General features: G+C 41.3%; 14 protein-coding genes and 4 long non-coding RNA genes across 26 annotated transcripts; 14 read left to right on the plus strand and 4 right to left on the minus strand.

Moving 5' to 3' along the window:
- The first annotated feature begins 9,937 nt into the window (after positions 1 to 9,937).
- LOC131498505 (keratin-associated protein 3-3) lies at positions 9,938 to 10,674 on the plus strand. Its single transcript, XM_058705816.1, has one exon. The coding sequence runs from the start codon at positions 10,009 to 10,011 to the stop codon at positions 10,303 to 10,305; it is 297 nt and encodes a 98-aa protein (XP_058561799.1). The 5' UTR covers positions 9,938 to 10,008; the 3' UTR covers positions 10,306 to 10,674.
- A 2,345-nt stretch (positions 10,675 to 13,019) lies between these two features.
- LOC131498456 (uncharacterized) lies at positions 13,020 to 17,389 on the plus strand. The gene is given in 1 exon segment (XM_058705763.1): positions 13,020 to 17,389. A coding segment is annotated over 1 exon segment (3,498 nt). The 5' UTR covers positions 13,020 to 13,441; the 3' UTR covers positions 16,940 to 17,389.
- A 4,260-nt stretch (positions 17,390 to 21,649) lies between these two features.
- LOC131498504 (keratin-associated protein 3-3) lies at positions 21,650 to 22,395 on the plus strand. Its single transcript, XM_058705815.1, has one exon. The coding sequence runs from the start codon at positions 21,722 to 21,724 to the stop codon at positions 22,016 to 22,018; it is 297 nt and encodes a 98-aa protein (XP_058561798.1). The 5' UTR covers positions 21,650 to 21,721; the 3' UTR covers positions 22,019 to 22,395.
- A 10,691-nt stretch (positions 22,396 to 33,086) lies between these two features.
- LOC131498509 (uncharacterized) lies at positions 33,087 to 35,099 on the minus strand. The gene is made up of 2 exons (XR_009255446.1): positions 34,985 to 35,099; positions 33,087 to 33,924 (listed from the first exon to the last, which is right to left on the minus strand). It is a non-coding gene; the product is annotated as an uncharacterized LOC131498509 (long non-coding RNA).
- Positions 33,598 to 39,139, plus strand: KRT40 (keratin 40). The gene is made up of 7 exons (XM_058705775.1): positions 33,598 to 34,044; positions 34,748 to 34,830; positions 35,093 to 35,249; positions 36,098 to 36,259; positions 36,339 to 36,464; positions 37,815 to 38,035; positions 38,548 to 39,139. The coding sequence occupies exons 1-7, from the start codon at positions 33,598 to 33,600 to the stop codon at positions 38,645 to 38,647; spliced, it is 1,296 nt and encodes a 431-aa protein (XP_058561758.1). The 3' UTR covers positions 38,648 to 39,139.
- On the minus strand, positions 36,214 to 184,034 carry LOC131498508 (uncharacterized). 5 transcript variants are annotated; one of them, XR_009255441.1, is made up of 6 exons: positions 183,956 to 184,034; positions 165,537 to 165,575; positions 120,944 to 121,144; positions 116,209 to 116,340; positions 114,819 to 114,919; positions 36,214 to 36,327 (listed from the first exon to the last, which is right to left on the minus strand). It is a non-coding gene; the product is annotated as an uncharacterized LOC131498508 (long non-coding RNA). The 5 variants fall into 5 exon arrangements; XR_009255443.1 differs by lacking the exon at positions 116,209 to 116,340; XR_009255444.1 differs by lacking the exon at positions 114,819 to 114,919 and having other exon boundaries at positions 36,215 to 36,327.
- KRT39 (keratin 39) lies at positions 47,843 to 58,511 on the plus strand. Its single transcript, XM_058705768.1, has 8 exons — positions 47,843 to 48,548; positions 49,827 to 49,909; positions 50,596 to 50,752; positions 51,415 to 51,576; positions 51,688 to 51,813; positions 53,350 to 53,570; positions 54,921 to 55,182; positions 55,966 to 58,511. The coding sequence occupies exons 1-7, from the start codon at positions 48,126 to 48,128 to the stop codon at positions 55,171 to 55,173; spliced, it is 1,425 nt and encodes a 474-aa protein (XP_058561751.1). The 5' UTR covers positions 47,843 to 48,125; the 3' UTR covers positions 55,174 to 55,182; positions 55,966 to 58,511.
- On the plus strand, positions 73,906 to 90,585 carry KRT23 (keratin 23). Its single transcript, XM_058705776.1, has 8 exons — positions 73,906 to 74,374; positions 81,095 to 81,177; positions 82,546 to 82,702; positions 83,759 to 83,920; positions 84,008 to 84,130; positions 87,090 to 87,310; positions 88,746 to 88,777; positions 90,184 to 90,585. Exons 1-8 carry the CDS (start codon positions 73,979 to 73,981, stop codon positions 90,276 to 90,278), a joined length of 1,269 nt encoding a protein of 422 aa, XP_058561759.1. The 5' UTR covers positions 73,906 to 73,978; the 3' UTR covers positions 90,279 to 90,585.
- On the plus strand, positions 125,678 to 133,782 carry KRT20 (keratin 20). Its single transcript, XM_058705774.1, has 8 exons — positions 125,678 to 126,108; positions 127,713 to 127,795; positions 129,082 to 129,238; positions 129,516 to 129,677; positions 129,811 to 129,936; positions 130,858 to 131,078; positions 131,889 to 131,938; positions 132,464 to 133,782. Exons 1-8 carry the CDS (start codon positions 125,704 to 125,706, stop codon positions 132,559 to 132,561), a joined length of 1,302 nt encoding a protein of 433 aa, XP_058561757.1. The 5' UTR covers positions 125,678 to 125,703; the 3' UTR covers positions 132,562 to 133,782.
- Positions 133,985 to 141,637, minus strand: LOC131498510 (uncharacterized). Its single transcript, XR_009255447.1, has 3 exons — positions 140,513 to 141,637; positions 134,813 to 137,492; positions 133,985 to 134,572 (listed from the first exon to the last, which is right to left on the minus strand). It is a non-coding gene; the product is annotated as an uncharacterized LOC131498510 (long non-coding RNA).
- Positions 139,541 to 145,105, plus strand: KRT12 (keratin 12). Its single transcript, XM_058705767.1, has 8 exons — positions 139,541 to 140,185; positions 140,570 to 140,652; positions 141,631 to 141,787; positions 142,661 to 142,822; positions 142,921 to 143,046; positions 143,188 to 143,408; positions 144,059 to 144,129; positions 144,671 to 145,105. The coding sequence occupies exons 1-8, from the start codon at positions 139,574 to 139,576 to the stop codon at positions 144,760 to 144,762; spliced, it is 1,524 nt and encodes a 507-aa protein (XP_058561750.1). The 5' UTR covers positions 139,541 to 139,573; the 3' UTR covers positions 144,763 to 145,105.
- On the plus strand, positions 180,511 to 185,043 carry KRT10 (keratin 10). 3 transcript variants are annotated; one of them, XM_058705764.1, is made up of 8 exons: positions 180,511 to 181,160; positions 181,994 to 182,076; positions 182,451 to 182,607; positions 182,709 to 182,870; positions 182,962 to 183,087; positions 183,435 to 183,652; positions 184,004 to 184,341; positions 184,669 to 185,043. In XM_058705764.1, the coding sequence occupies exons 1-8, from the start codon at positions 180,561 to 180,563 to the stop codon at positions 184,773 to 184,775; spliced, it is 1,791 nt and encodes a 596-aa protein (XP_058561747.1). In that variant the 5' UTR covers positions 180,511 to 180,560; the 3' UTR covers positions 184,776 to 185,043. The 3 variants fall into 3 exon arrangements, with proteins under 3 accessions (XP_058561747.1, XP_058561749.1, XP_058561748.1); XM_058705766.1 differs by having other exon boundaries at positions 184,004 to 184,321; XM_058705765.1 differs by having other exon boundaries at positions 184,073 to 184,341.
- Positions 185,044 to 193,727: 8,684 nt separating this feature from the next.
- On the plus strand, positions 193,728 to 202,630 carry KRT28 (keratin 28). 2 transcript variants are annotated; one of them, XM_058705769.1, is made up of 8 exons: positions 193,728 to 194,245; positions 195,148 to 195,230; positions 196,318 to 196,474; positions 197,240 to 197,401; positions 197,495 to 197,620; positions 200,577 to 200,794; positions 201,718 to 201,773; positions 202,285 to 202,630. In XM_058705769.1, the coding sequence occupies exons 1-8, from the start codon at positions 193,796 to 193,798 to the stop codon at positions 202,440 to 202,442; spliced, it is 1,410 nt and encodes a 469-aa protein (XP_058561752.1). In that variant the 5' UTR covers positions 193,728 to 193,795; the 3' UTR covers positions 202,443 to 202,630. The 2 variants fall into 2 exon arrangements, with proteins under 2 accessions (XP_058561752.1, XP_058561753.1); XM_058705770.1 differs by having other exon boundaries at positions 202,300 to 202,630.
- Positions 202,631 to 216,600: 13,970 nt separating this feature from the next.
- Positions 216,601 to 221,549, plus strand: KRT27 (keratin 27). Its single transcript, XM_058705773.1, has 8 exons — positions 216,601 to 217,087; positions 217,805 to 217,887; positions 218,253 to 218,409; positions 218,688 to 218,849; positions 218,935 to 219,060; positions 220,421 to 220,638; positions 221,064 to 221,113; positions 221,229 to 221,549. The coding sequence occupies exons 1-8, from the start codon at positions 216,674 to 216,676 to the stop codon at positions 221,369 to 221,371; spliced, it is 1,353 nt and encodes a 450-aa protein (XP_058561756.1). The 5' UTR covers positions 216,601 to 216,673; the 3' UTR covers positions 221,372 to 221,549.
- A 7,012-nt stretch (positions 221,550 to 228,561) lies between these two features.
- KRT26 (keratin 26) lies at positions 228,562 to 234,474 on the plus strand. The gene is made up of 8 exons (XM_058705771.1): positions 228,562 to 229,059; positions 229,529 to 229,611; positions 230,237 to 230,393; positions 230,516 to 230,677; positions 230,763 to 230,888; positions 231,489 to 231,706; positions 232,968 to 233,035; positions 234,087 to 234,474. The coding sequence occupies exons 1-8, from the start codon at positions 228,631 to 228,633 to the stop codon at positions 234,239 to 234,241; spliced, it is 1,398 nt and encodes a 465-aa protein (XP_058561754.1). The 5' UTR covers positions 228,562 to 228,630; the 3' UTR covers positions 234,242 to 234,474.
- A 4,655-nt stretch (positions 234,475 to 239,129) lies between these two features.
- LOC131498511 (uncharacterized) lies at positions 239,130 to 244,411 on the minus strand. Its single transcript, XR_009255448.1, has 2 exons — positions 240,658 to 244,411; positions 239,130 to 240,419 (listed from the first exon to the last, which is right to left on the minus strand). It is a non-coding gene; the product is annotated as an uncharacterized LOC131498511 (long non-coding RNA).
- An 82-nt stretch (positions 244,412 to 244,493) lies between these two features.
- Positions 244,494 to 250,911, plus strand: KRT25 (keratin 25). The gene is made up of 8 exons (XM_058705772.1): positions 244,494 to 244,994; positions 245,284 to 245,366; positions 245,784 to 245,940; positions 247,859 to 248,020; positions 248,106 to 248,231; positions 248,832 to 249,049; positions 249,415 to 249,482; positions 250,547 to 250,911. Exons 1-8 carry the CDS (start codon positions 244,566 to 244,568, stop codon positions 250,654 to 250,656), a joined length of 1,353 nt encoding a protein of 450 aa, XP_058561755.1. The 5' UTR covers positions 244,494 to 244,565; the 3' UTR covers positions 250,657 to 250,911.
- Positions 250,912 to 276,016: 25,105 nt separating this feature from the next.
- On the plus strand, positions 276,017 to 281,546 carry KRT24 (keratin 24). Of its 2 annotated transcripts, none has more exons than XM_058705817.1 (8): positions 276,017 to 276,876; positions 277,922 to 278,004; positions 278,632 to 278,788; positions 279,511 to 279,672; positions 279,768 to 279,893; positions 280,236 to 280,453; positions 280,663 to 280,793; positions 281,195 to 281,546. In XM_058705817.1, the coding sequence occupies exons 1-8, from the start codon at positions 276,052 to 276,054 to the stop codon at positions 281,296 to 281,298; spliced, it is 1,806 nt and encodes a 601-aa protein (XP_058561800.1). In that variant the 5' UTR covers positions 276,017 to 276,051; the 3' UTR covers positions 281,299 to 281,546. The 2 variants fall into 2 exon arrangements, with proteins under 2 accessions (XP_058561800.1, XP_058561801.1); XM_058705818.1 differs by having other exon boundaries at positions 280,666 to 280,793.
- The last annotated feature ends 5,285 nt before the right edge of the window (positions 281,547 to 286,831 follow it).

The raw sequence follows: 286,831 nt of genomic DNA on the forward strand, positions 1-286,831 counted from the left end.
TCATCACTGGTGAAATTCTAAGCTCAACATGCAATGCAATCTGGGGAGGAATATATATTCATTTTGATATATGCTGTCTTCTAGAAAAATCAATTCTGAAAAAATACTAGCATTTATTGGTTATTCCTTGCTCCCTCAAGTGAGAATTGGTTTACATTAGTCAGAATTATCTTTAGAAGTTTACTAGCCTAAGTGACATATTATATCATGGCATTGAAATAAACTGAAAATATCAGGCTGAAGTGCAGTATTCTCCATCCACCAGAAATAGGCACACAATTCTGTTCCTCTTAGAACAAAACTTATATGATGACCATATCATGTATTAATTCATCTCCCTGTTGTCCTGGAAAAATCCAAGCACGTAAGGTTTTTACAGAAAGTACCCAAAGTGCAATCTCGTATATATTCTTGGACTTGCCTTGGGCCTTTGAGCCATTTACTTCCCTCTCTGCCTCAGTTTCCTTGTTGTCACAGCAGAAATAATACTCTTGTCCCTGTTTATGTCTCAGGATTGTTGTGAGAGTCAAATGACCTAACATGTCAACAGCTGCACTCTGGATGGTGAGAGATGCTCACCATTACCGCCACATGATGGTTTCCAGCTTTCTCACCAAAAGACATCCTTTTATTTCTTGAAAAACATTACTTTTCCCATGTAACTTTTTAACATAATAATTCATGTTTGTTCATAAATACATTTATAAGCATCAGAGAGAATTTTAGGTTTAAAATAACCAAGTTACCTCTTTTTAGTCAAAATCAAAGCTTAAGGTTTTTATACACGATTGTAAGGGATAAATACTTAGACTTAATTTTTAATACTGGAAATAACTGTGAGTGTCCTAGTACTACCACTGCGGATCTTCAGGCATTCAAAGACCCTTGGCACTAGTCAAAAAGCCCCAGATATAACCCAGGAGATGTGTGGCTCTGCACTTGAGCTGCCTCTGTGGCCCAGAGCCAGTCACTTGAGCTCTGTGGGTCTCAGGTCTTAAATCAGTAAAATTGGGCTGGCTGACCAGACACACTCTAAAGACACTTCCGGCTTGTCTATGGTTCTAGGTTATCCAGAAGCGAGTAACAAGTACTCCATGCCACTAACCAACCCCATCCCACCTTACCACTTTTGCTGTTTTTACTCCTAAGAACTAACATTTGGTGAATATCTACTGGCCATTCTAATATGTGCTTCACGCACACTATTTCATTCATTTCTAAGAAAAAACACTGACAGGTAGCTACCTTCATTGTCTCCACTTTACAGGAGAGAAAACAAACCGCGGAAGGGACTTACAAAAGTTGCACAAATGGTAAGTGACAGAGGGAGGGATTAAACCTGAAACTGCCCGAATCTAAAAGTCGCTTCTCTTCCCGCTACACCAAAGCACACACCTCCTTTGCAGACAGCAGTATGTCCAAGAGAAATATGATTGCATGTGGCTCTCTTTATCAGAAGAAAGTATATGCCTCTTAACAGTACACTGTCTACTATCTCTCTAAACTGTGTATTTGGTTGTGTGTAGTAACTCAGCTTTCTCTGGGGTGATTATAGTTGAAGACAAAATGAGTGTCTACAGTAAGTCTAGAAAAAAATGTTTATGTTTCTAAAGTGAAAACAAATCATCTTTTTTTTAAGTCAGACTGTAAATACTGATTAGCAACCTCAGCAGGTGGTGGGGAGGAGTATTGACTGGGTCATTAACCTTGCATTGAAATGCAGAACGTTTGGCAACATAACACATTTTCAGGTTTCAGTAACCTAGTTCATGGTGAAAACCTACCTGTAAAGTTAATAATTGTTCATCCTTGATAATAGAACCGAAAACCAAGTCATTTCATTTTTCTTTCAAATTGTTGCTGGCCTACAGGCCTTCCTTTCCATCCTCACTGACGGTAGCCTAATTTAGACACTGATCACCAGACCCCTGATCACAGCCTCCTAGTTAATCTTGGCTCAATAATCCTGTGCCTCTCCCTTCATCCAAACTATCCCTGTCAGACCAGGCTTCTATCTCTCTATAAATATTGGTTAAATTGAATTGCTCAAAACTCTGGGAAACTCAAGTTGTTTTTTGGTTGTTGTTGTTTTTTACTGAATCAAGGCTAAACTCTTCAGTGTGGCTGTCGAGACCCTCAATAACCTGATATAGTCTTTTCTACCAAATCTTACCTGCTACTAATCTTGGGACAATGTGAGGCTTCCACTCTCATCAAAGCAATGTCCCCTCTATGACAGTCAAGACAGGAGTCTCTGCAACCAGACTGTCTTGCTTTAAATCGTACCTCTATCACTTACTTACTAGTTAGGTGTCCTTGGTCATGTCATCTAACTTCTCCCTGCCTCAGGCTCCTCAACCATCAAATAAGATTAAAACTAGCTCTGGGCCCCTGGGTGGCTCAGTTTGTTGAGCATCTGACTTCAGCTCAGGTCATGATCTGACAGTTTGCTGACAGCTCAGAGCCTGGAGCTTGCTTCGGATTCTGTGTCTCCCTCTTTCTCTGCCTCTCCCCACTTGTGCTCTCTCTCTCTCAAAAATACATAAGATATTGGGGTGCCTGGGTGGCTCAGTCGGTTAAGCGTCCGACTTCAGCTCAGGTCACGATCTCGCGGTCGGTGAGTTGGAGCCCTGCCTCGGGCTCTGGGCTGATGGCTTAGAGCCTGGACCCTGCTTCTGATTCTGTGTCTCCCTCTCTCTCTGCCCCTCCGCCGTTCATGCTCTGTCTCTCTCTGTCTCAAAAATAAATAAACATTGAAAAAAAAATTTTTTTTAATAATTTAAAAAAAATAAAAAATAAAAAAATACATAAGATGTAAAAAAAAAATTTCTTTTACTTAAAAAAAATAAAAAGATTAAAATTACCTCTTACCCTACCTAAGCAGTACAGTTCAGGTTGTGAAAAACTACAAAAGGCTGAGAGAAAACTGTCACCGGCCAGAGGGAACTAAGGGGGTGTGAGGACTAAATGTAATGTGGGATCTCAGACTGGATCCTGGAACAGAAAAAGGACGTTAGTGGAAAAAACACTAGTGATATCTGAATAACGTCTGAAATTTAATTAACAGCAAGTTACCAATGTTGGCTTCCTAGTTATGACAAATGCACAATGATGTTGTAAAGATATTACCATTCAGGGAAATTGAGTGAGGGGTAGATAGGAACACTGTACAGTCTTTGCAAACTTTCTGTGGATCTAAAATTATTCAAAAATAAAAAGCTAATTTCTAAAAAGTATGTACCAGAAACAGATCCACAAATACAGAGAAGTGGTGATTTCCAGAGCAGAGGGGGTGGGGGGTAGACAAAAGGGGTGAAGGGGGGGTGGGAGGTACAGGCTTCCGGTTCACATGGGGATGGGAGGTACAGCACAGGGAATATAGTCAATGGTGTTGTAATAGCGTTGTACGGTGACAAGTGGGGACTACACCGTGGTGAGCACAGCCTTAAGTACAGATTTGTCAAATCACTATGTTGTATGCCTGAAAACTAATGTAACACTATGTGTTACCTGTATTTTAATTTAAAAACAAGTTTTAAAAAAGTATATATCTCCTAAAACTGTAGGGAAGATTAAATTAATTAAAACACGTGCAGCCCTTAGAACAGTGTGTGCCTACTGTCAACCTCTAGGAACATCTTTTTATACTCTGTGATACTGGGGTGAGGACTCTTACATCCCTCACCTGATTTTCTAGTAGATTCCACCAATAGAGGGCGCTGGAAGGAGCCTACAAGGCCTGAGGAAGAGAGGGTCTTGTGGCCCCAGCAACAGTCCTTTGTTGGCAGCTACAGTGGATTCTAGTCTCCAGCTTCTTTCCAGGCTCCAAAAACAGCATCATGGCACCTCCTCAGGAACACCAGCACCAGCGGGTGACTCCGGCCCCCCACCCACGAAGGCCCCCCGGGACCCCTCCTCTGAGCACCGGCTGGGCAACCCCTGGGGTCTGCACCCAGCTCTGCAGACCCACTCTCCCACACACCTGAGTCGTCACCCCCAACCTCTTCTCTCTGTTCCCAGGCCTAAAGGCTGGTAGCCTGTTTCTTGTGTTTGTTACCTCAGTTTTCCTTTTTGGCTTTTTCAGTCCTCCGATACCTATTTAACCAAGCCCCTGCCCTCAAATGCTCTCTGTTGAAACACTTTTTGTGAGGTTTTCTTGTTTGCTTGTTTTCCTGACAAAACTTGACACAGAAGCATTTTTATAAATGCTAGCTGTCATTGTTTTCCAACCTTTCTTCCTCAAACATTCATTCTATGTGTTCCAGTCCCGAGACTCTCTTCCATGACCCAGGCCCCAGGGTTAGGCACTGCAGAAACCAAGAAAAATAAGACATTGCCTCTGCTTTGAAGGAGAGTACATTCTAGTTAAGAACGAACATGTGTACAAAAACTGCAGGCAAGTTTTATGGGTAGTGAAGGGGTGCAATCGAAGCACAAGAGGCGTGGCCAACCCTACCAGGGGCAGGGACATAGCATAGGGCCAGAACAGTGTCACAGAAGTCACTGTTTTCCTTGCGCAAAGGCACTTACCTCTTTTCTAAGCTTTGTCCGGTCAAAACAATTTACTCCAAACCCTCCAGGCAGGTGTCTCTGATCACTAAGCCTCTCCGCTGTATTTCCTCTTGTGGGCATTCTAACAGCACCCAAGGGAGAAACTTCACTGATGAGAGAACTCTACCACGCCACACACAAGGCTGAATGATTTGCATAAGCAATTCTCATTTAATTTTTATTCAGTGTTTGCAATAAGACTACAGTAGGTGAATATTTCTGTGGTTGAAAACCGAAATTTGTGGTCGAAAACCAAAGCTCAAATCACTTGATCTAGGTCTCACAACATGTACCTTATAAGGGATTCAAATCTAACTCCAGAACTCCTCCCATTACTAGTCTTGTAATTTAATTGTACATCATTTAAATCACACGCAAAGGGATTTCTAACCTTTTCCATTAGACCAAGCACTCCTGAAGGACAGGCACCATGCCTTCTCTTTTTCTATCTCTACCACACTCTTTTTTTTTAATGTTTATTTATTTATTGAGAGAGAGAGAGCGAGGGAGGGGCAGAGAGACAGAGAGGGAGACACAGAATCCGAAGGAGGCTCTGGGCTCTGAGCTGTCAGCCCAGAGCCCGACGCGGGGCTTGAACCCACAGACTGTGAGATCATGACCTGAGCTGAAGTCACTCAACCGACTAAGCCACCCAGGCTCGACACTCTTCAGACTCTACCACACTCTTCAGACTATATTAGAGACTGAATAAATATTTGGCTTATAATGAATGGATTTGCTGACCAGTATCCTTTACTGTAGTTATGTACTAGCTTTGGCCATGACATGTTAACACTATCACTGAATTAAAGTGGAAGCAATTTTAAAAATGGTAAAAGGTGACTACTGAAAAATGAAATAGGCAGGTCAGCAGTTTGGTCATTCTGAAAAGAAAGAACTTTTCATGCTGTTTTGCAAAGAGATGCAAGCTCATTTTTCAGACCATACATAGTCTTATGAACCTATGTTTTAACATGTTCAGGCTTCTGGTTAAAAAAGCCAATGTCCTCTGTAAAACTGAGAGCTTATTTAAATGTTTATACATAATTGCATACATAGACAATGCAGCAGATCGGTACAGAAAACATCTAGCAGCCTCTGAACTTCCCAGTCAAGATCATGTTTTCTATCTTCGGTATTCATTTACATCTTCACATCCTCGAAAAGATAGCAAGGTGACTCTGGTAGGGAAAAAGTCCCACCACAGGTTTTGACTTCACAAATACATCCAGATCACACATTTTGAGAAGGATCATTTCTTACTTCTCAGAGAAATCACTCTTGATTCTTTACACTCAGCAGTGATCATTTGTAAGGACAAATTCTGGTCGGTAAAAAAGAGGAAATGCAGAAGAGACCCTGAAGTATTTACCGGTGATGGAGTTAAGTGGAGAGTCTATGCTGGTACCACTTTGAAACTGCAACAGAAAGCACGTTTGAATGTCGCAACACAACCAAATAAAACTGAAGGAGAGCTCCTCTCGCATCTGGTAAATAAGTCAGTGAGTTATTTGTATGGGATTATACAAACAACAACAGGGAAACATTCTGGTGGACAGAAGCCGTGTTCCCTGAGGCTTCTGGTGGATATAAAAGACTCAGAGAAGACAGCTTTGTACAAGATCTTCCTTTGCACCAAAATGTCTGGCTGTGAGTCTTGTCTCCAAGGCTGCCGCAGCAGCGTCCCCACCGGCCCCGCCACCACCACCTGCTCCTCTGACAAATGCTGCGGAGTCGGCCTGCCCAGCACCTGCCCACACGCCATCAGCCTCCTTCAGCCCACCTGCTGTGACACCTGCCCCCCACCCTGCTGTGTGCCTGACTCCTACGTGCCATCATGTTGGCTGCTCAGCAGGGGCCACCCTGCTCCAAACCTGAGTGGGATCTCTGTCACAACCTGTGTCCAGCCCTGTGAGTGTGGAGCACCGCGCTGCTAGCCAAAGAGATTTCCAAGAGCCTGGCCACGTCACCCTGATGGACCATCACAGTCCTTAAGAGACGCTCAGCAAATGGTCTTTAATTAGAAGCTCTGGAAGAGGGTGGCTCTTGGTTGAGCTTCCAACTTCAGCTCAGGTCATGATCTCACGGTTCGTGAGTTCAAGCCCCATATCAGGCTCTGTGTTGACAGCTCGGAGCCTGGAGCCTGCTTCAGATTCTGTATCTCCCTCTCTTGCTGCTCCTCCCCCATTCACGCTGTCTCTCTCTGTCTCTCAAAAATAAACATTAAAAAAAAAAAAAAAAGAAGCAGCTCTGGAAGAAAATGTTCTGAGCCTGTGCCTTCAGCTTTGCAGAATCGTTCAATGTTCTGAATGATGGTTTCCAGTGAGAAGTTGAGTAAATGCTGTCATGGACCTCCTCACTTTAAAAATAAACAAACACCACTGTGCCCCAAACCATGTGCTGTCTCAGTGATATAACTGCCAAACAACTCTTGACACGTGTGCGCATGATAAACCTATAAATATGTCCAGCAGAATTACACTAACTGATGACATCAACATAAATCACATAGGCAAAAGAAGGCCTCACAAGGATATGTAAACACCTGACAAAAATTGCCTAAATAGTAAAATATATTAAGCTCTAAGCTTAAAGTCATTTTCAATTCCAAGGTCAGCACCTACTTTTAATTTTAATGTTTTCCCTGCCTCTTTAAGTAACTACCTCACACACCTTCTTTTGAAGATTCTGAGAGGCACACCCAGGTGGCTCAGTCGGTTAAGCATCTGACTTTTGATTTCAACTCAGGTCATGATCCCAGGGTTGTGGGATTGAGCCCTTCATCGGGCCCCATGCTCAGCATGGAACTTGCTTAAGATTCTCTCTCTCTTGGGGCACCTGAGTGGCTCAGTTGGTTAAGCGTCAACTTCAGCTCAGGTCATGTTCTCATGGTTCGTGAGTTCCAGCCCTGCATCGGACTCTGTGCAGAGCCTGGAGCCTGCTTCAGGTTCTGTGTCTCCCTCTCTCTCTGCCCTCCCCCATTCACTTTCTGTCTCCCTCTCAAAATAAATAAACATTAAAAATTTAAAAAAAAAAACCTCTCTCTCTGTCCCTCTGACCCTACCCCCAACGTGCACGTGCGTGAGCATTTTCTCTCTCTCTCTAAAAATAAAAATAAAAATTTTTTAAAAATAAAGATTCTGAGAAACATCAACATACTCACTGAAGAGACCCCAAAGACTGAGCTGAGCCACATTTTTTTCATTACTCGTTTAGGTGAAGCTCTGAATGTAAAACTGTTTCGACATCTGTAAAGCACTTCACAGATGAAATCGCTCTGCTTATGTCAATTGTTATTATAAGAGGTAATTCTAAAAATAAATACATAGGTTTTTTTTTTTCCTTCTAATCTGTAATTTAACCCAATTCCATACACATTTATCAAGCACCTACTGTGTTCCAGGCACTCACCTAGGTGCTTGACAGAGACTAAGAAGATGAAGACACAATCCCCACTTTTTCAGAGTTTGCACACTGGAGTGAGGAAGACAAATAAATGATGCACCATAATACATAACAGACTGAAATGAGGTCTAAATGAAGAGACAGGAGACACACTTTGTGAAAGCAAAGGATGAAAACATCTAGAAGAACCACCTAAAGGTTCACGCGAAGGAGATACTGGAGTTGATGCTTGAGGAATGAGCAGGATTTGAGAAGTACAGAATCGGGGAAGGACACTGCAAGGAACAGTGTGGCCACACCCAGAGAGATGTAAAGTGCCTTGGAGGCGCTAACCTTCATTTTCACTTGATATGCTTTGTGATACATATCCATATTTAAGCAAAAACCAAGCCAACTTCACTAACAGGTTCTTCTTCTCATAAAATGCATGAGGCTTATTTACCAATGACATTGAGTATTTCCCACTGATTTGCTTCAGCCAGGTTTCTTCTCTACTAAACAGGCCAAGTTGGTTTTCAGTCATGTCCCCTCAGAAACACCCCAGGAAAGAATCTGTCCTTCGTGTTTACTCAACAACAATTTGCCATCCAACGAGTTACATAATTTAGATTCTACTGGCTGAATAGTTTTGTGCTGATCAAGGGGAAGGAAGTATGTGAAGATGCTGGAATCAGGATATTACACACTAGAGATAATTATTCAGTACAACTTCCTCACCTGCCATCCTACAGTACAGCAGATCAAGGCCAACCGAGGTGAAGAATGTTGTATAAGGCATCCCTCAAAGGAATTTACAACCTATTTGAAGACCCAAGATATGAAAACAAATAATCATGCAGAGTAGGGAATAAGTCAGTGAAAATAAGGACTCCTATAGTTCTAAACCACATCAGATCAGATACCCTCCCAGAACCCACTGTTGTTTTAGAAATCTTATGACTTCTCCTTTTTGTTCTTGGTTCAACTTATTTTAAATGAAGCATTAGTTTGAAAATGAATGAAGATGAGGTGATTTCTTTTAATGGTACATTTAACAAAACTCAGCAGCTGGGGGGCGCCTGGGTGGCTCAGCTGGTTAAAAGGCTGACTTTGGCTCAGGTCATGATCTCAGGGTTCCTGAGTTTGAGCCCTGCATCAGACTCTGCTGACAGCTCAGAGCCTGGAGCCTGCTTCAGATGGGGTGTCTCCCTCTCTCTCTTCCCCTCCCCCACTCACATTCTGTCTGTCTCTCTCTAAAAAATAAATAAACATTAAAAACTTTTTTAAAAAAAGCCAGCAGCTGGGTGGATCTTTCTTCCCAGTGAATTTACATTTTAACTCACTACAAGATTGGCATAGCTTTGAGAATAAAGACTGTTTAAAAAAAAAAAAAACATAGAATAATACAACCTTTTAAGACTCATTATAGATTAAAAATAATGAAAAGGGGTTTCATCGTATTCCATTTTGGCTATCACCCTGCTTGCTCAACAGAACCTGAATTCTATCCTCAATAAACAAGGTAACTATGTCTGAGATTCATATCGTCATATGCAACATTCATCTATAAGTGTCATGTCCTTGTTGACTTCACTGAGAAAATGGTCCAATTAACCATTTGAGTTGTATGTTCTGGTATTAGTAATTAAAAATTGTATGTTATGCATATTATTTTAAATTAAGGGGGAGAAAAACAAGGAAAAGAATACAGCCCCTGAAACTATAGCTGAATTCAGTCACTCAGACTGATTATCCATATTTCATGTAAGGTTTGGCATTCCAAGACCCTGTGAAGATAAAATGCAATCATCTTATGACAAAAGTGACAAGTCAATGAGTCAAAAACATGATGTATCTTAGTAAGGGCACGACTCTTAATGGACAAGTAAATACCAAACTGATTAGAGAATCTTAGTGAAGAGGGGTGGGATAAACAAAAATGACAGGAAGCCTTCTGGTTGGACCAACACCCACTGAGGACCATATATAAGAGCCCCAAAGCAAGAGGAGACATTTGTATCTCAGAAACCTCATCTTTCCAAGAAACCAAAAGCAAACCAGATTCCCAGCGCCATGGCTTGCTGTGTCCCCTGCTGCTGCAGCGTCCCCACCGGCCCCGCCACCACCATCTGCTCCTCTGACAGATGCTGCCGGTGCGGAGTCTGCTTGCCCAGCACCTGCCCACACACGACTTGGTTACTGGAGCCAACCTGCTGTGACAACTGCCCCCCACCCTGCCACATTCCCCAGCCCTGTGTGCCCACCTGCTTCCTGCTCAACTCCTGCCAGCCCACCCCGTGCCTGGAGACCATCAACCTCACAACCTATACCCAGCCCAGCTGTGAGCCCTGCATCTCAAGCTGCTGCTGAGTGATGGCTGCTTTGCTCTGTGCCTGACAATGAAGAACCCAGAAGCTGTCTACTCAGTATTCATTTGCCTCAGTAGTTGATCATGATGTTGAGGCAGACCAGATGGCCCAGACATGGAAAACCTACCTTTGATTTTAATGGAAAGAAAATCAAGAATTTCTTTATGGCTATTTGCCTGAATAACCATTTGGTTCATTTGGGCAGGTGAACATCATCTATTATTGAAATTCTATTGAAATCTGTAAGAACCCAGACTATATTTTCTTGGTCATGTTGCTTCTTGGATCCCATTTCTTATAGTGGATATTTTCAGAGTAAAAAAAAAAAAATTCTTGATGGGTTTTCCAATAAACTTTATTTCTCTGGCAAGATATGTTGCTTGTTTATGTTAGAGTTTTTGGTATATTTCCTTAATTTAAAAAAAAAAAGGTAAAGATAAGATGATTATTTTATTTAACAAAAAAAAAACCAGAACAATCTTCTAAAAGAATGACTGGAACTAGCTAGCTTCTAGGCTGCTAACTTCAAACTGGTTAGCTTTTCCATTCTCCTCTTTTCCTCAGACAAATGCAATTTGAAGTGAGCCAACATTTACTTAACCTACATTTTGCTGAGGAAATCACATTATTAACTCACACAATCCTTAAAACATCGCTAATAGATGAGAAAAATGAAGCTGTAAGAGTTACTCAACATTCTCAAAGTTACTTAGTAAGAAAGCCAGAATTCAGCTCCTCGTATGTCTGATTTTAAAGCCCTATTCTTTCTGCCATATCACAGAGCCTCCAACTCTAAGGACCAGAAGCTGAACTGACAGTTATGGCCTCAACTTACAACATGCAAGAGAAATATAAAATGTAAGAATCTTTAGCAAAATCATCACATCCAATTTTAACAGAAAAGGATCTAGTGGCTCACAGGTTAAAAGTGGCAGGTATTCAGTTCTAAGACCGAGTCACTTAGTAGGCCTATCAATTTCAACTTCATTTCCCTTAGAGAAAACTTAAGTGGTCAACTCCAGTAGCAGGGCACTAGGAATATATTTCTACTGGCCACCATCAACAGAATGCCAAAACTCTTTAGGAAATGGGCTGAGAACTGGAGCTAAAAACTTGATTAAACATGATTTAATCTATGACTTAACTATACTTCTTTTTACCAGCCTACTTCATTTTATCTTAAGCAGATTATCCTTTGCCCTGCCTTAGAAAGATAACACACATAGAATACATATACAACACATATTACGATGTATGTATGTATGATGAATGTATAATGTATATAAGTATCATTAATATATAAAGGCACAAGTCAAAATCTGAAAAGTACTGATCTAAAACTAAAAGAATATTTGTGAAAAAGAAAAAGGTAGGGAAGGGAAGCAGCAAGTGCCTATAAATATACAAGTTTCTAGGGGCACTGGGTGGCTCAGTCAGTTGAGCATCCAACTTCAGCTCAGGTCATGATCTCACAGTTTGTGGGTTTGAGCCCTGCATCCGGGTCCAGGCTGACAGTGTGGAGCCTGCTTGGGATTCTCTCTCTCCCTCTTCCTCTGCTCCTCCCCTGCTCATGCTCTCTCTCTCAAAAAATTGAAACAAACATTTAAAAAAACATTTTTAAATAAATAAACATGTTTCTAAATACCCTTAGTGTGCGTGTCAGTCCCTCAAGAATGAGATTGCTCACAGGATCTTATAGGCTCATCAGTGGTTTAAATGAACAGAATTTAGCAGCCATGGGGTACATGGGGCACAACCTAGAATACTGCCAACAAGTGATTTCGTTCATTCACTCATTCATTTGGCCAATATTTCATGAGTGCTTCCCTTGTGCCAGGCATCATATCCGTGCTAAGGATGTAAAGATAAAAGAAATGTTATTACCTTGAGTGCTCTCAAGTTTCTCTCAGATCTGGTGAGGGAAACAGACAAGTTACTGTAATCACAATACATGTGGCCTACATATGGCGGATGGGTATATTTATGATGCCATGTGGTTCCTGCTGTGACTGAGATGTGAGCAGCACAGCACGCAAGCACACAGAAAGAGTAACTAAAACCCAGATTTGGTGATTCAGCGTCAGGGTGAGGGATAGTTATGGAAAGCCACCAAGCTATCCAGGCTAAGTGTTAAAAGATGACCAGGCAGGAGAGGTGGGGAGCGGCTGCTCCAGACAGAACAGCACCTTACTAACTCATCATGAATTGAAAGCACTGAAGATGGGGAGAAGAGGAGGAGAGGATGAGGAGAGAAGAAATACAAAGACTTCTGAGGTTGGGGCTCCTTAAGCAAAGGGTTTCAAGCCTGAAACCTCCAAGCAAAAAGTTCTGAAGTAAGAAACTAACAATCATATTTTGTTTCTTTTTATTATCAACCTTTAGTTTATGTCTTCACTATCACAGACAGCCCTGTAGGGGTCAAGGGCAAGCCACCCCAAAATGTGCCACTGAAAGGGCGGGCCTACGCCGGCCGACTCCATCTTGTTCTGTGTCCTTCACCTTGACCACACCTCCTCCCCTTGAGTAACCCTCCCCTCACCTGCCTAACAGGACTCGGACCCTTCCCCAGGACCCTTCCCCAGCCAATCGGCTGAGGCCATAGCCATTACCTCACCAACTGCCCCTAGGCCCCAATAAAACCTTTGTCCTTTTGAAATTTGCTCTCCTTCCCTGGTATGTCACCGCTGCGTCGGTGCAGGTAGGGGATTGAGCTCGAGCTAGCTCGAATAAAGGCTCTTTGCCTTTGCATCGGACTCAGCTCCCTAGTGGTCTTTGGGGATCATGAATTCTGGGCATAACATTTGGGGGCTCGTCCGGGATCCCCAAGACCCCCGAGGGACCCCCGACCCGGAGAGCCTGACTGGCCACGGTTAGTGTCTGTCTGTTTGTTCTGTCTTTTCTGTGTGAGCTCATTTCTGGAATTCTGGTAGTGCCCGATGCGGTCTAAGTGGACGCACTGGAGGACCACGGGCCGGGAGTTTCAGAAGACGTTCCGATTCTCCCTTCTGGAGGGACGTGGAATCCCCTCAAAGGTCTGAGACGAGGCGGGTCGCTCCCGCTGGTCGGCATGAGGCCGTCGTCTTTGGAGGGACGTGGAATCCCCTCATCGGTTTTGGAGGGACGTGGAATCCCCTCAAATGTCTAAGCTAGCTCTCAGTTTTGCTTCCATGGAGTTGGAAGACTTTCTAGGGGCCCTCTGTTTGTCTGTTTTTGTGTTTCTCTGTTTTGCTCCGTGGACTTACTGGACGGACGTTATGGGACAGACTCAGACTACTCCTCTAAGTATTATGATTGATCACTTTAAGGATGTGAGGGGAAGAGCTAACAACCTCAGTGTGGAAGTCCGAAAGGGTCGGTTGCAGTTTTTTTGTTCTAGCGAGTGGCCAACTTTCAATGTCGGATGGCCACCAGAGGGGACCTTCGACCTCCCTACCATCTACCGAGTCAGGAGTATCATCTCTCAGCCTAAGACGGGCCATCTTGATCAGCTCCCTTACATTTTCACTTGGCAGGACCTTGTAGAAGACCCACCCTCTTGGCTTAAGCCCTTCCTAACCCTGCTCCCTCCGGAGCCAAAACCCATTCTTGCTTTGCAGGAGACAGAGAAGAGGAAAAGTCTTACCCAGCCTTCAGCACCCCTCTACCCTGTCCTACAGGGGGGTACTGAAGAAGAATTAATTTTTCCTCCCCCGTATAACCCCTCTAGGATGCCGGAAGAACACCATCCTCCCCCTCCGGGGAAGGCAGACACTGTTCCGAGAGCGGAAGGCGGAAACGCTCCAGTGGGAAGCCCGCCCTTTACCAGACAAAGGGCTCAGAGGGAGCAATCCACCTCCGCCTCCGCCGCAGACTCCACTATTCTGCCCCTGCGAGCCACCGGACCCCCAGACGCGGAGGGGAATCAGCCCCATCACTATTGGCCTTTTGCCACTAGTGACCTCTACAATTGGAAAGTTCAGAATCCTAAGTTTTCCGAGAAACCGGCAGGGCTTATTGATTTATTAGACTCTGTTCTTTTTACCCATCAGTCCACGTGGGATGATTGCCAGCAGCTTTTGCAGGTCCTGTTCACTACTGAAGAAAGAGAAAGAATCCTCAGTGGGGCCCGAAAACTAGTTCCGGGCGCAGACGGGAATCCCACCACCAACCAGGCTCAGATAGAGGCCTCCTTCCCCTTAACTCGGCCCCAGTGGGATTTCAACACGGCAGAAGGTAAGGAGAGGCTCCGGGTCTACCGCTAGACTCTAATGGGGGGTCTCCGAATGGCTGCTAGAAAGCCAACCAATTTGGCCAAGGTAGGAAATGTACAACAGGGAAAAGATGAATCTCCGGCTGCCTTTTTAGAACGGATCATGGAGGCATTCCGTACCTATACCCCCATGGATCCAGAGGCTCCGGAAAGCAAGGCAGCTGTTATCATGGCCTTTGTAAACCAATTGGCCATAGACATTAGGAGAAAATTACAAAAAATAGATAGACTAGGAGAAAAAAGTCTGCAGGACTTACTGGTGGTAGCCGAAAAGGTATATAATAACCGGGAGCCTCCTGAGGACAAGCAGGCTCGCGCTATGGTGGCTGCCAGCAGTAAGCAGATTCGAGACCTTGCCAGAATACTACTAGCTACCACTGCTGACTTCCCCGAGGAACGAGACCGCCGTCTCCGGCAGCTGGCAGACGACGCAAGAAAAGGTAAAGGAACCACCAAGGGGGGGAAGCAGAGGCTGCAGAAGGATCAGTGTGCATACTGCAAGGAGATAGGGCATTGGGCCCGAGATTGTCCAAAAAGGGCCGGTGGAAAGGGAAGCAAGACTGATCGAGTAAAAGTCCTAGAGCTAGATGAACTAAGTGATTAGGGGAGTCGGGGTTCGGACCCTCTCCCCGAACCCAGGGTAACTCTTAAAGTGGAGGGGACCCCTGTTGACTTCCTTGTCAACACCAGAGCACAACATTCGGTCCTCTGTACCCCACAAGGAAAACTAGCCAACAAGAAGTCCTGGGTACAAGGGGCAACTGGTATGAGCCAGTATTCATGGACTACCCGAAGAACAGTAGATTTGGGAATGGGCCGGGTATCCCACTCCTTTATGGTAATACCAGAATGCCCCTACCCGCTGTTAGGACAGGACTTACTGACCAAGATTGGAGCTCAGATAACTTTCAGACAAGGGGGGCCTCAGGTCACCGATGGCAAGGGCCACCCCATCCAGGTCCTGACCATGAAACTGGAGGATGAATACCTCCTCCACCAGGAGGCACTCCCGAGAGAGGATAATATAGACAGATGGCTACAAGAATTCCCCTCGGTTTGGGCAGAGACAGGAGGGATGGGACTAGCCGCTCATAGGACCCCAGTCCTGGTAGAGCTCAAGCCAGGAGAGAGTCCGGTAAGGATCAAACAATACCCCATGTCTCAGGAGGCCCGGAAGGGGATCCAGCCACACATCCGGAGACTACGAAGCCTAGGGGTACTAGTTCCTTGCCAGTCTGCCTGGAACACCCCCTTACTGCCGGTCAAAAAGCCTCACACAAATGACTACCGACCGGTACAAGACCTCCGGGAAGTAAATAAGAGGGTCGCGGACATACATCCAACTGTTCCCAACCCATATACTCTCTTGAGCTCCCTGGCGCCCTCCAGGGTCTGGTATACTGTACTAGATTTAAAGGACGCCTTCTTCAGTCTGCCGCTGGCACCCCAGAGCCAACCCTTGTTCGCCTTTGAGTGGCATGATCCGGAGGAGGGCTACAGTGGGCAACTCACCTGGACACGGCTACAGGGATTCAAAAATTCACCCACCATCTTCGACGAGGCACTACACGAGGACCTGGTATTTACAGACACCTTCTCTGGCTGGGTGGAGGCATACCCAACCAAGCATGAAACGGCTCAGACGGTGGCTAAGAAGCTACTAGAAGACATCTTACCCAGGTATGGTTTTCCTGCCATGGTAGGATCAGACAATGGACCAGCTTTTATCTCGCAGGTAACACAGGCAGTAGCCAAGGCGGTGGGGGCAAACTGGAAATTACATTGTGCTTATAGGCCCCAGAGCTCAGGACAGGTAGAAAGAATGAATAAAACCCTAAAAGAGACCCTTACCAAATTAACCATGGAGACTGGCGGGGACTGGGTGACTCTCCTACCGTACGCCCTTTACCGGGTTAGAAACACTCCTTACACTCTGGGTTTTACTCCCTACGAGATCATGTTTGGCAGGCCACCCCCTGTTATTCCCAGCCTTCGAGCTGAACTTATTGCTGAGTTTAAAGATCAAGAACTTTTTCTTTCCTTGAGCAGGCTCCAGAGGGCGCATGAGGACATTTGGCTGTGCCTCCGTGCCATCTACAAGGATGACCTGATCCCGACACCTCATCAGTACAGGCCAGGAGACTGGGTCTACGTCAAGAGGCACCACCGAGAGACTCTCGAGCCGCGCTGGAAGGGACCCTACATCGTGGTGTTGACAACCCCCACCGCTCCCAAGGTAGACGGCATTGCGACCTGGGTCCATCACACCCACGCTCAGCCAGCAGACCCCTCCTCGATCCGGAAGGACGTTGTCACACGATGGGCCATCAGTCGGGACCAACACAACCCGCTCAAGCTCAAGCTACAGCGCATTCGACCTACCTAATATTGGTAACTCTGTTAACTCTGCTTGTCATTGCTCATGCTGCCGGGAGTCCCCACGCCCCCCAAAACGTCACCTGGCAGATCATAGACACCAGCTCGGGGACAATACTTAATCAGACGTCCCAGAGCCACCCCAGGGACACTTGGTTCCCAGAACTTTGCGTAAACCTCCAAACTCTGTTCCCCTTGTCACCATAAATGCAGCCAGTCCCATGATTGGGTCCCTAAGCTACATGACAAGGGGGGAATGAAAGGGCGGGCCTATGCCGGCTGACTCCATCTTGTTCTGTGTCCTTCACCTTGACCACACCTCCTCCCCTTGAGTAACCCCCCCCCCCCCACCTGCCTAACAGGACTCGGACCCTTCCCCAGGACCCTTTCCCAGCCAATCGGCTGAGGCCATAGCCATTACCTCACCAACTGCCCCTAGGCCCCAATAAAACCTTTGTCCTTTTGAAATTCGCTCTCTTTCCCTAGTATCTCACCGCTGCGTCAGTGCAGGTAGGGGATTGAGCTCGAGCTAGCTCGAATAAAGGCTTTTGCATCGATGTTTGCACCGATGCTTTTGCATCGGACTCGGCTCCCTAGTGGTCTTTGGGGATCACGAATTCTGGGCATAACACCACCTTGGCATACTGATTATTGTAACTAAAAATTACTTAAGAAACAGCCTATGCAAGCACATTCAGACCCTCCTCTGTCCATGAGAAAGCAGGGAATAAATTTCTCATGGGAAAGGTACCCTCCCTGCACAATGAGGTAAAGAGACATCCTTATTATCACCAGAGAGGAAATTTAGAGCTGAGAAGGCTGTATAAAGAAACCTTGCTACCTTTTACTAATTTACTACCACAGCCCTAAGTCTGTTTACAATTCCTTACTATTTGAAGCTCCCAAAGTTAAGTTTTCTTTGACCTATCAATTCCTCATATATTGTCTCTTTGTCTAAAAAGTATAAAAACTGCTTGCCTTGTCATTTCTTTAGGTCTTAATTCCATTATTGGGCTTCTGTGTGCACATAATAAACTTTGGTGTTTTTTCCTGTTAATCTGTCTCATGTAACTCTAATTCTTCGGTCAGTTGAAGGACCGTCAAGGGTAGAAAAATTTTTCCTTCCCCACACCCCCTATGATTATAGACGGTATAATTAAAACTGGGCGCGCGTGTGTGTGTGTGTGTGTGTGTGTGTGTGTGTAGACTTTCAGCAATTTGAAAATCTATCTAATCAAGAATAACCATGTTTTTCCTGCATTCGCTCAAAGGAAAAGGGTACCCTTTATTTCTAAAAATAGAATGTTTAGTATCTCTGACACATACTAAACTTAAACCACAAAAAAGGTAGCTCAATCTCAATTAAGTCCTATATTTAGTCTTTTAACAAGTCAGTCACCAGACCGTCTAAGGCAAATTAGCTCACCTCTCTAGGATTCACAGTCATAATTTACAAATAAAGGATAGTTATTCCCAGGTCACTTAGACCATTGGCAAAGAAAAGAAATTTTATTAAAGTACTATACGTCTTTTCAATAAAAGAGATGAGTTTATCATAAACTTTTTATTTTATAAGTTTCTAATCTATAACTTTAAATCTTATTTATAATTATGGAAACGTAACATTCTACACAGAACAGTACCAATTTCTTTATCCTCATAAGCTTGACTTAAAGTAGTATTGCATTCTAAGTAAGACAACACTCTCTTTTTGCCATGAACTTCTGTGAGAAACTGCAAACCTCTCTGCAATGTTTTTCTTAAAACGTCAAAATAATTTCCTTTTGCTTATAATTTTTATGATTTTAGAGCCCTTCCTATCATAACATACAATAACAGTAGCTTATAATAATATATTCACAATAAGCCTTCCATCAGACTCCAAGTTCCATGAGACCAAGAATGATGTCTATTTTGTTCACTCTCTTATATCCAACATTTACCACAGTGTTTGGCACATGGGAACTGCTGGATATATGTTTATTAAATTATTTTTAAAATACTGAAAATATAAGGGTGCCGGGGTGGCTCAGTTGGTTAAGGACCCAATTCTTGGTTTCGCTCAGGTCATGACCTCATGGCTTGTGAGATCAAGCCCCACATCGGGCTCTGCACTGACAGTGTGGAGCCTGCTTGGGATTCTCTCTCTCCCTCTGTCTCTGCCCCTCCCTAGCACACATGCTCTAAATAAATAAATAAATAAATAAACTTAAAAAAAAAGTTTTAAAACAAAATTTTAAAAATACTGAAAATATAAATCAGTCCTCAATAAAAGAGTGAGAAACCTGGCAGGTATTCACTCAAAGATAAATCTGGGTGAAGTCCAGGGATACCAACAGAGATTACAAATCCTTTCTTCCAAGCAGAGCCATAGAGAACTTTGTTAAAATTTGAAGTTTATTAATTTCTATCCCAGCTGTTTTCTCTAACTGTAGGGGTGAACCTTCAGATAAATGTTTGCTACTTCCTGTAAGGTTGCTCTTTTACTTTTCTGCAGCTATTTTTTTTCTTCTTTAGACTGCTTCTTTCCCCTATTCCTTACCTTGAGTTTGTCTGATCTGCAACTTACTTGGATAATGATGATAATAATTTATCTCTGTATAGCACTTTATGATTGTCTATGGACAAAAATCTTCTGAATGGAAGAATATAGATATTATGATCCTTACTTTGAAGAGGAGAAAGACAAGGTTTTAAAAAAATGAATGATCTGGCATAACAAGGAAGGCAATGAGAAGGACTGGATCCAGTAAAGAGCTATTCTGACTCCTAATGTGATCCACAGTTGTTAACTATTGCCACAATTATCATCTTGAAAATAACCCAAATGATTAATAATGTAAAAATTTTAAGTAACTTTGAAGTATAATTATATAATGAATGCTAGGAAATATTAAAAATAACATTATCGGGCACCTAGCTGGCTCAGTCGGTTAAGCATCCAACTTCAGCTCAGGTCACGATCTCACAGTTTATGAGTTCAAGCCCCGCATTGGGCTCTGTGCTGACAGTTCAGAGCCCGGAGCCTGCTTCAGATTCTGTGTCCCTCTCTCGCTCTGCCCCTCCCTCGCTCATGCTCTGTCTCTCTCTCTCTCTCTTTAAGAATAAATAAACATCAGGGGCGCCTGGGTGGCGCAGTCGGTTAAGCGTCCGACTTCAGCCAGGTCACGATCTCGCGGTCCATGAGTTCGAGCCCCGCGTCAGGCTCTGGGCTGATGGCTCGGAGCCTGGAGCCTGTTTCCGATTCTGTGTCTCCCTCTCTCTCTGCCCCTCCCCCGTTCATGCTCTGTCTCTCTCTGTCCCAAAAATAAATAAAAACCGTTGAAAAAAAATTAAAAAAAAAAAAAAAAAAAAAGAATAAATAAACATTAAAAAAATTTTAAATAACATTATCAAATATATTTAAGAATACAAGATAATGAAAATATGTATGTTTAAGAAAAAAGGCAAGTTATAGAACCATAGGTAAAATGATTCCAGTACTAAAGTGATAAACAAATGTATTAAAAAAAATGACTAGGAGCGCCTGGGTGGCTCAGTCAGTTAAGCGTCCGACTTCAGCTCAGGTCATGATCTCACAGTCTGTGAGTTTGAGCCCCACGTCCAGCTCTGTGCTGACAGCTCAGAGCCTGGAGCCTGCTTCAGATTCTGTGTCTCCCTCTCTCTCTGCCCCTCCCCTGCTCATGCTCTGTCTCTCTTTGTCTCAAAAATAAATAAAAACATTAAAAAAAAATGACTAGAGGGATATACACAAGTATGAATACAGAATTTCTCTTGATGATAAGATTATGAGTGAGTTTTCTTTACACTTTACTATTCTGTCCAAATTTTTAAATAAATATAAAATATGTATAGTCAAAAATGAAATAATAGGTGTTTTTTAAAAGTCTGCCCATATTTCTCAATAGCATATTTCTTCATATTAATGTAAGTTTGATCTTCAAAAGTCCCAAAACTTAACTAACACAATGTTATGTGCTAGTTACATCTCAACAAAAAATTATGTAATTTTTTTAAAAGTCCCAAAGCGGGGCGCCTGGGTGGCGCAGTCGGTTAAGCGTCCGACTTCAGCCAGGTCACGATCTCGCGGTCTGTGAGTTCGAGCCCCGCGTCAGGCTCTGGGCCGATGGCTCGGAGCCTGGAGCCTGTTTCCGATTCTGTGTCTCCCTCTCTCTCTGCCCCTCCCCCGTTCATGCTCTGTCTCTCTCTGTCCCAAAAATAAATAAAAAATGTTGAAAAAAAAAAAAAAATTAAAAAAATAAAAATAAAAAAAAATAAAAGTCCCAAAGCAAAAAAAAAAAAAAAAAAAAGTTACTAAACTTAAGTTCAACTTTTTAAAACATCATCAGAACAACTGATACAGATAAAGGTAAAGAGAATGAACACTAGACTAGCACCAGAGATAAGACCTACATACTACAGGTGTAGTATCACGCAATATTTCCCAGCAAGGCCGGTGTCAGAATTATAATAGCAGAAGTTTTTGGTGACACATCATAAAGCTTGTGTTCCAGTCACAAATAGCAAGAGTAATCAGTGCTGATTTAGCAAGGAACTCAAATAAATGTTAATTAGGAGAATACAGACTCTTTACAAGCATCTAAATGTCAAACCAATCAAAGGATAATGGGTACACTAATATAAACAAGAACCAGGAAAGAAGCCTTCTGGTTGGACCAACACCCACTGGGAAGGGTATATAAGGGCCTCAAAGAAAGGAGAGACAGTCACAACTCAGAAGTTTCATCTATAGTTACAACCAAATCAATTAAAAACACAGATTCCCAGCGCCATGGCTTGCTGTGTCCCCTGCTGCTGCAGCGTCCCCACCGGCCCCGCCACCACCATCTGCTCCTCTGACAGATGCTGCCGGTGCGGAGTCTGCCTGCCCAGCACCTGCCCACACACGACTTGGTTACTGGAGCCAACCTGCTGTGACAACTGCCCCCCACCCTGCCACATTCCCCAGCCCTGTGTGCCCACCTGCTTCCTGCTCAACTCCTGCCAGCCCACCCCGTGCCTGGAGACCATCAACCTCACAACCTATACCCAGCCCAGCTGTGAGCCCTGCATCTCAAGCTGCTGCTGAGCGATGGCTGCTTTGCTCCATGCCTGATGCTGAAAGAGTCAACCCAGAAGCTTTCGTGTTCACCTGTCTCGTTACCTGCAACTAACTGACTCTGCTTTCCAAGTTGGAACAAGGATGATGTTATCACTGACAACTCTCCCTCAAAAAGAAATCAAGAGACTTTTGATGGCCATATGGTAGATATCAGTGACCCAGGGCAATGTGAACAGGTGGATGCTACAGGCTTCCCAAAGTTTTTCATCTCCTCCATACTAAAGTTTCTCTTTCTTTGGGTGCTTCGGGAATTCTGTTTCCAGTGCTGGGTGGTATCTTTCTGGAAACGGAGGAGCTTCTTCATGATCACACTAATAAATTTTACATCTCTGGCATAGCACAAATGTCTACAATTACTTTTGTTTATTCTTATTAATTCATTACTGTACTTCTTAACTCCAAAAGTCAGCATTTTAAGAAAAACTAAGAACAATCTGCAAAATTAAGCATGGTGACAGTACAAATATTTCTTGCTTTCATTGTTCTTGTTGTTTTAAAAAAACTAAATGGCCTCACATACGCAATGGTCCCCCATATCAGCACACTTGCAAATAGACTTTCCCTGACTTGTCCTCCCCAAAAATGGTTTAAGGTATATTGGGAAATACTGAACATGATATGAAGATATATCAACTCCAGGGGACCTGATCTGTTTATGTTAAAAAAAATTAGTAACCTCATAATGTCATTATTCATTCAGTAAACATTTTTAAATACCTAATGATGTGCCTTGGATTTTATTGTCCCTGCTCAAAATGAGTAGACTGCCTAGTAGGTCAAGCACATGCAAACACAATACCCATTCATTCCTTCATGCAATTAACAATTATTAATTGAAGCAAGGCACTGTATTGTAATAAAAATATTAAGTGCTCTATTAGTAGTGTTAGTAAAGTGATGTGATACCATAAAATTGAGAACAATTAAGAAATTAAGATTGCTGCCATGGTCACAAACAGGAAAAAGACATAGTCAAAGACAAACTGACTGAAGCGGGTGGTCAAAGGGATATGGAAGAGAAGAGGCTGTCAGAGAGATTAGGCAGTGGCATTATGTCACGATCTGAGCATGGGAACAGAGAAGGAAGAGAGAATTTGAAAAGGAAATACTATATTCTGCTCTAGATATGTCAAGTTCGAGTCACAGGTGGCATATCTAACTAGAGTTTAGATGGCTGGAATTTGTACAACAGTGTTCTAGAGAGGAAGAATATATATAAGGGAAGGTGCAGAAGTCTATGTAAAAGTTCTTATCAAGTACTTGCAGAGAGCTTGGTTGAATGCATACAGGATGAAATTTCATGAGGCTAACAGAGTGGCTGCTGGGGGATAAAAAGCTGAATGGAGATACCAAAATTCAGTCAATTCTAACAGACACTGAAATTCCAGTACACCTAGAGATGACAAAGCTCTCTGAGTACCTCTGGCACTCAACTGATGTTCCAGAAGGACACACCAAAAGAGTAAAAAGTACAACCTTGAGTAAAGAACACACCAAATCATACTTTCTCTCAAAAAGTCTAAAACCAAGGCTTAGAGGATTAAGAGGATCTTCCAGTGATTTAACTTCCTGTCAGAACAAAACTCAACACTCAGCACTCTACAATATATCAAGACTTCCTAAAATACATCATCCAGAATGAACAACATACAATTAAAAATTGTCAGACACGTGAAGAAACAGGAAAACATCATCCATAATAAAGAGAAAAAGCAGCCAATAAAAACAGGTCCATAGATAACACAGATGTTAGAATCCGCAAACAAACATTTTATAACAGTTATTATAAGTATTTTCATGGACATAGGGAAAGATGAACACAATGTGAAAGGAAAAAAGTGAAGAAGATGGGGCGCCTGGGTGGCTCAGTTGGTTAGTCATGTGACTTCAGTTCAGGTCATGATCTCAAAATTTGTGAGTTCGAGCCCCACATCAGGCTCTGTGCTGACAGCTCAGAGCCTGCAGCCTGTTTCAGATTCTGTGTCTTCCTCTCTCTCTGCTCATCCTGCACTTGCTCTCTCTCTCTCAAAAATAAACAAACATTAAAAAAACTTTTAAGTGAACACGATGAAGAAACTCAACAGAAAAGCAAATTTTTAATTTTTATTTAATAATAACAAACTAAATTTTAATTTTAATTATTTAAATTACAGAGATGCAAATGAAAATTCTAGAACTACAGAGTACCGTCTGAAATAAAGAATTCAATGGATGGGCTTAATATCAGATTGGAAACTGCCAACTAGAAGTGAGGTCAGTGCATTAAGATAACTTAAAATAATGTTAAAATAGATCAAAATTATCAACACTAAAACAGAGAAAAAAAGGGATTGAAAAAAAAAATGAACAGAACCTGAGCAGCCTCCTGTTGGACAGTACCAAGTGACCCAACAATTATGAAATAGAAGTTCCACAGTGATAGGAAACTGAGGTAGAAAACTGGGATAGACAAAGGCTGAAAACTGTCTGAATTTAGTGATATATTTTATTAACCTACAAATCCCAAGCAGGTAACACAACCTACATACATACACACACACACACACACACACCACCTACATATATCATAATCAAACTGATGTAATAAAAAAGATTAATAGGGCAGCACCTGGGTGGCTCAGTCAGATAAGCCTCCAACTCTTGATCTCAGCTCAGGTCATGATCTCCTGGTTTGTGGGATGGAGCCCTGCCGTCAGGCTCTGTGCTCACAGCCCAGGCTCACAGGCTGTGAGCACAGAGCCTGCTTGGGATTCTTTCTCTCTCTCTCTCTCGCTCTCTCTCTCGACAAATAAATTAACTTAAAAAAAAATCAAATAGAATACCTTAAAAGAAATGAGAGTAAATACACATTCAACAGAGGACAGCAAAGAGAAAAAGACTGTCAGACTTCTATTCAGATAAAATGGATGTCAGAGGACAATCAAATCTTATTTTCAACATCCTGGAAATTATAAAAAAAAAAAAAAAAAGTAACCCAGAGTTCTATAGTTTGCAAAAACCACCTTCAAAATTGAAGGAAAATGAAAACACTTTTGGATAAACAACGTTGATTAAAAAGTGTCATACGAGGGGCGCCTGGGTGGCGCAGTCGGTTAAGCGTCCGACTTCAGCCAGGTCACGATCTCGCGGTCCGTGAGTTCGAGCCCCGCGTCAGGCTCTGGGCTGATGGCTCGGAGCCTGGAGCCTGTTTCCGATTCTGCGTCTCCCTCTCTCTCTGCCCCTCCCCCGGTCATGCTCTGTCTCTCTCTGTCCCAAAAATAAATAAAAAACGTTGAAAAAAAAAAATTAAAAAAAAAAAAAAAGTGTCATACGAAAGTTCACTTTCAAGCTTTGGTTCAGGACGGTGGCTGAGGGGCGCCTGGGTGGCTCAGTCAGTTAAGCGACAGAGTCTGGATTTCCGCTCAGGTCGTGACCTCACAGTCCTGATATGGAGCCCCACGTCAGGCTCTGTGCTGGGCATGGAGCCTGCCCGGGGTTCTCCCTCTCTCTCCCCCCTGCCCCTCCCTTGCTCCTGCATGGTCTTGCTCGCTCTCTCTCAATAAAAACAAACAAACAAAACAAAACACAACAAAGAAACAAACAAACAAACAAAACCCAGATGGTGACTGGGCAGCTCCCGAACTCCCCTCCACCCACAGAAAACCGGCCTACAGCGACATTCGGAATAACTTCTTACAAAAACCTGAAGGTGAGACACAAGGCCACTGAGGCAGGTAGGAGAGGCGGGGACACAACCTTGCCATCAACGCCAGCCTGGGAGCCACCGGCAACCAGGCCAGGCGGGCACTCAAAACCCGGAGCCTCTGCCTCAGTAGTGGCGCGCTCCACCCCCACCTCACGTATCCCAGTGTTCCGACACGCGCTTGAACGACGAAGCCTGCAAAACACCGAATCTCGAAAACCAATGGCGCTGGCACAGTGCTCAAACTTCAAGCGAAGGGGGGCTCACCTGCTTACAGTGAAGCGTGGGCGGCGGAGGGGCAGGCACGAAGACCTGCCACACACACCCAACACCCTTGCGGGGCAGCACCGAGCGGAAGCTGCTGGCGCCATCTTGGCGCTCTCCTCCGCGCATGCTCCAGAGCAGGAGCATCTCCCCAAAGGAAGCCTTTACACTGACCTGGTGCCTGGGTTTTTGCAGCCGCTGCCCTCTAGAGAACGCCTTTTGATCGCTTGGTTCTGGAGGCCAGGGGAATTTGTGTTCCTGGTCCCGTGGGAGTGTAATAATCCGTGTCACCCAGGAAGGAGCTCAGACCTCTGTCTGGCACCCCGATTTTTGTGACTGCTACCAGAGGACACCTGGTGTAGCCAGTGCGGCTAACGCTCATGTGTCCCACGGGCTGTAAACAAAGCAGAAAGAGTTCATACCCAGGAGCTTGGTCTTTCTGTGAAGAGGCCTAATAGCTGATCATCATGGCTGTGCCTGAGGCTTCTAATGAAACGCACACCTGTGATCCTGTCTAGACGCCTCAGAGGGTGGGCACTGTCTTCACCCTCACCCTCTGCTGCACTTCAGAGCACCAATGTCTCCTGAAAGGGAACACGTCTGGCGCCCTGGTTTTTGCCTGGTGCCTTCCTGTTTCTGTAGCTGCTGTCCAAGGGACATCCTTTGATTGCCCGGCTGTGGGGGAGGTGTTGGGTTCCTGCATCCCACATGACTGTGGCGGCTGGGGAGATGTTGCTCAGCAGGTTGCCACCCCAAGGGCACTATGTAGACAATGCACACCCCCAAGTCTTTCTGTGAAGAGGAGGCTGCTTGCTTATCCTGGAGCGTCAGCCTGAGGGCAAGGCTCCAGGCTGGTCACACATTTAGTGCTGAGCAGCTCTCAAGGAATATAGCCTATGAACACCATATTGGTGTTTCCCTCTGTCTTGCTTCGGCTTAGTGGTATGACCCAGAAAAGGGTTTATACACTCATCTGTAGCCCCTATTTTTGTGACCGCTACCCAGAGGAAACCTCCAGATCACCTGGCTTTGGTGGGCAGAGGGGCTTATGCTTACAGTCCCACAGGACTGTATTTATTTGCATACTTTAAAGAGCTAATGCCTAAGAGTCTGGTTCCAGTCAGCCTGAATCTAGATGCTAAGGCCCTCCCCTTTGGGGCACTGACAGGTCTTGGCACATCCTCAACTGCTGGGAGCTATTAAAAATATAATAGGCTACTTGGACAAGCACAGAGGTTGGAGACACAATCGAGAGCCCGGGCAGGGCTGAACAACAGGGCCCAGCTCCTACATGAGGCCACTCCTTCAAGACTGGGAGAGGTGGTTCTTTCGTCTACTGTATAGAAACCAACACAGAGAGTTGAGCAAGATGAAGAAACAGAGGAATATCTTCCAAATGAAAGAATAAGATAAAACAAAGTGGATTAAAGACTGGAACATAAGATATGAAACCACAAAACTCCTAGAAGAAAACATAGGCAGTAAGCTCCTGGATATAGGTCTTGACTATGATTTCTTTTAAATCTGATCCCCACAGCAAAAGGAACAAAAGCAAACAAGTGGGACCACATCAAACCAAAAAGCTTCTGCACAGCAAAGGAAATCAGCAACAAAATGAAAGGGCAATCTACTGAATGGGAGACAATATTTACAAATCATATATCTGATAAGGGCAAATGTCCAAAATGTATAAAGAATTCATACAGCTCAATGGCAAAGACACAATCCAATTTAAAAAAACAGGCAGAATATCTGAATAGATATTTTTCCAAAGAAGACATACAAAAGGACAATAGGTACATGAAAAGATGTTTACATCATTAATCATCTGGGAGATGCAAATCAATACCACAATGAGATACCATCTCACATCAATCAAAATGGCGGGTATCAAAAAGATAAGAAATAACAAGTGGTGGTAAGATGTGGAGAAAAGGGAACCCTCATGCACTTTTGATGAGAATGTAAAATGGTGTAAATTGGAAAACACTATGGAAGTTCCCCCCAAAAAATTAAAAATAGAACTATCAGCAATTCCACTTCTGTGTATTTGTCTGAAGAAAATGAAAACATCAACTCAAAAAGATATATGCACTCCCATGTTAATTGCAGCATTATTTACAATAGCCAAGAAATAGAAACAACCTATATATATGGCATATTATTCAGCCATAAGAAAAGAATGAAATCTTCCCATTGTAGTAACATGGATGAACTTCGAAGGCATTATGCTAAGTAAAAAAAAAAAAATCAGATGGAGAAAGACAAATACCATATGATCTGTCATATGTGGAATCAAAAACAAATAAATAAAACCAAGTTCATAGTTATGGAGAACAGATTCGTTCCCAAAGGTAGGGAGGTGGGAAGTAGAAAAAAATGGGTGAACTGTTTTGTTTTGGTTCTTTAGTTTAAATAAATTGAACTTTAAAAATAAATAAATCGGGGTGCCTGGTGTCTCAGTCAGTTAAGCGTCTGACTCTTGATTTCGGCTAAGGTTGTGATCTCACAGTTGTGAGATCAAGCCCTGTGTTGGATTCCACACTGAGCATGGAGCCTGCTTGGGATTCTCTCTCTCTCTCTCTCTCTCTCTCTCTCTCTCTCTCTCTCTCTCTCTTTCTCTCTCTCTCTCTCCCCCCTCCCCTTCCCCTGCTTGTGTTCTCTCTCTAAAATAAAACAATTAAATTAAATTAAATAATAAACCACTTTATAATATAAACAAAAATACTAAGTAAATACATTTTGAAGCTCTACTTCTATTCCATGACACAATGGTTCTCCTAAATATTTACCCAAAAGAAATGAAATATATATCCACAAAAATATATATACAAGAATATCTATGGGAGTTTTATTCATGACAGCCCCAAGTAAGAAATACTCCAAATGTTTGTCCAAAGGAGAAAGGACACATTGCAGCATATTCATACAATGAAATACTCCTCAGCAACTTTAAAAAAATAAAATACTGTACTTCTGGTACACGTGACAACAGGGATGAAATAAAAACTATGATGTTGAGCCAAAGAAACCAGATACAAAAAGGATGCACCCTGTGATTTTACTTATGAAACCCACAAATAGTGAATACCAATCTCTGGTAAAAGGAATCAGAGCATTGTTTCCCTTTGAGAGGTGGGCACTGAGTGAAAAATGACACACGGAAACATTCTGGTATCCTGGCAATGTCAGATATCTTGACTGGGGTGAGGGTTACATAGGTACATGTGTTTGCCAAAACTGCATTTCAATAAATATAAATTTCATCTCAACTGAAAAAATTTGGAGGAACAAAAAGAATAGGTACTTAACAATTATGGAGTTATTGGGGACCAAGATGGATCAGCTGGAGACCTTACACTGCCATTAAATTTTACTACTTTTATAAAGTGAAAGATATGCAGGTTGTTTATGCCTTGACAATTCCATGTAGAAGTGACATGTTACAGGAGTGCCTGGGTGGCTCAGTCCGTTGGGTGTCCGACTTCAGCTCAGGTCATGATCTCACAGTCGGTGAGTTCGAGCCCCGCGTTAGGCTCTGTGCTGACAGCTCAGAGCCTGGAGCCTGCTTCGGATTCTGTGTCTCCCTCTCTTTCTGCCCCTCCCCTGCTCATGCTCTCTCTTTGTCTCAAAAATAGATAAAAACATTAAAAAAAAAAAAAAAAAGAAGTGACGGGTTACTATTTTTCCCTACAGCAAGGACTAAGACTCAAAGGAGTTACAGGTCTAGATGAAGACAATACAGCTAGTTTAGTAACAACACTGGAACTGGAATAAAATGTAACCATTATGACCACCAGGACATTGCTCTTTGTCCTCTGCTAACCTTCCTTGCCCTTTAGCTTTCAATTGTTTTGTAAGCAATTATGTGTCAAAACAGAAACCTCTACTGAGCCAAAGGCTTATATTTTTAGCAAACATTTACTGAAGGCCTATTATATTATGTCCCAAGTGCTGAGGATAAGAAGAAGACAAATAAGATATACCTATCTTAAAAGAGACATTTTCTGGGGTGCCTGGATGGCTCAGTCAGTTGAGCATCTGACTTCGGCTCAGGTCATGATCTCACGGTGTTCTGTGAGTTCGAGCCCCAGGTTGGGCTTTGTGCTGACAGCTTCGGATTCTCTGTCTCCCTCTCTCTCTGTTCCTCCCCCACTAGTGCTCGCTCGCGCGCTCTCTCTCTCTCTCTCTCTCTCTCTCTCTCTCTCTCTCTCCCTCTCTCTGTCTCTCCAAAATAAAATAAACATTAAAAAATATATATTCAAAAAAGAGACATTTTCCAAAAAGGGATAAAAGACCAAGAAACATAAAAATACTGAAACCTTTAAAAGGGATGTAACACATGTGACAGTGGAGGTATGTGCAAATGCTGTGGGAAAAGCCCCATCTCAACATGAGGCAGTTGAGTGGCACTTTATCTGTCTTAACATGTGGGTTCGTGGGGGGCGGGGTACAGAAGAACAGTAGACCAAGGAAACACCACCTACAAAGCTTGAAGGAAGGTTGCAGTTTGGGGTTTGTGAGACAAATTATCAGGAAATTAGCCTAGAAGGGTAAATTGGCACCAGAGTGAAAGGGGTCGTATTTGTCAAGGCAGGAAGTTTGGATTTCAGAGGTGGAGACTGACAAAAAAATAGATCTGTATTTTACATCAGCAAGTGTGGCAGCAGTAAGTGGATGTTCTGAGGTAAGGTCATATTACAAGAAGAAACAATGATGCCATTGTATCATGACCTTTAATGGCATCTGTTTATTTTTCTCTATTCCCAATGTTCCCTTCTTTTGAGGATGATATGCCATAAAAATGAATTCTGGGCAATTTCAATATTCTAAGATGGGAACTAAGGCTATTGATTGTCATACAACAGAATCTAATTAATCAAGCCCCAAATAAATAGTCCTGCATGTTTGTGCTCTCTCTCTCTCTCTCTGTCTCTCTCTCTCTCTCTGTCTCTCTCTTTCTCTGTCTCTCTCTCTCTCTCTCTCTCTCTCTATATATATATATCCCATAACCAGAAATCAACATTTTACAAATAGAAACTAGGTCAATATAAACTTATTTTTACTTGCAGTTACTTTATTTTTTCAAGTTTATTTGAGAGAGAGAGAGAGAGAGAGAGAGAGAGAGAGAGAGAGAGAGAGAGCATGAGCAGGGGAGGGGCAGAGAAAGACGCAGAGAGTGAGAATCCCAAGCAGGTTCTGTGTGGTCAGCACAGAGCCCGATGTGGGGCTCAAACTCATGAACCATGAAATCATGACCTGAGCTGAAATCAAGAGTTGGACACTTAACCAGCTGAGCCACCCAGGGCACCCCCCTGCAGTTACTTTAAAAGAAAGGCACATTGCTGCATTTTAATTAACTGAAACCAATGACAGACAACCAAGACATGGGTTCTCTTCAAAGACATTTTTCCTTTGACTCATTAGGTTACTGTGGAAATCAGAATTTTCCTTCAGAGATCTGTATTTTTCAAATATGTTTTTGAATCCCTGCTCATGTCCTCTGCAGAACAGCATCATCATGCCATCAGCACTCTAAGAACGTTTAGCATTAACTGTTGAAATGTAAAGAGAATCCCTAAAATCAAACCCAACTCTGCTCAATGAATAATAAACCCTAAGAGTCCATGACCATATCACCTTGAAGGTGTCCCATCTTATCTGATCTCAGAAGCTAAGCAATGTCGTGCCTGGTTAGTACTTGGATGGGAGAATAATATATCCTAAGACACTATTTAAATCCATCTATTTAAGATCTCTTGGTTTGTTTTTGTTTTTGGTCTTTCCATTATCAGCTACCTAGTGTTCACAGTTAGAAAAAAAAATTAAGTTTATTTTGGATCATGAAAATTTTCACTTTGTCAGGATAGTGGGGTTTTTTCCTATAAAAATCTTAACGATTCTGGAGGCAATTTGCTCTGTCTGCACACCTTTGAAAATGAAATAAATGCCACAATTACGCCAAGCAAAGTGAAAGAGATTATGCTCTGTAACGGAGATGAAATTCAAGACAGAATCCAAAAAATCTCAAACCCCTATCCATTCGGTATTGCAGCAGGGGTTTCACCCAATGGAACCACTGATCTGGAACTCACATTATAAAATTTTATTCCTCTGTTCCAGTATTTTAAATTTTTATGAAATTGTGACCTTAAAAAATAAGTAAATAAGGGGTGCCTGGGTGGCTCAGTTGGCTAAGTGACTGACTTTGGCTCATGTCATGATCTCGAGACTCATGAGTTGGAGCCCTGTGTTGGGTTCTGTGCTGACAGCTCAGAGCCTGGAGCCTGCTTCAGATTCTGTGTCTCCCTCGCTCTCTCTGCCCCTCCCCCACTCATACTCTGTCTCTGTCTCTCAGAAATAAATAAAAGTTAAAAACAAAAAAAAAAAAAAAGAAAGGAAATAAGAGAAAACAGATTCCATCTCAGAAGTAAACCTTCTGTAGCTCCCTTGCCCCTATTCTGAAGTGTAACCAATGAGGGTTTAGTTTCCTAAGAGATTAAAAGATTGTAACTTAGAGATTTTATTTCACTCTTATTATAGATACAGGTAAAAAAAAGTATATCTCTCATCTAAAAATGAGTCATAGGAGGGACACCTGGGTGGCTCAGTCAGTTGGGCGTCCGACTTCGGCTCAGGTTATGATCTCGAGATTCGTGAGTTTGAGCCCCACATCGGGCTCTGCTGACAGCTCAGAGCCTAGAGTCTGCTTCCAATTCTGTGTCTCCTTCCCTCTCCCCCTCCCCCACTCACATTCTGTCTCTCTCTCTCAAAAATAAATATTTAAAATTTTTTTTAAATAAATAAAAATTAGGCATAGGAAATGTGGAGAAAGCAAGGAAATTTCCAGAAATCATAGATCACAACTCCAGATCTTGATAACCAATTTGTCTTTTGGCCTGGAGGGCACAGATCGTACCCATCTGTTACATAAAGTGACTTTTCAATGTGTACACAGGTAGACATGGTTCACACACACACACACACACACACACACACACACACACACACTTTAAACCCAGTACACACCTCACCCCTCCACCATCTGAGCACAGCAAGGCCATAAAAAGCGTTGAAAAGACTGCTAACTACAGGGAACATTTTTATGATGGTGGCACAAACAAATAAATGGCATTTAATGAGATGTAATATGAATTTTAAGAGGATACATAAACAATTTCCAGTACCCAGGATCAAAATGTGTGGGAATATTGTTTTCGTTATTTGTAATGAGTTGTACCTATAATTACCGAGGGGCCACATTTTCTCCATCTTTCCAAAGTCTGCCAAACGGACAGCGCTTCCTAAGAAGATTTTATTCTGGACCAAGCATTTTATCCTATTGGCATATGGAAACAGTGTCCTTTTTTAGTAACCTGAAGTTATGCCTCTTTTATGAAGCATAAAACTCTTCCTCAGCAAACAAACAACCCTGATGAGTGTTCATATGACAACTGCCACCAACAGTGATAAAGAAAACATCCGGTCTGTTCCATAAATACCCATTTGGGGGACTGTATAAAAGTCTCAGGAGGGAAGGAGACCTCGGCAGCCAGTCAGCCGGAGTTTTGCAACTAGTCTTGGTTCTTCGTTCGACAGGATGACTTCGGACTGCTCCCCTACGTGCTGCTCCTCTGAATCCTGTGCCACAGCTTCCGACTGTGTGTTCGCTTCACCCTGTTCCATGGAAACCACTCACCTCCCCAGCGCCCAAGCCACCTCCAGAGGTCAGACCCCTAGCTTCCTATCTGGGTCTCGCTTGGCAACCGGCTGTGTCACACCGTGCTACTTGGCTGGGAATGGTCACATTCCGTGCTTGGTGGGGAGCGGTGCTTGGTGTGAGGATGGGATGTTCAACAGCAACGAGAAGGAGACGATGCAGTTCCTGAACGACAGACTCGCCAACTACCTGGAGAAGGTGCGAGGCCTGGAGGAGATGAACGCGGAGCTGGAGTGCAGGATCCGAGAACAGTGTGAAGGGGAGGTCCCCCTGGTGTGCCCCAATTACCAGTCTTACTTCGACACCATTGAAGATCTCCAGCAAAAGGTCTGGTGTCTCATTGCCCTAATGTTCCACCCTTCCAATCTGGGATTTGCTCCATCTTTATACTAAAAGAGGCTGTTCTATGGAAGTGCCCCCAGGGAAAGGGGACTTTTCAGGAGGTAATGTGACCCAGAGGAAAGGGTGGTGGGCCGAAATCAGGAAACGTCAGCATTAGCCCTGGGGATGCCAGTAATCCCTGACGGCCATAATAAGCTCTCTCATGTCCAGACTTTTACCTTCATCGTCCAGAGAGTAAGGAAGAACTGTGTTACACCCAAAGTTAATTCTGTATGCAACACTGGATGTTTATATTTATATTTTAACATAGATATTGAAATGTCATCATTTTAATCACATAATTTCACCCTAGGAATCATTTTCTTACAGATGAATTTTTATTTTCATGGAGTGGGGATAGAGTCATAATACAAACCACTTATGGAGAAAAATCAGAGTTCAACTGTCAAGGAATATTGCAAAATGTCTTAGGCCATTGAAAAACTAACCTTTTTTATCTATTTCTTTTATAAATTGGTCCTGCTTGTCTCTTCATGAAGTGACATGGCTAATAAGAGAAGTAGGCTGAAAACTATTTTATACTTTCTTATAAAGACTTTTAAAAGATAAATAATGGCATAGTTGTTAAATGAATATTTAGGTTTCTTTCAAAGGGCCATCTATTACATATAACGACCTTCCTTCCCAGATCTTGTGCACAAAGGCAGAGAATTCTAGACTTGCTGTTCAGCTTGACAACTGCAAACTGGCTGCCGATGACTTTAGGTCAAAGTAAGTTGAATGAACTTGAGAGTAACTTATGACTGCCTCTCTCTCACTCTCTCTCTCGCTCTCTCTGTCTCTCACACACACATGTGCATGTGCACACACCACAAATATTCTCTCTATAAGCTTTTTTAAAGCTAAGAATGCTCACAAAACTCACATTTATTATTTGGGATGTGGCTTCCTTGAGTCCTCTTGTCACCCCCCAGCATCCCCAGCACTGTCTCCAGCCAAGTAAGCATTGGCTGTATCTCTTTTGCCGTGAAAGGTACGAGTCTGAACTGTCTCTTCGCCAGCTGCTGGAGACGGACATTGGCGGCCTGCGTGGGATCCTGGGTGAGTTGACTCTGTGCAAAGCCGATCTGGAGGCCCACGTGGAGTCTCTGAAGGACGATCTCCATTGCCTTAAGAAAAACCATGAAGAGGTGAGGAAAGTGGCAAAAATGCTGAACAAATGTAGAAGGGACAAAGTCAGACTGATACAGTCCGTGCTGTGTACCTAAATCGAACTTGGGCAGATACCGCTCATGCTGGAACAAAAGTACTCAGGGCACTAATGCTGTTGGGCCTGATCATGGCAGCATGTCATGTCTCTGGATGTACATGTGAAATGGCCCTGGCCAGTGCCACATGGATGAACCAAACTGGCCACCTGTCATTGCTGTCTGGAGGGGGTAACTCCCACAAACAGCCTTCCTTGGAGGCTTTATGGCTCACCTAACTCTAACCTATAAGGTTTGAAAATCTGGATTATCGATAAACACAGGGTGTGAAGGCCATTTCAAAAAGGGGATAACATCTTATGCAATATTTGGGCCAATTTTTTAAAATATTCTGTACCTATAAACTTTTTAAAATCATAAAATATGAAGTATCTGATTATCTCACATCAATGAGGCTAAAAGGTGAAAAGCTGAAAGATGTAATATAGTATATTTCCCCTTTGAGCATTGGTTGATGATAATAATAGCATTTATTGAGACCTTCCTATGTGCCAAGGGCTTTCATAAGTGCTTTCTATAAACATTAACTCGTATCTCTCACAATAAGTCTCTGGGGAAGGTAAAATTATTATACCATTTGCAGATGCAGACACTGAGCTACGAAAAGAGATTGCAACCCAAGCAACTGAATCTAAATCCCTCTAGATTTTTTACACTTTTACTCACTTATCCCCCAAAACAGAAATACGACACCCTTGGGATGTCAAAGTGAATCCCCCTCCCCCACCCCACCCATCCTGTCACACTCTTGACTCCATTCCCCCATTCAGGAGGTCAACTTGCTTCGCGGACAGCTGGGTGACCGACTCAGCGTGGAGCTGGACACTGCCCCCACCGTCGACCTCAACAGGGTCCTGGATGAGATGCGCTGTCAGTATGAAACGGTGCTCGCCAACAACCGCAGAGACGTGGAAGAATGGTTCGCTGTTCAGGTCAGCTCCTGGAGCAGGAAGGTGACAGGCTTCCAGATGTCTGTCTTACTTGGGTCCTCTGATCACACCTGTGTTTCAGACAGAGGAGCTGAATCAGCAGCAGCTGTGCAGCACGGAGCAGCTGCAGGACTGCCAGACAGAGATCCTGGAACTGAAACGCACAGCCAACGCTCTGGAAATTGAGCTCCAAGCACAGCAAAGCCTGGTATGCCACTCACATACTGAGGAGTCAGGCCCCGAGATGCCATCCCCTCTTCCAAACCCCGAGGAGAGAGCCCCACAGTTCATGTGGCAGAAAGTCTCCATTTCCAACGTGCAAGGAGTATATTTCCTTGCCTTTCCTAAATACTGCTGTTTACCGAGCTAGAGGCAGAAGCGATAGGTCAACAGCTTGTACTGTCCCAACGGGATGCCCTGACCGTCCCTTCTGGGCTTGAGTGTGATCCTGCAGCACCTTCCAGAGACAGGGAGAGAGGGGAAGAGCAGGAGCAGAATGAGAACAGAACCTCTGAGCCAAAGGCACTCGAGCATTCCAGTGGGTTTTGAAGCTCTTTTTTTTTTTTTTAATCTTTTTTTAATGTTTATTTATTTCTGAGACAGAGAGAGACAGAGAATGAGTGGGGGAGGGGCAGAGAGAGAGGGAGACACAGAATCCGAAGCAGGCTCCAGGCTCTGAGCTGTCAGCACAGAGCCCGATGCGGGGCTCGAACTCACAAACCGTGAGATTGTGACCTGAGCCGAAGTCGATCACTCAACCGACTGAGCCACCCAGGCGCCCCTGAAGCTCTTTTGATTCGGGCCAGGTTTCCAAGCTCACCATCATAAAAAACAATGGTATTCAAACTCTGCATTCTACCACTATCCTAAACTTTCCCAGGATCCACATCTCAACTGGACCCTTCACTGAACCCCCCCCCCCGACCCCCACCAAGCAATGAGGATACCGTGCACTGAAGATAACACTAGCCAGTTCCAGTCAAACACCCCTGTCCATGCCACATTAGGCCCTATGGAGACTAGGTGAATGACAGCTGTGCATTCATCTTGCGAGAGCCTTACTTTATGGGATAAATCCCTTTACTAAGCCCGTTATACAGATGAGGAAGACTGAGATTCAGATTAAGTTGCAGGGATCATGCAGTTTTTAAGAGGCAAAAGTGGAAGCTGGATCCAGCTGGTTCAATCCCAGAGCCTCTTAACTCTCACTATATGGCTCCTCCTGCCTCAAGTCGATACCCAACTTCAGTATACTGAAGGTTGCAGCGGGCTTGGTGGTGTTAGTAATAACTCTTACCTAGCTTTTAAAGTTTGTTTTTTTTTTTCAGGAACTCTTCAAAATCCTTTACACATATCACTCATTTAATCCTCACAACCCTCCTAGGAGATAGGTACTTTGCATTGCCCACTTGTTATAGAATAAAACTAAGGCTCAGAGAAGCTAAGTAATTTTCAGAATGTCACTAGGCTACACTAGGGTAGAGCAAGGCTTTGGAAACAGGCACTCTGATCCCAGGGATTATGTTATACAGCCCTCCTGAGTACACTTCTTCTGCAGACAGAATCTCTGGAATGCACTGTGGCGGAGACTGAGGACCAGTACAGCGAGCAGCTGGCCCAGATGCAGTGCCTGATCGATAACGTGGAGAACCAGCTGGCAGAGATCCGCTGTGACCTGGAGCGGCAGAACCAGGAGTACGAGGTGTTGCTGGACACAAAGGCCCGGCTGGAGTGTGAGATCAACACATACCGGGGTCTCCTTGAGAGTGAGGACAGCAGGCAAGTTCCACACGTTTATTCTCAAAATCCCCCAAGTCACAAAGAGGCTCTTGTAGGAGAATCCTGTTTCCCCAAGATCTGCCCAAGGTCAAACCTCTCTAATGTGTTAAAGGATCTCCTTACAAGAGTAAAAAAAAGAAAAACAAACAAAAAAACAACCATGACTGAGGCTAATCACACGATATTAGAAGTGTTCACAAAGTATTCTAAGTTCTAAAGCAGAATAAGTATCACACATAAAATTCCATGCTGGAGATCTCCCTTGGCTCCTGCCTCCCACCAAATGCATAAGAGGACATTTGCAAAGTGAAGTAAATACATATGGTTGTATTGAGCTGGCACAGCTGCAATGGGCATGAAGCGACAATGCTGGGTCCAGGCATAAAATAGGCTCAAGTCAAATGTTATTCTGCAAAGAGCGTTCAAAGAATGGCAGATTTGGGCACGATCTTTTCTGAGTTGAAATGTTATCCAGCTTTCCCCTGTTGAACTTAGTTCAAATTTCTCCACAGGCTTCCCTGTCACCCATGTTCTACCACAAGCACGTCAGACAACACTTGTGAGCCATACTCCACGTATGTGATTTGCACGCTCGAAAACTGCTGTGTGTGAATGCTAAACCCCCAGCGCGGCGGATGGAGGCTTCAAAGCCAGCAGTGTCCCGGAAAGGAGATGGGGGCTTCAGTCAGAGACATCCAAACTTGAAAGTCAAGAAGGGTTTTCCATCCTGGGGAGCCTGGGTGGCTCAGTCGGTTGAGTGTCCCACTCTTGGTTTTGGCTCAGGTCATGATCTCAGGGTCGTGGGATTGAGCCCAAGTCAATCTCTGCACTGAGCGTGGAGCCTGCTTGAGATTCTCTCTCTCTCCCTCTGCCCCTCTTCCCCTCTTGCTAATGCTCTCTCTCTCTCTCTCTCTCTCTCTCTCAAATAAAATTTTAAAAAAGGGTTTCTATCCTGAACTTGTCCTCTAAACATCCTCAGTACATTTCTGCTTTATCATTTCCTCTCCTGCCAGCTTATTTGTGATATTCTAGGAGTCTATAAAGCTTTCTTGCTAATCTCCAAATAAAATGTGTTTCATTTTTTTTTAGCATGGTAAATATAAACTTTGTGGCTTATTACTGCAGATGTAATAACCATGTGATGCCAAGGTAATTGCCTAAACCCATGCCGACAGTTTGATTTTGCACAAACCAAAGCTGAAAATAGTTTTTTTTAACTCCTCAAATACAAACAGGTTAACTAATCAATGCAAAATGTCATATATCTTGGAAGACAGTTGGAACTTTAGGAATAAATTTTATTTTATTTGTAATTACAAAAGTTGAAGATTCCATTTTTTTTTTCAATTTGGCACACAAAAGGGGAAAAAAATCAGTTATAATTCCACACCCGAAATATCCATTCTCAGTATTTTGGGAACTTACAGTTTTCTTTCTTACAATAGGTTTTTCCATATAGTGGTAATCATATTTACATATGCACATAGTTGAGTAACATATTTTTTTACTATGTCATGTAAGCATTTTCAATCCTAATAAACATATAAGATTGTCTTGTGACCATTATGTTAGCAGCTGCATAAAATACCATAAGGTACATAGGTCTGTTATTGAACACTGGGGTATAAGAATAATTATTCACAGGGGCGCCTGGGTGGCTCAGTCGGTGGAGCGTCCGACTTCGGCTCAGGTCGTGATCTCACTGTTCATGAGTTCGAGCCCCGCGTCAGGCTCTGTGCTGACAGCTCAGATCCTGGAGTCTGCTTTGGATTCTGTGTCTCCCTTTCTTTCTGCTCCTCCCCTTCTTGCACTCTGTCTCTCTCTCTCTCACAAAAATAAATAAACATTAAAATTTAAAAAAAAAAGAAGAATTATTCACATACATTTAAAAAGCAAAACAGAGGGGCGCCTGGATGGCTCAGTACAGCTCAGAGCCTAGAGCCTGCTTCAGATTCTGTGTCTCCTTCTCTTCCTGCCCCTACCCCACTTGCGCGTGCTCTCTCTCTCTCTCTCTCAAAGATAAATAAACATTAAAAAAATTTTTTTAGTAAATAAATAAAAAAGCAAAACAGAGAACTCCACTTCCAGAAGATGAAATAGATGTACATTTCCTTGTTCCTCTTCCTAAGTTTGGCTAAAAACCCTAGAAATTACACATAAAACAAATACAGCATGAAGGAGATCTTTATGGTGCATATCTTGAGTTGTGTATCATGAATGCTGAGGTAGTTACATGAATCTACATATGTGAAAGAAATATACACATCATACACATACACATACATTGTGTATATATATATATATACATATATATATATACACACACACACACACACATTGTGTATATATAGATATATACATATACATATATATATGTGTATATCTATATATACACAATGTATGTGTGTGTGTGTGTATATATATATATACACACATTGTATCCATGTCATATATATATATATGTATATATATATATATATATATATATATATATATACATATATATATATACACACATTGTATCCATGTCAACTTCTTGACTTTACAATTGCTGAGCAAGATATAACCATTATAACCACAGGAGAAAGCTAGATACATGGGACCTCTCTGCACCATCTTTGCAACTTCCTATGGGTCTGTAATTGTTTCAAAATGCAAATGTTCTTTTAAAAAACACATAGTAGTTTTTAACCCAGAAGTTTCCACCGTATCAATCTCTGCCATCCACCCACCCTCAGACTTTCCCACGGTTTCTTCTCTGCCTTGGTCAAGATTATGGCAAAGCAAATATTCAGCATCTGTAATAATTCCCAATGAGCTATATCCAATTTTCTCTCAGAAAAATGCATGTGACTACCTTCTCTCGATCTATAACATTTTGTATGGATTCACTAATCTATTTTTATTTTCTGAGTTAAAAATATTTCCAGTTTGGCTTAATGCAAAATCAAAGTGGAACTGAAGTAGGAAAATATCCTTAAGATAGAATAACCGCTTTGGGGACTCTCATGTTACTTTTAGCCTTTCATAACTGTTTTTAGTTTTGGCATAGTATTGCACTAAATTATTATGTTAAAGACATAGGCTAATTCTAGATCTGACCTCTTCTTGGGTTAGCCTGCCTGTTCTAAATGGTGTTAGGGTGGGAGGACTCCAGCTTCTTTTTTTTTTTTTTTTTTTTTTTTACCATAGTACACTTTCACTGGCCAAATGGTCTTTCCTTTCTACTTCCCAACAATGATAAAAACTTCTAAAATCCTAGGGGCATTAAATTATGTCTACTTTGCAGTAGTGTAATAGATTTATATTTGCATGGCAAAAAATATGTGTTTAAATCTGGTTATTGGAAAAGTATAGACCAAAATTATCATTGATACAAATCTGGATCACTGTGTGCTCTATAGTTAACCAAACACCCCACAACAAAGTAATTGCTAATGATGATGATAAATAGACACATTAAGAGTGAATTATGCACAAAGAGCAAAGATTTCCATCACTGAAAACTGTGACATCCCAAAACAGCCCTCAGAAGCCTTCCTCTAGGGGCACCTCAGTGGCTCAGTCTGTTAAGCATCTGACTCCTGGTGTCAGTTCAGGTCATAACATAATCTCATGGTTTCATGAGTTTGAGCCCGGAGGCAGGCTCTGCGCTGTCAGCGCAGAGCCTGCTTGGGATTCTCGGTCTCCCTCCCTCCCTGCCCCTCCCCCACTCATGCTGTCTCTGTGTCTCTCAGGATAAATGAACTTAAAAAAAAAAGCCTTCCTCCAAACTGTAGGAATTCCATCTTTTTCCATGTGGGCATATGCAGTAGGCATTCCCCTGGGTTGTCAAACACTGAAAAATGGCCACTGTACTTTTGGATAAAACAGTAAGGCCTTTCTCGGTAAAATCTAGTAGAATCCTAATTTTAGTTAATAATGCAACATCTTCATAGCTTTAATAATGCACTAAATAAGATGCCTGTATTTTTAGCACCTAGTGTTGCATAAAAAGTAAAATCTAAAATATAACGTATCATGGGGTGCCTGGGTGGCTCAGTCGGTTAAGCGTCTGACTTCAGCTCAGGTCATGATCTCGTAGTTTGTGAGCTCGAGCCCCGAATCGTGCTCTGTGCTGACAGCTCAGAGCCTGAAGTCTGTTTCAAATTCTGTGTCTCCCTCTCTCTCTGCCCCTCCCCCATTCATGTACTGTCTTTCTCTCTCTCTCAAAAATAAACATTAAAAAATATTTTTTAAATAATAAAAATATAAAATAAAATATAATGCATCACTCATCTGTAAGAAGCAGCACAAAACTTTGCATTCTAGGTTCTGAGTACAGCCCACCATGAGGACACTCAGGCAAAACAATGGCCTTAAAATTTGCCTGCTCTAAATGCAAGAAGCATTCATGACTTGAGGACACAGGCTCCTCATTGTATCTATTTAGTATTTACAATTCATGGGTTCCTTGCTGGCCCCACAGAGGCCATATTCCCTCCCTATATCTCAGCTACTTATCTCAGTCTGGACCTAAAGCCCATCCTTCCTCTTCCCTGCACTGCCCCTTTCCCAGAAGGCTCCAGCCAGGACAATGCTGTGAAGGGAACTCCCCTCTATCACTCTCAGACTTGCTCTTCCAGCATCTGGAACATGCTGCCTCCCCGGTCTCTTGAACTAAAGATTAAAGCCCTGGTTACACCTTTCCTAACTGCAAGGGGACAGGAAAGAGTAAGCCTCCCATGTGCCCCCAAGGAGAGGAGAATCAAATATGGGTGAGCCCTGGATTCTCTCCCAGAGCAGCCTTGAAACACCTAGATGGAGAAAAATGGAGGGAACCTCAACAATAAATACGCCCTGGAGAAACAAAGCAAGGAGAGCTTGGAGCATGGCAAGGAATACAGTTTGGTTAGAGTGTATGCAGGGGGTACAGGAGTCATGGGATGTGAAGTACAGTCAGCTGGATCAAGACTATGGTAAGTCTTGATTGCCTGGCAATCAAGAATTTGTACTTTGCTCTTAGGAAGCGCTGGGTATTTCTGCACCGGAAAATGGTGTTATGTTAAGGCAGACAAAGAGGGTCTTCAAGATAGGCTATGTCATATCATGCTTATAGGTTAGCCAGATTTCGCAAAGTCAACAAATGAGCTGGTGGTAGCAAAATGATGGTAACAGATAGATACCCACTGCTGTCTCAAAAAAATGGGTAATGAAGGAAAGACACTGCCTTCAAAGCCAAAGTAGCTACATAGCTAGGAGTTAGACAATATTAAGATCTGTAACAAACATGCTTACAGGGAAAGGTAAATTGGTCAAGTAGTAAAGAAGATGTGCAAGATGCAAGAAAAGGGCACATAATTGATGAAATGTGGTTCTGAAGGAAACAAAGAGAAATCAGCTCCAGAGCACAAATAAAGCAGTCAGCCATGCAACGAAGGAAAATCACTGCTTGAGATACACAAGAAGAGAAGTGATAAGATGGAGAAAAGACTACAAAAACAAAGATATAACAAAAATAGTTGTCTAACTCTTTTTTTAAAAAAAATTAATGTTTATTTATCTATCTTGAGAGAGAGAGAGAGAGAGAGAGAGAGAGCATGTGCGAACAGGGGAGGGGCAAAGAGAGAGGGAGGGAGAGAAAGAATCCCAAACAAGCTCTGGGCTGCCCGTGAAGAGCCCAACTGGGGGCTCAAACTCACAAACGGTGAGATTATGACCTGAGCCGAAATCAAGAGTCAACGCTTAGGCGACTGAGCCACCCAGGTGCCCCATGTCAAACTCTTCTTCTGATTCTGAAAGTGATACAGCCAATTTGTGGGATGTGTACAAAAACATAAAGAAGAAAATAACTCTCATCAATAATTATAAAATGCAAAGAAGTCCACTCTTAACATTTAGATATCTTTCCTTCCAGTCCTTTTTACATGTTTTTTAAAATTATTACTATTTCAAATGCTGTTATTTTGTGAAGCAAAATTTGTCCATTTTTTTGTGGTTTCTTGATTTTGAGTCACCGTTATAAAGGCTCTCCTCCACTCTTCATTTGTAAAAGAATTCTCTTATGCTTTCTCTTAGCACATTTATGACTTCCATTTTTCACAAGTGAAATTACAAATGACCCATTTGTAATTCAAGTACATGAATAAAGTAGTAAGCATTCATAGAGCTACACAGCTCTATCAAATCTTAACTTTCTATGTTAACCACACTTCACTGGGATTTCATTTTCATACAAGAAAACGTATCAATGGTGGAAAGCATGTAGTTCCATGAAACTTGAAAACCATACACAGTCATGTAATCATCCAGATCGAGACATAGACTAGAACATCAAGATGTGAAATATCGATCTTGAGAGTTCCTTCATGCTCCTTCCCAGTCAGCTCACCTCCCTCATGAGGAGACAACCACTATTCTGATACCTGACACTGTAGAAGAGTTTGGCCTGTTCTTAAAGTTAATATAAATGTAATCATACTGTTTGTACCCTTTTGTGCCTAAATTCTTCAGGTTGATATATATTTTTTTAATGTTTATTATTTTTGAGAGAGAGAGAGAGCACAGAAGAGAGAGAGAGAGAGAGAGAGAGAGAGAGAGAGAGAGAGAGAGAGAGAGCACGAGTGGGGGAGGGGCAGAGAGAGAGGGAGACACAGAATCCGAAGCACGCTCCGTGCTGACAGCTCAGAGCCTGACACGGGGCTCAAACCCATGAACCACGAGATCATGACCTGAGCTGAAGTCAGACGCTTAACCAACTGAGCCACCCAGACGACCCAGGTTGACATGTTTTTGAAGTTCATCCATGTCATTGTGAATACCAATAGTTCATTCTTTTTGTTGTCAAGTTACTAACCTATTCTATGAATATACCACAGTCTGTTGATCCATTGTGTTGTTTGTGAGCATTTGGCTTGTTTCCATTTTGGTGCCATTAAGAATAAAACTGCTAGAAGCATTTTTATGCAAGTCTTTTTGTGTACATATACACTCATTTCTCTCGGGCATAGAACTAGTCATGATACTGCTATGTCAAAAGGAAGGTCCTTTATATCCCAAGTGGATATTTTCACCCAGCCAGTGGCTTGCCCTTTCTCTTTCTTAGTGGTATATTTTGGTCAGTAAAAGACTTAACTATGATGAAGTCAAATTCATTGTTTTATGTTTAGTGCTCTCCACGTGCTAGAAGTCTTTGTCTGAACAAGCTTATGAAGATCTTCTTCCATGTTGCCTTCTAAAAGTTCCATACCTGTAACCTTCACATTTAATTATTTAATCCATCTTGAATTAATTTTTATATAGAGTGTGAGGTAAAGCTCAAGATGTATCGATCTCTGCTATACGCAATTAGCTAATTGATCGGCAACATTTATTGAAAAGGCTATCCTTTTCTCATGGACTTACTTCAGAAACGTTGTCAAAAATCAAGTGACCATATGTATGTGAGACTATTTCTAGAATCTTTATTCTATTTCACTGATCCACTTGCCAACCCTTATGCCAATATCACACTGTCTGATTACAGTAGCAGTATAGTAACTTGTATGAATTTATACTCCCACCAGCAATAAATGAGAGGCTGTATACAGTACATTTGTTACCAAACTGTGATTTTTTTTTTTCAGTATGATAGGGAGAAAGATAAAATAAAATCTCAGTGTAGTTTAAATTTACATTTCTTCTTTATGAGTGACATTGAGCATTTTTTCTAAGGTTCTTTGTAAATTAAGTGCCTGTTGTATTTTCTTTCTGGTCACTGTCTATGGCGTTATTGCAAATATACCTTCCCAGTTTGTCATCTGTCTTCCAATTTTATAGGTTGTGTTTTGTACCAATGTAAAAGTTATCTGATGTTGTCAGATTTATAAGTTTTTATGGTTTCTTTATTTCGGTCATTATTAGAAAGGCCTTCTGTCTTCAACTTTATAAAAAGAATTCTCATATTTTTAGCACAATTATGATTTCATTTTTCACATTTGAATCTTTGATCAATTTGCAATATGTCTTACTAGGAAGGATGAGTCATTATCCCAACATTTCCTGCCCTGCCTTCTACCTCAAGTGATACAGAATTGTCCCCAAACTACATATGATAGTCTATCTTTCCCCCACTAGTTTTAAATGTCACATTTATCATACACTAAATTCCAGTCTGTTTGGAAGTCTATTTTAGACCTCTTATTCTATTCTATTGATCTGTCTGACTATTCATGCATCAATACTATAGTATTTTGATTAGTGAGTCTTTAAAATAGGAAGAACTAGTCTCTCTGGGGCTTCCTCTTATAGAAGTTTCCTGGCTATTCAAATTTGATTAACTTTTCTCATAAAACTTCAGAATTATCTTGCCTGGTTAAAAAAAAAATCACATTTTTGAGATTGGGAGGATCTCAATAAGTTTAGCGGGATCTAAGTTAAATTAATGTGGAGATAATTGACATTTTTATAGTGATGGATATAGTATTTCAGTCCAAGAACATGTTTTTTCTTTCCATTTATTCTAGTCTTCTGTCCTTCAATGTATTTTAATATTTTATTCATGTAGTCTACCTTTCTAACTAAATTTATTCCTGTGCGTTTTATATTTGGTGGCACTATTGTAAATTAATGTTTTTTCCTTACCTTATGTGATATGCAGAATAATGCAGCCCCAAAGATGTTCATATCCTAACCCTCAACTCTTGAATATGTTAGGGGAAGTAACAATGACAAAGGGGAAGTAAGGCCACTAATCAGCTGACCTTAAAATAGGAAGATTATCCTAGATGATATGAGTGGGCCCAATATAATCACAAGGGCCTTAAGGGTGGAAGAGGGAAGCAGAAGAGTCAGTGTCAGAGTGACGCCGCATGAGAAAGACTCCCCACTGCTGGCTTTGAAGACAGAAAGAGACCAGGAGCTAAGGAGCCTGTGCAGCCTCTAGAAGCTAGAAAAGGCAAGATAATTGTTCTCTCCTAGAGCCTCCATAAAGGAACAGGAACAAATAAGTTTCTTTCTTTTTTTAAATTTTTATTTGAGAGAGAGAGAGAGAGCACGAGCAGGAGAGAGGGGAAAGAGGAAGACAGAGAGAGAGAGAGACAGAGAGAGAGGGAGAGAGAGAGGGAGAGAGAAAGAAAATCCTAACCCTGATGCAGGGCTCAATCCCACGACTCTGGGATCATCACCTGAGCCTAAATCAAGAGAGTTGGACGCTCAACCAAATGAGCCACCTAGGCACCCCAAAAATAACTTTCTTAAGAAAACACTGAGAAAGTATTCCTGAGAATGAAAAACACACACCTTTCAACAGATCATGTTTAAACGGCAAATATAAACCAACCCCAAGACAAATTGCTAGCTAATGTAATTCCACAAGCAAACACTGAGCACAAAAAAATGTCATAAAACGTGGGTTTTGGAAAACCAAAAGGTAACCAGCTTCTTTTTCAGGAAATTTATTGTTAGCAATCAAACACTACCTGGCAAGCTGAAACAGGAATCTAGCAATCATCTTTAAAAAGGGTCTTATTTAAAACTCACATTTTAACCCATACTCACAACGTCCGAACAATGAAAATGGAAAATCAGTTGGGCAGAACAAAATAAAATACTGATTTCTGAGTTCACCAATAATTATTAGATATTAATAGTTTCCCTTTTCTAGAGAAGAAAGGAAAAGAAGGATGAACTCATTCCTGATCAAGCTTTAGGCCAGGTGGAGAGGTCAACAAGGATTTAATGAACTTCATATACTCACACCTGCTTAATAATGGATGCTGGTAGAACTGTGATGGCATTTCCTTTTGAAGATTTCATGTGAAGCTCTGTATCCAATGACAGGTAGTGGTTGTGATGGGTAATAACTTAGTAACAGCCTAAATGCACATTTTTATGAGACAAGTAACTCTTCTCAGGCAAGTAAAAAGCAGACTAATGAGATGTTCCTATGGGATTTGATATAAACAGTAGAAAGGAAAACATCCTTCCAGCCATGACCCCACCTACAGCAAAGGCTATATAAGCACTTCAAAGAGGAAATAGTCAAGGAGCTTGGAATTCAGACTTAGTCGAGGTTGCTTGAGCTTTCGATCTGGACCACAGATTTTGAAATAACCAAAACTGGGTACACATCATGGATACCAAAGGCTGTACAACAACTATTTCTTCTTCCACGCCACACCAAAGATGCTCTAGGACTACAAATTTTAGAACCATCTTTCCCAACACCAGCTGCCAATATGGTGGTCTCGAAGCCAACAGCTGCCACCCTACTCCTTGCTTTTATCTCACACCCATCTGCTTGATTAACAACTTCAGTGCCTGTCCCCCTCTGGATGACTGCGACTGGTGTGGTGAAGGTATCAACAGTAAAGAGAAAGAGACCATGCAAATTTTGAACGAGCGCCTTGCTAACTACCTGGAGAAGGTGCGGATCTTGGAGCAAGAGAACACTGAACTGGAGTGCAAAATCCAGAAGGAGTGTAACAAAGAGCTTTGTGTCGTATGTCCTGACTACAGGTCCTACTACGCTACCATTGAGGAGCTCCAGCAGAAGGTAAGATTCTTAGGAATGTGTATAATCAAGTTGTGTAATGACACTCTCCAAGCAACAGCCATGTGCTAAACCTAAATATTTGTAGTTCATTTTATGTTGGAAAAAAAATATTTTGTAGAATAAGAAAATCTCTTGAATGAAATTGTCATCTTGAGGCAATATTCAGAGTTGTATACTTACTCATCTTCCAGAGATAGGTTCTGCTGTTATAACCAGATAGCTTCGGTCCCAAATGTGTTAACAACCTATTGCTGCCATTTCTTTCTTTCTTTCTTTCTTTCTTTCTTTCTTTCTTTCTTTCTTTCTTTCTTTCTTTCTTTCTTTCTTTCTCTCTCTCTCTCTCTCTCTCTTTCTTTTCTTTCTTTCTTTCTTTCTTTCTTTCTTTCTTTCTTTCTTTCTTTCTTTCTTCCTTTCTTCCTTTCTTTCTCTTTTTCTTTGTCTTTTTTAACTTTTTAATGTTTATTTATTTCTGAGAGAGAGATAGACAGAGTGTAAGCAGGGGAGGGGCAGAGAGAGAGAGGGAGACACAGAATCCGAAGCAGGCTCCAGGCTCTGAGCTGTCAGCACAGAACCCAACGCGGGGCTCAAACCCACGAACCGCGAGATCATCACCTGAGCCGAAGTCGGATGCTTAACCGACCGAGCCACCCAGGCGCCCCAATTGCTGCCATTTCTTTAACAAAAATTAGAAACAAAAACAGGGACCTGAGAAAAAGCATTTGGTTTTAAGAAGTGCCTAAACAGTTTACTTTTTATCCAGTGTGCTACCATTACCACTCTTTTCCCCTCTTATGCTCATTTCATCATCTCCAAATTGTTTCCACGGTTTCTTGCAACATCAAACCTGTTTCCTGATCAGAGTGATGTACTGCAGCTACACATGCCAGATTTACTCCACTTTATTTGTTCAACAAGTGTTTACTGAGCACCCCCAACAAACACCAGACATTGCTCTGGGCTCTGGGAAAATAACAGTGAGCTAAAAAGTCCTTGCCTGCATGGTGGCTACATTCCAGAGGATGCAAATTGAGGATGGATTTTATATTTTGGCAGGAAAACATATGCAAGGTTTTTATTGGAGTAGTTTCTGCTGATTTTTTAGGAAAATAACAAAAAAATCTGACCTTCCAAAGCCCCCCCCCAAGCTTCCTAAGCATAGCAATGGAAAGCCTAACGGCCCCCACCCCCACCCCCTTAATCGCCACACACACAAGCCCTTGGTTTTTAAAGAAGATCCTGGTGTTTGTCTCATTTGTGTGTACAATTTCTTAATTCTAGATCTTGTGTACCAAGGCTGAGAATTCCAGACTGGTCTCACAAATTGACAACACCAAACTGGCTGCTGATGACTTGAGAGCCAAGTAAGCCCATCCAGCACTGTCATTCACGACAGAATTTACCCTGCATCTGATGCGACACACTCCCAAGAAGCGTATCCCCAAATCTGCTAACCTTCCTGCCCCATACCATGTCAGCACCAGCCCAGAAAAGACCTTCATATCCAGTAAATGACAAAGATTAATAACCACTCACATGTATACACTACCTGTAGTTTATGAACCCATCTGACTACCTGCACAGTAATTCAGGAAAACAGGTAGGGCTGCTAATATGCAATCACCTTGTTTAAAGGTGATTGATTGATTTCCATAGGAAATCAATTCCCAGAAAACTGTGGTTGCACGGGACTCTGTTATACCCAAAGACATACACCTAGGGCAAGACACAGGTAAAATGTGGACGCAAGTTTTCTAATTCCTAATCCATTGCACTCTCCAATTCTCCTGCATTGCCTCCAGGGGCAGGAGGAGGAAAAATTCCCTCATCTCAAAGAACAGCAATGTGGCCTCACGCTGGCAAAGCGATTAAGGGAACAGTGGTTAAGCCGTGATGTTTATCAAATGGTCTCACCTCTAAAGAGAATCAAGCCCACAACAGAAATATAATAAATGAGAGGCCCAAAGGAAAATGTGGAAGGGACTTCTGCTTGGCTCGATTTACACCATCTGCATTTTAATGTCTTTCTTTTTGTGTCTCATTTTTGCAGGTACGAAGCTGAGGTGTCCCTACGCCAGGGAGTGGAGGCAGATGCCAATGGCCTACAGCGGATCCTGAATGCCCTGAGCCTCGCCAAGGCTGACCTGGAGGCACGAGTCCAGTCTCTGAAGGAAGAGCTCCTCAGCCTTAAAAACAACCATGAAGAGGTAAGAGAAAAACCAAGAGAGTCATTACAAGCTAAGCCTCTAAAAATAGCATCCATTCCTTTGAGTTGAACTTGACAAAAGCTGTCCCCAAAGAGTAGACTATTCTGTTTTTCAGCCCAAGAATATCTACTGCCACTACCATTGGTCCAATGGGTTTCCAATCCACTGCCTAGAACACAATCTGAAGCCTCCACTCCCCCCTCCAGATCTTCCAGACAAGGGAGCAACCCAATTTAGGGGGGGAAACCCCCCGCAGGTTTCCCATCTTTTTGTAGGCATCCCTGCACTGATTTCTGCCTCTATTGCTGTAAGTCCCTATTGGCAAAAGCCCATATTGGCATCATAGAGACTCTGGTCTCTTATTATAAACTCCACCTCCATGCTGCTTCACCATTACCCATCCCGGGAAATGATCTAAATTCCTTAAGACTCTGATCTTGCTAATTAATTCCTTCTAATGTTCCACATACTTGAACACAGAGTCACATTTGAAATAGTCTTAGGTTATTTTATAGCCTCTCAATAGTACCTATAAATCATCTATTCCTTTATTGTGAGCTACATTCAGATACCATTAAGCTAAATTATTGCTGTTAGACAAACAAGAACACAAGGGTGTCATGTGGTCACCAAGTGACTTCACATTCTTTTTCTTTCCATAGGAAATCAATTCCTTACAAAGCCAGCTTGGGGACAGACTCAACATTGAAGTGACCGCTGTCCCTTCTGTCGATCTAAACCGGGTTCTACAAGAAATGAGATGTCAGTATGAGTCCATCATGGAGACAAACCGCAGAGAAGTGGAACAGTGGTTCAACACACAGGTGAGGAGGGTAGAAAAGTCAAAACCGAATAGCTGATCCTGCATTTCCAGGCACCCTTCCATCAAAGTCATGTTTCCTTCATAATATGCATGGTCTTTGACTGTGTTTCAGATGGAGGGGCTGAACCAGCAGGTGGTGACCAGCTCTCAACAGCAGCAGTTCTGCCTGAAGGACATCACTGAGCTCAGACGCACCATGAATGCTCTAGAGATTGAACTGCAGGCCCAGCACCGAATGGTACCCAGGAAACTGACCAAGCCTAACACAGCAGTGATGGCAATCGCCCCTGACACCTGCATGTTGCAATGTTTCCCAAATTGTGTCCCTCAGAACAAAGGTTCCTCTGTTTGTTAAAGAGTCTATGGCCAAGAAAGGGCTTGTGGTCATATAAGCCTGGGAAATGCTGGAGTAAACAAAGGTTAAACAGGGTAACTTCCTGCAGACCTTTAATAAGCTAATATACACTATGGATCTCCAAGGAGATACATGGCATTCAGCATTCCAAAACTTAATTGACTGTGGACCCCCTTTTTTAAGAGCATCTCATGGCAATAAGGATCCATGGAGTACACTTTGGGAAACACTACAAGAGCACTGTATTACATGCAAAACATTTTTCTAAACTATCAAATTTATAAAATAGTCTTATAAGGGAGGTGGCATAATTATTAAGCCAATTTTATAGATAAGGCTCAGGGAGATAAACTGATTTTCCCATGCCAAATCCAAGGTGAGTGCCACCTTGCCTATTTTAGGAATGGAGACACTGAGATCCTGAGGCATTAAGTAACTTGTTAAAAGTCACAAAAGAGATGAGCCTGAGCCAGAATTCAGTTCCAGAGCTGGAACCACTTCTGCTTCCATTGTACTGCCTCTGTGAAGTAGGGAATTATTTAAATGCTCTGATGTGAAGGGTATTTGGAAGACCTTGCCCCAAAGCTAGATTTGTCACCAGCTAGTCATGTGACCATGGGCAATTCACTTAACCTCTTGAACCTGTTTTCTCATCTCTGAAAACCGGGAAAACCATGTAAATAACAGGTTATTCTAACCTAAAATTGCATTATCCATAGACTTACAGGATGATGGATCAGGAAAGAATTGTAATCACCAAAGTTTCAACTCTCATGTTTTACATATAAAGGAAGGGATCCAGTGAGGGAATTGTTTTGTGGGGTTTTTTTTAATGTTAATTTTGAGAGAGAGCACAAGCAAGGGAGCGGCAAAGAGAGAGGGAGAAAGTGAATCCCATGCAGGCTCCACGCTCAGCGTGGGACATGATGCCGGGCTCCATCCCAGGGCCATGAGATCATGACCTGAGCTGAAATCAAGAAGCAGGCACTTAATCAATTGAGCCACCCAGGTGCCCTGCAAGTGAAGGAATTGTTCATGGCTTAATGCTGCTAACTTCTTTAAGGTAAAAATATTCTCAGAATGAAGTGCCATGGTAACAGGTTTTTAAAGCTGGACGTTTTTGTTTGTTGGTTTGTCTCATAGGTAGGAGAGTGTCGTATGATAGGTGATTAAGAAAGAGAAAGAGAAATGAGTACTTTAAGGAAAGCAAAAAAAAAATAAAGAGGATAAAAGGAAGCAAGCTTTAGCAGAGTAGATCATTTTGATTTGGGATTTCTTTGGTTAAGAAGTAATAAGAGGGCTTGGAGATTCATTAGTACCTGTCACAAAAAAAAAAAAAAATTTTAAATGATACAGTTCACAAGAGACCAGGCTCCAATGAATCATCATTACAAATCTTAATTTCTTCCTCCATGGTAGAGAGATTCCCAGGAATGCATCCTGGTGGAGACAGAGGCCCGCTACACGGCCTTACTGGCCCAGACCCAGTGTCTGATTGATAATGTGGAGGCTCAGCTGGCAGAGATCAGGTGTGCCCTGGAAAGACAGAACCAAGAATATGAGATTCTGCTGGATGTCAAGTCCCAGCTGGAGTGTGAGATTGCCACATACCGCAGCCTTCTGGAGAGTTCGGATGTCGAGTAAGTAAAATAAAAACAACTATGAGAAAATATGCTGACACACATGTGTGTACTGCCTCTAGGCAATAGGGGGCATGTGCTTTGATCTTCTTGCCAGTGGTGGGAACTTTAGGTACATGATCTCAAGCTGTGCTGTTTGGAGACCTACAATTGTAACCTAGTCCAAATTTGCGGTCTTAGCTGAGCGGAGTCATTTTGAAGAGCCAGCGCACCAGGTTAATTCCTTGTATGTTGGGTTTTAAAAAGTACAAGGGAAAACAATGGTTTCCCCAAACATTCAAACATTCCTGGTGACTTACAGATTTTCCCCCACTAGATGAACTTTCATGAAATTGAGTAGGGCGACCCTGCTCCTTTTGGAGGAACAGTCTGTTCAGGCTGAAATGCCCATCTCCAGCCTCTTGTCCTTGATGCCAAGAGCAGCATGTAGATGTGTGTATTTCAGCATCTTTTTTTTTTTTTTAATGGAAATTGTAATGTTTTTCAATGATAAGCTAACCAACCCATAAGGGATGGACCTAGAGCACAAGCTCTTTGAAGCAACTCAGTCCACACTAATGCCCCAGATGCAGACTTAGTTAGAACCGTTACGGAGACTTCCTTCCCCCAAATAATCAGTGGACTCTGCTCACAGAGTTCTTATAACTGGCATGTCCACATGATACTAGCACAACGTTAACAAAAGCTAGTCCCTCTGAGGAGCTCTGACGTACCAAAGTGCCTGGAATCATCCAAAAAAGATGATGCTTCTTAAAAAGAGTTCTGTTAACTGGTCCCGATTCCAATTGTGTAAAATTTCATTTAAATACACCCAGAAGGCACCTAGAAGCTGCCCGATAAAGCATGAAAGACTCTTCCATAGATGGGTTTCAGGCCATCTGATAAGAAAAACACCTGATTAACTTTCTTTCTTCAGATAATAAGCCTCTCAACCTGTCCCTTATCACTGTTATCCTGTCAATCCTGTAAGCGCAGCTCCCATTATACCCATTCTGGATGAAAAACTAAAGCTCAGGAGGGTTCCTTGACTTATCTTAGGTCACCAGCTGGTAAATGACAAGCTAGATTGCACCCGGGTCTTGAACCCCTGGAGTGGTGTTCTTCCACAGTGCTGTGGTATTGTCCACAATGGCAGCTTACAGAATCTAATGCTTCTAAGCCTAAGATGCTGCTTTACCATGCATCTGGTCTGATTCTTTTTCTTCCACCAATGATAGAACAAAACGAACAAATAAGCATTTGGAAATACTTGTTTTGAGTGACACCATGTTGAAACATTACCCACCGCTGTTGTTCTCCACAACCATCCTTACCTTCCCTCAATCACAGGCAAAATTCTGTTTTTTCTAGGCTTCCCTGTAACCCGTGTGTCACCACATGTGAGCCTTCCAGTAAGGCCAGCGCCATGGAATGCACAGCCCCGGCTTACAATACATCATCCTCAGCCTCCCACGGATCACATGAGCTCTGCTGTACCTGCAGAGTACTGCCCCAAATACTGGTTAAAATCTGCACCATCACGCAGGAGATTAGGGATGGCAAAGTCATTTCTTCTCACGAGCACGTGCAGCCTTGCTTCATCCCCAGAATTGCCAAAGCCTAACAACCCAAGGTGATGAAAATGACCCTCATTCATGAAAGAGAGGCCAATACTTGCTCCTACCAAAAAGGCTTAAAAAGTCCCCAGTCCCTTAAGGTACTTAGTTTCTTAATAACAAACACAGTGGGTCCACCTTGCTAGACAGAGTATCTTTTATTCTGACCCTTTCCTAAGCCTCTGCAATGTCAATGCCTGTCTCTCAGAGAAATGGGTAATGTGCATCCAAAGCAATGTCAACATGATAATCTGTGTCATTTCTTTGGAAGCACATTACCCATTTCTCTGAGAGACAGGCATTGGTTTATAAGTGCCCAGGAAGGTGCCCTACATTACTTGACTCCACAGGTGATGGGCAGATTTCTCTTTTGTTTACTCAGGTCTTGTTTACTTACATTCCTCATTAGAGCCAGTCAGACAAGTTCTAGGATTGTTTCGGCCATGAAGGTGAAAAGCTGTGAACTTCCCTTCTAAAATCCTTCCTTGGCCAAAGAAAGAACCCTTATATGGGAACAGCTTGAATGGGGGAAAGATCTTTAATGTTCAGTTTCCTTGAATAGATAGATAGTCGTGAGTCCAAATCCTGTTGAACTCTGCTGTTATCCCTGCTCGCATACTTCAGTTCCACAAGGTGTTTTTGAAGATGTCTGTGTTCTCCAAAACTTTGTAACCATTAGGCTTCTCCAAATATTTTCATCAAGATTCAGGAAGGGTTGTGGAGAGTGAATCTAGAGCATTTTGAAGGAATAACGTGGATCCTTTCATTAAATGTTTGCTATTTCTCTTTCCATTCTTTAGGGAATGGGAGTTGGTTCCGACTGTTTAACAAGGGACAGGGAGCTGGAACTCTCACATCATAACCTGTTCTTGCCTCTCCCTGTGACTGGTGCTCATGAAAAAATAGCTTAGATTCCTCCTGCAATCCATCCATCAAAGAGAAGTGGACTTAATACCACCAACTTTGCACAATATCTTTGATTATTGAATGATTGCTGCTTGCAAGGACAACACAGTGAGAAGATACCATTTATGTACCCGCCATTACCAAAACTTCTCACAGGAGGTCCCAGAGGGTTTCAGTCCATCCCTACAAAAATTATTCGATGTTTCCAGAAGATTTAGTAAATAACGACAAACCAAATACAGAATGTGGAGTCAAAAGACCTGACATCCTAAACTTGCCACTTAAGACCCAGGGCAAAGCATCTAGCCTCTTTCAAATTTAATTTCCTTATTTGTTAAAGGAGGACCATGGCTACTTCACAGGTTTGTAGCGTAGATCAAAGGAAATTGTTTATGGCATGCTACTTGGTACACTGAAGAGCACTATGCAAATGTTATTTTTATATAAGCTTTGCTTTGAACTACAGCCCTAGACTTAATTGTGTCATTATCGCACGTCAAAATTCTTTCCCTGTCAATTTAGTGATCCAGTCATGATTTTGTAATTTTAATAGTGCTCAGCTTTCAGGGATTAAAAAAAAAAAAAAAAAAAAAAAAAAAAAAAAAGAACAGAACAAAGTCTTCCTGTGATCAAGCCTGCAATTCTACGGCATAAATCATTTTTGAAGTCTTAGGGTTTGTATCAGATATCACTTGATGGCTGGCGCCCACGACAAAGACAAAAGTATTGTTTAACTCTGGGCTCAGCAGTCACTTCCTCCAGACAAGTAGCAACTTACACTAAGCGAGTGGAATGCAGAACTCCCAGTGATCTCTTTCCCATCAATAACTTCCCTCTCATCTGAACGCCCAGATTACCCCTGGTAGCACTTCACTGCATTCCATCTCAGACTGCAGGAGGGAAATGTGGGACGAGCATGGGGCTTGGACTCCGAAGACCTAGGAGAGAGTCTCACCCCAGTCTATGTGTATGACCTTGAGTAAAAGGGCCAGAACAACTTGGGCCCTGCAGTGCTAGAAGGACTAAGTGGAATAATAATGGTGAAGGGGTCCTATAAGCTGTACAAGGCCATGCAGAAGGGAGGTTTTGTCCCCCAATTGAAAACCAGGCATTTGTCATTTCCTTCCAAAATACCTTCTTCCTTTGTGTCTGGTTCAGTGATGGTCCCCAGTGGACCCCATAGGTACATGCGACACTAACTGGGAAGTCAGTTGGTGAGAAGTCAGAGTTGCTCAATCTGCTCTGAGTTTTGATTCCAACAGGATGCAGGGTTTAGGAACCTTGCTGGACTCAGGCTAACCTTGAGCTGATATAGCAATGCCCTTCTCAATTTATCCTAAAAATAGGATCTCTTCCTCCTACTCAGAGCAAAGTATCCCATGTACCACACTCCCAATGTTAGAAACTAGGCTGAATTAGAGATATGTGAAACTCAGAACTCTGTGGATCCCAGTCCTGTAAGGCAATTATAATGCCAGTTTCCTTTTTCTAGAAGTCTTATAAAGTCCTGGTAAGACACAGTCTTACAAAGGATAGACTCCAAAGAGCAAAATGGCTTTTTGTTTGCTAGAGCCTGTGTTGGAAAGGGAAAGAGTATCAAAACCCATTTGGTGATCCATAATCTTATTTCTAAACATGGGAGGTGTAGGGAGATTGGAGCCTGCTTCGGATTCCGTGTCTCCCTCTCTCTCTCTGCCCCTCCCCTGCTCGTGCTCTGTCTCTCTGTCTCTCTCAAAAATAAAGCATTAAAAAAAATTTTTTTTAACGAACGTTCTGATAATACAAAGCATTTTAAAAGCAAATGCCACCTCCAAACAGGAGGGAGGAAGAGATTAAAGTTCAGGAGAAATGGGAAGAGAAGAGAGGGGAAGAGCACCCATCCGTACTAGGAAGAATTTCTACGCTGAGGTGACCGGCGTCCGTGACATAATGCCATGGTTAGAATCAGTGCGAGCAAGCCTGGAATGCACTGTTTCAACACTGTAATCCAATGCCTTTATAGGAAATGAATCCAATGGCTGGTTGGCTAGCTTGAAGGATCTGGTGTGTTCATGAATGATTCACAAGCTTCGTGGGAACAACCCACGCACCCAGTTCAAATGGGAACAACCAACCCTATTTGGCAACATTGAAAGTGTTTATGTAGTCAAATGATCATTTCAGGCTGAGCATTATATTTGGAGGGTTTTCTTAGATGATGCTTTTAAGCCCCAGGCCACCCCTTATACACACATAAGAAAATATGTAATATGCCGATGTTTCTAAATATTCCAGTTAAGGTGTCACCAGCAGCAAAGTTTCTGAACATGCTTTCCTGCTGCTCCCACCCCTCCCCATGGCTCACCTCCACTGTCTCCCCTCCCCTCTTCCCTCCCTCCCTCTCTCTCCTCCCTCTCTATCTGGAACAACATAAGAATCAAGATGGACATACTGGTATACCTGAAGAAAATACCTGAGATTAAAGTTTATCTTACTATTTCTAAATATTTTTTTAATATTTATTTACTTTTGGCAGACAGAGAGAGAGAGAGAGAGAGAGAGAGCGAGCACGAGTGGGGGAGGGGCAGAGAGACAGGGAGACACAGAATCTGAAGCAGGCTCCAGGCTCCGAGCTGTCAGCACAAAGCCCGGCGCGGGGCTTGAACTCACAGACAGCGAGATCATGACTGGAACCAAAGCTGGACACTCAACCAACTGAGCCACCCAGGTGCCCCTTATCTTACTATTTCTTAGAAAGAAGGCAGGTTTGTGGCTCCCTTCTTTGTGTCCTTCTATAAAGAGAAAAAAAATCAAAAAGGCCTTTGTTTCTAAGCCAGGGGCAAAACCCTCTGCTTTATAGCTCATTGTGGTGGCCCAGTGGGTCCAGCAGGTACTTAAGATTTATTCTGGAGAGAACTGGACCTACCTACTTGATATCTGTGGCCCTGAGACGAGCAACATAACTCTACTAAACCAGAAGACCTACAGAGACCACATTTTGGGCTGAATTTCTCCAAATCCACATTGTTGGTTATAAAGAGCTGCCTATCTCCAACTTGTATGTAAGGATAGAAAGGTCTCTCTGCACATGTTTGTCAGCTCATGTACCGCTGACCCATCAGAAGAAAATAACTGTGCCCTCCTCCATCGCTGCCACCATCCAAAAGACCACCTTCCCTGATCCCTGGCATAGTTTTTGTGGGTGCAGAGAGAAGTCTCACAGTGGAAGGCACATAAAAATTATAGCCCATTTAAGAGAACTCTGTAACTTGAGGGAGAAAAGGAGACCGGGGTAAAAATTCAGAACAAGTGGTCCCTACTAAGCCATTAGAAAAAGCTGAAAGAGAACACTGCCATTTCAGGTCCAGAAGCAGAATCACATGTTGATTTAGAACAGATGCCTGACCCCAGACCAGTTGGGTCTGATTCTCAGCCCTGCCACCTACTGTGAGACCTTGGGCAAGTTACTTAACCTATGTATCTCCACTTCCTCATCTTTAAACTGGGGCTATTAATAGCGTCTACCTCCTAGGGTTGAGATGACCGCATTAATGAATGCATGCAAAGCTCTTAAGCATGCCTGGCACCCAATAACGTGGGGAGTATGATTTCACCATCCTGCTTTAAGACACCTACATTCAACTGGCAAAACCACCACACTCGGGCTAATGAAATATTTCACTGGAGCTGACAGTGACATTGTCAAGCAAAGCCATCCTGACAACTTAAAGAAAGCACCAGATTAAGGATGGAACCTTTCTTTTTTTATTTTACTATTTACTTAAAAAAATTTTTTTTAACGTTTATTTAATTTTGAAAGAGAGAGAGAGAGAGGGAGACACAGAACCTGAAGCAGGCTTCAGGCTCTGAGCTGTCAGCACAGAGCCCAACGCGGGGCTCGAACCCACGAAATGCAAGATCATGACCTGAGTCTATCTATTTTTTAAGTAAAAATTGGAGGGGTGCCTGCATGGCTCAGTCGGTTAAGCATCCGACTTTGGCTCAGGTAATGATCTCACAGTCAGTGGGTTCAAGCCCCAAGTCGGGCTTTGTGCTGACAGCTCAGAGCCTAGAACCTGCTTTGGATTCTCTGTCTCCCTCTCTCTCCCTCCCTCCACTCATGCTCTCTCTCTCTCAAAAATAAAGAAACATTAAAAAAAATTTTAAGTAAAAATTGTATCTACTGAAAACATTTTGATATACATCTACATAGTGAAATGATTACCACATGCGGGTCCAACTCTTCTATTTTCTGGAATGTTCTGGTACTCAGTTGGAAAGGATCTCCCCATACTATATCAACCTTCTCACTCTGTGGCAGCCAACAGGAAGAAGGTGGCCCAGGAGGCGGAGGGAGAACAGCCTTATAAGCAGAATCACTTTTGTGGAGATCAGAAATGACAGGGGAGACCACACAGGACTGGGGTCCTTCTCTGAGAACAGATCCTGTTGCCCTTATCTCTGTTGGTCCCGATGTTCCCTGGGTTCGGTAATGGACTCAACAGAGAAAGCAGCAGGGGGGCTCCAACAAAACCTGTCACAGTTAACCGAGAACAACCAACACATAAAGTGCTGAGATACGTGCAGAATTCATAACATGTCCTACAGTCAACAAGGAGAAAGAGTAAGGCTTCTTTCAGCCAACTAAACATTGGTTGAATATTATGCCCGACGTTGTGCTAAGTGCTTCACCTGAGTTACCTCACTCAGTCCTCACAACAACCTCACGATGCTATTATTATCCACACTTCACAAAATCGGGGCTTACAGAAGTTAACCAACTTGCTCAGCACTATGCTGATGTTATGCTCAGCATAACGGTCAAGTTAAAATCGGAACAAATTCATGTCTTCCACACTCCAAATACCCTGGTTTTAAATCATTCAAATTTGACAATATATCCGTAGCCCAATCAAAGACACAAATAGTTAAAGATATATTTGTCATGGAGTTCTGAAGAAGGCAAGTCCTAAAAGCAACTTGACAGAGTTTGCATCCAGCCCAATCCAGGAAGGAGTAAGGCTGCACTCGACCACATTAGTGCAATGGACAGTCAGGGCACGTTCCTCAGGCCTTAAGATCCCACATTTCTCTTCTGGCCCCATTTTTTACCAACCAAATTCCACATCACAGCCTGGTTTCTCTAATACCCAGACACAACACAGAAGGTGCTCCAGTTTGCAGATGGGAATTTCATGCTTGCAGAACGGACCATCTCTTGATGTTAAATTAAAAAGTTTGCATTCTGGCTCATTCATCTGGCACCTAGGAATTAGGTTACTGTGAGTCGGCTCCTGAGAATCTCTTTGGTTCTGGTGCACTAACAAAATGATGCTTCTGAACTTACCAGCCTAAGAAGAGTCTAAGACAAAGGGAGTGTCACCCCATGAAGCTCTGCCTCAGAGACCAGGCAGCCTGACCGGATGGCATTCCCGTCTCATCTCATTCTACACACAGTGGTTAGGTGGTTGAGTTCATGGGAAGTTTCCTGTTTGAGGTCTGGCATGGAATGGCTCAGCTCTACCGGACATAAAACCAAGAGGTCTTGATTTAGAGAATCATCAGGAAACTGTAGATCTCATTTCTAACCCTGTTCCTAGTCAGGGTGAGCTCAAGGTTGAAATGATGGCTGTCAGCTATTCATATTTCCCACAGATGAGCCGTAGCTTCAACATCAATCATGGGTTGCAGAAGCCACAGGGGACTTTCTGTTTGTGACCCTAAGATTAACAGGATATAGGGTGACAGGATAGGATATCAAAAGTCCCCCCCGAGTCCCTTTTAACACAGGCTACAAATTGTTGGGGGGGGGGGGGTAGTAATCAGAAGTGAAATCAAATGTACTAGGTTTAGATGAGGTTTAGATCTAGGTTTAGTAAAAGGAGAAGATGCTACGTTTGGCAAATTCGGGGGAGGCACCGGGAGACACAGACAAAATAAGTAGGGAAGAAAGAGGTAAATAGGCATGCTTGTGTGGCCGCAGAGGGAGATGAGCCAAGAAGAGGTCATTCGCAGCGCCCCCAAACAGAACAGAATGTTCAGTGGGAGTGGGTCACAGGCATCGTGTCCAGCGCCCCAGCTACAGCACCACCCCCTCGTATTAATGACACGAAGCCAACACAGTAAACAGCGATTAGTGATAGACAAACCTGTGGTTCAGGTACTCTATCCGAGAGAAGGTCCACACAGGAGTTCAGGGGCTATGGCCGGAGGAGGGGATCGGAGGGGAGACAGCCTTGGGTTGCAAATGAAGAACAGATATTCATATCCATCCTAATTCTGGTACCCATGTATGCCCTGGCTCTTCAAGAGAAGCCCTGATTTTTTGTAGTTTTATGCTTTTCAATAAAAATCATTTGTGAAGTGTTTCAGCAGAGATGTGGTTTCAATTCTTTTAATTTTGTGAGATGTATAATAGAAATCAACTTGCAAAGTAAAAATCCGCCTGTAAGTTGGATAATGCAGAGTTCGTGAAATAGAGTCACCACAACCATCTTGGCTATTGTGCCAATAAGTACAAATCCATATGATACACGGGAAAATATATGTTTTATAAATGACATGTTAAATGTTCTACTCACCTTCAATTTAATCTTTGGCAAAAATCCGTCACTAGAGTTCCTATTTGTATTTCTCTCTCTCTTTCTCTTTCTCTTTCTCTCTTTCTCTCTCTCTCTCTTTCTCTCTCTCTCTCTCTCTCTCTCTCTCACACACACACACACACACACACACACACACACACACACTTGCTATATTAATCTGCTATTCCCACTGTAACAAATGAGCACAAATTGGCTCAAAACAACACAAATTTATTACCTTATTTCAGAAGTCTGACACGGCCCCACTGAGCTAAAACAAGCTGTTGGCAGAACCCTGTTCTTCACTGAAGGTCCTAGAGGACAACCTGTTTCCTTGTCTCTTCCAGCCTCCCACATTCCTTGGCTTGTGTCTCCCTTCTGCCTTCGAAGCCAGCAACTTCATCGCTCAGGCTCTGCCTTTACCACATTCCTTCCCCAATGCTGACTCTCTTCTACCTCCCTCTTCCACCTGTAAAGACACAGCCCCACCTGAATATTTCAAGATAATCTCCCCACTTTAAGGCCAGCTTATTAGCAACCTTAACTCTGTCTACAACGTTAACTCCCCTTTGCCATGTAGCATAACAGAGTCATAGGGTTCTAGGTATTAGGAGATGAACATACTGGGGGTGGGGGGAGGGTGTTATTCTGCCTGCCACACTCTCCTACATCTAAACCAAAGGGAAAGCAGAGAGAGAGAGGTCTCATATATTACCTCCATAAAACACCAACACCCAGAGTAGAACTTGATGCATACGGTAACAAAGTCCTGAGTGTTTAAATCCACGAACGAATCAAGTTTCCGTGTTGTGCTTCAAGCCTCAGGCAACACAAGTGATGTTAAGATAGTACATATTCAGGCTTCTAGCTTAACTAATGGTTTGAAGATGTAAACATGCTCCATAACCTTCCGGGGGTCACCTTTTTATAGCAACAATAACAACAATTAACATTTGCTGAGTACTTCTCAATGTGCCAAAGTGTTCATGTTCTCTGTGTGCATTTCCTGCACACCCACTCATTTTTGAGGAACCTCAGGCAAGAGACATTCATAACTTACCAGAGTCGCATGGATAGTTAGCGTCAGAGCCAGGATTCAAACCCAGAACTGTGTGACTTCAGACCCTGCACTTTTAACCATCATGCAACACTGCCTCTTCCTTTTTTATCCAACATATATTTTGCAAGAATTTATTTCCTAATTGACTGTTATGATTTCAGTATGAAAGAAAAAGGACAACTAGCTGGAATGATACTGTCCCTCCTGGCCAATCTGGCCACTCTCCCCGACCTCTCCTCTCACTCTGGGAGACAGTGGAGTGAACAAAGGGGGAAAGAGAAAGGGTCATGGTCCAGGTGGGGAATGAGGAAGGCAGAGATGGAAGGAAAGAATGGGAGTGAGATCTAGCAAAAGGTGTTTGGGGATGTTTTTCACTTGCTCAAAGGAAATAGGACAAATTCAAGCCTTCTTAGGGAAGAACTAGAAGATGGGTTCACTGTGCTTCATGCTACTTTAAACCCCAGTTATTATAACACAATATAATATACAGAATCCTCTGGTAACTTCTTCAGAGTGGAAATAGCGTATATCCTAAAATATAAATATCTGTAAACAGATAACATAGTAGGAGTAAGAATAAAATATACCAAACAAAGAAATTGGGATACAATATATTGAAAAGTGAGAACTTATTTTTTTAATATTTTTTTAATGTTAACTCATTTTTGAGAGAGAGAGAGAGAGAGAGAGAGAGAGAGAGAGACAGAGTGCAAGCAGGGCAGGAGCACAGAGAGAGGCAGACACAGAATCTGAAGCAGGCTCCAGGCTCCGAGCTGTCAGCACAGAGCCTGATGCAGGGCTTGAACCCACTAACCATGAGATCATGACCTGAGCCGAAGTCAGACATCTAACCAACTGAGCCACCCAGGTGCCCTGAAAAGGAAGAATTTAAGACACCAAGGATACTAAAATAAATTTACAAGCTTAAAGCAATCTATTAAAAATATATATATAACTTCCCAGCAAACTATAGCCAAAGCCAGAGCATAGAATGATATCAGCTTATTTTACTTGACCAAAATAGACTATTCTAATACATACACACACACACACACACACACACACACACACACACATTTTAGTAATAGCACCACTGAGCACATTTTATGTGCAATGCATGAATTATCTAATTTAATTCCCACAATAACCCCTTATCCATCAAGGTGAGTATTAATCTCAGTTCACATTTGAGGAAATTGAGGCCTGAGGGGTTGGGCAGCAGATGGCAGAATCAAAATCTGAACTTAAAGCTAGTAACTAGAACATTCATCAGCATAAATGTAGACTGACCTTTACATGGACTGTGCCTATAAAACGTCAACTCTTGCAATTAACGTTTATTTCTGAGTTCATCAGGGGACAGAGGTATGCCTATTAGGCTAGGCTTTTTTATGTAGCCCTTGTGACCTCCTGACAACTTCATTGGTCTCCTCTGTCTCAAGACCTGTGGGATCGTGGCTGAAGGGCAGACAAGTAGTGTTTACAATCATCACTTCTCTCTACCCTCAACTACGCACTGAAGTTTACAGATTACAAAGGTCATATACATATATTACATGACAATTACATAGCTCATCTATGGAGGCTGCACACAGATAGCATAGTATGTGTGTGTACATAGCATGCAGATTACATCGTTTCTGTATGTGCATTGCATATAAATTACATAGTTCATGTATGTATGTATGTTACATAGAGATTATACAGCTCATGTATGTACATTAATTCATTCACTTCCAGCAACAGCCCTATTAATTACAGGAGGATTGTTAGTCCCATTTTAATGATAAGAAAATTGAGACCAAGAGGTTAAGATTGCCCAGTATGTTTAACGCCCAAGCCAAAGCCCCTTCCACTAATCCAAACTGTAACAAAGACATAAGGAAGATACAGCATTGGGGCGCCTGGGTGGCTCAGTTGGTTAAGCAACCAACTTCGCTTCAGGTCATGATCTCACGGTTCATGGGTTCAAGTCTCGTGTCAGGCTCTGTGCTGATAGCTCAGAGCCTGAAGCCTGCTTCAGATTCTGTGTCTCCCTCTCTCTCTGCTCCTCCCTGGCTCACATTCTATCTCTCTCTCAAAAAATAAGCAAACATTAAAAACTTTAAAAAGATAAAGAAAGAAAGAAGGAAAGAAAGAAAAAGAAAAAGGGAAAGAAAGATACAGCATCCTCAGGATAATTTTTAAAGGGGGCAGGGAATTCTCTGAAACAAGAAGCATAGAAAAAGCAATCATTCCTAACCAAAAGAAAGGAGAGAGTGGGGGAAGAATAAATCCAGTTTTCCCAAACCAAAGACAAGCAGGAAAATAGGTAAGGAGAACGTCACCCACAAACATAAAAAGGAGCAACCTAGAAATAAATCTGCAAAGATACTGTAAACACAGAGGAAGTCACAGTAAATACAAGCATGAAATTTGAAGCCAGTGGTTAAGAAGGGGATGGGCTCCAGGGGCCTGGTGCCACCAACACTGGACAACCTCGGGCAAGTCTATCTCCTTTTACTGTGTAAATTCTTTCAGCTGTAAGGGAGAGTCCACCCAAGTAGTTACTTGTCCATAAAACAGGTTAAGAGCCTTGAAAAAAGAATCCTTTTAGCCAACTATACAATTAGTCTAATTCCTGTCTAAAAGCAGACCGATTAGAATGTGTATCAAACATGTACTAAGACAGCATACTCAACACTGTGTTTATGATATAAGCCTGTAGAAAAGATCAATGTAGCACATATATACTATGGATGCCATGACAATAAATAATAAATTGAATTTTATTACATCTTCTTTTTCTTTGTTTTAATGTTTTTGTTTGTTTGTTTGTTTGTTTGTTTTGAGAGAGAGTGCAAGTGCAGAAGGGGCAGAGAGAGGGAGACAAGATCTGAAGCAGGCTCCATGCTGACAGCAGAGAGCCCGATGTGAGGCTCAAACTCACTAAACTGTGAGATCCTGACCTGAGCCAAAATCAGATGCTTAACCAACTGAACCACCCAGGCGCCCCGACGTCTTTGTCATGGCAGAAAATCTAATTAACGCTATACTACTCTTCAAATATCCTTGCATATTTCACCAAATCATTCTCCTACAAAAAATAATAAGTGAACCACCATCATCACTCTTCTGGGTAGGTGCAGGAGCCTCCCAGCTGCCCCCCACACGCTTACTTGTGCTCTCATGCATTTTCTGCAAGGCAGCCAGGGTTATCTTTTCAAAGCACAAATGTAATCATGGCACGGCACTCCCCTGTTTAAAATCTTTCTATAGAAAATTCTGACATTTGGGGCACCTGGGTGGCTCAGTCAGTTGAGCATCCGACTTCAGCTCAGGTCATGATCTTGTGGTCCATGAGTTAGAGCCCTGTGTCGGGCTCTGTGCTGACAGCTTGGAGCCTGGAGCCTGCTTCAGATTCTGTGTCTCCCTCTCTCTCTGCCCCTCCCCACTCATGCTCTATCTCTCTCTGTCTCAAAAATAAATAAACATTAAAAAAAATTTTTTAATTATCTCGATAAAATTAAAAAAAAAAGAAAACTCTGATGTTTAAAATCAAAATACTCAGGAAGTCTGGGACTTCCTGTGTGTATCCCCAGCTTTATCCCATCATCCTCTGTTGCTCTCTCTGTCCCATCACTTAGAATAGGTATTCAATAAATATTTGTTGAAGGAATGGATGAATGAATGGATAAATGAATAAAAAAATGAATACATTAGGAATTTTTTTAATGTTTATTTTTAAGGGGGGGTGCAGAGAGAGAGGGAGACACAGAATCTGAAGCAGGTTCCCAGCTCTGAGCTGTCAGCACAGAGCCCGACTCAGGGCTTGAACTCATGAACCGAGAGATAGTGACCTGAGCCAAAGTCGGCCACTTAACCGACTGAGCCACCCAGGTGCCCCCAGTATTTTTTTAATAGGAAGCAACATTTTGGCGAGCCAAACAAATAAGTGGTTGGATTTCAGGCACCAACAACTATCAAGTGGAAAAGAATTCTGGAGGGCAAGGACCTTCCCACAGCCCTCCATACGCTGACCCGGCCACAACACGAACCACCCTGGACTCAAGGTAAAAGCTACCAGGACAGACTTTGGCAAACTGCGTGAGATGATGTCTCAGCAAACCAACACTGCACTTACTCGAAATGTCTCCTTAAATGGCAGAAGAAAGGAACGTCCCAAGAGCACTGAAGCTAATGTTCAGGTTAATTCAAGGATTATCAGTGACAACAACCTTTGTATAAGGGATTTGTTGACCTATCAAGTTGGGCAGATTAAGATGATAAAAAGGAGAAAAAAGAAGAGATGAAACCATTTCAGTCTTGCACTAGTGCTCCCCACCCACTACGGGATCTGTTTGTCTTCTGGAGCCTCAAATGAACAAAAATCACCTCAACAGAGCTGGTGGCGTGCCAGAGGTAGTGTAAAAGGACTTGGGGATCTTTCTAAAGCCAGGCTTAAAACGGATTGCCCTGGCACTCCTCTCAAAGAAGCTATCTGGCTGGAACATCTCTTCCCTTCTCAGAAAGATTTGGTGGCAGCTGTTAAAGGAAACTGGGAACAGGGAGGGGATGGGCCTCCTTTTTTGAAGGTGACGGTGATGATATATGAGACTCACCTCCCAGTATCATAGGATAGGCCGACCCATTCTCCCCAAGCTCCACAATGAGGTACTCAGTGACAAATGTGTCACTCAAATGAGGATGACTTCATTGCTATCAGGTGAAAAGATCCTGACAACCAGGTACATGTGGCTTTCTCTGGTGGTGATAATGCTAACCTACCACGGCTCCCTGAGATCTGGCAACTTTGAGTTCAACGTATAAATGGGTAAATAAAGATCAGTAACTGCTCCTAAGTACCCCAAAACAGATCCTCACATAACAGGCTGTGTCACTGGCAGAGTACTGGCTTTGCAAAAAACAAAACAAAACCAAACCCCAAACCCCCGATCCATGAAGGATGTTTGAAGGCAGGAACTGTGTCTTATCAGTCTAGTCCAGAGCACTTCTAAAGTAAACTCTCAGTAAAATAAATAATTAAGTGAATTAAATTAGAGGAATTTAACCCTAATTATTTGTGGCTATGGAGTTTAACCAGCAGTGGAATCAGAGGCAAAATGCATAGTTTTAAGGGTAGAAGAAAAAAGGAACAGAAACATTTTAACCATACCTTGCTGTTTGTAAATGAACACGTGCATCTATCAACATCCCACAACTGCAAAAAATTCAGTGAATCTGAAGCATCATCTTTATGGTTTTAAAAAATAATAATAAAGTAGGACACCTGGGTGGCTCAGTCGGTTGAGCATCCTACTTCAGGTCATGATCTCATGGTTCATAGGTTTGAGCCCTGCATCAGGCACAGAGCCCACTTTGGACCCTCTGTCCATGTCTCTCTCTGTCCCTCCCCTGCTCTCATGTGCTCACTCTCTCTCTCAAAAATAAACATTAAAAAATAAAAAATAATAATAAAGTAGAGAGAATCAGGAGCTCTGCAACAATATCATGGAATCCTTCTGTTAGTCCTAGCCCTGCCATTAACTGGCCATGGGCCCTTGCCCAAAGTACCTACCTTCTTTAGTTTCCTGTCTATAAAGTGATGGGTATGACAGAGGCGATACACGTGGTTCATTTCGAAGTCCACTGTTGCATTGCTATTACACGTGAAAATCCTACACATCTTACTGGTAACTAAAGGCCAAGGAAAGAATGACCCTTTAGAGCTTTACACCACTGGATTCTGACTTTTTCTATTCATATGCTCCTTTGACAAGCTAATGAAAGCTTAACTTCCTCTCAGAATAGTGAACATATGAATATGCAAAGACAATTCTGCACCGTTTCAGAGATTTTACTAACTTCCTGAAGCCTGTCCACTGAGTTCCACGTGAAAAACTCTCAGTCTGAAAGGAGGCACGGTCTCATTTTTTCTCTTGGGGAAATACTCACCTGGAATACAGAAGCTGCACGAGCTTAAGCATCGATGGTCAAGCAAGGCCAATAGAAGATATTTTGTTACAGCATGAACAAGAGGAGAACACAACACTCCCTAGGAAGTATTCTTGCCAAAAATGTCAGACAGGAATCTCATGAAGCCTTCAGATCCAACTACTATCTTACAAGGAATATAGGGGTCAGGGAAACATGTTAAAAAATACCATGGGGAGGCAATCAGTAAAATCTGATTTTACTGGGAAAACTCTATAGGATTTGTCTTTCCTTGGCGGCCATTCTTTCTGACGCCATGACCTGGGACCTCTTGTTCCCTCTCAACCATGAGAGTCCCTTAAGGATCGATTCCATGGGAGAGCTCATGTTTTCTAACCACATCTGGCCACCATCACCTTCCTTTTTCTTCTCATTTGTATCTCACGTAGTCTATTCCACCCAATCCACTATTGCTCTATCTTCTTCCCAAGACCAAGGTTAACAAACTCTTATGGAGGGCCTGCCACAGCCTTCTGGAAACTGGAAACAGTATTCACGACTTAAAGGTGAGTTAGCCAGAGCCTGGGCCTTTAAGCGTCCTTACAATTATGTGCTGGGGTAACTGGGCAGTTGCTTAATGTGCAGTATATGCATTCCCCACTCTTGCTCTCTCTCTCAAAAAAAATATTTTTTTAAAAAAAGAAGGCGGGGCGCCTGGGTGGCGCAGTCGGTTAAGCGTCCGACTTCAGCCAGGTCACGATCTCGCGGTCCGTGAGTTCGAGCCCCGCGTCAGGCTCTGGGCTGATAGCTCGGAGCCTGGAGCCTGTTTCCGATTCTGTGTCTCCCTCTCTCTGACCCTCCCCCGTTCATGCTCTGTCTCTCTCTGTCCCAAAAATAAATAAAAAAAAAAAATAATAAAAAAATAAAAAAATAAAAAAAGAAGGCAATTAGCCTTTATCCCTTGAGTTCTTAAAAAAAAAAATAGCTTAAAAATAAGTGCAGCAATTTGCAGTTGACATACCTAAAATCAGAAAGCTGCAAAAAAAAAAAAAAAAAAAAAAAAAAAAAAAGATCTATTCTTGCCCTTCTTTCCAGCTCTGTGATTCCACAAATTTACAGGTCATTTTACTCTCCTTAAAAATTGTAAAATTAAAAGAATATGATGAAAGTCTAAAAATCTGATAGAAAACATGTAACTAAAGTGAATCCATTTCAGCTTCTTATTTGTTAACTAAATTTTTTAAAGTAAACTCTTCTAAAATAGAATAAATTGTATGGGTTCATTTTCCTAAAGTTATTCTTGCCATCCATAGGTCTACCAATATACACAGATAGAGAGTATCTGAAATAATATTCACCAATTTACCAATGGCTGACTGTGTGGTAGAATTAGGCAGTTTCTAAAAATATTTTTTCTTATACTTTCTTGGATTACTTCAAAATTTTTTATACTAAGCATGTATCATTTTCACCAAACAGGCAACCAACCAATAATTTTAAAAAATCCACCATTTCTTTTAAAATCCAATGGAGTGCCACAGATTGGAAGTTATAAGGAAACTCTTCACACGATGGTTCTAGAAGAGATGACTTCTCTCCAGTCTTCTCAAATGGCACCACCAATTTTTCCCTACCCTGATCCTGCTACAACACCAGAAGTATTTTGCTCGAGGTTAACTCCCATAAATCCCAACTCCCACACACTGGTGTAAAATGACGCATGGGCGAAATCCACGGGGCTAAGAGGTCACTGCCACTTCAGACATGCCTGCAAAGTACGGAAAAAGGATCATTCCCATCACCAACCACTGAGAGGGAGTTTCAGGAGGCGGTGTGCAGCCTGGCTCTTGCACAACCTACAGATGGATGTTCTCCTCTGTGAGGCTGGGTCCATGTGAACACAATCCAGAGCTGACCTGAACCTTGAGTCAAAACAGATGATCAGGCATCACCCAGGTCCATCAGAACACTGCTCACCACCACACATTCAAACAAGTTCCTCATTTGCTCTATTTTTATCTCATCTCCCTTTTGTCTCTTTCTTGTGTTCAGAGGTTAGTGACCATAGAACACTTTAAAAGAGCACTCTCTATAAGCACCCCCAAAGCTTTCTTTTAGTCTTTTTTTTTTTTTACTGTTTATTTATTGTGAGAGACAGGGAGAGACAGAGACAGAGTGTGAGCAGGGGAGGGGCAGAGAGAGAGAAGGAGATACAGAATCAGAAGCAGGCTCCAGGCTCTAAGCTGTCAGCACAGAGCCTGACTCAGGGCTCAGATCCATGAACCGTGAGATCATGACCTGAACCGAAGTCAGATGCTTAACCCCTGAGCCACCCAGGTGCCACTTTCCTTTAGTCTTGGAAATTCCAGAGGAATTTTGCAAGGTTTTGTTGCCAGAGTGGACAAGCAGAGCTAGTGTACTTTAGGTAATTTTATTAGTATTTAGGAATGAGGTTGCCTTTACGACTCTCACCCCTGGGAGAGGCTTCTTCCTACTATCTGGTTTTACAACTCACACTCCCAAAAGGGGCAGGAGGTGATGACATCAGAAGACCAGAATTAAAATCCTAACTCTAAAAAGTTCATCACTGAGCTAACACACATTTATGAAATGCCTAGAAGCCAGACTCCGGTGCTTGAAAGATGGAAGACATAATCCCAGCTTTCGAGAAGCCTGCAGTCCCAGAGGAGTGCAGAGTTACCTGATGAGTGAAGAACGGGGTGGAGTCAGGGAGGTGGCTGGGCCCGAGCAGGGGCTCCCAGCTTCCACAGTGGGGCGGGGATCCTAAACTCTCTGCCCCTCTGGAAGATCTTAAGACCAGAAGAGGTGGTTTCTTCATGGGTGGGGCACCCAACCTGTGCAGGAAAATTCAGAAAACAATTGTGGAAAAAGATAACCCTCGAACTACGTCTGGAAGTCAGGGGAGCTGTTACAGGCAGTAAGGCAGTGAGTATCCAAGCACAGACCAAGGCAGTGACACCCACAAATTCATGTGCACGTGCAATACATTGCACATGCAAATCAGCTCTCAATCACTGACCTCCATGAGCCCCTGATTCTTTATCTGTAAAATGGGGACAATAACCCTTGTGTGGCTACATCAAGAGCTGTTGCTCGCGTTAAATAAACACCACCAAACCGCTGTGTAAACTGGGAAGTCCCATTATCACCATGATGATGGGACTCTGTCAAGATTCAACTCAAGGATGACACTGCTATGTGGTGGAAAGAATCCCACCCTGGCTTTGCCACTAACCCACGATCTATCCTCTGCCACACCCCGGCCTCAGTTTTCTTCATCTGCAAGTCAGTGGTTTGGATGGAGCTACACTAAAGTCCCTTCCAATGTTGCCATTTTATTTCAAAGTCCCTTTTAAATTGCTAGCAATTAGCACATGGCTCCCCGCCCCCAGACTATCTCTTTATTCATTCTTAACCTTTACCTTGGCAGACGAAGCATAAGATTCATCAAGCACATTAGACAACCCCTGGCATATTTCCTGTTTTCCTCCATCCCCCCTGCAGGTCACGGACACACGGAACCCAGGCTTTTCAGGGCTCAGCTGGGACACGGCTGCTGGCCAGTTAACAAAGGCTGCATTTCTCCCAGGGGCCAAGGAAGTCCGGTGTAGGCCCGGTTGTTTGGATTTGAGGTGTGCTGGGGATGAAAGGCACCCTGGGAGCGGAAGGCTCGGTCATTCATTCATTAATTATAATTGACGGTTTGTTCTTAAGAATGATCCTTTGAAATTACTTTCCATCAAACAGTGACTGCCACAAAGGCATCAGATATTCAGAACATTCTCCATTTCCTCAGCACGAGTATTTTCATTCTAGGACCTGAGATTCTGATCTGGCTCTTCCCTTGGGAGTCTCTCCCACCCTCGCTTTAGAGGTGGGGTTTGTTTACTTGGGGCTGGCGGAGAGGGCATGTGTGTCAGTGTGATTAATGTCTCCTTTTTAAAAGGAAATCTATACTACACCAAATAACCTTTTTGTAGACTTCAGTCTGACCGTTTTCAGATAAGTGGACAATAGAAAAATTCCACGGAAAGGTTAGAAAAACACCTGAGACTAGTACCCACCTAATGTTGTGGGCCACACCTCTGGGTTACAACTGGAAGGGAGAAGCAAACTGGTATATTGATGTGGCTCTAAACAACAACAATGTGTGTGAAGGCCCAGGGGCATTTCGGGATTGACCAAGAGGAAACACATGTTGCACAATGATACGATCTTGTTGGTACAGTTGTCAGAGAAGGGAACTCCCACAGCAAAGGGCATAAAACCATCTGGAGCAGTCTGGGGCGGCTCAGTGCTGCAGCGCCAGGGAGCGGAGCAGAGCCCAGCCCTGCACCAAACACAGATGGGACCATGATCTCCAGCCACAACTTTAGCCAGACCCTCTCAGGCTCCTTCCATGGCACAGGAGGCAGCTGGGGCCAGCTGGGGAGCTTCCCTCGGGCTCCCAGTGTCCACGGGGGTGCCGGGGGCGTCCGCGTCTCCCTTTCCTTCAGCTCGCCAAGCTGCCTGCCTCCTGGAGGGTCTTGGGGATCCAGAAGAGGCAATTCCCTCCCAGGCAGGAATGGGAAGGAGATGATGCAGAACCTCAATGACCGCCTGGCCTCCTACCTGGAGAAGGTATGTGCCCTGGAGGAGGCCAACGAGCAGCTCGAGAGTCGCATCCTGAAGTGGCATGAGCAGAGAGATCCTGGCAGTAAGCAAAATTACTCCCAGTATGAGGAAAACATCAGCCACCTGCAGGAGCAGGTAAGATCCTGGGTGACCCTGGAACTCGAGAGGGGCTGCGTTTCCAGAGAGCTGTGGGAGGAGAAATAGGTACAAAAGACAATTTCCAGGAATATGGCAAAACAGCTTAAAGTCATTGTGAACAAAGGTATTTGAGGATATTTTCTTACTATCCCTTTTGGACCCGGGAAACTCTGTTCTGTATATTTCATCTTCTATACACAAATTATGCAGAGAATCCAAAAAAAATGCCAAAAGGCAACCAGCTACTGTCCAGTATCAGTTATGATCCAGCAATGTTATAGTAATGATAAGGGCTGGTATTCATCCTTCACGCTCAGTGCACAAGGCACAGGACAGCGTTTACTTTCTCACTACAACAGTTCTGTTCCACCACAAAAGTCCTGGTGACAGAGTGATGACCCACAGAAAGAAAAGCTGAGTTACGTTATTTTGGAGATCACACCTAAAAGCCGTCACTCCACTAGCCGGTACATTATTCTGACATCCCTGGATATTTCCTCTTGCGAGCTGCTAAAAGCTCTGAGTCCTTATTGCTTACAGTTCTGAAAAGGGCATATTGCTTGAAAAATAAGAATAATTAATTTACCCAATTAATTTATTTTTATTATATTCATAATAAAAATATGTCTATTGGAAAGGAAAAAAAAAAGAATAAAATGAGCATAATTTTTGGAATCTTACAGTAGGATGGGTAATGGAGACTTCTTTAAAAAAAAATTCAATCAGACATTTAAAAAGCTAGGCTTGGGGCACCTGGGTGGCTCAGTCGGTTGGGCATCTGACTTCGGCTCAGGTCATGATCTCGCGGTCCGTGAGTTCGAGCCCCGCGTCGGGCTCTGTGCTGACAGCTCAGAGCCTGGAGCCTGTTTCAGATTCTGTGTCTCCCTCTCTCTGACCCTCCCCCGTTCATGCTCTGTCTCTCTCTCTCTCAAAAATAAATAAATGTTAAAAAAAATTTTTTTTTTTTAAATAAAAAGCTAGGCTTATACCTTCTGGGATGTCTCATAACATTGGTTAGAAGTAGAGGGAATCCAGTTACCTCATAAGATTTTAAGTGTTTTTTGTTTTTTGGTTTTTTTTTTTTGAGAGAGAGACAGAGAGAGCACAAGTGTGGGAGGGGCAGAGAGAGGGGGAGAGAGGGAGAATCCCAAGCAGGCTCCGCACTGCCAGCGCAGAGCCCGACATAGGGCTCAAAGCCACAAAACCGTGAGATCATGACCTGAACTGAAACCAACAGTCAGACATTTAACCGATTGAGCCACCCAGGTATCCCATAAGATAATTTTTTAAAGCTATATAACTTCCCTCTTATGTAAAGCAGTCCCAGAAAATTCCCCAAAAGATCATAATTTAGCACATCCTAGAAAGGGCATCAAGGTTTCCAATATTATTCAGTGTTATTTTTCAACCTTTGGTCATCCTTACTTGAATGTAAGAAAGACCAATCAAGATAATATAAATCTGTCCTCATAATGAACCCTAATTATTGAATAATCAACCTAATAACTGACTGTGTAATTACCTTAACTATATAGTACATGGTTGTCTTTAGAAAAAAAACAAGGTGACTCAACAAACCTCATCATATATTTTTTTTAACTAATAAAAGCTGCTTTGGTTTTAGAATGGAGAATATAGAAGATTTTTGCAAATGGACAGTTGAGAACATAACTCCCAAAAGAAATGTGAGGTCAGACCTAGTCAAATAATTCACTGATTGTAGAGAGGAGGAGGGAACAGGAAAGAGGGAGGAAAACACGTATTGAGTGCTTATTATTTGCCAGCCGCCGTGTTGGATATTTTAATACACGTATCAGCACTATCTGAGAGCTCTCTGCCCTGATGGAAACATTCGATAGTACCTGATTCAATTCTTACAATGACGCTGTAAAAAGACTGAGGCTCAGAGTAGTGAAGCAGACACAAAAAGCCACCAGCGAGAGGCAGAGGTCGAATTCTAACCCAGATCTGTTTCTAATGGCCTCACAGTTTCCATACAGCATGGTGCTCACCTTGCCTATGTAATACAAAAATGGTACTGCTTGTTAATAAAGATAATGCATTACAATGGCATTGTTAATCATACAACACATTTCATAAACATTATCTCATTTTGTGAAGCAGGCATTTTCACCCCCAATTTATAGATGAGGAGACTGAGACTGCGTGGTTGCCCAAATTCTTTGGAACAGGATTGAGAAAAGGAGCAGGTGGCTTGCCCACTCTCCGGGTGGCCCAGGATCCTGGGTTCTGGGTTACAAATTAAATTCAGGTTTGAATTCCACTCTTTTCTGGATTTCTTACTTCAGTTGTTTTTTTTTCATGTTTGAAGAAAACAACTCTTTGACGTTGAGGTTGTCCTATCTGTCCCAATCTCCCCTGATTGCAGGCGAGAAAAGAGAGACCCAAAGATACAACAACCCACAACAACCAGGGGCTGACCCCTTCCCAGGCCTTGATGAAATAGATATGGTACTCTTCCCGTCCCCACCTCAGGGGTCTTAAATGTTACTCAAAAAGTCTTTCAGAGGTGCCTGGGTGGCTCAGTCGGTTAAGCATCTGACTTCAGCTCAGGTCATGATCTTACCACTCGTGAGTTCAATCCCTGTGTCGGGCTCTGTGCTGACAGCTCAGAGCCTGGAGCCTGCTTCAGGTTCTGTGCCTCTCTCCCTCTCTGCCCCTCCCCCACTTGTCCTCTGTCTCTCTCTCTCTCAAAAATAAACACTAAAAACAATTTTTTAAAAAAGTCTTTTAAAAATGAACTCAAAAATTAATCCAACCCTCTTGAAACACCAAGTCAGATATAGCCATAAGGATATGTGTATTTTAGAAAGGCTCTCAATAGTACTCTATTTGGTACTGTGGTTTACAATCAAAAATTCCATTTTCCTCTTCCTGGGACGAGATTACACACCCTGGAGCAGCAATGCTGTATTAATACACCGACTAGATCCTCTTAAAAGAATGAACTCAGAGCCTTGGGGGAGGATCCAGGTGATTAACTACAACACACAATGCAAAACCTACGCTTCACATATTATTTCTCAATCTGTCCTCATCATCCATTCATCACCATGAAGGATGTCTCAGAAAGAGTGGCTGTATCATAAAATTGCATCAAGTAAGCCTGAACTGGGGAAGTGGTTTTGATATTTAAATGTGCTCTATGGAAGGAAAAATAAGATAAAAACGGAGAGGGAGGCAAACCATAAGAGACTCTTAAATACAGAGAACAAACTGAGGGTTGCTGGAGGGCTGTTGGGTGAGGGGTGGAGGGTGGGCTCAATGGGGGATGGGCATTGAGGAGAGCACTTGCTGAGATGAGCACTGGGTTTCATATGTAAGCGATGAATCACTGGGTTCAACTCCTGAAACCAATACTACACTGTATGTTAACTAACTTGAATTTAAATAAATACATTTAAACAAACAAACAAATAAATAAACAAGCAAGCTCTAGATCAAGTGCACTTCAGAAGTCACCATTCATGTACTCTGAGAAGGATGCTGGCTGGGGGAATCAGACTCTTGATGTGGGGGTTGCAACAGATAAAGCATCAGTTTAACCCAGAAAAGCCAAATAAGCCCCCAGACAGCATTTTGGATTTTCTGATTCCATGGGGGGGAACAGTGTTTGGTTTCTCTGGATGTCTCTGATGATCCTGTCACCTCAGTAACCAGGGTCCCCAGGCCCTTGTGGATGGAGCCTCTTCTCATTTCCTATGAGCTTAGATAGCATAGCACAAGGAGTAAAGAGCCTGGAAGGAAAAGCATTGATTGGTATGAGAGTCCCTAAGCAGCACTTACAGAGGGGAGACCAGGAAATATCTACAGAATCCTTTTTTGGAGCAAAGGAAGTAGTCAGAGTACCACTTGGAATCCACTGGAAGAAAGAAGTTGGGCAGGAGCCTGGCTATCTCCCGCCACAAACAACAGAACTTTGGGGATGCATCTCAAAACATACAGAACCTGGCCTTTATCCAGCACAGACATTGGCTCTAGTTACGAAAGTGCCAACTTTTTTCTTTCTTTCTTTCCTCTTTAACTATATTCCTTATGCTGTACTCTTCATCCCCATGACTTATTTATTTTACAACTGGAAGTTTGTATCTCTTAATCCCATTTGCCTACTTCACCCACTCCCCTCCGCCCCTCCTCTGGAAACCACGAGTTTGTTCCCTGCATTTACGAGTCCATTTCTGTTTGTTTTCTTTATTCTTTATTTCTTATCGCTTCTCGGCCTTTTGGCTAAGATCAAGTGCATTCTTTATTTATTTATTGTCTTTTAGATTCCCTATGTAAGTGAAATCATACGGTATTTGACTTCTTCCTTATTTCTATGGTATTTTTCTGTCTGACTTATTTCACCTAGCATATATCCTCTAGGTCCACCCATGTCATCACAGAGGATATCATTCTTTTTATTGTTTAGTAGCATTCCATTGTATATATCTAGCACATTTTCTGTATCCATTCATCTATTGATGGACACTTACGTTGGTTCTCGGCTATTATAAATAATGCTGCAATGAACACAGAGGTGCATACATCTTTTCAAATTAGTGGGTTTTTTTGTTTTATTTTTTTCAGGTAAATATCCAGAAGTGGAATTACTGGGTCATACGGCATTTCTATTTCTAATTTTTGAGGAACCTCCATACTGTTTTCCACTGTGTCTGTACTAATTTACATTCCCACTCACAGTGCACGAAGGTTCCCTTTTCTCCACATCCGCTCCAACACTTATTATATCTTGTCTTTCTGATGCTAGCCAATTCCGACTGGTGTGAGGTATTATCTTATTGTGGTTTTGATTCGCGTTTCCCTGATGATGAGTGATGTAGAGCATTTTTTCGTGTGTCTATTGGCCATCTGGATGTCTTCTCAAAAGCTCTTTCATAAAAAAAAATTAAACACTTTAAATTTTTCTAAATTAATTTAGTTTCAACTAATTTTTCAGTGTCTACAGTATGCCCAGAATATGCTAAGTACGTCATGACATTTTATTTAATCGCTTCCAATCTAATCCTCATAACTCTTTGATAAAGTGGCTACTATGATTATTATTGCCATTTTATGGATGAAGAAACCGATACTTGGCAAGCTCACTCAGCTAGCAGGTGATAGGGTGGGACCCCAGACCCTGCTTTTTGAGTTCCAGACTCAGGAGTGTTATCACCACCTCTGAATCTTGCTATTGTGCATTCATGATGCCAAATTCCGAGCAACCAGCGGAGCTTTGAATAGGATCAGATTTTTAAAAGGTGTCTTTGTATTGAGGTATGACTTTATCCTAAGGAAATCTTTTCTAAATAAAGGAATTATCTGTTTAAATACGATGGGAATGTCACAGAATTTTCTGTCTCCAACTACATCACAGAAGTTTAGAGCTAGGACCTCTAAGGTCAACTGGTTCTAGTACAAACTCCTTATTTAACAGACAATGAAACTGAAACCCAAGGGACAGTGTGACTGGCCTGAGTTCATGCCAATGGTGAGTAATAGGAAGTTAAAAGAAAACCGCCAGTTCCTAGTTCAGCACAATACTTGGTACAAAAGTAGTATTATACTTTTGACATTGAGACATCGTCTCCTCAATTTTCCTAAAGATGGTGACATACATCAAATGTGCAATACTCCCCTAGTCACCACTACCTAGAAGAATTTACAAATCATACACGTACACACAACTGCTCGGGTAGGAACTTTCAACAGCAGTTTTTATTTAATGTTAAAAAGTATATGAACATCTAGTGAAAGTCTTAAATAGAGGCCTTAACACAGCTGAAGTTTATTAAGCTGCTAAAAAGTTATTTCAGTCAATATTTTAATAGATACAATTGGGCATTCTCATCATAGAAGAACTTACAAACACATACGCATACCTAAAAGTTATGGGCATGGCTATCACCACTTTGGACAAAAAATAATTGTGGCATGTGATGACTATTACAAAATTCATTTAAAATTAGTTTGACAAACATATACCAGTGATAATTTTGGTACTTCGCTCAGTGATCTGAAACATGAATGCTACCACGAGGAAGAATTATGTTCATCTAGAATAACTAATGCACTTTAAGGGAGCCAACCTAATATTCACAATAAGGCAGGATTGGAACTTAAACCTCTTTTAACATCTTCAGATGTGGATGAGCTGAAACAAAACACTAAAGGTATGTTTGCAGCACTAGCAAGTTAGAAGGCACTTTGAAGTGACTCTTCTTCCCTTTCCAATGTCATTTTTCCAACAGCAGCCTCAATTTTAGCCTCTCAAACTCAGTGTAAAAAAAGACAGCGAAGGGGCTGCGGGCCGTATTCTTACTTTAAAATCATTCTGATGTTTTGTACCTCATAAGTGTTCAGTATTTATTGATTTAGTTATTTGTTGTTCCAATGCCAGAAAAAGAAATCATCTATGCTAACAAATCATATACCCAGAAAGTACAGGGTGGAAACGCACCTCTCCCATGGGAGGTGTCTGATTTAAAAGCCTCTTTTTTTTTTTTTATTTATTTTGAGAGAGAGAGAGAGAGACAGAGTGAGCAGGGGAGGGGCAGAGAGAGAGGGAGAGAGAATCCCAAGCAGGCTCTGTGTGGGACTCGAACTCATGAACTGTGAAATCATGACCGGAGCCGAAATCAAGAGCCAGATGCTTAACCAACCGAGCCACCCAGGAGCCCCTGACTTAAAAGACTCTTGATGCATGTTTTCCAGATCATGGATGGCAAGCAGACCAACGCTCAGATCACTCTTCTCATTGACAATGCCAGGATGGCAGTGGATGACTTCGGCCTCAAGTAAGTTCCTTCTTCACTGTATTGTGGGGAATTGTCATTTGCTGTTTTTGTTTTGTTTTGTTTTGTTTTGGGGGTTCATCTTGTTTTTGTTTTCTAAAGGAATTAACTTATCTCACCATTAGCCACGTGTAATATCTTTAAAAGAGAATTAAAAAGGCATAATAACAAATACTTGAATGGACCCTATTTTAAACAAACTAGATATAAAATACACTTTTGGGCATGGGGAAATTTGAATATGAACCAAGAATTAGATGATGTTAAAGAGCTATTATTAGCTCTGCAGGTGTGATAATGTTATGCTTATTTAGAAAACTTTTGTTTTCATTTTTTTTTCTTATTTTAATTCCAGTATAGTTAACATACAGCTTTACATTAGTTTTGGGTGTACAATGTAGTGATTCAATACTTCCATACATCACCCAGTGCTCATCACAACAGGTGTGTTCCTTAATCCCCATCACCTATTTCCCCCATTCCCCACCCCAATCCCCTCTGGTGACCATCAACGTGTTCTCCATAGTTAAGAGTCTGCTCATCACTTAGATAACATTTAGCTTCATTCTTAATGAAAATTCTTGTTTTAAAAAGATGTATTCCGGGGCGCCTGGGTGGCGCAGTCGGTTAAGCGTCCGACTTCAGCCAGGTCACGATCTCGCGGTCCGTGAGTTCGAGCCCCGCGTCGGGCTCTGGGCTGATGGCTCGGAGCCTGGAGCCTGTTTCCGATTCTGTGTCTCCCTCTCTCTGACCCTCCCCCGTTCATGCTCTGTCTCTCTCTGTCCCAAAAATAAAATAAAAAACGTTGAAAAAAAAAAATTAAAAAAAAAAAAAAAAAAAAGATGTATTCCTGGGACACCTGTGGGCTCCGTCAGTTAAGCATCTGACTTTGACTTAGGTCATGATCTCATGGTTCATGTGTTCGAGCCCCATGTTGGGCTCTGTGCTGACAGCTCAGAGCCTGGAGCCTGCTTCGGGTTCTGTGTCTACCTCTCTCTCTGTTCCTCCCCCACTCGTGCTCTCTCTCTCTCTCAGAAATAAACATTAGAAAAAATTTTTAAATGTATTCCTAAGTATTTAGAGGTGAAATGTCATAATGCCTATAGTTTAGGTTAAAATACAAAATAGAGTATAGACGAAGCAAATTGTTAAGAGTTACTAAATCTAATTGATGGGTATATGGCTGTTTATTATTTCATCTTCTCTAATTCAAAAACAAATAAACAAACAAACATTGAGTCACCATCACAGAAAAACCTGCATGAAACAGACATATGAGGGATAAGAGATTCACCTCTAAATGAAGGTGAATCCTTACAAGGCCGCGGCCTTCCAACGACAGGTGTATTCTTCTCTTCCTTCCAACCAAAGGTACGAAAATGAACACTCCTTCAAGAAAGATTTGGAAATTGAAGTTGAAGGTCTCCGAAAGACCTTGGATGATCTGACTATTGTCACAACAGATCTGGAACAGGAGGTTGAGGGGATGAGGAAAGAGCTCATTCTCATGAAGAAGCGCCATGAGCAGGTAGGACTCCCTAGAAGCTCCTGGTAACCAGCACAGCTCTTAATCTGCACGTTCAGATGACTTAATAGCCACAGAAAAACCTACCATCTGAATGCTAGTCCTAGAATAGAAACATCTAATTTTTCCAGCTTCAAGGTTGTCTATGCAGTGTCAGATCCAATAGCCAAAATAAAATCACAATTGATGATAAATCAGCCAATAATTTTGCTAATATACAACGATTACCCAGACTTGTTTGTTAGTTTGATACCGTAAGAATAAATGCATGAGGTTGAACTTCCTTCATTGACCCAACGTACAGCAAATTGGGGGACAGTAGAATGAAGAGAATCTGCCACTGACCAAGGTAAATAAAACTAGTGACAAAAACGAAGAATCTTAATTTCCAGAACCATGTAACTAACTTTGAAGAGGTTACATTCCATCTAAAGCCCCTGAGACTCTGATGCAATATGAGGAAAGCAATCCCCGTTTTAGGCAAACAAAATTGCTTATGAACATCAAAGGGCCTCAATTATGAAGAGCTGGTGAGACAATGACTTAATTAAACGTTTCCTACGGTTTCTTGGTTTTCATGATATCCTATGGGTGTCAACCCTATGGAATCATAATACATGGCCAAGACGTTAAAAGTCTTTATACCTTTTGGCTTTGGGTTGCTAAACTGCTTCCCCAAAACAGTAGTCTACAAACTGAAATGTTCAACTGTTGAATTGTGCCATCATTTCACCCACAAATGTGTGCTGAAGAGTATTTTATGTGCTACAGAAGCAGAATTCTTTGCGAAACATTTTCAACCAGGGATTAAGTCAGTAATCACAGAGGCCATTTGATTACCTATCTAGTGTTATTTTTTATTTTATGGAGTTATAATAGAAAAAAGAATATATGTTTTGTCATCAACAAATAATACCTGAGAAGCCAAACCAAACCAATAAAAGAATAACAACCACATAAGCTGAATTTTTAAAAGATCTGTTAACTGCTGCCAATCAACACACTTCTGGCCTTCTGATTCTCACAGCTGATTCATTTTTTTTTTCTGTTATTAAACAGGAAATGATAGAACGTCATGTGCCAAATGACTTCAAGGTCAATGTGAAGGTGGATGCAACTCCAGGAGAGGATCTAATTAAGATCCTGGAGGATATGAGACAGGAATATGAGTTTATAATAAAGAAGAAGCATCAAGAGTTGGACACTTGGTATAAAGAGCAGGTAAAGAAAAGGGGCTCAGACTTCCCAAAGGTTCCATTTCCATGTGGTCCCAATGCCAATGCCTCTGCCCTTTGCTTGGTCTCGCAGTCAGCAGCCATGGCGCAAGAAGTGGCCAGTCCAGCAGCTGTGCCAAGTAGCCAAAGTGACATCCATGAGCTGAAGCGTACTTTCCAGGCCCTGGAGATTGACCTGCAGGCGCAGTGCCACAGGGTGAGTCTGAGGAAAATCCTGGGTCAGGTCCTGCCTCTTCGACAGAACCTCTCGTGACCTCTCTCCTGGGCTCATCTCCCCAACTCCCTTGGGACATCTCTCACTTCCCATTTTCCATCCAAATTGCTCATGATGAGCATGATAATGAGAGCTATCATTTACCGCAGTGTCCACAATGTGCCATATGGTACGTCAGGGGGTTCATTATGTTAACTGTCATCAAACCTCACATTTAACCTTTCCAGGCAGGTCTTTGTGTTCTCATTTTAGAGATGAGAAAACAAAAGCTCCAAACAGTTAAGTAAATCGGCCAAGGTCACATAGATAGTAAGTGGCCAGTGGTGAAGCCACCTGGTATTTGGGGGCAGGTGCGGGGGTCTAGGAGGCCCTCATAATCTCTACCAGCGCTCTCCCCGCTCGGCAACCAGGCTGCCCCCTGAAACCCCAGTAAAAAGAAATCCTGGTGCCAAAATGAATTGGTGGCAAATCCAGGCCTGGCTCACTCCGAAGCACCACTCTGTTCATTATGTATATGTCTTATCACCCAGTGAACTATAAATTCTTATATATAAATCATTTCTAGAATTTTCACGGTTTTTAGTAAAATGCTTTGTATGAAGCGTCACAAGCACTCAAGATTCATTAAATAAAATCTATCATTTGATTACCTTTGTAGCCTATCCAAATCTTCTGATCATTCACCAATATCATTTCCAAGGGCTACTCTGCCCTTGGTCTTGAGGAGAAATCACTGGTTTATTCTGTTGCAGATGCACATGGTAAATTACTGTTATGTTTTAGGAATAAGTGACGGTAAACAGACATTTAAAATGTACACTGTCAAGGTGATAATAATGAGCAAAGAAATAATTACAGTGTTTTATAGTTTTCAAAACATTTAGACATGCAGTATTTCGCAACAACCCTGTGAGGTCAGCAAAACATTTATATCCATTTTCATTCATTCTACCATCTCCTACTGTTCTGAGTGCTGAGGATTCTACAATAAGGGGGTTGACACTCTAGTGGGGATGACAGTCAATAAAGGCACAGATCATCAAAATATGTAGTATGTGAGATGGCAAAAAGTGCTGCCAATAAATAAAGCATGGCAGGGCGAGGTCAGGCATTCTGGAGTGCAGGACTGCCATTTTAAACAAGGTGCTCAGGAAAGGTTTCACTGTTAAGGCGACAGGTGAAGCGGTAAGAAGGCGCATCATGTGGCAATAGAGAGGGGGCTCCAGGGGGAGAGAACGGTAACTGCGAAAGCCATGATGTACAGGTGCGTGGGTTGGGTTGGAGGATCAGTAGGGAAGCCAATGTGGCTGTAGTAAATGAACAAAGGGAAGAAAAAAGGAGAAAAGAGGAGGGAAGGGAAGGGGAGGCCACTGGGGTAACAGTGGAGTCAGACTGCGCAGCCTTCACCCTCAGAGGGAGGTCAAGAGGAATTTAGAACAGCAGATATGGACAATTCTTCAAGGAGCTTTGCTATAGGTGAAGGGGAGCAGAGAAATCGGATGACAGCTGAAGGCAGATAAGGAGTCAAGAGAACAATTTTAAGATGGGAGAAATTACTCTATTTGACAGATGGGAAGAAGCCGGTAGAGAGGAAAATACAGGTGATGCAAGACAGCGGGCAACGGCTGAAATGACTGGAGAACAGACAGCTCATGCCAGGTACCAGGAGGGGAGTGAGAACCTGGTACCAGGGGGGCACTGAGAACCTGGAAGCAGATACACGTGGGTGGAAATAATGGTGGGAGCCTGTGGGAATCCTCTCCTGACGGCTTTCATTTCCGTAACAACATAGGAAGTGAGGCCCTGGGCTGAGAGACAGGAGAGGGAAGGCAGCAGCCCTTTGGGAGAACAGGAGAGGGAGAGGAGCAAAGCAGGCGGCATGAAGGGGCCCCCTGAAAGTTAGCAGCTGTGATAAAGTGAGAGCATCCAGCAGAGTCAGGGATTTCTCCTGAAGATTAAAGTTCTGCGCTCCAGAAAAGCGGGTGGTAAATCCAAACAGAGCAGGGATTTAAGTCAGTTCTCTGTATCCTAGAGCAGCAACTTCAATGTGCAGCTTTTAAAATTTCCTCAAAAATGACAACCTGTTACCATTGTCATCATCAATAAGCATGGCTTGGGACTATGGTTGCCAGACTGACCAAAATTAAAATACAGGACATCCCATTAAATTTGAATTTAGGGGGCACCTGGGTGGCTCAGTCGGTTGGTTGAGTGTCCAGCTTTAGCTCAGGTCATGATCTCGCGGTTCATGAGTTCAAGCTCCACATGCGGCTCACTGCTGTCAGCCTGTCAGCACAGAGCCCTCTTCGGATCCTCTGTCCCCCTCTCTCTGCCCCTCCCTGACTTGCACTCTCCCAAAAATAAAAAACGAAAAATTTGAATTTTGGATACGCAGCACAGTTTTGTTTGTTTGTTTGTTTTTTAGTGTAAGTATATCCCATGCAATATTGAGGCAATTTTTAGGATATACATGTACTAAAAAATTACTCGTCGCTCGTCTGAAATTCAAATATAACGAGGTGCCCCCTATTTTATCTGGCACCCCTACTTGAAACCCTTCTCTGAAGACACAAAGAGACAGGGGTCCCAGTTGCTATTTCCCCAGGAGGTTTAGATTAGGCCAGAGATAAAATGGGCATATGCTCAATCGCGAAAGAGCAGCACATACAGTAAACGCTACAGGAATGCGGCAAAGTTGCCAAGAGCTCCCTGACACAAAGAAATGCCCATAAAATGGGCTTCAGAAGTCCTGACTCTAGTCCACTCCTCACTGCCCAAGCCCCAACCCTGGAGTCAGCCAGCTGCCCACCTTTGCACCCCCGGCAGCCACCAAGACACCTAGCAGAGTGGTCGGTGTGTTGTAACTACTCAACCAGCACACATTGTTCAATCTATCAAGCCATCGGTCAGTTAGTACAAGGAACCTCGTTTCCTCTTTCAGAAATCTGCTTTAGAGAACATGCTGTCAGAGACCCAGTCCCAGTACTCCTGCCAGCTCCGGGACATGCAATACGTCATCTCCCACTATGAGGATGAACTGACACAGCTACGCCATGACCTGGAGCGGCAGAACAATGAATACAAGGTCCTCCTGGGCATCAAGACCCACCTGGAGAAGGAAATCGCCACCTACCACCAGCTCCTGGAGGGAGAGAGCGAGGGGTAAGGCAAAGGCCGGCTGGGGAGGAGGACGAAAAGGGCACTGAGTTTCTGTGTATGCATTCATATACCTCATACCTGTTATGCCTGTTAGTGAGCATCACTCCAGAGAAAGAAAGGTTTGTGATGAATTTCTTCTGGATATTTAACATCAGGTTGTATTTAAGTAGCATATGTCAATCAATCAGCTATTACTCCCAAGACACTAAGATTTAAGGTCCATCGTTAAAATTAATATATTAAGATCTCTAGAAAGAAACTAAGGGGGCAAACTGGGTGGCTCAGTAAGCTAAGCATCTGACTCATGATTTTGGCTCAGATCATGATCTCATGGTTCATGAGATCGAGCCCCTCATGGGGCTCTGTGCTGACTGCAGAGTCCGCTTGGGATTCTCTCTTCCTCTCTCTCTGTCCCTCCCTCTCTCTGTCTCTCTCGCTCTTACTCTCTCTCAAAATAAATAAACTTAGAAAGAAAAAAAAGAAACAACTAGGAAGGCTTGACTATAGTGTTTCCCACTGGAAATGTATACAATTTTGGTTCTGGAAAAAAAAAAAAAAAAAAAGGAAGGTTGGTGGAATATTTTAACCTGACAGCAGGAAAAGATTCATAAGAGATTGAGAAGTCTAGATTCTTCAATCCAGTATTTCCAACCAATTTAGGAAATGACAATAATTGTTCAGAAAAAAAAGGGCACATATATTCTATGACCCAAGAGAAAGGATGAGAAATTTTTTTAATGTTTATTTATTAATTTTGAAAGAGAGAGAGAGAGAGGGCACGAATAGGGGAGGGACAGAGAGAGAGAGGGAGAGAGAGAATCCCAAGCAGATTCTACAATGTCAGCACAGAGTCCAACACAGGGCTTGAACTCATGAACTGTGAGATCATGACCTGAGCCGAAATCAAGAGTTGGACACTTAACTAACTGAGCCACCCAGGAGTCCCAGAAAAATTTTTAAATACATAAATAGGGGGGCCCAGCTGGCTCTGTCGGTAAAGCATGTGGCTCTTGATCTCGGGGTCATAAGTTCGAGCCCCACTCTGGGTACAGAGATTGCTTAAGTAAACTCCAAAAAATAAAATAAATAAAAATACATAGACCAAATCTTGAACAGTCTGAAAAACAGTTCTAAGCTTCAAACCCAGACCCTGGAAAGGATCTCAGTTGAGGCAAATCCTGCAGCCAACTGAAACGATGGAGGTGGTTTGATAGACTTGTCTTGACCCTAGGGTCCATGTGAGGCCATACTCACTTTCTTCTGGATCCAGGAAGGTTTGCCCATGAACTCATGACCTTGAGACTACAGAGCTTGGACAATTATCCTCATTAAAGAGCTATGAATTTATAGGCAGGCAAAGGAAGTTAGTTCACCTTGAGGAGTTTTTTATGATTGTTGCTAACGCTAAAATGAGCCGTAACTCTTATCATTTTTATAGGATGATGGAAGAATCAAAGTCAAGTGTGAAAGGTAAAAAAAAAGTCTTTTCATCATTTGAATTTTCTTTTTAAAAATTAATCAGCACGTTTATTAATTCCCTAGTAATCATAATCTTTACTGTACTCCCAAATATCTTGTGTTCAATTTTTATTTTACTCCCAAATGTCCAGGAATTTTTGAATGAACTTGAAGTAGATAACAGGAAAACAGGGATCTGTCAGTATTGTCTTCAATAATATATACGCAAGGTCTCTGCCAGCAATAAAGTAGATAGCAATGATCATTCACATTATTACATCTCTGTTAAGTTATGGAGTCTGTTTACTAAACTCCTAGGAAATTAAGAGAAAATGATTTCACATAATTTCCCAAACTACATTCTGTTGAACACTAGTGTTCCGTGAAACTTGTTGCATATTATGAAAGATGTGTTCCATGGACAGAAATGGTTGGGAATACCGTATACCACTATCCTCTTAATGAACAGCCATGCATTTCAGTAAGTTAAACATGGAACAGATACTGCTGTGGGGAAGAAAACAGGAAAGAGAAAGAAACAACAAAAGTTTTACTTGGCTTAACTCGGTGTTGCCAAATATCTTTGACCTGGGAACCCTATTTTCTCAGATTGCCTGTAACATCTCACAGAAAAGTTCTAAGAAGCCCCCATCTGGGACGAGCAGCACTTTTCTGACCAGTTTGTGGTAAAAGTGTTCTAAGGTATTAGAGATTCAGAGAGTCAGGGTTCTGGGCACCATCATGGGCAGCTTGTGTAACTGCTACCTCTTTGCAAGACATTGACAGATGGTCCTTCAGCCTCTCCTTACCATGTCCAGGGACAGGGAACTCATTACTTGATGGAGTGGCACAATCTACTGTTGGAGAGGTTTGATTTTTAACAAAGGTCTCCCCACGTCTCTATTAATTTCAAGTCTTCCCTTTGGTCTAGAATCAGTTTCCTGCCGTGTCAACAAAGCACATATTCAAATAAATCATAACTTTGAAAACAGTGGGCATGATAAACAGCCCTGGCTTCTCATCCATCCCTCATGCTTTCTAGATCTTTAAATGAGGTGCTCAGAATGGCATTTAATGCGCTTTTAGCTCATAGAATCTGTGGTACAAGTGGAACAAAAGCAGAAAGACCTCCTCCAGGATGTGTAGTCAGGGACTAGATTCTGTATCAGTCATGCCTAGGATGAAGGTCTTGGCCCCTAGAAGATGACACTATTCACACACCCTTGTTTCCTGGAGGGTGAGATGAAAAACCTTCCTTGGTGAGATCTCTTCCCCCTAGCAGAACCTGCCATATTGCTCAGGGATTATGTTGGAAGGGATGGAGAAGTTTCAGGTACTAAGAGCAGGGAAATAAAAATAAGTATTTCAGATGGTGGCAGGAGCATGATAGTGACCTCTTCATTGCCTTTTCCCTTCAGCATCTGCAGCTCCAAAGATCAAGGCCATCACACAGGAGAGCATCAACGGAAGAATAATTCTTTCTCAAGTGAATGAGATCCAAAAGTATGCATAAAGCCAAAAAAACGTTTCTGCCTATTGTAAGGGCTACTTTTCCCCAATAGAAATCTTTGCCCAGACATGATGGGTGAGTCCTAAGAGGTATCCTTGGAGTTTTCAATCTCAGAAACTTTTTCCCCCCTCTGGAACAATGTCACCAGACATTCCATAACAATATACTGCTGCACTTAATATACTGCTGCACTTTCTGAATCACAGTATGAGTTCATGAGCATAAAGCTCTACTTTACTACTACAGTCTTCAGATTGCCATCACTGTGCATCTGTTTTGTAGCCAATAAAACTTTACACCTGGTGCATCATGTCTTTGTTTATGTCACATCATATTTATGTCATTGTTATATCAATGTCTCATCCTAACAAGGGATTCTCTGGGCATTGTCCATGAAAGAAAGGGAGCTTAATGCTTTGAACATGTCTGCAGCAGCCAAACACTGGGCAGAATTGTTTCCTTGCAGATATGCAACCAAGGGAAAGATGTGGCTCATGAGGCTCTCCACACCTCTGCCAGCAGAAGGGGGAAAACAGAGAAAGGGAGGCCTAAGAAAGCCTCGCTGAGAATGTAAGATGACCAAACAGTATTCTGTCTCACATACAGGCATACCTACATAACCTTAAGGGCCTAAAAGAAAGTTAAAGCTAGAAAAGGGAAGTCAGGGGCACCTGGGTGGCTCAGTCCATTAAGCATCTGCCTTCCGCCCAGGTCACGATCTCATCGGTTCATGCGTTCAACCCCTGGTAGAGCTCTCTGCTGTCCACACAGAGCCCGCTTCAGATCCTCTGTCCCCTTCTCTCTCTGCTCCTCCCCCACTGTTTCTCTCTCTCTCAAAAATAAATAAATAAAAACTTTAAAAAATATATTTAATTTTTTTTTAATGTTTATTTATTTTTGAGACAGAGAGAGGCACCGCATGAACAGGGAGGGTCAGAGAGAGAGGGAGACACAGAATCCGAAACAGGCTCCAGGCTCTGAGCTGTCAGCACAGAGCCCGACACGGGGCTCAAACTCACGGACCACGAGATCATGACCTGAGCTGAAGTCGGACGCTTAACCAACTGAGCCACCCAGGCGCCCCTAAAAAATATATTTAAAAAAAAGAAAAGGGAATTCAGAAAAAAAAAATCCTCATTACAAACAGCCACTAAGACCCTAAAAGGGGCAATGACTTGTCTAAGATCTGAAATACAAATGTTAGGGTCCAGACTATTATGTTGAGGTGGAGTATGGGCTGATGCACAAAGACTATGCCCCTCTGTCCTCTCAAAAAGATGCTTTTTTTTCTCAAATTGTAGCAGTGTGAGCCATTGTTCCAAGACTGGTACAGAGGAGCAGTGCTGGAGAAAAGGAAGGCAGAAATCCATATATCTGCTAAGGTGTTACCGGAATGCTGTCCATGGAATTAACAATTCCAGGATATTCACAATTTAAGGGATCACAAGCACAGGCTAGTCAAACTCTCCCCTTTAACAGACAAATAAACTGAGACCCAGAACAATAAAGGCATTTTACTCAAACACTCACTGGATTGTTGCTGGTCTAAATCTAGCTCTCTCGACTGTTAACCAAAGTTAACACTTGTTAAACTAAAAGTGGTATGAAGTAGTTCCACTGTCATCTACCACATTGGCAATGCCCCATATGTTTTTTTCTCTGTTTTAATACTTTCTTGGAAAGGATTGCTTTTGATGTTTCCTGAACGAGGCATCTGTTAAAACTGAACTGGTCTTCCCTTTAAGCAATAATTGGTGTTTCTTATTCTTAATGTCCAAATAATGGAAAACCGACCCCTAGCAATCTGAAATTAGACAAGAGGAACCTGGGATGATCACATTATTACAAAAATGTTTATCGTTAATTCTCTGAAGTAAAAATATAAATTTATCTGTACTATGTGATTACATCAAACAATCTCAAAAATAACCGGCACACTAAGACTGTCAATGAGTTTTCTTTGCATAGTATTTGTCTGTGGAGACATTCGATGTTTGGGGGACAAGAATGGACTCATATTAGACTTTATTACTTCTCTTTTTCGATTTCATTTTACTATGAAATAGGGTACTATTCATATGTTAATAGGGTACTAGACTGTCAAGACAGACCTAAAAATGATTTTTTTTCCATTTTAGCCCCAAAACACTCTGCAATTTTAGACATTATTATCTCTTTCTCAAAGTATGCATTATATATATATATATATATATATATATATATATATATATATATACACTAAGTATATATTTTTTCTCAAGGTGAAGTTTGAGTACTGTTAGCAAAATCTCTTGAAGAATATTAAAAAAAATATGACAAGCTGAAGGGAAAGTTACAACACAAGGCTCAGAAAATAATCACTAATCTTCCATTTACTCTCCTAATTTATATACGATTTGGTAACAGGAAATCAAGACATATGAATAATTTTTCATTCAAGAGGTTAAAATATCCTTAAAGTCTTATTAATTTTTACTGTATCAATTAAGGTGACAAATTTATCCCAGTTTGCCCAGGAAACCCCTCAATTGGGGGTGGCTGGGTACCCTACTAATAAAGAAATCATTGCTCTTGCCTTAGTCCATTAGTCCATTCAAGTAGCTATAAGTATACACAGACTGGATGGCTTACAAACAACAGAAATTTATTTCTCACAGTTCTGATGACTTGGGAGTTCAAAATCAAGGTACCAGCAGGGTTGTGTCCTGGTGAAGACCCTCTTCCTGGTTCATAGCTTGTGTCCTCAAATGGTAGAAGAGGCCAGGGAGTTCTGTAGGGTATCTTTTGTAAGAAGCTTAAAGCCATTCATGAGAGTTCCACCCTCATGACCTAGGCAACTCCCAAATGCCTCACCTCCTAAAACCCTCATCTGTGGGGGTTAGGACTTCAACATTTGAATTTTTTTTAGGCCATACCATCTCTATTTCACTAACTAGAGACAAACAGAGAAATTAAACCATTTGCCTGAATAAAGAGACAATTGCATGCTAGACAACATAGAATAACCTCTTCCCCACATCTAAATCAGCCCCAAAATATTTCAAAGTACCATTACAAATTGATTAGTGCCTGCATGTTTAGGTGAGTAACTAACCACAGAAGTTTTCATTTGGATTTGGTTTTGGCCAACACACACCCAATGCACATAAAGGAGTTGATAATAAGTTATATTGTTTTTGTTACAGGAACACTTTGAGTAAATAGCAACTATTCCATTACCCAAGACCCAATTAAACAAACAGTTGACTAACCCAGAGAGATACAAAATATTACTTTGGAATTTAATATTTATGGCAACATATTTCCCAAGAGTGCCATAACATGGTTGAGTGGATAGATCCATTTAATATGTGTCCATCCAATCAAATACATGCCTTTACTGTGTGTTTTTCAATTAATGCTTTCATACACCCACCTGTTAATAATGTGTGAAACTGAGAACTAAACTTCATAAAAATTCATTATTGAGGAATGTAGCAATTGTATGTTGGGGGAGAGGTAGGTCATAAGCCTGAGCAGGGGGCAAGGACTTGAATTACCGTAGGAAAACACGGTAAGAGAAAGAGATCCAAGAAAGTTTCTTGAGGGCAAAGGTTCTGAAACTTGGCTGCATTTCAGGATCTCCTGAGGAGATTTAAAAATGCTAATGCCAAGGCCACATCATGGATCAATTAAAACATGGTTTTTAAAGGTTGGGACCCAGGCACCCATATATTTGAAAGATCCCCATGTAATTACAACATTCAGCCAAGTTTGAGAACCTGCTGCTTTGGGAGCTTCAGGTGAGTACTTCCGTATTCGTTTGTATGTTCCCCATATGCTAATTGTTTCATACTCTCCTAAGAATTAATGACAACTACTAGAAAACTAAGAGCCTCTTCCATGTCATTCCCAAATGCTTGTGAATAGAGTTTCATTTTACCAGATTGGAGGATTTCCTTCCAGGAAACACACACACACACACACACACACACACACACACACACACACAAACTCTGGAAACTTACTTCCACCTAATCTTAGTAAAATCCCTTTCAGTTGCTTAATCAAATATTTTACCAAAGTGTTAGGCTCCTGTAATGAGCTTCTATGATGAAAATTGGCTGTGTTATTTTAGCCTCTTTCTTCCCTTTACCTTTTACCTTTTTTCATAGCAAAGCAAAATAGTAACACATTCAGATAAGAGATTTGTGGGGAAAATATCTCTAAGTCAAGTGACGAAAAAACTTAATTTCAGGATCACCTAAGTAAATCTTTCCTTAAGGAAACATCAGATTGTTTTAGTATTTCCCAAAAGCACATTTTACATTACTCTAATAGTGAATCAGGCATCACACAGAGTTTAAATAAAAAAATAGCAGCATTAGAAGAAAGCAGCAATCAATTGATTGAACCTTCTTGTTAAAGAGCTGAGGAAGGGGCGCCTGGGTGGCGCAGTCGGTTAAGCGTCCGACTTCAGCCAGGTCACGATCTCGCGGTCCGTGAGTTCGAGCCCCGCGTCAGGCTCTGGGCCGATGGCTCGGAGCCTGGAGCCTGTTTCCGATTCTGTGTCTCCCTCTCTCTCTGCCCCTCCCCCGTTCATGCTCTGTCTCTCTCTGTCCCAAAAATAAATAAAAAATGTTAAAAAAAAAAAAAAAAAAAAAAAAAGAGCTGAGGAAGCCAAAGTCTAGAAAAATTAACCTAGCCCTCCTGGGACTCAGATCTCATTGCTACCTATATGTAGCATCCCTGACATATGGAAATTTCAGAATTGAAAAAAAGCATCACACAATTTTTTAAACACATAGCAAATTAAAAATAAGAATTCTAGAGGAGACTGGGTGGCTCTGTCAGTTAAGCGTCCAACTTCAGCTCTAGTCATGATCTCACGATTTGTGGGTTTGAGCCCCACGCTGGTCTCTGTGCTGACAGCTCAGAGCTGGAGGCTGCTTCAGAGTCTGTGTCTCCCTCTCTCTCTATTCCTCCCCCACTCACACTCTGTCTCTGTCTCTGTCTCTCTCTCTCTCAAAAAATAAGTAAAAATTTTTTAATTAAAATAATAATAATAATAATATTAATTCTAAATGTGTAAACTATTAAAAAGCCAAAATAATTAAGGTATGAGCTTTTAAGATGGGACCAATTTGTAAAAATGCCAATAATCACAAGAAAAAAGTAAGCCTGAGATAGGAACTAAAGGTTGGATATTTTCATTTTCTTTACAAATGGTCTTAACTAAATTATTTAATGCAGAATTTATGTAGCATGAAGATTTTTTTTAATGTTTACCTTGTATCAAACAATTTGGCATACCATTTCTTTGGGATAAAAATAACATAATTCCAAAAATACATCTTATGGACATTTAGCAATAGTGATTTAGTCATTCACAGTAGAAAATGGATACTAAATAATAGTATTATTTTCTGAGTAGCTAGTAGATACCGATGGCCCAATGAACCCACATCACCAGGACTCAGGCCTTTCCATAGTCTTTCCCACATCTACTTTGAACTTGACAATGTGACTTGATCTGGCCAATGAAACATCAGCAAGCATGACACAAGCAGGCATTTAATGAATGCTTACACATTAGAGCTTATGTCTTCTTAGAATGTTCCCTATAGGAAGCCGGCTACCATATAAGAAGCTCATTTACCCTGAGACTACCACGCTGTGGGGAAGTCTAAGCTAGCCTCACAGAGAGACCACATGAAGAAAAACTGAGGAACCCAGACAAGAGCCATAACTAAAGTTCTAGATGTGTGACTCTGCTCCAGCCATTCCAGCTAGTTCCCGGCCATTCCAGATAGTTCCTGCCCGTTCAAGCCAACTAGCCTGAGGCCCCAGACATTATGGAGCAGAGATAAGCCATCCCCAATATTCTGAATCTGAAATTCTGACCTATACAATTATGAACAAATAAAATGGTTGTTGTTTTAAACCAGTAAGTTCCAGTAAGTTCTGGAGTACTTTTTCATGTGACAATGGACAATGAAACAGAGTATTTAAAATAAGAGTCTATTATCTGCAGGGCACTTGGGTGGCTCAGTTGGTTAAGTATCTTACTCTCCTTGATTTCAGCTCAGGTCATGACCTCACAGTTCGTGAGACTGAGTCACGCATTGGGCTCTGTGCTGACAGTGTGGAGCCTGCTTGGGATTCTCTCTCTCCCCCTCTCTCTCTCTGTCCCTCCCCCCCCTCCACACACACACATGCACATGTTCTTTCTCTCAAAAAAAAAATTTTTTTTTGAAAAAGAGTCTGTTATTTGCTCAGTGACAATAGCTGATATAAGTTTAGTCCATTAGCCTCCCACCAAACCTTTCAACCAGGATTTTAGCCATTTTAACACTGAAATGGATCTCTATGGCAGTCCTGGTCCAGTAACCATAGATGAAGCACCAAAGCATCCAAGAGAAAAGCCAAGGTCCTCGCTCTTCTAAGGCAGCAGAAAATAAAGCCATTGCCCATGTATGTAGGTTCATAGCTCTCTGCCTCTTCACAAATGGGGACCAAGCAGTGTAACTCCAACTCAAAAAGGAGGGACGTCCCCTGCTCTTCATGAGAGCATGCTGGGATACCCAGGTAAATTCTCCTCCTTCTTATCTTTAAGTTTTGATTCCTTTTGACTCTGTCTTTAAGTTCCTCATTCCAGGGACATTAACAACTTCTCTATAAATATGCTCACAGTAAGTATCACACAGATCAAGAGTTTCACTGAAAAGTGATCTGTGTTCCATGTAGGTGAGCAATATTCTCCTTCATCTAGAAATTATAAGGCCTTTTACAGACTAAGATGGGCATGATTATTAGGTAGCTCTTAGTTCTAATGTTTAAGTTTTTAAGTCATTAAGACCCTTAAATAACTGTCCATTCATTCTAGGCATGTTTCTTCACAATGCTATGCTCATTTCAATATATAATTCTATATTATTTGGGGTGTTTATATATACCCTCTAAAGTGTTTTGTTGGCTTTTTGTGTATCATAACAATGTTGGTTTCTCTAACTCACTATATGACTGAGCTCATTCCCATGTGGGTGACTCATTCCCCATCTCATTTATTCTATTACAACATCTATACGTCACCTGCTTTCTGAAGAGGATTAGAGAGTTTCTAAAATATATTTGCAGTGAGGTCATGCAAAAAGGAAAGATGACAGTGTCTCTGACATACTCCATGATCTGACCTGAACAGACTTAGGAGTTTTACTGAAGAACTGTGTGTGTGTGTGTGTTTGTGTGTGTGCATTTACAGGGACTGCCCTATGCACCGAAACTTCTCTTTGAAATTTAAAATAGGAGCCATCTAATAAAATTATGAGTCACCGAATAAAAACAATATGTCAGTTTATACCAATTTTTAAGTCTGCATACACAACGTAAACTCACGCATGTGACATATATACACACATATACTAGAGGAAATTTTAACAGTAACAACTATTCTTGACTGACCTTTGCATTCACAATTTCATTTGTCACAACCCTGCAGGGCATTATTATCCTCATTTTGGACTGATGGAATTGGGGCTCAAATGGATTAACTGAACTGTGGTCATAGAGCTAAAAATGGTGGAACCAGAATTTGTACCCAGTGTACTTACTTTTTATTGTACCACACAAAGTCAAAACATGGTCACCAAAGAGTTATAAAAAAACCTAAACACAGGCAACGCATTTTGATGAACTCTTGCTGATGGTTTTTATCTGAGATGAGAGTCCAGAGATGAGAAATCTGAAAATGTACATTGTACTAGAATAATACAAAGGAGTCAGAAATACACACTCAGGTCTAGGGAGGGACAGACTTTTATGACTAAAAGCTACCCTCCCACTACCCAGACCTCAAAGAGTTCAACCCTCTGTGCACAGAGGTCAACACCAGGGGAGAGCTTAGCAAGTTCCAAAACTAGAGAACCTCAGCCCTTAGTCTGTCCAGTTAGATCTTACATTCACTCCTAGTTTCTATCAAAGTTATCTCTCCCACACACTAAGAGAACAAGAAAGAGGACAAAGATAGTAATGATGGATGAACCATATGTTCCAGAATCATCAACTGGAAAAACTTTATCTACAGTGTTATCACAAAAACATCTTTGTTTGTTTGTTTGTTTGTTTGTTTCCCACATTCTAGGAAGCAGTAGTTTGGGGTCAACCTCTAATCCTAAGACTTACATGTATGTCGGTGCTTTTCAAATCTTAATGTCTATATATATACTTATATGTATGTATTACATGTTATATAAAAAATATAATAAATGTAAAATACATAAACCTGGCAATCTTGTTAAAATTGCAGATTCTGGGTTTCTAGTACATCTAGGTTGGGGATCCAAGATTCTGCATTTCTAACAAGCTCCCAGATGATGCTGAGGCTGCTGATCCATGGGCCACACTTTGAGTAGAAAGATGAGTTCAACCCATCAGCCATTTTGATAAATCCCCTAGACTGAATGTCTTATCCACAAGCCAGTCTCAATAGATTTAATATAGACTGAACTGGATGAAAAATACAGTAGGAAAGGTGGTATCATTAGAATCTGATTAGCATTGTCTTGCTCAAAGCAAGTGAAGCCGGCAAGAGTACTCACTGATTAAGTAAAGCCTTGAAAGAAAGTGTTTTTTGGTTCTGGTTAAGAGTGGAAAACGGAATGAAGTCAGGAAACCAAGGAGATCAATCACTTTGTCCCCAATTATTCCTGGCCTCATTGCATTAGCGCATGACATGAAAAGTTCACCACTAACCAGACTCACTGGAGAGGATGAAAATGCCTGTCGGAGGTTGTCTATCATGCTACTAACACAGCACTAAAAAGTATGCTACTATTTACGAATGAGTATTCACTTACAAAATTCTTCCTCAATTTTCCCCAAGGACCATTTCTTTACTGAGTGGACCAAATAACGGCTGAAGTTCTCAGAAAAACAGTAATAACTCTGTGAAATTATGTCTCATTCCACACCAGCTTGAACTGGTTACTTTCATCTTGGGTATTGATTTTATCACTCTTTGTTTTCAAGAAATTCACATGAGTTGGAATTAAGAACCAATCGGGAAGTATTTATGAAGCTTCCAACACATGTCTACACTGAAGCCAGCCACTGTTAGGAAGACAAAACAAGGAAGTTCATGAAGTCAGAGCTTCTGAGAAGGAAATGAAAATACACAAAACTGTCCCTTTGCCCAACTGTACTTCCTGTCACCCATAATCATAGTAGGCAGCCATAATAATTACACCTTTGCTGGTGTTATGATAAGGAAATTGATTTGAGCTGAGAGACAAAAAGAAAGCACATCTCTCCAGTAAAGCTCTTTCCACCTTCTTGAATTTTCTCCCACACTCAACAAAAACTTCATAAAGTCATCCATGACCCTTCTGCTTGTCTCCACCAAGTCAACTCCTATGACTGGTCTCACACCCTTCTCAAGTATCGAGGCATTGCCACACGGCCTTCTCCTAGTGAGGCCCAGCTTGTTTTTCCAGAGGGCAGCAGTCATTACCTGAACGGCAGGTTTGCAATGCAAACTGCCTTAATGTAGGGCTTTGTAGCCATCACGTCTGGGTTGTCATTAGTGTCCTCTGAAAACAACAATCAGCTGGCAGACCAAAAAAGGGCATTCAAGAAAACTCATTAATTCAAGTGTTTGGGGAAGCTACAGGAAATCTAAATTTATTTATCTTTTAGTTATTCAAAGAAAGTTCTAACATACACACAAGGATAATAGTCACCTAAAAGTTTAGGAACTATACTTGCTACAATGCTGAATTGGGACAGGCTACACATCTGTGGGCTGGCAGCTCTGGGAAGGAGGTAGCACCTTTGATCATTCCTGCATGGGATGATATAATCATTCATCAGGGGGCTGAGCCGTGTTGTAGGGACATGGGTAATTCCATTTCTCACTGTCCCTTCCTCTTCCCTCTACAATGTTAGGTGGTTGGAAAGTTCTACAAGAAGTCTGTTTACAGGAGTCTTCCTCCTCTGCCCCCACCTTTAGCATGGATGCACCTAAGGCTAAAAAGACAAGAGAGGAGATGACAGGACTCCTCTCTTCTGCCCCAGCCACACTGTTCCTGGGCCAGCCAGAGGTCAGAGTGACCAGGACTGAGTTTTGTGTCAGACCACACGAGGGCTGCCTTCAAATAGCAGATGTCCAGAGTCTGCTCCCTGTTCCCTCACAGGAAGCAGAACGTAGCAATAAGCCCCTAGTGACAAGCACAGGCCTGCTAACCATTTTTACAGCAGGCAAAGGGTTAAAACCACAGCCTCCAGAAAGGTGCCTGCAGGAAAGTGGCAGAAGGAAGCTGAGAGCCTGCACCTCTAGGCAAACTGGACACCCATCTGGGGTCCAGACATGGGGCAGGCTGGGTGGGAGGGACCCACAGACACCTGAGGTGGGGGAATCACGGAGGGTGGGGTCAGAGGCTGAGTTCAAGGCTTTGATACCCAAATACATTCTGCCAGTTTCTTCCTGGTAGTGCTTAGAATTAGATCCTCCCCACCTCACCCACCAGGCTTGGGGGCATCTCAGAGATTCACTTCCTGCCTCCCAGCTTTGTTTTTGGGGCCTCCAAGCAACTTCAACATCTTGATGTAAAAGCTTCTCCTGCACTTGGAGCATTCTAGCTTGCTCTGCAGGGGCCCCAACTGAAGGTTTCTTTGCTGAAAGGGAGAGGGGTATGTAGCCACACCCCCATCAGAAGCAAGGAGGGGAAGGGGGACTTTAAGAGGAGGTGAAGAGGGACTGAAACTGTGGACAGCGATCCTGTTACCTCAGTTTCCCCCAAACCCACTCAAACTTGAAAGAGACAGAACCCATGCACCAAGTACAAAGATGGGTTTGCGATCAGGCACACAAAAGTCCTAGTTCCTTCCCCTACAATGATCCCTTCTCTGAATGCTGGCTCCCTCCACGAGACAACTTGACAGAGTTTACTTCCACCTTGGCATCTGTGTCCTCAAGGCATCCAAGTATCTTGTGTATCTTTCAACAGATCAAAAGGCAGAAAGAAAAATGTTCTTGGATCAGCTCCTAGAAAAATCTGAAACCAGATTTTCCTGGGATACGTCAGGCCAGTCAGCACCTGTTATTTTATACTGTGGCACCTTTCCTTTAAAATATGGATTAAACGATGTGGCGAATGAAAAGATGAAAAATTCACAAATCCAGCAGCTCTAGTTTCCAAATTGCTGCGTTATCTCCTTTTAAACTTCTGTGGACTTTCATCACCCTCTCTGCTCTTTGGGGCGCTGCCTTTCTTACAGGGAAAACAGAAAAACCTGAGCTTTGCAAGCGGGGCACAGGGACACCGGTCAGGAATGCTGTAAGGAGGACCAGGTATCAATCTCCATAGGAGTGGAACCAGAAGGTGGGCATTCAGATTTGATGATTCTCGTGTTAATGAGAAAAGATTTTACACTTCTAAAGAACATAAAGTAACAGATCTATGGAAGATATTAACTGGTGTTTTAGAGGTCTACAGGTTGGCCGAATTATAAATAAAGTTTCATTAGGACACAGAGACACCCACTTGTTTACACATTGTCTGTGGCAGCTTTGGGCTATGGCAGTGGAGCCGAATAGTTACAACTGAGTTTCTCTGGCCCATAAAGCTTAAGATATGGACCATCTGGCCTTTGCAGAAAAAAATCTCCCAACCTTGTCTACAGACATTAGGAGGAAATGAGTTGAAATTACAGCAGAAACAGGCCCAACTATAACATCATCTCTGCCAGGTGAAGGGGGAACCTTTCTGACAGTTGAGATGGCTCTTGACCCCTTGCCAAGTACTAAACATGAACACGGCTAATTTAAAGAACACCTGGACAATTTAGGGCCGGTGTAATAACTTGAAAGATTGAAAAGTATCTGCTCTTCCCCCAGGTAATTCATACTCAGGGCAAAAAAATTTTAATAAAAAAAAAAAGGATATTTTAACTCTTAAAGTTGTAGAGTTTCCCAAATGTTTTCCAGGATGACTGGTCAACTGTGCTCACCAATAAATTATGCTGTTCTTTGCAAAATGCCTTATTTGCACAGAGTGGGAAGGGAGATAATGGTGACTCATAAGTTTGGGTTTCCCCCTGGAGTCTTGGAAAGGGTAACCTTTATTAGATATGAAGGGCAGGAGTGCCCCCTGCTGACCAGGGAGGCAACTTAGGCCTGAACTCGATATTCTTTTTTCTGATCAGGGCTCTCAGGTTGGACAAAATCAATTTCCACATAGCCCCATGAGGGAATAAAGGAATACCAAACATTCGCAACTCATGCCCAAGGCATGGTAGCAACTTTAAATCTCAGTAGTTTGCATAACATGTGTGGTAGCAAAAACAACCATCAGAATGGAATCACCAGATTTTCACTTCTCTTCCTTAAGTCTCCTTCTCCACTAAATATAAAAATAAAAATACAGCCTTCGACAACAGCCCATTGAATACAAACTCCTTTAACAACAAAGAAGTTAACCCCTTACTTGAAATCAAGTACCGGCTGAGGGTTTTGTTCCAAACAGGTCAAACTAAATGAAATTGCCAATATTCCACTTGTTTGACTCACAAAAACAGCAACTTCACATGGTTCAGGTTGAATGTAACGACTCCATCAACAATTGACAAAGATTCATAGGAGAGTCTGAATGTGTAAGCTAGGGAGCAGGCTTCCCTTACTCACCTACGGATACAGTGGTTGGAGGCTGGGGATACAGGACGTAGACCTTCTGGCCTCACAATTCTCCCCCAGGGAAGCCTCTGAATTCATCTAACCAATGAAAACAGAGGCTAGGATTTTAAAGTATCTTTCTTGTCACTTAGGCAACTCTGCTCCACATGATGGATAAGTATTTTTAAAATTAGTTCTCTCTTTTTAACACAAGTGTCCTAATAAAAGAGCTTCAGGGAAGAGGAGGATTTTTTTTTTAGTGTTTATTTATTTTTGAGAGAAAGAGAGAGACAGAGTGCAAGCGAGGGAGGGGCAGAGTGAGAGGGAGACACAGAATCCAAAACAGGCTCCAGGGTCCAAGGTGTCAGCACAGAGCCTGACATGGGGTTGGAACTTGCGAACCGCGAGATCATGACCTGAGCCTAAGTCGGATGCTTAACTGACTGAGCCACCCAGCTGCCCTGGAAGAAGAGGATTTTAAAATCCTGATCTCACCATTGCCTCACTCTGAGGTTCTACAAGAACAGGGGACGTAAAAGCCCCACTGACCATGACCGTGGGACTGCAGTAGTGATTCTGCCATGCAGACCAGGCGCACTGGAGGACTGGGGCCAGGACAGATGCAGACAATGCCAAAGACCAAGGGTTACGAGGGCAGGGACTTCTGATTTGAAAAGGAGAATCTGGGAGGGAACATTTACAAGGTCTGAATACCAAGCAAATTAGAACATGGACTCATTCATGCATCTGAATTTTGCAGTAAAATCCATATGGATCTGGATTTCTAAACCACAGTGACCTAGATAATAATCACTCCTCTAGGCCCATTTTTCAGGGCCCACTGTTAGCTGCAAGAGCCACAAAAAGCTGCAAAAGCCACAACCATAAGAGTTGTGGGAAGAGTCTGAAGTAAAATAAAAGAAAGGAGTACGACAGCAACTCAGTCACACAATACTCTTAAAAGAACTTGGTAGAACTTTGTGTGTGTGTATACATATATATATTTTAATGTTTTCTTTACTTATTTTTAGTTCAAAAATTGTTAATGTTTATTTATTTTTGAAGGAGAGAGAGACAGAACGTGAGCAGGGAAGGGGCAGAGAGAGAGAGGGAGACACAGAATCCAAAGCAGGCTCTGGGCTCTGAGCTGTCAGCACAGAGGCTCGAACCCATGAGCCGTGAGATCATGACCTGAGCTGAAGTCAGCCACTTAACTGACTGAGCCAACCAGGGGCCCCTTATTTATTTATTTTTGAGAGAGAGAATAGGGGAGGCGCAGAGAGAGAGAGGGAAACAGCTCTGCGCTGACAGAAGCAAGCCCATTGTGAGGCTCGAACTCATGAACAGTGAGATCATGACCTGAGCTGAAGTTGGATGCTTAACTGACTAAGCCACCAAACTTGGTAGGACTTTGAAGGCAAGTTCCAAGTAGACTTATTTGAAGGATCAAGTCGGGAGAAACAGGAGTTGCCCATACCCTGACCTAGCCCAATACTTTGATACATTCCTTAAAATGTCCATGATTTAAGGCAGTGGTCCCTAGGTTAAAAACACAATTCTTGAATTCGAAAACACAGTGGCCAAATGCCATCCTCCAGGACAGAAACACTGAACACAGTAAAAGCCTGAATGATATCCTTAGACTATAATATCAAGCCCCCAGGAGATTTCCAATGTGACGCTCACTGACAGGAACCACTAAGTTGAAGGACCTCTCGAGTTGAATTATAATTCCATATAAGCTTGGGAATTTTTAAGTACAAAAGAAAAAAGAAAATCCCACAGCTACACAAGTCATTATAAGAGCAAAGCACAAAGCCTATCATCCAGCAGAGGGAGCAAGAGGTAAACAAATACTTTTAAAGTCAGACCATGGAATTTAATTAAGACCTTGGATTGTGATGCCTCCCACTTTGGTCTTTTTCAAAATTACTTTGGCTATTCGGGGTCTTTTGTGGTTCCATACAAATTTTAGGATTGCTTGTTCTAGCTTCGAGAAGAATGCTGGTGCAATTTTGATTGGGATTCCATTGAATGTGTACATAGCTTTGGGTAGCATTGACATTTTAACAATATTTATTCCTCCAATCCATGAGCACAGAACATTTTTCCATTTCTTTATATCTTCTTCAATTTCCTTCATAAGCTTTCTATAGTTTTCAGCATACAGATCTTTTACATCTTTGGTTAGGTTTATTCCTAGGTTTTTTATGATTCTTGGTGCAACTGTGAATGGGATCAGTTTCTTTATTTGTCTTTCTGCTGCTTCATTATTAGTGTATAAGAATGCAACTGATTTCTGTACATTGATTTTGTATCTTGCGACATTGCTGAATTCATGTATCAGTTCTAGTAGATTTTTGGTGGAGTCTATCGGGTTTTCCATGTCTAATATCATGTCATCTGCAAAAAGTGAAGGCTTGACTTCATCTTTGCCAATTTCGATGCCTTTGATTTCCTGTTGTTGTCTGATTGCTGATTCTAGAACTTCCAACACTGTTAAACAACAGCAGTGAGAGTAGACATCCCTGTCGTGTTCCTGATCTCAGGGGGAAAGCTCTCAGCTTTTCCCCATTGAGGATGATATTAGTTATGGGCTTTTCATAAATGGCTTTTATGATGTTTAAGTATGTTCTTTCTATCCTGACTTTCTTGAGGGTTTTTATTAAGAAAAGATGCTGAATTTTGTCAAATGCTTTTTCTTCATCGATTGACAGGATCATATGGTTATTTTCTTTTCTTTTATTAATGTGATGTATCACATTGATTGATTTGCAAATGTTGAACCAGCCCTGCAGCCCAGGAATGAATCCCACCTGATCATTGTGAATAATTCTTTTTATATGCTGTTGAATTCGATTTGCTAGTATCTTATTGAGAATTTTTGCATCCATATTCATTAGGGATATTGGCCTGTAGTTCTCTCTTTTTTTGTTTTTTTTTAATATTGAAGAAGAAGACCAAAGTGGGAAGCATCATAATCTCAGACTTTAGCCTCTACTACAAAGCTGTAATCATCAAGACAGCACGGTATTGGCACAAAAACAGACACATAGACCAATGGAATAGAATAGAGACTCCAGAACTGGACCCACAAAAGTATGGCCAACTAATCTTTGACAAAGCAGGAAAGAATATCCAACGGAAAAAAGACAGTCTCTTTAACAAATGGTGTTGGGAGAACTGGACAGCAACATGGAGAAGAATGAAACTAAACCACTTTCTTACACCACTCACAAAAATAAATTCAAAATGGATAAAGGACCAGAATGTGAGACAGGAAACCATCAAAACCCTAGAGGAGAAAGCAGGAGAACACCTCTCTGACCTCAGCCGCAGAAATTTCTTACTTGACACATCTCCAAAGGCAAGGGAATTAAAAGCAAAAACGAACTATGGGGACCTCATGGAGATAAAAACCTGCACTGCAAAGGAAACAATCAACAAAACTAAAAGGCAACCAATGGAATGGGAAAAGATATTTGCGAATGACATATCGGATAAAGGGCTAGTATCCAAAATCTATAAAGAGCTCACCAAACTCCACACCCGAAAAGCAAATAATCCAGTGAAGAAATGGGCAGAAAACATGAATAGACACTTCTCTAAAGAAGACATCTTGATGGCCAATAGGCACATGAAAAGATGCTCAACGTCGCTCCTCATCAGGGAAATACAAATCAAAACCACACTCAGATATCACCTCACGCCAGTCAGAGTGGCCAAAATGAACAAATCAGGAGACTATAGATGCTGGAGAGGATGTGGAGAAACGGGAACCCTCTTGAACTGTTGGTGGGAATGTAAACTGGTGCAGCCTCTCTGGAAAACAGTGTGGAGGTTCCTCAAAAAATTAAAAATAGATCTACCCTATGACCCAGGAATAGCACTGCTAGGAATTTACCCAAGGGATACAGGAGTGCTGATGCATAGGGGCACTTGTACCCCAATGTTTACAGCAGCACTTTCAACAATAGCCAAATTATGGAAAGAGCCTAAATGTCCAACAACTGATGAAAGGATAAAGAAATTGTGGTTTATATATACAATGGAATACTACGTGGCAATGAGAAAGAATGAAATCTGGCCTTTTGTAGCAATGTGGATAGAACTGGAGAATGTTATGCTAAGTGAAATAAGTCATACAGAGAAAGACAGATACCATATGTGTTCACTCTTATGTGGATCCTGAGAAACTTACCAGAAGACCATGGGGGAGGGGAAGGAAAAAAAAAAAAAAAAAAGGTTAGAGAGGGAGGGAGCCAAACCATAAAAGACTCTTAAAAACTGAGAACAGGGGCGCCTGGGTGGCTCAGTCGGTTGAGCGTCCGACTTCAGTTCAGGTCATGATCTCACGGTCTGTGAGTTCGAGCCCCGCGTCGGGCTCTGTGCTGACAGCTCAGAGCCTGGAGCCTGTTTCGGATTCTGTGTCTCCCCCTCTCTCTGCCCCTCTCCCACTCGTGCTCTGTCTCTCTCTGTCTTACAAATAAATAAAAACATTAAAAATTTTTTTAAAAACTGAGAACAATCTGAGGGTTGATGGGGGATGGGAGGGAAGGGAAGGTGGGTGATGGGTATTGAGGAGGGCACCTGTTGGGATGAGAACTGGGTGTTGTATGGAAACCAATTTGACTATAAATTTCATATTAAAAAAAAAAAAAGACCTTGGAGCCTACGGGCGCATGAGTGGCTCAGTCGGTTGGGGTGGCTGAGTTTGGCTCAGGTCGTGATCTCACGGTTTGTGGGTTTGAGCTCCCCATCAGGCTCTGTGCTGACAGCTCAGAGCCCAGAGCCTGCTTCAGATTCTTCGTCTCCCTCTCTCTCTGCCCCTCCCCCACTCACATTCTGTGTCTCTATCTCAAGAATAAATAAACATTAAAAATATTTAAAAAAACAAAAGACTTTGGAGCCTAAATGATTCATTTTATCTTCAATGATAGTATTTCCTGAAAAGTAAAGAAACTTGGTCACAGCAACAGAGAATGAAATCCTGTGTGTCTCTTCATTTCAGGTGATATGTTCTCTCCCATGACAAAGCTAACATGAAATGATTCTCTTTTATGTTCATTTACCTACAGAAACATGCAATCAAAATTCCTTATTTGAATAAGGAACATAGTAAAATACTTAATTGGTTGTAGACACCAGAAACACAAGAAGGATTTTTTTTTAATGTTTGTTTATTTTTGAGAGAGAGTCAGAGCAAGAGTGGGGGAGGGGCAGAGAGAGAGGGAGTCACAGAATCCGAAGCAGGCTCCAGGCTCTGACCTGTCAGCACAGAGCCGGACATGGGGCTCGAACCCACAAACTGTGAGATCATGACCTGAGCCGAAGTCAGACGCCTAACAGACTAAGCCACCCAGGTGCCCCTGAACACAAGAAGGATTTTAAAGAAAAGTACAACACAAAGAAATGTCTTCCTCTTTAAAACAGATAAATTGGACTCCTCATACCAATTCACTCATTCGCTCACTTATTAATTATCAACTCTGTATTTATTCTGTTAGACACTGTATCCAGACCTCACCTAACATCTCTGCATAGCCCTGTGTTGATGTTTGGGATATTTTGGTCCCTTCTTCAGAGAGCCCATTTCATGGGATACAGTGCTGGGTATTATTGTGCTGTGTCCTTCTGTGGCTGTCAGCGTCACATCTGCAGACATAGGCATACACTTGGACATTTGTACTCACGGTGGGGAAGACGGATAGAACACTTCTGGAGGAATGTTCCAAAGTCCCTGCACTTTATACACTTAGCCATTCAACACACGTTTGTTGGCAAAGGTCCAGTCCTCATAATTCAAGGTTCAGAAATTTGATTTTATCAGTTCACTCAAGGTTGATAAGGGGCTAAGGGAATGGAGTCATATAAACCCCATTAACAAGAGAACGCCTATTCTTTTCCAATAAAAGTGGTGCTGGTGTTTTACCACTATCCAGTGCGCCTTGTCTCATGATCAAGGTGCCCACAAACTAAATTAGGTAACTGAAAAGTGTTTGGTGATCATGGAATCAAGGCAAAGGCTGTGAACAGGCTAGAAAGGCATTTTTCTAAGGAACATGAGAGCTCCTTCAGCACCAAATAACAATCTGCTGTGATGAGAAGACCATCCCTGCCAGATGGTGTCTGCTGTGCAATATTGTGCCCAAGAGCCACTTTCGCCAAGTGCTCCCACGTTCACCTGCAAGCCCTAATCTAGCCTCTTTGCCTGGACTGTGAATCCTCGAGGGGAGAACACGCTTACTCACATTTGCACCTGGATGACACTAGGCTCCCAGAATCTCTAATGATCAGATGGGGGAAGGAAGGATGGATGGATGGGGTCGGTGCATGAATGAAAGGCAACTCCAGTTACCCAGTCCCTGCCTGCGTTACCAGAGTCCTAAGCTGCTAGCCCCTTAGGGAGGCGATAGGGGGCTCCCTCTGAATCATCACTAGTTTGTTCTTCAGCTTTCATTTCTTTGCATTCAAATGTGTGGGGCGTGTGTGTGTGTGTGTGTGTGTGTGTGTGTGTGTGTGTTATAACTGATACTACTTTCCTTCTCAAATGATTGTAAAGAAAAAGATTGCCTATTCTGTTAATTTAAAATCAGTATTTACAAAGTGTGGTCTCTAGGTCTCTTTTTATTTATTTATTTTTTTTTTTAATTTTTTTTTTCAACGTTTTTTTATTTATTTTTGGGACAGAGAGAGACAGAGCATGAACGGGGGAGGGGCAGAGAGAGAGGGAGACACAGAATCGGAAACAGGCTCCAGGCTCCAAGCCATCAGCCCAGAGCCTGACGCGGGGCTCAAACTCACGGACCGCGAGATCGTGACCTGGCTGAAGTCGGACGCTTAACCGACTGCGCCACCCAGGCGCCCCATCTAGGTCTCTTTTTAAAGACACAGGGGAGTACTCCACGAACAAAGTTCAGTGGCTGCCCTTATTACAGAGAGGTAAAGCCAGAGTCTTTGCAGGACAACACGGTCCGCACACCATAGCCATTTTCCTCTGGCCTTGGCCTCCCTCCTTTCCCGCCAGTCTCCCTTCCAGACCTCAGCACCAGCTTAGGTTGTGAAGGGGCCACTGCCCCACCCACACTGGGAGGTCTCTGCCCCAGACTTCTACACAGCTCTTCCCTCTCGCCAAACTTCCCATTTTCTTTTAAGTTTTTTTTTTTTTAATGTTTATTTTTGAGAGAGAGAGACAGAGTGCGAGCGGGGAAGGAGGAGCAGAGAGAGAAAGAGACACAGAATCTGTAGCAGGCTCCAGGCTCTCAGCTGTCAGCACAGAGCCCTATGAGGGGCTTAAACTCATGGACTGTGAGATCATGACCTGAGCCGAAGTCAGACACTTAACTGACTGAGCCACCCAGGCGTCCCCAAACTTCCCATTTTCATTCAAGTACCACTCATGGTGAGGCCAGTCCTAACTACTCCATACACAAGTGCACCCTCTCCAGAACAACCCCAGGCCCCCAAAGCACAGGTCATCCTCTTGCAGACTTCTCCTGGTAGTCCCTGCCTCCGATTCCAAATTCCACAAGATGCCCCCAAACAGGGCCTGAAACACACTTCTAATATGGCTATAAACATTTGTGAATGGATGAATCAATGCCTGGAACATCACATATTCTACAAGACTCGGGCTAAATAATAGCAGGTCCTCGTCCTCCTCAATCTTCCTCTTTAAGATCTTGTAACGATTTCTTCGGGTATTAACCTGCATATTGCTAAAGAACATGCTTCTACGGCTATTTCTTAATTATTCAACTTAAGACGTTAAAAACCTAAATTGCTGGTGTGGAAGATGACAAGACAGGATTCTGATACCACTCCACACCCCAGTTCCCATTTCTCCACCTTTCTGGTAGAATTACATAACATTAGCTTTTATCATTTTTGTCCGAAGTCCTCTAGATACAATATACAACTGAATGCATCAACACAACTGATTGATATAATACAATCTCTCTAGATACAATTCTATCTAGAATGAAGCTCCGGCAACAAAAATTTTTGTCTGTTTTGCTCACTGAAGCATCCCTGTGGCCTAGAGCAATGTCGCACATAGCAGGTGGGCACTGAAGAAGCATTTGTAGAACACTCAGATTTATGGTATGTGACATAAGTCATTCATTATCGCAGGTGCAGGGTGCATGGGCCATCCCCCACGTCCCTCCACCTGGTGGCCTGGCTGGTTGAATGCTGCACTGGCATGAGACCACCTGCAGGGAAGTTTCAATGACTCTCTCTCATCCAGTTTCACTTGGGAATCCCTACCCGACATCCCCCAAACTCTTCTTGAAACTTACAGTGATTTATAATTACTGATCTACTAATCAGCTTCCCCAATGAGACTGCAGCCTCCTTGGCATCATGGAGGTCCTTGGTCATCTCTGGACCCCACGGTCTGTCACAGCATCAGATCCACGATAATAGATTCTCCAGAAGTTCTGAATGAAGAACACAAGGCCCTGCCTGCCACTCTGAGGCAAGAGAGAAAGAACTTCTTGTTCTGGGTGAGCCCTTATGACGAGACCCTCTCACTATTTACAGAAATAAAATGGAGATCGACTGTTTTTCCTTTCGCTCTTCGCACCCCTGGGCTCATTAATCCCAGGTCATTTCGTTCACTTTATTTTTTTTCAATGATTTAGTTTCTTTCTAGCCACTTTCCTTGTTCAAATCTCCCTCGAAAATAAAAATAAATTTCAACTAACAGTTAAATCAGTCTCGGAGCCTGATGGTTTCTTCCCAAGTTAGAATTGCTCTGTTGCCTTGCGAAACTGTCCGATTTTACACTGGACTCCACTTGACAAAACAAAGCATTCAAAACTAAAATGTACAATCAGTTGAAAGGTCTCCCTACGTCAGTACTACCGTTACTTTCTAGCAGTGGTTCTCAAACTTTGCGCGTCAGAATCACCTGGAGGATTTAAGACCCAGCTCGCTGGGCTCCCACCTCCAGGGTCTTTGATTCAGAGGATCAGGAAGGGCCTGAGGATATGTATTTGCAACAAGTGCCCAGGTGATGCTGATGCCGGCCACCTGGGGACCACTCTTTGAGAGCCCTTGCTTCCCCATAATTCTCTGGGAGATCTCGGAAATGGGTTAAATTTCTTGCTACCCCACCCCTCAACCAAGATAACCAGATGGTGGGTACATGATTACAGCACTCCCTAACCTTACCAATGCACATAAGTCCCCTGAGGATCTTTTGAAAATGCAGATTATTCAGCCAGCCTGAGGTGGGGCCCAAGATCTGCATGTCTAACCAGCCCCAGGTGAGGCCAACATTGTGGATCCAGGGACCAAACTTTGAGTTTAAGGCATTACAAACTGTACCAAGCAGTTTAGTATTAAAACTCAAGGGCTTTTGCAGGTCTCCAATCATTTGATTTCAGGTCTGAGCCCTAAAACTACCAATATGCTTTTACACTTTATTTATTATTACACTTCATTAGTAAAATCCTGACAAAATAGAAGCAAGTGAACATTTAACTTTCTCCCATATAAAACTTCAACATGGATGGGCCCAGCTGACTCACTGGCATTGCCCAGATGTATCTGAACATGGTTCCAACAGTGTGGGTAGATTATAGTAAACCTGGGGGAGACGGTGGGGAGGGTGGGACTGCTTACACACGTTGATTTAGGAACTGCCCCTTTGTCGTGTGGTGAATGGTGTTTTGTTATACAATTCTAGCATTTAGCCTTCAAAGAAAACTGGTTTTAAAACACCATTGTCTAATGCGTCATTGAGCCCAATTCCCCCCAAGGCCAGGATTATCTCTTTTTAATTTCTCAGGCTTTAAAGAGATCGTAGCAATGGGGAAGTGAAAGACAGCATTAGCTCCTCCCAAACCCTACCTAATCCATTTACTCTCTTACAGGTGCAGGTGAATGTTAAGAACGCACTTAGAGGAGCACAGAACGAGGTACAAAATCTGCAGGGCCCAGTGCAAAATGAAAATTTGGGACCTCTTGTTCAAAATTATTAAGAATTTCCACACTGCAGAGCATCAAAGCAAAGGCCAGGACCTTCTAAGGTCATGTGCCAGTGAAGTCAACCCCAGGGGGAAGGACTCTGACATAATGAAAAACCCATGAGTTAGGAAACTAACCAGACCCTCTCACTCTCTCTCCTCCTCTTTTTCCCTCTCAAAACATATGTCCAAAAAGAATAGCTATGATGACAATGGTAGTGTCATTGTTGAATGAAAAGTTGTCCCTGTCTCATCTTTGGCTCTACCCTTCCTTCATTTTTCACTAAAATAACTCAACCATCTGATTTACAAAAACCTAATGAGATGCCACTAATTCCAACAAGGGCTAAAATGAACCCTACCTTTGGTCTGGTTATGATAAGATGGTTTAGCTAAACTATGATAAGGAAATGTACAGCACAGTTATGATTAGAGGTGAGGGTGTGTGTGATCTCAAATAACCAGCTTTTCAAATCACCAGGCAGTGCATCTCAAGCTTTGGTGATTCACCAAGGATCTTGTGAAAATGAAGGGAGGTGAGTACGGGACCCAGGTGAGCAAGGGACCCCAAGAGTAGGGGACACCTATACTATGAGACTGAGGACCACACTTTGAGTAGCTAAGTCTAGAACTGTCAGTAAGGCAGCCATTAACCTCATGGACCTACTGAGTGCTTGTCCAAATGGAGATGTGCTGTGAGTTTAAGTGAATACCACATTTCAAAGACAGTTAAAAAAAAAAAAAGGCAAAGTATCTCATTAATAATTTTATAGATTATATGTTTTGGATATATTGGCTTGAACAAAATATCTTATTAAAATTAATCCCATCTTTTTTTTTTACCTTTTTATTTTTAAAATTTTTTTTTTTAACGTTTATTTATTTTTGAGACAGAGAAAGACAGAGCATGAACGGGGGAGGGTCAGAGAGAGAGGGAGACACAGAATCTGAAACAGGCTCCAGGCTCTGAGCAGTCAGCACAGAGCCCGACGCGGGGCTCGAACTCACGGACCGCGAGATCATGACCTGAGCCGAAGTCGGACGCTTAACCGACTGAGCCACCCAGGCGCCCCTTTTTTGCCTTTTTAAATGCAGCTCCTAGAAAACTTTAACTTAGATGTACCATTGCTGTTGAACAGCACTGTTCGAGAAATGCCACTGGAGCTTTCCCTTATCCATCCTCTCCATCTGATTATAAACTCCCTGGGGTGGGAACGTGAGACCAGCCCTGGACACCATCCAAGGAGGGAACAACTTGATAGCTGAGTTCATCCCTCAACTTCTCACCACACTAAGTTTGCTGCTCTGGCTCCCTCCACTCCAACATACGCATTTGTGCACATGCACACGCATGCACGTGCACACACACACACACACACACACACACCAGAGTGGAGCAGACTTGAGGACAGGACCTTGTCTTCTGCATCTTTCTATCCTCAGTGCCCAGCACATGAATATCTGATGTGTTGATGCTCTATGTAAATCATTCGTTGCTCCTCCCCCTTATAATACTTACGGGTCACTCACTGTATATACATATATATCTCAGACTTATTACATGCTTTCTCAATTACATTTTCATCCAGAAGGTTGTCCTTCAGCTTATCTGGTACTAGCCACACGGGCTCAATCAGTATCAGTGACAATGCCACTAGCCCTACTGCACACTGAGTGGTAAATGCTGGTGGCTCTTTCCTTATCTCCATCACCAAGTTCACAATGGCTACAGCTCTACTAGGCTCACTGTTGCTACTAGTAGCTACAGCTCACTGAGTGCTTTTGCTACGTGGCAGGTGTTGTGACAGGCACTCCAAAACGTCATCTCATTTAATCCCCACAACAGCTCCATGCTAGGCGCCATTAAAGATCCTCTACTTTCCACATGAGGAAAGTGAGGCTCAGAGAGGTTAAGAACCTTACCCATGTTCACACAGCAAGTAAGCGGCAGAGACGGGATTCTAATCCAGATCTCCAAACACTGTGCTTTCAACCCTTGGTATCTATAATACCAGCAGCAGGTTCTGGATCACAGAGCAGTAAAAAGGCAAAAGTGATGTTGGATGGTTTTGAATAGTTGCTTTTTAATAGCCACACCGAGACAAAGATGTTCTTTAATTCTTTTTCTGAGTCTGTTTTTCAAACGTATAACTTTCTCAGGGCGCCTGGGTGGCTCAGTCAGTTAAGTGTCTGACTCTTGGTTTTGGCTCAGGTCATGATCTCATGGCTCATGAGTTCGAGCCCCATGTTGGGTTCTGCTGATGGTGTAGAGCCTGCTTGGCATTCTCTCCCTCTCCTGCTCTCCCTGCACCTCTCCCCGCAACTTGTGCTCTCTCAAATAAATAAATAAACTTCTAATAAATAAATAAATAAATAAATGTGTATGTTTCTCAATACTTAAGAAAATACAAAGTTGTCATCAACCTTTTATTCTTCCAGTTCAGGGAATATGTAAATCTGACATTTCCTTTATAGCGGAACGTTGCGAACACATGTGTGTTCACATTTACGAACTGTATACAGTATGTGTGTCCACACATACACTGCATTTCAAGTTTCAATATGGAGCATATCAGAGTAACACTGGGCAAATAGGCTTACAAGGAAAAAAATGGAAGACCAACTCAAAACCAATTACCAATGAATTGTTTTATGATGAAGGCACAAGTTTTAGGATGATCTTTGAAAGATGGATTTAGAATTTCTCAGTTTCAGGTTTGCAACCATTTTTTTTCCCCTAATGACTTTATTCTTTCCTCATCAAAACAGCTGGTTCATCCTAAAAAGTAGAGTTTATGATGGCAATTTTACCTTTGGGATTAACACCCGTATGTATTAATCATAGCACAACTGTAAAATACCAAAGCTTTGAAATAATATACAAAGTGCTTGCTGAATCCACTTTGACAGAACTGTAAAAAGGACAAAGTCCTTAAAAGATTTCTTACAGTTCTCCCAAAAGATTTCATTCAAGTTCCCACATTAAGAATGTGGGAGGGGTGCCTGGGTGGCTTAGTTGGTCAAGCATCTGATTTAGGCTCACGTCATAATCTCACGGTTCATGAGTTTGAGCCCAGGATCGGGCTCTGTGCTGACAGCTCAGAGCCTGGAGCCTGCTTCCGATTCTGTGTCTCCCCCTCTCTCTGTTCCATCCCCTCTCACCCTCTGTCTCTCTCTCGTCAAAAATAAATAAAAATTAAAAATAAAAATAAAAGAATGTGGGAGATAATTCCTGGAATACTAAAATGCAAAACGAAGGAGACAAAATGATTGTAATCATTGTGACAAAGCAGATCAAGAACAGTGGCTTTACCATAAGAGCGTGACAGGCCAGAATAATTGGTTTCCATTTTCATCTGTGACTAATTGATCATCGCTTCTAGGGCCAATTTTGCTATCTGGTGTCTCCATTTTGCCAATGATACGGCCCTATGTTGGTATGAATCTGGCAGGGTAGGAGGGGGGATGAATTCGAGGTTAAAAACCTGACCTCTGGCCAAATGTCATACTTATTATGTTCAATAAACATAACTGGTGACTGAACACACACAGCACAGTAAATACTGTGCTTTTAAAAAGCCACCAGGTAAATCTTTAATAAAGCCTCAAATGACTTAGGAACAAAATGAGTCCTGCAGCGGGGAACAAAATGAATTATTGGTATAGATCAAATTGCCCAGAAACCTCATGTGTCAACATTAATGTCAGTTCTTCAGAACCAATATATTGCGCCTTAATTACGCCAGGCTTCCAAGCCCTGTGGTCCTCCTGACAGCTCATTTCACAGAGATGCATTTATTTTGAAAAAGTGTGTGTAGCTACCAGCCTGTCCACTCTATCAACATGCGACTTGGCCATAAAATCCTGCTATATTTTGCCCAGGGCAGCAATTATTAAGTATCCCTCAACATATGTGTCAAACACATGAGAAATTGCTCCAGGCTTTTCCTGGTTTTCCATTGCTTAAAAAAAGTAGAAAACACCAAAACAGGAGGCCTTTGCGGAACATGAGGCATCAAAAATGTTAGTAGCGTGGTGAGAGCTGAAGAGTAGCAACTCGTTCTTGGAGAAAATATGAATAAACCAAGTCTCTGCTGACACCTAGGACGTCCCCAGAAAGGTGTAAAGCCTCTGGTTACGTGGCTAGAAACACAGCGCAGGGACACAGCGCAAAACTGCACAAAGGCTCCGCTCTCTGCGCTGGTTATTGGCACTAGTGAATCTTGTTGTAACGATAGGGGTTCTCTGCTTTCACTTTTCTAAGTTGGGTTAAATGGGGCTTCTCACAGTGGGGTTCTTTCCTCCTAACCCTCTGATGCCCAAGCAGGATTACCTAAGGATTTATTACCTTATCATATGCTAGCATCCCAACTCAACAAATAATACATAACCTGGACCCCAGAGCCCGAAGGCTGACTGAACTCACCCGTTCTTTATCTGCGGGGCCCGTCTGGGTCTCAGTGTTCTATTCTCATATCCCACCCTTGCTCATCTTTCTTATCCACCCACATTAAAAATTAAAATAAAGGTTAAAATTAAAATCCATATCAGTATGTCCTCTGCTAGAGGCACTCCTTGAGAGCAGTGTCTAACTAATTGATTGTTGCTTCTAGAGCCAATTTCGCTGTCTGGTATTTCCACTTTAACAGTGTTAAGGCCCTGTCTGTGTCTGTGTGGTGGGGGGTGGGGCAGGGCAGGAGGAAGGATCTGAATTAGAAATTAAAAACCTGACTTCTAGTCAAATGTTGTATTTACTACACTCAATGAACATAACTGGAGACTGGACACACCATTCATTTATTCAACAAAGAATAAATGATGTGATTTATTTTACCTGGTTATTTTTCTTTTTTTCTTTTTTTTCTTTTTTTAATGTTTATTTTTGAGAGAGAAAGAGAGAGAGAGAGAGAGTCGGGGAGGGGCAGAGAGACAGGGAGACACAGAATCAGAAGCAGGCTGCAGGTTCTGAGCTGTCAGCACAGAGCCCGATGTGGGGTTTGAACCCACAAACCATGAGATCATGTCCTGAGCTGAAGTTGGACACTTAACAGACTAACCCACCCAGGTGCCCCTATTTTTCATTTTTTAAAAGCTAGCTGTCAAAATTTTGATTCAGGCTTTGCCAACTGCCTCGTTCACAAAATGTTGATCTTTATAGGCATTTTCCTAAAATCTGTTTACAACTCCTCCTTCTGAAATTAGATGTTGAAAAGCTTACTGTCTCTCAGTTTCCCTCTCTTGCTCTCATGCACTCTCTTTCTCTCTCTCTCTCCCTCCTTTGTTTCTCAAGTTCTGTCCTATTCCCTACAAGAGATTTTCAATATCAGCATCGAGAACTTCTCTTTTAATCACTCATCTGCTTTGTACAGGTTTTCTAACTTAAATGTGCACACATTAAAAAGTAATGACACACCCAACGGAGCTGAAATGTGAACACATATGCTGTTTGTGTTCCGAAAGGCTAATTAATAATACATCTCTTCATCTGCTTATATCTGTATATACCATGCCTTGTTTGAGGAACATCCTGGGGCCAGTGATCACTGCCACATCTCACAGCATCTACTTCAACGTTGTGCTAGTAGGAGCAAATGAAGGAAGATATAGGAAGAGTAGGTCTTTAGCTCCAGGGTGGAAACTCGTTATGTGTGGGGCATATAACTTATATTAGACTTTTAAACAGTAATCTAATCAGTGAGAGTTTCATTTCTTTATCAGGGTGCTGTTTGCAAGACAGCTTTCCTGGGTCAGGCAAACTTGCTGAAAACCAAGATAGAGAGCAAACATTATGTGGATTAAGTTGACCAACTTTCTATATTTGCACTGTTGCCATAAGCAAGTCAATAAATCTATTAACACCCCAGCTGTCCTGTTCATCAAGTGAGAAGAAACATGGCCTAGATGATTTTCAAGGTCTCCTCCAGATACAAGAGCCTATGGTTTTTTGTATTGAAAATTAAGCACCACAAAAAATAACACACAGTGAGTAACTGCCACTTGCTTACTTGTTTTCAAAAATACTAAGTCTGGATTGTTCAAATAACATGAAAGGACACCATTAAACTGAACCACGGATCACTTCTTTCCTTAAAATATAGTCTACTCGGCAATCAAAAAGAATGAAATCTTGCCATTTGCACCAATGTGGATGGAACTAGAATGTATTATGCTAAGCAAAATAAGTCAGAGAAAGACAAATATCACATGATTTAACTCGTATGTGGAATTTAAGAAACACAACACATGAACATAGGAGAAAGGAAGGAAAAATAAGATAAAAACAGAGAGGGAGGCAACCCATAAGAGACTCTTAAATACAGAGAACAAACTGGGGGTTGCTGGAGGGGAGGTGGGTGGGGATGAGTTAAATGGGTGATGGGTATTAAGGAGGGCACGTTTCAGGATGAGCACTGGGTGTCATATGTAAGAGTTGAATCACTGGGTTCCACTACTGAAACCAATACTACACTGTATGTTAACTAACTTGAATGAATGAATAAATAAATGAATAAAAAAATAAAGTAATGATATATGTATATATATATATGTTGGTTATACACACACACACACACACACACACACACACACACACATACATAACCAATGCTAATTGGTTATTACCATTTAGCTGCTAAGTCTAGGCCAGACTTTTTGGATCCTTCACAAATTGTACTTAAGCACCATAACTACTACATTTTTAGTTTATTGCAATGAATGAAATGTTCAGTTGTGTGGCAATGCAGAGTAGTCTAGAGAAGGAAAAAACCTTAATGCGGTGACAAGGCCCATGCAAGGCGAGGCTCCTCCCTGTCACCTGTGGTCTCTCTGTGCAGAGGTTTGACTCTGGGGTTCTGAAAAGACCAAGTGGACTAGAATTATGGTGGTAATTTTTATATGAGGGATAATGTGCCAACCAACAAGGTGGAGCAAACCTCGCCTGTTACTTCATTATACACCTCCAGCTCAGTTCCTGCCAGATCAGAATATTCTACAGCCACCTTCATAGAGGCCTTCTCCATGTGCATCTAATAGCACAGACACTAAAACTCGGCATGTCTACAAATGAACACATCACATATTCCTTTGCAACAACCCCTCCCCAGATCCTCTCCCAGCCCTGTCCCAGGGCCTCCCTTAGTAAACTACCATTACCCAGTCACCCAAGTCAGAACCCTGGGATTTATCCTTATCTCCTTCTACTCCTCACGTCCAAACCCATTCATTCAACAAAGGAATCAGGACCAGAGTGTGCACAGGTGTACCCCAGAGAGACATGCACGGAAGAAATGAACAGGATGGCCAACTGTCCCAGTTTGCCTGGAACTTTCCTGATTTTAACATTCAAAGTCTGACATCCCAGAAAACCTCCCAGTCTTAGGCAAACCAAGATAGCTGGGCATCTTGGAAAGGAAAGAGTTTGGGAGTACAAAGATTCTTCCTGGAAGAAATGACATCCATACAGAGGTGTGGCATGGAGGAGTACCAGTGGCTTGTGTTCCTGAAGAGTAGAGCTGGTGGCACAGGGCTGGTAGGAAGGGGACTCTGGAAAGGCAGGCAGGGGTTAGATCTTAAAGAGCTATGTATTGAGCTTGACCACAAAAGTGCCAGGAATTTTTCAAAGAAGTGAAATTTTGCATTTGCATTGGTAGGCAGGTGTTTTGAGATGGACCTCGACATTTATGAACCATTGATGGCTAGAAGCAGGAACTGTTACTTTTAAATTGTCAGTAAGTTAACTGTCATTTTTAAAAAAGTTTTTAGAGAGAGCATGAATGGGGAGGAGAGGGGCAAAGGAAGAGAGAGAAAATCTTAAGCAGGCTCCACACTCAGTGCAGAGCCCGACGTGGGGCTCAGTCACACAACCCTGGGATCATGACTTGAGCTGGAATCAAGAATCAGACAATCAACTGACTGAGCCACACAGGCACCCCTCCTACCTGTCATTCTAAGAATAGAAACTATATTTGCCTTGGGGATAAATTATTCTGTTTTGGGAGGAATTTGGTTGGGCTCTCTCTTAGTCAAGCTAATATAAAAGAAGTACCTACCAGCCGTCCTTGGTATAACATCAAACTTTGGTGAAATAATCCAGACACAGGGCCAATTGCAGGAAGAGGGCCATTCGGCCTATGGCTTCCCATTCAGAGACTTTGGAGGTTAAATTCAAATGGTTTCAGTGATCACTTCCAGGATTGAAAGAAGACATTCACCTTGTCAGTCAAAAGTGTCCCAGCACCAGATCACAGAGCCTACAAAGCATGAAATAAGTAAGCGTTTTTTATAAATCTTGTATTGATACAAACATATTATAATATCTTTGTGTTGAAAATGGTACTGTGTAGGCAATAAAAATACTTTAACCATGGTAATTTTGACTACCTCATTCTGGATTGTTTTCATTTGTTCAATATATCAGGAGCCTCAAAAAAAATAAAGATGGTCCAGATGCCCCTTAAACTCTAAGAGGATTTGCAAAGGGGTGTGTATACAGCTTCAGGAGGATTCTGTGACTGTTGTGTGCAATCTGCCAACTATCTATATGTATATCCTTTAATCATATAATACTTAGTTTTGCCTATTTTTGTAATTTATATAAATTGAATTTACTGGGATATATTATTTTGTATCATTTCTCTCACTACACATGCTTTTGGATTCATCCATGTCAAGAATGTAGTTTATCCATTTCATTTCTTTAGAGAGGGAGAGAGTCGTGAGCAAGGGAGACAGAGAGAGAGAGAGAGGGAGAGAGAGAGAGAGAGAGAATCTTAAGTGGACTCCACACAGAGTTCAATGTGGGGCTCAATTCCACAACCCTGGAATCATGACCTGAACCAAAATCAAGAGTTGGACGCTCAACTCACTGAGCCACCCAGGCACCCCTAGTTTATCCATTTTGAACTGTTGCATCATATTCCATTGTATGAATATCTGTCAACGTATTTATTCATTCTGTTGAACATTTGTGTTGTTTTGAGTGTGTGTGTTAGTATTATGAACAATACTTCTGTGAATATTCTTGTACTTGACTTCAGATAAATATGTGTAAGGGTTTCTCTAGAATACGTACCTAGGAATGGAGTTACTGGATGATAGGTATGTGCATGCTCATGGTTCTGAGATAATATATAACTGTTTTCCAAAGTAATTGTACTTATTTACACACCTACTATTAGTGGGTAAGAATTCCCCTTGTCCATCCTTCTAATTTATTTCAGTTGGCAGGTGTGAAATGGGCCGATCGGCTTTCCTCTTCTGTGCATCCATTCATGTTTTTGCCGACTTTCTCACTCGGTTGTTTTTGCTTTCTTATTTATTTGTAGGTATTCTTAACATATTCTGGAAACTAATTCCCTGTCACTTACATATATTATAAATATCCCCTCCCTGTTTGGGGCTTTTTGCATTATAATTATGGTATCCTTTAATGAACAAAAATTGTTAATATCACAGTTGGCACTTTTTGTGTTTTGTTTAAGAAATATTCCTTTACCCTAATTCCTAGAGATCGTATTCTATATTTTCATCTGAACATTTTATAGCTTTTACCTTTCACTTTACATCTTTAACGAACCTGGAATTTACTTTTGTATATTACATGCATAGCTTACCTGAAACAATTATAATTTCTTTTTTTAATATGGAGATATTCTATTCCTTTCCGTATCATTTCACTTGTAACTATTTCATTAAGTACACCAGTTTTTATTTTTTATTTATTTTTTTTAACGTTTATTTATTTTTGAGACAGAGAGAGACAGAGCATGAACAGGGGAGGGGCAGAGAGAGAGGGAGACACAGAATCGGAAGCAGGCTCCAGGCTCTGAGCCATCAGCCCAGAGCCGGACACGGGGCTCGAACTCACGGACCGTGAGATCGTGACCTGAGCTGAAGTCGGACGCTTAACCGACTGAGCCACCCAGGTGCCCCAAGTACACCAGTTTTTAAACACAGAGGCCATCATTTTTTTCTGAATTAACTTTGTATGGTGTCTAGAACCACAATGCCTACAAACATCCACAGTTCCTATATGCCATCCTCCACAACCAATGACAGCAATATATCCTAAGATATCTGGGCAAGAGAATGCCCACACCGCCCAACCCCCACCCCAGATTCTATATGTCTCTCATTGGGGCTGCAATACCTTGTCCATGTTGGGGGGGAAAAGTTGAAAATCCTCTGAAAACTGCAGTGCTTGTAATAACTCTCAAAATTACTGGGCATACTTAGTATTAATCATTAACATCCTCATCAGAGTCTGTCTCAGAGGTCAAAATGCACCACTGATTAGCTATAAGTTGGGATCTAATAAATATTTATTTATAGATGCTGTCATCCAACAGCTTGGAATAGCGGTGGCTCTAAATTCTAAATGACTTGTTAATGAATAAGAGTCTATAAGGTCCATATCTAGTCCTCAGATATAATTCAGAAAAATTAATTGCTATGAAACACCAGCCTGGTTTCATGTGATCACATTAGAAGTTATAATAATCTACCAAAGCATAAAACTCAATGTGATAGAGGAGCTGAGAAATTCTCCTGCCCTGACACAAACATGTGGGAGTCTTCACAATAGGAATTTTTCTAGATTGGATGGCTGAACCCATAACTATAGACTTGTTGAATCATAATGTACACCTGAAACTAATATAACACCGTATGTTAATTATACTTCAATTAAAATAATAACAGCCCTACAGTACCATATTTTAGTTTAAATTTGAAATCTCAAAAAACCTACAAATACTAGCCAAAACTGGTGGAATAACATAGTCATTTCTCAAAAAATTAAAAAATGATGTTAATGATTTTAATGAGATTTTAACTCTTTCACTTAAACATAATTGGGTGCAGCCGCAAGAAATAATTGTGCCAAAGGAAAAACAAAAATTATCATGTTTAAATAACTGCACTGATATCCCAACTCTTACAAAGCTAACTCTTGATTTAAATAACGCTTCTACATGCCTTGACCATATGTGTTATTGTATTAAACTCTTTGCTGAAACTAACACACTGCAAAACTTGTGTAATTTAAACAGTAAAATTTTCCAGTGACTTTGCTCAATCTCCTTCTCTCCCGTTAAGCAACAACAAAAGACACATTACACATTACTTTTGTGAATATATACACATAAAAGAACACAGTTCATGTGTTCATAAAAAGTTCTTGGGGCACCTGGGTGGCTCAGTGGGTTAAGCACCAACTTCAGCTCAGGTCATGATCTCATGATCTGTGAGTTCAAGCCCCGCATGAGGCTCTGTGCTGACAGCTCAGAGCCTGGAGCTTGCTTTGGATTCTGTGTCTCCCTCTCTCTCTGCCCCTACCCCACTCATGCTCACTCGCTCGCTCTCTCTCTCAAAAATAAGTAAACATTAAAAAAAATTTTTTTTAAGTTTTTCACTAAAGATTTTATTTTTTTTTTTAATTTTTTTTTTCAACATTTTTTATTTATTTTTGGGACAGAGAGAGACAGAGCATGAACGGGGGAGGGGCAGAGAGAGAGGGAGACACAGAATCGGAAACAGGCTCCAGGCTCCGAGCCATCAGCCCAGAGCCTGACGCGGGGCTCGAACTCACGGACCGCGAGATCGTGACCTGGCTGAAGTCGGACGCTTAACCGACTGCGCCACCCAGGCGCCCCATAGAATTGTCATCGTCAAAAACGCTGGTGAGGACGTGGAGAAAAGGGAACCCTGTGCACCGTTGGTGGTAATGTAAAGTGGTGCAGCCACTATGGAAATTAATATGGAGGTTCTTCAAAAATTAAATATAGAATTACCATATGATCCAACAATCCCAGTTCTGGGTATATATCCAAAGGAAATAAAAATCACTATCTCAAAGGCATCTGATCTCCTATGTTCATTGCAGCATTATTCACAATAGCCAAGATATAGAAACAGCTTAAAAAGATTCACAAAAAGATGAATGGCTAAAGAAGATCACACACACACACACACACACACACACACACACACACTGAAATATTATTCAGTCACGAAAAAGAAGGGAACCCTGCAACAACATAGATGGACCCTGGGGGCATTATGTTAAGTGAAATAAGCCAGACAGAGAGGACAAATATTATATGTGGAATCTTAAGGACAGAAAAAAAAGGCGAGCTCATAGAAACAGGGGCTGCCAGGTCCTGGGGGGTTGGGAAAATAGGGAGAGGTAAAAGAATACAAACTTTCAGCTTTTAGATGAATAAGGTCTGAGGATCTAATGCAAAATATGGTGACCGTAGTTGATAACACTGTACTGTATACTTGGAATTTATGAAAAAGAAGAACTTAAATGCTCTCACCAAAAAGAAAATGATAAATTAAAAAAGATTTTAAAACATTGTTCTTTTAAACCAGTGTAGCTTACTATTATGTACCTATGTCTGTTTCTTTAGGTATCTAAATTATTCACAGGGTTTGCAAATATTCTTTATGTGTGTATTATGATTAAAAAAAAAATCTGCCAAGGCAGGTGCAAGGGCTAAAAGAATACATCTTCTGGTTTCCTTTTGTTGTCTCTGTTTAAAAAAAAGGAATCGCCCCTGAGAAAAGCCTCTAAGGAATGCCTCTAGGCGTAGTTTCTGGAATGAAATGGAACAGACTGCCGTACAAAGAGAAAAAGAAAACACACAGCAAGGCAAGGTGGACAGCGGTGTGAGTCCTGCGGTGAGGTGTCAGCAGAGGAGGTGTTCCTTTCCTACGAACTGTATAAAAGGTCAGCTCATCCACCACCCAGAGGCAGAATCTGCTCCAGCCATCCTGAAGCTTCAGGTGCTCCCTCCTACCATCTCCAATGGAATTCACCGGCAGAAGCTTCCACAGAAGCCTGAGTTCCTCCTTGCAAGGTCCTGCACTCAGCATGAGAGGTTCCATGTATGGGAAGGGAGGCATGCAGCACTTTGGGGCGGCACCCAGCGTCTATGGGGGGGCTGGAGGCCAGGGCATCCGCATCTCGACCTCCAGACCCATGGTGGGCTATGGGAGTGATCTCACCAGAGGAGACGTGTTTGCTGGCAATGATAAGATGACCATGCAGAACCTAAACGACCGCCTAGCAAGCTACCTGGAGAAAGTACACTCCCTGGAGCAGTCCAACTCCAAACTCGAACTGCTGATCAAGCAGTGGTATGAAACAAACACACCCGGCATCAGGGACGACAGTGCATATTACCAACAAATAAAAGAGCTGCAAAACCAGGTAAGGGATGATGCCTTTGTTTTCCACTCCACTGCTGAGCTGCACGGTATACCAAGGGGGCATCTATGTTAGGTGGGTGCAAATAGATGTCAGAAAGCAAATTAGGCTGAAATGCTATATCTATAAAAATGGTGAATTCCATAATCTACCCTTAGTGGTTGAATAGCTGACTACATAACTGGATGACTGTAAATCATACTTTGTTAACTTTTTACAATATAGTTACATGGAAAATATGAAAATGTTACCCTCCAGTCTTGTAATCTGTATTTTTGTCACAGTTTACCAGGACACAGCTAAGTGGATAGTAAAAAGTTTTTCTAAGGAGAGCTAAAATTTTTATGTGATGATAAATCTTTTTTTTCACCCAGTTCCCATTAACTTGTGAATTCCCAGTCTATGCAGAGATGCTCCTCCTTTAATTTATGTAAATTTGTAATATTAGTATTAAGACACCATATGAAAAATTTCAATGATGAAGTGACCCAGGGTGGAAATAAGGGGAAGGGATGTAGGTATTCGTGAGGTCCAGATTTTTCAATGCCCTGTTTAATAATCCCATCATCAGTTCAGAAGCCGCTTCTACAGCAATAAGATGTTCTATTGCCCCCAACTCAAATTTGTTGCAATTATATCACAGCCTACTCCCACATTATCGGAGAAAGGTGGAGTTCTATTTATCAACTGTGTAATAAAGGGAGTGAACTTTGCTCCAAAGTGAAGGGCACTTATGACACGAGCACTTGCTCTGCTTTAAAATTCGTATCTAATCGAGGAAAGAATCCCTTTCACTTTCATTCCTATTTTAACATTCATATTCCTTTATAGCAAAGGTCACCTCCTTGGTGGCCTCAGTATACAAAGAAAGGCAGCTGGATCTGCTGAAAGACACAGACCATTGTAACATCTTCTACAAGCAGCCTGGATCCATATATATCTTAGGGAACGCACCCATTCGGGAACCCCTTTTTTAAGATCAAGGGCTTATCCATCCTGACAGCTTCAGTGCCCAACACAACTCTCACACAGCAAAGTGTCCATTCATTCAGCCAATAGTTGGTAGATACTAAGTGCTGGACACTATGCTGAGCATTGGGGAATATGGACACATAATGTGATTTGGAGGAACAGACACAAAGACTTAATCCACACAGAGGGATAGATGCTAGCAAGGAGGGCCCTATAGGGCAGTGAGAACACAGGCAATTCATCCAGTCCTGCCTTGAAGAAATCACTGAGACCTCCTTGAGGCAACGATGTAGAAGGTGAGACATGGAGGAGAAGTTGTTCACCAAGTGAGAAAGGCTAACAGGAATATTCTCAGCAGGAACAACATCAAGGGGAAGGCACTAGATAAAGTTTGATGGTTCGAGTTGAATGAAATTCTTCCTTTTGTAAAACCATAAGAAAGCTCACCTAACCCTGGGACCAGAGTTGTATTTTATGACTCGATTATGTTAAATGCCCATATCATTGCCCTTCCTATTTTCATGGTTGAAAGGAACATCATCTTTGATAGAATAGTGGTTGTATCTGAAGATAAACTCAATCATTTGAAACTTTTTTCCAGTTGAAAATGTCATTCTTTCTCATGTATTTTCCAGATTAAAAGTGTACAACTGCAAAATTTTCACTGTGTCCTGAAAATTGATAATGCCAAACTAGCTGCTGAGGACCTCAGGCTGAAGTAGGTTCTAGCACCATGGTAAAACTTCCTGGAAAAGGATTCCTTTTAGCTGTGCCTCATGACATTCAGCTTTCCACATTCTTGTTGGTAAAGGAGCTACCTTAAGTAATTTCAGGATCTGGGAGTTTGAAGGGTGGTAGAAGTTATCTGGTCCAGCCCAGCACTCAGGGCTAGACTTCCCTCTCCCACATTCTTAATATTTTTCACTGGTTAGCTCTAGTCGCTAGAACATTCTTTTTTAGTAACCCTTCATCTACCTTTTCACCCACTGAGCCTAACTGTGCCCTTTGGAGTGACACCAAAGCAATTTAAAACTCCCCTTCTGCATAGGTGCCCTTCTCTTATCTGAAGCAAGACATTTGTCTATGCTCAGTGATTCCCCAAGTGAGTCATCCATGCTTCCCGGAGTGCCTGCAAATGTACAGCCCAAGTTCCAGGGATGACCTTTGATGCTTCTGAGTCTGCTGGTGTTTTACAATAGGGTCTGACCAACCAAATAAGTAGGACTATGATTAAAGCAGCTCAGATCGTGTTCACTCTCTTGCAGCCATATCACACTACATGTGATCAGAACTATTCCTCATAAATGGCTCCTATACTAGGGCTTTCTCATCCTGAATGTGTACCATGCATTGGTACTAAAAACTCCTTTGTGGCTTAAAAGGGTAGCATTTTAATGCTACAAAGGATCCAAAAGGAGGAAATGGGAAAGCAAATCCGAAGACTAAAGCAGTAAACTTTTGTTCATTCCAATTATACCAAGTCAATATCTGGGTGTTCCACTGCATTATCATTTTTTTTAAGTTTTGCTACTTCAATAAAAATGGAGTAGGTAAGATTTTGGAAGAGAATCATGAATTTTTAAGATAACTCACTTTGGATGCATCTGCTTACAAAGTAATAAAAATAATAAATTGATCACGTGCATTCATTAAGTAAATCTAACCATTATTTAATATCAATAATGAGAATCTTTTGCTGACACATTAATTAAAGCAAATTTTTTTTTTTATTTCCTTAAAAATATATTCGAGAATTTAGGAACTTTTAAGAGTTATTTTGGATTGCTTTTTTTACCAATCACTCCAAATTACAGAGATTATATTATGGAGCAAATTATCTGATTCCTGGGTTCCCATGAACATTTTTGATATGTATAAAGGATACAATGTATTGAAATTGATCTCCTCACATACCACGTAAAAATATCTCATTATATTAGGACTATCTGTTCTATAATGGCTTCTGGAGGACTCAATTATCCCTGCATACCAATTAATTCACAGGTATGAGGCTGAGAGGGAGATGCGCCTGACAGTGGAGAGTGATATCCAAGGCCTGAATAAGGTCTCGGCTGATCTATCCCTAAGTAGAACAGACTTGGAGATTCAAGTTAAAGAACTGACTAAAGACCTGGATCTCCTCAAAAAAGAACATCAGGAGGTGAGGCCATGCTCAGAAGCAGTGTTGGGAATGATAGAAATGGCTCTAATAACGATAATCAGGAGGGGGGAGTTGGTAAGAAGATGACAACAATAAGGGTATGAGCTGTCAGGGTTCAATGACTTAGAGCAGTACCCGCACTACAATAAGCCCTACCTAAATTATTTTCTTTCTTTTTTACTCATTCCCCATGAAAGAAGCCATAAGACTTACTCTTTCTGCCCAGCCTCATCTGAGAACGTGCCTCAGACTATAATTAGGATTTTCACTCTTGTAGGAAGTAGACAGCCTACGCAGACATTTGGGCAATACTGTATGTGTAGAAGTGGATGCTGCTCCAGGCCTGGAGCTTGGCACCATCATGAATGAATTGAGGCAGAAGTACGAAACAATAGTCCAGGAGAACCTTCAGAAGGCCAAGGAACAGTTTGAGACACAGGTAATAGCATAATTCCAAAGGGTAAGTAAGCAACTATGTAGAAGCTGTCCTTCAAAAAAAAGATAACTCATGTTCTTTCTTTTCTGTCTCTCCTTACTCACTTTTTTTTTTTTTTTCATTTTTGGAACTTTAGACTCAACTTCTGCAGCAACAAGTCACAGGGAGCACTCAAGAGATAAAAGACAATGAGGCTCAAGTAAAGGAGCTGAGACACACCTACCGGAACCTAGAGATCGAACTCCAGTCCCACCTCAGTATGGTAAAGCACATCTAACTTCACACTCTCAATGTAGTGTATGCTTACTAAGTGCCTGTGTGAGGAACTCTGGGGATGCAGAAAACTCTAGGAAATAACCCCTCACCCTTGCAGGGCTGGCAGGGAAACAGGCCAAACCACCGATTATAATTAAAACACAGAAAGAAATCAAGGACAAGGGCAATGTACTGCAAGGATGCAGAGGGGCAAGTAGACCTGGAAGAAGACCTGGAGGTCTACCTGAGTAGACATCACAGAGAAAGTGGCCTTTAAACTAGATCTTAAAATGTGAGATGAATGTGTAGTTGAACAATAGGGGTAAAGACATTTCAGGCTAAGCAAATCAGTCAGCTCCTGTCATGGTGTCTTACAATAACAACACTACCCCATCATGGGTTGGCTGCAGCTCTGCTCCATGGCATTTCCACTGTGGGGGTAAGGCTAAAGGAGGAGACCCTAGCCAGGGCATGCCAGTGTTGTTGCAGAAAGAAAAAAGCAATGGCCAGACCATGTGATAGCTCCTAAAGCTTCTCAGAAAAGGCATTTGTCAGCTTCACCTGCATTGCATTAGCCAAAGAAAGTCGCATGACCAAGCCTCCCGTCAACAGGGATGAGGAAACCTAATCCTCCACTTGGAGGGGCACCACAATCACAGGGAGAGGAGGCAAACGTTGAGAACAATAATACAACATACCACAGTAAGACAACAATGAGTGCAAGGCTAAAAACGAACAAAAGACTCCAGGAACTGGGGATCCTAGCAGCTGGCTGAGGTCGCCTAGATGGAAAGAGGGGGAAACAAAGCTAGAAATAAGAGTCATGCCCACAATGACTAGCAGTGGAAGTTCTCCTCAAATTAAATTAAAATTGAGCCACCTCTTAAGTTTTCAACTAAGAAACATCCACTTTTTCTTGTGCTCATAGAAAGAATCTTTGGAGCGTACATTAGAGGAGACCAGAGCTCGTTATGGTAGCCAATTGGCCACCATCCAGGCACTGCTGAACTCCATAGAAGTCCAAATGACACAGATTTGGAGTGATACAGAACGCCAGAACAAGGAGTACAATATCCTCCTTGACATAAAGACCCGGCTTGAGCAGGAAATTGCTACTTACCGCCGCCTTCTGGAAGGAGAAGATGTCACGTAAGGCTCTTAGAATCAAGGGATATGTGCCAGGGTCTACATGCTGTGCTATTTTAATGTCTACATATTACACTGTCACTCATTCCCCAGCACCAATGCAATCCCTAGCACAAAAGCAATTACACATGCGCCACCAACAACAAAACAAAAATATACCAAAAGTACACCCATCCTCCAAATACCAAGTATGTGTAGGACCGACTTAGAAGATGGTTCTACAGTAGATGATACAGATTATGCTTTGCTAATTTTTATGATTAATACATAATTGAATAACTTTTAACACAACAATAACTTTTAAAAATCCTCATTGAGAGTTCATGAAATGAACAACAGAGTTTGAGACCAGTTTGAGAATCATCAGTATTGCCATAGCAACTGTCTTCAACTACCACACCCAAGAAACTCAGTAAGAGAACACAAGATTTAAACTTCCACTGTAATTTTGTTATTATTTTTATTACAAAAACTTCTAGCACAGGGTAAACAGGTCAGTTTTGGAGCTATCTATCTATCTATCTATCTGTATATATAGAGAGAGATAGATAGAGATAGATAGATATCTGTATATATAGATAGATAGAGATATAGAGATATCTGTATAGATAAATAGAGAGAGAGAGAGAGAGAGAGAGAGAGAGAGAGAGAGAGAGAGAGAGAGAGAGATGGTAAAGGGGGGAATGCAAACACAGCATTAAAACACACATCACGCAGACTTTATTTTGAAACAAAAAAGGCAGGACAGTGCTTCATTTTCAAAATGGTGATAACACCTTTTCCTGTCTCTTTTTCTTTTCTTAAAAAATACAGACAGACAAACACAACTATAGAGCATCTGCCGAGCACCCTGGAGGAGAAAGGTAAGTGTTCTAATTTCACACATTTCCTGTAAGACTGAATTCTCACTCAGCAGCTTACCACTTATTAAATGCCACTGGTGAAAAGTAAAGAGAGATCGGTTTTCAAGTCAGCAGATATTACCCTAGGGATTCTAAAAATCAGGCACGTCATATAAAGAAACCCCCAACATGGGAAGTTTGTCATACTCCCACAACAGGGTAGTTTTCTCGGCCCAAGCTATTACCGTTCTGAGACATCCTGGGATCATGAAAGGGAAAAAAAATAAGATGAAAAAGTACATTTGGCTTAATTCGATATTGTATCTTTCTCTTTGGGGTGGGGAGAGAAGAAAATTTGTGAATTTGGAGACAGTGACATTTTCGGCATTTATTTATAAATTTGACAAGATTATTTAAGAAAAAGAATGGGTTTCTTTTCTTTTCAGGAAAAAATACATGTAAAACCATGATGGTTTAGAACTGAATATTATAAGTCAGCAGAGGCATGTTCCTGAATTAACATTTTATACTTAAATCTAAATTCAGATGTGAAGAGAAAAAGGAAGATTAAGACGATTGTGGAAGAAGTGGTGGACGGCAAGGTTGTGTCGTGTGAAACCAAAGAGATGGAAGAAGATGTGTAAACAGTTGCCGGGAGATGCTGCTGAGGGTTTGAAAGACATGTAGACATAATTTTTGCTCCCTACAAGAAAGTGGCCATCAGAAAGCGCTATTAAAAATGTGTAGTGATCAGAAGCGGGGGAAAGCCCATTTATCAGTCTCTATAACTGAATATAGATGTTTTATTCAGAGGAGTTGCAAACTGCCTACAAAAATAAAACCCAGTGAGCACTAGGACATTTAAAACCTCATTACCGCCATCTTTACCATGAAACACATTGGGTATAAGCTATAGATCACCTAATATCAATTTGTTAACGTTCCTGAAAATTATAGCACATTTGAATTATACTAAACTTTGCAGAGCAGAGGAGTCCCTGCAAATTGCAAATAAACCACTCTCTAATCTTTCCTGTTTCCGAATTACAAAATCTCCTTTCGGGGGCCTCTGGATTCTTAATTGAGCCAATTTCTTGGTTAATTTCATTGGATTTTTGATATTGGTATAATCCTGCTAGCTTTGAGTTACATCTGCTTTCTTTTCCATTGTCTTCATTGCCTTTTAAAATTCACCTCAGCTCAGGGCACCTGGGTGGCACAAGTCAGTTAAGTGTCCGAATTCAGCTCAGGTCATCATCTCATGGTCCATGAGTTTGAGCCCCAAATGGGGCTCTCTGCTGTCAGCACAGAGCCCGTTTCAGATCCTCTGTCTCCCTCTCTCTCTGCCCCTCCCCACTGCTTCTCTCTCTCTCTCTCTCTCTCTCTCTCTCTCTCTCTCTCTCTCTCACTCTCACACACACACACAAAATAAATACATAAACTTAAAAAAAAAAACCAACTCAACTCAGCTCTTCGAATAATTTGAGAGTCAGACTCCGATTTCAAATGCTGAGCAGAATAAGAATGAAGCACATCAGGCTTGAAATGGGAATAGATTAGGGGCACAGGTCAATATCAGACTCTTGATTTCAGCTAATGTCACGATCCCAGGGTCCTAGGATCAAGCCCTCAAGCCCTGGGTTGGGCTCTGTGCTGAACCTAGAGCCTGCTTAAGATTCTCTTGTTCTAGGGGCACCTGGATGGCTCAGTCGGTTGGGCGTCCGACTTCGGCTCAGGTCATGATCTCCCACTCCATGAGTTCAAGCCCCGCATCAGGCTCTGTAATGATAGCTTGGAGCCTGGAGCCTGCTTCGGATTCTGTGTCTCCCTCTCTCTCTGCTCCTCCCCTGCTCATGCTCTGTCTCTGTCTCAAAAATAAATAAAAACTTAAAAAAAAAATTCTCCCTTCTCTTTCTCTCTCCCTCTGCCCATCTCCTCCACTCATGCTTTCTGTTTCTAAAATAAAAAACAAAAAAAAATTAAAAAAAAGAAATGGGAGTAGATTAAACACAAAATTAGTGAAAACCTTCTCAAGGCAGAATGCTTCTCCTTATGATAAAACTGCATAAATCATCAGGTGTTCTCTTTCTTTATGGGGTGAATGTATGTTATGAAATATTTCTCACTATTTTTTTTAAATAATAGCCTTAATGAGATAAAATTCATACACCATAAAATTCATCCTCATAAAGTACACAATTCAGTGGTCTTCAGGATGTTCACAGGATTGTGCAACCATCATTACTGTCTAGTTTTAGGACATTTTCATCATTCAGAAAAGAAACCCCAGAAGTGCCTGGTGGCACAGTTCATTAAGCGTCAGACTCTGCATTTTGGCTAAGGTCATGATCTCAGGGTCATGGGATCAAGCCCCTCAGCACAGAGCCTGCTTTGGATTCTCTCTCTCCCTCTCTCTCTACCTCTCTCTGTGTGTGTCTCTCAAAATAAACATTAAACAAAAGAAAAGAAACCCCAGTAGGAGTCACCCCCCACTTCTCTTCCCCCCAGTTTTGGCAACCAAATCCACTTCTATGGATTTGCTTACTCTGGACATTTCAAATAAATGGAATCAAATAATTTGTTCTTTTGTACAGAAATGTTTGTAGCAGCATTATCCATAAGCCCAAAGTAGAAACAACTCAAATGTTGGGGCGCCTGGGTGGCGCAGTCGGTTAAGCGTCCGACTTCAACCAGGTCACGATCTCGTGGTCCGTGAGTTCGAGCCCCGCGTCAGGCTCTGGGCTGATGGCTCGGAGCCTGGAGGCTGTTTCCAATTCTGTGTCTCCCTCTCTCTCTGCCCCTCCCCCGTTCATGCTCTGTCTCTCTCTGTCCCAAAAATAAATAAAAAACGTTGAAAAAAAAAAAAAAAAAGAAACAACTCAAATGTCCATCAACTGATCGATGGATAAACAAAATGCAGTAGGTCCCACAACAGAATATTATTTGGCAACTTATACACAGTGCAAAGAGATGAACCTTGAAGACACTATGCTGAGGGAAGTCAGACCCAAAAAGATACATACTGTATTCTCACCCATTTTGCATTTCAGGAAGCAGTAACTGCCTTGCAAATGTTTACAGGAAAAATCATTTTGCCCTCTCTCGTCATATTCTAGTAAATGAACAGCTTGGATTTAAATTTTGATACATAAGTTTGTAAGTAAACAGGATTTTGAGTGTGATGATATTGAAAATAATAATGTGATTTGCTTACAGATAATAGTATCTACCATTTATTGAGCACTTACTATGAGCAAACCGGTATGCATGGCATTTTATATGCATTTCTCATTTAATCCTCACACTGACACCATGAAGTAGAAGTTATTAAGTTGAATCATATGATCTTGCCAATACGTGATCATTTTTTACCTTTAAAAAATAGCAATTTCATATGGGTTGGCCTTATTCTATTATCCCCATTTTATGAACGAGGATTATATATGAAGATATGAAATCAGTCTCCCAAAGTTACAGTTACCAAGTCATGGAGCAAGACTGAACCTCAGGACTGTTTGTCTGAAGTCATGATACCCTTATAAGCAATTAATTACACAACAGTGAATTCTTTTTCTCCTACCGAAACACATTCCAAAATAGTCTGTAACTTTGACATGCAAATACTGAAACTGAGTCTGATTAGTAAAAACCCTACAGGAGGTGGGGATTGAAATTCACTAGGCATGACCATCATCAATATGACAATTATTGCCCACGGCCCTAGGCAATAATGATACTTTGTTCAAAAGTTAGGATTACTATTAACTGAATTTCCTATCATAAAAATGAAAACTAATCCTTGCCTTTGGGTCAATCTCTAGTTTCTTCCAAACAATCTTTCGAATTTCGAAAGCAGTGAAACACTACATACATGTGGAACCAGATGGCTCTACCTCTGGTTCTTCCAGTAGTTACTGTGTGAAGGTGAAGTGTTAATCTCCATATCTATACTTCTTATACCAGCTAGGACACGGAACAGCATGACCCTATTTCTGACAGGCATACAGATCCAGAGAAGATCTGTAGTCCCTAAATATGGGTCTCTTTATCACGCATTGGAATTTCATGACTTCATACGAAACCATCAGTGCCGAAGTGGTCCCATCACACTGCGAGAGAAACCCCAGAGGGGAAGCTAGGATGGACTTGGGGGATTACACCTACTAAGAGCCTTATAACATCTAGAAAGAATGACATCGAATGACATAAAATCAAAACATGACCAGTGCTCTCCCTGTGCTCTCACCCTTACTGACTTGGGGACAGTCTCAAATAACAATTCCAACTTAAAGTATTAGCTAGTGCTTTTTATTTTTTAATTTCCCTTCAAACATTTGTTTTCTCTCCCCTAGACTCACTTCTAAGATTTGCTTCCCAGAAAAGGCAAGTATAGATACTTGAGCACAATTGTTTTAAATTTACATATAGGCATTAGAGGTGGAAAGTATACATGTCAGGACAAAACCGGCTCCAAGTTCAAGAATTCAAGTTAATCATATTCCCATATCACGTGATGATATCACTAAGTTACAAGTCTGCATCTGGCACATTCCCTCCAGTCTGTAAGCAAGTAATAAACTGTTTTCATTTCTATGGCAATCACAATGGACTCCCCCTTGGTGGGGCAGGTTGGGGGGGAGCAGCTTATAAGCAAAAATTAATGACCATAACATCAAGCTCCTGTGCAGGAAGTGCAAGTTGAACTAGTACTTTATATGATCTCTGACAATGCAGTTACATGTCAAAAGAATAACTAAAACGACATTTGCCCACGCGTTTGCAGGATTTCATGTCTCGTGTCATTCTTTCGGTCTCAGCCTGTACAATGAGAAATGAAATTCAAGGAGAAAGCTTTTTTGAAAAGAAGAGCGAAAGCCCCTGGTTGATGTGCAGGGCAGAAACCCAGTCTCATGGCTGGCGGCTCTGAGTGACCCTCTGTCTTTTCTGTTTTCACCATAAGAAGCAGGGTTATGTTGTCTATAAAACACACTGCAACCTGAATCCTGTCTTTGCCACCTCCTGGCTCTGTGGCCTTGAATAAGTCACTTGACGTCGTGACCCTCAGATTGCTCCCTTGTAAAATGGGACAAAAGTGTCCAACTGAAGAGGTTGCCACAAAGGTTAAAAATAACGTCTGCAGTTTACCTGGCCCACTGTCTAGAATGTAGTAAGCCCACTATCACTATCAACGATTCAAACAAAGACAATCTCATTCAAAGTGCTTGTAATACAGATTAAAGGAACCTTTGGTAACAATTTCCATAGGAGGCTGAGGCCCCTGGTTATTTCCATTTAACACGTTTCCATTTTCTCAAGAAATGAAACCAACGGATTATGGCCTCTCTCATCAAGCAGAGTCTGCATTTGATCACTGCATCTTTTCTATATTTATTGTAAGAATATGTAGTTTCTGCAAATGTCTTGCTTAAAACCCCTTTATTTGGAAATCCCACCGGCTTGCTCTTTGTGATGTGTATAGGAGGGGGGGAAATACATCTCTTCACATGTGTCCCTTCCATCGTAAGGTAAAAGGAAGTTGTAACTGGATTTCACCCTGGGTTCATCATTCCTGTCCCTGGGAAAGCGAAAAGAAGGGTCACACAGTCCTTCCATTTGCCAGAATTGACAGTGAGTATTCCCCATAGAGGTCTGACATGGGCTTCAGGGGTAAACCCTCTGCATTTGCCCCCGTATCACCAATGGGCACTGCTGGCTCCAGCTCAAGAGCTCAGTGGGTTAAGCGGCCGTCCTCTGCTCAGGTCATGATCTCGCATTTTGTGGGTTCGAGCCCCACATTGGGCTCTGTGCTGGCAGCTCAGAGTCTGGAGCCTGCTTCGGATTCTGTGCCCCCTCTCTCTGCCTGCCCCTCCCCTGCTCATGCTCTGTCTCTCTCTCTCAAAAATAAACATTAAAAATTAAAAAAAAAAAAAAAAAGACTATTCATAGACTTAAAGAGCCTCACTTCGGGGTGCCTGGGTGGCTCAGGCTGTTGAGCATCCGACTTCGGCTCAGGTCCGGCTTCGATCTCACGGTCTGTGGGTTCGAGCCCCGCGTCGGGCTCTGTGCTGACAGCTCAGAGCCTGAAGCCTGCTTCCGATACTGTGTCTCCCTCTCTCTCTGCCCCTTCCCCGCTCTCACTTTGTCTCACTCTGTCTCTCAAAAATAAATAAATGTAAAAAAAAAAAAAAAAAAAAAAAAAAAAAAGAGCCTCACTTCCCAGGAAGTTAGAGTCAATATTTTCTGGATATTTGGAGGGGCAGCGGGCAGGGATTGAGGGTGCGAGCACTGATATAATTTTATTTTTTTTTTTTTTATTTTTTTTTTTTTTTTTTTTAAATTTTTTTTTTCAACGTTTTTTATTTATTTTTGGGACAGAGAGAGACAGAGCATGAACGGGGGAGGCGCAGAGAGAGAGGGAGACGCAGAATGGGAAACAGGCTCCAGGCTCCGAGCCATCAGCCCAGAGCCTGACGCGGGGCTCGAACTCACGGACCGCGAGATCGTGACCTGGCTGAAGTCGGACGCTTAACCGACTGCGCCACCCAGGCGCCCCACTGATATAATTTTAATACACAAAAAATCAGTTGTATTTTGATACATTAGCAATGCTGGGGGTAGAGCAGTGAACAATCAGACAGTGAAATCAGGCTCCTGATTTCATAGAGTTTACTAACAAGGTAATTCTTATGTAAAGGGAAAGCTGTTGAGAATATTCTAATATTCTACTCAAAACATAGTATTTTTCAATGTTCAAAAGGTCCCCTTTATGAATCAGAAAAAAAGAAACCATGCGACATCCTAATTCTAATCTGATGATTTAAAATCCTTGAGAATTCAAGGGCACCTGGCTCAGTTGGTTAAGTGTCCAGCTTCAGCTCGGGTCATGATCTCACTGTTCATGAGTTCAAGTCCCACATGGGGCTCTGTGCTGACAGCTGAGAGCCTGGAGCCTGCTTCAGATTCTGCATCTCCCTCTCTCTCTCCCTCTCTCTGCTCCTTGCTCTCTCTCTCTCAGAAATTAAACATTAAAAAAATTAAGAAAAAAATCCTTAAGAATTCAAATTCCTGTATGAATCTGGAAAATGCATTTATTCCCCCACCTCTCACCAGTGCGTTTCACAACTGCTTCTGAATCTATATTCCACTAGGAGATAGACTAGATCATGACTGCATGGTTTACATTTAGTTTTCCAAAGGAAACAAGTCAGAAATATGAGTGAAGAACTCTAAGAAGCTCAAGGCTGAGGACGATGTACGATTAGTTTATCCATTTGACAATCACTCATTGCCTTCCCACTGTGCCTAAGACACCGGGCAGTGCTGAGAATACAAGCAATAGAATATGTTGGAAGAGAAAAATTCCTTCTGACAACCTATCTCTACTCCACCCAGATTTCTTTTTTGTATAACAAATATATAATGGGCACAATTATTCAATTAGTTCTATACCGATAAGTTTTCAGTATGCATAAATCATGCATTTGTTGAGCTGGTCAAAAAAGGGGGAAGCACAATATTTTGAATGAGGAGAGTGAACTTTTCAACTGTAACACCCATTTCATGACCTATAAAAGGCCAACCTTTCTGCCTTGCTGACACTGCTTTCTCTCAGGTTGTAGCCCCCTTCTCCGGGCTGCGGATCTCTCCACCAGCACCATGTCCCTCTCAGTGCGCACCTCTGGGCTCTCCCGGCGGCCATCTTCCCAGAGTGGGACATCGGGCAGAGCCAGGGGCACGTCCGCTTCCATCGTTGGAAGTGGCTATGGGGGGAGCACCTTTGGCTTTGGAGACAGCTATGGGGGAGGCTTTTCTTCTGCTTCCATGTTTGGTTCTAGTTCTGGCTTTGGTGGTGGCTCTGGAATTTCCTTTGCAGGAGGACTGGGCAGTGCTTATGGGGGAGCCCTGGGTGGTGGTTCTGGAGCCCTGGGAGGTGGCTTTGGAAGCCTAGGAAGTGGCTTTGGAGGCCTGGGAGGTGGCTTTGGAGGCCTGGGAATTGGATTTGGAGGAAGCCCCGGAGGTGGCCCTGGAGGCATTCTCTCTGGCAATGATGGAGGCCTTCTTTCTGGATCAGAAAAGGAAACCATGCAAAATCTTAATGACAGATTGGCCTCCTACCTGGATAAGGTTCGAGCTCTAGAAGAGGCTAATACTGAGCTAGAAAACAAAATTCGAGAATGGTATGAAACACGAGGATCTGGGACTGGAGACCCCGGGTCCCAGAGTGATTACAGTAAATATTATCCATTGATCGAAGACCTCAGGAATAAGGTAACAATATGGTTTTCGAAGGGGCTTTGGGAGTTCCTTTTGATGTTTCTTTTTTACTATTACAATATTTTACAGTGATAAGACATGTAAAACTTAAGGTTTTTCAATTTGACTGTATTAGGAGCAATTTCTCAACTCAGGATATTTAGTTTCATTTTATCATTTATTATAAAGTGATTGTACTTCTGCTACCTTTTCTGCAAAAACATGTTTCTTGATTTTTAAATAAAATGTTGTAAATGTTTTCTTTTAAAAAGTTAAATTGCCTTAAACTCGTAATGAAATCGCAGGTTAACATCACCTAAAAATTTTCTGTCAAAAATATACCTGCATAATACTAGTATTTTCCGTCCTCATTTTGTGTGTCTCCCCCTCTTTGGCCAGATCATTTCCGCCACCATTGGAAATGCCCAGCTCATCCTGCAGATTGACAACGCGAGACTGGCTGCCGAAGACTTCAGAATGAAGTGAGTAGAACAAAAGAAAGACTGATGAGAATTGACAGGTCTCATTATTTCTTTTTAGTCCCTATTTTTCTGCCTTCGTTGATGGCAAACATTCTACCCCTCTGCAGTTCACGTGCTCTGCGCATTTGTTGTTTTGGTAAATGCACATTGGGCATTCTAGGAAGTAATCAGATTCGGACACAATTCACCTCACACATCCTTAATTATAAGGTGCTTTAGCCTAGGGCTATGATCACCATGCTGGTAATTTGCTGTTGGCTCATAACACGGATATGATATTACCACCGATGTCCCAAACCTCAATCTCCCATGCATCAAAATGAATTCATAATGTTTTTGCCCAGAAGTTAAGTGAAATTGTCTTTTTCCGGATGACACATACCACTAAAATATTAACCACACACCTATTCTGATATTCCCTCCTCCTTTCCCGTACTCCACCCTCCCAGACCTGAGGAAGAAACACTAATGCTCATCCTGCTCCATAAAATCCCCACACAGGATGTGGCAGTGCTGATGATCCTGAACCTCTGAAGTCTTGGTAAAAGCTATTAAGGAAGTAGCAGTGTTTTAAATTAAATCATGAATAAAAGTTAAGCAAAAGGACTATTATTTTATTTTCAACTGCTTTTAGGATGCCATCAGAAACCCCACCTGGAGAGGGGCCACTACTGTCTATAGCCGGGGTGGCCAGCCAAAGGGGAAACTGTTCCCTGGGACACAGTGCTACTGAGGGTCATTGCTGGCAGAAAAGTCTCACCTCATAATTTTTTCACTTCTCTCCAACTGAGCAGTAAATTACCATGAAAAAAAGGAAGGGAAAATCTTAAAAAGGAAAAAGAGCATCATACGTCATACGTCACTATGCTGCCACTTTTAAATAATCACAAGGGGCACAAGACAGCCCTGAAATGATGGCAGGGGCCTTATTCAAATGGGTGTGTGGACTCCAGGAACTGTTTTGCACTTGGTTTTCAGGTATGAGAATGAGCTGGCCCTGCGGGTGAGTGTGGAGGCCGACACCAACGGCCTGCGCAGGGTGCTGGACGAGCTGACCCTGGCCAGGGCCGACCTGGAGATGCAGATCGAGAACCTCAAGGAGGAGCTGGCCTACCTGAAGAAGAATCATGAAGAGGTCAGCTGAAAAGGCAGCTAAGCTGTTTTTCTCCCGAATTCACAAATTACAATTTCAAATTTACAAGCCTACAGTTAGACCCAATATGGATGCTATATCATGTCCCTGTTAAATTGGCCCTTTGCTTTGAATTTCTGGATGTGTGTTATGTATGGTGGTGGGATTGGTGGTGGTTTCAGTGAAAGTTTAACGGATTAGAGGTGTTTTCTGATGTTGTCATTTGCATCACTAGGTAAGAACAATCAGAATGTTAATTGTCCTGATTTAGTGATTAAAAAAAAAATATATAGTACTTTTCAAGTTCAAAAACAAAAGTCTACAAACAATACATAATGTTTTATATGTTAGAGAAACAGGTTATGCCCAGTGTAAAACTCCCATGGGACTCTGGTGTGCCACTATATCAAAAGCTGGTGTACAAAACAGACATTAATCATGACCCTGGCAATGGGTTTCTAAATTACTTTCTACTGGAAATCAATGACTGCGGTACAGTGCACAACCCTTGTACTCTCTGCAGCCCCCGTCTGGCAGCTGTGGTTGGAACCCCACTATAGCTTTCCCACCAGGCCCTCCCTTCTTCTTGGTAAAGGCCCTGGAACCCCAAGAGGCAGGGCCAACTCATCCATTTTCTATGGTAGGCACAGCCCCTAGGGCCTATGGTAAGTTTAGGGACCCAAGAAAATGTCTTAAATTCTTTTAAAATAGAAGAAAAATATGAATTTTTAGGTTAAAAAAAGTTTAATTTTTGTATTATGTCAGTACAGCAACACGGTTATGAAATAAAATGTTTAGTGTCTTTTGTGTTGGAAGAGACCCACGAAAGTCACAACGGGCCTCTGTGCCCCTCTTTTTCTCACTCTCTGTGCCCAGGAGCTCCAAACCTTCCTGGCAGGCGGCCCGGGGCAGGTCAGCGTGGAAATGGACGCTGCTCCGGGGCTGGACCTCACCAGGCTCCTCAACGACATGAGGGCGCAGTACGAGGCCATCGCTGAGCAGAATCGTAAGGACGCGGAGGCCTGGTTCGTTGAAAAGGTACCACGAACAGAAACAAAAGGCTTTGACCCACTTGCAGGAAAGAGGCGCGGGAACAGCGCCCGCTCACGTCCCTTCACCCCTGTTTGCCTCGGCAGAGCGGGGAGCTAAGGAAGGAGATCAGCATCAACACGGAGCAGCTTCAGTCCAGCAAGAGCGAGGTCACCGACCTGAGGCGTGCAGTTCAAAACCTGGAGATCGAGCTCCAGTCCCAGCTGGCCACGGTAGGGCGCGCCCGCGCAGTATCTTTTCATGACTTCCAAAGAAAACGTGCCATCCACACTAGGAAGGCCACCGGCGGGCCGCCTTCCTCATTTCAGTCCCCTCCACCGTTCTGTCTGTGCCATTTCCCTCCCACCGTGCAGAAGAAATCCCTGGAGGACTCGCTGGCGGAAGTGGAGGGCGACTACTGTGGCCAGCTGTCGCAGGTGCAGCAGCTCATCGGCAGCCTGGAGGAGCAGCTGCTCCAGGTGCGCGCCGACGCCGAGCGCCAGAACGCCGACCACCAGCGGCTGCTGAACGCCAAGGCCCGCCTGGAGCTGGAGATCGAGACCTACCGCCGCCTGCTGGACGGCGAGGCCCAAGGGTGAATAGACAGGTTGAAATGGGTTGGAAATGAGTTTAGTAGCTGACCAACAGCGGCCACCTGCTGCGCTCTGGCCAACAGAAGGCAGGGTTCTCTGGTTGATGGAAATTAACCACATCTCCTAATGACATGCCTTGGATTTGGTAAATGTCCTACACTTTGCAAAGTGCTGTCACCCGCTATCTTGAATTTTATAAAATGCTGGGATGAATAATGGCACCACAGACAAGAGGCATACTGCAAAGGAGCACTAGAAAAGTCACCCATTAGAGACCTGGTATCAATGCCCCAATGCTAAGAATGACGCATCAAATAACAGCCACCTGAGTCACCTCACAACCAACTGCAGCGAACTTTCCAAAAGGGAGCAGCAGCCTGGAATAGTGGGAAGAGCCCGGGGCTGTAAATCAGGAAATCTGACTTCTGAGAGCAGCCAGTTTGCTTCACTTTGAGAGCCCATTTTAGGCACGGTTTGAAAATAAAGGTCCACGCACTAAGTGATTCCTCTCAGGGTGCAACATTCAATCACTGTTCATCAAGAAATTTAGAAAACTAGTTTTATGCACATTTTTAGCTTAAACAGCAAACTCTTTATTTCTCCTCCTCCCAGAAAGCATCATGTGATACCATCTCCCTTGTTTTCTTTACAGCGACAGTTTTGATGAAAGTTTATATGTGACAGACTCCAAATCTCAAACACAGTCGATCGATTCCTCTAAAGGTATGCAGATTCCCTAAGAATCACTTAGAGTAAGTCAGAATCACACTTATTAATGACTAAAACTATAAGATCTCATTAAATATTGCAGTTAATAATATTAATAATTATTATTAATACTAACATTAATTATTATTAATAATTAATAATATTAATAATTTAAAGTATATTTGCATTTCTGAGCCAAGGAAAAATATTTATGCATTCCTGCAGAAAAATACACAGTCTGTACTATATAAAACTTTTGGCAAGCCCAGGAAGGGAAAAATCTACTCTACAAAGAGGTATTATGAGCATCATAACCACTTTTTAAATGTTTAAAAGGAAAAGTATTTTCATTTGTGCATAAGACAATACAGAATACATTTCATTTTCACTGAATAACATGCATTGTTTTAGAATGCAAAAGTCACTTTCACAAGTTTAAATTTAATGGATTGTATCTGCCACTATCTCACTTAAAGCTTAAGTCAAACAACAATCAATTTTGGATGAATATGTGAAACACTAACTTTCTCCCCCTTCATTCTATTTTTATCTTTAGATCCAACCAAATCCCGGAAAATCAAGACAATTGTGCAGGAAGTGGTGAATGGTGAAGTGGTCTCATCTCAAGTTCAGGAAGAACTAATATAAAATTTCATAAGATCTTCCCCAAGATTGATTCCTTAGGAACAGTAAATTTACAAGCAGAAATTATCCCTTTCAGAGTAAGATATTATATTAGTTCAATTCTACTTTTGTCTGTTCCATTTTCCTCGGATTCCCTATTCACTATGAGTCCTTTTTGCTCTTCAATTACAAATCACTATGGCCACGTTGGTCTTTCTAACAAACCAAAATTGCCTTACATCTTTCTGGACCTGCAGTAGTCTTTTCATAAACTTTCTTCTGGTGACCAGGAACATGTTTTAATCACAGGATTCTGATCAAGTAGTATGGTTTTAATAAATAAAAGATGAATGGTAATAATGTGAAATGTGTACCTTCTCTATTCCAACAATAATGTCAAGAGCATAGAGAGAGGTTTGTAAAATACTAACAGTAAAGTAGATAAACACTGAGATGAAGATGGCAAGGTTGGAGATTAAGTTAAGGAGATTCTTTTAGAGAGGTGCCTGGGTGGCTCGGTCAGTTAAGCATCTGACCTCAGCTCAGATCATGAGCTCACAGTTGGTGGGTTCGAGCCCCATATCGGGCTCTGTGCTGACAGTGCAGAGCCTGCTTGGGATTCTCCCTCTGCCTCTCTTGGCCCCTCCCCTACTTGTGCTCTCACTCTAAATACATACATACATACATACATACATACATACATACATACATACATACAGATTCTTGGTGCAGCGCCAGCCTGGGATTCTCGCTTTCTGCCCCTGCCCCATTCACATGCACCCACATGCGTGTTCTCTTTCTCTCAAAATAAATGCACTTTTAAAAAACAATTCTTTTAGAAGTTCTGTCCTTTTATCGCTTCTCGGCCTTTTGGCTAAGATCAAGTGTAGAAGTTCTGTCCTTTTTACATCAGCCAATCAAGGTTACAGCAAAATTACATTGCCCATGATGGGGGAGAACAGTTGTCCTATTCTTTTTCTAGGACCTTCTTTCATTCAGTCAAGAAACACTTATGGAACCCTTACAGTGTATAAGACTGGAGACTCAAAGGTGAATATGGTAAGATCTTTGCCTGGATGAGCTCACAATCGAGGGCAGAGATACACCTCTACCAGAAATGGTGATACAGAGAGATAAGGCAGATAGAAGTTCAAAGGACACATGGACGAAGAAGTGAACAGTTTGTCAGGGGGCAACTAATTGCTTCATACAGAAATCAACCAGGCAGAGAAGGGGAAAAGGAAACAGAGGAAACACATGTGAAAGAATACGAGGGTGTAAACAAACATTGCTTTGACGTCCCTTCTCCTATCTGGCGCCATTGAGGCCGAGGGTGGGGTTTTCATCGGGGTGGATCAGACCCATGAGTCAATAACAGGTGTCATGTTCTGGGTTGTGGCAGCAGGTGGCCAAAGTTTAAGCCTGAGTAGATGGGGGTTCAATCTGGGTTGCCAAATTCGAAACCCTAAAAGGGAAATAAGAGCAGGACTTAATGATTAAGAGCCTGGGCTCTGAAGCCAGACTGGGTTCAAATCCCGGCTCTGCCACTTCATAGTAAGTAACCTAATCCCTGTGTGCCTTAGTTTCCCCATCCATCATTGAAGTGGGTGGGTTTTGTGGAGATGAAATGAGGTAACATACATAAAACACTAGAAGCAGTCCCTGGCACCTAACAAGTACTCAATACATGCACTCTATTATTATTTAGTGTATGGAACCCATATGGGGCACAGCAACCAGGGGAACTGATGAACAAGGAGTGTCATGGGGAGAAGGGAGAGGCAGGAGTCACGCAAGCCTGGAGGAATTCTAGCCCTGAGTGCAAAAACCCACGGAAGGTTATTATGCCATTATAGCTGACCTGCTTCAGCATGCAGCTTTCTGAAGTCACACTCCTTTTAATATTTGTTAGTGGTTTCCAGTGCTCCATTTATCTCCATATTATGCATAGCAATTCCACTCTCAGCCTAGCCCTCACCCACCACAACACATCCTGGGAGAACTTTACCTTTTAGACCCAAAGAAATGATCAAAGTCTTTTCCTGAACAAGGTCCACAGCCTCCAAGTAATAGATGATATCCCTTTTCTGGTACACAACAGTGGCTGCAAATAGTACTACTCTTTCAAATAACATCTGTTTTCCTTATAACTACATCTGCACTGTGTGAGACTCAAAGGAGAAAGGAGTTTTGCACAAGGATAAACCCAGTGGGCTGTTCCTAGTTACCATCTTAGTTTTTCGGCACTCCTTTCCTTTCTTCTTTTTTTTTTTTTTTTAAATTTTTTTTAACGTTTATTTATTTTTGGGACAGAGAGAGACAGAGCATGAACGGGGGAGGGGCAGAGAGAGAGGGAGACACAGAATCAGAAGCAGGCTCCAGGCTCTGAGCCATCAGCCCAGAGCCCGACGCGGGGCTCGAACTCACGGACCGCGAGATCGTGAGATCGTGACCTGGCTGAAGTCGGACGCTTAACCGACTGCGCCAACTAGGCGCCCCTTTTTTTTTTTTTTTTTTTTAATTTTTTTTAACGGGCACTCCTTTCCTTTCAAAGCATTTTCTCCTCTGGGCTCCCATGGACAATACCTCACTTGCCATTTTTTTCTCAGATTCTTCTTTGTGACCTCTGAATGCTGGCCACGTCTTTCTGTCCTCTCTCTCTACACTCATTCCCTGGGTGATCTTAACTAATCCTGTGGCTTTAAAATAGCTATCTATAGACTTACTGTGGTGGTCATTTCACAATATACACAAATATTGAATCATTATGTTGTGTATTTGAAATGAGTAAATACTGTGTGTCAATTACACCTCATTAAAAGAATAAAGTAATCTTCAATGCATTGATTGCTTCTTGCAGTAGCCTCCAAGATGGCCCCAATGATTCCCACCTCCTGGTACTCCTGTCCCTGTGTACAGTCCCCTCCAACAATGAAGATCGTGTGTGATTTCCAAGGCTAGGCCACAAAAAGCATTTCAATTCTGGCTGGGTCTCTTGGATTATTCACTCTGGGGGAAGTCAGCTGGACTTAAAGTTATATTGGGGGGGGGGGGGGGAAGCTACTGAAAAAAAAAATCAGTGATATCACAAAATTGCCCACATAAGCGCCAATGGCTAGGATCTCATGGAATAGTCATCAAGTCCAAAATAGCAGTCCTATTCTGGTAATATTTCAGAATATTCTACAGTCTTCAGTTGGCAAAGGGTGCATTAGGTTTATTATTTAAGTTCACTCTGCCCCATTCTCACTGCTAAGAAGTGCAATTAGCACAGCATCCTTATCACAAGATTCCAGCCCTCATTCACAAGACCACAAGCCATAATTCAACACAGATGTAAAAGGTCCTTTTGGACTCAGCAATTAATGAACTGCAGAAGTGAGAGGTCTGTCTTTAAGGAAAATAAAGGGAAAATAGCTTACAAGACAAAACCCAAGTACAAGATCAGACAACAAAAGAAAGCATATTGTTCATGATCATTTTAAAATCTAAAACTTCGCCAATTAAAATGTTTACTTTTTATATCCTTTTGTTGTATGTACAGGCTACAGAAAGATCTGGAAAGTATTGTATATACTAATGTATATTAGTATATTGTATGTATATATGCATATTGTTACAGTGGTTATCTTCTAGAAATTACCAAGGACTCAGAAGACAATTATATTTTTTCTTATGTACATTTCTTAAAATGCTTAACAAAGAGCATGTATAACTCTGATAATTAGGGAAAACAATAACTTTTAGTTATCCAGAACAAATAGGTTTGCAAGTAGGTCACAGTAGAAGGGAACCATCTAGAAAACAACCCTGGGTTGCCAAAGTAGTCAATTCTTTTAGGCTTTGTAAGAGTGCCACCTACTGGAATCTCATGAGCTGAACTTTTAAAAAACTAACTGCTTTTCAAGCCACTTGAGGGATATTTGATACTAGAAAGTTTACTTTTCAAAAAAGAGAGAGGGGCACACAGGTGGTGCAGTTGGTTAAGCACCCAACTCTTGATCTCAGCTCAGGTCATGGTCTCACAGTTCGTGAGTTCAAGTCCTGCATCAGGCTCTGCAGTGAGGTTGCAGAGCCTGCTTGGGGTTCTGTCTCTACTTCTCTCTGACCCTCCCCCACTTGTGCTCTCTCTCTCTCCCTCTCAAAATAAATAAACTTAAAAACATTTTTTTAGTAAACAAATAAAACATAAAAAAGAGATAAAGAAAAGAAAAAAAAGGCAAACTATCGACTTAATAAATGAAAACATTCTTATTTAAATAACAAATGGCATTAATTTCCAGAAAGTCCACCAGTAAGGAGGCAAGTTGTCTTAAGGCATAAAGAAGAAAGCTAGTAATTATTCAGAGTTTAGAAAACTAGAGAGACAATCTGAACTACTCAAGCTTTTAAAAACATACTCAAACATCAACTGAAAATTTATTCACATAGCTGAGAAAGTGACTTTTTATAGGCTAGTGAATGTTTAAGTTTTGGGACTAGATCTAAGATTTAAATAACATTTAACATTAGTATCATAAACTCAAAATCAAACTGAAAAATATTAATGTCCTAACTGACTCTTCATCCTATGCTGCTTCCGTGGCTGAACCTGGCTAGTCAGATTATATACATTTTAGTTGTCAGCTTGGAACACGCGTCCCAAAGTCATATATATACAAGAAGTTTCTGCTGAGAAAAATATATCCATTTTGGAATATTTCATTTATTTGTCAATACCATGGGATTTTTTTTTAAAAAGTCATTAGAGCTGCAGTTTCATATTTCAAATGAACAGAGCTGCAAATACAACTTTTTTTTTAACCGGTTGAAGTATAATTTTTCATTTTTTAAACAATATCAACCGGTACATTTATGTATGTGAGACACCACATATTCATTTATTTGTGTATTCATTCATTCATCCAGTATTAATTCAGCACCAACTATATGTAAGTCTATACATATTCTACTGAAAATAACCAGCTATGGGGGCACCTGGGTGGCCTAGTCAGCTAAGCATCGATTCTTGATTTCAGCTCAAGCCATGATCTCACAGTTCACGAGATCAAGCACCACGTCAGTCTCCACCTAAAAGGGCAGAGACTGCTTGGGATTCTCTCCCTCCCTCACTCTCTGCCCCTCCCCCACTTATGTGTATGCACATAATTAATTAATTAATTAATTAAAAAAAAGAAACAGCTTTTATGGATGTAAATACATGAAGATAAATACATGATAGTTTCACACATTATTCTCCTTTGTTGCATTGGTGCAAATAGAATAAGACAAGTTGTTGTCATTTTTCATTGGCAAGTGTCCTTTCTCCAGACACAGTAAATTTGATTATTTAACAAAAGTGTGAGGAGGCTTCATCAATTCCTTTTGGAAGATATGTTATGTCTTCATTCATTTTTAGGAGTTTTTGAAGTTTTTAAGAGGGGCAACTCATACTGTTCAAAAGGTATTTTCAGGGCATTTTTTTAAGACTGTATTTTTAAGTAATCTTTACACCCAACATGAAGCTCTAAGTCACAACCTCGAGATCAAGAGTTGCACAGTCCACTGACTGAGCCAGCCAGGCACCACAGCATATTTTTTTAAATTAGGATACTTTTAAATATTTAATTACATTTTACATTACATTTTCGTTATATAAAAGTACCTCCAAGGTACTTCAAGATGTTTTCACTGGGCACCCATTTTATACAACTTCATGTGCTGACTCTGGAAGGACAGGGTAAGCTTACTGTTAAACTTCCCTATTTTATCTAATAAGTAACTGAGTAGGCTGATAAATAATAAGGTAAATTTTCATCATGGTTTTTTAAAAAACAAACAAACATATACAATCAGCATCCAATCAAGAGATAATCCTGGAACCAAGACTACAGAATTAGATCCAGACTAACAGAGGATTCATTATCAGTAGTGCTACAGATAAAGCAGAACAATGAAGTCTAGTTTCCCCGGTCTCACTGGTCAGAGGCTGGGGGTGAGGAAAAGTCATCCGAGGAGGGCGGGGAGGAAGGTGGGAGAAGCTGGTTCAGTTCCCCAGAGGAGTCTTCAGTGGTAGACTGCCTTCCCCTATGGGACTCAGGAAGGTGTTTTGACAGCTTGTAGGGCTGGAAGGAGCAAGAACTGAGTGCTAACCAGTGGGAAGATGAGAACTGCTCTAGGGGAAGGAAGGTCTCAGCAGGGAGGGGAGCCCGATGAACATTTTAGTCATCATTATCATCATCATCTGTCACCTCCGGGGTACACAGTGAAAAGATGCATGACAGAGGAAATCATCGCTGATGAGATAAAGTACAATATAATACTGTAATTCCCCAGACACTAAGCTAAAGGGACAGATTACACAATTCTTTCCCGATTTGTCCAGATGGAGGTTGTTTGGCTGCATTTTCCAAAGGTCTGGCATCCGGGAAACCTAGTCACATAAAACTAAGTTCCAAAAACACATGATATGCACCATAAAACACTTGCTATATAAACATATGTCCAAACGTTTTATATCGTCACTTCTCTGTTCAGAATGCGTGTGGGTCATTTGTTTGGTTGAGACAAAAGAATCACTAAATAAGGGTCATTTTAATGAATTTATACATTTGCATCAAAATGTACTTTGCCTAAACAAGCCAAGAGAAGTTATCCCATCAGTGTTGGTGTAAAACCCCTTCTGTTGTAACTTCTTAACTAGGTTGAGCTCCGTGTCTCCTGAGTCCACCGGTTTATTTATTCATTAAACAAATATTCTTTTTTTTTTTTTCAACATTTTTTATTTATTTTTGGGACAGAGAGAGACAGAGCATGAACGGGGGAGGGGCAGAGAGAGAGGGAGACACAGAATCAGAAACAGGCTCCAGGCTCCGAGCCATCAGCCCAGAGCCCGACGCGGGGCTCAAACTCACGGACCGCGAGATCGTGACCTGGCTGAAGTCGGACGCTTAACCGACGGCGCCACCCAGGCGCCCCCATTAAACAAATATTCTGAGCACATCCTAACTGTATCAGACATTTTACTCCTAAATATCTATGATCTAGTTTCTTTCCTGCATCCCCACCACCACCACCACCCCGTCCAGGCCACTGCCCATCGCCCCCTCGCCTAAAAACCATACAGCTTCCACTTGCTTCCACCTCCTTCCACTGTTCACCCCGCCACAGCTAGGGAGGGACTGTTTTGAAAACACAAACCTCACCCTATCACCCTGTTGCTTAACACCCCTTAGGCTTCCTATAGTCCTTGGAATAAAGACCAAAATCCAGCAAGGTCTGGCCTGGCCCCCTTTCTCTTCTCTCAAATTGTGTGCCTCCCCCTGCCTTTCCTTTATACTTCACCTCCCTTACTGGCCTAGTTTAGCTTTTCTACACCCTGCTCCTTCCCACAGGCTCTCCCTCTTTGCCTAGAATGTGCTTCCTCTCCATTTCAGCCTGGCTAACTCCTACTCACCTGTCAGGTTTGAATTCAGAGGTCACCCCTGAAAAATCTTGATTCGTCTCTCCCCTCCCCCTCCCCCCACCAATCACATCAGGTTCTCCCATTACATACTCTCATAGTATACTGTAGTCTTCTTATGTATTAATTTCGACAACTACTGAATTAATGCCTGCTTCTCCCACTGTAAAGTCTCTAAGGTCTCTATTGTTTTGCCTTCCACTATAGCCCTGGTGTCCAGCCCACTACATAAAACAGCCCACTGCATAGGAGAAAAATCAGTATTTGCTGAATCTGTGTGAATGGAATTGTGTACAGTGCCAAACTACTCAATTAAAGCTGAAACAACATTATTGTCATATCCCCAGGGCTTAGCATAGGGCTACCACATAAGAGGTACTCAATAAACATTTGTTGCATGAATACTGAAAAGGGTTGATATATTTCTTCTATTACTTTATTGAAACATTCAACATATTTTACTCTATTTATTAACTCTAAAATTCTCCAGCACTTATCTTTGGAAAGGTGGACTAAACAAACCCAAATTTATCAATGTACAGCAGCTAAGCAGAGTCCATCACATAGGAGGCATTAAAAGGATGCTCTGCAGGATTATTTACAATAGCCAGGATACAGAAGCAATCCAGTGTCCATCAACAGATGAATGCACAAAGATGTGGTGTGTGTGTGTGTGTGTGTGTGTGTGTGTGTGTGTGTGTGATGGAATATTAGTCAGCCATAAAAAAGAATCTTGCAATCTGCAACATCCCCTCTAGGATGGACCTAGAGGGTAGAGGGCATAATGCTAAATGAAATAGGTCTGCCAGAGAAAAACAAATACTGTATGATTTCACCCATATTTGGAATTTAAGAAACAAACAAGCAAACAAAGAAAAAAGAGACAAACAAAAAAATAGACTCAAATACAGAGAACAATCTAGTGGTTCCCAGAGGGATGAGATGGATAGGATAATGGGTGAAATAGATAAAGAGGATTATCTTGATGAGCACTGAGAAATGTACAGAATTGTTGAATCATTATATTGTATACCTGAAACTAAGAGAACACTGTATATTAATTATACATACATACATACATAATAGGATGCTTTGAATAGATTTAACTTAAATCTATTCATTTTGGTTGCTTTATTTTTTTTTAAATGTGTAAGTCACATGGAAATAAATGAATTTCACTTACTCCTTAAATCTTACTTAAATAATTATGATATCAGGGACTAAAACACCATTAAGATGTTGTTTGCATTTTATTGAGAATTTTGTTGAATTAAATTAATATTTCCAGAGAACCTTTAAGATACTTGACACTTTGTGGGAACGTAACTTTTTTATCTAAAATGCACAAATTCTCACTTGGTAATTTCACAAGGCCTATTTATATCAATCATATTGCTCAACAGACAGTATCTGATGACTCAATAGAAAGTGATCTTCAGTTTCAATAAAGCAGTCCTTTAATTAATGATGCTTTTTTTTTTTTTAAGGAAATTAACCTAAGGACTTTTTCCCATATATCTAAAGAGTCCCAGGAGTTGTTTTCACAAAATAGAGTACCTCGGTTTCTATGAAGTCTTTATAAGTTGAAACAAAACAAAACAAAACTGTGTCCATTAAAATTCACTTACAGAAGTAGCCTCAGACTTCTTATTCATCAGTAGAGTGTGCTTTATAAACAGGCAATCAATTCACTACAGATACAAAACTGAGTTAACTTAAAGCAACTAATGGAAGATAGATTAGCTTTCCATGAAAAAACTGAGACTAAAACCTTAATACTCCCGGCAGTCTAGACCAAAACAGAATGTGTTCCTCCTTCATTAATCAAGGTGCTTTATCTAAAGTAGATTTTTTCCCTCAATCAAATATTTACTGGGCATTACAGAAGTAGCTGTGAGCAAACATAGACATATATGCAAATAACATTACCTTGAGGTATAAAGACACCTGCCTAGACCAGAAAGAAAATGCAGATGAGGTGCTACAGAAGTTTGGCGGAGGAAGAGAATACATTGGGCTGGAGCACGAGGACCAGGGCCACTCTTACGGCACAAAAAGCATTTGGGCAGAGACTTGATGGACATATAAAATCTCAATGTTGGGGCGCCTGGGTGGCTCAGTCGGTTAAGCGTCCAACTTTGGCTCAGGTCATGATCTCACGGTCTGTGAGTTCGAGCCCCGTGTCAGGCTCTGTGCTGACAGCTCAGGGCCTGGAGCCTGTTTCAGATTCTGTGTCTCCCTCTCTCTCTGCCCCTCCCCTGTTCACGCTCTGTCTCTCTCTGTCTCAAAAATAAATAAACGCTAAAAAAAAATTTTTTTTTTAAAAAAAGAGAAAAAAAATAAAATCTCAATGTATGGTGTTAAATGGAAGTGGGTAGGCAGAACAGAACCAAAGAACATGGAATGCTTTCTTGGAATGCTTTCCCACAAGATTAAGTGACCTTCTTCTGAGAACCCTATATTCTTTGACCGCGGTGGTCTGAGCTTTGTTTATAGAAGATGAGTTTGCGTGTCTGATTCCTGTTCAAAGGCAGGGCCGTGTATTATTGGCCATCCAGAAATACATTCCCAGCACTTAATATAGCATCTCACAGAATGTAGGTATACCAAATACATGTTGGTTGAAGTGATGTTTAGAAACATCGCATTCAGGGGGTGCCTGGGTGGCTCAGTTGGTTAAGTGTCCAACTCTTGGTTTCGGCTCAGGTTATGATCTCATGGTTTGTGAGTTTGAGCCCCACATCAGGCTCTGCACTGACAGCATGGAGCCTGCTTAGGATTCATCTTTCTCCCTCTCTCACTGCCCTCCCCCACTCGTGCTCTCTCTCAAAATAAATAAACTTTAAAAAGGAAAATAAAATAAGATAAAATAAAATAAAATAAAATGAAACATCACATTCAGTTTATACATTGTCAAGATGATTGAAAAATTCAGGGGAAAAGACTGGCTGAAATCCAATGAAAACTATTAGTCAAGCCCATCATTTGGCACAGTTTAAAATAAAACATATGTTGACTGAATTTTTCATTTTGGCATCAATTATGCTGTCACACAAGTATGGCTCTAGTTTATGAGTCACTCAAAATTATTTAAGCTGGGAATAATAATACAGTGTATTTTAATCACTATATTACAGAAGTGAGGCCATAGGAAAACAAAAGTCAACAATACTGCAAAGTGCCCACTGATCAATTTTTGTTAGGAAGAATGTCCCAGTCAGGAGTGCTATAACAGCAACACCTAACAATTGAACAACCCAGAAGAAAAAATATGAATTGTCAGGGAAATTCTGCTTCGAGTGAAATAAAAATCCAATGCGTATTATTAGGTTTTGCAATAGCTCATGTTGTAATACTGAATTGTGATTTTAACTGAAGGAGGAAGATAATTATAGCTTAGGAGCCAACTAGCTAATCAACACCATAATCAGAAATGTCTGAAGTGACAAACCTTGGCCCCACACCAAGAGGGTGAACCCAAAATGTAAGTGAAACAAGTTTCCATTACAAATATGTTGTACAAATATGTACAAATATGCTCAATACCTGAGCCATCTTGAAACCCAGGTGGGGGACAGGGGGAGGTGAGGGTGTTATATTACTAATGACTAATTACTAAATTTAAATAATTTCTATATTTAATAGGAAAACAAGAAATTCTGTGCTGGATTCTATCTCTGGAAGCACTATTATGCCAGAGACTGATGCAATGGAATAAAACACAGTTAGCATGCATTCCTTAAAAAAATAATCCTTTAACTAACACTAGACACCAAAAAAACCAGAAGTTTGATCAGTCCTACAGATTTAGAAGTGATTCAAGTAATGGCAACCTAGATGATAATGGAAATGAAAACCATGTCCTTCAAGGAGCAATTGAATGAACGGTGACGACTCAGCTTAGAAAATAAAAGATTTAGGAGGGTAGAGTAACACTCTTCAAATATCCAAGAGACTCCAAAGGTAAGCTCTATGTTGGCAGAGGGCAAGCTATATTCTCTGTGGCAGACTTCAGCTCAACATAATGAGAGAGTTTTTAGTAGTTAGGGCAGCTCAGAAATGGAATGCCCGGTGAGATAATGAGCTACACTTCACTAGAAACATTTGAGTAGAGATGGGAGATCTTTGATTAAGGGAGTTCTGCTTGGTGTTGAGTATCATTAACAAGAGAAGCAAGAAGGAAACTAACATTTTTGAGTACCTTCCATTTGCAAGACACTTTGCACATGTCATCTACATTGGCAGTCTCAAACTTGCAAATTGTATGTTATTTCTCAGATGAGGACGCTAAGGCCCAGAGATGTTAAGTAACTCGTCACACACCCAGTAAGAGGCAAAGTGAGGACTTGAACTCTGGGAAAAACATCTAAGGTCCCTCACAAATTCTGTCCTGGTTGACACCTTGATGGTGAATGTGACAGTGGTCTAGATAATTCCATTCTGATAATTCCTGTCCATCTATCTAGTCTGGTATTATTTCCATCAGAGTATCTAGAGACTTCTGGTCAGACAACATATTAGCTTTCCCCCATGACGTCAAACTCAAAAACTAAGCCACCCCTTAGATCCTTTCCAAATGAATTCTGGGATTTGATGACCAGAATGCTGAAGAGCTCATCTAAACTAGAAAGGGCAGAGAGTTTTAGCTCACATGGATCCAATCTAGGTGACTGATTGTAGCTTCTTGGATTAAGATCATTAATAAGAGTTCCAAAGCCAGTGCAGGTTCAGCAGGAAGGAGTGTTGTTTTCGATTAGTAATGTCTGCCATGGCTATAGGACAGAAGAGCGGCAGCAAGAATATTTTGTGTCTATCATCTCTAATCTACACATTTCCTAACCCTTTTTCTATTTTTCATCATAAATTCTTGAGTGGATACAAGCTCCATGTTATTTTACCAACTGTTGAAAGTAATGTTTCCTGCTATTATTCCTAAAACCACTAGTGGAGGGTTCAGGAATACATAATGAGGCAGACAGAGGCCACCCGCAAGACTGATTATCAAAGAGCTTCCTTAAAAATATAAATTAGAACTACGGAAAGCTTACCGTCGTCCAGAATCTGTTCCTTTCAGCCTTTCATGTCCAGAAACTGGACTTCACCAGTATAGTCAGAGGTAACGTGGAATTTCATGAAGACTTACAACAACTGAATTCGCACAATACTAATGTACAGATTAGAATGCCAGACAATTAGGCAACAATAAGCAACATGTCTTTCCAGGTGTTCAAGGCCTCTTTCAGAACACTCACTTTCCTGCTATAGGTATACTTGACAGGGTGAAACAGGAATTAGGAAATTGCTGCGTAAGCTCAGAACTCAAGAAGTTAATAGAAGACTTGAGGGACATTTCCTCTGGATCTCACTGAGGCCAGGTAAGATATCTCTGCTACTCATTAGGCAACTCCCCTATAGTGGCTGTATTGACTGTGTGCCCAAATTCAGCACTGCTCTCCCTAAGATGAGGCCAAAAGAACCTTCTTTGAATCCCCCTTTTATATTTCCTGCTGACCACACTCCTTACCCAGTTGTTGGCCCTGGGAAATATATATTTTGGTTTTATTAGTTCAGTTAGGAAGGCAACTATATTTCCTTTTCTCCCAAGTTCATGGGGATACTTCGCTGTCACATCCATATTTACAGCTGTGACTACCTCTTTCAAGTATCAAAGGGCAACCCCTTGGTTCACTGTACATAAGAATGAAGCCTTATCATTTTAAAAGTACAAAGGAGAATGATACCTTCCAGGCTCCGTGCACATTTGCCACAGTGACTCTTCTAAAACATAGAATTTTTTCAGTCATGTTTTTAATGATACCACAGATCTGTTCTTTAAAAGTTCTTGGTGATGAGGTTTAAATTAATCATCCAACAGGTCATTTCCTCTACCAATGAGGCTGCCCTGTGTCTTGGATCACTATTTCTTTTTTAAATTTTTTTAATGTTTATTTTTGAGAGAGAGAGACAGAGCGTGAGCAGGGATAGGGGAAAGGACAGAGAGCGAGGGAGACACAGAATCCGAAGCAGGCTCCAGGCTCTGACCTGTCAGCACAGAGCCCAACGTGGGGCTCGAACTCACAAACCATGAGATCATGAACTGAGCTAAAGTTGGACACAACCGACTGAGCCACCCAGGCACCCCCTTCTTGGATCACTATTCTTTCTTTCTTTCTTTCATTAAGTGTTTTATTTTAATTCTAGTAGAGTTAACATACAATGTTCTATGAGTTTCAGGTATACGATACAGTGATTCAACAGGATCGCTATTATTTCCTTTTTTAAAAAAGTTTATTTATGTTGAGAGAGAGAGAGAGAGAGCACACATGAGAGAGAGCACACAGGGAGGGGCAGAGAGAGAGAGGGACAGAGAGAGGATCCCAAGCAGGCTCCGCACTGACGTCAAAGAGCCTGACACGAGGCTTGCCCTCATGAACCATGAGATCATGACCTGGGCTGAAATCAAGAGTCAAATCAGACGCTTAACCAACTGAGCCACCCAGGTGCCCTGGATCACTATTATTTCTGACTACTCATTCCTTCCAGATACCTAAGTGCTACTTCACTTCTTGGTTCCCTGAGCGTTCTCCTTTTCTTGCTTTCCAAGAAGCCCTAAAGAGCTACAAAATTCTACTTGCTCCTGTTTTCAAGTGCATTCCACACCCAATAATCTTCAGTCCACCCTCGCTTCCTCCCTCACTATTCTTTTGTCTTCTATGCCCACTCGGGATGCTGCAGCAATACAAGACACAGATGGCTTTGTTCCATCTCTACCTTTTCTTCCCTAATGATGGGCAGTCTGGCTCTGGGCCCTGAATTGTCCAGGAAATCCTTGCTTTCAGATCTCTAAGGATCTTGTGGCAATATCATGGACATTGTTCTAGCCCTCATTTTCCCTGGAGATTTTCAAACTCAAGACATAGAAAAACCTTTGGGAGGTTCTAGAAACTCCACCAGGTGAATCATTTGTGCTTCAATCCATGCTGTGATTTCCTGGGGTTTCCTCACCATTCAGCCTTAACCTTCTGCTCTTCTCTCCCTTAAAAAAACTCAGTTGTTCTCATGGCTTCAACTATCACCCCAATATGGATGCTACCTGGCTTTGTGCACTCTCCTCAATTCTTCTATTAATTTCTGTTTTAAAGGAAATTAACATTTTCCTTTAATTTCAGCACATGGTCATGTTATATAATCAACAAACTATAGGGGCGCCTGGGTGGCTCAGTCGGTTAAGCGGCTGACTTTGGCTCAGGTCATGATCCCGTGGTCCGTGAGTTTGAGCCCCGCGTCGGGCTCTGTGCTGACAGCTCAGAGCCTGGAGCCTGTTTCGGATTCTGTGTCTCCCCCTCTCTGACCCTCCCCTGTTCATGCTCTATCTCTCTCTGTCTCAAAAATAAACAAACAAACTATAAAGACTGAGAATATGTATGTATTTTAGTTAGGAACTTTGAGAGAACTCACTTCCCAGTACTTATATGGTCTTTTCAGAATCCCAAACAGCCAAATTGAAAAGTGACTTTGCAGTCCTAATCCTACTTGACATCTCTGAACTACTGAAATCCTCCATGTTGTTGACCACTCCACCTTCTTGAAATTCTCTCCCTTGGCTTTCTTGAAACTTCTGTGTTCTAGTTCTCTCCTTTTTGAGTGTTACCTTTCAACCTCTTCTGTTTCTCCTTAAATATTACAGTTTCTCAAAGCTTTATCCTTGGTTCTCATCTCTACGGATTCTATGAAATCTCATCCAGTTTCATGACTGCTCTTTTGCCAATAACTTCCAAACCTAGCCACAGTTTCTGAATCCCAGACCCACACTGCAACTGCCCTTGAAGTATCTGTACCTGGATGATGACAGGCGCTTCACCCCTAATCTTCCCTATCCTGAGCTCATTATCTTTCCCACAAGACCTGCTCCTCCTTTGCATTCCCACATCAGCTAATGGCACGTCTCAAAGTCCAAAACTGGAAACCTTCTGCCATTTGACACTCCTTCCTTCTCCTTCCTTACCCCAAAACTAAGCAATAATCAAATGCAACCATTTCTATCTTCTATCTTCCCATTCTTTCCACCCCACTGCTACTTTCTTGAAGCTCTCAACGTCTCTTCCCCTCCCCCCAGACTCTTGCAAATCCTCCTATCTCCTCTCCCTGCCTCCGGTTTCCCTGTGATCCATCTAGTACACGGGCAACAATGTTATCGTTCTTAAAATTAGGATCATGTTCGTCCCCTGCATAGCAACCTTTGTTGGTCCACCCCCTGACTATGGGACCAAGTCCAAATTCCTTAGCATGGTATTAAAGGCCCTTCCCCAACTGATTTCCAATCTTATCTCTTGGAAATCACTCATACAAACTTTATGCCCCAGCCAAACCAAACGTTTCAGTTCTTCAAATAGGTCATGCATATTTACACCTCCTGTATACCCACTCGTCCCTCCACCTTGAAATTCTCCCCCCACTCATTTTTTTATAAGTGGCATCTCCCTCTATCCTCAGGGGACTGGCTTCTCTTTCTTGGTGCTTCATATGCTGTACATAAATCTGTATTATTAAAATCATCCTATTTTGTAATTATTTGTGTCTTATCCCCTGCCCTCTGCCTCCCAAGATATGGTTTCTTTGAGAGCAAGGACCACATCTTACTTACCTTTGCATTTCAGAACCCCATACTTCTGGTATACAGTATATATTCAGTGAATAACTTGCACAAAAATGGGGAAGTCAGAGCCAAAGTGCCTGACCCTTCCCCACAGAAGGTGAAGGGAAAGGCCTAGAGGCAAAAAACAAAACAAACCAAAACAAAACCTCTTTACCTTCTTTTCTGCTTCAGCTGGCCTAACGGTCAGTTGTACTAACTGAAAGAATACAAAAAAGTCCTTTCTGCAGAATTTTTGTCACTACAAAGCCTGAAATTCCACTTGGGTAAAAGGTACATTTTTTTAATGTAAATAGTTTTGGTGAACGCCTCTCCACTCCTACCCACCTTTGTCAGTAAGTCACACCTTAGATGAATGAGACTAACCAGATGGTTATCCGACTGGTACCTATTCCCACAGCAGGGGTGAAAGCCTCGAAGCAAAGGAGGCCAAAACAGGGGAACGGAGCACGTCAAGGGAGGGCGAAGGAAGCTGGGGTGTGGCTCTACCATGCTAGGGAGCGCGGACACACAGCAGCTGGAGGGGGACGGCTGCCAGGAGGAAGTGGGCAGCAAAACCGAGATCCAAATTCAGTGATGGGAACTTTGGTAGGGACTTGTTCTTCTGGTCCTCCCCAGAGATGGGGGAAACACCCTCTCTCACATTCAGCAAAAGCAGCCCCACCTCTGAGGCAGGCTTGGCTTTTCAGGAGAAGAACTCACCTTCCATTGTTACTTCACTCCTGCTAACCCTTGTAACTCACCGAAGTATTGTTCCCACCTACTGCCCCCATTATCCTGCATTTCATCTAGCAAGGAGGCGAGGAAGACAGGGGTGAGCCGGTTTCTGCAGTCCCAAAACATCTTCTATTATCTGAGAACTTCTCTTTCTTCCTACCTTGCTTGGGGCATCAAGCAGGGTTTCTAAGAGGAAGACTGGAAGAAAGAAGCCAGAGTGCTTCCACAGAACAAACGTAATGTGTATCCAGGAATGTTTTCAGTCCTGTGAAACCTGGATCAACAGACCTTAAAGAAACTAAAAGCCAAGAGCTGTCTGTGAGGATCCCCCACTCATACTGAATGTGACTTTTGTGGGGGCCTCCGTAAACTAGCCCTCCAAAGCACCCCGGTTCCTATCTTCCAAGCTCTGTTCCCTGCTTTCCTTTGATTCTACAGTAATTTTTTTTTTATTTATTTATCTTGTGAGAGAAAGAGAGAAAGAGAGAGAGAGAGAGAGAGAGAGAGAAACAGTGAGCAGGGGAGGGGCACAGAGAGAATCCCAAGCAGGCTCTGCTCCACGTCAGCAGAGAGCCTAACGCAGGGCTTGAACTCACAAACTGTGAGATTAGAACCTGAGCTGAAATCAAGAGTCAGAGGCTTAACTGACTGAGCCACCCAGGCACCCGGGTTTACTTTGATTCTAGAAGCCCTTGACACTCTTGCATTGAATTCCCCCGCTTAATGTGACCAGTCTGTTTCTGATCGCCATGCCTGCCTACACTGTGAACCCCACCTGGATCCTCCTGCACAGATGCTAACTCCATCCCCCACTCCCCACATTGTGTGCATACATCTCCCACTCCATACCAGTAAGCTCTGCTCTCCACCTAGCATTATGCTAAGTGTCAAGAAAGAAACATGAATAATGTATGGTCTCTACCTTCAAAGAGCCTATACTTTGATAAGCATGTATTTCATGGTATTGCAATTATTCACTTTCCCATTAATCTCCTGGAGGGTAAGGACTCTATATAAGCCTTACCAATCAGTAGAATCTGAGCAGGAAAGAGCTGGAACACACAAATTGGGAAAAACTGAGGAGAAGCTAATACAAGGACTACTTGCAGAAGTGTGGACACAGCGTACAGAAACCAGTAGCTATGGTTACTCCCATACCCAAAGAGACAAAGGAAAGTGACTCAGAAAGAGAAAGTCCTATAAAGAGGGTCCCCTTGAAAGGAGTTGTGGCTTTTTATGAAAGGCCACACCCAACCAGTAGAGGCCAGGGGAATAAATACCTCAAACTCATTCTCCTCCCTCTCTTCCCCCCATTTACTGATTGGGTCCCCACTATGCCAACTAATGAAAGCCAGGGGGCAGCAATCCTTCTGGAGTAGGAGAGCAGGAGGAGAAAGATGGCAAGTGGATCTGGAGGGGCAAATGGCTTTGTAGGGTCGGCACTCGGTACATGTTTGCTAAATTCGATTATCACTACCACATATACACAGACAATTTCTAGGTTCACTTTTCCCATTTTATTAGTTCTCAAGTAGCTACAGTAGTGTTTCAGTTGACAGTTTTCCTGATATGTTCAAGTGTTAACTCTCCCTCTCCGCTACGGAAATATATATACTAACATTAAAGAGACAATTATCCTAAAAAAAAAAAAAAAAAAAAAAAGCAATTGTGTTCAATCTAACTTCCCAATAATCAGTTCCACTCTGGACACCCTGATGAAGGCTGAGATTCTTCTGTCTTTCTGTGCATTTCCACCCCCTCCATTCTGTGCACGTAAGTGTAACAAAATCATGGGCCCTCGGGGTCTGAGACGCTGACGCGGAGAAGGCCGAACAATCCCCATGCACTCTGGGGATGGAGTGCAATGAGGTGGAGATCATGGCACAAGGGAATGGGGTGGCACAGAGCTGCCACGTGCAGACATTTGGGATGCTGAGGACGGACAAGGAAATATGAAAAGAAGTGCCAGCAAGAAAGTCTGAAGGAGAGGTGACTTCCAGAAATTCAGAGCAGACTATGGGAGCAGAACTCTGAGAAATGGGCATGGAAGCAGGGAGAGTTCTGTGCATAGAGTAAGAACTAAGAAAGTTTGTCCCTTCTCTTCAGGCTACCCCTCCCCCCCCCACTCCACACACATACATTCTGACAGATTAAATCACATGTTTGCTTCAAGGCTGCCCTTTTAAGTGTGAACTGCTTTCAACAGATTTCTGCCCAAAATAACCTCTCTTCTCCTTACCAAGAACTGCAATTCCTATCACGGGAAACAATCTCTCACTTCACAATTGAAGAACAAGTTCAGAATGCATATGCTAGAGCACCTGGAACAGCACGGTAAATAGGGTGCTCTATTTCCCTTTTTGTAAATGAACACTATCGTATCTCTTCCTTGGAAAAGGGAGTTACAAGACGAGAAAGCCCATGGCTTCCGATGAAGGGCAGAGAGATTTCAACCCAGAGAAGGGTGAAGAAGGAAGAGAGTATAGACGCCAATGACGAACACCAACAACCCCACAGTTGGGTGCAAAGGCACCCATGAGCAGTCTGAGATGTGTGTGGATATCCAAAACCAATGCATGCTCAGAAGCTGGACTTAGGAGGAACTCAGATCCAGAGGCATGCATGATATCTGTCAAAAACCTAAGGCCCATAACTGTCCCATGAGCATCCCTGGCACATACTTGAGCATTCAGTAAGTATGGCTTAAGTGAATGTGTGACAGAAGTACGGTTATGAGTTTTAAAGACCACTCTGGACTAAAGTGAGGGAGCAGGGGGAAGAAGAGGGTAAGGGAGAGAACGAGCATTTATTGAGTGACTACTGTGTACCAGGCACTAATACTTGTTTCTCATTTGCTTTCCCAACATCTTCTGGAAGGTGTACAGATGAGGAAACTGAGACTCAAAGAAGATAAGTAACTTTTATCCAGGCTGGAAAACAGTGAACCAGGACTCAAACACCCATCTGTCTGACTCCAAAGCATATACACTACTCCACACAGACTCCCTGGAAAGAGACTGGTAGTTGGATTGCAAAGCTACACCAAAAAGAGAGACACCTGAGCTAGGCTCAAGAGCATGGGAATGATAGAAAATATAGGGTCAGAGGGAAACAAAGATTTTTCTGCGAGATGCATGCCTGCAGAGTTTCAATAAAAAATGACCATTCATCATGGTTCAAAACGCAGGGTCATGAAATGATCTGTTTTTCCCACCCTCACATAGTTTCCTGTCATATGTAGCCAACTCCCTGGGAGGCACCACTTGCACCTATATGGCCCATCAATCTCTAAATTAAGGAGTAGAGGGGCGCCTGGGTGGCTGTTGGTTAGCAAGCGTCCAACTTCGGCTCAGGTCATGATCTCACGGTTCAGGAGTTTGAGCCCTGTGTCGGGCTCTGTGCTGACAGCTCAGAGCCTGGAGCCTGCTTCAGATTCTGCGTCTCCCTCTCTCTCTGCCCCTCCCCCACTCACACCCTGTCTCTGTCTCTCAAAAATAAGTAAATAAACATTAAAAAAACCTTTAACTAAGGGGTAGAGAGATTAAGCTGACCGCCCAAAAAACTATATATTTTTTAAAAACTGCTCATAAAAGATGATGTAATGTGATAGTGTTACATAACATAAAGCTCTACGATGGTCTCCACAATGCACTGACTGAGGCTATACTTTGACCTCAGACTTCTGTTACGTTTGCACACAATGGCTTATTCCTCTGGGCTCTGACAGCATAGCCACAGTGACTATGGGTCTGTTAAGGCCTCAGGGGAAGCTATGGCATTGTAGGGGGCTCACAGAGTTAGGGGGCCTTCTGGTGTACTTTCTGGTGTTGGGGTTGGGAGGCTGGGTGCTGGAACAGGGTAGAGTAGCATGAGTGCCGGACCCAATGGGAGCCATGTAAAATGCTGGTAGCTCTGATGATGGTGGCCTTCTTTCAAGTAACACAAGGGAAAACGTGTGGAATTTAAACCACGGGCATGATCTCCTACCTTGATAAGGGGCATCACCTGGAAAACACCAATGCTGACCTTGAATTAAAAATAAAAACATAGTATGAGAATTTTGGAAAAAAGAACATTGATGGTCAACCTCAAGACTATAGCAAATACTACACCACCATTGAGGACCTTAAAACTCAGATAAGTTGTCTTACGTATAAATAACTTTTCTTTCCTGGATAACATACATTATATCACATAAATTAATGCATTTAATTTAAACATAAAAATATCTGGGGGCACCTGGGTGGCTCAGTCAGTTAAGCGTCAGCCTTCAGCTCAGGTCACGATCCCACGGTTCACCAGTTCGAGCCCAACATCAGGCTCTGTGCTGACAGCTCAGATTCAGTCTCCCTCTCTACCTGCCCCTCCCCTACTTGTACTCTGTCTATCTCTGTCTCAAAAATAAACATTTAAAAAATTAAATAAATAAACATTAAAATATCTAATGTGCATAAAAATTAATATAAAATTTCCTGATGACACTCATTTGAAAGAGCATTTGACTTATTTTTCTTTATTTCAGAAGCTGTAAAAGAAAATATATTTAGCTGAAAAGTTCTATAACAATTCTAGAAAGGTTTGAACTTACTGTTTATATACTTTAGACAAATATAGTTATGATGGCATACACTTATAATTATTGAAACCTATGATGCATATAATCTTGACCTAACATTCTATATATTTTGTTGAATGATATGGTTCCTTTTCCTCTCTCAAAGGTCAACCCAATATTATTTTGGAAAAAGTCAACACTCTGCTTCAGATCAACAGTTCCAGGCTTACCGTGGATGACATCAAGCTCAAGTTAAGCCAAAAAACACATAAAGGACTGATTGTTAAGAAAATATTTTTGCCCATTCACATTAATTACATTTAACAAGCAATTACCACAAAATTTACAATATAATTCTTTCATATTATTACATAGCCCAATATAATGACCTCTTTTAAAACACTTAGATTACAATAAATAACAGTAATAGGCTACCTATCTGAAAACTCCCAGCTCTTGGAAATCTAACAGATGGCATAGGACTCTCAAATCATGGGTCAGAGACTCATTTTTACAAAAGTGCAGAAGGTCTCCAGTACTGCATTTGAAAGTGAGAATTTGGTTCCCTTCTTGGTCAAAGAGCAGAAGGTAGATTTTCAATCTTTTAAGACTTCAGGAACACCGGACCTACCATTTCCTGAACACCGAGGATGAGGTAGGCCCTGTGCTAAGCACTTTTGCACACATCAGTTCACTTAATCCTCACACTATTCCTATTTTAACAATGAGGAAACTAAGGTGTAGAGAAAATATTTGCCCAAGGTGACAGCTAAAAGTGGTGAACGTGCAATGGGAACCCTGGTCTTTACTCCAGAGTTGTGCTCTTTACCTTCCACTATGTGGAATGTTCTAGTACCACTAGATGAGGAGAATTCCATTACTAAGTTGTATTTGTTCTTCTAATTGTGCTTTGTCCACATACCACAATGGAGTTTCCCATTACCAGAGAGTCGAGGTGGATAGCATCAGCCTGAGAAGTTTTGGATGGGTTGTCCCCAAACAAGACTGATCTGGCGTTGAAAATGGAAACCTGATGGAGGAGCTGACTCACCTCCAAAAGAATCATGGAGGAGGCAAGGGTGGGGGGTCAGAGAGAGACTCATGAAGAATTAGGAATTGCATGAAATGTTAATCAAAAGCTTCAATATGTCAGCACTTGAAGATATGGTAGTGGTGGGTGTCATTAGAAGATTCCATTTCATAAAACACAGGTAAAATAAAACAGACTGTAAAGCCAAGGTGTCTATAAGATTCTTCACACCTTGTTCCCTCTGCCTAGCCCTCTGATTTCAGGAAGGCCAACAGGGGCCTGGGTCACGAGAGGGGTCCTCACTAAATATGATGCTTTCTAAGATCAGCATCATAAAGCATTGTGCTAGAAAGCACACTCAACTGGAAGCAAATAAGAAAAATAAGAGTCAGCAATGCTAGGTGGTAGGAATATGGAATTTCTTACATTATTATTTGTAACTTTCTGATCTTAATTCTCAGTGTTTTTTCAATATTCTGTAAATGTCTCAAAATTTTAAGGAAGACCACTGGCCTAAGAGTTAAAAGTCTTGGATTCAGGTTTGTGCTTTGTTTGTTCATCATGACTTTGATGAGTTGTTACTCTCTGAGTCTCAATTTTTTGCTAGTTAAAAAATAACAACAGGGGCGCCTAGGTGGCTCAGTTGGTTAAGCATCATGATCTCGGCTCTGGTCATGATCTCACGGTTTGCGAGTTTGAGCCCCGCATCGGGCTCTGTGCAAACAGCTCAGAGTCTGGAGCCTGCTTCAGATTCTGTGTCTCCCCCTCTCTCTGCCCCTCCCATGCTCATGCTCTGTCTCTCTCTGTCTCTCAATAATAAATAAACATTAAAAAAAATTTTTTTAAATAAAATAACAACTCCCCTCTCTCCACCTCCCAGCAAAACTTTCCTCTCAGGGTGACAGTAAAGATCAAATGAATCACTTATATTAAGACACTTTGTAAAATATAAAAATATTATTATCTTAGAAAAATATTATCTTACATTGGTCCTGAATATTTGTGTAATCGGGTTGCCAAACAAAATAAATGGACACTCCATTAAATTAATTAAATCTCCATCAAATAAACAGTGAATAATATTTTATTATAAATACATCCCAAATACTGCAATGGGACATACTTACTCTAAAAAAGTACTCATTGTTTATCTGAAATTTACATTTACTTGGGCATTCTGTATTTTTATTTACTAAATCTGGTAACACTGGTAATTTTGTAATCTCATGGAAATTTTTTTAAACCTTAACAATGATTTCTAAAATCTACATTTCCAGTTTTATCTTTTTAATCTATTTGCATGATCATATCCCCGATGCAAAAACCAAGTAACCTGTGACATTTCAAATTATTTGATTTTGGATCAGTAAATGAAGGGAGACGTGTTAAGGTACCTCGTGTTGAAGTGTATGTCCCAGGAGTGGACCTGACTGCCCTACAGGGCCAGGTGAGGAGGCAGTAAAAGGTGTTCACAGAACAAAGCCAAGAAAGGCTGAGGCCTGGTTTATGAAAAGGTAAGTCTATCGCCACCAAAAAAATCATGGAATACCTAGCTGGTACAAAGTATTTGTACTTTTATTCCACTCTAAGGCTTCAGAGCAAAGAACTGAATGGGCACGCATTGGCTTCTGCTGACAAGTACCAACAGGAATAAGCCGGCTGAGCCACATCAAACTCTCCACACGCTGGAATTAAAGCTTCAGGCCCAACCAGCTCTATGAAGAATGTTGCAACGTGTTGTTCTCAGAGTCCAAATTGTTATCCACATATGACAGTTACAAGACTGGTCACAGATTTCTCAAACTATTTTATGTCTCTAAGGAATCATCTCTTCATTGTAAAAACTAAAAGCAACTCTGTTTAAGGTTAAACAATAAAGGAACAGGAAGAGAGAGGAAGACACAGTGCCAAGAACGGTTTCTTTAAAATTACAAACTATGTTCTGTTTTTCTCCACTGCAATTTTTAATAAATCATCTTTCACTTTTATTTTCTATCCCTTCAGGAACAATCCTTTGGATTCAGTTTGACAGAAACTGAAAGTAACCAACTACTACAGTCAACTTTCACAAATTCAAGAAATGATGAGCAATCTGGAATTTCAAGTTCAACAAATCAGGACTCAAGTGGAGAGCCAGGATGTTGACTAGGAACAACTCCTGGGCTGAGATTCGACCAGTGAATGAAACTGAAAAGTACCATAAACTAATGAATGGCAAGTCTGGGTAAGAGATTAATTAATCCACTAAAACCCTAGCCCTCTATTAAACACTCAATTCTTTTTTATATGTATATTAAATATAATTTATTGTCAAATTGGTTTCCATACAACACCCAGTGCTCATCCCAACAGGTGCCCTCTTCAATGCCCATCAACCATTTTCCCCTCTCTCCCACCCCCCATCAACCTTCAGTTTGTTCTCAGTACTTAAGAGTCTTTATGGATTAAACACTCAGTTCTTAAACTGACAGTGTGTATGGGGCGGCCTGGGTGGTTCAGTCGGTTGGGCATCTGACTCTTGATTTCAGCTCAGGTCATGATCTCATGGTTTGTGGGTTCAAGCCCCTCATCAGGCTCCGCACTGACAGCATGGAGCCTGCTTGGAATTCTCTCTCTTCCTCTCTCTCTGTCCCTCCCCTGTTTTCTCTCTCTCTCTCTCTCTCTCTCTCTGTCTCTCAAAACAAATAAACATTTTTAAGTTTTAAGTAAGATAGCATGTATGTACTCAAGCCTAAAATATCAGGCCAAATAGCACCTGTCATAAAATAATTTACCATTGTGACTGACCCACTCCTACCCACTCAAATCCATTACCCTCAAAACATATCCATATTGCAAAGTGTTTGCAGAACATCTGTGAAAAGAACATACTGAATCATCTAAACAAAAAGGAATATTCTTCAAATCTGCTTCCTTTTAAAATTCCATTTAGCTCATTTGTTAGTAGGAAATGTAAGCCTATCCTAAAACAGACTAGCTATAATAAAATGGTTCCCTACTCACCACTGTCATCTACATTTCTGGGACAGTCTTTGAAACCACAAAGCAGCATTTAATTAAACATCTGACAGTGAAAGGTGGTGGTTAAGAGTGTCAAAGGTGGTGGAGCTAGAGAAGACAGAGCTGGTTTCAATTCTGGCTCAGACACCAGTGTATTAGCTGTACCACCCTATGCCCGACACACAAGCATTGTAAGCTTCAGTTTCCTCCTCCATTTCTTTAAAAAGGGTTTAAGAATAGTATCTGCCATACAGGGTTGTTCCATGAGAAAATGTGCATAAAGCCCTTAACAGCGTCTGGCACAGAGTAAACGTTACATAAATGTTAATGATGAAAGTTCTTGCTATTCATAATATTCTTATGCTTAGAGCAACTTGATGGCTGTCAGTGTGACTGTTACAACAGTTATCCCATTGTACTAGATCTTATTTATTTATTTATTTATTTATTTATTTATTTATTTGGGTGAGAGTGCATACCTGCAAGTGGGGGGAGGGACAAAGAGAGAGGGACAGAATCCCAAGCAGACTCTGTGCTCTCAGCAGGGGGCCCAAGGCAGGGCTGATCTCACAACCCATGAGAAATCAAGAGTCAGTTCCCTAACCCACTGAGACACCCAGGAGACCCAGATCACTTTTAGATTGCAGCATTTATATTCCAAATGTCAAAAAAAAAAAAAAAAAGGAAAGAAAACACAACATCTTACGTTGTATCTTTTTTATATCTAAATTTTAGGACTAGAGAACTCATTTATATCTAAGCTTAAGGACTAGACAAGTCTAACCTTCACTCCACATTTTAACCAAAATGATCAACACAGGAAATATTAGTGAGACACCAAAAATTCTGGTAGCTTTTGGGTTATGAAAGTTGGAAAATCCCAAAGCAACAGAACCCTTCCAAGTCACAGTGTACTATCAAATTAATTCAGATAATACACCATTTGTTCAAGATTTAGAATAAAAACCTTACAAAAAGCAGTTAATCTCCATAAAGGGTTTAGCTCTGTCTAGAAAAGCCAGCATAATAAAAGGATTAGTGTGGCAATTATGCATGGTGGCTAATTGCTCCGATTTGTTATTTTAACGACTGGTCTGGAGCTGGGGACCATCACGCCCAAGACTTAGGGACCTCCAGAAACCCAAGCAGGAAGGACCCTCAGAAAGTCAGGACACAGTCTAGCCTGGGTACAGATAAAACCTACAAGTCTGACCCCTCCAGGAGAATTCATGTCCCAGTCTGTTTTTCATGACAAATGAAATGATTTTTAAAAAGGCTTACCTGATCTGAGAAAGAAAACAGAACCCCTCATGTTCTTGTTCATTTTCTAAGTCACATGACTGCAAAATACAATTCTGGATCACTTCCAGAGACTTTTAGCTCACTCACCGTGTTAAAAGTTCTCAAGCTAGATCTGTACCCAAATCCCAGCTGAGTCCTTCTATTGAACAATTTTGAGCAAGCTACTTAATTTTTCAGTTAAAATAAAAGCTACCTTGTACAATTGCTGTCAGGATTTGATGAGACAAAAATTCAGGTCAAGTGTTTGGCACGGGCCCTGGAACACAGAATAAGTCTCAATAAGCTCTAATTATCTGAGGACTGACTTTGCAAAGGTTACTTTCATATTTATTTAATAAATTTAATCCAAGAAATTAGTGTTCTTTGGGCATTATCTCACATCAACCTTGTAGAGGGAGGCCACAGAATGGTTACAGTAAATTTTCTCCATTGCAATTATGTGTTTCATTTTAATAATTGTTTCAATCTATTCCTTACCATTCCCACCCCACACACACACACACACACACACACACACACACACACACACAGGTGATCTGGACACCGAGCTATTGTCAACTTGTTATAAAACTGACAAGCTGATTCTTTAAAGTATTTTAAAAATCTCTAAGCAATAAAATTAAGAGATTAACTCGTAAGATTTTTTTCTTAATTTAAGCACATTATATATATTCATTTAAAATTACTAGAGTGGGGGATTGCTGCTTTTATTATATTCTTTAACCTCTATATGTACCATTTGGAAATCAAAATTTTGTCTACTCTTTTTAGATCTGCCCAGATTCCCTAAGTAAAAATTAACAAGATTTCATAAATTACTTTCTCCCATTACCACACATCTTTGAGAGATCGATTTTGATTAACAACCACAATTGGACCTAAAGGAATTTTCTTGGATTTAGGAATGAGGGCAAAAAACAGCCACTATTTTTGACAATGTTGTTTTAATATCTTAAGAGTGTAGTTTGTAGAGCTTGGCTGGTTGGCTGGTACTTTCACTTTTACTACTTTTTATGAAAACTCAAAGGGATATTATCGTTCTGTTTTCTGCTCTACATCAGTAAATTCTCCTCCTAATGCAGGTGATTCATAGTTTCACACCTCCTAATGCAGGTAATTGTTTTCATAGAATGAAGTCAACTCAATCGAAAGGAAGAAACCTATGACATACTAATGAAACATAAAGGCCAAGTCACATAACATTTAATCCTTAAGTTACACCAAACTCATGTGCTTTCTAACTAGAAAACCAACTAAAATAGCCAACTATCCTAATAAACAGATTGAAGTGTTAGAAGTACAGATATATTTTGGGAGTTTGCCAGTATCAAGATCATCACAACAGATCCAAGACCAAAAAGGGGACCTTTAATGAAGCGGAAAAAGTGAGGGCCAAAATGTTTTTTTTTAAATATATAAAGCATATATATAAAGTCCAAGGTATATATCTTTATATATTTTAAGATACCTTAAAACTCCTATGCAGAATATTAGATTTCTTATCATTCTTATGCAACATTCTCACATCTAAAAGTATTATAAGTTACTTTAAAGTGAAATTAGTTGTCTTCAACTGGCCTTTATTTAAATTTTGAACTTGCACCACTGCCAAAAACAGTTTAGAGAACAAAATAAAGGCAAGAAAAGAAAGTAGGAAAAGACACTGAGGTGATACGAAAACATTCAGAGAACAGTAAGTATCTGTCAGGTACAGACTGGGTATACAGCACCCTCCCTTCTCTAAAGGGACTTAAAGGCCTCATCTCACTGGGAACAATGATAGCACAGCGTATTATAAAACACTAGATTACCCACACAGGAACTAAAAGAGACAGACAGACGTGACTTACATTAATGGTGAGAAACCTCATGAAGGAGAGGACATTTAAGCCAGAGCTTCGAGTTGAGGTAGCATGATTTGAGTAACTAGCAAAGTGAAAGAAGGACATTTCAAAACAAGAGCAACAAAGGCCTTAAATTCAGGGATAAAGCATAATGTCTTGGCCAGGATTAAAAAAAAAAAAAAAAAGGCTTGCTGATCATTAAAGAATTTTTCACGGAAATGCTAATACATTTTTTCATTGGATTGTGATTATACATATTGTAATATTTATGAGTACATGCATCCCCCGCTTTTTGGAAGTTCACCTTGATGCCATTTTGCTTTTACAAAAGACTTACATTAGTACCTGTTCTCATTAACTGGAAAAAATCCAAAGAGATTTTCACTTTTGTGAAAAATAGGCAAAAAGCGAAAACAGCACCAAGCGTTTCTTGCAGTGAGCCGTTATAGAGGTAGCAAGAATGGTCCCACCAAGCTCCTCCCCTGAGAACTACATTCAGCATCTGAGCGTCTATCAGCCATAGCTTTCCACTGTGTCTGTGAGCGTGTGGGCTTTATCTCCATGTATTCTGTGCATCAGTTAGCAAGATGTGTCCCAGGGTATCAGAAAAGCCTAAAAGAAGTTATTTTGAGGACTTGGGGATGCTCAAAATTTTCCATATAAATTAATGATAACTGCTTCTTTGCTTTACAGGAACACTCTACTTCCAAACAGCAGGGGAAACCTACAGTATTACCCATATTTTATAGGGCAGTAAAATGAGACACAGAGAGGCTGAGTGTCTTGCCCAAGGCCACATAATTACTTCATGAGGAGAATGCAGCTCTCCTTCCACTCCAACATCCTTACGCACCACAGGGAGCATGAAGATGAACAGACAGAGTCAGGCAAAGCTGTTGAGAAGACTTAATCCATCCACAAGAGAAATCCATAATAGGTGCTTGAGTACACTGATGAAGTCATGACAATACTTTGTCAAGAACATTAATCCTGCAGCAGTGAACAGGAAAGATCTTAAGTGACAAGCACTGAGCCAAGAAAATGTCTTCAGAAGCTGGTGATGTAACATTGGTGACAGAAGTGCTGAAAGCCTGGATTAGGGCAGTTGCAGTGGGACCAGACAGAAAGAAAGAAAAACATCAGCTAAGATTTAAAAAAAAAAAAAAAAAAAAAAGTGACAAAATTGGGGATTTGGTGGATATAGGAAATAAAGAAAAGAATGAAGTTAAAAATGAAAGCACAGGGGCACCTGGGTGGCTTAGTCAGTTAAGCACCCAGGTTTGTGAGTTTGGGCCCCTCATCAGGCTCCCCGCTGACAGTGCAGAGCCTGCTTGGGATCCTCTCTACCTCCTTCCCTGCCCCTCCACCACATGCACACACACACTCTCTCTCTCTCTCTCAAAATAAATAAACTTCAAAAAAAAAAAAAAACCACACATCATTTAGAGAAAAACAGATGGCAAACTTTATCACAAAGTTATCAGTAAAGCACATCTTTCCTTTGCCTACCCTCCTCCCCTGCCATTTTCTCCTCCTCACCAGCCATTTTCCATCCTCTAACCTTATCCTTTCACTCATATTTTTCCGGCCGACTGTGGGTTAGACAGTGGCTTAGCCTCTAAGATACTGATCACAGTAATAGTAACACCAATAAACATGTCTTAAGCACTTGTTCCATGTATGTCAGGCACTGTTCTAAATGCTTAATATTTAACTAACTCATTCAACTACCGCTGCAACACTGCAGAGTAAGCAAAATTATCATTCCTTTTTGAGAAATGAGGAAACCGTGGGGCATCTTGGTGGCTCAGTCAGTTAAGTGTCCGACTTCGGCTCGGGTCATGATCTCACAGTTTGTGAGTTAGAGCCCTGTGTTGGCTCTGTGCTGACAGCCCAGAGCCTGGAGACTGCTTCTGACACCTGCTTCCAATTCTGTGTCTCCCTCTCTCTCTGCCCCACCCCCGCTGACACTCCGTCTCTCCTTCAAAAATAAATAAACATTTTTTTTCAATTAAGAAATGAGGAGGGGCGCCTGGGTGGCACAGTCGGTTAAGCGTCCGACTTCAGCCAGGTCAAGATCTCGCGGTGCGTGAGTTCGAGCCCCGCGTCAGGCTCTGGGCTGATGGCTCGGAGCCTGGAGCCTGTTTCCGATTCTGTGTCTCCCTCTCTCTCTGCCCCTCCCCCGTTCATGCTCTGTCTCTCTCTGTCCCAAAAATAAAAAAAAATAAAAAAAATTTAAAAAACGTTGAAAAAAAGAAATGAGGAAACCAAGACAACACACAGTGAGTGGTGGGGTGTGGGCTGTAACCCTGGCAGTCTGGCTCCAGAGCCCACTCACTTAACCATCTGCTATATTAACTGAAAAGCCTTCATGTAATTTCCACATTTTTGTGGCTTCTATCACAGTGCAATCCCAGAAGTTTCAGAAAAATTGCATGATATGGGAGTGTCTGCAGATTTTAAAGCACTGAATTTTAGATGTTTTGCAATGAGAAGTCATGGGCCTTATGAATATCTTCGCTAATTACTAATTATTGCCTAAATACTCAGTCGTCTGGGAGGAGGGTACCAAATCCACTACACAGTTGTACAATTTTCTATTTGGCTTTGACTCTGTGGGTGGTAATCATAAAGGCACATTCAGCAGTTTGCACACAGTCACAGACCAGTCAAGCAAAATATGTCTAACTTTCAAACTTTCTGTGATAAACAATGGAAAACTCTAAACATTTAGCTCATCAATCCTGCCATCTTGAGACATAATCTGCACTACCAGAGTCCTCTTTCTGTAACTACTTAAATTACTCATTGTATCTCAATTAATCAGAGAAAGAAACTTGCAAATAGAATTTTCAAATAGAAACTTCAAAAGAGAATTTTACTTGAAGAAAAACAAGGAATAGGAAAGGTCCAAAAATCCCAACAGTGCGACAAGTCAAGTTGATAACAAAGCTGAATCAACATGTTTCAAGAGCCCCAGCCAAACTAAACTCATGAGAATAGTGTATACCCACCTTAACCATGACTGCAAATCCAGAAGCAATTAAAGAGGAAATTAATACACTGGACTACATGAAAACAAAATACAGTAAGCAAAGTGGCCAAATCTAATATTGGGTATATATTGTAGATTACCCTACTACAATTCCACTAAACCTCTCTTGTGGAAGGACGCCAGTGGTTCCTAACTGCCAAATCAAGTTTCTCTTCAATCTCCTTTCTCCTTGGTCTCTCTTTCTGGTGACCAGCCTACTTATCTGGGTTCCCTCCTCCCTTGGCTTCCAAGTTCCTTCTTCCTCTTTCCCAAATCATAAGTGCCCTCCTTCTCAGTATTATTCTCTAGTCTCTAGCTCTTCTTCCCAGCCCCTAAAGTGGCCATCCCTCAAAGTTCAGGCTTAGACCTTCACTCATTTCTTTCTCAATTCCTTCCCTTAGGGATCTTACCTATCTTGAATGTATCTGCTGCTCTAATCTCCCTCCTGAACTGTAGTCCTAGGAGTCTAAGTGCTAAGACATTTTTACGTGAATATCCTGGTACTACTTCAAATTCCTATCTTAAAACAAACTTCTCAAAACTTCATTTTTCTTTCATTGTGCCCTCATGCACATCACACGCACACACACACGCGCGCGCGCACACACACACACACACACACACACACACATACACACACACCAGACTGTTAGAACCCCTCCCTGCACTACCTCAACACCCTGGTCATGCCTCAAGTGTAGCCCAGAGTACCCTATATTAGAATCTCCAACTTGTGGGTATGTTTGCTTGTCTCTCCAAGTACAGTGCAAATTCCCTAAGTGGCAGATTTGTCTTAGTCATCTATGTATCCCCAGGGAATACTGCAGGTACCAAATAAAATCTGTTAAGAGAAATTAATAAATATAGATGATCTGATCTAGCCAAACTGGCCCATTAAGAGTCTCCACCTGTTTGGCATTTTCATAGTCCCCACTTCCCAGAAAGGTCCTCTCTCTGCTGCTGCATGCATGGAAGAATCCTACCCATCCTTTGCAAGATTCAGCTTAAATTCCACTGGCACATGAAACTTTGTCAGATGACCCTATTCCAACAAGACTCCTTGCTCATCAGCCTTACAGCGACAGTCTTTCACGACAGATCCTGTCATGAAAACAGGATCATCTTTCAAGCTGATTCAAAACCAGGCTCTAGCATAAACTACCTATGCTACTCTGGGCAATTCCTAAAGCTTTCTAAAGCTTCACTTTTTTTTTTTTCCAGCTATAAAATGAGGTATGTAATACCAATCAGAGAGAAATTGGGGAGGATTACAGGAGACTAAACCATCTAGAACATAGTAGATGTTTAGAAATGTTAACTCCTTTTCCCCACCCCACCTCCTTTTCACTTCATTTACCATTCATATGGTGCTTAGGTTGATAATGTTTGTTTTGTCTCCTCAATTAGATTGTAAGGATTAGTAAAATCGTTAAGGGCAAGAGCTGAATCTCACTCATCTATCTTCTAAATACCTATCAACGCCCCACAGAGACACAATAAAAATAGAAAACAACGAAATTACAGTTACAGTGGATTATGGCAATCAAGTGTATACGGTGCCAAGATTAGAAATGACAGTCTGTAAATTTTCATCCCATTTAGCTATAGAATTATTACATGGCACCTCTGTAACGTCACTCATGCCAAAGGCGGATTTCAACAAATGACAGTGCAAATAAAAACAAATCAATTTCTACAATATACAGGTTAATAAGCAGCCTTCGAGAATAGATTTAGTTAAAGGTGGTTTAAATATTTAAATATTATTTAAATAATTATTTAAATATTATTGGTATTAGAAGAGTCTCTATACATGTATTTGTCCCCGTGTACTTTTACGCACAGGTTTCCTTTCACATATTCTTTAACATGATTGTAACAGATTTCTTCATACCACTTGCACCGGTTAAATAACTGAAAATAGATTTAAATTTTATATTTCTCCACCAGGGTGAAAAAAAATAGTAAAAGCTAATACTGAAGCAAAACTGGTAAGATCAAGATCCAAAATTCATAATAATGGCAGGTAAAATCTACCAGAATCTCTCTTTAATTAAAATGGTTTCTTTCCAAATCGCTTTCATTAATATCAAGGCTTCAACATCCGCTCTGAACTTACTGGAATGGTTTTTTGTTTTCTCTATCCTGATTTTTACAGCCTTCCTCTACCGCCTGCTATCTTCCTCAAGGATCAATTCCCATGGTTGGGTTTCATTATTTCTTTTAGCTACTGCCCCATTTACATGTGCTAACAAGTTGGCGGAACCACAACGTGCTGGGTAATAACTGTAACCCCTGACAATCAGCTCTACACTAACACTCCCAGCCACATTCCCCTTCCCTGAAGAAACTATTTCTACAGTTTTCGTAGGCTGTGCAGCTGTACATCTAATAGGAAAAAGCAATTCGTAAAAGAAGGGCATGTGCCAAATACCCTATCATCTCAACATTTTCATGCTTCCAAGGACTTTTTGTTTTGTTTTGTTTTTTTCCCACGTGGAGAAGTTTATGGTGAGAAAGAGAGGCATTCGATTCTATCAGACCAACCACAGTAGAGAGTACATAGACACAATGGTAGCGTAGGAAAGAGCCAAAAGTCAGGCATCAAAACACTAAGTTTCTCATCTCAGTTCTACCACCTATTTCATTTCGTTACGTGAAATCATAACCTCTCTCAGCTTCAACTTCCTCTTTCATACACTAGAGATAATCACCATCCCTATTTCAGCAGCTTGTTTCACAGATTATAAAATCACAGGATCACAAATGGCACTGTTTAATTATAAAATATGTGTGTGTGTGTGTAATACACATGAATATATTTTTGAACAACAGCATTGTCATAGCCTATGGGTAGATGAAAAATAATTTTATACCATGTATTAAAGTCCCAATTAAATACTTCACTAGACAAACTGTTACACCAAATTCTATACACAGTGTATCCAAGGAAAAAAAAATTTTTTTTTGAGAAACAGAATCTAGCTTGGAAACGTATGTTCACAGTCCAGATCATAATTTTTGGAGCAAGTAACATTCTCTAATCTGGATTTATATTCCTGTAAGCAAATTTTTAATCACAATTACAATGTAACTAAGCTCTCCCTTTGGGGATCAATCAAATTTAGAGTAAAGAAAGTAATGGAGGTTAGTTTTTCATATATTGTGCTAAGAATTTCTGCATTATGGTCTTCAAATCAGCCTTCACTATAATGAATTTAAAAATCAATAAAATCCAGAATCATTTCATGATTTTTTTTTTTTTTTAGGTTAAAAAGAAAAGGGTGCCTGGGTGGCTCAGTTAAGCGTCCAGCTCATGGTTTCAGCTCAGGTCGTGATCTTGCGGTTTGTGGTATTGAGCCCTGTGTTGGGCTCCGTGCTGACAGCATGGAGCCTGCTTGGGATTCTCTCTCTCTCTCTCTCTCTCTCTCTCAGCCCCTCCCCTGCTCACACATTCATATGAGCTTTCTCGCTCTCAAAATAAACTTAAAAATATATATAAGGTTAAAAAGAATAGCACCATTAAATTGGCAGATTCCTAAGTCATTACTCACTTCCAACTCTCTAAGCAAAGTACCACTATGCTTTCATTCTCCAAATAAAAGATTCCCTACAAACACTACACACACACACACACACACACACACACACACACACTTACCAATTTGGTTTTCTTATGGCTTTAATTCTTCATATGTGGCATCTTTTGAACACTAATTAAACTGTTTAGCATATTTTTTTCTTTTCTTTTTGGTTTGCTTACAATTTTCTACAAGATCCCCATTAGAGCATGACTTTATGTTAGTTTTTTTTCCAATTAAAACTATTTAAAACATGAATTTGAAAAATCTTCAGCAATAATTTTGTAGCTAAAATTCTTTTTCCAAACTTTGCAAACATTCTGTGTAACTAAATTAGTACTGAGAAAAAACTGGATTTAAGTTGCTCAATATTCTTCAAAAGGTAAAAAAGCATAATGAAACATAAGCTCATCTGAACTACACCCATTTTCAATTTCAACACAGCAAAACTCCTGTTTGTTCTTAGGGCAAATTCAAAACCATACATATTGGAATTGGTTATTACCAACGATAATTTATGCAATCATAAGTAAAGATGCTAAATTGGCAAAAAGAAAACCATGTAAGTAAGCAAACTCTAACACATGTGGGACACACCCTCTCGGTGTATAAAGGCTTGTCACTGTCCTTGGTAGCAAGCACTCCCTGAGCTAAACAGCATCACCATGTCTGTTCGATACAGCTCAAGCAAGCAGTACTCTTCCTCCCGCAGTGGGGGGGGAGGAGGAGGAGGAGGAGGAGGGTCATCCTTCAGAATTTCAAGCAGCAAAGGCTCCATTGGTGGAGGATTTAGCTCAGGGGGGTTCAGTGGTGGTTCTTTTAGTCGTGGGAGCTCTGGTGGAGGCTGCTTTGGGGGCTCATCAGGTGGCTATGGAGGATTAGGAGGAGGCTTTGGCGGAGGAGGCTTTGGTGGAGGAGGCTTTGGTGGAGGCTATGGAAGCAGCAGCTTTGGTGGGGGCTATGGAGGAGGCAGCTTTGGAGGGGGCAGCTTTGGTGGTGGCGGCTTCAGTGGAGGCAGCTTTGGAGGCTTTGGGGGTGGATTTGGAGGAGATGGTGGCCTTCTCTCCGGAAATGAAAAAGTAACCATGCAGAATCTGAATGACCGCCTGGCTTCCTACTTGGACAAAGTGCGGGCTCTGGAAGAATCAAACTATGAGCTAGAAGGCAAAATCAAGGAGTGGTATGAAAAGCATGGTGGCTTAGGCCAGAGAGAACCTCGTGACTACAGCAAATACTACCAAACCATCGATGATCTTAAAAATCAGGTAAGGTGCATCTTAAAAATCCAACTTTAAGCCTATTTTTTATCCATGTAACTCAGATATGTGACTCTTACATTAACTACAATGTAGCTATTCACTGTGTTTGCCTACCTTACTTTCTTGCTTCCAAAAATAATCCAGTCTCCTCAAAGGTAAATATTTGTGAGGATATGGTCATTGAAATCTTCAATGTGTGTTGTATACCTTATCAGACGATGGATTACTGAGAATTTTTTTATGTTTTAATGAGTGTATGAGTTCATAGTTAAAATACTAGGTCATTTACAAATATCGGAACTGAAAGAATTATTAAATCAATCAGAACAAGACAGTATTCAGATTGATAATAAAAAAAATCCATTACCAACATTATAAGTAACATGAATTCTCCAGTATGAAAATGGGATATTGTTTGCCTCTGGGAGAATTTGTGAATTGTACCTACTGTGTGTCAGCCCAGAGTGTATTCATTTAGAATGTATATTTAAAACAAGTTAAACCAAAAGGTATGAGTCAGTCAAAAGTTCACTGAAATACATGGAAATCACACAGTATAAAATGAGAGGGGGGAGAGGGGAGCTGTGCAAGAACACAGCTATATAACTGCAGTTAGTTTTCAGAAAAAGATGATACAGAAGTAGATATGTATAGAAACTTTAAGAGAACAAATGACTCAAATTTAAGTATATGAGTAGCCCTGCAATATTTTATATTTAAGATAAAAAAAAAATCCCCCGAGGATTTTGTAAGAGAACATAAAAATGCAGCTCATCTATCTATGCCACCTGGTTTTATAGTGGCGTATCTGTATCTGATTTCTTTGCCTCTCCCTCCAGATCCTCAATCTGACAACCGATAATGCCAATATCCTGCTTCAGATCGACAATGCCAGGCTGGCAGCTGATGACTTCAGATTAAAGTAAGCTAAGTAAACATGGTACAACACAGTCACAACAAATACAGGAGTTGTTTTTAACAGTGACTTTGGACACCTACAATAGCATTTACATTTTCTTGAATTCATTCAAAGTTAAACAGTATTGGAGCTGTCCGAAAATTTTTCAATTTCAATATTACCTTCTTGGCAATATTGAAAGAAGAAAATGCATTTTAAAGTAAACTGCTAAGCTTCTTTGCATTAACCCACTAATATCCCTCTATCCCCATATGAATTAGTACACAATAAATGTTGCCATATGAAGCCAACTCTGTATTCGCTTCTAAAACAGTCTCAGCCCAGGAACATCTCCCATATGTAAATTATATCCAGTATTTGTACCATGCTTGTTTCAGGTATGAGAACGAGGTCACCCTGCGCCAGAGCGTGGAGGCTGACATCAATGGCCTGCGCAGGGTGCTGGATGAACTGACCCTGACCAAGGCTGACTTGGAGATGCAGATCGAGAGCCTGACTGAAGAGCTGGCCTACCTGAAGAAGAATCATGAAGAGGTGATGCAAAAAGTTATACGTCCCGCAGCCAAAAATAAAAGGGGGGGGGGGGGGTCATGTGGTCATGATACAATCATTAAATTTTTCTGTTCCTCTAACAGGAAATGAAAGACCTTCAAAATGTGTCCACTGGTGATGTAAATGTAGAAATGAATGCTGCCCCAGGTGTCGATCTGACTGAACTTCTGAATAACATGAGAAACCAATATGAACAACTTGCTGAACAAAACCGCAAAGACGCTGAAGCCTGGTTCAACGAAAAGGTTAATTCGTCTTCCTTCATAGCGGGGCCAACGGACGTTTGGTTATCATTTCAGAATTTTCTCATCTTTTCCCCTGTTGTTAATACTCTAGAGCAAAGAACTCACTACGGAAATCAATAGTAACATCGAACAAATGTCCAGCCACAAATCGGAGATTACTGAATTGAGACGCACGGTTCAAGGTCTGGAAATCGAACTACAGTCCCAACTAGCCCTGGTATGTTTGTAATTCTCTCTTGAAATAACTTCAACTTTAACACACAAAGTTTCACGCTCACATAAGAATATGCACCACAAGAAAAAAAGAAAGAGTACGAAAGTAGAAATAAAATTGGAGCTCTTTGTTAATGGGAGAAAAGTCTTAGGGGCCCTGCTCTAAACGTGAAGTTAAAATGTTGCCATTAAACATAAAACACAAATTCTATTCATTTCCTTTATTCTTCTATTTGATGTCTTATTATTAAAGATTAAATATTAATTATCATTAAATAATTATTAAATAATCTTCACTGTACTCTATTAAACAAAGAAGTCGCTAAGCCACCGTACATTCTCTCTTTCCAGAAACAATCCCTGGAAGCCTCCTTGGCAGAAACAGAAGGTCGCTACTGTATGCAGCTCTCCCAGATACAGGCCCAGATCTCCTCTCTGGAGGAACAACTGCAACAGATTCGAGCTGAAACCGAGTGCCAGAATGCTGAGTACCAACAACTCCTGGATATTAAGATCCGACTGGAGAATGAAATTCAAACCTACCGCAGCCTACTAGAAGGAGAAGGAAGGTAAATTATAAAAATCTTAGAATTATCCCAGTTGGTCTTATTCAGTGTTCTAAATCGCCAGGCTTTTCCAAAACCCAAAGTGCCGGAGGATGGGCGAAAGGGAGAAGGGGGAAGGCAGAGTACAGAGAAAGGCGTATGCAACCACAGCCTGAGTTTCCCATGGATTTGATTCTGAAAGTTGTGTGCATATAAAACTGTTCGTTAGTGGGTCTGAGAATCCATATTCGACAGGTATTTTTTTTTCCCCTCTCGAAACACGCTTTGCTTATTTTTAAAGTAACGATAACCTAGAAGGCGACCCACCATTTTTCAAAGTTAGAGTTAACCGAACATAACCCTCACTCCCGGTAGTTCCGGCGGCGGCGGCGGCTACGGCGGCGGGCGCGGCGGCGGAAGTTCCGGCGGTGGCTACGGCGGAAGTTCCGGCGGCGGCGGCGGCTACGGCGGCGGCTACGGCGGCGGAAGTTCCAGCGGTGGCGGCCACGGCGGTAGCGGCCACGGGGGTAGCTCCGGCGGCAGTCACGGAGGTGGTTACGGCGGCGGCAGCTCCGGCGGCGGCGGTGGCCACGGCGGCAGTTCCAGCGGCGGCGGCTACGGTGGAGGCAGCTCCGGCGGTCACAAGTCCTCGTCTTCTGGGTCCGTCGGGGAACCCTCTTCCAAGGGACCAAGGTCAGCAGAAACTAGCTGGGGTAATCAGAATTAGTTTTAAATTTCCGTGATGATTTTGTTGCTTTTTAAAGCTTTCTAAAAAATTAAAATCTTAGAGATTTCTGCTTGGATTTTTTTTTTTTTTTTTAGCAAACTATACTCTTGACATCCATCTTGAACGAAAAATAACCTGGTGCAAGATGCTGTAGCTTAAATACTATTCGGATCTAAAAAACAAACAAAAAAATAGGATTTTCTTTCTTTTTTTAATTAAGTGTACTTTTCTTTTAGAAATTTTGATTAATTAGTAAGAAGCCCCACAAATTATTTAGTCTAAATTGTTTTTTTCCCCTGTGATTCATGTACAGATACTAACAAAACCAGAGTAATCAAGACAATTATTGAAGAGGTGGCACCTGATGGTAGAGTCCTTTCATCAATGGTTGAATCAGAAACCAAGAAACACTACTATTAAGCCGCATCAAGAGGAAAGAGTCTCCCTTCACACAGACCATTATGTACAGGTGCATGAAAAACAAAAGCTCCAAGAAAACACTTCAGTCTTAATGGTCTATGGAAATAGGTTCACTCCTTGAAAATAAGGTGTCTAAAAGGTGTTTTGTGGTTTCTGTATTTCTTTTCACTTTACCAGAAAGTGTTCTTTAATGGAAAAAAAAAAAAAAAAAACTTTCTATTCTCATTCACTAATGAATTTCAATAAACTTTCTTACTGATGCAAGCTATCCAATTTGGTCAGAATTGTCCTTATTTAAATTAAGTGATTTTTTTTTTTTAACCTTAAAGATTAGTGAACTATAGCATTTGAAGGTTCATTTGTCCAGAAATTCTAAAGACAGAATTATTATCATTATGATTTCCCTGAGTAAATTTTTTAATCTTGTGGGTGTTAGATCAATGTCCATAATCTCACTAAGTCAGAAATCTGATACCCAATCTTACCCTTTCTTAAAGATATACCATAGGTGGGAAACTCCCAGTGCTCTGGCTTTGAATTATTTCAGTCCTGAAAATTCTAAAATATCTCCAGGAAGTCTTCATGGATAAAGTTATTGGAAATTTCACATTTTCTGATTACTTGGCTTCGCACATTTACCTTCCCTCATTTTCTTCCCATTCATTTCTGCCCAGTTGCTATATATACTCCTTAAGAGATATCATCTACCACTCACCAGGCCAGTAATATATCACCCTAACAAAATTATTTGGTGTCTGTCAGATGAACAGGAGAAGACATGATAATGCCAATTTTACCAAAGGAACAACTTTAGGTCCCTGCCTTCACCAAACACATCTCGTGATAAGTACTAAAGACCTGGTGTAGGGTCAACCCAGTCATATTCTTCAGCCATTAACAACCCAGCTGACAGTACTCTGCTAGCATATGGAGTAGATGGATTTACTAAGGGCTATATTTATTCTTTGTCCCTAAGACTACCTTGTGTTCCCTGGTGGGTTCCTAGATACCCGGGTCTACCAAATAGCAGCCTGTCTCTATCCTTACTGATTTGAGCTTGTTTTCCCCAAGACCAGAGCCCTGGTCCCCAGGTCATTTACTTGGGTCTCCTGCTGGATAAATCCTATCCTCTGTACTCAAACTGATGACAAGCCCTGTTTCAAAATGGATGGACTTCCCTATAGTCAAGGCTCCATGACCTACCTACCACCAAATATTATCATACTTCAGAAGCTCCCCACTTAAGTTGGCATTACTTTTTTATCTGGGTACAGCGTCCCTTCTTGGGAGCCTGTCTCCTAAGTTTCTGTTGAAGTCCCAACATGCTACACTGTAAAGCCCTAAAACTGAGATATTGATGGGTAAGGACCCTGAGCTGCCACTGTGTCTATACTGAATGCTGTTCAGAAACACTGCCTTTTAAAATATCTAACAAAGTTGTGGCACCTGGGTGGCTCAGTTGGTTAAGTGTCCTACTCTTGGTTTTGGCTCAGGTCATGAACTCAGGGTTCTTGAGTTCGAGCCCTGCATCAGGCTCCACCCACAGGCTGCTTGGGATTCTTTCTGCCCTTCCCCTGCTCACTCTGCCTCTCAAATAAATAAACTTAAATTTAAAAAATAAATATCTAACAGTTAACCCAGAGCCTAGGACTTAGAGTATTGTTAATAATCTGAGATGGCCATTCTCCTAATTCTGAAGAAATAAGTGTTCTCCTATTCAGTGACACAAATATAAACATGATACTATGAGATAGTTGTGTTTGTTATTAACCTTTGTCTCTTCTACCCAGTCCTACCACCACTACCTGCCTAACCCCCACCCCAAGCAGAGATCTCAGCTGATCAGGGTTCTTCATCTGGTTGGGTAACCCTTCATTCCTGAAAGGTCTAAATCATGGTAGTCCCTGTCTTCTTACCTGTTTAGTCTTCCAGTACCTTCTTAAACAATTATTTATATTACATTTTCTCTGATGAAGTAACTACTTTATCTCTAGTAAAGAACCACTTTCTTTGTGAATGTGAACTGTGGTATTCATTTCACTGTATAGTTAAGTCATTATGTACACCTTAAACAGTACTGTGTGTCAATTATATCAATAAAACTGGAAAAAAATTAAAATAGAACTTTCTCAACGGAACTCAGACTAGTTTAATAAAGACAGTCTTTACAAGTTTGATTTTAGCAAGGACATTGATATTTATAGTTAAAAAAAATTATTGCTAACTGTACAGATCACTACTCTTACATGGATTTTGATGTAGCTATTAAAAAAATCCTGTACACATTCTTACAAATTCTAAAGTTGTGACAGTGTCCTGCTATTTAAGCAGGGCAGTGTCCAGTAAGACTAGCAGAGCCAACTCTGGCATTCATGTGGAATCATACTAAACAGCAAAAGCTGGCTTCTTTTCCAGAAGGTTTGCATCATGCCTCTTAAAGCTTTGCACCATGACCTTGATGTCTATGATGGCTCGGTTTTGCTAGGGCATGGAGAAGTAACTTAGTTATGGTCAGGTTTATAGGGGAAATAGCTTGTGTAAGGTTAACTAAATAAGGTCCACCCAGTATCCCATCTACATGGCATCTGGAGAGTGAGAATTAGGGAAAGAGGTCATTTGTGGGTTTAAGCATGCATTCCAAAGTCAATGGTTCCTGGATTTCATATCCTGTCGGTGGCATTTACAAATCACGTTAAGTTTTGGACAAGTTACTTCAACCCTTCTGAATTTCAGTTTTCTTATCTGTCCAATACAATTGTCCCTATAATAGGGACAATAACTACTTCATATGAGATTGTGGGGATAAAATGGGTTAATGCCTATAAAGCCCTTAAAAAACGACCACCATGGAATAGACATTGAAAAAACAGTATTCTATTTTGCATAGCAAACCATCAACAAAATGAAAAAGCAGCCTACTGAGTGGGAGAAGATATTTTCAAATGATATATCTAATAAGGGGTGAATGTCCAAAATATATAAAGAACTTACACAATTCAAAACACACACAATCCAGTTAAAAGTGGGAGAAGATATGAACAGACATTTCTCCAAGGAAGATTATACAAATGGCCAACCGACACATGAAAAGATGCTCAACATCACTAATTGTCAGGGAACTACAAGTCAAAACCGTAGTGAGATATCACCTTATACCTGTCAGGATGGCTAAAATGAAGAAGAAAGGAAATAGCAAGTGTTGGCAAGGATGTGGCGAAAAAGAACCTTTGTGCACTGTTCACGGAATGAAATTGGTGCAGTCACTGGGGAAAACAGTAACAAAAACTAAAAAATAGGAATATTATATGATCCAGTAATTGCACTACTGGGTATTTACCCAAAGAAAATGAAAGCACTAATTGGAAAAGATACAGGCACCCCTACATTTATTATGTTTATTGCAGCATCATTTACAATAGCCCAGATACAGAAGCAATCTAAGTGTCCATCGATAGAAAAATGGATAAAGAAGATGTGATATATATCACATATACATATGTATATACATATATGTATGTACATATATATGTGTGTACATATATGTATATGTGATATATATCACATATATATTTAAATATAAAATAAATATTTATAAATAAATTATAAATACATTTATAAGTAAATTTGAATAGAACTTTATATATAAATATTTACATATAAATATATAAATAAATATATATCACATTCCATTATATATAATGGAATATTACTCAGCCATAAAAAAGGATGAGATATCTTGCTATTTGCAACAGCACTGATGGACCTAGAGGATATTATGCTAAGTGAAATAAGCTAGACAGAAATACCATATGATTTCACTTACATGTGGAATCCAAAAAGCAAAACATGAACAAACAAAAATAGAAACAGACCCACAAATACAGAGAACAAACCGATCGTTGCCAGAGGGGAGGGTAGTGGTGAGATGTGTAAACTGAATGAAGGGGAATAGGAGATACAGGCTTCCAGTTGTGGAATGAATAAATCAGAGGGATGAAAGGTATAGCATAGGGAATACAGTCAGTGGTATTGTAACAGCTGGCATGGTGACAGATGGGAGCTACTACACTTGTGGTGAGCACAGCATAAGTACTGAGTGGTCAAATTGCTATGTTGTACATTTTGAAAAATATTTTCAAAATATTACCAAAACAACTGAAAAAGACACTACTGAAATTTGGTAACTGCTGTAAATTTTTAATCCTGTTTCTTCAATATATCTGCTTTTATCCTTTGTTTATATAAAGAGTATATAAACGTGTTTATAATGCATGCTTCTAGTATGTGTTAGATAAGTCCAAATAAATGAGGATTTTATTAAGCAAAAAACAAAACAGCATTCTGTTCATCCTCAGAGAAATATGCTTATTGGCTAAATAGTTTCTCCAAAAATGGGCATGAGCATCACAATAAATTGTTACTAGAGTAGGCCATCATTAATGTGGTCTGCCACGGGGTAGAGATCAAGGTCAGGTTGCTGCCGTAGGGCTGCAAAACAAAAATCCAGACAGTAGGAACAGTAGTAAGAGTGTGTCACAAAGGATTAGGACTAATCTAGTCCTGTGAACCTGAGGTCCAATAAAACAGAGCAAGAGGTTTGTGAAGGTAAGTAGGAAGGACCAGATGATTGTCCCAAAGGTTTGAGATGGCTGACCATCCCTAAAAGCTGCAGCCGTGGTCATCCTGATCATGATGCAAATGACCCATGCTGTGTCTTTGAATGACAAAGAGAAACGAGTTATCACAACAAAAATAAGTCCAGCCTGGAAACCAGGTATCAAGAATATTTCTTACGGATACTTTTTGAACCAGGTTGTCCCACAGAAAGCCATGCCAAAGGAGGAAGAACTCTTTGAGTTGTCACATTGATTTTCAGTGTCTCTAAATAAAAACACAAACATCATCTCACAACCCCAACGCTGCATAAGAGATCTTTGCAGCCTAGCAGCAGTTAGGGAATAATTGTGAATTAGTACAAATATTGGGCATTACCTGGGGGAAGAATTGAATAGTGTTCTGAAAATAGCTTTGTCCTTCAGGATCTTAGCCAAGAAAAAATCACATACCAGGCTTCTGATTAACCTTTCCTACTCAGAATATGTTATCTCAGGAGAAATGCTTGAAAAGCATGAATATACAGGTTCACAGGCTAGCAGAGCCAGGACAAAGCTAATGACCTTTTTGGAAGAGGAACTCTCATTAAAGTTTTGATCTATAGAGCCTCTGTAAGGTTTCCTAAAGTAAGAAATTTGAGGGGAAGACTAGAAAACAAAATGGCACCAGGGGCGCCTGGCTGGCTCAGTTGGTAGAGCATGCACCTCTTGATCTCAGGGTCATGAGTCCAAGTCCCACGTTGGGTGTAGAGATTACTTAAATACATAAACAAATAAATCTTTAGAAAACCAAAGGGCACCAAAATGCATCTCTGTAGATTGAAAGCAGTTGTAAAGACAAAAGCAAGTGGGGTATGCCCAGTAAACACATAAGAAGATGCCCAACATCACTAATCATTAGAAAAATGCAAATCAAAACTACCATGAGATACCATTTCATACCCATTGGGAAAGCTACCATCAAGAAAAGGGAGGGGGGCACCTGGGTGGCTCAGTCAGTTAAGCATCTGACTCTTGATCTCAGCGACATGTTAAAGCCCCGCACTGGGCTTGGAGCCTACTTAAAATATAAAATAGAAAATAGCAAGTGTTGGCAAGGTTGTGGAGAAACTGGAACCTTTGTGCCCTCTTGATGGAAATGAAAAATGGGACAGGGGCTGCAGAAACCAGAATGGTGACTCCTCAAAACATTAAAAACAAAAGTACCGTATGATCCAGCAATTTCACTTCTGGGTCTAAAGTCAAAAGAATTGCTATTAAGGTCTTGAAGAGATATTTGTGTGTGCCATGTTCACAGCAGCATTCTTCACAATAAAGCTTGGGAGGCACTTATTGTCTTCCTTCTGGATGCCCTGCTACCGATACAGTGCCCTGTACATTGTAGGTGCTCATTAAATCCTTCTTGAATGAACAACAACATAACTGAATGAATGACATCCGGTAGGCAGCATGACTACAGTCAGAAGTTTCATTTTACTATTAACTAGAAATTCTTGAAACAATTTTGTAAGAAATCAGCTTTTGTTTTCCATTTAAAGAGAGATCTGGGCATCGTCTGAGTTACTTTTTCGTCTGACTTTAGGACATCTATTTAATGAAAGGACCACCACACTGAATCACAAGACCCATTCTGACCTGACTCACCATGTTTCATGCTGTGTATCCTTGAACAGTCTCTGTCCTCAGTTTCCTCATCTTTAAACCAGAGGAAGGAGACCACTTTTCTTAATTCCCAGATTCATTATAAGGATCAAATGAGATCATGTACAAGAAATCCCTCTGGAAGCTGTAAAGCACCATATAAATGTAAGGAAATCTTGTCTTTATACTCATCGTTCTCTGAAACTTTGAGAAGATAAACGTTGAGGTTGCTTCATACCAGGGGTCTAATAGTTTCCAGCTGCAGGCATGTGAGACCCAGGCTGAAGTGGGGCTTCTGCTCCGAACTACATCCATTTGCAGGTGAGCGCTGCCCCCTGGTGGAAATAGAAGGTCAGGGACAATTGCGGTGAACAATTTGGGATCGCCAAGGAAACGAGTTATTTCCACTTAAGCTTAAAAAAGGTTTTTTTCTAACGTTTATTTTTGAGAGAGAGAAAGAGAGAGAGATAAACAGAGCATGAGCGGGAGAGGGACAGAGAGAGAGGGAGACACAGAATCTGAAGCAGATTCCAGGCTCTGAGCCGGATGCGGGGCTCCAACACACAAACCGTGAGATTACGACCTGAGCCAAAGTCAGACGCTTAACCGACTGAGCCACCCAGGCACCCTTCGACTTAAGCTTTTTTAAAAAAATAGCTTCTTTCCTTCTTTTGTCACAAAAAGTCCTTTGGAATTTTTTTTTACATATGCAGGATACATACACATTACACCAATAATTTGTCTAATTATTATTTACAGTTAATAATTAGGCACTGAAGAGATTTTCAATTCTTCATGTTTTGATATTCTAATTCTTTAATATTTTAATTCCAATAATTCAATAACTCAAAAGAATAATTTGACAATACAACATGATAAGACTGTCGATGGCAATATATAAAATAGGTATTTGCGTGGGCATAGATAATTTAGAGAAACTAGTTGTATCTAAAATACACTTATGATGGGGCACCTGGGTACCTCAGTCAGCTACGCATTTGACTCTTGAGTTCAGCTCAGGTCACATGATCTCACAGTTAGTGAGATAGAGCCTCATGCCCGGCTCTGCACTGACACTGGGGAGCCTGCTTGGGATTCTCTCTCTCCCTCTCTCTCTCTGCCCCTTCACTGCTCATGTATGCATGTTCTCTCTCTCTCTCTCTCTCTCTCTCTCTAAATAAACAAATATTTTAAAAATAAATAAATCAATAAGGGGCACCTGGGTGGCTCAATTGGTTAGGCATCCAGCTTCGGCTCAGGTCATGATCTTGCAGTTCATGAGTTCAAGCCCAGCATCAGGCCTTGCTGCTGTCAGTGCAGAGCCCGCTTTGGATCCTCTGTCCCCCTCTCTCTCTCTCTGCCCCTCCCCGGCTCATGCACATGCACTCTCTCCCCTCCTCTCTCAAAAATGAACATTAAGCAAATTAAAATAAATAGGTAAAATAAAATACGCTCATGGTGCCAGAATCTCAAGGCTATCTAGAACATGCGCCAAGCCTTCACCTGGCATGTGCCTGGTGACTCTGAACAAATTGTTTAACATTTGTGGGTCTCAGTGGCCTCATCTGACAAAGGGGCTGAATTAGGTAATATCTAAGGCCTTTTGCAGCTCTAAACAAATCCCACAACTTTGCCCAGAAAATACATTTAAATGCCATGCCAATGGCAGCCACTGTGCCAGATGACCAGGCTTCAGACCGCTTATGCCAACACAGTTCCAGAAGACAGAACTGTCCTGGGGCAAAACAATTCTATACCTGTCTTCACCACAGAACCTGGAACCAGTCCAGCCCAACCAAATCCCTTCTACCCCTCCTTTTCCTATCCTCTCCACCTTCTTCACCCCCAGCTTCCTGGCCACCGCCTCAAGAGGAGGCTTCTCAGGTCACTTCTTGCTCATCTCTCCTGCCCTCTCAGCTGGACCTGCTCACACTCCCCCCACACACCCCCAGTCATTCCAAACTCTTTGACGCAGAAGGTTAAACACAATCCAGCTTCTGCCTGATCCTGACCATACATTTCTTAAAGACTGTGCCCATACACCTCTGCATTTACTTCCCCATTATGTCTTCATTTCTATATTCAGCTTTGAACACCAGATATAGTAGCTATTTATGCATTAAATAAAGGAATCAGTCAATATTTATGTTATTGTTCAAGGTAATAAATAGGTGTTATAATCATGGTAAGACCAGAGAAGTTACAAGGATCATATTATTTTTAATAACATTTTTTTTTTTTGCTATGGGGGGATGAAATATGTGTTCCTTTACTTAATATATACCTCTTTATATACCTTTGAATACCTCTTTATATACCTCCCTGGTAATTAAGACCCTACTGTAGCTGATGGTACCCTATCACAATCTTACTTAACTTTTAAAACTTTATGATATCTGGTGCCAGATAATGACGGTATATTCCTAGGGCCTAGATGAAAGTAAAGAATTACTCACCCAAAATTAGAAGTTAAAATAATGAACTTAATATAGAACTAACCCTGTGATATTTAAGATAACAAATACCCCAAAGCAACAGCCAGGGATGTTAGACATCAATTTACAAAAAAAAAAAAATTACCTAATTATACATAATTTCATGCTAATCTGAATGATGCCATTTCTCTTCTGGCATGCATAACTCAAATAGAAACACCCCAACAATTGTGTATAAAAGCCCAAAGACACCATCAGCACATGATATTCTGTTCTCCTTTGAAATTACACCTATCTTCTTCCAGACAGGGTGAACGTTTCTCATCCTATCATGTCTCTCCGATTTTCTAGTGGGTCTAGGCATATTTGCTTATGGTCTGGAGCTGGGTCTGTCAGACCATCCAGTGGAGGCTTAGGCTTTGCAGGCAGCAATGCATGTGGCAGCTCTGTGGCTGGAAGTGGATTTTCCTGTGCCTTGGGAGGGGGCCTGGGCAATGTTCCTGGGGGGAACCATGCTGGTGGCGTCCTTGGAAACGCTGCTTGTGCTGGCTTTGCTGGAAGTGAAGGGGGACTTCTGTCCGGGAATGAGAAGGTGACCATGCAGAATCTTAACGACCGCTTGGCATCCTACCTGGGAAACGTGCGAGCTCTGGAGGAGGCAAATGCCGAACTAGAGAGAAAAATCAAGGGCTGGTATGATAAATACGGGCCTGGATCTTGCCGTGGACTTGATCATGACTATAGCAGATACTACCAGATAATTGAAGAACTTAAGAATAAGGTGAGAAATTACAAATTTGGAAATACTCAAAGTATTTAAAACTAAGAATTACCTACCCAAAGACATAAAACTAGAACAGGAAATGCCTCATAACTGTTATCTGTCATTTATATCATATTTATTATTTCTTTTGATAAAACATTCTTCCTATTAGTCAAAAATACGCACTTTGAATCATGGTTTCCAAGTAACTTAAATGTTACTAGGTTTGTTGGGGGGGGGTGCTTGGGTGGCTCAGTCCGTTAAGTGTCTGACTCTTGATTTCAGCTCAGGTCATGATCTCACAATTTGTGAGTTTGAGCCCCACGTCAGACTCAGTGCTGACAATGTGGAGCCTGCCTGGGATTCTCTTTCTCTCTCTCTGCCCCTCTCCTGCTCACATTCCCTCTCTCTCTCAAAATAAATAAATAAACTTTTTAAAAAATGTATTTAAAAAAGTGTTACTAGTGGGGCGCCTGGGTGACTCAGTCCGTTAAGTGTCCGACTTCAGCTCAGGTCATGATCTCCAGGTCCGTGAGTTTCAGCCCCGTGTTGGGCTCTGTGCTGACAGCTCAGAGCCTGGAGCCTGCTTCGGATTCTGTGTCTCCCTCTCTCTGCCTCTCCCCCACTCATGCCTCTGTCTCTCTCCCTCTTTCTCTCAGAAGTAAATAAATGTTAAAAAAATTTTTTTTAATGTTGCCAGTTTTGAAATATATTCATTGATAAGTGTCACATTCTAAAGGTTATATGAGTATAGGAGAAGAAATAACCGTATTTGTAATTTTTTAATGAAAATTTTAAGTATTTTGGCTGTTACTTAAGGAAATAGGATTTTTATGCAATGTTAATTGTGTCAAATTTTTTATTTGCTGAGAAATTGTAAGAGCTGGCGTATTTGTCCTGTCCTCCCTTTTGGCTTCTAGGTTATCTCTTCCACTATTGCTAACGCTAACGTAATTCTGCATATTGACAATGCCAGACTGGCTGCGGATGACTTCCGGCTAAAGTAAGTGATGGAAAACAATCACTCTCGAGAAAATGTTTCCTGTCTATTTAATATGCTAAATAAAATTTCAATTTTATCCCAAGGAGTATACACTCTGAAAGATGATAGTAAGTAATGCATGTTATAATACTACAATACCATATGGCATAAAGCACATTATAATATTACAATCAGCTATGCTCAAAATTTATACATATTTATTACATTCTTGAGGCAAAACATCACTGTATTTCTATGCCTGCCTGGAATAGAGCCAAGCGCAAAGTAGATGTTCATAAAATATGCATCAAGTAAGGAAAACGAGTAACTAAGATAAAATTCTAAAATGGCAAAAAAATTTTTTTTAATTAAATTAAAAATAAATAAATAAAATGGCATATTTGGGGGCACCTGAGTTGTCAGTTAAGTGTCCGACTTCAGCTCAGATCATGATCTTGCTGTTCATGAATTCCAGCCCCATGTTGGGCTCTGTGTTGATAGCTCAGAGCTTGGAGCCTACTTCGGATTCTGGGTCTCCCTTTCTCTCTTCCCCTCCACTCTCACGCTCTGCCTCTCTCTCTCTCTCTCTCCCTGTGTCAAAAATAAATAAACACAAAAAATTTTAATAAAAATAATAAAATGGCGGGCGCCTGGGTGGCTCAGTCGGTTGAGCCTCCGACTTCGGCTTAGGTCATGATCTCACGGTTCGTGAGTTCAAGCCCCGCGTCAGGCTCTGTGCTGACAGCTCAGAGCCTGGAGCCTGTTTCAGATTCTGTGTCTCCCTCTCTTTCTGTCCCTCCCCGCTCATGATCTGTCTCCCTCTGTCTCAAAAAAAATTTTTTTTAATTTAAAAAAATAAAAATAATACAATGGCAAATTTTTATTTTTATTGGGATCCGCTATCAGAATTTGTGTCACTAAATAAATGCCGATTATCCTACACAGAACTGGATAAGAGAGGAGTGAAGGAAGGCTTTCCATGTATACTTTTATAATATTTTGAGTCCCAATTCAATTTCCAGTGTTCAGCTTAAAGCAATTGAGGTTCTATTTTCCTGCCTCTTGAGAGAGTCTAACTTGTGTTGAAATTCATTTAATGCCCCCCAAGGTATGAAAATGAGCTCGCCCTTCACCAAAACACAGAGGCTGACATCAACGGCCTGCGGAGAGTCCTAGACGAACTGACGCTCTGCAGGACCGACCAGGAGCTGCAGTACGAATCCCTGAGCGAAGAGTTGAGGTACCTCAAGAAGAACCACGAAGAGGTAGGAGAAGCTTTACTTCTAGTCAAACCGCCATTCCGTACATTTTAAATACTTTGGGGGGTGGCATTGCATTACAACAGTATTCCGTACTCATTACAATAATTCAAACAATGCCAAGGCATTTATAAAGAATTTTCTTTCTCCCACTCTCTGCCCTTCTGATCTCGTCTCCGAGGTAATAAATATTAAGCATTTGATCTGTACCCTTCCATTTTTTAGGCTGATATAATATTCTATCCTTCTGAAAATGGCGCATTGCTTTTGCACTAATACACCCCTTTTTGTTTGCACTACATTTATTTCTTTCATTCATAAAAACTTATCTTGAGGTTAACCTCACTAAAGACCTCTCTGACTTGGAAAAGATGTCACTGTTTTCTCCACTTAGTGAGCCTGGCTTTAATGTTGAACCCGGCACAATAATAAACCCATTATTTGACACCTTACACCAGGCAGCTTCATACGCTTTTTTTTTTTTTATGGTTATCTCCCCAAAATAGTCTCCAAAACAATGGATGAAAGGTTTTCAGAAAACACCCTATGACAGAAACGCCTAAAACACCACCAAATCTAGCTGTCCCAAAGGGGAGAATGGGGGAGGGGGGCGAGGGGGGAAGGAAAGGAAACATGAAAAGAGAAACGGGGAGAGGGAAGAGTCACAGGGTGGAGGGCTGGGAAGTCAGGCCACAGCCTAGAGCGCGGAGAAGCAGTCACACGCGCCCGGCACATGAACTGCCCCAGGGTCACGTTATCATCTCCCTGCAGGAAATGCAGGCCCTGCAGTGCGCGGCGGGCGGGAACGTGAACGTGGAGATGAACGCGGCGCCCGGCGTGGACCTCACGGTCCTGCTGAACAACATGCGGGCCGAGTACGAAGACCTGGCCGAGCAGAACCGCAGGGACGCGGAGGCCTGGTTCAACGAGAAGGTGAGGCCGCCCCCCACCCCCACCCCCACCCCCACGCCCCAGCCCTGCCCGGTGGGCGCAGGCCCGCTCACCCCTCTGCACCCCGCCTTCCAGAGCGCCACCCTGCAGCAGCAGATCTCCGACCACGCGGGCGCGGCCACTTCGGCCAGGAGCGAGCTGACCGACATGAAGCGCAGCCTGCAGACCCTGGAGATCGAGCTGCAGTCGCTCCTGGCAATGGTAGGCGAGGGCGCGGGTCGGCCTGCAGGTCGCGACTCTAACCGAAGCCCTCCCTCCCTGTTAGAGCTTTGCTTTACCTACAAATACTTAGAGCGGACGAGAACAGGGAAGACAGACACTGAGACCCGCAGAAAGAGACAGAGCGTTTCTTCCTCCCCGAGATCACTGAGGGTTTCCTTCCCCGCCGGCGCTCAGCGCCCGGTTCGTGAAAATAGCCCACATTTCCCGCGGCCCCGTCCTCAAGCCCCGCAGAGCCAGCGGCAGCAGTATTGCCCCACCTGAAAACTAAGTGTCAGGCCAATGTCAGGGGGCCACACAAGGCCGACCTAGCGTCACCGGCATCTCCTGGTACTGAGGGAGCCAGTGAAAGCCGCGTGGTGCTGTTCACCCCGCAGAGGAAAAGGTACACATCTGAATCCCGATGAGCCCCATCAGCCTCTTCCTCCCCACCCACCTCACAGAGCTGGGCTTTCAGCCACCCTGGCACCTCCTGCCAGTTAGTTCCCAGGTTACCATGGAGACGAGCCAGGGCTAAAACGGGCTTCCCTTCTGGGGTGTGAGCTGGCAGCACCCGAAAAGCTTGATTTTGAGAATTACCACATACATGTGGCCCAAGCGCCCCTGTCCTCATCAGGGGTTCACGCTCCCTGAGGACACTAGGCTGTAACCCAAAGGAAAGAACCACTGTTAATACGAATGAGGGCAGTGAGCAGAGAAGGTAAAGATGACTCAAAACTATAGGAAGACTATTCTTTTATTTTTTTTATGGTTATTTATTTTTGAGAGAGAGAGAGTGGTAAGCAGGGGGAGGGACAGAGAAAGAGGGGGACAGAGAATCCAAAGCGGGCTCTGTGCTGGCAGCAGAGACCCCAATGCAGGGCTCAAACTCACAAACCATAAGATCGTGATCTGAGCCGAAGTCAGACACTTAACCGACTGAGCCACCCAGGTGCCCCTAGGAAGGCTGTTTTGACTTAGCCACCCTAGAAAGGTGCCGTGCTCTCTTACTATATGCTGTTTAGATTGGAGACTAACTTAACCAGGGTGCCCCTCTTCTCCTGACCCTGGTCACCACTGCTGGCTAGTTCCCGACACTCTCCCTGCCTCTCCTGGAGCCCTCTTCTCTTCCCTATTCTTTCCTGCCACTGGAACCCTGTATCCCCGTTCTTGGCAACATGTTCTTGCTGCTGTATCCCTGGGCACAATCTTCCCTCTCGTTTCTGAGCTATGTTGAAAGAAATAAAGTCCTGAGTTCCCAGGTCAAAATGGAAGCATTTTCACGTAGGAGATGATGTTAGAAAGTAGTTAATTCTGTGCAGCCAGTAGTGACACGGTTTGGGTTCAGGAGATAATCCAAAAAAAAAAAAAAAAAAGCCCATGCTAACAGACAACATAACTGAATTATAGAATAATAGTGGCATAGAACATAACTTCAATACTTGAGATTCTTTTGTCATAAGATGAATTCTAAGCATGGTCTATAGTACACAAATCACATGTAAGTTGGGAGTCGTCTAAATACAGAAACTTTTCATATGCTTCCTGTAGTATGCATACAGGCAAGTTCATCCGTTCCTCCTTCGTCATCTACAAGCTAACCTTTACAGTGGAAGGCTGTAAAGATGGGGATGCTGTCCCCTCTGACTAAGAAGAGAATTAGCACCCTTGAAAAGGAATACCACCTGAGGACACATCCTCAGGGAAATTAAAGTTTCGAACAACAGAGCACACACCTCGCTGACGTCTTGCCTCTCGGTGCCTCCTCCTCCCCAATACCATCCTGTTCACCCTCCACTCCTTTGCCCCGGAGAGCCCAGCACCACCCAGGTAATGCCCCAGTTGGCCTATTCATTAAGTCAGTGGTTCTTAGCCCCATCAAACACCATCCGTGTCTGCCTGTGATGACGAGTATTTCATAACTCCCTCTTTACCTTAGAATGAATAGATGATATATTTAGCAACACAAAAAAATTTTTAAACTACCATAATGCCATGACAGCAAAAAAAAAAAAAAAAGGAAAAATAAAAGTATTTTTAATTAAATATATATATAATATGTAAATACTTGGGCCCAACTATCCCAGAACATGTAATGAAAGAGACAGAGGCTTGCACCTTCCCTTGATAACTACATTTTGTTTTAAACAATGTAAGATCAGGAGAAGAAAAGGAAAATGAAAGAGTGGAAATGGGGGTGGACACTCAGATAATAACTAATATCAGGAGAAGTAATGACCACCCAGATGTCCTTACCTATGATAAGGGAAAGAGGAAAATTACTTTAATTGAAGTAGAAATCGTGTGACCAGACAAATGACAGGGTATTCAAGTGGAAAGGAGGAGGTATAATGTTCATAAGAGTAATGTGGAAATAATGACCTGTACTGGGTTATGAAATATATCCCTTGTGTTGAAAGCCCACCCCTGTTAAGGCATTCGTTCAATCTCAAGTGCTTCATAAAAGGCCTTTGAATAACAACAGCAAATCCGGGACAGAGAAGAAAAAGAAACAGCAGCACACAAGGCCTTGGGGCAGCGGTAGAGTAGCTCTCCGGAGACAGTAGCAGAATAAGATTGAAAAACAAATACCAACCCCAAAATAAATAAGTGATTTCAAAATATAAAATTTCCAATATGATTTCTTTTTGTGCTATCTCCCCAAAAAAGTATTAATATATAGGTTGGTCGTGATAGCAAATATTGCCTAAATAGCACAAAAGTCCACAGGAACAGTCCAAAGTCTCGTGGGACAGGGCCATTTATATCAGGTCATCCAGCATGCCCGGGCCCCCACCCCGTAAATGCCTGTGACTTCCCCTGCCTCTGTGCCTCCTGTCTGGTTGTGACGAGCCCCAAGATTTCCAAACCTCACTCTGTGCTGCCGTGTGCTGAGAAGCTCTGATCTGCATAGTCCTCAAAGTGGCTTCATCCTTGCTCTGACATCTTCTGCCCTCAGAAACAGTCCCTGGAGTGCTCCCTGACCGAGACCGAAGGGAACTACTGCACGCAGCTCGCCCAGATCCAGGCTCAGATCGGGGCCCTGGAAGAACAGCTGCACCAGGTCCGAACCGAGACGGAGGGCCAGAAACTGGAGTACGAGCAGCTGCTCGACATCAAGGTCCACCTAGAAAAGGAAATTGAGACCTACTGCCGCCTGATAGATGGAGACGGGAAGTAAGTAACACCATTTGAAAATCCAGTTTTTACTTATTTTTAATTTTTTTTGACTTATTTATTTTGAGAGAGAGTGCAAGAGAGAGCACGCATGCACATGAGTGGGGGGGGGGGGCAGAGAGAGAGGGAGAGAGAGAGAATCCCAAGCAGGCTCTGCACTGTCAGTGCAGAGCCTGATAGGAGGCTTGAACTCACGAACCCCGAGATCATGATCTGAGCCGAAATCAAGAGTCGGACACTTAAACCAACTGAGCCACCCAGGCGCCCCTGGTTTTTACCTATTTTAAACCACAACCATGGACTGGCCATCCATGTTTCATGCCTCCAAGTCATTCCTTCTTCGTTCCCACTGCAGAGAAGTGTGCCCACCTCTTGCCTCTGCGGTTATCTCTTCCACATTCTGTAAGGCACAGCCCGTTCTTTATTTGCCTTGGAGGACCCCAGTCAGCCCTTCAGAAAACCCCATTTGGTATCCATGTTAATCATTATAGGTTTCAAGATGACTCCCCCCCACCAGGCTTTACCCATCTTTCACTCCATTCCTAATATCACTGCTGCCCTGAAATAAACTACTCTATACAAACCCCAGGGATCTACATGTTTTTAAAAAGTACATATTTGTATTTGTGCATATAGAATATATTATGTATATATATGAATATATATATTCTTGGGTTTTGAATTCTTGAGTTTAAAAAAATCAAATGGAAACAAACTTATTTTATATCCTTTCCTTAGAAGACAACTATTTCCACTTCCTCTACACAAAAATTTTAATATTTTCCTTTATGGAAAATTAACATCTGTTTTTGGCATACAGAGTTCACCTGAGTTCATGTTCACCACTTGACTCAATGAATATCTCTTAAATGATAACCAGAAATATTAAAGAATAAACTGGGGTGTTTTTGTTTTGTTTGTAGCTCATGCTCCAAATCAAAGCGCTTTGGATCAGGAGGCTCAGGGAGTTCACCCAAAGGTAATTAAATCTAATTCTTTTTCTACTGCAGCAAGTACTTTTGAGTTAATGGCAATCATCTACCATGGCAACAGTCTACATTTAAGTACTTTTAACTAAAGTGCTCTGAACTTGAAATATTATTTTTAAGTGGATGAAATTACCCCAAACTATTACTATAAATCTTTTTTTAATGTTTTATTTATTTATGTATTTATTTTAGAGAACAAGCAGGGGAGGGACAGAGAGAGAGGGAGATACAGAATCCAAAGCAGGCTCTAGGCTCTGAGCTGTGTGCTCAGAGACTGACCCGGGGCTTGAACTCATGAAACGTGAGATCATGACCTGAGCCAAAGTCAGATGTTTAACCGACTGAGCCACCCAGGCGCATCCCCACCCCCCCGCCCACGCAAACTATTATTGTAAATCTACACATGCTCTCTCACCAAAAATGTACATAGTATATTATATTACAACCACCACTGGAATTCTTCATCATGTAATCTTTTAGCTGGAATATGTGTATTCACAGGTGTTTTATTTCTAGAGTTATCCAAAACCACATTGGTAAAGACAGTGGTTGAAGAGATAGATCAACGTGGTAAAGTTCTTTCATCGAGAGTCCACTCCATTGAAGAAAAGACATCTAAAATGACCAGTAACAAAACAGAACAAAGGGTTCCTTTCTAGCCACCATTGAGAAAAGAACAATTTGGGAGAGGATTCTTCACAACTGCATTATTCTAAATATCAAGAAAATTATTATTTTCTACCTTTAATGATAGATCACTTAGCAAAAATAACCTGGTTTCTTAGTTCACTTTTACAGGGTGTTGGGTGTTTGTTTTCAAATAAATAAAAAAGTGATTGTGCACTCATTTCCATTCACTCATGACTAATAAATAATTGTTCAAGATTTATGTTTTTTCTACATGCATAGGGATATATTTATGGAATCTGTTTTCATTGACTTTCATTCTAGTTTTAAATTATAGTCAATACCACATGGCATTATTAACATTCACTAGGTGTAATCTTTTTTTTTAAATTTTTTTTAAACGTTTATTTTTGAGACAGAGAGAGACAGAGCATGAACGGGGGAGGGGCAGAGAGAGGGGGAGACACAGAATCGGAAGCAGGCTCCAGGCTCCGAGCCATCAGCCCAGAGCCCGATGCGCAGCTCAAACTCATGGACCACGAGATCGTGACCTGAGTCGAAGTCGGACGTTTAACCGACTGAGCCACCCAGGCGCCCCTAGGTGTAATCTTTAAGTATCTCACCATTTTTACATGGGCAAATAATCTGGAAAAAAAATTAGAAATTCTCCTGTGATTGAAAAATCCCATCACTAGATGGCGCATTCCTGGTATTCTACTGGCAAACCTATCAAACTCTGGAGATCTGGATACTTCCCAGGGTACTGTTCCCCATACAATCAGGATTATATCTGGAAAGATCCACAGCAATGAACCTTGTGTGAATAGCTTTTTTTCTAAAGCAAACTTTTTCTGTCAAGCCCCAGATAGCATTACAAGTGTGTCTCCAGAACAAATTATGCTCGCAAACCAAGTTTTTACTGTATGCTCACATTCTACCAATGCATGCCATTGGCATACTGATGTTTGACAAAGAGACAGGAAAAGAAGCAGGGAGTTGCCCTATCTTTCTATAGCATTGTTTTCAGCATACAGGGATATAACAATATGCGATAAGTTTCCTTGGAAGTTCATGTTTCTTAGAACACCGCTGCCTTCTTTCTGCATCTGAAACAAATTCTACTTGAAAGAAAGCCTGGCCTCTCGGGGTTGTCAGAAACTCTACTTACTCGGTCATGGACATACAGACATATTTCCATACTCCTCTGCTCAGACACTTGTCCCATTGCCCCAGCGGCCTTCGCTTACAAGACCCAAGTTCAGGGATAAAATTATTAAGACTATCAAGATGGTAACAGAAAAGCATGAAACCAAGCGTGAGGTCGTTTGGAACATGAGACCTTGTGTGCTGCACAGGTTTCCCAGTGATGAAGCCAGCCCGGTTTATCAGGTGTGCTCATAACACATTGATTTTAAAAACACTGTCTCCATGGTGACCGGCTTTTCCTGGTGTGATACAGCGATTTATAATAAGAAACATATTTTCATCCCATTCCTGGCACAGAGCTCCCAAAATCCTTGGAAGTTCCAAGGTGTGGAGAAGTTTTGAGATTCTTTTGTGATGTTAACGAGGTGACTTTTGGAAACTAAACATGGAGGGTGGTTGCCAGATGAGCCAACCTTGGGATGAGGGGGTTAGAACTTTTCAGTCCCACCCCCAACCCCACCTCCGGGAGGGGAGAGGGGGGAGGAGCTTAAGTTCAATCACTAAAGGCCAATGATTTAATCAACCACACCTATGAAATGAAGCCTCCATAAAAACCCCCAAGGACAGGGTTTGCAGGGCTTCCAGGTGGATGAACATGTGGAGACCTGGGGGGAGTGGTACATCCAGAGAAGCACAGAAGCTCTGTGCTCTTTCCCATACCACGACATATACATCTCTTCCATGTAACTGTTTCTGACTTCTATCCTCTTATAACAAACCGGTGATTTAATGAGCAAAATGTTTCTCTGAGTTCTGTGAACCACCCTAACGAAATAATCAACCCAAGGAGGGGACCCTGGGGAAACCTGTGATCTGCAGCCAGTGGTTTAGAGACACAAGTGACAGCCCAGACTTGAGATTGAGGTCTGAACTAGTTGGAGGTAGAGTGAGCAGTCTTACAGGACTGAACCCTTCACCTCTCTCCAGGTAGATGGTGGGATAATTGCTACTGACAATTGTGCCAGAGGATTCCTTGGTGTGGGGAAAAAACCCACACCCTGGATTGGAATCAGGGTCATACTCCTGCCGTGGTACAGTGAGCACACATTGCACTTTGTGGTAAGGGTGCTGTTGATGTGACAAGATTCAAAAGAAAAGCAAATAACTCTAAGTCATCATTTTGTTGAAAGAAAGAGAGAAAGAGAGAGGAAGGAAGGAAGGAAACAAGGAAGGAAGGAAAAAAAGAGAGAAAGGAAGGAAGAAGAAAGAAAAAGAAAAGAAAGAAAGAAAGAAAGAAAGAAAGAAAGAAAGAAAGAAAGAAAGAAAAAGAAAAAGAAAGAAAGAAAGAAAAAAGAAAGAAAAAGAAAGAAAGAAAGAGAAAAAGAAAAGGGGTGTCTGCATGGTTCAGATGGTTAAGCATCCAACTCTTGATTTCAGCTCAGGTCATGGTCTCACAGTTCCTGAGATACAGCCCCTTATTGGGCTCCACAATATCAGCCCAGAGTTGGGCTTCTCTCTCTGCCTCTCCCTCACACTCTCTCTCTGTCTCAAAATAAACCAACATTTTTTAAAAAGAAGAAGAAATTACAAGTCTAAAATGAAGTCATATGCCCCCCCCCCATAGCAGCAAACCAAAACTTAATTACAGTTTCAACCTATTCCAGCAATGTGACCTTTTAACGGTCCATCTGAAATTTCCTGATAGGAAATGATGAGGTCATCTGCATGATAAAACAAAAAGCAAAAAATCTGCCCTTCTCTTCCCCCAAAAAAGAAGAAGTAAAAATCCTTTTGTTTTTTTCTGTTGCCAATACCCTCTTGCTTTACCCTCCTTCCTATAAAAAGCCTTCCATTTTGTACAGCTCCTTGGAGCACCACTCGACTTGCTAGGTGGAATGCTGCCCAATTCATGCATTGTTTAATGAAGCCAATTAGATCTTCAAATTTACTCAGCTGAATTTTGTTTTTTAACAATTTCTTGCCAAGGGAACAAACCAGAATTCCCTGTGTATCTTTTTAGCAAAGGAACAGACGTAAAATGAAATTCTGGGTGTGTTTCCTTTCTGTTCCGTTGAGTTCATAGATCCAAGCAAATATCCCATCCTCAGAATTTAGACTTAAATCTGTCCTTCCTTTTGAGGAGGGTGAGAATTCCCCATGGTGTTTAGGTCTGATTTTCCTTCACTCTGCAGAAGTCTGGGGCTCCTGAGTTCTTCAGGAGTTCTGCTAATAATTGATGAAGTTTTGGGGTGATGGTGGGGTTCGGAGCTGACGGCCAAGAAACAATTCTTGAAGACATCTTTGGTGTAAAAGGTGATTTTATTAAAGCACGGGGACAGGACCCGTGGGCAGGAAGAGCTCCACTCGGGTTGTGAAGAATGACTCATTATATCTATGGGGCTGGGGGAGGTAAAGTCAAGAGGAAGTTTCTTTTCTTTCTTTTTTTTTTTTTTAATGTTTATTTATTTCTGAGAGAGAGAGAGACAGACAGAGGGTGAGCAGGGGAGGGTCAGAGAGAGAAAGGGAGACACAGAATCTGAAGCAGGCTCCAGGCTCTAAGCTGTCAGCACAGAGCCTGACACGGGGCTTGAACCCACAAACCCTGAGATCATGACATGAGGGGAAGTCTGGCACTTAATGACTAAGCCACCCAGGTGCCCCAAGAGGAAGTTTCTTAAAGGGATTTCCCATATGCTAAAAACTCACAGATTCCAGGAGGCCTAGCTATTGTCAAGCTAAGGTTTTTTTCCCTCTAGCAAAGCATTAATATTAAGACAGTAGGGAGTTCCTGGAGAAAGAAACTACTCTGCCTGCCTCAAGTATCTGTCAATGGGCTGCAGGTTACAAGGAAATTCAATTTTCTCTGCCATTTCCTTTTTTTTTTAATTTTTTTTAAACACTTATTCATTTTTTGAGAGACAGAGAGGGACAGTACAAACAGGGGAAGAACAGAGAGAGAGGGAGACACAGAATCCGAAGCAGTATCTGCCATTTCCTTCTTGCCTTTGTTCCCCACATCACTATGGAGGGAGGGTGATGTTGGGGCTCCAGGAAACTGAGTCTATAGGTTTCTGTATATTAGGCTAATGATAGATTGTCTTTTTCTTGTAATTGACTAAGATATTTGTAAACTGATGGAGAGTCTATCAATTTAACCATTTATTTTCTGTCCTTTCCTTTGTCCTTAGGCAGCCAGGAGTGCCTGAGGAATGTCACACATATCCTACCTTGGGGGCAGGGGGCAGTGAGGAAGGGGGTAATGTTAGCTTGTGCTTGGTCCTCAGCTTGCCTTATGGTCCCTCATCAATAATCACATGTTCTTCTCCAATCCTTGCAGGTTGCTTTTTGCTGTGGTGACATTCTATACTGAGTGTACTTATAAGGAATCAGTTGCCATCTGAAGGAGGACTTCAGATACTATGCTTGGGTGGTTGTTAAAGCACAAATCACAAACTGATATCCACCCCTGTTTTTCAAAGAGAGCATGAGTGGGGGAGGGGCAGAGAGAAAATCCCAAGCAGGCTCAGCACGCTGTCATCACAAAGCCCGATGCAGGGCTCGAACCCACAAACCATGAGACCATGACCTGAGCCAAAATCAAGAGATGGCACTTAACCGACTGAGCCACCCAGGCACCCCAATATCTCTTCTTTTAACAAATACCCGAGATTTGTGGGAGCTCATTACAAGGGAAGTGAATTACCATTTGTTATTGGGTGATGCAAATGTGTTGCTGTTGTGATTTTTAATTTTTTTTGTCATCACAAAGAATTTTATAATACATTGTCATATACATATATTGTATGTCTATATATAGATAGATATAGGTGTATATATCATAGATTCTGAGTTTTACATCTGCTGAGAAAGGTCTTTGTCATTACAATATTATAAGTAAAATTGCCCATGTTTTTCTTTTCTTTTCTTTTTTTTTCTTTTTCTTTTTTTTTTTTTTTTAACTTTAGAGAGAGAGAACAGGAGCAGAGGGGAAGGGCAGAGGGAGAGAGAGAGAATCTTGGGCAGGCTCGACACTGGGCACAGAGCCTGATGCTGGGCATGATCTCACGACGCTGGGATCATGACCTGAGCTGAAATCGAGAGTTGGACTCTTCAACCAACAGAGCCACCCAGGTGCCCCGCCCATGTTTTCCTTTTAGTACTTTTGAGATGGTAATAGGATTTTTGTCATATGACATTTTTATCTATGTAATATTAGCCATCCTCCTTTTCTATAAATAGCTCCCTTGGAATAGTGCATGCTATTTAATATACTATTGAGTTGTATTTGCTAATATTTTATTTGAGATTGTGCATTTCCAGAATATGTATTTTCTCTGGGAACTGATTTTCTTTAAACTTCCTTTTTTTGTTTGTAACTTATCCAGTGTAATGATTTCTTGCTTTTATTTCTTACCCTTTCCTAAGTTCTGTCTCCTCATTTCTAAGTGTCCCAACTATGGTTTATGTAGTTTTTTTTTCTTTCATTCCATCATTTTTAACTCACTTTAGATCACTTTGAAATGGTAGGTTATATCTTAATCTGTTTTGCAAATGTGTCTTTCTGGCATACTCCCATTTTCTATAGAGATGTAATTTAGCTCCTAAATTTTTTTGTTTTTGTGTGCTAGCATTTTGTAGGATTTTACTTCAATCCTTTTCTTTTTTTCATTTTTTAGGCAATTCATGTTCCTGAACTTCTAGAATGAATATAGTTCCACAAAGCTTTTCTAAGTGCACAGAGCTCCCTTTTCTCGGTTTTCATCAAGTGTTCAAAAATATATTGGCTTGATTTCAAATTTCCTGTCTGGACCTTCACTTTCCTTCATTTCTACTGACCCTATTCTGATCAGTTTTGACTCTTCTTTCTGGGGTTTCTTCTCATGGTGGGATGCTCTCTTGGAAGGGAACCACAGCTTTTTGTGAATTTTGAGAATTCACAGAATCTAGACTATTTCCCTCTCACCTAATGGCAAGACTCTTTTCACTCACCTACTTCTGGATGGGCAAAATTCTCCCAGTTTTGGAGGCAGATAGGGTTAGGGGTCCCCAGAAAAAGAAAGATGAGTTACAGCTTTCTCAACATAAGAGAAGTCATTTTAGGCCCCCAGCCATGTTGTGGTCTATGCCTGACCAGCACAACTTGCCCAAGCACACTTCTAGAAGAACTTCCTAGGAAGTGCTGGAATTACAAAGAAATGCAAAAATCTCAGTAGTTCAAGATTTTAAGGGAATAAAGGGAATGCAACAACTAATTCTCCACCAGGCAAGGGAATAGCGTAACCACATCCGAGGCAACAAATCAATAATAAGCCTTCCAGGGCTGTTTCAAAAGTAAAGATTGACCTAACACACATCCTTGAGTTGTTTTTTCACAGGATTTAAACCCCTTTGAGCACTCCAATACCAGACTAACTAGAGCAGAGAATGGATGATGCTGACCCGTGCTGGCCCCCATGACTTCAATCAACTAGGACCTAGACTCTGTCCACTTAGGATGATTTTTGCCCAGTTCTCTACTAAATTCTCCCTCACTAAGTCCCTCTGTGAATACACATGCATTCTTAGCTTAAAACTTCTCTAATTTTGTTGTTTGGGGAGACACTGCTATGGCAAATATCCATATATTCTCCTTACCTGTTGTAAATAAAACCCTTGATTTTGCTATTATTTGGCTTGGTTGTGTCTTTTGGCTCAATACCCACCAAGTGGCAAACTCAGTTTCAAGTTACAGTTTCACCTTCCTCCTCAAATTCACCTGCTGTCATTTTCAGTTGGCCTTCCATTTTTCTCCTGTAATCAGACCCTTCAGGTGCCTCTGGATTCCCTCTTTTTCCCACAGAAATGCTTCCAACATGCAGGTCTTAAGGCTAATGGTAGTTTGTTCTATCAGCTTATATTTTGGGTTTCTTGATAATACCTTGCCCCCTAGATTTGTTAGAAAAGTTGTACGTGGAGGGGGGTGCTTGGGTGGCTCAGTTGGTTCAACATCTGACTCTCGATTTCAGTTCAGCTCATGATCTCACCTTTCATGAGATCAAGCCCTGAATCAAGCTCTGCACTGGCAGCACAGAGCCTGCTTAGGAGTCTCTCTCTCCCTCTCCCTCTCTCTCAAAATAAATAAAATAATAATAAAGTAGGGGCGCCTGGGTGGCGCAGTCGGTTAAGCGTCCGACTTCAGCCAGGTCACGATCTCGCGGTCCGTGAGTTTGAGCCCCGCGTCAGGCTCTGGGCTGATGGCTCGGAGCCTGGAGCCTGTTTCCGATTCTGTGTCTCCCTCTCTCTCTGCCCCTCCCCCGTTCATGCTCTGTCTCTCTCTGTCCCAAAAATAAATTAAAAATGTTGAAAAAAAAAAAATTTAAAAAAATAATAATAAAGTAAATAAAAAATAATAAAAGTTGTACATGGGTCTCTGGTTTTGTGATATAATTGTTCTGTGTGATCTCTATGTAAGAATTCAAAAATTCTGCCATTATTGTCATGAGTTCCCAGGATCCACACCTTATTCTTGAAAGACATTTCTGTTTGGTGCTGAGTTTTAATGTGAGAATTATCTTTTCTTAATATTTTGTAGAGATCATTCCAGTGTCTTTGAATTTCTATTGTTGCTAATGGAAGCTGCTGACAGTCTGATTATGGTTCCTTTGTAGATGATCTCTATTTTCTCTGGCTGCTTTATGGTCTTTTCCTTGTCTTTGGTGTTCTTCGGCATCACTATAATGTGACTAGAAGTAGATTCTTTTTTTTTTTTTAATTTTTTTCTCAACGTTTTTTATTTATTTTTGGGACAGAGAGGGAGACACAGAATCGGAAACAGGCTCCAGGCTCCGAGCCATCAGCCCAGAGCCTGACGCGGGGCTCGAACTCACAGACCGCGAGATCGTGACCTGGCTGAAGTCGGACGCTTAACCGACTGCGCCACCCAGGCGCCCCTAGAAGTAGATTCTTAAATTCACTTTGCTTCTTCTATTGGAGGACTATTTCTAGTCTATTCTAGAAAATTCTTACCCACTGTCCCATTCTGTTAGTGTTGTCTTTAGGGTGACTCCAATCAAAAGCGTGCCAAAATTTCTCTCCAGTCTCTCTCTCTCTTGCTCTCCCTCTGTCTCATTCTCTTTCATTTAGAATACCTTATCATTTTCCCTACAATTTACTTATTTTCTTCTCAGTTATGTCTTATCTGTTGCTTAATACTCAGTTGAAATTTTCAATTTTAGGTATTATATTTCCCATTTCTTATTTTTATTGAAGTATAATTAACACACAGTGTTCTATTAGTTTCAGGTGTACAATATAGTGATCCAACAATTCTATATGTTGCTCAGTGCCCATCATGATAAGTGTCCTCCTAATGCTCTTTATCCATTTATTTTCTCTTCTCATTTCTTTTTCAAATTTACCTAGTCATTTTTGATAGTCACTCATTCATTTGTAACACCTGCGGTTCTCTCTTTCACTTCCCTAAACACAAAAACCACACTTTTTTTGCATACACTTTCTTATAATCTTACTATCGTTGGTCTTTGATGTCCTATTCTGTAGACTCTAGTTAGGGTTGACTCTTAGTCATATGGGTTTGTTTCCTCACACGTTTATTTCATTATGAGTGTGTATGTGGTTGGAATTTGACTTTGGGAGTCCTACAGGGTCAGGACAGAGATGATTTCCCCAGGGTACTATGGAGCAGTACCAACCTGAAAACATCTTAAATGAATTTCTTGGATTGGGGTTCTCAGAGTAAGTGGGCATGAATTCAAGCTGTAAGACTATATCAGAGTAATGCCATGATTACAAGTCATCATCAAATATCAATAACATTAATATTATTGAATTTTTACTCAGTACCATCAGTGACAGAATGATTTACTGGTTTCTCCATTTGGCCAGCAAGGAGACTTTTGTAACATCATCTTTTCTACTGAAGTCATAGGCTTTTGGGATATACAGCTTTAAGTGGTGGTCTCAAGTTCAGCTATGACACTTGGTCAGGTCCAAATATTATTCCTCAATGGAACTCTTAAGCAGAAAATCTGTTTCTGCTCTGGGTATATTTCTAGGATGACTCGAGCTTTTGTGTTTGCTCACCACTCATATTTCAGCTATATGTGTTTTCTCTTTTTAAATGACTTCTTTTCTTTTCTTTTGAGCTTAGATATGAATTTAAAAGACATTTTACAATAATTTATTCAGCATTAGGATATTTCATCTAGTCTTATTTAACTGCTAGACATGGAGATACTATGGTGTCTATTTTTTTTTTAAGTTTATTTATTTATCTTGAGAGAGAGAGAGAGAGAGAACATGAGCCAGGGAGAGGGGCAGAAAGAGAGGGACAGAGAATCTCAAGCAGGCTCCGAGCTGTCAGCACAGAGCCCAACATGGGGCTGGATATCACAAACCATGAGATCATGACATGAACCAACATGAAGAATTGGACACTTAACCAACTGAGCCACCCAGGTGCTCCCCACAGTCTATATTTTAAACTGGACTCTGTATCAACTTTGTTTGTAAATTTTACAATAAAACCTCTGTACCTTACAATGAAACTTGGGATTCTTTTTTTCTTGGTTAGTTTTAAATGAATTTTTACTTTTTACCAAAGTAATGAGTGTACTTTGTTTTAACAGTCAAATCATGCTAAAAGTAAAAACAAAAGACAGTAGTGTCCTTTCTCTCCCTTCTTTTACCTCAAGCCCTGATTTCCACAGGCAACCACTTAAAACTCGTTTAGCTGCTCCTTGTCATCTTTATCTCTATATTTTAAAATAATATGCATTATTCAATATTTCTTGATTTATTGGTTGTAGATATTATATATTGTGCTCTTAAAGGAAGGTTGAGAGTTTTGCCTTTACTACCTTCCTTCTTCTCCTAATATAGTTATACCATAATATTTGGTTAAATCAATGTTCGGTATCTTCATCATTATGACTAAGTAAATATCGTTTGTTATTGTGTTGAACAGTATACACCATGTTTTCTTGGACAACTTTTTGCTCTTCATGCAAGCAATATTTTTCTAACATTTTTACTAGCCAAGTTCCCTATACATCTTAATCTCTCATACTCTTTCTTACATAAACAAAACCACCCATCATTTTCATGTATCCCCGGCAGATCTCACACTCAGAATCTTCCCATCTTGTATTTTTTCTTTCAACCTAGTACCCAGCCATCATCAGGGATGTGCACTCAGTGCACTTGTACTGGGACCCCATTTCTTGGATTCTAAGCTTTCCCTTATCTTGTTCATTTTCCCTTCTAGTGGTTTTCTGACAAAGTGTGTAAGGGAGGTAAATTTTTTGAGAAATTTCATGTCTGAAAATATTTTTATTCCACCCTCATTCATGATTAATTGTCAATGTAGAGGATTTTAGGTTGGATATCACTTTTTTTTTTAATGTTTATTTATTTTTGAGAGAGGGAGAAACAGAGCACAAGTAGGGGAGAGGCAGAGAGACAGAGAGACACAGAATCTGAAGCACGTTCTAGGCTCTGAGCTGTTAGCACAGAGCCTGACGTGGAGTTAGAACTCATGAACCGTGAGATCGTGACCTGAGCCGAGGTGGGACGCTTAACCAACTGAGCTACCCAGACACCCCGGATATCATTTTCAAGTAGAATTTTGAAGGCATTCTTCCTTGGAGTCATGACTTCCAGGGCTGTTGACAATTTCAGAGCCATGCTGATTTCCACATCATTGGTTGTGTTCTCTTTTCTTCTGGTATTTTAAGTGTTCTCTTTCTCTCCATGGTTCTCTGAAATAAACTGAGCACATGCTTTGTGGCAGTTCTTTTTCACTTATCACTCATAGTTCTTGGTGGCCTCTTTCAACTTAGCAGCTAGGTCCTTTAGATATGAGTAGTATTATAGAATATGTTTATAATATAATTTCTTCATCATGTCTTCTTTCTCTCTTTCTGATTTACTTAAGGTTGTTCTTCTTGGGCTAAGCCTCTAATTTTCTAATCTTTTCTTTTATCCATCTTTTTGTCTTTTGTCAACAGTTAGGGAGATTTTTTTTAAGCTTATCTTCCAACTCTTCCATTGAAGTTATTTTGGAAGTTATTTTTTAATTCTGAAAGCCCTTTTCTTGTGCTGTTCAATTTTAATGGTACTGTATTCATGTTTCAAATATGCAATATTTTTGTTACTTCTAAGGACATTAATGATAGGTAGTTTTATTTTGTTTTTTAAGTTTTCTTTCAGCTTCCTTTATTATCTGTTTCCCAAGTGCCATTTTTCTGTTTCTTTCTTTGAATCTTTGTCTTTCATGTTGAAGTGTTTTCCATTGTATGGTGATTTCTGAAATTCTGCTCATCTTTAAGAGTAAAGCCCTAAATATTTGGAGGCTGTGTGTGTGTGTGTGTGTGTGTGTGTGTGTATCATCACTCCAGAGTGGTTGTGCAGTAAGCATTCTTTGGTATATTCAAGTATCTGCAGGTATTTTCTCTAGAACTCTTCAGGTATCCTGGGGAAGAATCTGACAACTAGAAATGGCTTCCTAATTTGCAGGGGCTAATGCAAAATGAAAATGTCAGGTCCCTTGTTCAAAAGTCAGGAAAAAGTTCAGTGAGAGATACTAAAACATGAATATTTTTCTTTAAAAACATTGTATTACTTATAACATATAATAGAGGTTTAGTAATACAGATGTCACATAATCTTACAAATAAATTACAAAGAACTAACATTTTTGATGTCATAATTTTATGTAATACAATAGGGTATGCTGCTTTATTAATATGATTTCTTGATCAATCAGCAGATTTTTCTGGCTTGCTTTTCTGCAAATTCACTTATTAGGTCATGAAAATTTATATTTTTACCAACTTCATTTTCAACCTCTATAATTGAAAGTGATGTCCGTTGTTCTTGGCAAATGCAAGATCTCAAATAATCTCAAATGGAGACAACAATAGGAGCAAATACCAAAAGGAGGGAAAGGAGAAGAGCAGTAAAATAAAAGAATGAATAGGTCAGGTAAGTACAACCTACCTCAAGAAGAAACACATGTCAGGCAAAGGAGCTTTATCTAGTTTATAGTCCATGGATTTTAAACCACGTTTTTAAACTCACAGAAACACAAGTCATGTCTCCATCTTAGAAATGGCAGCTCAGTGAGAATGAACTTTGCATTGATCACACAGCCAGGAAGTTGCAGAACTGGGATATGGATGCTGATATATCTGAATCCAAGAGCCCACATTCTTTCAATTACATGAATGGTGGTGTGTTTTAGGAATGGTGCCTTGACTTACTGATCTGCCTACTGACCAGGACAGAGAGGAAAAAGACTTGAACCAAAATCCAATAATTGAACTGAAAAAAAAATGATAGTGAAAAGAAAATAGAAGAGATAAATGCTTCAAGAGACACTGCAGAAGTACGTTCAGTTGGACCTAGTAATTTGTTGGATGTGAACTGTTAGAAGATGACAAAAATTAAAGATTTCTTAGCAATCTTGAGCATGAGTCAGAGTAATTCCACCAGTAAGTAATGAAAAAAGGTACAAAAGACAAAGTCTGATGACAAACTTTGATATGACAAAGTGTGAGTGTTGAACTAGAAGTCATGACAGAGCCTCTCAGTAGAAACGTCTGCTGGGCATAGTGAGGCCCAGTGGGTCTAGAATGGGGCAGAGGCCAGCGCTAAAGATGTATATTTAGAAACCATTCACCTAGAGCCAAAACAACAAGAAGGGATAACAGTACTAAAGGAGAATGTGTAGGAAACAAGAAGACCAAGCACAAACCTGTAAGGAATGACAAAATTTAGGGCACAGACACACTGAATGAAAAAAAAAAAAAAAAAACAGGAGCAAACAGAAATATTCTAATAGAAGTATTCCCAGAAGGCAATTGTTCAGAGCTCAGTAAACCTGGGGTGGTCAGTATCAAATGTGCCTAAGATAGTGTAGGAGAATAAACACAAGAAACACTGACTGAATTGGAGACGTGGGATAATTAGCAATCTTTAAGAGTTAATTTCAATAAAGCGCTGGGACCAAAATTCAGGAGTGAGTAGGAGGAGAAGAGTGGAGAAAGTGAATGCAGAAAATTTTTCTAGAAATAATGAAAGGAAGATGGGTGTCTGGGTGGCTCAGTCAGTTAAGTGTCCAACTTTGGTTCTGGTCATAATCTCACGGTTCATGGGTTTGAGCCCTGTGTTGGGCTCTGTGCTGACAGCTCAGAGCCTGGAGCCTGCTTCAGATTCTGTCTCCTTCTCTCTTTGCCCCTCCCCTGCTCACACTCTGTTTCTCTCTCTCTCAAAAATAAATAACATTAAAAAAAAAAAAAGAATGAATGAAATGAAGAAATGTAAAAATGCAAGAAATCTAGAAATAGAAAGGCCACATACAGACCATAGTTTTAGTCTTTTCATTTTAAAGATAAGGAAACTAGGCCCAGAGACGTTAGCTAACACCTTTATTTAACCTGGGTGGCAAAAGAGCTTAGACAGAAAACGAGTAAAAATGAAATAGTAACTCAGGAGGGATAAGGATCAAGGAAGACTTTCTGTTGCCAAATAAGAGTCCATTTAATTCCCCAATTTTCATTTAAGACCTGGCCTCCTTCCTCTAGTACCATGAGCTCATGATCTTGAAATTATTTTCAATACATCTGAAAGAAAGATCATATTATCCACTGAAAACCATGACTATGATGCCTCACATGCTGGAAAAATATATGATGTTGTTGGTTTGAGCAGGGGAAAGAGAAATTTGTCTATCACACTTTTTTATTCTTAAAGGAGTTGTATAGTCCTGAAACCTGGAGGACAGGAAGGATTGCTCATACTAAATTTGAAATGCATCACTATAATAATCTTGATAATACTCCTCCCTGTCCTATTTTGGAGATAACGAATAACCCCAAGGTAACTATCCACCTACAGAAATGGACACAGTAGGGTAAAGGCGTTCATTAAAAAAAAAAAAAAAATCACCCAATTATGAATAATTCAGGATGAGCTGGCAAACACCATTTTGCTATGAGTAGCAAAGTTCATCAAGAAACACCCTGATAATGTGTATATAAAGACAAGCTCAACTGTTTGAGCAGAACATTTGCCATCGAAGCTTCACCCCAGGAACAAGCTCTCCAGCCTGGACATCATGTCTGTGCGCTTTTCTTCTGCATCCAGACGGCTTGGCTCTAGCGGGGGAGTGGGCTTTGGGGCTGCAAATGCATGTGGTGTGCCAGGCATTGGAAGTGGCTTCTCTTGCGCTTTTGGGGGCAGCTCACCTGCAGGAGGCTATGGCGGAGGGCTCGGAGCGGGGACGGCCTCTTGTACTGCCTTCATGGGGAACGAACACGGCCTCCTGTCGGGCAACGAGAAGGTGACCATGCAGAACCTCAACGACCGGCTGGCCTCCTACCTGGAGAATGTGCGTGCCCTGGAGGAGGCCAACGCCGACCTGGAGCAGAAGATCAAGGGCTGGTATGAGAAATTTGGGCCTGGTTCCTGCCGTGGTCTTGATCATGATTACAGCAGATACTTCCCAATAATTGATGACCTCAGGAACCAGGTAAGAAACATAATGTTGTGAGGGTTAGTTAATACCCCAGAGAGTATTTAGCCACACAAGCACCCACAAACATGTATGCTGTTACACACAGCAGGGCTTTGCTCTCAGCTTCTAATTTTCAGAAGTTCATTATTAATATTAAAAATAATTTATTAAAAAATTTGTTAATGTTTATTTTTGAGAGAGAGAGAGAGAGAGAGTCACAGTGTGAGCAGGAGAGGGGCAGAAAGAGAGGGTGACACAGAATCTGAACCAGGCTCCAGGCTCTGAGCTGTCAGCACAGAACCCAACACGGGGCTTGAATCACGAGCCATGAGATCATGACCTGAACTGAAGTTGGAAGTCCAACCGACTGAGCCACCCAGGCACCCCAATATTAAAAATAATTTATATTAAAATTCTAATCTTCGAACATGGCTCACCCATACCTGGTATGAGGTATGCACGTTTATGCTTTTTGTGATATGAAAATATCAAAAACTGCCCAATGTTTCCTGCTATTTATTTATAAGTTTTTCCATAGAAAGGATTTTTTTTAACAGGTGGGGTGAAGTGGTAAAAGAGGCCAGACTTACTTTCCCGTTTCCAAAAGAATCATCTTATTATTAGAGACAGAATGCCAGAAAGATTACTATAATTTCATAGGTGACTTTATTTCAAGGGAATGTGACATTTTTAGATTATTTCCTCACTCTTAACTAACTCTCCATTTATCAGATAATTTCTGTAACTACCAGTAATGCCAATATTATCCTGCAAAACGATAACGCAAGACTAACGGCTGATGACTTCAGGCTAAAGTAAGTAGAGCTGAAGAGAAACCAAAGAAGGTTATCTCAACATTCCCCCCACCCCTTTAATTTAGGCTATTGGAGGTCACCTAACTTGTTTGATTTTGCTTCTTCGTTTTAAACCAAATGCGTATAAGAATGACCAGCTGAATGGGAAATTTAGGAACTGACACAAATGAATGTTAAGATCATATGAAAGATTTTCGAGTGTTCCTATTCTCTTGCTTCAAAGAAATTTGTTCATTGCATTATGGGCGGTCTAACGGAAATTTTGAGTAGATTTTAACAGTTCGACCTCAAAGCACGGTTGGAGTTTTATGATGATCTAAAAAGTGATGGGACTAAGGTAATGCAGGTGTCTACTATTTCCTAAGGTTTGAAAACGAACAGGCCCTTCACCAGAGCGTTGACGCGGACGTCAGTGGTTTGCGCAGGGTCCTGGATGAGCTGACTCTGTGCAGAACGGACCTAGAGATCCAGCTGGAAACTCTGAGCGAGGAGCTGGCTTACCTCAAGAAGAATCACGAGGAGGTAGGTGCTCTGTCTCCCCTGATTCCACAATCCGCCTCGCTCCCAAAATTGAAACATACATTTCAGATGACGAGTCTGATGTCTGACGTCAATATTCCAAAGGAATTTGTCAATTTCTCCCTATGGTTTAGACTGTTTGAAATGTTCCTATCCATCCGCCCCCAAAGAAACAAACTTTTTTAAACAAAGCAAAACAAAACACTTCTAATCTTCTGCATCCTGGCTTGTCTAGTTCCTTTGAAAATACTCAGCTCGTAACATGGTTACCCTTCTTTTAGGAAATGAAGGCCCTGCAGTGCGCGGCGGGCGGGAACGTGAACGTGGAGATGAACGCGGCGCCCGGGGTGGACCTCACGGTCCTGCTGAACAACATGCGGGCCGAGTACGAAGACCTGGCCGAGCAGAACCGCAGGGACGCGGAGGCCTGGTTCAACGAGAAGGTGAAACCCCGTGGGGGCGCGCTTGCCGGGCCCTGAGCGCTGATGCAAGGCAAGCTGTACCCTAACGTGCTCCCCAACCTTGCAGAGCGCTTCGCTGCAGCAGCAGATTTCCGACGATGCTGGTGCCACCACCTCAGCTCGGAATGAGCTTACGGAAATGAAACGTACTCTTCAGACTCTGGAGATTGAACTTCAGTCCCTCTTAGCAATGGTCAGTAAAAAGTACAAAAAAGATTTGTTTCAGAAATTGAGGTAAAAATCAGAAGAGTGCTTCTTCCACGTGATATTACTTAGTTTTGTTTTTATCCATTAATGACCGTGCTTTGAAATAAGACACCTTTGCATTTTGCCCAGCAGAACCCTTCTTTGCCTGGAAAGTATACCTAGATGCTCATAATTATGAAACATTAGAAATTAGCAAGTACAATTCTTTTGAGGTGCCCGTAAAAGAAAAGCGTTTTTACCCTGAGTCTTCCCTCCTAAGGCAAAAGATCAAAAAGCATTCTCCATGGAGTGCAAAAATACCTTTTCACCTCTCCTAGCTTCCTCATCTAGCATTCCTTTGGAACACTTAATTAAGAGCACTTACAAGTTCCATCTTAGGTGGCATAAACAAGAAGCAAAGCAGAGGCGGGAAGGTTGCCTATAAAGCTAAACAGTCATGATAATAATAGTAACCTTTTCATTAAGGCCCAGCACTTTCCCCCACAGGAATCCACAATAACCCTAGGGCTTGGGCAGGGCAGACTTTATAATTCATGTCATTATTTCCAAAAGAACAATCTAAGATTCAAAGAGTCTCCCCAGAGTCCCACAGTTGAATATGAAGGAACCAGAACTTTCTCTCCAGATTTCCTAGCTCCCACCTCTATACTTTTTCCACTATGGCAAGTAAACAAACCTTTAGAGTTGATCCACAAAGGAGGGTATGAATGTATATGAAATTGGGACTTTGCAAAAAATTCTTGTAGATGAAAGAGTAAGACACTCTTATCTTCATCCCATGTAAAACTATAGCAGGCATCCCTCTCTAGGAGAGACCCTATATAAAGCCATTTGGATTCACAAGCTGATGAGTCAAACCATTCAAAGATTTAAAAGGTCATTCTTTCCTTTGGGTCATTTTACTTCTGGAAAGTTTATGCATTTCACTAGGGGATTGTCTTTTAATAGAAGAGCTAATCTCCATGAGAGGAAGCTGTTACATGATTAGAAACAAGGCAGCTAATTGTCTGAGAACTTTTTTCCTGGGGAATGTGGCAAATTGTGCCAGACTCCACAAGCATAGGCTATATTGGTGGGGTAGAGGGATCTTTACACTGTGCCCTATGAAGAAACAAGTTCATCTTTGCTAACACTCCTGGACATGAGTGACATTCACCACCAACTGTGTCATTCTCAAACACAACAACAGTATGACGATTAATATTGAACAAGGGGGACTCTTTGGGGTAAATATGGTCATTTGCATTATGTAAGGATAACTCTTTTAAATGTCTCTTAAGTGCTCTGCCTGATTCTAAAACAACATTGTGACATTTTCTACTGAACTGTGTCTTACTGATCCTCAGAAACAGTCCCTGGAGTGCTCCCTGACCGAGACCGAAGGGAACTACTGCACGCAGCTCGCCCAGATCCAGGCTCAGATCGGGGCCCTGGAAGAACAGCTGCACCAGGTCCGAACCGAGACGGAGGGCCAGAAACTGGAGTACGAGCAGCTGCTCGACATCAAGGTCCACCTAGAAAAGGAAATTGAGACCTACTGCCGCCTGATAGATGGAGAGGATGGGTAAGTACCACTTCCAGTGAGAAAACATTTTATCTTAAGGTTATTGATTTTTTTTTGAAGTCAGGGATAAAGTATTTATGACCCATATCATGTGTACATAAACTCCTTCTAGTGTTATTTAGAATCCAGATATCTCCCATCTTTTTTTTAAAGTTTATTTTTGAGAGAGGAAGGCAGAGAGAGAGCACAAGCAGGGAAGGGTCAGAGAGAGAATTCAAGCACACTCTACACTGCCAGTGTGGAGCCCCATGAAGGGCTCAAACTCATGAACACTGAAATCATGACCTGAGCCGAAATCAAGAATCACACTTAACAGACTGAGCCCCCCAGGCGTCCCCAGAGATCTCCCATCTTAAATCCTTGTTTTACAATTTCCCCAGCAAAACAGAGTGAAATAATTAATGCAAGCTCTCTTATTTTTACAGCTCTTGTGTTAAATCAAAAGGCTATGAAGGACCAGGAAATCAAAGAAAAGGTAAACAAAAGCTGTGTTAAGCATCCGGTATTTACTTGTATGTTTCAAATTATGAGTTAATTATTTCCCCTTTATGAATTTGATAAATTCTAACAATTCTTATGTGTCATTTTAGACTCATCTAAAACCACCATGGTTAAAACGATTGTTGAAGAAATAGATCCTCGTGGCAAAGTTCTCTCATCCAGAGTTCACACTGTGGAAGAGAAATCCACGAAAGCCAACAACATAAAGAGTGAACAGAGGGTGCCTTCCTGAACCCCCAAAGAAGAGCCCCTAAATTAAAATACCAACCTGAAGCTAGGTTCCTAAGTGAAAGCCCTCTTATTTTTCTGCTTTTCTTCCAGTGACTTAAGAACCTATTTTTAGAATTGTAGCATTTCTTTGGATTTCTCTCTGGTGGTGTTTCAATAAAAACTCTTCTTGTTGCAAGACATCTTCACTGGTTGTGGCCAATCTTTGCATTTTAAACATACCCCAGATGGGAGCTGAATCTTATTTTTAATTTCTTCTGTTTAATTCAGTGGCCTTCACAAGTTAGGAGTAAGTTTAACAGGCAAACTGGTTGGAGTCTTTTTCACATCTCTGTAAAATTTTAAATCTTTCCCCTTCCATCTATAAACACTTGTTATGCACACTTGCTAAGTGCTGGCAATGAGAATAAAAGTGTATAAAATCTAATCCCTGAGTGCAACTTGCTCATAGAGTGGAAATAAGAAATTGAAGAGCCAAATACATCCTTAAAATAACAACAACAACAAACTGTAAATGGTGATATTTGAAGGTAGAATGGAAAAGAGAGAGATGTAGGAACTAGACAGGGCAAAAGTGGAATTCTGCAACACAGTGTTTGGCCACAAAACACGTCTTAACAAACTGAAGAAGACTGAAACTGTATCAGGTGTCTTTTCTGGCCACAGAGTATGAAACTAGAAATCAATAACAGAAGGACAATTGGAAAGTTCAGAAATATTTAGAAACTAACTAAGACATTTCTGAACAACCAATGGGTTAAAGAAGAAATTGAAAGGAAAATTAAAAAAAAATCTTGAGACAAATGGACATGAAAATATAATATACCAAAACCTATGGGATGCAGCAGAAGTAGTACTTAGGGGGAACTTTCTGGGATAACCACCCATATCAAGAAAGAAGAAAGTTCACAAATAAACAATCTAACTTTACACATCAAAGAACTAGAAAAAGAAGGAGAAATTAAGCCTAAAGTTAGCAGAAGGAAGGAAATAATAAAAATTAGAACACAAATAAATGAAATGGAGACTAGAAAAGAAACAGATAAGATCAAGAAGACTGAGAGTTGGTTTTCTGAAAAAATAAAATGGACAAATCTTTACTAGACCAACCAGAGAGAGAGAGAGAGAGAAAAACTGAGAAGGAGAAAACACTTCCAAACTCACTTTACAAAAGGCCAGCATTACTCTTATACCAAAACCAGACAAAGATGCTACAAGCAAAGAAAATTATAGGCCAATATCCCTGATGAACTTAGATGCAAAAATCTTCAACAAAATTCTAGCAAAACAAATCCGACAGCACATAAAAGAATCATACACCATGATCAAATGGGATTTATCCCTGGGATGCAAGAATGGTTCAGCATAAACAAATTAATGAATGTGATACACCACATTAACAGAAGGAAGGGTAAAAATCATGTGATCATCTCAAAAGATACAGAAAAAGAATTTGACAAAACTCAACACCTTTTCATGATAAAAATGTTCAACAAATTAGGTACAGAAGGAATGTAAGTCAACATAATAAAAAGGCCATATTTGACAATAGCACAGGTAATAACATAGTCAATGGTAAAAATAAACTGAAAGCTTCTCCTCCATGTCAGGAATAAAACAATAATATTCATTCTTGCCACTTTTATTCAATACTGGAATTCCTAGCCAGAGCAATTAGGCAAGAAAAAGAAATAAAAGGTACCTAAATTGGAAGAGAAGTAAAATTGTCTCTGTTTGCAGATGACATGCTCTTATGTATAGAAAATCCTAAAGACTTCACCAAAAAACTGTTATAACTAACAAATAAATTCAGCAAAGTGGCAGGATACAAAATCAACATAAAAAATCAGTTACATTTTTATACACTTAATAAATTTTTCAAAAAAGAAAATTAAGGGGCACCTGGGTGGCTCAGTCGGTTGAGTGTCCAACTTCAGCTCAGGTCATGATCTCACAGTTCATGAGTTCGAGCCCCGCATTGGGCTCTGTGCTGACAGCTCAGAGTCTGGAGCCTGCTTCAGATTCTGTGTCTCCCTCTCTCTGCCCCTTCCCTGCTCATGCTCTGTCTCTCTCTGCCTCTCAAAAATGAATAAAACTTAAAAAAAAAAAAAAAGAAAATTAAGAAGACAATTCCATTTATAGTAGCATCAAAAAGAATAAAATACTTGGAAAAAAACTTAACTCTGGAGATGAGAAACTTATACACAGAAAACTACAAAACATTGATTAAAGAAATTAAAGCACCCACAAATAATTGAAAGACATCCCATGCTCATGAACTGGAAGAATTAATAATGTTTAAATGGCCATACTACCAAAGCAGTCTACAGATTTAATGCAATCCCTATCAAAATCCCAATGGCATTTTTTATCATAAACAGAAAAAGCAATCCTAAAATTCATATAGATACACAAAAGAACCTTAATAGCTAAAGCAATTTTGAGAGAAGACAAATCACACTTCCTGGTTTCAAAATATATTACAAAGCTACAATAAATAAAACAGTATGGCAGACATAAAAATGTGGAGAAATTAGAATCCTTGAGCACTATTCATAGGAATGCAAACTGGCATAGCCACTATGGAAAACAGTATGACATTTTCTCAAAAAGTTAAAAATAGAATTACCATACGATCCAACAATTCCACTTCTGGGTAAATACCCAAAAGAATTGATTGCAGGATCTTGAAGAGATATTTGTACATCCATGTTAAGAGCAGCATCATTCATAATAACTAAAAATGTAGAAGCAACCCAAGTAACCATCAATGATGAATGAATAAGCAAAATGTGGTATAAACATACAATGGAATATATTCAGCCTTTGAAAGGAAGGCAGTCCTGACACATGCTTCTATATGGATGAAATTTGGAAGTCTTTATGTTAAGTAAAATAATTCAGTCACAAAAAGACAAATACTGTATGATTCCACTTATATAAGGTACTAGAGTAGTGGAATTCATAGGGAGAAAAAATAGAATGGTGATTGCTAGGGGCTGGGGGAGAAGAGAATGGGGAGTTATTGTTTAATGGGTATATTTAAGTTTTACAAAATGAAAACAGTTATAAAGATGGATGGTGGTTGCACAATATTATGAATATATTCCATACCACTGAATTGTATGCTTAAAAATGGGTAAGATGATAATTTTATGTTCTGTGTATTTTACCACAATAAAGAGAGTAGAGATCCCAGAAATATATCCACATATATATGGTCAACTTATCTTTGACAAAGGGGACAAGGATACATAATGGGGAAAGGGTAGACTCTTCAACAAATGGTGTTGGGGGGCGCCTGGGTGGCTCAGTCGCTTAAGTGTCCAACTCTTTGTTTCGGTTCAGGTCATGATCTCACAGTTTGTGAGTTTAAGCCCCACATCAGGCTCCGCGCTGGCAGTGCGGAGCCTGCTTAGGATTCTCTGTCTCCCTCTCTCTCTGCTCCTCCCCTACTCATGCTGTTTCTGTCTCTCTCAAAAATAAAATAAAGCTTTAAAAACATGTTTAAAAAAATGGTGTTGGGAAAACTGAATATCACATGTAAAAAGAGGCCCATGTGGAAGTGGCCCCTATCACATACTATACACAAAAATCAACTCAGAATGGATTAAAGACCTAAACATAAGACCTAAAACAATCAAAGTCCTCAAACAAAACATAGGAGACAAGATTGGGCATGTTCACGGTGATATGGCCATAGACATAGGAGAAAGTTCCTTGACATTGGTCTTGGAAATGATTTCTTAAAAGTGACACCAAAATAAAAGGTAAAAAAAACCAAAGTATATGCAGGACTTTTTTACATAACTTCCAGGAAAGAATCAGTAATAGTGATACCCAGCACTTTAAACTCTATTCTAAGCCTCATTTTATTCTCAAAACAACCCTATAAGATAGGTACTGTTAATTATGCTCTTTTTATACATAAGGAAACTAAGGCAGGGAGTGACTGGCTTTCTCAAGGTCACACAGCTAATAACTGGAATTGCTGGAATGCTAATCCAAGCAGTCAGGCTCAGAGTCTGTGTGCTTCACTCTAACATAATACCGTAGTATTGAGAACCTCAGGATTCCACAAGGAATCCTTCCTTCTACTGAGGGAAGGGAGGAAAAATCTAAATGCATTCTAACTCCAAACAGACAAAGATTAAGCCGTCATCAGAGTCCTTTACAAGGAGGTAAGGGACCCTGCAGAGTGGCTTCAGATAGTGTCTGATCTCATTCCTCAGGTCCAATGTTCACCTCAGAGCAGAGTGGGACTATCAAAACCAGGGAAGCCATTCTGTGGGAAGAATTAACACACCAGAATCTGATTCTTGGGATACCTGGGTGGCACAGTAGGGTTGAGCATCGGACTCTTAATTTCGGCTCAGGTAATGATCCCAGGGTCATCGTGGGATCAAGCCCCACGTTGGGAGTTGGACTCTGTGCTGTGCATGGAGCCTGATTGTGGTTCTCTCTCTCTCTCTCTCTCTCTCTCTCTCTCTGCCCCTCCCCCACTTTCTCTCCCTCTAAAAAATAGAAAATTTAAAAAATTTTAAAAAGAAACTGATTCTCCAAAAAACTATTATCACTATAAAACAAACATCATTCATGTTCGAGAAAAATACTGTCCCAACTTGGATAACAGAAATGTAGAATGTAAATTTTGAACAACATCAAAAGATATTGAAGCATGTTTGAAACTAAACACTAAATTTATCAGGGGCAAAATTAGCATAGGATCATTAGAGTAAGATAATGTGATGAACGTCTTTATCTTGAGGTAAGCAGACATCTATGCTGCATAACTTAAAGTTTAATTTAATGCAATTATTTTCGAGTACCTAGAATATGCACATTATATAATGAATGTTCTAAGGCCTAACAGAATCTCAAGAAAGGGTAATGGTATGTGTTTCTTGCCATGAATACAATAACACTCTTGAGGAAGAAATGTATGGATAGAAATGGCCTAGAGAATTTGTTAAGTCTACCCCCCACTTCTGGAAAGGACTAAAGCATACCTAAACTTTTGTAGCAAGTATTCGTGTAGAGGAAATCTAGGATTAAGAAAAGTCAAGGGGTGCCTGGGTAGCTCAGTCGGTTAAACATCCAACTTCAGCTCAGGTCATGATCTCACGGTTTGTGGGTTCGAGCCCCATGTCGGGCTCTGTGCTGACAGCTCAGAGCCTGGAGCCTGCTTCGGATTCTGTGTCTTCCTCTCTTTCTGCCCCTTCCCTGCTCATGCTCTGTCTCTCTCTCTCTCTCTCAAAAATGAATAAACATTAAAAAAAAAAAAAAAAAGTAAGTCAAGAGATTTTCCCTGATGAGCAAACAGATGACAGTGTTTTCAGGAGTTAAGCATCATACATTCCAGTCCTGCTTTGTGATCTGTGTTGGCACTTAGCTTCACAGCCAACTCATCCCCAAAATGTTCCTAATAATATATGCCTAACTTGTTCTACAAAAGATTACAAGTTAATTCGTATTTATAAGATATCTAGAGATAAATAGATTATGTTAATAATACTTTGTGGCCTCACAATACCTCTTATCCAAGACACTAAAGACTTATAAACTATTACACTGACCCCATACTCTGTTTCTCTTGTTTTATTCATGGGACATTTGGGCAAAAGATTAAAATGGTTACCAGGTCACAAAAAAATCAAAAACAAGTCTCTGAATACCAGCTGCACCTCCTATCACACATTGTTCTAAACCTGTAGCAATGGGCTGAGTTACAGTTTTCTATTATCTTAAAATATTTTGGTCAAAAAAATCCATGTGTTCTGGCCTGCCAGATATTCTGTATCTTTTAGGAGCAATAATCTTGGGTGTTTTTCAAAGTATCTGATATGCACAGCATTGAAAAATCTCATCCAGGGGGCTCCTGGGTTGGTCAAACATCTAACTCTTGATTTCAGCTCACGTAATGATCTCACAGTTCATGAACCCAAAGCCTGTGTTGGGCTCTATGTTGCTGGCAGGGACCCTGCTTGGGATTCTCTCTCTCCCTTTCTCTCTGCCCCTCCCCCACTCACGCTCATATGCATGCTCTCTCTCTCTCAAAAATAAACATTAAAAAAAATCTCATTCAGAAAAAATTACTGTTTCTAAACGATCTAAACCCATAATCAGTAGCCAATTTGTAGCATTATAAGTTATAGACACCTGACCCTGTCTGACATGTTCGTTTTATAATAATAATTTAAATAATTAACATCTACAAAATGTTTGTGCCCTTCAGACTGCTTTATAGTCATTAATTATCAGAACTGCTCAACATTCAGTGTTAGTATTTTCATTTGCCTCGCGGGGAAATGAAGCACAACCATATGGGATAACTTCCCATGGGCATCAAAGGAAGAGAATGAAGAGGCTCCTTACCTAGGACAACTAATTTTCCATCTCGAGTACGATAATCATTGGTTTTCTAGGTAGGGATGAAAACACACCTCTCCTTCAAATATTTCACTCTGTATTCATCAATAGGAAGTTCAGTTCTCAAAATAATTCTTTTTTTTTTTAATGTTTATTTATTTTTGAGACAAGAGAGACAGAGTATGAACGGGGGAGGGTCAGAGAGAGAGGGAGATACAGAATCCAAAGCAGGCTCCAGGCTCTGAGCTGTCAGCACAGAGCCCGACACGGAGCTCGAACCCACAGACCGTGAGATCATGACCTGAACCAAAGTCGGAGGCTCAAAAAGCATGGCAGGATTTCTATTATTTCAGTTTTCAACTTAAAAAATCAATTAAAAAACCTGACTATCAACAGATCACTGTATACTGCGAGTACCTCTTATTAATAAAAAAGGAAATGTCCAGTAAAGCATGAATAATAGAAATATTCCATAAACATTCTCAGGACAAAAGCCGTAGACATTTCTCATGTGAATTATTAATTCTTTATTGTCTAGGGGGGGAAAAAACACACTAGACTCTTCCAGAAGTCAAAAAAAAAAAAGAGATATGGGTACTCCTATTTAATTTTGACCTTTGAAACTATGATTTAGTATTACTCGACCTGGTACCTTTTTCATAGACCAAGATATCCTGGGGGCACTTTTCTACCTACAGACTGGACCCTATTAAAAATCACCCAATTATGAAAAACAACAATTAGGGAGCAAGTAATATTTTATTACGGCTTGAAACAGTCAAGACTGAAATGACCTACAGACTCCTATAAAAGGCCAACGGAGATCCCGGCTATGGATGGTGTACTTTTGCTTCGCTCCTCGCTGAGAAAGGGTCGCTCCGCTATATTATTGCCATGTCTTTTCAACTTTCTGGTGGATCCAGGCGAGTCTGCTCACGAACTGGCCCAGGGCGGCTGTCTGGTGGAGGTCCAGGTTTCGGGGCTGGGAATGCATGCCGTGGGTCTGGAGCCGGGAGCAGCGTTTCTTTTACTCTTGGGAGCATTTCTTCCGGTGGAGGTTTCTGTCATGGTGGTGGGGGCTTCTCTGCTGGTTTTCTTGGAAATGAGCATGGCCTCCTTTCCGGGAATGAAAAGATGACCATGCAAAACCTCAACGACCGCCTGGCATGCTACCTGGACCACGTCCGAGCCCTCGAGGAGGCAAACGTAGACCTGGAGCAGAAAATCAAGGCCTGGTACGAGAAATACGGGCCCGGTTCTTGCCGGGGTCTAGATCATGACCACACGAGATATTTCTCAGTCATTGAAGATCTTAAGGGACAGGTAAGAAATATAGATTTGCATACTTTTATGAGACTCTAGGTGTATATACACTAAAAAAAAATATATATATATATATATATAAAATGTGCTCAAAATTTTTGCATGATGTAGAATTTGCTCACTCTCCATTCCCAGTGCTTAAAGCAGTAAGTGGAAAAAAAAATTGTAGTATTAAAAAAAAATCATAGACAAATAGTTTCAAAATGGATATAATTGCTTTATTGATCTTATATTTGGCTCATATTTTTTGATCAAGAGAAATAAAAGTATCTGTGATTGTAAAAGCTTACACTTGGCTCTTAAGCTCTGGACATTCATTATCTGAAGATAAAGCCAGATTCCTTTAATGTGGAAAAAATGATACTAAAATAGATACTTGATGGGTTGAGAAGATTAAGAATCACATTTAAGTTCTGGACTCTCCCTCGACTTTCAGCACTTAGCATTTTGCACAATCTACCCTATTCAGGTTATTTCCATGGCCACCTGTAATGCCAGCATTATTCTGCAAAATGACAATGCCAGACTGACTGCTGATGACTTCAGGCTGAAGTAGGTGAAATAACGTAATTAATTGTAATAAAGGTAAATACGACCATTGGAGTAAAAAACAGACCTTTTGCTTTAAAAGCCAACATGTTTTTATGACATCAGACTAAATCCCTGAAGAAATTAAATGCACCCTTATAAAAAGAGCGATCATGGGGCGCCTGGGTGGCGCAGTCGGTTAAGCGTCCGACTTCAGCCAGGTCACGATCTCGCGGTCCGTGAGTTCGAGCCCCGCGTCAGGCTCTGGGCTGATGGCTCGGAGCCTGGAGCCTGTTTCCGATTCTGTGTCTCCCTCTCTCTCTGCCCCTCCCCCGTTCATGCTCTGTCTCTCTCTGTCCCAAAAATAAAAAATGTTGAAAAAAAAAATTTAAAAAAAAAAAAAAAAAGAGCGATCATAAATTTTAAACATTTTAATTCAATAATTAAGCACATTGGATGATAAAAACTCTGAATAAAGAACTCTTCCAAAATATTCATTATAAATCAGTAGGGATTCCAATTTGCCTATGCAATAAGCCTCAGGAGCATGCATAGAACATCCTATCCTTCATTATACAACATGTTGGAAACAGTTATGCTTTGCACCTGCCTACGGTTACAATTCTCAAGCGCTTTAATAACCTTTCAGGTATGAAAATGAACTTGCTCTACACCAGAGTGTAGAGGCCGACATCAATGGTCTTCACAGGGTTATGGATGAGCTGACACTTTGTACAACCGACCTCGAGATACAGTTTGAAACGCTCAGTGAGGAATTGGCATACCTTAAAAAAAATCACGAGGAGGTAAGGGACCCTGCAGGGTAGCTTCAGATATGACCTGATTTCAGTCCTCTGTCCACTTCAGAGCAGAGTTGGACTATCAATCAAAATTCTTCCTTGAGTGTTAAGACTGATCCTTTTTCCAGGAAATGAATGTCCTACAGTACGCGGCTGGGGGGGATGTGAACGTGGAGGTGAACGCAGCGCCAGGCGTGGACCTAACTGTCCTGTTGAACAACATGAGGGCCGAGTATGAGGACTTGTCTGAGCAGAACCGCAAAGACACGGAGGCCTGGTTTAATGAAAAGGTACATCTGTGGCCAATCACAGACCAAGGGCTTGGTCAGTAGACCATCGAGCCGCTCACTAACCCTTCTGATGATTATGCTACAGAGTGCCTCACTGCAACAACAGATTTCTGATGATTCAGGAGCAGCCACCACAGCCAGAAATGAGCTGATGGAGCTGAAACGCAATCTGCAAACCTTGGAAATAGAACTTCAGTCCCTCGTGGCCATGGTTCGTAGGAGTCACCATTGATTTGAATGAGTGTGTGTATATGTATGAACAAACACACATCTAACTAACTATATATAACTAATTACATATAACCAAAAGTATAAAATGTGGTAAATGTAGTAAATAATAAGAATGTTGTCCATAAAACATTACTCCTTTTTTAAGTTTATTTATTTATTTTGAGAGAGAGCGCATGTGCACAAGCAGGGGAGGGGCAGAGTGAGATGGAGAGACAGAGAATCCTGAGCAGGCTCCACACTGTCAGCACAGAGCCCAATGTGGGGCTCGATCTCACGAACCACGAGATCATGACCTGAGCCAAAATGCAGAGTCAGACGCTTAACCAACTGAGCCACCCAGGCGCCCCCCATAGACTTCTGACTCACCAATCCCAAAGTTTAAAAATTAAACTTTCTCAATGGAGAGAAAATGTTTGTTTGAAAAACAAACAAACAAACAAAAAACCCCTGGCTAATGCAGATTTTCAACTGAAAGGATTTAGACCTCATATAAATGCTTCTTTCCACCTTGAGAATGTTTTAAATATGAATGCACTGTTTATCTACTGTCCATGCAAGCCTGGCTTTATTCTTCTTCCAGAAACATTCGTATGAATGCTCCCTGGCTGAAACTGAAGGTAATTACTGCCTCCAGCTCCAGCAGATCCAGGACCAGATTGGGGCAATGGAGGAAGAGTTGCAACAGATTCGCACAGAAACAGAAGGCCAGAAGCTGGAGTACCAACAGCTTCTAGATATCAAAATATTTTTAGAAAAAGAAATAGAAACGTATTGCAAATTACTAGATGGAGAAGAAAGGTAAATACTAACTTGTGAAAAAAAATTAATCTCACGTCCACTGGGTTTGCTCGGTATCACATGTGTGATATCCTAAATCATATTCTAGAATTTCCTACTCTAAGGATCATACCCACTGTGGTCTTGGGAATTTATTACTGCATCCAAGTGAAATGAAAACAAGCAGCCATGTGTAAGCCAAATCAAATATCTAAGTACATAAAGGGTGTGTATCTATAATAACAGGACATCTAAATACCGAAGGTTAAACAATTCCTATACTCCAAGTGGAAAATTGCCTTCTATGATTTACTGGGGGAGCACATGTCCCATAACAACACACTCTATTTTATTGTTACTTCACCAGTTACCACACGTGCACCCTGTCTTAGGTGGGTTGTTACGTTTTCATTTGAAAGAGGAACAATGACGACTTCATTGGAGAAGTGATCATAGCTTGTTAGCCAAGAGCAATAGCCCTGGAATCGTAGCCCTGGGCACACCTCACACCACTGGGTGAATTTGAACACATAGCTTAAACTCTTTAAATCCCAGTTTCCTTATTGGTAAGATTGTGAGAACACCAAAACCACACTCTTTACTCTTGACCATAGCACTTCACTATGTAGGTGAAGTGCTCATGAGAGTGGCTTGCACACAGAAGGGGACTTGGTAATCAGTGGCTATTACCAAATGCTTGCCTGTGGTCACACCAGGAGTCAGTTCTATCTCATGCATCTTCCAAGGCCAGTGTCAGTCCTCTACAATTTATTCTCATAAGAACTCAACAGTGATGCTCCCTCCTTCAAACTAAGGGCTCATTACACCGTTCATTATTCACTTCTTTTACTACATCTTTCATGCTGTTTTCCAGACAACTTCTTACATGCATGTACTTTATTTTCAATGGTGTAAACTGTGTCATCACTCTACATTTTCTATAGCAGCTAGCCCAGCGCCTTCTGCATTGTGACACCCCAAACATGTTCATTGGCCAGGTGATTGAAAAGTCAGAGTGAAAACTTGTAGTCCCCGGATAGGGAGACAAAAGAGAAAATAGCTGGTCACAAGGGAATTTCTTATTGTAAACATTTATTTAATTTCCTCCTTCAGTACATTGAGGTCATGAGAGGCTTACTTATATGTCTCTTAGGCATAAGAGGAATTTAATTTTGTGGAAACTAGAACACCAAAACTTTTATTCCCAATTCATAGGTATTTATGAGCTTCCTTGTGAAAGAAAAAAAAAAAAAAAAGCAACAATTTACTCTTCTCTTCACAGAAAAAGCAAGTCCACATGTTACAAATCAAAAGGACGTGGGCCAATACATTCCGAAAATCAAGTCAAAGGTACAGAAGGTTTTTTTTTTTTTTTTTTACTTGGTATAAATCTTTTCGAAAGCAGCAGTTTTAATAAGTCACTTATTTGTACACTAAATCAAATTGTTTCTAAGATTGGGGTGCCTTGGTGGCTCAGTCGGTTAAGCCTCCGACTTTGGCTTAGGTCACAATCTTGCAGCTCCTGAGTTCGAGCCCTGCGTCAGGCTCTGTGCTGACAGTTCAGAGCCTGGAGCCTGCTTCAGATTCTAGGTCTTCCTTTCTCTCTGCCCCTCCCCTGCTCGTGCTCTGTCTCTCAAAAATAAATAAACGTTAAACAAAATTTTAATAAAAAATATAAAAAATTGTTTCTAAGGTTACATGTAGCCAATGAAGGAATCAGGGGTCGTTATGGAAGTTCTTAATGTTTGTATTTTATATTCTTGTAGAAGAGATGTGGTCAAATTATAAACTTACTGAAATGGGGACTCAATCTCCATTTTTCTTACCTAGGACCTATTATTTTCCCAGTTTCAATGCTTTGGTGGAAGAGCTACTTTATTTTAAACCACAAAAAATAGGGCAGGTTGGTGTTAAAAAGAAGACATTACTTGCTCCAGGCCAGTACCTGCCTGACACTTAGGTTGTTCACACTCTTAGACACTCATTGTTCTAAAAACAGTGGCAAGTATAAGGCAGTTCTGGGCCTTGCATAGGCTTCAAACACAGTATTATATCTCAATTTACTGCAAACTTACAAACACTATTTTTATTTTTAAATTTTTTAATGTCTGTATTTGACAGAGAGAGAGAGGGAGATGGAGTGCAAGCAGGGGAGGGGCAGAGAGGGAGGGAGACACAGAATCCAAAGAAGGCTCCAGGCTCTGAGTTGTCAGCACAGAGCCCCATGGGGGGGCTCAAACCCACGAACCATGAGATCATTGCCTGAACCGAAGTTGGACGCTTAACAAACTGAGCCACCCAGGTGCCCAACAAATACTACTTTTAAAAGCCTACCATGAATGACTAAGTATCTTTCAACCCGTTAAGAATGAGTACTAGATTTGCATTTATTTTATTTTAGACTCAAAAGAAGAAATTGTCGTCAAAACAGTGGTTGAGGAACTAGATCAACTTGGCAATGTCCTTTCCCTGAGGGTCCACTCAGTTGAAGAAAAATCCTCCAAAATAAGCAACATTACAATGGAGCAAAGAGTACCTTCTAAAGCACCAAAGTGAGAAAACAAGTTATGAAGAAAAAAAAAAAAGCCTGCCTCTGCAGAATCCCATTGACTAAATAACCCAAGGAAATAATTTATTTCTGTTCTTAAAAAATGCAAGGGCTAGAATTTGGTTTCCTTCTCTACTCTTCTTTTTCTCATGTTCTTTCCATGTAATCTTTCTGAGAAGTAGGAGAAATCTTGCTCCATCTCAATGTTTTGTTTCTATCACAGGGGACTTTTTTTTTTTTTTTTTTTGCCATTCATTAAAAATGTTTTCTGTTGCAATTTTTTCTGATGAGTCTGGTGCTTTTGAATTTCTATGGTTGATCCTAATGTGACAGATCTAAGGATTCTCTGGTAAAATAAAGTGCCTCACACAGTCACATTTACTTCAGTTCATGACAAGATAAGTTGGAAAGAGCACTAGCCCTAATCTCTGGTCCCAAATCTGTCCCTGATCCACTACGTGAGTGAGTAGATGTCCTTGGGTTTCCATGGATGGGAAGAAGAGTGTCCCCATTGATCACTGGGCTTTGCTCACCTTTTAATGGCTAGCCTGCATGGGCGATCAGTTAATGTTAGTTTGTTGAATCTGAATCTGGATAGCTGTTTTTCCATTCTGTTGTTTCAGAATGGTGGAAGAAGCCTCAACAACAACAACAACAACAACAACAACAAAAACATGTTCAAGGAACTAACTGACCCCATAGAATCCAAGAAAGATTCAGGACTTGGAAGAACCAAGTAGGATGGTGGACCAGGCTGAGGGCAGGGATATTGACAGGTGAATTTACCATGACAGTAATGATGCATAAGCCTCAGCGTCCCTCATTAGCACAGGAAGGGCCCTAGAATTATATCTGTATAGCCATTTTTGTAAAATTTGTGCAAAACTAAGATAATTTTAGCACCATTGGTTAAGTCTGCTATCTCTACTCCAATTTCTCCTCTATCACTTTCCCTCATGTCTGGGGGTGACCTAGCATGTCTAAGATGGGTGACCATACAATTTATTATATAAATGTAACATTTGAGGGAAAGTAAAGGATGCAATTAGCCAGGCATATTAGCAGACATGAACTGACTTATCGTAAGCATATGGACATAAAGTCAACTTAAGCCAAAGACAGTTGAATTGAACATCGTGGAATATATTAATGAGGTTCTCATCATTTCCATGGGAGGCTTCTAGGACTATTCCCACTGCCCACCATGCCCATGTAGTGTCATTTCATAAAGGCACAGGGCTGCAAGTTGTAATATGAACGTATCTTATAGCACATAGCACAGAAATATGTAGATAACAGAAGAAGATACAAGGTATGAAGTGCATGGAGCCAGAAGCTAGTCTATGGAAAATCTTTTAACTCATCAGATGTGTAAAACTGTAGAGAATTCATTTTCACCAATGCCTGCTAAAGACAAACATCTCCTCCTGTCAGGAATATAATGGGTAATGCAACATATTTGTTATTTTCAGTACTGCTTTATGCTCCTTATACACTAGAATTTTTATAAATTTTATTTTTGCACAATCCCTATAAGAAGTGTTCGCATATGACAGGTCCATAAGTTATGAAAATTGCATTCCTCTGGGAGTGAGCACAAGACATATGGCTCTTTGTGACTCATTTTAACGCCCTCTACAGAACATCCACCCCAGAGAAAGAGCTCCATAACTACGTGGACAAGCTGATTCATGGAGGTCAGCCAGGCTCCCTCTTCACAATGAGCTTGCACAATAAGCCCACGGTCAAAGTGGCCATTATGGAGGCTGTACTTCAGTACATGTTGCGTGACATCCCTCTCTCTCAGGCTGGTCAAGCTACTGACCTGTCATCAGCAGACATAAAAATGGAGTCCTTGAGATGGTACCATTTTTTAAGAAAGAAAACTAACCACATGCTTATCAGGATACTACTGGATTCCTTTACCCTGGAGGGAACAGCAAATTTTCCTTAACGGAAGTAACACTTCATTCAAATATAGGTTTGCCTTTTAATTCCTATAGTACCTCTGCAGCACTACCATCAGAGACCAAAAATTGGATAAGCTTCAGGCCCTAGATCTACCTCTAGCAATTGGTTTAAAGTCAGAATAGAGAAAGTAAACCTTTTCTGGCTTCCTGAAGGATAAAACAGAGGCAACTGGGGTAGGACAACAGTTGAAGAGGTAGGAGCTGAAATTTCTCCAGAACTGATGAAAGACACCAGTTCACAGATTAAAAGTCCTACACATCGAAATAAAATGAAATGCACATGGATCAGATCAAAGTAAAGCTAAAGACAAGATAAAAAGAAAGCCACAATCTTACCAATAAGGAAACTGGGATTTAAAGAGTTTAAACCATGTGTTCAAATTCACCCAGTGGTGTGATCTGCACCCAGGGCTACAATTCCAGGGCCGCCACTCTTAGCTGACAAGCTATGGTCACGTCTCTGATGAAATCGTCATTGTTCGTCTTGCAAATAGAATATCTTTAAAGTCAGGCAAATGGGGGGAAATGATTACCTTCAAATGAGTGGCAGCAAGAATGAATGCCAACTTCTCAACAGTTGGAATCCAAAAGAGAGTAGAATGATATGTTCAGTGTGCCAGGAGAAATCCTAAATGGCCAGTAAATGTATGAAAAGTGTTCAACCTCACCAGCAATCAGAGAAATGGAAGCGGAAACCGCATGAGACGCCATTACACAACCACCCGCTTGGCAAAACTTTTAAAATATTTGGCGCAACTTGTGCGATCTTCTGTTGAATTGTTTCCAGTTGGGGACTAGTATGAACAATACTACTGTAAACATTCTGTACATGGTACCTATGACGTGTGCACGAGTTTCTCTACAGAGCAACTCACATATATACTGTCTACAAAAGATTCACTTCAAATATAACAAATACGGGTAGACTGAAAGTGAAAGGATGGAAAAAGATACATCATATAAACATTAATCCAAAAAATTGTTTTCAAATTTGTGAATATGTGGGGTGATGGATGTTCTTGACTTACTCTCTGGTGATCATTTTGTAATATATACATATATGGAACCATTATGTCATATATCTGAAACTTAATACAATGGTATATATGAATTATATATCTTAATTTTTAAAAATAAATTTAAATTTACTTTTAATAAATCATGAGTGGTTGTATTAATATCAGAAAAAGCAATCCTAAATATATTAAACAAGAAAACTTCAAAACACATGAAGAAAAACTAATGGAATAGAAAGAAGTAATAGACAAATCCATAAGAACACATTTTGCATTATTGCGTTTATAGCACATTTGTGACATAAAATAATTATAGAGATGGAGAACAGATTCATGGTTGCCAGGGGTTAGAGATTGGGAGGGAGGGGGTAGGTGTGACTATAAAGGGGTTAGCATGCAAGGGTCTTGCGAACATGGTACAATTAGGTATCTTGATTGCAGTGGTGATTTCATGAGGCTGCACATGTGATAAAATTGCATAGAGCTGCACATGCGTGCACATGCATGCACACACACAAATAAATGTGTGTACAACTGGCAGAATCTGAATGCTATGGATTATATGAATGTCAATTTCCTGGTTTTAAAAGTACTACAGTTATATAAGGTGTTAGCACTGGGGGCCTGGGTGAAGGCTGCCCAGGACCTCCCTGAACATTTCTTTGCACATTTTTTGCGCTTTTCTGTAAACCTATAATTATTTCAAAATAACTTTTTTTTTAATTTTAGAAGAATCCATAGGAGAAAAATCTTTATAACTTTGGTTTAGACATAAATTCACTACATATGACACCCAAAGCATAATTTGAAAAAAAATACATATATATATATATATATATGTTCATTTGGACTTCATCAATGTGAAAAATGTGTACTATTTAAGAAAATGGAAAGACAAGGGGTGCCTGTCTGGCTCAGTCGGAGGAGTGTGCAACTCTTGATCTTGAGGTCGTGAATGTGAGCCCCATATCGGATGTAGAGATTACTTAAGTAAATAAAACTTAAAAAAAATTTAAAGACATGGATTATGAGAAAATGCCTGCAAATCACTTATCTGATAAAGTACTTGTATCCAGATTCTTATACATAAAGAATCCTCATAACTCAATAGTAAGGATGCAAAATAATCCGATACATAAATGGGCAAAAGAATTGAACTGATGTCTCACCAAAGAAGAGATATGGGGGTGCCTGGGTGGCTCAGTCGGTTGAGCGTCCGACTTCGGCTCAGGTCATGATCTCACAGTTCGTGGGTTCGAGTGCCAGCCACATCGGGCTCTGTGCTGATGCTTGCTCAGAGCCCGGAGCCTGCTTCGGACTCTCTGTCTCCTTCCCACTTCCCCTCCCCCACTCCCACTCTATCTCTGTCTCTCAAAACTAAATAAATGTAAAACAAAAAATTTTTTAAGAAGAGATATGGATGGGAAGTGAGCACATGAAAAGATGTTCAACATTATGAGTCATTAAGGAAATGAAAATTTAGGCCACAATGAGATACCACCACACATCTATTACAATACATAAAACATATTTTTAAAACTGGCAATAGCAAGGGATGCAAAGGATAAGGAGCAACTAGGACTCTTATTCATTGTTGATGAAAATGCAAAATGGTACAACAACTTTTTTAAGTTTTATTTTTTATTTTGGTGAGGGGGGAGGTGGGAAAGAGAGAATCCCAAGCAGGCTCCGCACTGTCAGTGCAGAGACTGACATGGTGCTCGATCTCCCCAAGCACGAGATCATGACCTGAGCTGAGATCAAGAGTCAGAAGCTTAACGGATTGAGCTAGCCAGGCGCCCCATCAGTTTCTTATAATATTAAACATCCATCTATATATATGGCCCAGCAATCCCACTCCTTCATATTAAATAAAATCAAACTTACATTCACATAAAAACCTGTATGTGAATATTTATAGTGGCTTTATTCATATTTATCAAAAACTGGAAACAACTAGTGAGTGGATAAACAAACTGCAGTACGCCAAAAAAAGTGGAAAACAGTCCAATAAAAATTAACAAATGTTTAATAAATACACTCAACAGCATGAATGCATGTCAACTGCATTATGCCAACTGAAAAAGTCAGACTCAAAGAATTCACTGTCTAATTCCATGTATATCACATGGTGGGGCAAAACTACAGACCTAGAAAAGCGATCAGTGTTTGCCTGGAGCTGGGGCTGTGGGCAGAGACGGAGTACAAAGGGATACAGAGGAATTGGGGGTGGGGGGGGGTCAGGGGACTGTTCTATATCGTCGTTATGGTAGTGGCTACATGACCATGTTTTTGGCAAAATCTATAGAACTGTAGGCTAAAAAAGGCTAATTGTATTATGGATATATGAAACCTCAATAAATCTGATTAACAAGAACTGGCAAAAAAAAAAAAAAATCTTAAGGAATCCATCCTAAAGAAAAATGTGAACATGTTCAGCATTATCAATAATAGCAATAAGCTGGAAATAATCTGAAGGTCCCTTAGTAAGAGAGTGGTTGAACAAATTACTTAAAATTAGGTTTGGCTCCGAGTAACGGTACGAGAATAACAGGACTTTATACAATTAGAAGTTTCTTTCTTTCACGCATAAAACTGCAGAAGTAGAGCATTCAGGGCTATGATCACAGCTTTGCACCAGAACACCAACAGAAACCCAGGTTGTTTTCAGCTTTCCACTTTACCAGAGCCAGAATGTGGCCTTGGCTCATGGTCCAAGGGGAAGAACCAACCATCAGATCCAGCCATCACACCCATGCCAGCAGGATGAAGGAAAACGAGAAGATGGGACAAAGACTTGTGTCAGCTTCCTCTTAATTTTTTTAATGTTTATTTATTTTTGAGAGAGAGAGAGAGACAGACAGACAGAGTGCAAACGGGGGAGGGGCAGAGATAGAGGGAGACACAGAATCTGAAATAGGATCCAGACTCTGAGGTGTCAGCACAGAGCCCGATGTGGGTGTCAAACCCACGGACCATGAGATCATGACCTGAGCAGAAGTTGAACGCTTAACCGACTGAGCTACCCAGGCGCCCCTCAGTTTCTTCTTAAAGTTTCCAGAACATGCCACATATACTCCTGCTTGTATCACATTGGCTAGCTTAATCACGTTGTCACAATTAGCTGCAGAGAATGCCTGAAAAAGCAGTCTTTATTGTGGGCAGACATTGCCCAGTTAAAAATTTGGGAGTCGGGGCGCCTGGGTGGCGCAGTCGGTTAAGCGTCCGACTTCAGCCAGGTCACGATCTCGCGGTCTGTGAGTTCGAGCCCCGCGTCAGGCTCTGGGCTGATGGCTCGGAGCCTGGAGCCTGTTTCCGATTCTGTGTCTCCCTTTCTCTCTGCCCCTCCCCCGTTCATGCTGTCTCTCTCTGTCCCAAAAATAAATAAAAAACGTTGAAAAAAAAAATTAAAAAAAAAAAATTGGGGAGTCAACCGACAGTTTCTACCACATTAGGCACCTACTCATGCTCTAAGGCATATTATGTACAGTGAACAAAGCAAGTTAGAGAACAGTGCATATAACACAGATAACTCATGTGTGGCACTTGTGTATTTACATACTATGCACGTGTGCAAATGAATAGAAAACCAGTTGGAGGGTGCAAACAGCTGGAAGGGTACACTGGGAGAGTAGGGAGGACAAAAACCAGGAGGGACTTTGATATTTTACTGGATATCATTACACACTGCTACATTTGTTTACAACAAGAACGTTTTCATGCAGAACAAAATGGTGGTTGCCGGGGCCTTGAGAGGGGGGAATATGGGATAGGTTGGTAAAAGTGTCCAAACTTCCAGTTAGAAGATGAATAAGTTCTGAGGACTTAACATGTAGCATGGTGACTACAGTTAATTATATTGTATTGCATACTTGAAATTTGCTGAGAGTAGATCTTAGGAGTTTTCCCTCTCACACACACAAAGGTAACTTGTGAAGCAGTGGATATGGTAATTAACTTGACTGTGAGAATCATTTCATGGTGTATCCATGTATCAAATCATGACATTGTACAGTTTAAATATATTACAATTTTCTTTGTCAATTATATCTCAATAAAGCTGGAAAAAATAAATAAAAACTGGGGTGAAAAGAATAGAATGTACAAAGTTGATCAAAATCACTAGGCAAATATCAATTGCATTTCTTTACATAGTAAAATTTATCTAGAAAATGTGATTTCTAAAAGATGTCTTTGGGGCTCAGTTAGTTGAATGTTCAGCTCTTAATTTCAGCTCAGGTCATGATCTCAAGGTTCATGAGTTCAAGTCCCACACTGGGCTCTGTGCTGACAGTGCAGTCTGCTTGGGATTCTTTCTCTCCCTCTCCTCCCTGCCCTTCCCATGCTGTCTCTCAAAATAAATAAATAAACATTTTAAAAATAAAAATAAAAGATATCCTCAACAACAATATTAGATAAATATCTGGAAGTTGTTCTAAAAAATGATATGAAAGCACATATGGAAAAATAACTTTTTACTAATGGACATTGAGGAAGACCTCAGTGAATGGAAAGGATATTCAATTTTCTGGATATACACAATATCATAGGGATGTCAAATTTTCTCAAATAGTTTTAAAGATTTAAGGCACATCTTAAGATCTTATTGTATTTAAAAAGCTGATTTTAAAATTTATATAAGAGGAATTGGGATGAGCACTGGGTGTTGTATGGAAACCAATTTGACAATAAATTATATTTTAAATTTATTTTTTAATGTTTATTTATTTTTGAGACAGAGAGAGACAGAGCATGAATAGGGGAGGGTCAGAGAGAGAGGGAGACACAGAATCTGAAGCAGGCTCCAGGCTCTGAGCTGTCAGCACAGAGCCCGATGCGGGGCTCGAACTCAGACCGTGAGATCATGACCTGAGCCGAAGTCAGAAGCTCAACCGACTGAGCCACCCAGGCGCCCCAACAATAAATTATATTTTTAAAAAGAATGAAAAAAAAAAGAGGAATGGAGAAATAAAAATTGACTTGATGGCAAGGAGTTGGTGGAGTTCTTGCCTTACCAAATATCATGTTATATTATGGAGCAATTGTGACAAAAATGATATGGTTCTGGCACAGATAGAAAACTGGTACCAAATGAATCCTCACCTATATGAAGATTTTCTTAAGGACAGAGGAGGCAGTGGACACTTTCTTTATTGACAATATGGCACTACAGGGAAAGGATGGCACCATTCAGTAAATATGCTCAAAGTATCATTATCTACATTTTTTAAATATTTACTTATTTTTGAGAGAAAGAGAGAGAGGGAGAGAACAAGTGGCAGAGGGGCGGTGGGGGGGGGGGGTACAGAGGATCCAAACCAGATAGCAGAGAGCCCGACGTGGGTCTCAAACTCATGGGGAGATCATGACCTGAACTCAAATCCAATGCCCTACCGACTGAGCCACCCAGGTGCCCCCATGATCCACATTTTTAAAAATGAAATTTGATTCTGTATCAAAGATTCAAAAAAAAAGAATACTAAAAAATTATTCCAAACTACCAAAGCCTTAAATGTGAAAGGCAAAATGATTCAATGTTTAGAAAACAAAATAAGAAAATATTTGTATGAGCTTGGAGAATTAATCATTTCTTAAATAAGATAATAGAATCACAATCCAAAAATAAAGAGTGATAAATTCAACCTGTTTAACAATGAAATGATAATGGATTAATATCCAGAATATATAGCACACTCCTACAACTCAACAACAAAAAAGCAATATGACTCTAAAAATGGGCAAAGAACTTGAATAGACATTTCTCCAGAGAATATATTCAAATGGCCAGCAAGCATATGAAAAGATGCTCAACATCACTAATCATTAAGGAAATGCAAATCAAAACCACAAGAAGACACCACCTGATGTGCATTAGGATGGCCACAATAAAGAAAAGAAAAAAAAGAAAATAACAAATGTTGGCGATGATGTGCAGAAATTGGAACCCTTGTGCACTATGGATGGGAATGTGAAATAATGCAGCTACTATGGAAAGCAGTATGGCATTTCCTCAAAAAATTAAAAATAGAATTACCATAAGATCTAGTAATTCTACTTTCGAGAAGTAGAATTCCCATGGGAAATAAAAGCAGGGACCTGAACAGATATTTGTATACCCATGTTGATAATAGCTTTAATCACAATAGCCAAAAGGTAAACGCAACTCTAATGTCCATCAACTGATGAATGGATAAACAAAATATAGTATATACATGCAATGGAATATTATTCAGCCTTAAAAAGAAAAGAAATTCTGACACATGCTACAATATGGTTGAAACTTGAGGACATTATGCTAAAGGAAATAAGCCCATCACCAAAAGACAAATAATGTATGATTCTACTTATCCAAAGTGCCCAAAACAGTGACTGGCACATAACAGATGTTTACTACATATTTATTAAATAAACGAATGAATGAATCTGTAACAGCCTCACATAATAAATATTCATAGAAATTGTGCCCACAAGTCAATTTCCAGATGTTTCAAAATTTTCCAAAATATTCAGGGTTTTCAATAAATATATGGGAATCCACACCCAGTAAATAATTAGTCTACTGATGACTTTCACCTAAGCTAAACCACAGTGAAATAAAAACAGACGAAACATTTCCTTCTAGGTTTGCTTTAGATTTTTGCAGGGTCAGGAAATACGTTAATGTCCTTCCAAACTCCCGCAATACATAACAGCAATTAGGGGTGTGTTCCTAATTGCCAAAATGGATAAGAGAAGACAACTATCCCCAAACATAAGTGTCAACAGGAGATGACGCACATCAGCCAAAATGGAGGTTCCCATTAGAAATAGTGCCAAGAGGGAGGGAAAACTAATAATGGAAGGGCCATTTGAGGGGAATAACACGAGTCTGTGCTCTACTTACGTGGAAAGAACTGTGAAAATAAAAGTAGGAAAGGTCTCAGAAGCATCAATATCTATTAGCATAATAGCCCAAAACCATGACGCCAGATTTTTACTGTGTGATGGACGGACGAGTTTTATCTTCTAAGGATGGAAGTGAAGAGTGACTCACTCACCATTTAAAGATGTAATAAGGAAACTGACATTACTCCACCCAGACCAATTTCTCAGATAACCACCAACCTGAGGGCAACTGCCCTCCTACAGAAAGGAGCCCAGCTAAGTTAGTTACTAATTAGGAAAAATCATCCAATTATGCTAACTTGCTGAGGCTGGCAAGCCATGTTTTACTCTATGTAGGCAGAATTTCGTCCAGAGCACACTTGGGAATTGTCTATAAAAAGGCAAACAGAAGAGTTGAGGAGACGAGGCACTCCATTCTGACTTCCTCCGAGACAGCTGTGCAACGCGCTTGTCCTGACACCATGTCTCTGCGACTTTCCAGCGGGTCCAGGAGGGCCTGCTCCCGTCCTACCGCAGGGTCCCTCAGGCTCTCTGGCGGGGGAGCCAGCTTTGGAGTTGGAAATGCTTGCAGCATGCCCGGAATTGGAAGCAGTTTCTCCTGTGCCTTTGGGGGCAGTTCATCAGGAGGCAACACAGCGGGAAGCAATCTCTGTGCTGGCTTTACGCTGAATGAGGGCGGCCTTCTGTCGGGCAACGAGAAGGTGACCATGCAGAACCTCAACGACCGGCTGGCCTCCTACCTGGAGAATGTACGCGCCCTGGAGGAGGCCAACGCCGACCTGGAGCAGAAGATCAAGGGCTGGTATGAGAAATTTGGGCCTGGTTCCTGCCGTGGTCTTGATCACGACTATAGTAGATACTTCCCAATAGTCGACGATCTTAAAAATCAGGTAAGAAATTACACTTCACAATCATGTTTATTTCTAAACGTTCTTTTCCTTTCTTCACTGAATACTGAAAACACTTATCGTCCCTATGTGTAATTTCTTAAGGAAATTTCAATTTAGCATTGGAAATAAGCATTGAGTAGATTCAGTTGGTGAAACTCATGATAAAAATGTCACTGACTAGTAACTATATTAATTTTTATTATTTCCATTCCCTACTCTAAAAAAAAAATACTTGTATCTTATTGGCTGTAATAAATTGCCTTTTAAAAGTCAAACCCCCCTTTTCCAGATCATTGCTTCCACCACCAGCAATGCTAATGTTGTTCTGCAGATTGATAATGCCAGGCTGACAGCGGATGATTTCAGACTCAAGTAAGTAGGCTCAGAGAGTGAAAAGGATACATGGTGATTGATGCAAAGCATTAAATTTAATTTATTTTTTGATCCCTCCATTAAATATTACCAACTCTTATTCTAATACTGGTAAAACACTTGGATTTAAGCAGAATATAAAAAATAAACAGAATGTTATTACTTCTTTATATTTGGCTATGAAATATAAAGTATGAACTGCTATAAAAGCAGCATCCCATCCCCTAGTTTCTTTTCTGCCAAAGAAATGCCTCAAATTAAAGAAAATAATAGCTCTTATATATACAATATACTTTGAAAATGTCTCTGTGGCCAAACCTCCCACTTCAAAAGTCCAGACTTGTAGTGTTTGATCACTGATTGGTGACTATTTCTCCCACCATATGACATCCTGGAAAATCATTAATATTCTCTAAGGTATGAAAATGAGCTGGCTCTTCATCAGAGTGTAGAGAATGATGTCAATGGGCTACGCAGAGTTCTGGATGAAATCACCTTGTGCAGAACAGATCTGGAGATTCAGTATGAAACTCTCAGTGAGGAGATGACTTACCTGAAAAAGAACCATAAAGAGGTAAGAGCTGTCTGCGCACATTTTGCTATCCCTCTGCAGATACCTTCCATCTGACAGAAAATAATGCACTTGACTTCTTAAATAAGAAATTGGTACTAAAGACCCATTGTCAGACAAGCATGAGGCCTGAGTTGTCTTGAGGAATGGCCTGATATTTGTCTAGATTCACCCTTGCTTGCTCTCTCATCAAGTTTCCCATGGAGGGGTGGGGAGGGGGAAGAATCCTGTGTTCCAGATCAATCAGGGTTACAAGAGTAGTGTTTGGCTAGGTAATTATAGCTAAGTTAAAATGATACAGTTAAGAGATTACATCTAATTACATAAATATACTATAAGCATATCCTAAGAAAACTAGATCTAAATTTCTATGTAATAGTGAAAGATTCAAAACACATAAGCATTTACTTTATACACGCAGTAAATATATACATTTAATATTGATGTATATTCTTTAAAAAAATTTTTTTTAGTGTTTATTTATTTTTTAGAGAGATAGAGAGACACGAGTGCAAGTGGGGAAGGAGCAGAGAAAGAGGAAGACACAGAATCTAAAGCAGGCTCCAGGCTCTGAGCTGTCAGCACAGAGCCTGACACGGGGCTCAAACTCACTAACTGTGAGATCATGACCTGAGCTGAAGTCGGCTGCTTAACTGACTGAGCCACCCAGGCGCCCCTTGATGTATGTTCTTAATAGGTGTATCTATAAAAATAGTGAGACTGAAAATAAATTGTTATATCAAAAATTTTTCTTCCAAATGAAGAGTATACCTCAAAGTGGTCATTGTTGGAAGCTACTTCGAAATCAGATCATACAGCCACTGTTCCTAAGACACAGCTTTGGGATTGCTTTCAGAACCACTGTTTTCTGGGGGAAAAAAATCTTTATTCTTTGAAAGTGAATTTGATATTTTTAAACAGCCAAAAGGCTTCTACAGTCGAGCCTACTACTTAACACAGGAGATCAAGCTAAAAATGCTACTTGATTAGTCATGAGGCTGTCTTATAAAAATAACTACTTAAAAAACAACATTTATATGGATATATGGGTTCAACTGTGGGTATAGCCCATGGTTGTTACTGAATACATTTTTGATAAATTAAATACAGTTGACTTTTTTAATGCTTCACTCACAGACAAACGCACATACATCTTTTTTTTTAATGTTTATTTATTTTTAAGAGAGAGAGAGAGAGAGCGTGCACAGGTATAGGAAGGGCAGAGAGAGAGGGGGAGACACAGAATCCGAAGCAGGCTCTAGACTCCAAGCTGTTAGCACAGAGCCCGATGAGGGGCCCAAACTCACAGACCTGAGATCATGACCTGAGCCAAAGTCAGATACTTAACCGACTGAGCCACCCAGGCACCCCTATTAATTATAAATAGACAAACATTTATAAATATAAATAAATATAAATAAACATAAATACTTATAATTATTTCAGTTGTTCAGAATTATTCAGACTCAGCCCCTCAACCCTGTCCATGCTGTGTTCAGGATGTAGCTGAGTCAAGAACACATGGAAGCTGCTCTCTAAGTGGAAGGAAGACCAGTCTACCAATGTGGAGACATTTCAGTTGTAAATGAATAGAATAAGAGATGACAGATAATTCATTTTAAAGATCTTAAGGAATTAAGACTTTCTGTGCAACAGAACTAAAACCAACGGAGTTATAAAAGCAGGACTTTGGTTCACCATATGGAAGAGCTCTGGAACAATTTAAAAAATTCTCCCATAAGGAAACAGGCTGCTTCGTGAGACGGGAATATAAAAAGTAGAGAAGGGTCGTTGCTTAGCTGGGGGCGGGGGGGGGTGGGAATGTACAGCCAAATGTACTCTAAGCATCCTTCCAAAGCTATGCCTCTGGACTGTCTGTGAGATCCCTGCATACCTGAGCAGCACACTTTTTGGCCTCCAGGAAATGCAGGCCCTGCAGTGCGCGGCGGGCGGGAACGTGAACGTGGAGATGAACGCGGCGCCCGGCGTGGACCTCACGGTCCTGCTGAACAACATGCGGGCCGAGTACGAAGACCTGGCCGAGCAGAACCGCAGGGACGCGGAGGCCTGGTTCAACGAGAAGGTGAGTCTTGCCCAGAGAACAATCCCTCCGCATCTTAGTGACAGTCACAAAACTAAGATTTGCTCCCTCGTTTATACCTTTTCAGAGCGCTTCGCTGCAACAGCAGATCTCCGAGGACGTCGGCGCCACCACCTCAGCCCGGAATGAACTGACTGAAATGAAACGCAATCTCCAAACACTGGAAATTGAACTTCAGTCTCTCCTAGCCACGGTAGGCAAAGGACGAATTCCCACCGTTTCCTGGGCTATCCTTGTAAATATGCGCCAGTTGGGGGCGCCTGAGTGGATCAGTTCCTTAAGCTGAGTTAAGTTCTGACAGGCTCAGGTCATGATCTCCTTGCTTGTTGCTCCTGGATTCCAGGCGTGTTTCTTGTGCTGACAGCTCGGAGCCTGGAGCCTGTTTCAGATTCTGTGTCTCCCTCTCTCCCTGCCCCTGCTCCCCTGCTCATGCTCTCTCTCTTTCAAAAATAAATAAATGTTTAAAAAAAAATTTTGTTTTTAAAATATGCACCTATTGGTTTTAAGGCCCCTAACCCTTGTGGAAACATATCCGCATACACATTTATGTAACTAACTTAGAACATAAGAAAAGAATAGGATTTTACATAGAACGGCCAAAACAGCCACATTCATGTCTCCAGTTTATTCAACCAGAGACATGTGCTCCTTTTTAAGAATTTCACAGTCTTAACCATGTGTCAGTGTGAAATTGAACACAATTGTAGACAAAGTTCAAGAGAAGAAAATCATCTATCAGAGCAAATTTCTGCCTATCTGTATCTGCCTCAGGTTCTTTCTTGTTCCCTGATAGAAACACTCCCTGGAGTGCTCCCTGACCGAGACCGAAGGGAACTACTGCACGCAGCTCGCCCAGATCCAGGCTCAGATCGGGGCCCTGGAAGAACAGCTGCACCAGGTCCGAACCGAAACAGAGGGCCAGAAACTGGAGTATGAGCAGCTGCTCGACATCAAGGTCCACCTGGAAAAGGAAATTGAGACCTACTGCCTCCTCATCGGTGGAGATGATGGGTGGGTAAAACAAATTTATAGGGACGATGTCCTGTACTGAAATCCACTTTAAACTTAGATCCCTGGAAAGTGAATGTAAACTGACATGACTGTATTTATTGTCACAAATGCTAAAGATTAAACAGAATATGGGCCTGCCAACATACAAATTAGCAACATCTGACAAAACCAAAAGATGACAAGCCTGTATTAAAGGTATGACAAAAATATCACCTCTAGATACTAAGGCAGAGTTGTTCCAACTGTGTAACCCACGGCAACTGTTCTCACTAAATAGCTAAAGAAAATGCAAGAGTGAATCTAGAATTAAAGGGGTTCCCTCTGAATCACTCTTTGGTGATGTTTCCAACGATATGTGTTCACAGGGCTTGCAAGTCTGGAGGTTACAAGTCTAAAGATTACGGATCTGGAAACATGGGAAATCAAGTCAGAGGTAATTAAAATGAAATTCTGTGTGTGTGTGTGTGTGTGTGTGTGTGTGTGTGTGTGTGTGTTTTAAGTTTGTTTATTTATTGGGAGGGGAGGGACAGAGAGACAGGGAAACCAAGAATCTCAAGCAGGCTTTGCACTGCCAGCACAGAGCCCCATGCAGGGCTCAAACTCACCAACCGTGAGACCACAACCCAAGCCAGAATCAAGAGTCAGATGCTCAGCCGATTGAGCCACCAGGCACCCCAAAATGGAATTGTGTTTTTATGCTGTCGTATTTCACTTGCAATGTCCAGCTTGGTTGTTTTTATATTAGGCTTAATGAGAACAGATATGATAAAGATTTGTAGTAGATATCAGCATGTGCTGGGTGTCTAACTTTAGTGATATGTGCTAATTTTAAACAGTGGAATATGTCATCATGTTTTTAGCGAGCCAAGAAATAAAAATTCACCAAAAGTTTATCTATTTGTGCTTCCTACGTAGTCCATGCTATTCAAAAGCCTATTAGTCCTTTAACTGATATAATTTCTTATTCATCTTTTCTTTCAGTTTTTTCATTGTGGTAAAATACACAGAACATAAACGTTACCATCTTAATGATTTAAAGGGTAGAGTGCAGTGGCACTAAGTACATTTATATTGTGGCACAACCATCAACACCATCCATCTGTAGAACTCTTTTCATCCTGTTCTACAACTATTGAACAATAGTTTCCCATTACCCCCTCCTCCCAGCCCCAGGCAACCAGCCTGCTACTTTCCTTCCTATACATTTGACTACCCTAGGTCCCTCATACAAGGGAAATCATACAATATTTGTCTTTTTGTGATTGACTTCTTTCACTTAGCATAGTATCTTCAAGATTCATCTATGTTGTAGCATGTGTCAGAATTTCCTTCCTTTTGAAGGCTGAATAACATTCCATTGTATGGATATACCATATTTTATGTATCTATTTATTCATCCATTGGTGGACACTTGGGCTGCCTCCACATTTTAGCTATCGTGATCTTATTAATCTTTTATCAACTCTCTAAAATCTCCTTTTAAATTTTAATTTTTAGATCTGGCCAAAGCCATAGTGGTTAAGAAAGTTCTTGAGGAGGTAGACCAACGAAGCAAAATACTTACCACCAGGCTGCACTCCCTGGAAGAGAAATCTCAAAGCAATTGATTCGAGACACAAGAGAGAGAATTTGGCAAATACTCTCTAAGAAGAGAGCATTGTGTCTGGAAAAATGAGCAAGCCTAAGAAAAATGCCTTTCCTGTTTTCCTTCTGTTACTGAAATATGAGCACCACCTGGGCAATCAATAGTGCTATCTCCCCACTCATCTGGAAGAATGTCACATACAAATATGATGACTTGATTGTCCTACAGAAAATGTCAGTTCTTTGTATTCAATAAACCTTCTTCCTTTAGCAAGTTACCACGGGTGGTATTGTCTTATCTTTAAAACGTTCATGTCTGTGGTACACATGTATGAACATCTAACAGCTTTTTTTATTATTATTTGTTTTTACATTTGATTTATTTTTTTGAGAGACAGACACAGAGCATGAGCGAGGAAGGGGCAGAGACAGGAAGACATAGAATCCGAAGCAGGCTCTAGGCTCTGAGCTGTCAGCACAGAGCCCAACATGGGGCTCGAACTCACAAACCACGAGATCATGACCTGAGCTGAAGTCGGACGCTTAACCAACTGAGCCATCCAGGCGCCCCTAACAGCTTTGAATATATGAAAATTTTAGGGACACCTGGGTGGCTCAGTCAGGTATCTGGCTTCAGCTCAGGTCATGATCTTGCGGCTCATGGGTTCAAGCCCCGCGTCAGGCTCTGTGCTGACAGCTCAGACCCTGGAGTCTGCTTCGGATTCTGTGTCTCCATCTCTCTCTGACCCTCTCCAGCTCACGCTCTGTCTCTCTCTTTCTCTCTCTCAAAACTAAATAAACATTTTTTTTAATTATTAAAAAAAAGAAAAATTTTAAAAATAATTGACAGGTTTCCCCCTAGATTTTCATGAGGCTTTCCCAATAATTCAAATAAGACAAATTCAGGAGGAATAAAAATACTTCCACTTAAATCCCCAATCTGCCATACTGGTGATACAATAACAAGCTTTTTCTCTTTCATAATAGCTACGATGCATACATTTCAGGTTCATCTATAAAATAATAACACTACTTCTCTCAAGGGGTTATTGTAAAGATTAAACAAATGAACTACAGGATCATGCACTTAGGGAGCGAGTGCTCAATGAATGCTAACTCATTTTTTAATACTTGATATTTATAATGATGAATTTTCAAATCTCATTTTCTTTTTGAATATGTATTTAAACAATATCCCAAATATAGGGAGGTTAAAGCAAATATCCTGGTTTAGAATCCAAGTTCTATTTATTAATGGAGTCATTCACTTGTACTACAAAGTATGCTTGATGCTTATAACTCTCTTGACCAATGGATTCATTTCCAGTAAAGGGAAATAAATCAGATGAACTGAAAACATAATTTCCTCAGGTCAAATATTACCCCTAGATACTTTGGTGACTCTCAGTCTTCTATGGATGGGCTATCCATGTTGTAATCCATCCATGAAAATTTGATTTCAGGCTTCATCTGAAAATGTTAAGCAGAGAAGATGCTGGGATCCTTTAAGGACCCTAGAATTATCCTTGAGTTACTTTTATTGTCGTCTTCTAATGAATCTTAGCCAGAGGCCACTACAGTCAAAATGCCTAACAAGATCCTACATCGGATTATATGAAACAAAATATTATAATCTCGGAGAAAACTCCACTTAGAAAAGAAAGATCTTGCACAATTATCTAAATGCTGAAGGAACTTACACCACCCTTCCCACCTATCATCAAATCCTCCCTCATTATAGCGATGCTGCCAAATGTAAATTCTTTAAAAAAAATTTTTTTAATGTTTATTTATTTTTGAAGGAGACAGAGCATGAGCAGGGGTGGGACAGAAAGAGACAGAGACACAGCTTCCAAAACAGGCTCCAGGCTCTGAGCTGTCAGTACAGAGTCCGATCCGGGGCTGGAACTCACGAACCATGAGATCGTGACCTGAGCCACAGTCGGATACTCAACCGACAGAGCCCAGGTGCCCCCAAATGTAAATTCTTATTTGTCAAAATTTATAGCCCTGTACACATCAAAAGGGCAAATTAATATTTCTGTCAATTATACCTAGTGGCGTCCAGGAGCTGTTTCTCTATCTCACAAGAATCAATTCTGTACATTTCTTCCCACCTCTCCATTTAGTGATGTCACCTAGCTTGAAATCAGCCGCAGAGAAGGTATTTACACCACAGAAATGGGCTAGCACTGTAAATCAGGACTCATTCCTCCCTGAGAGTTGGTCATTAAATATTTACCAGCATATCACTGATTGCACCTCAAGAAAAATGACTTCATTTATTTCTTTTGAAATATTTATTTTATTTTGGGGAGAGTGCAAGTGGGGGAAGGGCAGAGAGAGGAGGACAGAGGATCTGAAGTTTGATGCAGAGCTCAAGATCACGACCTGAGCCAAAGTCGGACCTCAGCCAACTGAGCCACCCAGGTGCCTCAAGAAAAAGACTTAAAAAAACCCACAATGTTTAATGTTTCAGTATGTGACCTGCATGACCTGGCCTTGCTTATCCTTCCACTCATAACTTCTTCTCTGACCCCACCCTCAGTTCTAACCATATCGCCCTTTGTGTTATTCCTTGAAGACAAGTTCATCCTGCCTCCGAGCCTTTGTGCAAACTGTTCCCTCTGACGTGCACTTCCCCTGGACCTCCTTATGGCTGGTTCCTTTGTATCATTCCCATCAGAAGAGCTGTCTGACCACTCTAGCAAAAGTTGCTACTATATTAGAACACTTATCACCATACAAAATTATCTTGTTTATTTTCTTTAATGTTTATTTTTTGAAGAGAGAGAGAACGTGCAAGTTCATACATGTGTACCACAGACATGAACGTTTAAAAAAATTTTTTTAATGTTTTTATTTATTTTTGGAGGAGAGAGAGACAGAGCGTGACGGTGGGAGGAGCAGAGAGAGAGGGAGAGAGAGAGAATCCCAAGCAGGCTCCACGCTATTAGCACAGAGCCCAGTGCAGGACTCAATCCCAAGAACCATGAGATGAGCTGAATGACTTGAACCATGACTGAATGAACCATGACTTGAGCTGAAATCAAGAGTCAGCTGCTTAACTGACTGAGCCATCCAGGCGCCCCACAAGGATATCTTTAGAAAAACACACAAGAAAGTTGCAGCACTATAGTAACTATAGTAATGCAGCCAAACTGCACAGAGTGGTGATTGCCCAGGTAATGTAATAAAGCACTGATTCTCAACTGCGCTCAGTGTATGTTCACTCCCCTTTGGAGTAAACCTGAAAACAGCATGCCAGCCACACAGAAATTCTGATATTCACTCTCCTCCCCCATTCTCAGCCGAGATTGTTATCACAAAAGGTTGCCAGTAGGGCTTTGGCAGGTCATGCCCTGCACTTGGGTACCCAACCCACGTTCCTCTCCCCAGGCAGAGTGTCCAAGAGAGAAGGCACCATTTTTCCTTCTGTACAAACTTACAGGAAGGAATATAGCAGTACTGGGACACGTCATTAAAATACCAGAATATTTCACAGGACTGTTAAGTAGCCACTGCCCAGAGACCCTGTAAAAGCCCTCAACTATGGCCCCAGGCCCTTCTCCATGAGTCCTTCCCCACCACCCAGTAACTAAACACCTGATGCAGAGCAGAGGACTCTAGGACCCCACTCCAGACTTGCCAGCTGCCAGTGTTCATTCTGATTCATCAGTGCCTGTGCCATAAGATTGCTAACTATTTTATTTATTTATTGTTTTATTTTTTAATATAATTTAGTGTCAAGTTAGCTAACATACAGTGTATACAGTGTGTTCTTGGTTTTGGGGGTAGATTCCCATGATTCATCACTTACATACAGCACCCAGTGCCAGTGCTCATCCCAACAAGTGCCCTCCTCAATTCCCATGACCCATTTTCCCCTCTTCCCCCTACCCCCATCAACCCTCAGTTTGTTCTCTGTATTTAAGAGTCTCTTATGGTTTGTCCCCTCCCTCTCTGTTTGAAACTATTTTTTCCCCTTCCCTTCCCCCATGGTCTTCTGTTAAGTTTCTCAAGTTCCACATATGAGTGAAAACATGATATCTGTCTTTCTCTGATTGACTTATTTCACTTTGATTGCTAAACATTTTAAAAGGGATTTTACCCCTTTTCCTTTGTTTTCTTGTACACATCCTTCGAAAAGCCTTAAGGAACCATTTGTATGGGTTCAGGAATGGTCTGGTATATGATATAAAGTCATATTTCACAATTGTTGTGGTCAGTTTCCAGGGCACAAAACAGCGGCCAGACCAAGAGCTCTGTGACAATGCAGACTGGATCCAAGTGGTCCTGGCCCCAGCTGGCAGGTCAGGGCAGCACGGCTTAGACCTTCTCCTCTAATTCATCCCATAATGAATCAAACTAACATATCAAACTAAAGAAAAATATATTCTCTAACTTACTTATTAGAGAAGGCAGCACTGAAAGCATGCTTAAAGGGTCAGGCCCTGAACTGCCTCGATTCAAAATAATTTCTACCTCTTTCGTGCTGTGTGCTTTTTGACAAAGTTACCTAACTGCTCTATTCTTCAATTTCCTTGCCTGTAAAATGCAGATAATAATGATAATACTTTTTTCAGAGGGTTGTTATGGGGATTAAATATTCGATTTATGTAGTTTGAAAAGTGTTTGGTTCATTTTGAACCCTCAATAAATGTAGCCTGTATGATGAAAAACTAAAAATGTAAAAACTAAGTTCAAGATATTAGAGAACTTGAAAGAGGTAGGAAAATGTAGGGATAGTCAAATCTGAGTTTCCCCAAAGGCTACTGAGTCCCCAAGGGGATTTAGAGTCCTCCTTGGTACTCAGAATGAGAAATAGCCTTATCAGTCCTTTTAAAGATGAATGATAATTCTCCCCACTTTGCATAAGGCTCAGGCAGTGAATTGAATAAACCAGCCAAGTAAAACCAAAGCATTCAGGAGAAAAACGACCTAATTCTAAAGAATGTGTTGCCAAGATGGCAAGTCTACAAAGAAAACACAGAGCACAGCTCCAAATCCTATCGACCCTATCCTTTGTGCACAGGTGCCCCCTGAGGCCAAGATGTTCCTGCTCAGGTGGGAGGTACCACCCAGCTAGGTGGGTAACGTGCTTGAACTAGTGTCTAAGGCAGGAAGCAGCTGAAAGCTTTCCAGAAAGGGAAAAGAACACGGCTGCCTTGGTTCATTAGGGACCTCTCCCTGCTTGATACAAAATGGGGTATATTTATACAAAGTACTGAGAGAAGATAGCTACAATTTTTTTAATTATCTGGAAGATTTAGTAAATTTGAAACAAAAAAATATACAGGTATCAGTGAAGTCTTCTTAACATTTATACACTAATTTTCCTAATTCTTTAATGTTTACTATAAAACTACATACAGATCTTTTCCACTGTAATTTAACAGTCTGCACTAGGCTGTTGATAATCTCAAGTCTCATGATGCTACAAGGACTTGGAAGTTGTACTGGAAAATGAGAAAGAAAACACCCCTTCCTCTCTTCTCTGAACTCTGCTCTGTGCAGGTGTGTTGGGAGCCCCAAGACCATCCTCAGGTTCAGTCATTCCCCCCAGAAGGGCTCACAGAACCCAGAAAAGCTGTTATATTCATGGTTATGGTGTATTATAGTGAACATATACAGATTAAATCCACAAAGGCAAAAGGCACAGAGGGCCAGGTACAGAAGAGACTAGACACAGTGGAATCATAGAAATGGGACTTATTTCTCCCAGAAATGACATGTGACAACACATATATAGTGTGTCCAACAAGAGAAGCTCACAAAACCTTGGTATCCAGGGTTTTTATTGGGGGTTGGTCATGTTGCCAGGGGGGATCCATCTGACACACCTTAGTTACTCAATCTCCAGCCCCTTCAGAGACCACACTGATATACGGTAGCCCAAGGACCCCACCATAAATCCTATTGTTACATAAACTATCTGGCATCTACAAAGGCACTCTAATCAGGCAAGATATTCCAAGGCTTAGAGGTAATCTCTCAAGAGCTGGGTAAGGGCCAGACTTCTCTTTGGAATGTGCAAGGTTTGGGCATCCTAAGCCTGCTGAATTAACCCTACACTGCATGTGGGATCTCATGGCAGAGCCCCACGACAGTACAGAATCCAGCTCGAAGCAATTATTCCCTACAACTCAGCCCTGAACTGCCAGGATGGATGAACAGTCCACACTCAAGACTTCAACGCTCCTTGGATATCCAGGCTCTGTAATCAAGTGTAACTCATGGAGAGTCCATCTTTCCTTAACGTGAATTCTATATTAGAGACCTCTTTTATTATTTAGCACCTGCCAGGTCCTGCTGATCTGCACTGGCATATTTTCAAAACCCAGCCACAAAGAAAATTGAGACTGTTTCACAGAAAGCCCCTCAGTTCCCACATAAAATAGAAGATGGAAACAATTACCACTGAATGTACCTAAATCTCCACTCAGGATCAGAGGGATTTAATAGTGTTTGGAAGCTTTTACTATATAAGAGAGATAGATGTGTGTGTGTGTGTGTGTGCACACGCGTGCGCGCGCGTGCACGCACGCGTGTGAAGAATACTTGAATCAAGTCAAGCTTACTAAGAATTTACATTCCTTGGAACCATTTTCCAGGCAATTAAACCAAAAATGGGAAGTTCAATCAGTACAAACAGACGTTTCAGACATATCAGAAAATAGTATTTTCTAACCTATTGCCACAATTAACTTTCCAGGCCTGAAAACCCAAGGAGAGAGAAAATACGACTGGATACTTACTTAAATCTAACATAAAAATTCATCTTCCAGACATAAAACTCATTCCTCCCTTCTTCCTCACCTTCAATATCGATTTTTCTTAAAGTCTGAAGATAAGAACTCAAGGAAACACACACTGGCATCACAATTAATTGAATGGTGATTATACATCAGGTTTATAGATCACTTTAGAATTTGAATATACAGATACATAACAAAACATCGATCTTCACGAAACCCTAGAAGATAAGTGTGATGACCATTTACAGATCAAGAGTCAGACTCAGAGATGTTACCTGTCTTGTCCTTGGTCTCACGGCAATTAAGCGACAGTATGGGACTTGGACTCAGGTCTCCAAACTGCCAATCCAATGCTTTCCCCACCCAACGCACTACCTTAGGAATTTGACAAGGATTTCAAAAACTTCAATGCCTTGAACTTTATTCCACAAAAGGTTATTTTACATAAAATGTTTTAAAACATATGGAAAGACATAGAAACTAATAGATATATGGGCCACCTGGGTGGCTTGGTCAGTTGGGTGACCGACTTCGCCTCAGATCATGATCTCACAGTTTGTGGGTTTGAGCCCCATGTGCTGTGCTGACAGCTCAGAGCCTGAGCCTGCTTCAGATTCTGTGTCTCCCTCTCTCTCTGTCCCTTCCTGCTTGTGTTCTCTCTCTCTCTCTCTCTCAAAAATAAATAAAAATTTAAAGATTAAAATAAAATAAAAATAAGTAATAAAAGAAACAAATAGATATACACTTCTTTTCTTCAACATGGACCTAAAATGTTTTATGCCACCAATCAGCATGAAATGAACAAAGAGTAAATTATATTCATTTCATTAAGAAGAATTTACTAAGGCAAAGACTGAATGCTGGTAAAGTGTGACTGTCCGAGAATCATAGGAAGATTGGTAGATTTCATGGGAGTTTTTGCTTAATTGTAACTTTCACCAAGCTTGTTTCATAGTGAGCATCTCAAAGCAAAGCTGGCGGAATCAGAATTCACAATAAGAAAGTATCACTCACTGGGGCGCCTGGGTGGCGCAGTCGGTTAAGCGTCCGACTTCAGCCAGGTCGCGATCTCGCGGTCCGTGAGTTCGAGCCCCGCGTCAGGCTCTGGGCTGACGGCTCGGAGCCTGGAGCCTGTTTCCGATTCTGTGTCTCCCTCTCTCTCTGCCCCTCCCCCGTTCATGCTCTGTCTCTCTCTGTCCCAAAAATAAATAAAAAACGTTGAAAAAAAAATTAAAAAAAAAAAAATAAAAGAAAGTATCACTCACTAAAAAGATCAAAATTTTAATTTCAAAAAGCTGCTTTAACACCTCTCTCTCTCACTCACACACACACAGAGAGAGAGAGAGAGAGAGAGAGGTTCTTTCTTTCCCAAAGCAAGGAAATATTACAAAACATAAAATATCTAATGATCATTTTTAAACTGCTGCAAAGGAACAGAATTTAAGGTGGGAACACTGAATTTCATGTGTAAGGGATCCTAGAAACAAGGAGATCCATGGTTTTTACTCATGAACTTCCTTTGTTTCAGGATTGATCCCTTGCAGGCTAGGCTCTCTTCAAGGTAAATGGCTAGTTGGGGACATCCACTTAGAGACTCTCAGTGAAGGGGTCACCGCGAAGAGAGCACATCAGCAGGTCAGAGAGCATTTGATGGAGTGAAATGAGTGTTGCATGGACTCCAGAGACCCTGGCTCCGACCCTAGTGTTTGCACCAACAAATTGTATTATATAAAAGAAAACAGCTTTTTTTTTTAAATTTTTTTAAGTTTTTACTTTTAATTCCAGTGTAGTTAACAGTGTTATATCAGTTTCAGGTGTACAATGTAGCAATTCAACACTTCCATAGATCACCTGGTGCTCGTCACGACAGGTGCATCCTTAATCCCCTTCACCTATTTCACTCACTTCCCTCCCATCTGGTGACCACTAGTTTGTTCTCTACAGTTAGGAGTCTGTTTCTGGGTTTCTCTCTCTCTCTCTCTCTCTCTCTCTCTCTCTCTCCTTTGCTCATTTGTTTTGGGAAAACATAATTTTAGATCTTCAGTTTCCTTCTCTGTGAAATGTCCTGACTGCCTGTCACAACTCTAATTATTTGATTACATTGATATGTACAAGTGTGGTTGAAAACAGCAAAAATGATGTGGAAGTGCAAGTATGAATAGCAGAAGAGATCAGACAAGACAATGATGTCTTATTTAAAGGAGCAATAAGCCTTGAATCTGATGAATCATGAGAACAAACTTGTGAAAAATGATACTTAATGCAGATTAAGGATAGTGGTGTAGGTGTAAGTATAGGTTTCCATGGTGATAAACACACCCACAGTTAAGGCAGTGTCATGAAGTAAAGACTGGAGGTTACAATGGTAGGCTTTTCCCACGTGAAAAGCATACCATCTGGAACCTCAGTTACCAGGATAGAGCATAAACAAGCCACTGATTTGAAAATTGAAATAAATAGAGATTTGGTCCAGCCAGAGAAGAGCAAATATTATCCAGTAATTATAGAATGGAGGAGTCAAGCAAGAAACCTACTACTCCTCAACCTTTCTTCTAGTTAATAGTTTTGTAGGATTTTTAAAATTAAAAAATAGTGCATTGCAACATATACATAATATTGCTTTCTGATTTTTTTAGGTAACTGGTTCTAGGGATTAAAATCTCAGAAGTTTTTTTAAATGAGTAAAGACATAATGGTTATTGAATCCATCAATTTGTTGTTAAAAGCAAAAGCAATCTTCTATTCAAAGGGGGTTGTAGGGGGCGCCTGGGTGGCTGTCAGTTAAGTGTTGAACTCTTGATTTTGGCTCAGGTCATGATCTAAGGGTCATGGGATCAAGTTCCATGTTGGGCTTTGTGCTGCATGTGAAGCATGCTTGGGATTTTCTCTCTCTCTCTCTCTCTTCTCCTACTTACATGTGCTCTCTCTCTCTCTCTCTAAAAAAAGAAAAGAAAAGAAAAAGAAAGAAAGAAAGAGAAGGGGGAGGTTGTATACCAAGAGGGTTTTTTAAACAAATCTTTCTACTTAGCTAACACATTTCATACTTGCTGTATGCCAAGAGTATACTTACTCTTAGTTCTTTATAATGATACCTTGTTCAATCCTCATGGTAACTCTATGGGGTAGGAACTGTTGTCTTCACTTTACAAATGGGAAAACCAGTGTACAAAGATGTTAAGTAACTTCCTCAATGCCACACAGCTGGTAAATAGCCAGATAATAAATGGGGAGCTGGAAGTACAAAACTGTGGCTCCAAGATTCTTTAGGCATCATACCATTCTGACCTTTTGAAACTTGAATACATCTTCCTTCAGAAACAATGTTATAAATAATTATAAAGTTCCACCATAGCCCATTTTAACCACATGTAGCTGAGCTGAAATTCTGTAGTATCTGTCAAAGAATCAGCGCTCAATAGATGTTTGTTGAATTTAGTAGAGAACAGATACCCACCTATGACATTAGCACTGGAGGACAGCATAAAGCCCCAACAGCAGGAACGTGGATGTTCTCCTCTCCAGCATCTCCTACGTCAGTCCTAACAGTTGGTGGTGAAAAGGAAATTGGGAGATGGGGCCTTATGGAGGTGGCACAGGTCTCTGGAAGCAAATGACAGATGGGGGTCTTGATTTTGGCAGTGGGGCTACAGCAAAGAACTTCGGCAGCAAAACTGCGAGAGAATCGGTTACTGTCACTGGGTAGCACAATATGGTTACACGTCTATGACAGAAGATGGTATGAAGTGCATAGTAAGGGGACAAGTGAGCTTGTAGGACTCAGCTACATAGAGACCGGGTTTCTAAGTAGGGCAGCTATTTGCATTCAAGGAACGATGATACATCAGCCACCAGCAACCAAGAATCTACAACTAGGTCAAACGCTGGGACAGCAAATAATCTCTATTGTTTTTCAGTGGGGAAAAAAAAAAAGGAAATTATTTTTCTGATATGTTCTCAACCTTGTGAAAATTACATAAGAGAAGACTTGCTGTGATCATATAAAATACAACAAAAATTATACACAAGTTCTCTAAGATCAGGGACTGTGATTTGTCAATTTCATTCCCAAGACCTAGCAGGGTGGTCTTTGCAAGAAGCAGTTAATAAATGATAAGGTAGCAGAATTCTCGCAACAGAGAGTTGTGGCACCGAGGCTTTTTATCCAGGAAGCAACTTTTATTCATGCCAGCACTGCTCAGTTGGGTTCATACCCAAAGAACTGAGCACTGAACAACACATGGCATAGTTTTTTTATACCTTTTCTATTTCTTTGTCTCCCATATATGGTAACAAACATAAACATGCAGTCTGGTTAAGTAGTCTCAGTTTACAAGGTCATGAGGGATGTTGTCACATAGGTGCATAGCCAGGTTACCTTGAAGTTTTCTCTTCCTTTTTTCTCTCTCCTTAGGGAGGGGACCCTACCACAATACAAGTTGACTTATTACTGCTATGTGTAAAATATAAACTAACAAGATAATAATAGAATGATAAATTAGAGGATGATAAATTATAGAATGATAAAAACAGAAAATATTAGAATAGATAGAATAATTGATAAATGAATATAGTAATAGATTGAATAATAAACAACAGAATCATGTGAATACAAATATCCCCCACTTTTTGAAAATTCTTTGTTATACCACTTCGCTTTTATGAAAGACGCATGTTTGTACCTGACTTTGCTAACTGAAAGAATTCCAAAGAGGATTCCGCTTTCACAAAAGCATGAAAGGAAAGACAAGTCTGTATCAAGAAAATAATATACAGCGAGAAGCAAAACAAAATTGAAAGAAAACATTGTAAACCTTAATAACGCACGGTCAAAATCCATTCCAACACCAATGGGAATCTGTGCAGCTCGCCAGCCCAAAGGAATCCAGAATTGGGGTACCCAATTTCTATCTCGTCTTACCTACAGTTTGGCGCCACCCACTGGCAGCTGTCTACTTGTCCAAAATCAAGAGAAGATTCTGGAACCAGCCAGCTTCCAAGAAAGCAATAGTTCCAGGAATCCACAGCCCGTTTTGCTTGCCTGACTGATCCTCAGCTTTCTATTCCCCAAACACCCCTTCCCTAACCACAGCCCCTCAACCCTGCCTGTCTACCTGCCACACCTCTCCATCTCAGCCCAGAAGATATGAACTTAACCCACCTTCTTGGAGGCTGGATGCAGCAGGGGAGTCAACAGCCAATCACTTTGCGTCTAAATGTTCAGCAATACCACATGGTACCAGGAATTTTCACTGTCCTTGTCACATATGACTGTCCAAGGGCTGATGTCCCCAGTACATTAAATTCATGAACAGATCCATAAGTAAAAGATAACCATCATGATAAGAAATGGATACATGATACACATAAGCAATTCATACAATATGAATGGCCAAACAAGCATTAAAAAGTGCCCCATGCCCAACATCTCTAGTATTCAGAGAAAGACATCACAACAGGCCCATTTTTGTTTAATGATCATACCCATTTCAGCAAGGGTGTAGGGAAAAGGCACTAACAGATTGCTGGATAGAGTGTAAATTGGCAAAACCATCAAGAGAACAATTCAGCAACAGGAATCAAAAGACCTTTAAGAAAAGAGTAAATGTTCTTAGAACGTGCAGTTTCATTCCTGGAAATTTATCCTCAAATACTCATATTGTATGCCCATTCCTCCCAGCAGTATCTAATCGTAGTAAAAAATCAGACATGATAAAATATCCCACAACAAACATCAACAGACTCTCACAAAACACCCATCAAGGTCCACTGAAGGAGAGTTGTGCAGCCAATAAGAATGTTCGAGTTGGTGTATTGGCCTGAAAAGGTGTCAGTCATTTTTTGAGAAATGAAAAGTAGAGTTTCAATACAATAAATACAGTATCATCTACTTTTGTAAGAAAATAATCATTCATGAATTACACACATGCTTATTAAAAATCTGAAAGAATGTACATCAAAATGTTAAAAGTGGCTACTTGTGGGTAGTGAGAATATGAGTGATTTTTATTTTCTGCTCTGTGTTTATATGCACTCTCCAATTTTTATGAAAGAAACATGTATCACTTGTACAATTTTAAAATCTTAAATGCAAAGAAAAACCATCTGTATGTTTAAGTGTTTTTGCAATGAATAGGCTCCTTTTTTTAATTTTTAAGGAAAAATTAAAAAATAGCTAAGTGGTATAAATGTGGTAGAAACTGTAAGAACAAAAGAAAGAAGCAGCATGGGGGGAGGTGGGGAAGCTGGTAAATTAGAAGTTGGTAGGTGGAGCCAGAAAAGCATTCTAGAAGAGGCAGGTCTTGAAAGGTAGTAAAATTTGAATACATAGAAGAAAACAGGGCATAGTTTGGGTCCTTGGCTCCAGGACTAATCATGTCAACGTGCTTCTAGAAACATTTAGTCACTCACAATGAATAGGTCACTGGCTAGTACATAAACATCACCCTGCAGCCCTTCTCAGAAATATTTATGTCTGCTCTGTACCCTGGACTCACTGTCGAACACCACTGTGGGAAAGACATGGGGTTACTCAGTACCCTTCAACCACAGTTCTATGGACGCCCAGTTCCTCTGTCTTCTTCCAGGGCACAGACACCAGAGAAGAAAGAGAATTGCTTTCTAGGGCTTTCTCCTCACTCAGTATGGCTCCCACATCAGAGCTAAATAAATCCCATCCCTTTCTTCCCTCCCTGGAAAGATCTTTTGTCATAGCCTATGCTCCCATGAACCCATTGTGTGGATTCCCTCCACAATCTGGTAACCCTACTGGGTGTCCCCCTAGGTCCTAACCCCACAACCAACCCTACCAAGCCTGGCTCAGAGTTGTGAGCTCTCTACTCAGACTTGCCTTGTTCCATGAGCCCTTCTCATTCCAGGCCACAGCTCTGCCATGGTTTCTAGACAGCCTGCCTTCCTGGGGTGAATCCTGTGCCTTTTCTCCCCTAGCATGCCTCAGGGCCAATGCAGGTAGGCTGTCAGCCTGAGCCTGCCACAGTCCCTGCCCCTGGAATGAGCCTTGACTGAACTGGTCTGATGGGCACTGAGATCACTCACAGGATAGTATAATTTGTGTAAATACTAGAAAGATCTCCAAGTGTGTTGCCATTGACTAGTATATGGTATTCTCTTATAATTATTTTAATATTTTCTGTACCACCATTGTGTCTCCTATCTCATTTCTAATCTTGTAGATTTTGATTCCTTCTTTGCTTTAATCAGGCTCGCAAAAAGGTTGTCTATTTTTTTCAATTTTTTTAAAAGTTTATTCATTTTTGAGAGACAGAGAGAGATGGAGCATGAGCGGGGAAGGGGCAGAGGGAGGGAGACACAGAATCCCAAGCAGGCTCCAGGCTCTGAGCTGTCAGCACAGAGCCCGAAGCAGGGCTTGAACTCACGAACTGCGAGATCAGGATGTGAGCCAAAGTTGGACACTCAACCACTGAGCCACCCAGGAGGCCCAAGAGGTTGTCTATTTTAACCAAGGGCTCCCAGTAGCCCATTTCTATCCTTTGCTTTGTCTTGACCAAACTCTAGTTAGGCTTCTCTCTTTCCTAGTTTCATGTAGGAAAGAGAGAAGCCAACTAGAACTGATCAGTTGTAACTCAGATCAGAAAACATTGCCTTGGAAGAATTCCTGTGCAAACAAGCATCCTCTTCCTCCATCAGCTGCCCTGAACAAGTCTTCCCTTAGGGCCCAGTTAAGGAGGACCTCTAACTCAGATTAATTGTGTCTATTCTGACCTCCCATTTGCCACAATCTCTATCCAATAAGCAGTACTCTCTACCCAGTTCTTAAGTGCAAACACTGAACTTTTGCAGCCTATGCTTTAGTAACAAAAATCCCTCCTCATTTGTAATATAAAACATTTCCTAAATCTGACCGTGAGGTAATTCACTAAACCCAATTGCTAAATATTAGAGCTTGAAGGGAACTTGGAAATTATATAGCCCAGTAGAATAGTTTTACAGATGGAGATACTGTGGCCTCATCTAGAGACATCCAAAGAACTGAAATTTGAGGACTGTTTTTATAAAATTTTGCTACAGTCCTGGGTGGGAAGAGATCAGAGGACGTGGACAGGTAAAGATTTCCCCTGAACCCACGGGATCAAATATCACCCATTCCTTTGCTATGAAACAATGACTTTACTACTGGGATTCCTTAACTGAAGGTCTGCAGCTTTTCTGAGATCAGAAGGCCAAGAAGATTGAGGGGTCGGGTTCAGAGAGACAGAGGGGAGAACACCTAGCAGATTGACTTCATAATGGAAAGAGACACAGAGGGCTGGGCCTTGCTGCCTGTATTACAGTCTGGGTTATATATGTCTGTGGGTTCTCTGAATAGAAGGCTATTGTCTCTCTGGCATGAAGAAAAGTCCAAAGGCCCTTTCAAGCAAAAATAATCAATAAACTCTGCCTTCCAGTGTACTGAAGATGGCGGAACAGCATGGAAGTTTTTTGTGTGTCTCACGTCCATGAAATACAGCCAGACCAACACTAAACCATCCTACACACTTAGGAAACTGATTGGAGGATTAACACAACAATCTGCACAACCTGAACCACAGAATTCAGTAGGTACGTGGTACAGAGAGGTGAACTTGGAGAGCGAGAAGGCGCAGGAAGGGAGGTGCTTTTGAAAGCGGGGAGAGAATGGAGGCTGGAGGCAGGGAGGGTAGGATATGGGAAAAGCACCCCTCCCCAAAAGCAGCTGGAGAGAAAGTGGGAAATTGGAAACAGCCGCAGGGACTAAACTAAAAAGGGAGAAAGGAGAAAGGAGAGGGTTTAAATTCCATTAAGACTGTAAACAAGGGGAGCACAAAGTCTGCAACTCCGCAGCTCGATACCTGGCGGTGCCTGGTGGGAACGGCGAATCCCCAGGAACAGAGTGGGGTCTGGGAGGTTCTCTGGCCACATGGGAAAAAGTGGTTCCACCGCTGGAAGGACATTTGGCAGAGACTATTGAAGCCACCTGGTCCCAGCAGACCCCAGAAAACGGCCACATTCGCTGGTGCTGGAGCAAGGTCGTTAAGTGTGAAGCCTGGTGCCAGATGTGTGTTGTGATTTTCCATAATCCCTGAAAAGCTGCTGCCACACTATCTCGCGAACTTTTTCTGGGGCGGGCTGGCACCTAGCCGCAGTCTCGGGGCACCAGAGGCAGCAGGGTCCAGCAAGCATTCCTGGGTGCAGCCGGCATTCGGCCATTGCTCATTTGGCCATTGCTCGGTGAGACCCTCCTGCAGAGGGGCGGAACGGGTCAAAGCTGCAGTCCTTCAGAAGTAAGGGGCTGGGGAAAACAGCCGCATCGGAGACAAAACTCGGGAGAGAGGTACTGCCTGGCGCCTGGTCACAGACAGTGAAAAAGTGGGGAGTGGACAAAAGCTGAAGACAAAGGACGGGTGCGCGATTGCTGATCCAGGAAAACAGACTGGGTGACTGGGTGGCGCCATTTTCACCACTGCTGTGCATGCGCATACGCACCTACGAGCGCTACAACACTGCACCCCAGTAGGCTAGCAGCGCCATCTAGTGGAGAGCGGAGCCATTACACTGAGCCCCACCCAACTGGGCCAACTTCGCTCTTCAAGAACACAAGTCGCATCGCCGTCTTAGTTTATGAGCTATAAAGCTCCACATAGACTGACTTCTAAGGGGAAACGAAGTAACTTCAGTCCATCTATTCAATTTTCTTTCCTTTTTTTCTCTCTCTTCTACATTTCTTTTTCTTGAATACAGAAAGAGAAAATATTCATTTTTATTTTCAATTTTTATTGAAATATTTTTATTTAATCTTTATTACTATATTTTTTGCTTTTATGTAAATTTTTTCAAATTCTATTTTACTTCCATCATTTTATTTTAGTCTACTACAGTGTATTCACTTCTTCAAATTTTCAAACGATTTCCTTTTTTTTCATTTTTAATCTTTTTCTTTTTTGTTTCTTTTCTTTTTCTTGAACACAGAAAAGGAAGAAATTCATATTTATTTTTAATTTTTATTAAAAATATTTTCTTTAATTTTTTTCTACTATATTCTTTACTTTTGTGCATATTTTTTCAAATTCTATTTTACTCCCATCATCTCATTTTAGTCTACCTCAGTGTATTCACTTTTTCAGATTCTCAAACGATTTCCTTTTTTTTCTACCCTCCCTTTTTTTCCTCTAATCTGTCAAATCATTTTCAACACCCAGACCAAAGCACACCTAGGATCTAGCATCATTTATTCGATTTGTGTGTGTGTGTGTGTGTGTGTGTGTGTGCTTTTAATTTTTTAATTTTAATATTTTTAAATTTTTTTTAATTTTAATTTTTCTACCTCATTAATTCCCTTTCTCCCTTCAAAATGACAAAACGAAGGAATTCACCCCAAAAGAAAGAGCACAAAGAAACAACAGCCAGGGATTTAACCAACACAGATACAAGCAAGATGTCTGAACCAGAATTTAGACTCCCAATAATAAGAATACTAGCTGGAGTCGAAAATAGATTAGAATCCCTTTCTGCAGAGATAAAAGAAGTAAAAAATCACCAGAATGAAATTAAATATGCTATAACTGAGCTGCAATCACGGATGGATGCAGGAGCAGCAAGGATGGACGAGGCAGAACAGAGAATCAGCGATATAGAGGACAAACTTATAGAGAATAACAAAGCAGAAAAAAAGAGAGAGATTAAGGCAAAAGAGCATGATTTAAGAATTAGAGAGATCAGTGACTCATTAAAATGAACAACATCAGAATCATAGAGGCCCCAGAAGAGGAAGAGAGAGAAATAGGGGTAGAGGGTTATGTGAGCAAATCAGAGCGGAAAACTTTCCTCACTTGGGGAAAGACACAGACATCAAAATCCAGGAAGCACAGAGGACCCCCATTAGATTCAACAAAAGCCGACCATCAACAAGGCATATCATAGTCAAATTCACAAAATACTCAGGCAAGGAGAGAATCATGAAAGGAGCAAGGGAAAAAAAGTCCCTAACCTACAAGGGAAGACAGATCAGGTTTGCAGCAGACCTATCCACAGAAACTTGGCAGGCCAGAAAAGAGTGGCAGGATATATTCAATATGCTGAATCAGAAAAATATGCAGCCAAGAAATCTTTATCCAGCAAGGCTATCATTCAAAATAGAAGGAGAGATAAAAAGTTTCCCAGACAAACAAAAATCAAAGGAGTTTGTGACCACTGAACCAGCCCTGCAAGAAATTTTAAGGGGGACTCTCTGAGGAGAGAAAAGATGAAAAAATATATATAGAAATAAATAAATAAATAAATAAATATGAAAAGCAACAAAGATTAGAAAGGACCAGAAAACACCACCAGAAACTCCAACTCTACAAGCATCATAATGGCAATAAATTCATATCTTTCAGTACTCACTCTAAACATCAATGGACTCAATGCTCCAATCAAAAGACACAGGGTAACAGAATGGATAAGAAAACAAGATCCATCTATATGCTGTTCACAAGAGACCCACTTTAGACCTAAAGACATCTTCAGAGTGAAAATAAGGGGATGGAGAACCATCTATCATGATATTGGTCAACAAAAGAAAGCTGGAGTAGTCATACTTACATCAGACAATCTAGACTTTAAAATAAAGACTGTAACAAGAGATGCAGAAGGGCATTATATGATAATCAAGGGGTCTATCCACCAATAAGACCTAACAATTGTAAACATTTATGCTACAAATGTGAGAGCACCCAAATATATAAATCAATTAATCACAAATATAAAGAAACTCATCGATAGTAATACCATAATAGTAGCAGACTTCAACACCCCACTCACAGCAATGGACAGATCATCTAATCAGAAAATCAACAAGGAAACAATGGCTTTGAATGACACACTGGACCAGATGGACTTAACAGATATATTCAGAACGTTTCATCCTAAAGCAGCAGAATATACATTCTTTTCCAGTGCACATGGAACGTTTTCCAGAATAGACCATATACTGGGACACAAATCAGCCCTCAACAAGTACAAAAAGATTGAGATCATACCGTACATATTTTCAGACCACAACACTATGAAAGTCGAAATCAACCACAAGAAAAAACTTGGAAAGGTAACAAATACTTGGAGACTAAAGAACATCCTACTAAAGAATGAATGGGTTAACCAAGAAGTTAAAGAGGAAATTAAAAAGTACATGGAAGCCAGTGAAAATGATAACACCAGAACCTAAAACCTCTGAGACGCAGCAAAGGCGGTCATAAGAGGAAAGTATATAGCAATCCAGGACTTCTAAAGAAGGAAGAAAGGTCTCAGATACACAACCTAACCTTACACCTTAAGGAGCTGGAAAAAGAACAGCAAATAAAACCCCAAACCAGCAGAAGACAGGAAATAATAAAGATTAGAGCAGAAATTAATGCTATCGAAACAAACAAACAAACAAACAAACAAAACGAAACAGTAGAACAGATCAATGAAACCAGAAGCTGGTTCTTTGAAAGAATTAACAAAATTGATAAACCACTAGCCAGTTTGATCAAAAAGAAAAAGGAAAGGACCCAAATAAATAAAATCAAGAATGAAAGAGGAGAGATCACAACCAACACAGCAGAAATAAAAACAATAATAAGAGAATACTATGAGCAATTATATGCCAATAAAATGGGCAATCTGGAAGAAGTGGACAAATTACCAGAAACATATACACTACCAAAACTGAAACAGGAAGAAATAAACTCTGCCTTCCTTCAATCTGTATTGGCTCTGGACTCTGGAGGACAGAAGTCCCTCAACCCCTACAAAGTCACTTACCCATTCTTTTAACTCTTGGTAAACCGACTAAATGATCTTCAGGAAAATTAGAAAATCAAGCTGTTTGAAGAGATTGTAGGTCATTCAATCTCAACAAGGACGAAGCTGAATCATTTTCTCCCAGAACAAAATTTGGCCAAGTGGCGTGACCCAACAGATGCTGGTAAAGAAGAGGAAGCCTAACTGAAACTATAAAGAGAAAAGAATGCAAAAGGACGACGGGGAAAGAAAGTGGGAAAGGAGAAGGTGTGAAGGAAGAGAAGCAGGCACAGAATGGGTGGCGCTCTCCCCAATCACCAATGGGTGATTTGGTGTCTGACCATAGCACAGGGCTGAAATCCATTTGTGGATGGCACTACCTCGTCTGTAAGTGGCTTCTCAGGACACGTACTATTGCAAAAAAAATTTTTTCTTTTTCTTTCTTCTAAGTAGTTGAGCCTGGTGGGGCTCACGGTGGCCACTATCTGGACACTGGCCTAAACAGTGATTATTTCCAGGGGCCGCCCCCAGGGGATGCTGACATGTCCTCCTCTGCCCACTCCCCAAACAATACTTCCTCTCACTGACAACACCCCCAACACACACAGGATCACAAACCCAGATGGTAGAAAACAGGGGTTTGGAAGACAGAACACGTAGTAAAGGACAAAAGTGATCAGCTCCCGAGTTGTTCATGAAGAAGGAGAGCCGTGCTGTTTTTTATTCATTCAAGGAATATTTATGGTTTATCTACAATACGTAAGTTTCACAAAGTGCCTGTGCACACAACAAAATGGAGCTTTTCCCTTTTCCCTACTGTCTGTCACGAGAATTTCTGCCAACACCCAGAGAATACTCCATGGCTAGTTACTTCCCTTCGCTATTCTGATCTTATGCTTCCATTTGAAAACCATGTAACAGGGGCACCTGGGTGGCTGCGTCGGGTAAGCGTCTGACTCTAGATTTCAACTCAGGTCATGATCAGAGTTCGTGCCACCGAGCCATGTGTTGGGCTCTGTCAGCATGGACCCTGCTTGGAATTCTCTTTCCCTCTCTCTGCCTCTCTATCTCTCAAAATAAATAAATAAACATTAAAAAAAGAAAAGAAAACCATGCAACAGATTCCCTAGAACAAGCAGAAAATACGAGCCCCAAGTTTATTCTAGTCCCTCAACTCAAGATTCAGCAGGGGTAGAGGTGCCTGGCTGGCTCAGTCAGTGGAGCGTGTTAACTCTTGATTCCAGGGTTGGGGTTTGAGCCCCACATTGGGTGTAGAGATTACCTTGAAATTATAAAATCTTTCTTTCTTTTTTAAATTTTTTTGAGTTTATTTATTTACTTTGAGAAAAACAGAGACAGTGCAAGTTGTGGAGGGGCAGAGAGAGAGAGAGAGAGAAAGAATCCCAAGCAGGCTCTGTGCTGCCAGCACAGAGCCCAGTCCACGGCTGGAATCCACGAAGCTACAAGATCATGACCTGAGCCCAAACCAGGAGACACTTAACCAACTGGGCCACACATTGCCCTCCTCCCCCCCAAAAAAAATCTTAAAAAAAAAAAAAGATTTATCAGGGGCAGTATCCCACACCTTTCAGTACTTGGTTTTCCTACCAGTCTAAAAACATAGACTATATTAATCTGGATATTTAAAAAATGCTAGTAATCTATCTGATAAAAATTTTGTCAGCGGTCACTATTGGCAAATCATTCTGCACCCATTGCAAAAGTTTGATTGTATAATGAACCCTAGTTTATATGATTCTTTGCAAGTAAAAGAAACTGTTAATAAGAAACTGTTCAAAACAATGTATAACTGAGGGCAGCATTGAACTGGGAGCCTGGATATTGGGGATTCACTCCATTTCTTTTAAACCACCTTATACTGAGCAACTTTTGATGCCAGGCACTGAAGCTGGCATTTCTGAACATTATGTTTCACTGGAATCTTACCAGATTCTTGATTCATTTCAGTTTACAAATGAAAGAAATGGCAAGAACTAATTTGTGAGCTTTGCGTGTCATTATTTCAAATAAAGAGAGTGAGTATCAAATTTGGAGGATGTCATAAAACAACGGGGACCAATGTTTACTAAAGAATTCTAACACTTCAGGCAAGAACAGAGTTGTATTTACATATGTGATTAAAACCCTTTAGGGGCGCCTGGGTGGCGCAGTCGGTTAAGCGTCCGACTTCAGCCAGGTCACGATCTCGCGGTCCGTGAGTTCGAGCCCCGCGTCAGGCTCTGGGCTGATGGCTCGGAGCCTGGAGCCTGTTTCCGATTCTGTGTCTCCCTCTCTCTCTGCCCCTCCCCCGTTCATGCTCTGTCTCTCTCTGTCCCAAAAATAAAATAAAAAATGTTGAAAAAAAAAAATTTTAATAAAAAAAAAAAAAAAAAACCTTTAATCCACTGAACACCAATGGTCTAGAGTTTGCAAATCATAGAATTAGGATTAGTCTGGTAGTTTTATCATTTAAAAGTAAAGGAACACGGGGCGCCTGGGTGGCTCAGTCCATTAAGTGTCCAACTTCGGCTCAGGTCATGATCTCACGGTTTGTGGGTTCCAGCGCCATGTGAGCCTCTGTGCTGACAGCTCGGAGTCTGGAGCCTGCTTCCAATTCTGTGTCTCCCTCTCTCTTCCTGCCCCCCACCGCTAGCACTCTGTCTCTCTCTCAAAGAAAATAAACATTAAAAAAAAAAAAAGTTTAAAAGTAAAGGAACATAGATACATACAAAGAAAGCATTAAAAATGCATTTCAGGGAATACTAATGAACAGAAAAAAATCTGTGGGTTTACATCTACATTTATTTATACATTACTTCATTAGGCAAAGAATTTGAGGTAGTAATAGTCGTTTTATTTATTAAATGCCCTTCCCAGCCATCCTCTCTGAATACAGAGTATCAGAGAAGCATCTTAGAACTTAATCTTGAATCTGAATTTTAAAAAACAAAGAAGAAACAGATGTTAGCATTAAAAATTATACCAAGAAGAAAGCTAAAAAAAAAAAAAAAAAAAAAAAAAAAAAAAGGACACAAGAGGAATACCTCAGTCATCACAAGCTTCTTCAGTGGAGACCCAAACATCCAGATATCCCAAAACAGAAGGTAAGTAAAGCTGCCAACATGAAAAAGGCACAACTCACAGGACAACTAAAAACACAGACTCCAAGCAAAATTCAGAGGCCAAAGATCCTGCTGAATGTTGTCTTTTAGAGCTCTTTGCACAGAAATCTCTTTCTACTTAGGCTCTGAAATTTCTCCGTTTTATGAGATTTCTTTCACTTAGCTCTTGTTCCTTTCTTTAAACCTTCTTTTAGCCAAATGCCAGCCTTTCTGAATGTGGAAAGATTACATTTTATAAATTTAAAAGGGAAAAAAAAAGCCCAGTGATTGTTTCTCCTCTCCAGTATTTACGTATCATTTAATCCTTCCTGCTCCAGCTTCCTGGGTTTCCTAGCTCTGGGGAGGGGTGAGGCAAGATGACCAATGTAAGGTAATGGTTGGTGCTTTTTTTTGTTACGGGTGTGATGGGTGTGATGAGAATTACTCCCAGCTTAACAATTTAAAATTTATAAAGCACCTTGGACGCCTTGGAGAGATAGCACCCTACATATAAGAATGTCAACACATGGGGCGCCTGGGTGGCGCAGTCGGTTAAGCGTCCGACTTCAGCCAGGTCACGATCTCGCGGTCCGTGAGTTCGAGCCCCGCGTCAGGCTCTGGGCCGATGGCTCGGAGCCTGGAGCCTGTTTCCGATTCTGTGTCTCCCTTTCTCTCTGCCCCTCCCCCGTTCATGCTCTGTCTCTCTCTGTCCCAAAAATAAAATAAAAAATGTTAAAAAAAAAAAAAAAAAAAAAAAAAGAATGTCAACACATCACTCCTGTGAAAGCAGAGCAGGTAAATATAAAAGCTAATTTCTGAAGAGCCACCCAGCAAAGGAAACTATCACCTACTTAATAGTGTGCCCCAATCAAAGGCAGTCCAAGAAGAAATTAACAGAAGGCAGAATGCTGGAAAATAAATGATCAATTATAAAGGTTAAAGCACACACATAGTTTAACATGGACTGCCAAGATAAAAACAGTTTTAAATAAGCAAAAGTCAGCTACTTGAGCATACAGCTAAGGAGGCCAAGAAATATTTTAGAAGCATCTATACTTTTTTTAAAGACACTTTTTAAAAATTGTGGTAAAATGGACATAACATAAAATTTACCACCTTCACATTTGTTAAGTGTGTGTTCAGTAGTGTTACGTACATTCACATTGCTGTGCAACCGACCTCCAGAACTCTTCATCTTGCAAAACTAAAACTATATCCATTAAAGAACTCGTCATTTCCCCCACACCCAGCCACTGACAACTACCATTCTATTTTCTGTCTCTGAATTTGGTTACACCAGGCACCTCATATAAATGGAATCATACAGGAATTGTCTCAAGAAAAAATAACACTTTTAAACATTGTTTTTTAAAGTTTACTTATTTACTTTGAGAGAGAACAAGAGAGCAGGGGAGGGGCAGAAAGAGAGAGAAAGGAAGAGAGAGATAATCCCAAACAGGCTCTGCACCAGCAGCTCAAAACCCGACTCGGGGCTTGAACCTATGAACCGTGAGATCATGACCTGAGCCGAAACCAAGAGCCGGATGTTTAACTGACTGAGACACCCAGGCACCCCCCCCCCCCAAAAAAAAAAAACTTTTAAACCACAGAAACTACTAGCAGAGGCAAATGGAAATAATCTAAAGTACAAAGGGACAGAAAAACAGGAAGCAGAAAGTGAACTGGGGAGGATTCTAGACTTTGGTATTTATAAAATGATCCCAATCATAACATTAGTTATCAGAAAAGGATACAGATCTTTTCTAAATATCTTTTCAACAAAAATTGAAAAACACGAGCAGAAAGTAGACTGGGGGAACTCCACACTTTGGTATCTGCAAAATGACTCCAGGCATAATATTGGTTAGCAGAAATGGATTCAGGACCCTTCTGTAGGTATCTTTAAAACAAAGATGAAATCAACATCATCCCTTAGTTTCTTAATATTTTACTCCAAAGAAGGAAAGTTGGTATCACCATCTCAGACTTCAATTCAATCAGAAAGAAAAGCATCTTCGTACCCGTTACATCAGTGACAATCAACTCCCAACGGATGCTGAAGCAATCCACCTAAAGACGTTGTCAATCTCTCTGAGACATTCTCTGCTCAGATAAACGTGTTGCTGAGATCTACTAATACATGCAGGGAAGACTATTATATTTAATGTTTTCTTATTAACAGCAAAAATATCTAGCCTGATCTCAGAATACAGAGAAAACTTCAACACAAACGTAACCTTAGAAATATGCTGATTGAAATAATCATAGAGAAAGACAATTAAGTCTAAAACTAATGCTGATGTGAAAGCTAATTCCAACTTTAAGAGAATAATATGAACAAAAGTTATGAGTTTGATGGGAAATTTCCATCCTCATTGCATTAAGTATTTTAATTACATTTGCTAATCTGGGGATGTGTCCTTCAATTGGGAAATCATGAAGCAAAATGAATAGAACTCATTCAGAAAAGCATGACCAGTCATCTAAACCTCTGAAAGATTAAAACTGTAATTCTGGGGGAAAAAAGTTTTTGCTTTGCTCCACCTTATTTTTTTTTTCTTGATATAGTAAATGCCCTGAGGCTCTGGCCTAGCTTCAGAAAAAGAGCCAGGGGAGTGTGTTCACAAAAAAGAAATTATCCAATTGCAGATTAGCAAAACTGTAGCAGGGATTAAGACGTGACACAGAAAAGGAACACCCTAAAAGTGTGTATATAAGGGCAAAAGGAGAGCTTGCAAGTGCATTCTTCCCTGTCCTGTCTCTTGTTCACCTGGACAAGCTGAACGTTTGCAGGAGCACCATGTCTTGCTCATCTCGTGTCTCCTCTTCCAGGGCTGGGGGCAGCGGCTTGGTCAGGGTGTCCGCTGCTGGGAGCAGCTTCAGCAGTGGAAGCAGATGCGGTCTGGGGGGTGGCTCTACCCGGGGCTTCCGAGGAGGAACCGGCGGCTGTGGCCTGAGTCGGGGATCAAGTGGCTCCGGAGGAGGTTTTGGTAGCTCGGTACAGGGTGGCTTTGGAGGCACTTCAGGCTCTGGGGCTGGCTTTGGCGGGGGTTCTGGCTTTGGCGGGGGTTCTGGCTTTGGCGGGGGTTCTGGCTTTGGCGGAGGCTCTGGCTTTGGCGGGGGTTCTGGCTTTGGCGGGGGTTCTGGCTTTGGTGGGGGGTCTGGCTTTGGCGGGGGTTCTGGCTTTGGCGGAGGCTCTGGCTTTGGCGGGGGTTCTGGCTTTGGCGGGGGTTCTGGCTTTGGCGGAGGCTCTGGCTTTGGCGGGGGTTCTGGCTTTGGCGGAGGCTCTGGCTTTGGTGGGGGGTCTGGCTTTGGTGGGGGCTCTGGAATTGGGGGGGGTGCTAGTGGAGGCTTCTACATCTATGGCGGTGGTCTGGGGGGTGGAAGGGGGGGTGGTGTTGGTGATGGGGGACTTTTCTCCGGAGGTGAAAAGCAAACCATGCAGAACCTCAATGACCGCCTGGCCAGTTACCTAGACAAGGTCAGAGCCCTGGAGGAGGCCAACAGTGATCTGGAGAACAAAATCAAGGAGTGGTATGACAAATTTGGGCCTGGGTCTGGAGATGGTGGATCTGGAAAAGATTACAACAAATACTATCCAGTAATTGAAGATCTCCGGAATCAGGTGAGACACTATCCACTGCTGAGTTCTATTATTTCTGTATCTTCTGCTCTTATTCAGATCATGTACTGTAATGAAGATTTTAAGTCAAGGAATTATTTGAAGACATATTTGCTTGTTGTATATGTAAAATGGGATTTGGTGTGTTTTAACTATGACAATACTGCATATGACATCCGACCACATTAATGATCTGTTTGCCTCTCAAATTTGAGTATTTCTACATAAGAGAAAAATTTATATAATGTGAGGCAGCTAATTAACATGTACATAGAAGAATGATAGCAGTGAGTCAATACTAGCTTTATCTAGTATTTATTTTCATGATTAATTCTAGCAGGTTGACATATTCCAGTATCTTGTTAGATTTAAATAATCTTTACAACTGTTTTTCTTCCTGGAAAATCCGGTGCAAATATTGTATGAGAATGTGCGTAATCTGAAATGTTTAGCCATTGTTGTATGGGGAATATTTTTTAAAAACTTTTTAGAAGTGAAATTCATTTTTTGCACAGTTTTCTGAAAGAACTTATAGAACAACTGATCTTCCAAAGCAGCAAAAATAGGCAGAGGACTGTGTTCTATAAAACAATGTTCCATGCCTATTCCAGCAAACTGTTACCTTTTTGCAGAAAGATGTAGTTCAGCTATGCCAGATTATCAATAAAGATGTCATTACTAAGCAAGTTTTCAAAACAATTTACCTTTATTTATTTTTTTTTAATTTTTTTTTCAACGTTTTTTATTTATTTTTGGGACAGAGAGAGACAGAGCATGAATGGGGGAGGGGCAGAGAGAGAGGGAGACACAGAATCGGAAACAGGCTCCAGGCTCCGAGCCATCAGCCCAGAGCCTGACGCGGGGCTCGAACTCACGGACCGCGAGATCGTGACCTGGCTGAAGTCGGACGCTTAACCGACTGCGCCACCCAGGCGCCCCAACAATTTACCTTTAAAAACCAACTCACGGGACACCTACCCTCACAGGTGCGCGTGCAGATACAGGTAAAAAGCATCCATGATTCATTCACTATTATTGTCTTTTCTAGATCATTGCTGCAACTATTGAAAATGCTGGGATCGTGTTGCAGATTGACAATGCCAGATTGGCTGCTGATGACTTCAGACTGAAGTAAGAAAAGCAAAGACTTGAAAACAAATGTTGTAGGAAAAATAAAATTCAATCTGTCTGTTTCCTTTATTCTAAACTCAAAGAAATATCTTTTAGGGGATCAAGACCTACATTTACAAACATTCCACCAAGAGTAAATTTGAGAGAGAAAGAGAACACCAGTGGGGGGGAGGGACCGAGGGCGGGAGTGAGAGAGAGAGAGAAACAGAGAGAGAGAGAGAGAGAGAGAGAGAGAGAGAGAGAGAGAATCTTAAGCAGACTCCATGCCCAGCACAGAATCCAATGCAAGGCTTGATTTCACAATCCTGAGATCATGAGTTGGGCCAAAATCAAGAGACGCTCAACTGACTGAGCCACCTAGGCGCCCCTCCAAGAGTAAATTTTTAAAACCGCCACTCCACCAACAAGGAAACAAAAAACAGGTCAAAATAAAGATGATTTTTTGTTATAAAAAAAAATTAGCCATCAGTAGGATTAACATTAGGTTCATAATTTTCTTTCCATGGGAAAAACTCCTAAGAGAAAACTTGGTAGCTTTCTTTTATCAAATAGCTCAGAGGAAAAAAACTTTTTCTTGAATACATAAGAATGGATGTACTCTGAAATGCTCTATACTGTCCTTTCCAGGTATGAGAACGAGCTGTATCTCTGGCAGGCCGTGGAGGCCGACATCAACGGCCTTCGGAAAGTTCTGGATGACCTGACCATGACATGCTCTGACCTGGAGATGCAGATTGAGAGCCTCACCGAGGAGCTGGCCTACCTGAAGAAGAACCACGCAGAGGTAGGAGCACATTCCACACTATTAAATGACTCTGACCTACGTACTTCCCGCACATCCATTCTGTAAAAAAATTCTAAGTGGATTTCCAACTCTTATGTCCAAGGAAAAAAGCAGTCATGAACAAATTATATCTGATTTTGGTGGGAAGCAGGGGGTAGCCTTTAGTGTCCTAGTTTCAATTTTTTTGTTGGCTCTGCATGTTTTAAGAAGTCTTGGGGCGCCTGGGTGGCTCAGTCAGTTGAGTGTTCAAGTCTCGATTTCGGCTCAAGTCATGATCCCAGGGTCATGAGATCCAGCGCCTGAGCCCCTCATAGGGCTCTACCCTGAACATGGAGCCTGCTTAAGATTCTCTCTCTCCTGCTCCTCCCTCGGACACACACTTACCCTCTCTCTAAAAGAAGAGGAAGAGGAGGAGAAGGAGGAGGAAGAAGAGGTCTTTGCTTTTCTGTTTTTAAATTTTTCTCTTTTTAATGTTTATTTTTGACAGAGAGAGAGACACAGAGCATGAGCGGGGGAGGGGCAGAGAGAGAGGGAGACACAGAATCGGGAGCAGGCTCCAGGCTCCGAGCTGTGAGCTGTGAGCACAGAGCCCGAGCGGGGCTTGAACTCATGAACCTTGAGATCACGACCTGAGCTGAAGTCAGACGCTCAACCGACCGAGCCACCCAGGCGCCCCTTTGCTTTTCTGTTTCTATCACCGTGATCTTTTTTCTTCGCGCTAGGAAATGAAGACTATGCAAGGAAGCTCTGGAGGGGACGTGACCGTGGAAATGAACGCCGCCCCCGGCACCGACCTGACCAAGTTACTGAATGACATGAGGGCACAGTATGAAGAGCTGGCGGAGCAAAATTGCCGCGAGGCCGAGGAGCAGTTCAACAAGCAGGCAGGTTATCACTGCTGGGTGTCTGAGAGTCACACGCAAGCCACTTCAGGTCATTTCTTCAGCCTGCAGCGACTGCCATTCTCTTTTTTATTTAGAGCGCATCACTGCAAGCACAAATTTCTACCGATGCCGGTGCAGCCAGTTCTGCCAAGAATGAGATCACAGAACTGAGACGTACTCTGCAAGCCCTGGAAATTGAGCTTCAGTCCCAAACGGCCATGGTGAGCGCAAAGAGGTTTGCAAAACCTCCAACAGGGAGTTGAGCGGTTTCATTCTCCCTCTTTGCCAAGATGTTCTGCTTGGCACGTAATAAAAGGGCGTCAGGAGCACTGGCTTGTGGTTGTAGAAAGCGTGAAACATTCTGGTGAAAGACAATATACTTTCATAAAAGATTTAGTGTCAAGGAAAGCGGTTATGCCAACAAAAATGAAGGAACCCATGATATAACAACATAGGGTGTAACTTCTCTTTGTACCTTACGCTATTTTGCGTTAAAAAAAAAAAATCATCCCATGACTTATTTTCATCATGATTTTTTTTTTTTAATTGGCTTTTTCTTTTAGAAAAGCTCCCTGGAAGCGACCCTGGCTGACACAGAAGCTGACTACATGGCTCAACTGTCAGAGATCCAGATGCAGATCAGCGGCCTGGAGGAACAGATCTGCCAGATCCGGGGCGAGACCGAATGCCAGAACGCAGAATATGAGCAGCTGCTGAATGTCAAGACCCGCCTGGAGATGGAGATTGAGACCTACCACCGCCTGCTGGATGGAGAGGGAGGGTAAATGACAGTCAGCTGCTCAGTGCGTTCCTTGGGGTACTTATGTTACGAAACCAAAATGGGGGTTGGGGGCTGGACTTGGGTTTGAAAAGTCACAGTGACATGGTTGAATCAAAAGTCATTTACCTTCCGCAGGGAGAGCCCCATGCGTGAAGGGTTCGTCCCGCCTTTGCAAACTACAAAGGAACACAATTCCTTTTTTCCTCTAGCAGTTCTGGTTTTGGAGGATCTGATTTTAGAAACTTGGGCTCCAGAAATACAGGATCCAGAAACATGGGATCTAGGGATTTGTCCGTGTCTGGTGACTCAAGATCTGGAAGCTGCTCTGGCCAAGGAAGAGGTAAACATATTTTAATGTTCGTGATCATTTTATCATTTAAAGTAAAGGCATGCTTTGCTTGTCATATAAAAAGTGTACAGGGGCACCTGGGTGGCTCAGTCAGTTGAGTCTCCGACTTCGGCTCAGGTTGTGATCTCACGGTCCATGAGTTCAAGCCCTACATTGGGCTCTCTGCTATGAGCACAGAACAAGCTTTGGATCCTCTGTCTCCCTCTCTCTCTGCCCCTCCCTCCCTCCCTCTCCCTCTCTCTCTCAAAAATAAACATTAAAAAGAAAGTGTATACTCTTGTTTACATAATCTTAACCCAGAGAGAACATACTTAAGGAATGTACTTGAATTTCTCTTGATCTGGGTTTCTGTGATTATTTCCAAACTGACATGGTGATTCTGTGATTTTCAGAGGCAAACAAGACAAGAGTAACAAAGACCATCGTGGAGGAAGTGGTGGACGGCAAAGTCATCTCATCTCAGGTCAGCAATGTTTCTGAAGTGAAAGTTAAGTAAGCAATTTCCAGATCAGCAAGAGTGTCTTTCAGAAAAATAATGAAAGGACACAAATGAAGAAATCACATCAATCTTTCTAGCCATCTTTCTGGATGTCTTCAGGGAAAAGATTCCATCCAGAAATAGCTAACGAAATAATTTTTCTGCATCTTCTTCTTTTCTTACCCACAACGCTCTTGAAAAAGTTGAAATGACAATTTTGCTCTGTTTCCATGCTTCAATAAACTTACTTTTGCAAGTTAACTAAATGCTTCTGGAAATTTTTTAAGAAATTCAATATTTTCCCTAGAAATAAAGCTTTCAGTTATGATCTAGCTGCATTGTTATTATACTAATATTAATTTGTTATTTATATAGTACCCTCTTCATAAAAATCAAGATTATAGCCATTTGGCGTGTGGGCATTTCTAGCAACATCCCATTGGAACTCACTGATAGCTGAAATTAGGTCTTAGTGTCCCTAAAAAAGTTGTGGGAAAGAAAATGGGATATGTGATATGGCTCCAGATTTCTGAAAACCTCAAAAGCTCCAAAGAGAAGAGATCTCAGATACTTGTACCCTTACCAAATCTAGCCACACCTCTAGCCAAAAACTGTCACTTAGCCAAGCTGGTGTTTCCTTTTCCCACTGTCCACTGCTGAGTTGGCCACGGGGCTCTGTCTTGTCTTGCTTGGGACAATGAAGCTTGTTAATGTAGGGCAGGAGATGGTACCGGCTCAGTCCCAGGAAGAACCAGACACAGGACAAAGCCACACTGGTTAAGGACTTTTCCACTTGAGGAATTCAATAGCACCAGATCACAAACTAGAGAATCAACCCCAGAAGCCAGTCCTCAAGAAAAGAATGCCAGGCATGGCATAAAAAGCCAAATTTAAAATTACAAAGGATGAACCTGAACATAATTTATGCAAATTATACCTTCAAATATAAAACCAATAAGATCTGTATGAGAGTATCAAACTTTTTTAAAAAAATTTTTAATGTTTATTTATGTTTGAGACAGAGAGAGAAACAGCATGAGCAGGGGAGGGGCAGAGAGAGACGGAGACTTAGAATCTGAAGCAGGCTCCAGGCTCTGAGTTGTCACCACAGAGCCCCATGCAGGGCTCGAACTCATCAACTGATGAGATCATGACCTGAGCCGAAGTCAGACGCTCAACCGACTGAGCCACCCAGGTGCCCCGAGAGTATCAAACTTTAATAATCCAAAACCACCCAAAACATGTAGCTTTTCATTTTCTAGGCATATTGAATAAAACCTAAAAATGAACCTGCAAGCACACTGGGACTTCTGCTTTGATAGATAACTACAGAGTTATATATAATATATATATAGTTTTATAACTATATATATATTATATATATAATAGCTACAAGCACAAACCACTACTCAAAAAGAGCGACACTGTCTTCAAACATATGTTTCCCATCAAGCCATTACAGTAACTTAAACCTTGGATGTTTTTCCTCTAGTGAAAATTTCAGAAATATGAACCAGCTGATCCAATGTGGATTAATAGTGGAAAGACACAAATGGAAACCAGTTGTGTGCAGCCTCTGGTCCCTCGGTCATCACGGCCACACTGGGGAAGCCTCTTTCTGTGAGTCTTCCCAGATGCACGCTTGTAGTCCTGTACCACCTGGCACCTACGTTTATGCCTGGTATTATCTGCATGTCAAAGCAACAGTATATGGCCACTCTGAAAATCATCTTTAGGTGAAAACCCTCATCCTGTGTTTCCCTGACATGTGTTAAGAGGCCACATTTGTACTAAATGACCATTTACAGATACAGAAAAGGCCAGAACATGCTGAGATGCAGTAAAATACGTCTCTAGCATTTCAATTAAAAAAAAATTTTAATGTTTATTTATTTTTGAGAGAGAGAGACACAGACAGAGTGTGAGCAGGGGAGGGGCAGAGAGAGAGGGAGACACAGAATCTGAAGCAGGCTGTACTCTGAGCTGTCAGCACAGAGCCTGACTCAGGGATCAAACTCATGAACTGTGAGATCATGAACTAAGCCAAAAAGGACGCTCAACCGACTAAACCACTCAGGTGCCCCATGACCACTTTTTTTTTAGCTGGTTCCTCTATAATGCCTGCTCCATCTTTTCTCCCCACCACGTGCCCCAGGAGGTCACCTCTCCTCTTCAGAACTCCTCTGCACCCAGAATACTTCTTACAAACAGTAGCCATCCAACAACCAAATAACTGAACCATGAGATCATGACCTGAGCCAAAGTCGGACACTCAACCAACTGAGCCACCCAGGCAACCCGCATTTCAATTTTTAAAACGGGAATTACTGAGCCATTTGGGATCATGAAATTTCCTTAGAGTACTGAACAAAATGTTAAGGATAGGGTGTTTGCACACTATGACCTGTCCTGAAATCACTTCAAAACCACATGACATAAAACTGCGTATGTTTTATTCTGGAACTCTATAGTTCAGCAATCCACCAACTTTTCAATGAGTGCGGACTTACTCTTAAGAAGGAAGAGCCAGTGCCTACGTGGTATGAATTTTCATCGGTTGACTTTGATCCAGAGATTCATACGGTCGTTCTTGTCACTCCGACCTCAAGGGACAATGGGCAAGAATGGTGAGGGTGCTGGACATGGTATCTGTCCTCACAAAGATTAGAAGCAAGAAACGAGGTTGGTAGGAAGCAGGGAAGAGGAAACAGCCAAAGGATTTGAGACCCTATGGAAAGTAGCCTAAATTTGCTTAATGACTTCATGGAATTAGACCCTGTTCAAAAGACCTATAAGAGAATACAGTGATGAATATAAATCACCCAGAATGTAGCTCAAGTAATATTTTCCCAATAACCTCCTCAACTAGCAAAATACTACATGTAATACAACATTTTAAAAAATTATCAGTGGCTCAAATGGGATACTTGAAAAAAAACAGGAAATATGGGTCAAGCTCTTTTAAAAACAATTTTCTGGGGGCACCTGGGTGGCTCAGTTGATTAAGCATCTGACTGGATCTCAGCTCAGGTCATGATCTCACAGTTTGTGAGATCCAGCCCTGTGTAGAGTTCTTTGCTGACAATGCGGAGCCTGCTTAGGATTATCTCTCTCCCTTTCTCTCTGCCCTTTCCCGGCTCCCATGCTTGCTCTCTCTCTCTCTCTCTCTCTCTCTCTCTCAAAAATAAATAAATAAACATTTAAAAAGAAAGAAAAAAATTTTTCTCATTTGTAATATCACTGGCAATATGAAATGATAAGGTGGAAAGGAGCAAACACTGAGATAACATTTCAACTAATTTTTTTTAATGTTTAGCATTTATCTTTATTTTTTTAAGAGGTGGGGGAGGGGCAGAGGCAGAGGGAAAGAGAGAATCTTAAGGAGGCTCCACACCCAGCAGGGAGCCCGATGCAGGGCTCCACCTCATCAATCCTGCGATCATGACCTGAGCTGAAATTGAGAATCGCTGCTCAACCAACTGGGCCACCCAGATGCCCTTAATGTTAGTATTTAAATGGCGTATAGAAGACAAGCCCAGAACATATCTATCACAGATCTATCATGTATCAAGTGCATAGATTCCTGGGGTGGGGGCGGGGGGGAATATGTTTATTTCATTGACCAAACCGCAAGGAACACGAAAGCCTACGGTTACAACACTGCAGGAGGACTATATCACGCGGACTCCAGCTTGCTTCTTAATGGCCCCGTAGAGCTGGGAAGTGTTTCCCAACACCACCACCTCCACTAGCTCATCCCTAACACCCTGATCTTTAGAAACACGTACTGCTTTTAGCTTTATTCATTGCTGGCAGCTAGCTACAAAATAAATTACTTCAAATGACTTTTTATTAGTTTGCCTAAGACCAAGAAGTCAGGTTTTTATTTTTATTTTTATTTTTTTAAAAATTTTTTTTTTCAACGCTTTTTATTTATTTTTTGGGACAGAGAGAGACAGAGCATGAACGGGGGAGGGGCAGAGAGAGAGGGAGACACAGAATCGGAAACAGGCTCCAGGCTCCGAGCCATCAGCCCAGAGCCTGACGCGGGGCTCGAACTCACGGACCGCGAGATCGTGACCTGGCTGAAGTCGGACGCTTAACCGACTGCGCCACCCAGGCGCCCCAAGAAGTCAGGTTTTTAAATCTCCATGATGGTTGTCACGTAAACAAAGGCTTTGTGGCACCATTTCAAGATAAGGCAATTATACTTTCCCCTCCGGGGGTGCCACACTCAAAAGTTTCCATGAAGATCCAGTATTAATGCTTGCGATTTCTATCACAATAATAACATAAAAATCACAGAGTTTTAAAGAGTTGGATGGCGACTTTTATTCCAAACCCTCAATTTCTATCCCAAACACCCAGGATAGAAATTCTTCCTGGAAGATTATTCTAGGCCTCTAGTCCCTGCTTGAAGGTGCCCAGACCTTGCAAAGTTCATGACTTGGTAAGGGAGATCATTCCATTTAAGAACAGGTGTAAAGTTAGAAATGGTTTCCTTATATGGAGCCAGATCTGTCTCTGTGTAACTTCCAGCAATCCGATCCTGGTTCAGGCCTTTGGAGCTTTTTTTGGTTTTTTAAATCAAGATGTTGACAGAGCTGTGTTCCTTCTGAAAGCTCAAGGGAAGAATCCTTTATCTTGTCTTCCAGCATTCAAACATTCTTTTTAATGTTATATTTGTTTTTGAGAGAGTGTAAGCAGGGAGGGGCAGAGAGAAAGAGGAACAGAGGTTCTGAAGTGGGCTCTGTGCCGACAGCAGCCAGCCTGCCATGGGGCTTGAACTCAGGAACCTGGAGATCATGACCCCACTGAGCCACCCAGATGTCCCGTTTGGAACTATTTTTAAATGGTCACGTGTCTTCTTTTTCCTAAACAAAAATCTCAATTTCTTTAGCCATGCCTCATCTGACATTGTTTCCATACTCTTGATTACCTAGACCACATGTTTTGGATATAATGGACATATTCACAATTAAATAGTCTTCTTAAACTATGGCACCCAGAATTGAACACAAGGATCAAGAGCAGTGGGAGGATGACCCCTAAACTTGTAAATCTTTTGACAGAGTCTAACTTCAACGGCCATAGCATATTCACGACCATTGAGCTGGGACTTTTACAGAGAAACTTTATCCTTCACCGGATGTTTTATTCTCTCTTTTTCTTCTAACTCATGGAACTTCCTTTTTTTAATTCTATTTACTTTATAGAATCTTACCACTAATTTGGGGTCATCATTTCGCCCTAAAAAGTGTTTAAAATACATTTTTTATTCTCTCACTCAACATACTAAATAGGTATTATTTAGAAAAAATGCAACAAACCTTAAAATGCAACCAGTATTACACCAAAGCCCCCCACCTGCCAGTAACTATCAGCTTGACATGTATGTTTCCTGAATAAGCCATTTGAATATTTTATTCCACGTTAAATTGTTTCAATGTTAATAAAAGTTTTAAGAAATGCTTATTTACTGGGCCAGCAGGTTGTATAAAGACATAGGAATAGGCTCATAGGAATAGTTACCCTTTAGAAAAAGGAAGCA

The sequence above is a fragment of the Neofelis nebulosa genome, chromosome 16, assembly GCF_028018385.1.
Source record: "Neofelis nebulosa isolate mNeoNeb1 chromosome 16, mNeoNeb1.pri, whole genome shotgun sequence".
Classification (NCBI taxonomy): Eukaryota; Metazoa; Chordata; class Mammalia; order Carnivora; family Felidae; genus Neofelis; species Neofelis nebulosa.

What these genes read in the sequence shown, in the direction of transcription:
- LOC131498505 (XM_058705816.1), top strand. Translation starts at nt 10,009, where the DNA reads ATGGCTTGCTGTGTCCCCTGCTGCTGCAGCGTCCCCACCGGCCCCGCC.
- LOC131498504 (XM_058705815.1), top strand. Translation starts at nt 21,722, where the DNA reads ATGGCTTGCTGTGTCCCCTGCTGCTGCAGCGTCCCCACCGGCCCCGCC.
- KRT40 (XM_058705775.1), top strand. Translation starts at nt 33,598, where the DNA reads ATGACTTCGGACTGCTCCCCTACGTGCTGCTCCTCTGAATCCTGTGCC. An exon ending in TTAAGAAAAACCATGAAGAG is followed by an intron (nt 35,250 to 36,097) that starts GTGAGGAAAGTG and finishes TCCCCCATTCAG; the next exon opens with GAGGTCAACTTGCTTCGCGG. An exon ending in CTTGAGAGTGAGGACAGCAG is followed by an intron (nt 38,036 to 38,547) that starts GCAAGTTCCACA and finishes ATTTCTCCACAG; the next exon opens with GCTTCCCTGTCACCCATGTT.
- KRT39 (XM_058705768.1), top strand. Translation starts at nt 48,126, where the DNA reads ATGGATACCAAAGGCTGTACAACAACTATTTCTTCTTCCACGCCACAC. An exon ending in TTGAGGAGCTCCAGCAGAAG is followed by an intron (nt 48,549 to 49,826) that starts GTAAGATTCTTA and finishes TCTTAATTCTAG; the next exon opens with ATCTTGTGTACCAAGGCTGA. An exon ending in TTAAAAACAACCATGAAGAG is followed by an intron (nt 50,753 to 51,414) that starts GTAAGAGAAAAA and finishes TTCTTTCCATAG; the next exon opens with GAAATCAATTCCTTACAAAG.
- KRT23 (XM_058705776.1), top strand. Translation starts at nt 73,979, where the DNA reads ATGATCTCCAGCCACAACTTTAGCCAGACCCTCTCAGGCTCCTTCCAT. An exon ending in GTGGATGACTTCGGCCTCAA is followed by an intron (nt 81,178 to 82,545) that starts GTAAGTTCCTTC and finishes TTCCAACCAAAG; the next exon opens with GTACGAAAATGAACACTCCT. An exon ending in TGCAGGCGCAGTGCCACAGG is followed by an intron (nt 84,131 to 87,089) that starts GTGAGTCTGAGG and finishes TTCCTCTTTCAG; the next exon opens with AAATCTGCTTTAGAGAACAT.
- KRT20 (XM_058705774.1), top strand. Translation starts at nt 125,704, where the DNA reads ATGGAATTCACCGGCAGAAGCTTCCACAGAAGCCTGAGTTCCTCCTTG. An exon ending in TAAAAGAGCTGCAAAACCAG is followed by an intron (nt 126,109 to 127,712) that starts GTAAGGGATGAT and finishes TGTATTTTCCAG; the next exon opens with ATTAAAAGTGTACAACTGCA. An exon ending in CTGGAAGGAGAAGATGTCAC is followed by an intron (nt 131,079 to 131,888) that starts GTAAGGCTCTTA and finishes TAAAAAATACAG; the next exon opens with ACAGACAAACACAACTATAG.
- KRT12 (XM_058705767.1), top strand. Translation starts at nt 139,574, where the DNA reads ATGTCCCTCTCAGTGCGCACCTCTGGGCTCTCCCGGCGGCCATCTTCC. An exon ending in AGGCCTGGTTCGTTGAAAAG is followed by an intron (nt 142,823 to 142,920) that starts GTACCACGAACA and finishes TTGCCTCGGCAG; the next exon opens with AGCGGGGAGCTAAGGAAGGA. An exon ending in GTCGATCGATTCCTCTAAAG is followed by an intron (nt 144,130 to 144,670) that starts GTATGCAGATTC and finishes TTTTATCTTTAG; the next exon opens with ATCCAACCAAATCCCGGAAA.
- KRT10 (XM_058705764.1), top strand. Translation starts at nt 180,561, where the DNA reads ATGTCTGTTCGATACAGCTCAAGCAAGCAGTACTCTTCCTCCCGCAGT. An exon ending in TACAGTCCCAACTAGCCCTG is followed by an intron (nt 183,088 to 183,434) that starts GTATGTTTGTAA and finishes CTCTCTTTCCAG; the next exon opens with AAACAATCCCTGGAAGCCTC. An exon ending in GTCAGCAGAAACTAGCTGGG is followed by an intron (nt 184,342 to 184,668) that starts GTAATCAGAATT and finishes ATTCATGTACAG; the next exon opens with ATACTAACAAAACCAGAGTA.
- KRT28 (XM_058705769.1), top strand. Translation starts at nt 193,796, where the DNA reads ATGTCTCTCCGATTTTCTAGTGGGTCTAGGCATATTTGCTTATGGTCT. An exon ending in GCGGATGACTTCCGGCTAAA is followed by an intron (nt 195,231 to 196,317) that starts GTAAGTGATGGA and finishes ATGCCCCCCAAG; the next exon opens with GTATGAAAATGAGCTCGCCC. An exon ending in AGGCCTGGTTCAACGAGAAG is followed by an intron (nt 197,402 to 197,494) that starts GTGAGGCCGCCC and finishes CCCGCCTTCCAG; the next exon opens with AGCGCCACCCTGCAGCAGCA.
- KRT27 (XM_058705773.1), top strand. Translation starts at nt 216,674, where the DNA reads ATGTCTGTGCGCTTTTCTTCTGCATCCAGACGGCTTGGCTCTAGCGGG. An exon ending in TTGATGACCTCAGGAACCAG is followed by an intron (nt 217,088 to 217,804) that starts GTAAGAAACATA and finishes TCCATTTATCAG; the next exon opens with ATAATTTCTGTAACTACCAG. An exon ending in TCAAGAAGAATCACGAGGAG is followed by an intron (nt 218,410 to 218,687) that starts GTAGGTGCTCTG and finishes CCCTTCTTTTAG; the next exon opens with GAAATGAAGGCCCTGCAGTG.
- KRT26 (XM_058705771.1), top strand. Translation starts at nt 228,631, where the DNA reads ATGTCTTTTCAACTTTCTGGTGGATCCAGGCGAGTCTGCTCACGAACT. An exon ending in TTAAAAAAAATCACGAGGAG is followed by an intron (nt 230,394 to 230,515) that starts GTAAGGGACCCT and finishes TCCTTTTTCCAG; the next exon opens with GAAATGAATGTCCTACAGTA. An exon ending in TTACTAGATGGAGAAGAAAG is followed by an intron (nt 231,707 to 232,967) that starts GTAAATACTAAC and finishes TTCTCTTCACAG; the next exon opens with AAAAAGCAAGTCCACATGTT.
- KRT25 (XM_058705772.1), top strand. Translation starts at nt 244,566, where the DNA reads ATGTCTCTGCGACTTTCCAGCGGGTCCAGGAGGGCCTGCTCCCGTCCT. An exon ending in TGAAAAAGAACCATAAAGAG is followed by an intron (nt 245,941 to 247,858) that starts GTAAGAGCTGTC and finishes TTTGGCCTCCAG; the next exon opens with GAAATGCAGGCCCTGCAGTG. An exon ending in CATGGGAAATCAAGTCAGAG is followed by an intron (nt 249,483 to 250,546) that starts GTAATTAAAATG and finishes TTTAATTTTTAG; the next exon opens with ATCTGGCCAAAGCCATAGTG.
- KRT24 (XM_058705817.1), top strand. Translation starts at nt 276,052, where the DNA reads ATGTCTTGCTCATCTCGTGTCTCCTCTTCCAGGGCTGGGGGCAGCGGC. An exon ending in GCTGATGACTTCAGACTGAA is followed by an intron (nt 278,005 to 278,631) that starts GTAAGAAAAGCA and finishes TGTCCTTTCCAG; the next exon opens with GTATGAGAACGAGCTGTATC. An exon ending in TGAAGAAGAACCACGCAGAG is followed by an intron (nt 278,789 to 279,510) that starts GTAGGAGCACAT and finishes TCTTCGCGCTAG; the next exon opens with GAAATGAAGACTATGCAAGG.